This window comes from Pseudonaja textilis, chromosome 5 (genome assembly GCF_049901715.1).
Source record: "Pseudonaja textilis isolate UNSWEBS1 chromosome 5, rPseTex1.2, whole genome shotgun sequence".
NCBI lineage: Eukaryota > Metazoa > Chordata > Lepidosauria > Squamata > Elapidae > Pseudonaja > Pseudonaja textilis.
In genome coordinates, this window is record NC_141994.1 from 70,646,766 (window position 1) to 70,935,123 (window position 288,358).

General features: G+C 40.9%; 9 protein-coding genes and 2 long non-coding RNA genes across 16 annotated transcripts; 5 read left to right on the forward strand and 6 right to left on the reverse strand.

The window, feature by feature from the left end:
* Positions 1–22,282: 22,282 nt before the first annotated feature.
* Positions 22,283–28,321, forward strand: LOC113452017 (endonuclease domain-containing 1 protein-like). Its single transcript, XM_087935643.1, has 2 exons — positions 22,283–22,593; positions 26,267–28,321. Exons 1-2 carry the CDS (start codon positions 22,303–22,305, stop codon positions 26,897–26,899), a joined length of 924 nt encoding a protein of 307 aa, XP_087791769.1. The 5' UTR covers positions 22,283–22,302; the 3' UTR covers positions 26,900–28,321.
* Positions 28,322–29,279: 958 nt separating this feature from the next.
* LOC113450694 (TRPM8 channel-associated factor homolog) lies at positions 29,280–59,477 on the forward strand. Its single transcript, XM_087935498.1, has 11 exons — positions 29,280–29,298; positions 42,327–42,605; positions 43,980–44,268; positions 45,193–45,227; positions 49,005–49,617; positions 51,154–52,169; positions 52,299–52,393; positions 54,313–54,526; positions 56,705–56,944; positions 57,776–58,113; positions 58,699–59,477. Exons 1-11 carry the CDS (start codon positions 29,280–29,282, stop codon positions 58,948–58,950), a joined length of 3,390 nt encoding a protein of 1,129 aa, XP_087791624.1. The 3' UTR covers positions 58,951–59,477.
* A 2,302-nt stretch (positions 59,478–61,779) lies between these two features.
* On the reverse strand, positions 61,780–64,429 carry LOC148125687 (CUB and sushi domain-containing protein 1-like). The gene is made up of 4 exons (XM_087935499.1): positions 64,422–64,429; positions 64,067–64,245; positions 63,045–63,272; positions 61,780–61,858 (listed from the first exon to the last, which is right to left on the reverse strand). The coding sequence occupies exons 1-4, from the start codon at positions 64,427–64,429 to the stop codon at positions 61,812–61,814; spliced, it is 462 nt and encodes a 153-aa protein (XP_087791625.1). The 3' UTR covers positions 61,780–61,811.
* An 8,642-nt stretch (positions 64,430–73,071) lies between these two features.
* Positions 73,072–88,971, forward strand: LOC148125688 (uncharacterized). Of its 2 annotated transcripts, XM_087935645.1 has the most exons (6): positions 73,072–73,209; positions 78,486–78,674; positions 82,699–82,776; positions 83,391–83,618; positions 86,325–86,402; positions 88,160–88,971. In XM_087935645.1, exons 1-5 carry the CDS (start codon positions 73,134–73,136, stop codon positions 86,369–86,371), a joined length of 618 nt encoding a protein of 205 aa, XP_087791771.1. In that variant the 5' UTR covers positions 73,072–73,133; the 3' UTR covers positions 86,372–86,402; positions 88,160–88,971. The 2 variants fall into 2 exon arrangements, with proteins under 2 accessions (XP_087791771.1, XP_087791770.1); XM_087935644.1 differs by lacking the exon at positions 86,325–86,402 and having other exon boundaries at positions 88,160–88,394.
* A 3,098-nt stretch (positions 88,972–92,069) lies between these two features.
* Positions 92,070–96,898, reverse strand: LOC148125689 (TRPM8 channel-associated factor homolog). Its single transcript, XM_087935500.1, has 4 exons — positions 96,894–96,898; positions 94,022–95,037; positions 93,798–93,892; positions 92,070–92,147 (listed from the first exon to the last, which is right to left on the reverse strand). Exons 1-4 carry the CDS (start codon positions 96,896–96,898, stop codon positions 92,070–92,072), a joined length of 1,194 nt encoding a protein of 397 aa, XP_087791626.1.
* A 1,415-nt stretch (positions 96,899–98,313) lies between these two features.
* Positions 98,314–109,982, reverse strand: LOC148125690 (endonuclease domain-containing 1 protein-like). 2 transcript variants are annotated; one of them, XM_087935327.1, is made up of 3 exons: positions 109,467–109,982; positions 100,269–100,592; positions 98,314–99,399 (listed from the first exon to the last, which is right to left on the reverse strand). In XM_087935327.1, the coding sequence occupies exons 2-3, from the start codon at positions 100,545–100,547 to the stop codon at positions 98,884–98,886; spliced, it is 795 nt and encodes a 264-aa protein (XP_087791453.1). In that variant the 5' UTR covers positions 100,548–100,592; positions 109,467–109,982; the 3' UTR covers positions 98,314–98,883. The 2 variants fall into 2 exon arrangements, with proteins under 2 accessions (XP_087791453.1, XP_087791452.1); XM_087935326.1 differs by having other exon boundaries at positions 109,451–109,563.
* Positions 109,983–118,087: 8,105 nt separating this feature from the next.
* On the reverse strand, positions 118,088–130,299 carry LOC113450690 (TRPM8 channel-associated factor homolog). Its single transcript, XM_026721971.2, has 7 exons — positions 129,654–130,299; positions 127,270–128,285; positions 126,769–126,863; positions 121,456–121,669; positions 120,274–120,513; positions 119,459–119,796; positions 118,088–118,875 (listed from the first exon to the last, which is right to left on the reverse strand). Exons 1-7 carry the CDS (start codon positions 130,268–130,270, stop codon positions 118,624–118,626), a joined length of 2,772 nt encoding a protein of 923 aa, XP_026577756.2. The 5' UTR covers positions 130,271–130,299; the 3' UTR covers positions 118,088–118,623.
* A 14,638-nt stretch (positions 130,300–144,937) lies between these two features.
* LOC148125691 (uncharacterized) lies at positions 144,938–194,098 on the forward strand. The gene is made up of 3 exons (XR_015743945.1): positions 144,938–144,954; positions 182,780–183,029; positions 194,075–194,098. It is a non-coding gene; the product is annotated as an uncharacterized LOC148125691 (long non-coding RNA).
* Positions 153,960–162,708, reverse strand: LOC113450689 (endonuclease domain-containing 1 protein-like). Of its 3 annotated transcripts, none has more exons than XR_015743943.1 (3): positions 162,561–162,708; positions 155,903–156,226; positions 153,960–155,046 (listed from the first exon to the last, which is right to left on the reverse strand). XR_015743943.1 is itself a non-coding variant. In XM_026721969.2 (3 exons), exons 1-3 carry the CDS (start codon positions 162,545–162,547, stop codon positions 154,531–154,533), a joined length of 858 nt encoding a protein of 285 aa, XP_026577754.2. In that variant the 5' UTR covers positions 162,548–162,653; the 3' UTR covers positions 153,960–154,530. The 3 variants fall into 3 exon arrangements, 1 of the variants encoding a protein (XP_026577754.2); XR_015743944.1 differs by having other exon boundaries at positions 162,550–162,678; XM_026721969.2 differs by having other exon boundaries at positions 162,530–162,653.
* LOC113450693 (endonuclease domain-containing 1 protein-like) lies at positions 172,629–197,669 on the reverse strand. Of its 2 annotated transcripts, XM_087935325.1 has the most exons (4): positions 197,568–197,669; positions 178,928–180,271; positions 174,109–178,894; positions 172,629–173,313 (listed from the first exon to the last, which is right to left on the reverse strand). In XM_087935325.1, exons 3-4 carry the CDS (start codon positions 174,391–174,393, stop codon positions 172,792–172,794), a joined length of 807 nt encoding a protein of 268 aa, XP_087791451.1. In that variant the 5' UTR covers positions 174,394–178,894; positions 178,928–180,271; positions 197,568–197,669; the 3' UTR covers positions 172,629–172,791. The 2 variants fall into 2 exon arrangements, with proteins under 2 accessions (XP_087791451.1, XP_087791450.1); XM_087935324.1 differs by lacking the exon at positions 197,568–197,669 and having other exon boundaries at positions 178,928–182,883.
* A 4,826-nt stretch (positions 197,670–202,495) lies between these two features.
* LOC148125692 (uncharacterized) lies at positions 202,496–228,088 on the forward strand. Its single transcript, XR_015743946.1, has 3 exons — positions 202,496–202,512; positions 203,211–203,281; positions 228,075–228,088. It is a non-coding gene; the product is annotated as an uncharacterized LOC148125692 (long non-coding RNA).
* Positions 228,089–288,358: the final 60,270 nt, after the last annotated feature.

The following is a 288,358-nucleotide window of genomic DNA, read 5'->3' on the forward strand; positions in this document are numbered from 1 at the left end:
AGATCCCTTCCAACTCTCTGGTTCTGTTAAACTTTGGACTGGGAGGAGACAACTGTATCTGAATTTCCAGCACAATTCCTGACCACACCTTATATGATCCATTACTTTGATTTCTATTCCTCAATTGGAGATTGTCTTTGCTTGATGTTTGCTTTTTGCAAACTTGGTCTGATATCTACCACACTTTGTTGATTTTTACTAGTTCTGTCTCTGGACTTTAAAGGGAGAAGCCAAATGTAGATAATTGTCCTATTGTCCCCATTTATTTGTACCTATTTCCTGTATTCTTACTCATGCTTATACCTATACCTATTATCTTGTGAGCGATTGACAAATAAAATAAATAAAATGAAAATGAAAATAAACTGTGGGTTGGTTTACAACTTTGAATTGTCGGCTTCCAAAGCTTTAACACAATTTGCCGCCTCCTTCTTCTACTAACCCAGGCAGTTCCACAGTTACGTCAGCCTAGAGCAATGGTCTTTCAAGCTATGACATATGTTTATTGCTTCAGAAAGGTAACAGGAAATAGCCAGAAATTAAATCTTAGAGTACAAACCTTCTCTGTCCATATGGCTTCATGTCTGTCTACAAGCAAGAGACCAGTCAGGCCCAGCTGAATTTGTGAGCCTTCTTCTGGGTAAGCCAATGTGTGATATTTTGCTATTGCCTGTCACCACTGCAGCACCCATCTTTTACCTAATCTTTTACTATCTTTAATATCTCTTACCTAATATTCAACCTATGATCTTTCAGTCCTCAATATGGTCGCCTGTTGTTTGCATGGGTAACAAGTTTTGCTTACTACAGCTCAACCTTCTGAGGGAAGTGTGAGGATTAGAATACACAATTACAGAGTCGGAAGGGACCTTGGAGGCCTTCTAGTCCAACCCCTTCCCCAAGCAGGAGATCTTAGGAAGAGATTTTAAGAAGAGATTGGGCAGTCATCTGTCTGAAATGGTATAGGGTTTCCCTCCTGAGCAGGAAAGGTTGGACTAGAAGACCTCCAAGGTCCCATCTGGGCTTCCAGAAGACACACACCTGCCTTTGTCAGATGCAAGCTATGTTCCTGAAAGCCATGCAGTTTGGAGGAGCTGCAAGCTTTGCACTTCTGCGAAGCTGAGGGGGTTCTTCAAGGTGCACTTGGAACAGGACCAGGGAGTGAAGTCGGGGCTGGAGGCCCCACAGCAGGAGTGGGATTCTACCAATTCGTACCTATTCGCTAGAACCGGTTATTAACATTCCAAGCAGTTCAGAGAACTGGTTGTTAGAAGAAATTACTGGCCTAATCCTGTAAGGAAGGCAGGAAGGAAACATTCTGGTGTTGCTTACAGAAACTGCCTCTCCATTAACCCTTATTACATTCTTGGCAGGACTAGACTTCCTGTCTCAGGAACGTCTCTTGAGTTTTTTTCCCCCTCCATTGTTGGTACTTTGCTAGTGTGGAGTGACCAATGGCACTGAGAAAAGTGACTTATGACCATTTTTTGCACTTACGACTGTTGCAGCATCCCCACAGTCATGAGGGGCCAGTCGAGGAGATGCATGCCTCGATGTGAGTGATATTGAGTTGGCCACGCCCAGCCAATAACATGACCACCAAGCCACGTCCACTCAGTTACATGACCAAGCCATGCCCACCAACTAAGCCACGCCCACAGAACCGGTTGTTAAAAAGTTTGAATCCCACCCCTGTTACATAGCCCTGCTCAGCTCTGGACTTCTTCAATGGATCAAAAACTGGGGAGGAAAATTGATGATGATATAGATGATATTTACAAGGAGAAGAAACCAAAAACTGGTATTTACCATTTTTTGCACTTACGACTGTTGCAGTATCCCTACAGTCATGAGAGGCCAGGCGAGGAGATGCGTGCCTCGATGTGATATTGAGTTGGTCACACCCAGCCAATAACATGACCACCAAGCCATGCCCACCCAGTCACATGACCACCAAGCCATGCCCACCACCTAAGCCACGCCCACAGAACCAGTTGTTAAAAATTTGAATCCCACCCTTGGCCCCCAGGGTACAAAATGAACAGTGTCCCCCATCAGATTGATGATGTCACTGCCCTTCTGGCTACCGTAAGCCTCACCAGGCCTTACTCCCTGAGTTGTTAAGCAGGGAACAGGTGCTGCATTGCCAGGGTGGCACACGGACATCCATCTTTTCCTCCAGCATGCTCAGCCGCTTGGTCGCCATCATTTCCTGGAAGCGAATGGCCTTCTACACGGAGGTTGGCAGAGAAGCCAGTTGGGAAGCTTCCGCAGCCAGGGGCTGGAGTTGTGGGGGTACCTCTCGGTGGCTATGAGGATCAAGGTTGTTCTGGAGACCAGGGGAGAAAAGGCTGAAGGCTGGCATCTTCTGGCTCTCTTCCTCCATGAGGGCGGTGCCTTGATTGGCAGCTAATTGATTGGCGGTTAAAATTAATAGTGGTTAATGTGGGCAAACAGGTTTAAGCATCTGGTCCTCTTGGTACCAGGGTTTTCAAGACTTCTTCTTGAAGCATGGGCGGGAAATGGATCCCAATATCTGGGTTTCCTGCTTATGGATTTGTCAGGCACGGAGGTGAGAGAACTGCAGCAACAGAATTCACACAACCTTGTGTTGAATTTGTAGAAATGCAAACATCTGGAGCAATAGAAGCAACAGTCTTACCATTTTCTCCGTTGAGCGACTCACAATTTGGAGTTTAGAAATCAAATCCCAAGAACTTTCCATCCCTGGTTTAGAGGGCACAAAATAATATTCGTTGAAGAGGGGTTAAGAAATGGCTTCTTGGCCCATCTGCCACATGGAAGCCTTGAGTCTAGGGGCAACATGATATCACCAGCTCCTGAGAGGTGAGAATAATTTTATGGGTGTTTTATTTATTTGTTGATTAGATTGTTATCCCACGTTTATTACTACCAAATGGCAAACCTACCTAATACTCCTTCCTCCTCCTATTTTCCCTGGAACCAATAACCCTGTGAAATAGGCCTGAAATCAGCTGGGTGACTTGGCCTAAAGTGGGATTAGAATTTACCATCTCCTAGTTTCTATGCCAGCACTTTAATTACTACGCTACAAAGTAGCATCGAGCTTTGTTTGATCACCAAAATGATCCCGTCCAACTCTAGATAGGAGTAGAACAGACAGAGTAGGAATAATCCTGTAGTTGGCTTCCACATATGTCCCCTGAGGCTCCCTCTACTAACTCAGTAGCAAACAATGCTCCAATTGATCATGTCTGGATATTTGAAGCAGTAAATTGGAAGCTGTCAACTGCAATCAGAGAGCATCATCAATCTCTCTACCATCCCTGATCTTCCTCCTCTCACTTCTCCCTCTTCCTTCTTCTCCTTCTCTCCACTCTCGCTTCCTTTCTTCTGTTCTCTTCCTTTCCCTTTTCCTCTCTCTCTTCCCTCCCTTGTTTTTCCATTCTCTCTCTCACTTCCCTTTACCTATTCAACCCTTCCCTTCCACTCCCTTTTCTTTTCCCTTTCTTTCCTTTTTCCTCCCTCTCTTTCCTTTCTTCCTTTTCCTTTCTTTCCTCGCCCTTCCCTTCTTTGCCTGTTTACCAGTTCTCCATTCTCACATTACTGCTCTTCCATTCAGAAGTGTAAGCCATCCGGTTGGCCTCCACCTCACCAGGAGGGCCAACTGGACTTCAGGTGCTCCTGATCAAACCCAATTTCAAGGACTTCTTAAGCTAAATATGAGCCAGCAGTGTGCAGCGGCAGCGGAAAAAAGCCAATGCAATCCTAAGCTACATTAATAGAGGTATACAATCAAGATCAAGTGAAGTACTAATACCACTCTAATAGAGCCTTAGTAAGACCACACCTAGAGTACTGCATCCAGTTTTGGTCACCACACTATAAAAAAGAATGTTGAGACTCTAGAAAGAGTGCAGAGAAGAGCAACCAGGTTGATTAGGGGATTGGAGGCTAAAACTTACAATGAACGGTTGCAGGAACTGGGCTTGGCTAGTCTAGGGAAGAGAAGGACCAGGGGAGACATGATAGCAGTCTTTCAATATTTGAGGGGCTGCCACAGAGAGGAGGAAGGGATCAAGCTATTCTCCAGGGCACCTGGAGGCCAGACAAGGAACAATGGATGGAAATGGAACAAGGAGAGATTCAACCTGGAAATAAGGAAAACTTTTCTGACAGTGAGAACAATCAACCAATGGAACAGAAGTTGCCTTCGGAAGTGGTGGGAGCTTCATCACTGGAGGCTTTCAAGAAGAAATTGGACTGCCTTTTGTCAGAAATGTGTAGGGTCTCCTGCTTGGGCCGGGGGTTGGAGTAGATGACCTACAACCTGGAAATAAGGAAAACTTTTCTGACAGTGAGAACAATCAACCAATGGAACAGAAGTTGCCTTCGGAAGTGGTGGGAGCTTCATCACTGGAGGCTTTCAAGAAGAAATTGGACTGCCTTTTGTCAGAAATGTGTAGGGTCTCCTGCTTGGGCCGGGGGTTGGAGTAGATGACCTACAAGACCCCTTCCAACTCTGTTAATCTAATCTAATCAAAGTTCTTCATGGAAAGGGAAGCCTTGCCAAATCATAATCCTTTCTCTTTCTTTTTCAGGCAGAGAAGTTACAGTTGAAGGACCAAGTGATCGAGTGCGCGGCCATGTGGCAGCTATTGAGCTTCTCCCTGGCTGCCTCTTTTCTCCTGCCTGCAATGGGTGAAGTGGTGATGAACTTCAAAGCCTGCAGCCAGTTCTTCTTGGATGGAAAACCTCCCGCCCTGAAGCCGATGAATCCAGCCAGAATCTGCCAGTTCTACCGGGGCAAGTATCGGTTTGCCACAATGTACGACAGAAACGGGCACATCCCTCTATTCTCGGCATATAAATATCAGCCTGGTGGGATGGGAAGGAGAAAGGATTGGAAGATCGAACCGCAGGTAAAAGGTGTTCCTATTTGAAGCTAGACTTTCATTAAATGGAGGCCACCTTAAAGGAACAATCAGACATTAGGAAATAATGAAAGGAAGTCAAGTTAAGAATTATTTGTAATAATTAATCCCAGGGTTCACCAGGACACGGGCTGTAAGAATTCTGTTGACCTCACTTTGCACAATGGTATTGGATTCTTTCCAGAGGTGGTATTCAGCCGGTTCTGACCAGTTCTGGAGAACAGGTAGCAGAAATTTTGAGTAGTTTGGAGAACTGGCAAATACCACCTCTGACTGGCCGCGCCAACCCCATCTATGCCCACCCTCCCTTTGAGTCCCAGCTGATCAGCTGGATCTTCTTTGATTGCCCTGCACAGGAGAACGGAGCTGGAAAGCAGGTTAGTGGGGTGGGGAGGGAATGGGATTTTGCAGTAACCTTCCCCCAGGAGTAGGATGGGAATGTAGATTTTTGCAGTATCCTTCCCCTGCCATGCCCTTCCCCTGCCAAGCCACGCCCACAGAACCGGTAGTAAAAAAAATAGAATCCCACCACTGAGTCTTTCCCCATAGAATGAAGTTCAGAAATCACCCAGAACCAAACAGGTCAAGGTCAAACAATGTGTAATCTCTACTAGGAGAAAGCTTAAAGTAGGCTGCGGACCTGGGTCTATCTGGAGCCTCAATTTCCAGAACTCCCAGAAACTACGCTGTTGACTAAGAGATCTGTAAGATGCTATTCCAATCTATCTGAAGGCCACCAAAGAATCATAAGGATGGAAGGGACCTCAGAGATCTTCTAGTCCAACCCCCTGCTCAAGGCAGGAGCCTTACACCATCCCAGGCAAATGGTTGTCTAGCCTATCAAATGGTTATCTAGTCTACAGAAATCTATTGTTTAATGAAAAGAAGGACTAAGGGTGACATGATAGCAGTGTTCCGATATCTCAGGGGCTGCCCCAAAGAAGAGGGGGTCAAGCTAGTCTCCAAAGCACCTGAGGGCAGGACAAGAAGCAATGGGTGGAAAGTAATCAAGGAGAGAAGCAACCCAGAACTAAGGACAAATTTCCTGACAGTTAGAAAAATTAAAAATTCTCCAACACTGGAAGTTTTTAAGAAGAGATTGGACAACCATTTCCTGCCTGAGCAGGAGGTTGGATAGAAGACCTCCAAAGTCCCTTCCAACTCTTCTCTTCTCTTCTACCCTACCCTACCCTGCCCTGCCCTACCCTACCCTACCCTACCCTACCCTACCCTATCCTATCTTATCCTATTCTATTCTATTCTTCCTTCCTTGCTTGCTTCCCTATTCTATTCTATTCTATTCTATTCTATTCTATTCTATTCTATTCTATTCTATTCTATTCTATTCTATTCTATTCTTCCTTCCTTGCTGGCTTCCTTCTTTCTTCCTTCCTATTCTATTCTATTCTATTCTATTCTATTCTATTCTATTCTATTCTATTCTACTCTACTCTACTCTACTCTATTCTTCCTTCCTTGCGCTTCCTTCCTTCCTTCCTTCCTTCCTTCCTTCCTTCCTTCCTTCCTTCCTTCCTTCCTTCCTTCCTTCCTTCCTTCCTTCCTCTATTCTATTCTATTCTATTCTATTCTATTCTATTCTATTCTATTCTATTCTATTCTATTCTACTCTACTCTACTCTACTCTACTCTACTCTGCTCCCTATTGTGTTCTATTTCTATTATTTCTATTTCTATTCTTCAACCAAATAGGCAAAGTTCTATTATAGAGTATTGTATAACCCACTCCCTGGCTGATTCATGGTAGATCATTCCCCCAGATTCAGGGTATCCGATTCAGTGCTGTGTGAATACTAACCAAGCCCATTGCTTGTCCTTCCGTATTCCTAGCTTGCCCTGCCTAAGGAGCGTAGCCGAAAAAGCATGGAACTGGAAAAGACCTGTAAAATTGACCGAGAGCTCCTCAAAAACAGCCAGGCTGTTTCTGAGGATTACAAACAGGCTGTTCTATACGACCGAGGACATTTGTTACCTGTGCTCCATCAACCGGACTGGGATAGCAAAGCTGCGACCTTCACCTTAACCAACATCGTGCCCCAGTTTCGCAAGCTCAATCAAGGAAAATGGGCAGAATATGAAAGCAATATGAAGAAATACACGATAGGGTGCCGTGATACATATGTCCTCGTGGGCGTGGTGCTGGGGAGTCATTTTCTCACTAGTCACAGAGTGAACATACCCAGCCATATCTGGGCTGCCGCTTGTTGTGTGTCTCAAGACAATCGCAAAAGATCCTGGGCAGTCATTGCTAGAAATAATGAGAATCAGGTGTACCTGGGAACTTTGCTGGATCTGGAAAGAGTACTTGGTAAATGCTACGGGAAGAAGAACATCAATCTTTTTAACAGTGCTTGTTACTTAGGGGATACTCGGCCAAACAACTTCACAGAGGAAATACAACCAGGCTACAAACCTAGCACTTTACTTGTTCAGTGTGAGGCATGAACACAATGATAATCGTGCTTTGCTCTGTATTAATCAACCTTGGGAAAATCCAGGCTGTTTTTTTTTTTTTTTAGAATAGAATAGAACAGAACAGAACAGAACAGAACAGAACAGAACAGAATAGAACAGAATAGAATAGAATAGAATGAAAATTTAGAATACAATCGAATGGAATGGAACGGGATGGAATGGAACAGAACAGAATAGAATTCTTTATTGGCCAAGTGCGGTTGGACACATGAGGGATTTGTCTTGGTGCAAATGCTCTCAATGTGCATAAAAGAAAAGATATATTTGTCAAGAGTCAAGAAGGTACAACACTTAATGATAGTCATAGGGTACAATAAGCAATCAAATCATACTAGGAAACAGTCAATATAAATTGTAAGGATACAAGCGACTAAGTTACAGCCATACAGTCACAAGTGGGAGGGGTTGGATGATAGGAGTGATGAGAAGATTAACAGTAATAGTAGTGCAGACTTTGTAAATAGTTGGACAGTGTTGGGGGAATTATTTGTTCAGCAGAGGGATGGCATTCAGGAAAAAACTGTCCTTGTGTCTAGTTGTTCTGGTGTGCAGTGCCCTATAGTGTTGTTTTGAGGGTAGGAGTTGAAACAGTTTATGTTTGGGATGTGAGGAGTCTGTAGATACTTTCACAGCCTCATGCAGTATACAGGTCCTCGATTAAAAGGCAGATTGATAGCAATTGTTTTTTCTGCAGCCCTAATTTTCCACTGAAGTCTGGGTCTGTCTTATTGGATTGCAGAGCCAAACCAGACTGTTATAGAGATGCAGACGACAGACTCAATAATTCCTCTGTAGAACTTGTATCAGCAGCTCCTTCCGCACTTTGAGCTTTCTCAGTTGTTTGCTTAGTTTACGGTTCAGATTATGGAGCAAACCCAGAAAATAAATCAATCTAGGAATGAGGTGAAAAGTGCGATATGGACACACCTTAAACACTGTCTAGTTTACTGCTGGCTGTATGGGCTTTATTGCTTGGACCCACGTGCCACTTGTTAGAAAAGATAGTGCACTCAAATGGAATGAACCATGATTTTCTGTCCGTTACTGTATGTCAGAATTAAATCAAATTTAATTTCATACTAAATAGAGCTTACATTTGACACTAATAGTCCTCAAATTATGACAATTCATCTAAGGACTGTTTGATGTTATGATGATGCTTAAAGAAGTCACTTACAAGTAATCCTCGTGCATATGGATGTTTCAGTGTCCCATGTAACCAAAACGTGAGTGATTGGCAACTGGCATGTATTTGTGATGGTTGCGGTGGTCCAAGTTCATCCTTTGCAACCTTCCCAAGAGGCCTCTGATGAGGATAATCAAGCTTAATGTTTTGCTTAATGTCCAAACCAAAAAAGGTCATAAAATCAGGTGTGACTCGCTTAATGGTTATGTTGCTTAGCGACAGAGGTTCAAGTTCCAATTGTGGTTGTAAGTCAAGGATTATTATATTGACTCTTTCCTAGTATGATTTTATAGCTTATTGTTCCCTATGATTGTCATTAACTGTTGTACCTGATGATTCTTGACTCTTGACGAATGTCTCTTTTCTTTTATGTACACTGAGAGCATTTGCACCAAGACAAATTCCTTGTGTGTCCAATCACACTTGGCCAATAAAAGAATTCTATTCTATTCTATTCTACTCTACTCTACTCTACTCTACTCTACTCTACTCTACTCTACTCTACTCTACTCTACTCTACTCTACTCTACTCTACTCTACTCCATTCCACTCCACTCCACTCCATTCCATTCCATTCCATTCTATTCTATTCTATCTGGACATAGCTACTAGAATTCTTTCTGAAGAGATTTCCACTGCTCTCCTCTCCTTTGCCTTCTGTTCCTCCTCTTCCATGCATCAGGCACTGGGCCAAGGTGTTCCTCCTCTTCCTCATCAGCCACCTCCAGACCTGGGCGCTGTTGTCTCTCCATCTGTGGGCTGACTGACAGCCCAAGCTCCACCTCTGTCTCTCTCTGCCAGCTCCATTCTCCCTTCCCCCTCAGAGTTCTCAGGTTGCCCCGTTGCTGACCCTGATTCCCAAGCCTCCTTCTTCTCTGATTCTGCTATAGAACCGGTTGTTATAATTCTGCCCAATTCGGAGAACCGGCAAATCGTGCCACTGGCTGGCTCCTCCCCTCCCCTCCCCGCCCACTCACACCTTACCTGGTATGCGTGCCACCAAGCTTGCCTGCTAAGTTGCTATTTTTTCTCAATATTCCCCCAACCATCAGCTGTTCTGATGATTTAAATTAGCTAAACCTTCCTTAGGACTGAAGCTTCTATTTTTTTAGTGCAGACTCAGGTAGCCGATTGCAGAAAGGTAGATCTCTGAGTGAATCTGTGATTCTCTGAGCAACTCAATCTGCCTGCCTGCTTTGCCTGATTTTGGGTAAAAGTTGCTCTTTTTTAAATAAAAAAATTAAATATTTACATCAATATTTACAATATTGACATATAAGCCACGTCCAGCCAGTCATGTGATCACCAAGCCACGCCCAGTCAGCAAACCACACTCACCCAGTCACATGACCACCAAGCTACACCCACAAATTAGGCCACGCCCTCAGAACCAGTTGTAAAGAAAATTGAATCCAACCCCTGGATGGAAGGTTGGTGTGGACATCTTGGCCCAAAAGTCCTGAATTCCCGAATTCTTCACTCAGAAGCTTCTGGTTTAATTCTAAATAGGTGTGTGAATTAGGACCTCAATACAGTTTGCGTTCTAAGTTAAATTCCACCTTCTAAACCTGTCTCTAAAAGGCAGAAAATAAACCGGAGTGAAAAACAGATGTCACGCTTGATTGGCCTTGAGGAAGAAGCTACCAATTTATCTATATCATCAGCTGGAGTTCATCTTATAATAAATGAAATTAATTATCTCCTTTAAGAATTAGGGAGGTAACAATGGGCTAATCAAGGAACCATCAAATAAAAGACCAACCCCCAACAGCGCAGACAGGGCAAGAGAACGTATATCAACTACAAATTACACTCAGCCCTGCACTGATGGTATTACCTAGCTGGATAAAGAAATGACTGCAGGAAAACAGCCGAGCTCAGAGAGCAGCAAGGAATCCAAGAATGTTCCAGAATGTTTCCAGCAGGTGGCAGCCCTTGAATACACTTCTCTTTGGTCAGAAACCAAGCAGAGTCTGGGATAATAAGAGCATGGATGGGAGACCACCAGGAGATCCCAGGGCTATGTGAATCTATCCCAGGGGTCTTCAAACTTGACAGCTCTAGTACTTGTGGACTTCAACTCCCAGAATTCCTCCTCCAGTCATGCTAGCTCAGGAATTTTGAGAATTGAAGTCCACAAGTCTTGAACTTGTCAAGTTTGAAGACCCTTGATCTAGCCTATCAAATGGCCAATTCTGGAGCATCCTCTTACAATACCTAACTATCTTGCTTTCCCTGATCTATTTCACTTTCACATTTGAGCAATAACTATAATTATCATTTTTAGTACATTTATGCTGTACTGTCAGATGGATTAGAACCAAGATCTTTGGATAGTTTTATTGATTGAGACTTAATTAGAGACACATAAATACGAACCTTATCTGGAGTTGGGAGCTAAGAAGAGTTCTTGGTCCTACAAAATCCTTCAGTGAGAGACCTAGGGAAGAGCTGCCTGCTTTAGCCCAGCACCAAAGGGGAATTAGGAAGAAAGTTGCAATGAGAGCTAAGAGTCCACCAACAGATGGTTGGGTCCATCAAGTCACTAGCAGGGGGTTCAACTCAAGGAGTTCTTTCATTTTTTGAGTCAAACACACAACTAAATACACAAGATAGTCAGTGCCACTTGGTTTAGCTCAGTTAGACAGAAGAAATGACATCATCAGTTTCAACAGTTTTTAATTAAGTAGAGTAGAGTAGAGTAGAGTAGAGTAGAGTAGAGTAGAGTAGAGTAGAGTAGAGTGGAATGGCCATGGCATGGCATGGCATAGCATAGCATAGCATAGCATAGCATAGCATAGCATAGCATAGCATAGCATAGAATAGAATAGAATAGAATAATTGGAAGGGACCTTGGAGATCTTCTAGTCAAACCCACTGCTTAGGCGGGAAACCCCACACCACTTCAGACAAATGGTTATCCAACCTCTTCTTAAAATCTTCCAGTGTTGGAGCATTCACAACTTTTGGAGGCAAGTTGTTCCACTAAGTAGTTGTTCTCACTGTCAGGAAATTTCTCCTTGGTTCTAAGTTGCTTCTCTCCTTTATTAGTTTCCACCTGTTGCTTCTTGTCCTGCCCTCGGGTGCTTTGGAGAATAGCTTGTGGCAGCCCCTGAGATATTGGAAGACTGCTATATGTCACCTCCCCCACCAGTCCTCCTTTTCATTAGACTAGACATACCCAGTTCCTGCAACCATTCTTCATATATTTTAGCCTCCAGCCCCCTAATCATCTTCGTTGCTCTTCTCTGCACTCTTCCTAGAGTCTCAACATCTTTTTTTACATCGTGGCATCCAAAACTGGATGCAGGATTCCAAGTGTGGCCTTACCAAGGCATTTATAAAGTGATATTAACACTTCACATGGTCTTGATTCTATCCCTCTGTTTATGCAGAGATCAGGATATTCCAAGATCTTTGATCTGATAGGCTCACCTGTGTGGGGGTGTCAATGCCATGATAGCAAAGTGCACCAGTGATTCATACTACATATTGCATCGGGTTGTGATCCTCACAACATAAAAAAAAAGATGTTGTGACTCTGGAAAGAGTGCAGAGAAGAGCAACCAAGACAATTAAGGGACCGGAGGCGAAAACATGTGCAGAACGGTTACAGGAATTGGGTAAGTCTAGTCTGATGAAAAGAAGAGCTAGAGGTGACATGGTAGTGGCGATCCAGGATTTGAGGAGCTCCTAGAAAGATGAAGGGGTCAAACTATTTTCCAAATCATCAAAAGGCAAGACAAGAAGCAAGGGTTGGAAACCAGGTACAGAGAGAAAAAAAACTAGAACTAAGTAGAAATTTCCTAACAGTGAGAGCGATCAACCAGTGGGACTGTTTGCCTTCAGAAGTTGTGGGGGCTCCATCACTGGAGGCTTTAAAAAAGAGACTGGACAACCATTTGTCTGAAATGGTATAGGGATGCAGGAGATTGGACTAGAAGACCTCCAAGGTCCCTTCCAGATCAATTATTCTATGTTCCACAAATGGAGAAGAAGCCTTCAGATTAGCAATCTCCCAATCTCAAAGATGTTTGCAAGCAATTCTGATAATAGGTGGATCTGATTCCTTCCGTCAACACCACTAGCTCTGTGGAGAAGAGCATGTCAAAGCATCATGTAATATTCATTACAGCCAGGATTGTCTGCGATACATAAAGCATTTCATTCTCTCTTCAGAGGTACAAAGTAGAGATACCTGGTTCCTTGGAACAAAGGGGATTGAAAGCATACTTGTTTATTCTCAAATTTATTCCCCCCCCCCCGCCCCCCACCAAACATGAGGAGCATTAACCCATCAATGCAGTGAGTTTTCATTCTTGCTCCAGCTCCTGCCAATTTATTTATTATTTATTTGATTTATTTGATTTGTCAATCACTTACAAGATCATAGGGATAAGTATAAACATGAGTAAGAATACAGGAAATAGATACGAATAAATGGGGACAATAGGACAGGGATGGTAGGCACTATTGTGCATATGCACGCCCCTTACAGACCTCTTAGGAACGGGGTGAGGTCAACAGTGGATAGTTTGAGGTTAAAGAAGGGAGGTTTGAGGATGTAACAACAGAGTCAAGTAGTACATTCCAGGCATTGACCACTCTGTTGCTGAAGTCGTACTTTCTGCAATCGAGTTTGGAGTGGTTAACATTGAGTTTGTATCTGTTGTGTGCTCTTGTATTGTTGCGGTTGAAACTGAAGTAGTCATTGACTGGTAGGACATTATAGCAGATAATTTTGTGTACTATGCTTAAGTTTTAAATATTATGCAACCTAGCTGTTCTAATTACAAATATGAGTAAATAAATAGGTACCACTCAGTGGGAAGGTAACAATGCTCTGTGTGCCTTGGCATGTAGTCATGCTGGTCATATGAGCATGGAAGCACCTGCAAACTGTTGGAATTAAAATCCGGTCAGTGTTTCACTCCAAGCCAGGAGAAATGAATTGGAGGCAGACTGCAGTTAGCAAGGAGGTCTCCATTTGTTTAGGAATCAGAAACGAAGTGACAAAGCAATTAGTTCTGGGACAGCTGACAAAAGAGTCTGGTGAGGGGGTGGTGTCAACTGATAAAATATTTCTATGGTCTTTTTAGAGTTGCTAAGAGAAAGGGAGGGGGAGCAGTGGGCAGCTTGCATTCCATAAATGTTTTCAAAGATAGTTTCTAGGTGACTGAAGTTTCCTGCCATGCAAAATTCTAATTGGAGAGCATGATTGATGACTCTTGGCTATGGATGTGTCCCATTGGAGAATATGAATTATGATACACCCAGGGGGTGGTGGGAAAACCAGGGTCAAGGGTGACAATGAATGATGTGCCTCAGAGTCGGCTACACCCATACGGTGCCAGCATGTTTACTCCTAATAAATCTTTAAGTTTTAGAAGTTTGGCTAGAGACTCATGATTTAAATGGGGGTAATTGCCGGAACCCTGACAGTGGGTTCTTATGTGGGCTTCATGATTTAAGTTAATTGTACCTCTTTACATTTGTGAGTCTTCTGCCAATGAATGATGCTACATTGTCAGGACCGTTTTGTGCACATCTCTGAGCTGAGCTTTTCAAACCCTGGATATATTCAACCACTTATTCCACATGAGACAGCTTTTACGTCACTGTTTTCTTTTAAAGCAGTTAAAACTAATAGTGGTTAATGTGGGTAAAGAGATTGAGAACGAAAGCTTGCAGCTAGGGTTCTCAGTAGTTCTCAATAGCTCTCAATAGTCTCTTCCTTCAATGACAGGAAACTAGCCTCAGTGCCTGGGCTTCCTTTGTGGGGAATTGTCACTTCTGGAAAATAATTTGGGTAACTTTAGGATGCCGCAACGGAAATATGGTGTCCAGAATCTCTTTCTCACCCCGCCCCTTTTCTGGGCAGGTTCAATCAGATTTGATGTTCTGGGTAGCACATTAAAAAGGACATCAGCAGAGCATATCCAGAGAAGAACAATGTTTAGAGTCGTTTGAAAAGGAGGAACGCTTGAAAGAAGTAGGTAAATTAATATATTTGTCTTAATATATGAATGAATGAATGAATGAATGAATTCTTTTATTGGCCAAGTGTGGAATAATATTAGAACTAATAGATAAAAATTATAAGAACTTGAGGTTGAGTGTTATTTGGTAGCCGAAGAGATTCCACCAGTGAAAATATATGAAAATCATAGAAGCATAAAATATTGTAGGAAGGTGTTGAAAGGGGCAAATTAGTTTTAGTTAGTTTAACATAGAATATAGAATAACAGAGTTGGAAGGGACTTTGGAGATCATCTAGTCCACCCCTGCCCCCCCGCCCCGCTCAAGCAGGAGAATCTATACCATTTCAGACAAATGGCTGTCCAGACTCTTCTTTTTAAAAAAATACACTTTACTGATTTTACAATTAAAATAGACCAACAACATATATATATAAATGTAAGAGAGAAAAAGAAAATAAGAAAAAAAAAGAATAGAAAGAAAAAGATGGAAAGCAATTAAAAACATTTTCATCTTCAACTGTTTGTGACACCTGCTTTTTATCCTTATTTTATGCCATATACACAATTAATCCATATATATGTGTGTGTGTGTGTGTGTGTGTGTGTGTGTGTGTGTATCACTACTACGATTCTATCCTATCTTTTTATCTTTTAGTGTGAAATCTATCTTTGGTCTATCCATTTGTACCAGCAGTTCCAGCTGTTGTAATATACTGAAGTGTCTTTTAATGCCAAGGTTAATTTGTCCATTTCTGCACAACTTGAAATTTTTTGAATAATCATCTCCTCTGATGGAACATGAGGCTGTTTCCAACATTGTACAAAAGCCAATCTGGCTGCTGTCAAAATATGTATTATTATAAATTTCACTTTTTTTGGTAGTTGTTTATCAAAAATCCCTAATAGAAAAGACTCTGTTCTCTTGTCATTTCCTCCAGCCAATTTCTAATTTTCTGCCAATATTTTTGAGCTTCTGTACAAGACCACCACATCTGGAAGAAAATTCCCTCTTTTTTTTTTTTACATTTCCAGCAGTTCAGACTCATATTGGGGTGCATCTTTGCTAATCTTGAAGGAGGAAGGTGCCACCTGTAAAACATTTTATAGGCATTTTTTTTGTACGCTACCAATATTGTGATTTTATTATTTCTACCCCAGACCTTTTCCCATTCTGTTAAGGTGATACTACGCCCTATATTCCTACTCCAGACTATCATGTTCCCTTTAACAATTTCTTCCTCTAATTCTATCTCTAATAAATAATTATAAAATTTTGTTATATTTTTTTTGCCTGATCCTAATAAAATTTTATCTAATTGCTGGAGTTTATTATTAATTCCAAATTCTTTCTTGTCCTGTTTGTATCTACTTTGAATTTGAAGATATGCCCACCAATCAATTTTTAATCCCTGATCTTGAAGGTCTTGCCACGATTTCAGATTTCCTTGCGTATCCAATAGGTCCTTATATTTAATCATTTTAGTAACAGCCAGATTATTTGGGTGGATCATCACCTCCATTGTTGAGATCCAGATTGGTATCTGTAAGTAGTGTTTTTTCCGTATTTTCCTCCAATTAGTCAATAATGAATCTCTGGTTAGGTGTCTATGAAAGTATTTCTGGCTAGTTTTCCCAATGTCCCATAAAAAAGCATGCCACCCCCTTTGTAAGTCATGGCCTTCTAAGAGTAATATTCTCTTATTGGTTAAATTCACCCATTCCTTCAATCATACTAAAGAGGCCGCACTATAATACAACTCCCAATTTGGGAGTGCCAGCCCTCCCCTGCTCTTCATATCCTGCATTACCTTAAACTTATTCTAGGTTTTTTTCCCTTGCCAGATGAATTTTGCAGTTATTTTGTTAAGTTCTTCAAAAAACTTTTTGTGTACTTTAATTGGAATCATCTGAAATATATAGAGGAATTTTGGAAGAATATTCATTTTAATAGCAGCAATCCTGCCTAATAGTGAAAGTTGCAGTTTGCCCCATGTTTCTAAATCCTTCTTTACCTGTTGCATTAATTTGTCATAATTGTTTTCCTTTAGTGTCTTGCTGTCAAACATATTCCTAAATATTTAACTTTATCACTTGTAGTCTCATAACTTCTTCTAGTTCTAATTTCTGTTTTCCTGTTAAATTTTTAGTCATTAATTTCGTTTTCTTTTTTTTTTAAACAAATTTTATTAATTTTAACAAGAAACAAACAGGACAAAACATCATCAAACACTAAAAAAAAAAACCCGCTTTCCCATAGGTCTTTACAAAGCAGGTAACACATTATTTTATATCACATTTTTCTAATTTATCTCATTTCAATGTAAACATATAAATTTCAATTTTACAGATTTCACATTATTTCTCTTTACTCTTATTCAATAACATTACTTTTCTAGTTCATCTGCTATTCAATCATCACACTTCTATTTTCCTCTGACTTATTTTAGCTTTTTTTTTTTTTTTTTTTAAAGAACAAATTTTGTTGACTTTACAAAACATACAAACAATCAAGGCATATTAAAATAAAGAATCTTTCTGGAGGAACCAATAAAACATGCCAAATGTAATATGTGCATTTACATTATCTGTTCATCTTCATATCCTATCCCAATTTCTCCTTTTCATTCTGTTATCCAGATTATATTTCTTACTAATCAAATTTTTTTGCCTTTTTTAAAAAAAAACAATAGACAAAACATACATAACATAGAACATAAAAAACCTCATTTCTGAAAGCTGCTTGATCCCGGGTTAAAACTCTTCGCACAGACACAAATTCAAAAAGAATATTTACTTTATATGTCAATCCATATCTTATTACCATTTTCAATTTTCTGTATAACTTCTTCCCTCTTTTATCTTTCCTAATTATATTTTATTTATCTTATCTCAATACAATTCATAGTACTTAACATTTTTTGTCTGTTCTTTTACAGTTATCCATTCATCTTTTTTCTTTAAATATACTCTCCTGTAGACTAATTGGAGTAACACCTTTAACTCTTTTCCCTAACTTCACAATACTTAATATAACACTTAAATTATATTGAGATTCTGGTTAGTACATTCTAAAATTACACACACACACACACACAAACTTTATGAGAAAAGCAAATAGGCTACAATTACAAAATATAAGCCTATAACCCACCAGGAATACCATAAAAGAGCAAGTCATACATACTAATACACATTCTACTCTGAATACACATAGAAAATCACACTTTTATGTACCTTCCAGAATCCTTTTTTCATTTAAATTACCCATTGTCTCTAAATAGATTTTGTTTCTTAGAGTCTTGCTTCCCAGCATTAAGGTTTTTCATCCCCTCCTTTCTCATTTGTTTATTTTTCTCCTTGTCTTTTTTTCCCCCTTGTCTCTCCTCCCCCCTTTTCTTCTTCTGCTTACTCACTTTCTGTTGTTTTCTAACCTTATATCCAGCTTTCATCTCATTTTTCTCTTTTTGGATTGTTTTCTCTACCCTTAAAATCCCCTTTTTCTTTTCCTCTTCCTCCTCCTCCTCCCCAAAGTGAACCCATTGCTCATCCAAAATGGCTTCTTCTTCTTCTTTGTTCCAGTCATCCTGCTGTGTAGTCAATTTTTCATAGGTGCGTAACGCCATTTCTAAAAATTGAAAAAGAGTGCCCCAAGAATCTTTTCCATCTTGCTCTTCTTTCTTATATTTTTGGTATTGAGTTTTTAATTCATCCAAAAGCAATGCCATCCTGAAGAGAAAGATTTCTTCAAAAACAACCACCCAAATATTTTTAATCAAAAGTAATTCCAAAAGAATTCCAAAGTCACTAAAAAGTCCAAAAGACTGTTTCTTTCAATACTTTTTTTTTACCCTCTTCAACTTCTCTTTATGGGGTTACTGATTGATCAAAAGGTTCCCATTAAAATGTATCTTTCTTTAAAATTCTAGGTAGTCTCCTCCTTTTTCAAGCTCTGTTCCAAAAAGTTTTTTTCCTCTCCCCCCACTTACAACAACAATTTCCCTTTAAACGCTCAGAAATCCATACCTCCAATTCGGGCTTTCCAATTTCTAAGGATGTTAAGTCCAAAGTCCTTTCTCTGATAATTTTCAAGTTAAAATATCTTTGGTGCCCAATGCATTTTCCAGTTCTGCATTTAATGCTTCTGTGGGGTGGGAGAGTAAGTAGAAAAAAAAAGGTTTCCCTTAGCAGCTTCCTCCGCCGCTGTCTCTCTTCTTAGGGATACAATGTATCTTTCAGGCAATAAACAATTCCACTCCAGGGTTTTAGAAGCTGTTATTTTCCCGGTACAGCCAACACTTCCATGGTTTAAATCTTCCTTCTCCTCCTTCCTCCTGTGCAATCTTTTCTAGCTGCCAGTTTCTTGGTGGCGGCCATGACTGACTGCCGCTGCACCACCTTGAGAAAAGGAGGTTAAGCTGGGTGAGGAGGGGGTCTGCGACACTCCCAAACCCCTTCCCAGATCCTCCCTATCTTCGGCAGCCTCTACAGGGCAGCCTTATCCTCCAAATCCATCTGGATCGGAGGCACCAAGACGGTGAGCACAGCAGGGATCGCGAAGAAACGCAAATCCCTGCTGTCGCCGAAGCCTGGCAACCCCACCTCGTCATTAATTTCACTTTCAACCTATTAATTTTAAGTCCTGCTACTGCTCCAAATTGTTCTAATTCATTCATCAATTTTTGTCCTCTTTCTATTGGTTCTTCAGTGAAAAAAAATCATATCATCCACAAACGCTTACAACTTATATACTTTCTTAGCCTTTAATCCTTTTATGTCTGGGTTCTGTCTAATTTGCGTTAATAATGCTTCTAGTGATAATACGAAGAGCAGGGCTGAGAGTGGGCAGCCCTGTCTGACTCCTTTTTCTATTTTTATTGGGCGGGTATATTCCCTGTTTATTATAGTATTCTCCTGTTGTGTATCATAAATGGTTGTTATAATATTTTCAAATTTGGTGCCTAAATTCATATTATAATTTTTTTGGATTAAAAATTGCCCATTTAAGTTATCGAAGGCCTTCTCTGAGTCTAAAATCATAAGTACTATTTGTTTTTTGGGGTGGGCTTCATAAAATTCTGAAACATCTAATACTATTCTTAAATTATTCCTGATTTGTCTGGTCGGGAGAAATCCATTTCCAGACTCTTCTTGAAAGCCTCCAGTGATGGGGCACCCACAACTTCTGGTGGCAAGCTGTTCCAGGTGTGCTCATGGTCATGAAATCTCTCCTTAGTTCTAGGTTGCTTCTCTCCCTGGTTAGTTAGAATTTAATAGAGGTCTTCTTAACCTGGAATACTCTACCTGACTCTGTGGTTTCTTCCCCAAACCCCCAAAACTTTAACCTTAGACTGTCTACTATTGACCTCACCCCTTTCCTAAGAGGTCTGTAGGGGGCGTGCATAAGCGCACCAGTGTGCATCCCTGTCCTATTCATTATGTTTAAACTTATACCTATTATCTTGAAAGCAATTGACAAATCAAATAAATAAATAAAAATAAATAAATAACCACCTTGGGATTTCTGCATTTCTTCAGACCTTCACTTGGCTCTGCTTCTTGCTTCCTGTGCTTGTCCAAGAATACCAATCTTCACTTATAGTTGTGGGGTGGTGTTGGATGTTTTTGTGTGTTTCTGCAATTTTGCCTCTAGACCCTTCCTCTTCCAGGAAGTCTGGTATAGCACTGACTACGAAAGAAACTTGATTGTCACCCAAGAAAGACATCTGGTAAGAGAAGCCAACTTCTCTCCCTCTCTTTTTTTTAATGTACAACAGACAATTAAAGAAAAGCAAAACAAGAATACCTTCCCTATTAAGCTCTCTCTATCGGGCTTCCCTATAGGTCTCCTGAAGCTGTCTCTGCTAACTCAGTAGCAAACCATGATCTCATCAATCCCAGTTGGAAAGTTGAAGCAGCAACTTGGAAGCTGTCAACTGCAATCCAAAATTAGCTACAAATTCTTCACCATTTTCACCTGTTTTTCTTCCTCTCACTTCTCTCTTTTCCTTCTCCTCAGCTGATCCCCCTCCCATCAAACTCCTGTTTGTTCTTCATTAGAACCTCTTTGGGAAACTTTCCTCTTATTTTTCCTTTCCTTTCCTTTCCTTTCCTTTCCTTTCCCTTCGCTTCCCTTCTCTTCATTCCTTTTTCACTTTCTTTCTCTCCCTTCCTCCTTCCTTCTTCCTCTCTCCCTCTTTCCTTTCCTTCCCCTTCCCTTCCCTTATTTCCTTTCTTTTCTTTACTTTTTTTTTTGAACTACTACCATCTGGCAAGACCGAATAATAAAAACAAGAACAAATAGGCTGAAAAACAGCTTCTATCACAGGGCAGTAGCTCTTTTGAATCCTACTGTATAGTGCAGCATTGGTGAGGTGTCGGGGGTTTTCGGTTCAACTGTGGAGTGTGAAGGATGTGTGTTTGTGTTTATTTTCATGGTCATGATGTGCACTGAAGATGGTGTTTGATTTCGTTGTACGAGATTCAATGACAATAAAGTAAACTACATTTCTCTCCCTTCCTCCTTCCTCTCTCCCTTCCCCTTTCCTTTCCTTTCTCTTTCTTTCCCTGCCCTTCTCTTCTTTACCACTTTACAGCTACTGTTCACTCCTCTCCTCTCCTCCCTCTTTCCTTTCCTTTTTTTCTTTCCCTCTTCCTTTCCATTTCTTTCCACGTCCTCCTCTTACTTTACCCGTTTAACAATGCTCTTCTCTTCCTACATTCTGGCTTTCCCATCTAGACTGTAAGCAATCTGGTTTATTTTATTTATTTATTTGATTTGTCAATCGCTTACAAGGCATAAGTATAAACATGAGTAAGATTACAGGAAATAGGTACAAATAAATGGGGACAATAGGACAGGGGCTGTAGACACGCCCCTTACAGGAATGGGGTGAGGCCAATAGTGGTTAGTTTGAGGTTAAAGGAGTGGGGGTTTAGAGGATGTAACAACAGAGTCAGGCATTGACCACTCTGTTTCTGAAGTCGTACTTTCTGCAATCGAGTTTGAAGCGGTTTACATTGAGTTTGTATCTGTTGTGTGTTCTTGTATTGTTGTGGTTGAAGCTGAAGTAGTCATTGACTGGTAGGACATTGTAGCAGGTAATTTTGCGTGCTATGCTTAAGTCTAACCATAGGCAGCATAGTTCAAGGTTGTCCAAGCCCAAAATCTCAAGCCTGGTGGTGTAGGGTATTCTGTTGCAAGCAGAGGAGTGTAGTACTCTTCTCGTGAAATATTTCTGGACTTGCTCAATTGTATTAATGTCTGATATGCAGTGTGGATTCCAGACAGATGAGCTGTATTTGAGTATTGGTCTGACAAAAGTTTTGTAGTTAGCAATTCGATATTTCCAGAGGAGAAGCTTCATAAGATTAGATTTACAACTCTTAATGCCTTTTTGGCAATGCTGTTACAGTGAGCTCTGGCGTTTAGGTCATTTGATATGAGAACTCCAAGGTCCTTGACAGAGTGAGGATCATCAACCAGGTCATATCCACCTAGTTTGTCTTTGGTGTATTGATTTTTTTTTACCAATGTGTAGGACAGAGCATTTGTTGGTCGAGATGGTTGGCTTCCCTCTTACCAGGTTGCTGGATTTCATGTGCCCATGGCCAAAGCCAACCTCAAGGTAAGCCATTCTTACATTCTGCATGGAAAAGAAAGAACTGCTGAATCAGAGCTTTCTCTCTGTTTTTTGCTAGAAGGACCAACCCAACCAAGCAAACAGCCATGTTGCCTCTGTGGACCCTCTCCCTGGCTGCCTCTTTTCTCCTGCCTGCAACTGGGGAGGTGGTGGACAATTTCAAAACTTGCACTCAGTTTTTTTTAAACCGTAAACCCCCCAAACTGTCACTGATGCCAAAGGATCTGGCCACAATCTGCCAGTTCTACCGGGGCAAGTATCGGTTTGCCACACTGTACGACAAAGAACGGCGCATCCCTATATTCTCAGCGTATAAATATCAATCAGGTGGGAGAGGAAGAACAAACAACTGGAAGATCGAACCACAGGTAAAAAGAGTTCTTATTTGAAGTGAAACATTCATGCAGTGGAGGTCACCTTTAAGGACCCATCAGATGTTAGGAAATAAGGAAAGACATGAATTTAAGAATCATTTGTACATTATTTGTGACAGCATTCCCTCCGGTATTATGATAATAAAAATGGTTTTAGAATGTGCAGAAATGGATAGGCTTTCAATGGAAATGAAGGAGGGAGAAGAGACAGAGTACCATGAAATTTGGAATTTATGGTATAATTGGTTGCAAGGTTGACACAAACAGAGAAATGAAGGAAAGCAGAGGTGGGATTCTACCAGTTCGTACCTATTTGCTAGAACCGGTTGTTAACATTCTAAGCAGTTTGGAGAACCGGTTGTTAGAAGAAATTACTGGTCTAATTCTGTAAGGAGGGCAGGAAGGAAACATTCTGGTGTTGCTTACAGAGTCACATTGCACACAGAGTCCACCCAGTCACATGACCACCAAGCCATGACCACCAACTAAGCCACGCCCACAGAACCAGTTGTTAAAAGAATTGAATCCCACCCCTGAATGAAAGGTTATGGTGAGATGAAATAATATGGTATGAATAAGCATAACTATGTATAAATATGTAAATAATTATGTAAATACCGTATCACATAAATCAAACATAAATATGATATAAATATAATGTAAAATAATTGTAAAAATATTTAGCAATATTCTACATACTAAAGAATATATCAAAGTGAGTGAATGCTACTACAAATGCACTGCAATGAATTGAAATATGTTTTTAACTGTTTTTAATTGTAGAATTTGTTTAATAAGGGTTATTTTAATTAAAAAAAAATTATTTGTACATAATTAACCCCAGAGTTCACCAGGAGCTAGGTGGTAAGAATTCTGTTATTCACATTGGCCAGGCCATACTTCCATCTGATTCTTTTCGCCCAAAAAAACTAAACTCAGAGAGAACTTAGAACCCGCACATTCCAAACTCAAGCAATGTGTATTCTCTACTAGAGGATAGTTTAAAGTGGACTTTACCGGGGGCCTAAATTTCCAGAATTCACAGGGAAGCATGAAAAATGCTATTCCAGTGCTTAACAAATTATGTAGTTCTAATAACAATTCACAAATTTATATTAAATTATAATTTTCCACGGTTTATTCCCTTTTCTATTTTTAATGATGCCACTATTATATGTATTTTTTAAATCCCCTTTCTAATCACATCTTAATACAAGTAAAATAGTATTCCTCATATTTACCTTTGACAAGTTATGCAATTGTAATATTACAGTTATTTTTATTAAATTATAACCTTTGTTATCTTATACAATACTTCACAATATTATTTTTATATCAATCAAATTCCATATATCATTCTTTTTCTTACAATAGAATGTTAATATTCATATTTATTACATTTAGCGGTTATATATCTTAACTAATAGTACTTCCTGTTAAACACTGCTAATATGATTATTAATATATAATCTGTAGTAAAAGAAGTGATGTTAAGAATATAGAAACTGACACAAAAATAACATGCTGTAATATTGAAGAATTAAGGTCGATAATTTAACAAAATATAGGTATTATTATCAAATTTTAAAAGATTGTCAACTGTATTAAATATGAAGAATATTGTCATATTTGTACTAAAATGTGAGACACTCCGGAACCACACTGTTCATACAATGATGTTTGTTGTAATAAAAAATAAAAAAAATATTGTAAAAAGAAAAGAAGAAATATTCTATTCCAATCTATTTGAAGGCCATCTTAGAATCATAAAGTCAGGAGCCTGATCCCATCCCAGTCAAATGGTTGCCCAATCCATGCAAATATAGTAATAGCACTTAGACTTATATACCGCTTTATAGTGCTTTACAGCTCTCTCTAAGCAGTTTACAGTCAGCTATTGCCCCCAACAACCTGGGTCCTCATTTGACTGACCTTGGAAGGATAGAAGGTTGAGTCAAACTTGAGCTGGTCAGAATCGAACTGCTGGCAGTCAGCAGAATTAGCTTACAATGCTGCACCACCACGGTTCTTAGCTGCCCTGTTGGCTGGGATGCTTGGAAGATGCTATCAAAAAGAAAGGAGGGATAGAATCAGGATGATGTGGAGTGTTAGTACCGCTTATAATGCATTGGTAAGCACACATTTGGAAAGGAAGAAAGGAAAGGAAGGAAAGAATGGAAATGGAGGGAGAAGGGAGGAAGGAGGAAAGGAACAAGGAAAAAGAGGAAGAATAGGAAACAGAGACAGAAAGGAAAAGGGAAGGGAAGGGAATGGAAGGAAAGGAGAAGGGAAAGAGAAAGAGAAAGGGAAGGGAAGGAGGAAATGTTAGGGATACACCCTAGCAGAATCTGCACGGCAGTCAGGCAGGCAGGCAAAATATGTGAGATAAACGTTTTTGTAGCTTACACTCAGTAAAACAGATACACAGTGCTAGTTAAATAGTTTATTCCAGTAAGAGTTTTAGCATAGTCAAACAGTCCATATATCATTCACTAGTTCAGTCCATCCAGGGATTATTCAGTTGCAAAGTCCAGTGTCGAAAAAGAGGTCAGTAAACTTACAAATATCAGTCCAGTAATATATCTCCTCGCAGTAGAGATATGAAGAAGTCAAAACTCCTCTCTTCCTTCAGCAACTCAGCAGTAGGGAAAAACACGCAGTTAACAAACCATCAATCCATCAAACCAGTCAATCGTCAGGGAATCGTCAGGTTCTCTTGCTCCCTCTTATGGTGGTTCACAACCGCACCCAAAATTACATACTTTGCAGTTTAAAGTGACACACACTTAAACTTACAATCATAGTTTATATATATTATTTTACCCAAACTACGTTAGGTAACCTATGTTATTTCTAACAGGAAGGAAGGGAGGAAGGGAGGGAGAGCCTTGTAAACAATAGACAAAACAATCAAATGATCAAAATACATGAAGAATGGTTGCAGTAATTGGATATGTCTAGTCTAGTGAAAAGAAGGACTAGGGGTGACATGATGGCAGACTTCCAATATCTGAGGCACTGCCACAAAGAAGGTGGGGGGGGGGGGTCAATATATTCTCCAAAGCACCTGAAGGCAGGACAAGAAGCAATGGGTGAAAACTCATCAAGGAGAAAAGCAATCTAGAACTAAGGAGAAATTGCCTGACAGTTAGAACAATTAATCAATGGAACAATTTGCCTCCAGAAGTTGTAAAGGCTCCAACAGTGGAAGTTTTTAAGAAAGAGATTGGACAACCATTTGTCTGAAATGGTATAGGGTTTCCTGCCTGAGCAGAGGGGTAGGACTAGAAGACCTCCAAGATCCCTTCCAGTTATTCTATGCTATGCTATGTGATGCTATTCCTGTTCTGTTCTATTCTATTCTATTCTATTCTATTCTATTCTATTCTATTCTATTCTATTCTATTCTATTCTATTCTATTCTATTCTATTCTATTCCATTCCATATTCTATTCTATTCTATTCTATTCTATTCTATTCTATTCTATTCTATTCTATTCTATTCTATTCTATTCCATTCCATTCCATTCCCTATTCTATTCTATTCTATTATAGAGTATCGCATATCCCACACCCTGACAGATATATGGTAGATCATTCCTCCAGATTCAGGATATCCAATTCATTGCTGTGTGAATACTAACCAAACCCATTGCTTGTCCTTCCTTATTCCTAGCTTGCCCTGCCGAGGGAGCGTAGCCGGAAAAGCATGGAATTGGAAAAGACCTGTAAAATTGACCGCACGCTCCTCAAAAACAGCCAGGCTGTTTCCGAGGATTACAAACAGGCTTTATACGACCGAGGACACTTGCTACCTGTTCTCCATCAACCGGACCGGGAGAGCAAAGCTGCGACCTTCACCTTAACCAATATTGTGCCCCAGTTTCGCCGACTCAATCAAGGAAAATGGGCGGATTATGAAAGAAGTATGACAAAACTTACCAAAGGGTGCCTTGATACCTATGTCCTTGTGGGCGTAGTGCCTGGGAGTGAATTCATTGCTCATAGCAGAGTGAACATACCTAGTCATATCTGGGCTGCAGCTTGTTGTGTGGCTAAACAGAAAAAATCCTGGGGAGTCATTGCAGAAAATAATCAAGCTCAGATAGTCCAGCATAGCCTGAAGCAGCTGGAAATACAACTTGCTAAATGCTATGGGAAGAAGAATATTAACCTTTTCAATGGTGCTTGCTATGCAACAAAACAGCTTCATGTAACAAACACATCCAGGGTACAAACCAGGAGTTGGCTACCGGGGGCTCACAGGGGCTCAGGCGAGCCTCTAGCTAAGACTCTGAGGGGCTCGTAGAGCCCCCAGTAACCCCAGAAAGACAAGCAGCAAGGGAAAGCTCTTAATAGGCTTAATTGAACTTTTGGGCATTCAGCCAAGAGCATTTCACACCTTGTAAATGTGTTGCAAGCTAGATAAACAATCCGCTCAGCGCTTGAGAGGGAGAGTCATGGAGAAACTCAGATAACATAGCCACTAGCCTCCGAGGGATTAATTCCAAAATAATAAGAATCATGCAACTCACCAGAAACTCCACTAAGACTCCAAGATCCCTCTCACAGTCACTGCTATTAAGCTTGGTTTCACCCAGTCTTTTATTTAAGTATTAAATGCACAAAATAATAAACAACTTTTTGGTATATTATATATATACACATATATACATATATACATGACGATACGTCCCACCTACCAGACATCTGGAAGCTAGCCCTCACCAACAAACGAGTCCCAGCCACGAAAACCAACACCAGACCCAAAACAACATGGGACACCACCGCCAATTCCCCTCATCAGACCCAGGCCCAAGCCCATCCTATGAACGAAGGACAACCACCATCCAGAAAACAGACCATGGCTGCTTCGCCAGCTGTCGCACCCCCTGACCTCAAAACCAAACAAGCTGACACACGCCAAGAACACACACCCAGACCCCAAACTCGAAGCCAGACTAAAACCCAGAATGCTACATCACAGCCACCCACTCAGGATATCGCATCAGAAAACTCAGGAAATTACACCACAAGAACTCAAGAAGTTGCAACACAGCAAATGATCCAGGATATCACAGCACAAGACCAAGGATATCACAGCAATAAGTCTCACAAGGTCATCACACAAACCATTACCCAAGCCATTACTACACAGGAGGCTAATGGAAAAGAGATCAAAACACAAGTGACCCAGGAGATTACAATGCAGGACTCAGGATACCACAACAAAAGAACTCACAAGCCCATCACACAACCCTTTACCCAAGCCGTTAAAACACGAGAGGCTAATGGAAAAAAGATCACTACAAAACAAACGACCCAGGAGATTACAGCACAAGATCCAGGATATCTCCACAACAAAACTCACAAGGCCATCACACAGCCCATTATACCAACATCAACTCCATCAACCAATCAAGAGGCAGCAGCACAGCCAACCAGCCCAGCACACCAGTCCCCCCCACCAGTATTTATAGAGAGATGGCAGCTCCGATCACACACTGCTTGCACTGGCACGAAGCCGAAAGCACCAGCCTGAGGATGGCAAGTGGGACCTTGCTGAAACGTCACCAAGATACTCTTAATCTTACATGGAAAAAGACCCAAACGCACCTAGTCCCATAGAAGCGACATCGAGTTGGCCACACACACCCAGTCACATGTCCATCCAGCCATGACCACCCAGCCAGTCATTAGGACAGAGAGCCCCTTGCTAAAAAAAATTTGAAGTCCACCCCTGGTACAAACCCTGCAGCTTACCTGTATGACACCTTAAATGAATGCATTTAATTACAGTTAGTCCTCAGCTTACAACAGTTCATTTAGCAACTGAAGTTACAATCGCTCTGAAGAAAGGACTACCTGTGCAATAGCTCTTAGAATTCTTTCTCAATGGCTTTCTTAAGTCTTGCAATAGACTTGCTTGTCCAAGATCTCTGTCCTCTTGTGACTTTCAGTAAATCCATCTAAAAAAGTTTGACTGTTCCATTTTGCACAATTTTATCAATCAATCAGATATGCGGGTAAGGTGTGGTGGCAGGGAGAACACCCATTGCAAATACATTCCAGCTTGGGGTTTGGGGGTTATTTCAGTGGTGGGATTTAGCCAGTTTTAGTGAACTGGTAGCAATAATTTCCTTCTTTCAGTGGTCCATGAAAGTACACCCATAGTATGCAGATGCAGATAATAAAGTTGAAAAAAGGTGAACAACAATTTTACAGAACTATAGTTACATTGAGGCTGGGGGTGACAAGGAGTGGCTGGGTGGGGAGGGGCTGGGCAAAGTGCCCCTTGACATGAGTGGCATCAAGGTGGCCAAGCCCTCCCAATCACGTGACCACCAAGCCACGGCCAATCACATGACCACCTAGCCACACTCACAGAACCAGTGGTAAAAAAATAATAATGAATCCCACCACTGGATTATTTATTTATTTAGTGTCAACTCATAAAATATTTCTATGGGTCTTTTTAGAATTGCCAACAGAAAGGGAGCGGGGAGTAGTGGGCAGCTTGCATTCCATAAATGTTTTCAAAGATGGTTTCCAGGCGACTGAAGTTTCTGCCGTGCAAAATTCTAACTGGAGAGCATGATTGATGACTCTGGGCTATGGAGGTGTCCCATTGGAGAATATAAATTATGATACACCCAGGGGGTGGGGGAAAACCAGGATCAAGAGTGACAATGAAGGATGTGTCTCACAGTCGGCTACACCCAGGCAGTGCCGGACATGTTTAGTCCTAATAAATTTTCTTTAAGTTTTGGCATTTTGCCTAGAGACTCATGATTTAATTGGGGGTAACTGCCGGAGCCCTGACATTTAGCACATGGCATATCATACATGGATTAGCAATACATACTAACATTTCAGGATCTAATCTGGGTCGGTCATTGGTACCAGAGGTTTTGTCTTCCGAGCTTTTGGACTCGTGCTAGAACTCATCTTCAGGGAATTTCACTCTGTTCTGGGTGTGTTATTTATAGTGCCTATCGTATGTGGTTGTTTAGATGTTGACCAGGGTGTGTTGATGGCGGGTTTTTAAGTCTTTAGCTGTGTTTGCTTGGGGAATGGACCAGCATGCCACAACCAGCTCACCGCAGCCAACTCATCGCATGTTCTGCCCATACCCTTTTCCAACAAATCAAACACAATCCAAATAGAACAGAAACCTTGTAATGCTTTTGCAAAATGATTAGCTGTGATAAGCACAAGCCTTGCCAAACTGTGCGAGGCTTGCCAAAAGATAACAGACAAGAAATAATTTGCAATACAAGAATCTTCAAATATAAACTCAGGATACTGGAACGTCCACGAGGCTGAAGTTTCAAAACGTCTTTGCCTTCTGCGAAGTACGTTTGTTTCACAGCTTGCTTTTATCTTCTTGAAGGAGGGGCCATTACCTTGCAGCCTTGCTCCTGAGTCGCCTGTGCTGTTGCAGCTGCTCTTTCCTGCGAGCAATCCTGCGCGCACACGCATTTGGCACAGGCTCCTTGGGAACCTGTGTAATAACTAGCAGTCAGCACGGGTTTGTTAAAAACAGATTATGCCAAACCAATCTTATTTCATTCTTCAACACAGTGACTAAATTAGTAGACCAGCAAAATACTGTGGACATAATATATTTAGATTTCAGCAAGGCATTCGATAAAGTAGACCACAACCTACTTCTTAGTAAGCTAGAAAAAAGTGCAGTAGATAGCACCACCACTAGATGGACACGCAACTGGCTGGCAAACCGTACTCAACGAGTAGTCCTTAATGGGTCTAAGTCTACACGGAGGGAAGTAAGCAGCGGGGTGCCAGAAGGTTCCGTCTTAGGCCCAGTACTCTTCAATATCTTCATTAACGACTTAGATGAGGAAATAGAAGGGGAACTTACCAAATTTGCAGATGATACTAAGCTGGCAGGAATAGCTAACACCCAAGAAGATAGGCTCAAGATCCAGATGGATCTTGACAGACTAAGACACTGGGCCATATCTAATAAAATGAAATTCAATATAGAGAAAAGTAAAGTCCTACACTTAGGCAAGAAAAACCAAAAGGACACATATAGACTGGGTGAAACCAGGCTCAATAGCAGTAACTGTGAGAGGGATCTTGGAGTCTTAGTGGATAACCAGCTAAATATGAGCCAGCAGTGTGCAGCAGCAGCCAAGAAAGCTAATGCAATCCTAAATTGTATTAACACAGGGATACAATCAAGATCAAGGGAAGTACTAATACCACCCTATAAAGCCTTAGTAAGACCACACCTAGAGTACTGCATCCAGTTTTGGTCACCACATTATAAAAAAGATGTTAAGGCTCTAGAAAAAGTACAGAGAAGAGCAACCAGGATGATTAGGGGACTGGAGGCTAAAACATACAACGAACGGTTGCAGGAACTGGGCTTGGCTAGTCTAGTAAAGAGAAGGACTAGGGGAGATATGATAGTGGTCTTCCAATATTTGAGGGGCTGCCACAGGGAGGAGGAAGGGGTCAAGCTATTTTTGAAAGTGCCTGTAGGCCAGACAAGGAATAATGGATGGAAACTGAACAAGGAGAGATTTAACCTGGAAATAAGGAGAAACTTTCTGACAGTGAGAACAACCAATGGAACAGAAGTTGCCTTCGGAAGTTGTGAGAGCGCCATCACTTGAGACTTTCAAGAAGAGATTGGACTGCCATTTATCAGAAATGGTGTAGGGTCTCCCACTTGGGTGGGGGGTTGGACTAGATGACCTACAAGGTCCCTTCCAACTCTAATTATCTGTAAACCTCCTCATCGCTGCTGCCAGCCCCCACAACCTCTGAAGGCAGCAGTCCACTCCCTAATGGTCCTGGCCCCTCATCTGAGTCCTCGCTTTCCTCAGCCATCCGCACCTAACCACAACAGCGCAGCCAATTCACCGCTGGACAACTCACTGCAAGACAATTGAACAATTCTGTTTAATTATTTAAAAATAAATATATAAAAAAATGTCCCAAATGACAATTGCAGACAGAAGGTGGCAGCACCTCCCCAATCAATGAAACCCACCAGCCCATCTCAACAGTTTTCTGACAGAAGAGAGCAGCTGGTACAGGAAAATGTAAGAAAGAGATGGGTGAGCAGACATGATAGGAAAGTGGGGAGGGCAGGAGAGGAAGGAGGGGAGGAGAAGGGAGGAAGGAGGAAAGGAGGAAGGAAAGGAAACAGGAACAGAAAGGGAAGGGGAAAGGAAAAGGAAAAGAAAGGAAAGAATGGAGATGGAGGGAGGAACGAAGGAAGGAAGGAACAAGGCAAAAGATGAAGAATTGGAAACAGAAACGGAAAAGGGAAGGGTAGGGTAGGAAAGGAAAGAAGAAAGGGAGGGGAAGGGGAGGAGGGAGGGAGGGAGGGCCTTGTAAAGAATAGATAAAATAATCAAATGATCAAAATACACGAAGAATGTTTGCTGGAATTGGAAATGTCTAGTCTAGTGAAAAGAAGAATTAGGGTTAACGTGATAGCAGTCTTCCAATATCTCAGGGGCTGCCACAAAGAAGAGGGAGTCAAGTTATTCTCCAAACCCCATGAAGGCAGGACAAGAAGCAATGGATGGAAACTAATAAAGGAGAGAAGCAACTTAGAACTAAGGAGGAATTTCTTGACAGTGAGAACAACTACTTAGTGGAACAACTTGCCTCCAAAAGTTTTGACTGCTCCAACACTGGAAGATTTTAAGAAGAGGTTGGATAACCATTTGTCTGAAGTGGTGTAGCGTTTCCTGCCTAGGTAGGGGGTTGGACTAGAAGACCTCCAAGGTCCCTTCCAACTCTGTTATTCTGTTATCTTCCTGCTCCCAATTACCATTTGCAGGCTGTGGAGACTCCCCACAAAACGTAGAATTGACTAAGAGTGATTCTCATTTATCCTATATAGACTTGGTGAGTGTTTCACGAGAAGATGGTTGCCTGGTGAAATATGTCAAAGGTTCTGGTGTTTGACAACATCACAATGATTTTTATTATGATTTATTATGGTCAAGATTCATTTTTCTCACCACATGTATACATCCAAACTGGACTGTGTCCTTTCTCTGTGCCATATAATATATGTGGGTTCATGCATAACTTTGCATTTATATATTTACAGTATTTATTTTGTCGTGTTTATGTAGAGTCTATTGGAGTTGGAGACCCTTTGAGAGCTGCATGCAATGAAATTTCGTTTTAATGTATGCTGATTAGTGTACATTTAAAGTGACTGTTGGAAGAAAATATCCTTCTGGGTTCAGTTCCAAGCGGGGAAGAAAGACACTGGAAACATGGAAGCTGTTTGGAAAGATGGTTTAATGGTGGACAGCAGGACCACCTGGCTTGGAGCTCCAAAGTGAAAAGGATGATCACCTGATTCAGGATGTTGGGTGAAGGAAAAGAAGAAGGAGCAAGATGCTGAGAGACCCTTAGTTATATACCCTCTGTTGGGATTTGAATTTGAGCTTGTATTCTGGTTGGTCATCAGATTCCCATGGGGCCCTGCAGGGGCAACTCTGTAGGTAGTCCTGAGTCCCAGGCTTGGTTGAGCCTTGCTGGATGATGATGATGTAATGAAAGGGCTTTGGGCAATTCCTATTATGGCTCTACCTGGAGTAGATCTTTGTTATGTAGAATAGACTGCCCAAGGCCTTAATGGCCCATTGACAAAGATAGGAGGGCTGAGTTTCTGCCTCTCTGAATTTCTACTTCTCTTTTAGGGGAAATATTCTGCCTTTTTAGTATATCCTAAAATATTTCATTTTCCTAGGAGAGAGGTAGGCTTTAACTTCCAACATGACAATAAAGTTATTACTCTCTCTTCTATTCTTTTCACACTCGGGACCATTGCAGCATCCCCATGGTTACATGATCAAGATTCAGGCGCTTGGTGACTGATTCATATTTATGACGGTTGCTCTCTTCCAGGGTCATGTGATCTCCATTTGTAACTTTCCCAGACAAGCCAAGTCAAGCGGGGGGAGAGCCAGATTCACTTAATGCCCTCATGATTCACTTAACAATGGCTGTGATTTGCTTAACAATGGTGGCAAGAAAGGTCATAACACATGCCACAGCCCCACTTAACAACTGGATTGCTTCGCAGTGGAAATGTTGGGCTCCATTATGGTCGTAAGTTGAGGATTACCCATACTCAAAGCTCCCTTGGTGGACTTCTTAATGGATATTTTGTTTATTTTGCCATTAGCCATAACAGCACGGGCTCATGGCATTTATATCTGCACACTGCAGAATCAGATTGTGGGTGAAACACACTCCTTATCAAAACGACTGATCACCACCAAAAAACGAGAAGCAATTGTTCAGTTTGAAAACAACTTTCCCTTTTTGGGGAGGGGTGGAGGGAATGGGAAGAAACTTGAGATGGGAGAATAAAATTGAGGGGAAAATGGTTTCCCGGAGGCACGGATGACTGCGTGAGGTAAATTCCTCCTTGGCCATTTTTGGGGGATTTTAAAAATATTGCGACTATGTTTTTCTCAAGGGTCTCTTTTTACAGTAATTTCGGCTGAGAAGGATCAATTGGCTTCTTGGACGTCGAAATAAACCAGTGCTTGGGTTCAGTGAAACCAGACTCAATAGCAGTAACTGGGAGAGGGATCTTGGGTGTCTTAGTGGACAAGCAGCTAAATAGGAGCCAGCCGTGTGCAGCAGCAGCCAAAAAAGCCAGTGCAATCCTAAATTGCATTAAAAGAGGGATACAATTAAGATCAAGTGAGGTACTAATACCACCCTATAAAGCTTTAGTAAGACCATCACCAAACTATAAAAAAGAGGTTGAGGCTCTACAAAAAGTGTAGAGAAGAGCAACTAGAATGAACAGGGAACTGGAGGCTCAAACATACAACGTAGGGATGCAGGAACAGGGCCTGACTGGTCTAGTAAAGAGAAGGACCAGGGGAGACAGGATAGCAGACTTCCAATATCTCAGGAACTGCCACAGAGAGAAGGAAGGGGTCAAGCTATTTTGCAAAGCCCCCAAAGGCCAGACAAGGAATAATGGATGGAAACTGATCGAGGAGAGATTCAACCTGGAAATAAGGAGAAACTTTCTGACAGTGAGAACAATCAACCCATGGAACAGAAGTTGCCTTTGGAAGTTGTGGGAGCGCCATCACTTGAGGCTTTCAAGAAGAGATTGGACTGCCATTTGTCAGAAATGGTGTAGGGTCTCCTGCTTGGGTGGGGGGTTGGACTAGATGACCTACAAGGTCCCTTCCAACTCTGATTAGCTGTTAATATCTGTTCCCACTTGGACTAAACTATAACCAAGTTTGATGACTGAATTTATGAGGAGCCAAGCTCAAATCCCACTAAACGACATTGCTCACTCCGTTTTGTAAAACTGCCCATCTCCTTTTAAGTCCCACAATGCTCAAACTGAAGTAGATGCTTTAAAAGTGGTCCAGCTTGGGCTTTTATTTATTTATCTATCTATTTTTATTTTTATCCCGTCTTGTTATTTTTATAAATAAGGAGGCAAACATACTTCTTCCCTCCTTCCAGGGGTGGGCTTCAAAAATGTTGCCAGTGGGTTCTCTGCCTAGTTGCTGGGTGGGCGTGGCCATGGTGGGCGTGGCCTAGTTGGCCTCTTGCACCACGGGAGGGGTGGCGGTTCACCTCCCCTGGGCTCTGGAGGCTTTCCTTGAGCCTCTAGGAGGCCAAAAACAGCCTCCCCGGGCTCCGGAGGGTCTCCGGAGGCTGGAAACGGGCTTGTTTTCAAACTTCTAGAACTTCCGGGAGGCCGTTTTTCGCCCTCCCCAAGCCTCCTGCACTTACCTCTCATCCAAAATGGGCCGTGTGGAGACTCCTGGGAAGGGAGGGCCATTGTGGGAGGGGAAGGGTGGGCGGGGCCAGCCAGGGGTGGGATTTGGGGGTTCTTCGAACCGACCATAACATTAGCTACAGGTTCTCCTGAACCCGGGGAATCTGTAGCAGCCCACCCCTGCCTCCTTCTATGTTCCCCATAACAACCCTGTGGTGTAGATTAGGCTGATAGAGAGAGTGATTGGCCCCAAGTTACCCAGCTACCTGTCATTCTTAAGGCAGAACTAGAACTCACAATCTCCCCTGGTGATTAGCCCAAAGTCACCCAGCTGCCTGTCAATCTTTTTTTTTAAAACAAGCTTTATTGAATATACAATTAAAATAAATGAACAAACACATACACATAGAAAAATAGAGAGAAAAAAATGAATAAAAGGCAATTCCATTATTGACAGTTTGTGGTTCCTTATTTGTTATCATTATTGGTGTCATATTTACAATTAAATCTTAATGCGAGTATATAGTTGCTACCTCCTTTACGGTTTAATAATGTTTACTATTATATTATCTATCTTTGTTCATACCAACATCATACCAACATTCCCAACTCTTGTAATATTCTGATGATTCTTTATCCTTAAGTGCGAGGGTCAGTTTATCCATTTCTGCACAGCTTACTATTTTCCGAATGGTCATTTCCTCTGTTGGAATATCGGCTTGTTTCCAACATTGTGCAAAAGCTAATCTAGCTGCAGTAAGTATGTGTAATATTATATATTTGGCTTTTGGGGGGGAGCTGTCTCTTTTCCAAAATGAATCAAATTAAAATTGAGAAAGAAAACAAAGTTAGATCCTGATTATGTTGGTTTTAGAATGATGGACACCGGGTAATTTTCCCAAGCCCCACTTGCCAAGATGAGGTGGGTCAAAATATGCTTCATTATTTATAGTCTTAGAATGATTGGTGCTTCTCATTCAAGGCTTTCAATCTAATGCATTAAAAAGTAATCCTAATAATGTTTTCAGTATTGATTACATAGCAGGGGTGGGACTCTACCGGGGTGGGATTCTACCAGTTCGCACCTATTCGCTAGAACCGGTTATTAACATACTAAGCAATTCGGAGAACCGGTTGTTAGAAGAAATTACTGGCCTAATCCTGTAAGGAAGGCAGGAAGGAAGCATTCTGGTCTTGCTTACAGAAACTGCCTCTCCGTTAACCCTTTTTACATTCTTGGCAGGATTAGGCTTCCTGTCTCAGGAACCTCTCTGGAGTTTTTTTCCCCCTCCTTTGCTGGTACTTTGCTTTTGTGGAGTGACCATTCAAAGTTACAATGGCACTGAAAAAAGTGACTTATGACCATTTTTCACACTTACGTCTGTTGCAGCATCCCCACAGTCAGGAGGGGCCAGGTGAGGAGTTGCATGCCTCGATGTGAGTGATATTGAGTTGGCCACGCCCAGCCAATAACATGACCACCAAGCCACGTCCACTCAGTCACATGACCAAGCCATGCCCACCAACTAAGCCACGCCCACAGAACCCATTGTTAAAAAATTTGAATCCCACCCCTGTTACATAGCCCTACTCAGCTCTGGACTTCTTCAATGGATCAAAAACTGTGGAGGAAAATTGATGATGATATAGATGATATTTACAAGGAGAAGAAACCAAAAACTGGTATTTACCTAATACACTTTTCAGATTCTTAAGTTCTCAAACTTTGCTAAAATTCTAACATACCTGAATGAAAAATGTATTTTTCATTTTGCTCATCTTCTTGCGTGAATTTGAGCAGACTGATTTGTAAACTATAGTTTCTGGCTTAGTCTATTGCATGAATATAATCCTTAAGCTTGATTGAGTAAACTATAATATCACAAACTATAGCTTAGTGCATTGTGAAAACCAAGCAACTAAAATAGTAAACTATCAAAACTGGGTTTCATATAAGAGAATTATTCTATGTAGATGGAAAAGACATTCCAGATATCAAATAATTTTTAAAATGTTTTTATATTATAAAAATAAGAACATAAACAATATGTTTCTAGAAAGATTTAAAAGTGATAAGACACAATTAGATATGTGCTGCTCAGACAGTATATAGTTGATTGGGAATTGGGAGCTGTCCCCTTAAGGGAATGCCTCATGGGAAATGTAGTTAATGCCTCATGGGAAATGTAGTTCATGTCATGTGGTCAATCTATAATCCTGATTGGTCACTGAATTGACCCTTGGTTGGGTTGGGGGAGTTTCCTTTATTCTTGCTTGGACCCCAGCATTGTGCTGGTGTCTCGCCCTTTGCTCCATTGTTATGAGATGAAGATAACTATATTTCACTGTTCTGTCTTTAAATTGCTGGCTGAATATAAAGACAGTTTGATAATATGTTAATATTGCATTAATACTATAAAGAACTGTCCCTTTTTCCTTTTAGAAAAGGGCTTCCTTTATTTAATTATAATGTACATATATTTAAAGATATTATCATGGTTGTATCATCTGTACTTGATATTTTAATTAAATTTCACTGTAGTGTAAAAAATATATATGGGAGAAAACAAGTTACTAATAAGGAAAGAGGTGTCTTTAGTTGAACTTACCTTATTCATCTGCTGATTCTCAGTTTGGCTAAGCAGATACTACATATTTTCACAGTGATGTAACTCAAGAGAGGTGATAACAAACAAAGGAAAAATACAGCTCCGTAGTGGTGAGAATGAGCAAAGGAATTAAGGTACATACCACAGTCTGTAATGAATCATCGCTTTCATTTCCTTACAAATACACTCTCTTCTGAAAAAAAAATAGTAAAAATGGGGTGATGTTGGAATGTTTTACAGACTTAACAAACTTTCATTTAGTGGCCATTTGAAACTAATGTGTTTCCTGAAAATAAGACCCTGTTTTATATTTTTTCCACCAAAAAAAGGCACCAGGTCTTATTTTTGGGGGGGGGCAGGGTGTCATCCACTGACTAACCTCATTTGCATACGTCATCCCCCGGCCTCCTTTTCACTGTCAGGGGCCTTCAGTAACTTCTTCTATGACCGGTGAGGCTTTTCTGAAGGCCTCCGCAGCCGATAAGAGAGCTCTGGATTGATCCGGAGCTTTGTTCTCAGCTCCAGAGGCCTTCAGGAAAGCCTTGCCAGCCTTGCTGGCTGCAGAAGAAATGGGCCAGCAAGGCAGGTGTTGGAGTGTGCGAGGCCTGGCTACAACTGTCCAAAGGCAAGTAGTAGGGCAACTCCACCACCACTCCATCCCTACCCTAGTTTAATTTTTATCTGTGCACTCTGGAGTGGGTGGGATCTTAATTAGGGCTTATTGGGGGTAAGGCTTATATTGGGTGCACATGTAAAAACCAAGCTAGGACTTACTTTCAGGGTAGATTGTATTTTCAGAGAAACAAGGTACAACAGCACTGGAAAAAGCGACTTATGGCTATTTTTCACACTTACAACCATGGCAGTGTCCCCATGACCATGTGATTGAAATTTGGACACTTGGCATGTATTTATGATGGTCACAGTGCCCTGGGGTCATGTGATCTCCTTTTGTGACCATCTGATGAGCAAAATCAATGGGGAAGCCAGTAACAAATATATGACTAACTTAACAACTGCATTCTTAACACTAATTCTTAACTTAACAGCACATTCTTATACAATAAGACAAAAGTAATAATAAGAGGAAAGATTAGAAATGGAATGATGGTATCATTATGTATGTTTAAACAATATTCTGATTGGCATTGGAATAATGTATTGAAACATTGAATAATTAAATAATGAAAGTCTATAACTTAATACAGATATGTGTATTGACATTAGAACTACAGTATATAAGCCTGAGAAAGATAATAAATTTGATTAATATCACTATTTTTATTTGTACCAAAATGTATATGCAGATAGGGATAAAGATCCAAGAGAGGAATATGGGATGCAAGTTAAAAAATGAATAATTAAAGCTTTAAAGCGGACAAGAGATGACAGATAGAAAAGATTTGCTTTTGAATATAATGGTGGTATGATTAAAAGTTAGGATAGGAATAGAAATAAGAGAGACGGAGAATATTAGTATACACATTTTATACAATAAGACAAAGTAATAATGTAATAAATATGAATAGCACTATTTTTATTTGTACTAAAATAATGATACCGAGGTGCCACACTGTTCACACATTGATGTTGTGGCCCCAATTCCCAAGCCTATGCTGTCAGAGAAAGAGGACCTGGAAGATGAGGAGGAGGAACTGGGAATGCCTTCCTCCCCAGGACCTTCCTCTCTGGCAATGCCTTCCTTCCCAGGACCTTCCTCCCTGATAATGCCTCAGGTTACATCAGACTACTGAGAGGAATAGCCTGAGATTAATCAGGAGGAAGGCATATCAGAGCAGCCCCTGACAGGGAGTAAAGTGGAAGAGTGTTGGCTCGATCCTAAGCAGCGTCGTAGGGAGAAACGTGAGCAGCAACGTAGGAGGCATGGGAGGGTCAGAGAGTGAGCTGAGTCATTGAGCCACACCCCACAGGGGATAAAAGTGGGTGTGTTTTCTCCTGAAATTTTGTATGGGACAAAGTTTAACCTTACTTCAGATTTTCTTTGTGGACTGCCTTGTGATTTTCTGTGAGTAAAATTTTATTTACTTTATTTATTTATTTCAGACTTGGCAGGCAGGACATGTTGGAATGCCAAGAATATTATCAGTTATCAGAATTAACTCTGTGAAGGCCGAGCCAGCATGCCTGCCTGTGTTTTTGTGAGTTTGTACTCTTTCATCTTTTGGGAAAGAGGAAAGGTGAGACAGAACACATTGATATGGATATATTATAAAATAAAATAAAAAACTTGAAACTGAAAAAAAATCTTTCCATGAGTCACTTAATCAGTGGGTCACTTAAACAACTGTGATAAGAAAGGTCGTAAAATGGGGGAAAACTCACAGTCATTCTTAGCAATGGAATGTTGGGTTCAATTGTGGTCATAAGTACCAATAGTACTTGTTAGGAATAACATAGGTTACCTAACATAGTTTGGGTAAAATAATATATATAAACTATGATTGTAAGTTTAAGTGTGTGTCACTTTAAAACTGCAAAGCATGTAATTTTGGGTGCGGTGTGAAACCACCATAAGAGGGAGCAAGAGAACCTGACAATTACTGGATTGCATGGATTGATGGTTTGTTAACTGCGTGTTTCCCCTACTGCTGAGTTGCTGAAGGAAGAGAGGAGTTTTTGACTTCTTCATATCTCTACTGCAAGGATATTACTGGACTGATATTTGTAAGTTTACTGACCTCTCTTTTTCGACACTGGAATTTGCAACTGAATAATCCCTGGACGGACTGAATTAGTGAATGATATATGGACTGTTTTGACTATCCTATAACTCTTACTGGAATAAACTATTTAATTAGCACTGTGTATCTGTTTTACTGAGTGTAAGCTACAAAACGTTTATCTCACATATTTTGCCTGCCTGCCTGCCTGCTGTGCAGATTCTGCTAGGGTGTATCCCTAACAGTACTGATTGAGCAGATTTTGGATTTGAACTTTTCCATTGAACTTACCCTAATTTATCAGCTTGGTCAGGTTCTGTGATTCAGGCATTCATTTGATGTACCAAAGAATCACATGCTGAGAATTGACTCAAAGTCTGATTGTAAGGGGAACATCATCCAGTTAAGACAAAGGATCAAAAGCCACTGAAGCACTTTCAAAAGAGATTCCCAACATCTTCTCTTGCTGCCCACAATTTCCTCTACCAAACTGAAATATAACTTTACCTTTAGTCCTCTAATCAGACAGACAAAGAAACTGGGCCCTTCCTTGTTAACAAATTATTTCAGTGCATTTTGATAGCTGTACTTTCTAAATTTGCTTCTACGGACAAGGAAAGATACGGTATCTTTATTGCCACACAACCTTAGTAATAACAATTTGTTCAGACTTGGCTATTGTATCATAATAGTTTTCTGGAGTGCAGGTAGTCCTTGAGTTACGACAACATTTGAGCCCAAAATTTCTGTTGCTAAGTGAAAGCTTTGTTAAGTGAGTTTGCCCCAATTTACAACTTTTTTTTGCCAAAGTTGTTAAGTGAATCATTGTATTTATTCAGTTAATAAGATGGTTGTTAAGTAAATCTGGCTTCCCCATTGACTTTGCTTGTCACAAGATCACAAACAGGAGTCATATGATCCCACTGGACATTGAACTATCCTAAATATGGACCACTTGCCGAACATCTGAATTTTGATCATGGGACCATGGGGTGCTGCAACTGTCATCAAATGTGAAAAAATGGTCACAAGTCGCTTTTTTCAGTGCTGTTGTAATTTTGAATGGTTACTAAATGATGTTGTAAGTCAAAGGATTACCTATATATGAAAAATTAAATATGGAGATATTTCTCCCTCTCTCTCTCTTTCAGATCAACAAATAGCTCCATCAACATCCAACATGATTGGAATTCTGTCTCCATTCAAAATTCAGGAAAGAAATACTAAGACTCCTTAATTAGAGAAAAGATATCTTTTACTGAAAATGAAGTGGTAGCAACGGTAGAATTCTGAATCTGAGAAATTAGGCGCGCAGATCACATATACAAAGTGATGGAAATGTTCCCACCCCCAATAGTTCAAATGATTCTTCCAATTAAAAGTTGTGAATATGATCACGTGGACATCTTCAGGTGGTGGTGAGGCCTCTGTCCATTGACCTTGGCATATTTTGATAAAGATTTGCAGCTGCGCAGAGAAAAGAAAGCTAAGCGAGAAATAGAAACCTAAACAGGAATTTATACTCTCCCGCCTCCTCATTTACACAACACTAGAATGTAACACCTCCAGCTCTCTTCCCAGAGTTACCCCCTCCTCCCCCCGTTACTTATGGCAGCCAAAAGATGCAAAGCAATAGTAGAAGATCTTGAAGGCTGACAAATTCTCTATTGCTAGGCGTTCAGTCCATCGATGTCACAGGAGATTTTATTGCTTGTGAACTTTTGCACACAGGAGAAAAAGCCTTCCCAGTGCTTGTAGGTTCAAATGGGCAGGTTCTGATTGCTGCAGTGCAATGTGGGAAAGGCCGGATGATGGTCACTGCCCATGAATCCATGTTAATGCTTCCCCAGTTCTTGATGTTCATTAAAAATGCCCTGGACTGGCTCAGGCCTTCCACAACAGCACTTATAGGAGTCCACAGAAGCCTGGATGCCCTCTCCAACTTGCTCCTCAGTAAGGGTATTAAAGTTCAACCACATGCAACACTTGGGGGCTCCCTTGGAGTAGAGATGCCTACAACAGTGCACAGGCTGATGAGAGTAGAGAGGAGGGGGTCTACTCATTGGTGAGCAAGCCTGGCACTGGTCATATCAACATGGGAAGGAGGGAATCCTGGTTCAATTTCCTGGAAACCTGGTCACTGGTGTGGCTAGAGTGTATTTCACTGCCAAGGACGGAGAAAATGGGATCTTTTCTGTCCCTGAAAAAAATATGGAATGACCCCTAGCATCACCCAGTAAGTATAATTCTACCTCTTTAATTCTGGCTTTGATAATCCTATCTGCAAATAGTTTACATGATTGTTGTCCCAAGAGTGTCACATCTTTCAGCCAAGTTCCCAAAACAAAATAAAACCAAGGAAATGGCTGTGCATATAAACATTATTTTAGCCTAATCTGACTTTTTGGGATCCTCTGATTCAGATAGACATTTGCTGTGCCAAAGAATTTCACAACTGCGCTGGAATCAAAGTGTGATTGTAGTGGAACGGAAGTTTCAGTACAGATTCCCAACTTTTTTCTCTCTCATTTTCCTCCATTTCCTCTGCCAATTTCAAATGCAACTAACATTTTTGAACACTCTAATCAGATAGGCAGAGAAATCCAACCTTTTTTGGGTGAATAAACAATTTCAGAATAGTTGCAGTGCCAATAAAGGAGAATATTTGTAGCTTAGTCTTGAAATAAAGGGTCCTTCAGTTCTTACTGGATCAAGGTTGACTCAGCATTCCATCTTTCTGAGGGCCGTAAAATGAGGACCTACATTGTTGGGGGAAATATGCTGACTCTGTAAATAGCTTAGAGTGGGTTGTAAAGCACTGTGAAGTGGTATATAAGTCTAAGTGCTATTGTTATCCTCAGTGTTGGGTACAGTATCCTTGGATACTTGTTTTCTCTAAATATGCTTCAGTAGAAAAGGAAAGATAAGGCATTTTCAATGCCACATCTCCTCAGTAATAGAGTTTGTTCGAAGATGTGTACCACAAAAGATTTCTAAAGTGCAGAAAAAGTCAACATGGGAGAGGTATTTCACTCTCTTTCTCTCTATCAGACCAACAGATAGCCCGAGACATATCCAACATGATTACAATTTTCTGCTGCAAGGCATTCAGTCCATCCATGTCAAGGGAGATTTCAATCCTTGTGAACTTCTGCTCATAGGAGATCAAGCCTTCCTACTACTTGTGGGTTCAAATGGGCAGGTTCTGATTGCTGCAGCTCAATATGGGGAAAGCCGGGTGGTGGTCACTGCGCATGAAGCCATGGTACAACTTCAGCAGTTCTTGCCATTCCTTAAAAATGCCCTCTCCAAGTTCTCCTCACTCAGTAATGGTATTAAAAGTTCATCCAGGTGCAACACTTGGAATATTCTACAGAGATGCCTATGTTGATGTGCAGGCTGATGACCTTGTGCAGTTTGTGAAGAGAGGTGGAGGACTGCTCATTGGTGGCCAAGCTTGGAACTGGTCATCTCAACATGGGAAGGAGGCAGTCCTGGTTCGTTTTCCTGAAAACCTGGTGACCAGTGTGGCTGGAGTGTATTTCACTGGCAATGTGGGAGAAAATGGTGTTTTCTCTGTGTCTGAAAAAATTCCCAGGATTCCCCTCATCACTGGGTAAGTATTACTCGACTTTTTTCTATGGTTATTAATCCTACATATAATAATGGATTTTTGTCCCAATAATTTAAGGTTGTAACCTTCTCTCAGGAAGTCAACAGAAACCTCGGTCCTTTCTTCATAACCTGGGGTTGGCCCATTGAGGACAGTGTCTCTGAGAAGCTGGCCTTATCCTAAGCCCACCTGGGCTGACGATCCCATGATACAGTACCGGCACTCTTGAAGGCCCAGGAGCCAAGTTCATCCTCATCAGAGGACACTGGAATTGGGGAGATGTGTTACTCAAAACTGAGTCTGCTAAAATGAATGAACAGGGAGAAGTTTTCAGCGACAGCATAAAGCCTTCTTTAGCTGTTGCCTTTGGAGGATTTCAGCTCCACTATTTGGTTGCTACCTTTAAAAAAATTATCTTTCTTAGGGGAATCCTTATTCTTGCAGTCTACAGAACTGAAGATTTTAAGCCCACGTGGAAAACAAACACACACACACACACACACACACACACACACAAACAATCCAACCTTATTTTAATCACTGATCCAATATGGGGAAATGGGACCTGTAAACTATTTGTTAGCTGAAGAGGTTATTCTATTGAATATGGGCAGTGTCAGATTTAGGTGATCCCAAATTCTTAACAAATTTTCAGGACCACGAGATACAGTCAACAAACAAGAATTTTATTATACTTTTGCAAAAGCAGGCAATTCTGAATCCCTCTCTGGTGAGTTGGAGTCAGAAGAACAAGGCACTTCCTTTTTCAATACAATTTATGGTGAATGTCCTTTTGAACTTGCCGTTCAACTATTTTATGGAAACAGGAAACCTTACAGCAAGCAGCCAGGTAGGAAATATTTGTGGTGACATGTTTTTCAGCTTAACCAAGTCTTTAAACATAACTGTTATGAGCAAGCATTTTAGCGAAGAAGGAACTCTCCTGGTCATCCAACCCAACCCCACCCACCCCTTGTTAAAAACACAAGCAGAGAAGAGAAGTTTCAGTTTCAGTTTCACAGCAGCAACCAGCTTTAATACAGAAGCTACTTTAGTCCAGGAGCTACTGCTGAATAAGCACATCTTCTAGTGCTGGCCAGTGGATACTCTTTGGTTGATGGGACCAGCAGCATGTCCAGCCCGCTAGATCGAATTGGATGGGTAGAGACTCTCAGAAAGCGGCAGTCCCTCAAGAAACCTGTTCCCAAGTCACATAGGGTTGTAAAGGTGACAACAGCACCTTGCATTCCATCTGAAAACATGCCAGTAACCAATACAGCCCATGCAGGAGTGGTGTCATTATGTGTCTTGTATATTTGATGTTGTAAGGACGAGGCAGTCGAGTTGTTTGATTATGAACAACTGAATCATGATGATCTTTATTGGAGTATAGTCTTGCATTTATACACATTTTTAATTATCCTCCATCATTGGTTAACTTTGGTTACTGCTTAACTTTCATTACTGTTCAGCACAGTAATCCATACAATTAATTATCTCTAGTTAAAGTTTAATATATGTTTACTTCCTCTCTCTAATCCTCCTTTAGATTAGTGACTTTGTTTGCCTGAGTTGTATTTGCTTGGAAACATTCTTTATCTGAAGTTTGCCATCCAAGATTGGAACATTCCTGCAATTACAACTCTACATATCCTTGTTTTTTATTTTAAATGGAGGCTTCAAAGATTTATGAATGCATTGCAATTGTAGAGGGTTAAGAGAGGGGGAAGCAGGATGAAATAATGCGAATAAATTTGGAATACATTGAATAAAACAACAGATTGCAATTAGTAGAATAATAATAATTATATCATAAAAGAAAACCTGTCTGAGCCAAATCCAATCAGGGAGCCAATTGGTTAGCCACTCAAAAGGTGAGTAATGAGCATGGATATTATTTTAAATGTATGATTGTAAATTGGCAAGCTCATCCTCAATAGCTTTATTCAAAGAATGAAAATGCACAGCACATCCACAGCGTCCAACTAATGTACAGAACCCTCCCTGATAGGCTAATAGATAGTCTATGGCAAAATGCTGCTGTAAGACATCTTCATTTAAGTCTTCTATTTCATGCTGCAAATCATGAATAATAGCAGTGGTAGCATTGATGGATTTTTCAAGTCTGCAGGTGAGACCAAGAATAGATCATCTGTTTTCTTGAGCAATTATGCCAGGATAAGAGCCTAGAGTAAGGACTCCTGTAACGGCCCCTGCCAATGCACGGCCAAATGTAGAACCAGAAGACAATTGTGTGTCAATAATGACTTCATCATTACATGTAGGCCCCAGAGACGAACGCCGCTGTCGAGTTGATGGGAGCGTACCTATTTGAAAGTGTAGTGAGACAAATGGGGGATTTTCCACTTAAGAAATTCAATACTTGGATTCCAAATGCAAAACACAAGCAGAGAAGAGAAGTTTCAGTTTCACAGCAGCAACCAGCTTTAATACAGAGGCTACTTTAGTCCAGGAGCTACTGCTGAATAAGCACATCTTCTAGTGCTGGCCAGTGGATACTCTTTGGTTGATGGGACCAGCAGCATGTCCAGCCTGCTAGATCGAATTGGATGGGTAGAGACTCTCAGAAAGCGACAGTCCCTCAAGAAAACTGTTCCCAAGTCACATAGGGTTGTAAAGGTGACAACAGCACCTTGCATTCCATCTGAAAACATGCCAGTGACCAATACAGCCCATGCAGTAGTGGTGGCATTATGTGTCTTGTATATTTGGCACAATTTACCACTCGCACAACCACATTCTGCACCAGTTGAAGTTTCCGAATGCTCTTCAGGGGTAGCCCCATGTAGAGTGTGTTGCAGTAGAGGTCACAAGGGCATAAGTGACTGAGTAGAGGCTCGTGGTCCAGAAAGGGGCACAACAGACGCATAATATGAAGCTGTGCCAAGGCCTTTCTATATGGCTGCTATCTGCTCTTCAAGCAGGAGCCATGAATCTAAGACAGGTGTCGGCAACCCATGGCTCCTGAGCTACATGTGGCTCTTTAACCCCTCTCCTGCGGTTCCCTGTCAACCTGGTCACACAACCTGCTTTTCCACTCCGAGACACTGGCCCAACCCAGCCGTAGTCGACATCAACCTCATTAACACGGGTGGTGGGGGGGTGGGATCTGGGAGGAGGGTATGACCGAAAGGGGGACAGGTCCGCAGCTGAAGAGTGAGCAGGAGATGCAGTGGTGGCTTTGCTGAAGATGACCCTCCTCCTCCTCCTCCTTTTCACATGACCCCCTGGCCCACTGTTGCAGGGCCAGGAGGATGCACACAAACAAGGATACCCTCCTCAAGTGAGCGGCCAGGCTCAGCCAAAGTGCAGCAAAGGTGGGTGGAATGGGCGGGTAGACTGTCTGACAGGTGAGCGTCTTTGGCAAGGGCGGTCCAGCTTTCTCTGAGCTCAGGGCAGCCGGAAAAGGGGATGAGTGTGCAAGGTTCGGTGGAGTTAGTCCCCTTTTCCACTGCCCTGAGCTTCTTTACTCCTCCAGCTGAGAAGGGGATCTCACTCCCTCTGTCAACGCTAAGTGGACCTGACTGTGGAGAAAGGAAGAAAACCAACACAATAAAGTGTCGCTCATTCCTAGTCCCAGAAGCTGGCTCAGAAAAATACCAGGATCAATTAGAGTAAAATCAAAATAGCAATGGAAAATTTGATAAGGATCAAGCCTGTTTTTTCCCGTCTTTGGATTTCAAAACAGTTCTGTGGAAATCTGAACTGTGGCTCCTCCTTTGCACTTGAAAAAAATCTTCTGCATTTGCTCCAACTAATGAAATGAATATGTCATCCACCCACAATTTCCATTCCAACAATCTATAAATAATGTTCCCAGAAATGCTTAGCCTCACTTTAGAGGGAGGCACTTCAAGGAGGCCCACCTAAGTTTCAAGAGCTTCAGAAAAGGTAAGCTAAATCATTCATGTTTAAATCAAAATGCAGAGCATTGTATTTTTTTCTAACAAACTGCCTCATAATAATCTTTTTCCAGAATTTTTTTCTTGGTATTAATGACAGTCATACTATTTTGTCACAGAGGTGGTATTCAGCAGGTTCTGACCAGTTCTAGAGAACCGGTAGCAGAAATTTTGAGTAGTTCGGAGAACCGTTGGTGGAAATTTTAAGTAGTTCACAATATCTCCTCTTTCTGGTCCCGTCCCTATCTATTCTCTGCTTCCTGAGTCCCAGCTGATTGGTTGGGTCTTCTTTGGTTGCCCTGCACAGGAGAACGGAGCTGCAAAGCAGGTTAGTGGGGTGGGGAGGGAATGGGATTTTGCAGTAACCTCCTGGAATGGGGTGAGAGTGGAGATTTTACAGTATCCTTCCCCTGCCATTCCCACCAAGCCATGCCACAGAAACAGTACTAAATTTTTTTGAATCCCACTACTGTTTTGTAGTTATCTGGGTCTTTGCCCTTCTGTGTTTTTGAAGACAGAAACATTTGCCTTTTGCAATCATTGATCATCTCTGATTTTCCAAAAACTATTACAAGAGACTCTAAAGTAACATCAATCTGAATGAAAAAAAAGTGTGTTAGAAACTGAGCACAACTAGTAGTATAGAAATGATATAGCTGTACAATAATGTCCAGCAATACTCCAAGAAAAATCACAGCCCCCACTTGACACCTCATAGGTATCTGAATGGTTTTGTGAATGTTTGCATGTCCTGTAATATGCAACATAAAATTTAAGCTTTTTTTTTCCAGATCCAGCGGCACAACTTTCTAATGGATCCCCAAAATTCTTACCATTCTTTAGTAAGGGGCATTCTGTCCATCGATGTCACAGGAGGTTTCAATCCTTGTGAGCTTTTGCTCATAGGAGATCAAGCCTTCCCAGTGCTTGTAGATTCCAAGGGCCACGTTCTCATAGCTGCATCCCAATATGGGAAAGGCCGGATGGTGGTCACTGCCCATGAATCCATGTTAATGCTTCCCCAGTTCTTGACGTTCATTAAAAATGCTCTGACCTGGCTCAGGCCTTCCACAACAGCACTTATAGGAGTCCACAGAAGCCTAGGTGCCCTCTCTGAGTTGCTCCTCAGTAATGGCATTAAAGTTCAACCAGATGCAACACTTGAGGACTCCCTTGGAGTATTCTGCAGAAATGTCTATGAGGATAAGCAAGTTGATGACCTTGTGCAGTTTGTGAAGAGAGGCGGTGGACTGCTCATTGGTGGTCAAGCTTGGTACTGGTCATATCAACATGGGAAGGAGGCAGTCCTGGTTCGCTTTCCTGGAAACCTGATGACCAGTGTGGCTGGAGTGTATTTCACTGGCAATGTGGGAGAAAATGGTGTTTTCTCTGTGCCTGAAAAAATTCCTAGGATTCCCCTCATCACTGAGTAAGTATTAATCCATCTTTTTTCTGTGGTTATTAATCTTCTATATATATAAAAATGAAATACCACTCACGCATCATCACAAAATCTCCAGAACTGTAAACCCCAAAACTTGAAATTTGGCACTTATGTTCCTCTTAGCTACTAGGTGCTCACTAAGAAAGGGATTTTTCAAAATGACCATCAGAGTATTTAGAGTATTTCCTATATTATTATTAACATTCTCTGATGCTAAGGAGTTCTACTCCCTCTCCCCACCTGAAAAGAAATCTGTTCCAAATGCAAAACACAAGCAGAGGAGAGGAGTTTCAGTTTCAGAGCAGCAAGCAGCTTTAGTACAGAACAGATGAGCTAAGCCACTCCCAGGCTCCTTGCTGTCTCCTTGTTCACATAGCAAATACTATTCCAGTTTCCAAACAGCCCTCAACTTTCTCACACACTGACAGGACACTAGCCAAGTGAATACAAGTTTGCAAAATGGGCTACCCCAGATTAACCAATTGTCTCATTCCAAAAATTATTTTTGAGAATGTTGGATTGTATGCCATGGGCTTTTTAAATATGGTGTCCGCTAACTTGTATAGTAGTCTCCATGGAGGATGGGATTATTGTACTTCTAGATTGGGAAGGCAGGAACAAACTATCATGTATCTAATTTAATAATCATTAACAAGGGGATTGATAATTTGTTGACATTTTATTGTTGTATTTTCTATTTATGCTTTAGAAGCAAGGATATGGAACTTTACAATAAAGTCCAATGTCCCTCAAATTGAAAAGACTTTCAGTTTCATATATCATGACTGTATAAATTGATTTCATTCACCCAGCTTGAACTGAGTGGACTGGGGAAAATGCATCCAGCCTTATTGGTTTCCTCAATTATTTGACAAAAACACAAATGATGCATTTATTTTGGAATTATTTCTACAGATTCTTTAAATTTAACATATTCAGGGTTAAAAGAAAATTTATATTTCTTCCCTGTCAGAAATGACAAACACCCTCTTATAGATGAAATAGGACCAATAGAGCAACAGACAGCTTCTTAAGCAGGCAGATTATTTTGGTTTTATGGAAGATCTATGAGGCTTCCATCCAATTCTTCCAATAAAATTATACCAAAAAGCATTGCCTTCAATTTGGGGAAACGGAGGTTCTTATGCTTTTACCTTACAAAAATATTATAATAAGAAATTTGGGGAGGTTCAGCACAGGAATCTGAACAAGTGTCTATTCAGCTTTCAATGCTTTTCTTATCCAGTATCCATTTAGCAGCACACTAGCCTCCTCCTCCTCCTCCTTCTTCTCTTTTGCCTCCTCCTCCTTCTTCTCCTCTCCCCTTCCTTCTTCCCCTTCCCCTTCTGTTTCTCCTTATCCTCCTCCTTTTCTTCTCCTTCCTCTTCTCCTTCTCCACTTTGCAACGCTGATACTTGATATTACAGCTCATATTTACTCAAGCCACTCTTCCAATGTTAGGATTTTAGTCTGAAGACTATCGTACCCATGGAAAATATAATTTTACTGTTTTTTTTAAAGACATGGCTTAAATATTCAACAGGATTTACAAACTCTTCTGAAAGGAGTGGAGAGATTCAATGTAAAGGGCGATGACCTCCAGAATCAAATGGTTCCATCTCCCTTGCTTATCCATGGAGCCTTGGCATTTCCAGTTGGCATAAGTGATACCTACCACTCCTTCCTGGCAGCTGCATACTACGGTCGAGGACGCATTGTAGTTGCCTCTCATGAAGGTTTCCTCAAAATGCCATCAATGAAGACTTTCCTCCTCAATGCCATCAGTTGGCTTTCTGCTGGAAAGGAAAGAAAAGTGGGCATTGGAGACAGCTTACAGGAACTTTACTCCATGTTAAACCAAGCAGAGGTTCCCTGTCAGCTAACCAACTTTAAAGAAGGCCTAGGCATATACTGTTGTATGGCCTACGATGCCAAAGAGATGGAAAGCATCCACGAATTTGTTTCTGAAGGAGGAGGACTCCTAATTGGAGGTCAGTCTTGGTATTGGGCTTCTGTGAATCCTGACTCCAGTGCTATTGCAGAATATCCAGGAAATAAGATCCTGAATAAATTTGGAATTGGGATTATTCAAAGCTATTTTCACGTAGCTGAAAACAGCTGTCCTGCTGGAGAGCCCAGTGAAGTAGCTTCCACTTATCTTTTCCGAAAAGCATTCTTGAAGTTCAAAGAACATATTCAAAATGAGCAAATTCTACAACCACCATATTCTTTGTGGCTCCAAAAGTTGGTGCAAGACATTATGATATTCCTTGAAATCCCAGCTATGAACTCCCGTCCTTTCTCTTCAGTTCAGGAAGAAGCTCTAGGCTTGGTTCAAATTAAAGGGATTCCTGAGGTCAGTGTACATAATCCAATCCAATCCAATTCAGACCAAGCCATTTTACTTCGAATAGCTTCTGTGCTCTATAAAGTTCTACCAGAATTTCAAGGTTTAGTACCCAGCCTGATGCCAAATTATCCAAGCTCTTATCCTACGGCACCTCCTCAAAACATTCAAGTAAATGGAAGCAATACAGGTATGGAATGTTGTTTAATTTTGAATAAGAAGTGCTCCTTTCAAGATAATAACCTATGTGTGCAGGACATTATTTTTCATTTATGTGTATAAACATGACCCTCTGAAAGTTTTTATACTTTGTTTTTAGGAAATGAGGCTTGGAGAAGCACTGGCATGTACGCTCCTCCAGCAACAACGGTCACTTTATTATTCCCACCCTCCACTCTCAACGCAAAATTGCAGGTAATATTAACTCTAAATTACATATCATGATATATGGTTAAGATTCTGCAGATCCTTAACACACTAAGATAAGATACCCCCCTCCTCCCACACATTTTGCTGCCGCCTCCCCATCTTTGTCCATTTTAAGCTAGTTGAATGTTACTATTTTGCCCTGATGTTTTAATATTTCTTGTACATGATTGTAAGCCACTTAATGTCATGTCCAGGTGAAAGGGGTCTCATAGAAGTTCACTAAATAAATAAAGATAAAATAAAGATGAGATTATGGGAAATGAATGTTGAAATTTTGTTGCATCTCGTAGAAAAAAGGGCAAGTGCAGGAAAAGAAAAGGAGGACTATTTCTATTTTCCAAAAAAGAAAGTTTGCGAAAACAATTATAACGCTTTCAAGTAGAGCCGAAGTTAATCTCAATAACAAAAAGATTTTCTATTTTAAGTATTTTCTATAGGCTCTTTATCTACACTACATTCTTCAAAGTCCAATTTCAGTACATTTTCATATATTTATTTTCTTTACCTTCAAAATATTTAATAATGGCCAACTTCTCTATTTCTCGTCTTAATTTGTCACTCTCTGTAGAACTATACTTTTTCACCAGAATTTGATCTTTGATCATTTTTTTAGTTTCTACTTTCTATTTTTATTCACATTTTGGCTTTTTCCTCATCTTTTCTTGGTGGGACTTAAGAATTGTTTGCCTTTCGCCAGTCTTGGCTCTACCTGACGGAAATTTTTCCCCTCATCCTTGGTTTAGTCAGTGATGTCCTCATGAGGTCTGTGACAGAAGAGCTCCAGGCAGCCATCTTGTCTTCCCTCCTTTTAGCCTCATGCCCAGCACTTCTGTTTGATTGGCCACTGGCTCATATTTGGCTTCATCTTTTCTCCTTCTTTGGTCCTGGATGAGCTTCTTGATTCTTCTCTTCTTTTTATAAATCTTAGCCCTATCTGAGGGAAATGGCTTGAAAGATTTTCCTTCATGCTAGATCCTGAGGGAAGGAAAAAAACACACCCCTCTCTCACCAGTTTTTTTAGTTGCTGCTTCCTTCCTGGTTGCCTCTCCTCATCAGGGCAATCTCTTTTAATTTGCCTTTTTATTTAACTCCCAAGCTTTGGCTCTGTTCATTCGGCCTTGTCTTCATGAGTCCTTTGGCTGCAGAGGTCCCAGGCAGCCATCTTGTCTTCCCTCTGCCTCCTGCCCAATGATTCTGTTTGATTGGTCATTACTGTTTGATTGGCAGCTGGGTTGTCCTAACAACGAGGGAGGGCCCAAAAGGACACAGGTGCTTCTCACCTGCTCAGGTATGTTGTCCTTCCACAGTTCTTTAAAAAAAAAACTATGCCCTTCATCCTAAAAATATTTAAACTCTTTCCTAATGTTTTTCATTTCAAACATGTACCTGGAGGTGCTTGAATATTGAAATGAGCACAATGTACAAGAAAAAGGAGACTATTATTTATTAGAATAAATAATAATAATAAAGAGTAAATAGAATAAACTATACATATGATTAATATTTTATATTAAATATTTTAGTATGAATACAATATACAGTTGTATTAGTGTGTGTGGGCATCTATGTGTGTGTGTGTGTGTGTGTGTGTGTATAAAAGACATATTACTAATAGGATAGTATTTAGTATTAATATAGTGGCATTGATTTATAAATATTTTATTATTTATATCAGTATCAGATGGGCTTCAGCTCTCATAATTTCCCTGCCAACCAGCTGAGGAATTCTGGAAGTTGAAATCTACACCTTTTAATGTTGCCAAGATGGAGAAACATAAATTTTTAGCACTTCTAATCAAAGTCAGAGTTAGTCTTCCTTTTTTTTAGATGCTTGAAACACACACCACCTCAGCCATTTCTCTTCATTGTGACTTGTTTGTTTCAATCGATGTTGTTTTCCACAGGTGCAGATTGGGTGCCACACTGATAATTTAGTTAATCTCAAGGAATGGAAGCGTCCCCCAGTTGTAACAAGACGGTTTCGCGTGCAGAGGGAGAAAATGGAGATCTCCAGTTTGTGGGGAGGCCTCCTGTACATTATTGTACCAAAGAATTCTTCTTTAGGCTACTTCTCTGTCACCATCGAAGGGGCCACCCATGCTCCTTATTTCAAGCATGGTAAGACAACTCCTTCCTCAATTTATGAAGTTCAAAACTTTTCTGCTTTGTTTGTTGGCCCTGAACTGATCTTTCTTCAAAAGGTATTGGATGCAGCAAATTATCAGGAGTCCATCTCCATTTAGACACCCAGTAGGTGGCTTACAAACAATAAAAAGATGATTATAGAAATTATTAAAAATAACAACACTATATAAAAATAGAACCAAGGAGATGCATGGCACGGGGATGAGATCGTTGTCTTATCTCCTGAAACACATTTGATGGTGAGTGCTCCCTTTGGGGCCTTAAACCAATTAGCAAAACCAGATGTTCAAACTCTTCTGAAGGGACAGAAGCGTGAGAACATGTCTTACTTACTGTGATAGAATGTTGTAGAACGCTGTGGGCAAAACAGAAAAGGCTCTTATCCTTGACCCCACCAGCCAGAATTCCTTGGCCAATGGGTTAGACTGGACGCCGCATCTTCTGGAGCAAGTGGGACAGGCTAGTCTCGGGGGGGGGGGGAGGGCAAGATACATGCCATATAGGGCTGTAAATGTAATAACCACCACTTCGAATTGGAAATGGAATGACAAAACAATAGTATTCTATTTGTCACTCTAAGGGCCCCAGAAGCATGCACACTGCCACATTCTCCACCAGCTGAATGCTGTTGAAGAATAGAGTGTGTTGCAATAATCTATCTGAGAGAGATGACCAAAGTGAGAGTGACTGTGCGGTGTCCACAGAGTGTCATGATCCAGATAAGGGTGTAAATGGTACACAACACATAGCTGCACAAAGGCCATCATAGCTGCAACTGCCATATGCGCTTTGAGCAGGAGTTCGTGAGTCTAAGCAAAACACCGCTCGGGTTGCACGCTGATCTGTCTGGGGTAGTAATACCCTATCCAGAATTAAAGATAACAAACAGGAGGCACCTGGAACCTCCAGCCATTCTGTTTTACCAGGACTCAACCGGAGCCTATTGTCCTTCATCCAGACCTCTTCACAGCCTGCAGGTACTGCGAAAGGATAGCCAAAGCATCACTTTGTCAGTATCATCCTGAAATTACCGTATTTCCCCATGTATAAGCACCCCCTTTGTATAAGCCACCACCACCCCAATTTTTGGACTGTGAAGTTTTGAAAAAAATATTTTATTAGAGAAACAAGTTATGAAGAAAGAAAATTTACAAAGAAACAAAATTCGACATCTAGATCTACAACTTCGGTCATGACGCCGAAAGCGGTGCGGGCGATGCTAGCAATCTACGCATCGAAATGAGAGTAGGAACGAAGCATTCAGGCCGATGCCTAGCGTATGCATTTCTATTGCGTACTCGTAATCGTATCATCACTTATAATTTTTACAAAAAAGTATAGCATACTGCTGGAAAACCAGTTTATTCCTACTTTATTATTTTATGCATTTTTCACGTATAAAAAGTGTACCTGCTTTGTATATGCCACCCCCCTACTTTTTGGGCTTGAAAATTTTGGAAAAAAGGGGTGGCTTATACATGGGGAAATACAGTATGTTGAAGCCCAGAAAAGTTCATATTTAAACCAGGAGACTATAGTATATTCTATTCAAAGGCCTTGAATATAATTATGAATTCTTTATGCAGTCATTGCTCTGCAATGAAAAATTAGAAATATGAAATAAATTCACCTGGATATCTTGGAAAGTTCATTTTAAAAATGGGCGATTTCTCACAATTGCTCTTTCTATGGCAAAAAATGTTAGAGATTCTGTTTATATATAGCACCACAGAGCAAAGAGTACAATCACCATATGCTTTACTGCTCAACTGTTTTACACTGTAACAGAAAATGGGAAATTCTACTTTGAAAAAAAGAGCAGACCATATACCATAGATCCAAACCTGTAAACACTGCCATCTACTGGATGAATACTACTGCAATTGTTGCATAGAATACATCCCAACAATGAATTCCAACAAAAAAAAAATATCAATAACATTTCCCAGGACAATGGATGTAACAGAGATTTGGTAAAGAAAACTGGTGGAAAATAAAGGTGAAATTCCTGCACCTTTTTGCCTTTTCCTGGAATGTACTATTGCCACACCTTTCAAAATATTGTGATCAGGAAAGTGTTTTCTTTCTCCAACCTATGTTTGGTTGAAGAATATAATGTATCCAGATGTTTTGTTTTAAATGTTTCTTTAGGTGAAACCAGCATCCAGGACTGGCAAGATACTATCCGCCACTATCCCACTCCCTGGGCAGAACTTGAAACTGAAAATATCATCCTCACACTGCCATCAGATGCTGTACGTAGTCATGATGGGATCACTTTCCTACTCCAAACCTGGGATCAGATGATGAGGGCCATCGCCCACTTATCAGCCATCCCTCCTGTTTTTCCCAGACCAGAGAGGATTGTGGTAGATGTTCAAATATCAGCAGGCAAGTATAAACTAGTTCACATCACAGGTTGTACTGGTCTGCTTTCCTAATTTACAGGTCAAAATGTGTTATAATTATTGTACTAATGCTGCAATTCGCATCGTTCCCCAATGCACTGCAGCAAGCTAACAAGTGCACCATGGGATATTTTTCTACTTCATAAATGGACTTATAAAGATCATTTACTAAAATTTAGTAAAATATCACAGTTAGAGATCTGCATTGCCCTGGGTTTCTGCAGCAGAGTTTGTAAAATCACCAAGGACATCATGAAAAAACTACCGAGATATTAAGGGCACCCAGAACTGGGAAAATTTGCAAACTGTGGAGTAAAGTATATTTTTTGGATTCACACCTACATCCATGAGAGAATGGAAGCCCTGGGAGTATTTGATGAGATAAAGCAAGCCAAAAGTAGTACGATCACTTTTTCTTTCTTCCCCTCTTCTCTGTCTTTTTGAGATTGTTTTGAAGAGAAAAGAAACTGCAGGCAGAGATATCTGCAGAAACGGCACTCAAAAACTACACCGAACTGTTGCAGTGTATTTTGCTTCTTTGCCATATGTATCCAGACATTGCATGTTCCGAAAGATGGTTCAAGTCTTAATGGCGCAATCCTTATCATTTTGCTGAAAAATTCTGTTTATATGGAGACTGCAGGGAACAGATAGACAGCCATTTTCAGAAATTTGAAGGGATTTTTTTGCAGAGGATACTTGAAAATAGTAAAAGGCCAAATCAATTCTGGGCTAAAGTTTGCCCACCCAATCTTATTATTTTTCCCTTCTGCAATGTAGGATCTGTGTAACTGTATCCCAATTTTTTCCTTAGGTTGGATGCATGCTGGCTATCCAGTCATGAGTAATGTAAATGCCCTACCTGAGATCATAGATGTGCAAGCTTTCTATGCCAAAGGAACCTGGGCCCCAATCCACGAACTGGGTCATAACCAGCAGAAAAGTGGGTGGAATTTCCCACCCCACACCACAGAAGCCACCTGCAACCTCTGGTCTGTTTATGTCAATGAGACTGTGCTGAGCATCTCCCGAGAAATAGCCCATTCGGAGCTTCAACCGCATGCAAGAAAGGAGAGGATTGAGAACTACATTAGAAATGGAGCTAATCTGAGTGGCTTTAAAGGGTTCACTGCACTGGAACCCTATTTGCAGGTAAGAAAGCTGTTCGTGGAAGATCACTGGATAGTCCTCAACTTACAACAGTTCATTTAGTGACTGTTCAAAGTTACAATGGCATTGAGAAAAGTGGCATAACTGTTTTTCACACTTGCGACACTTGTACCATCCCCTCCATCTAAACTCAGACGCTTGGTAACTGATTCATATTTATGACAGTTGCAGTGTCCTGGGATCATGTGTTCTTCTTTTGTGACCTTCTGAGAAGCAAAGTCAATGGGGAAGCCAGATTCACTTAACAACCATGTTACTGACTTAACATCTGCAGTGATTTACTTAAGAACTGTGGCAGGCAAAGTCGTAAAATGAGGCAAAACTCATTTAACAATATTTCACTAAGCAACAGGAATCTGGGGCACAATTGTGTTCGTAAGTTGAGGACTACCTCAGTGTAGGATTGTAGGGGTGGGGGTGGGGGAAGTCTTTCTCAAAAAGATGTTGATGTTTATGTTTTTATACTGGTGGCCTTTGATCTAAACAATGTAAGGTCATATAATGTAAAATAATGTAATAGCTGAGGTACAGATCACAGATCTATACAATTGCCCTATTTTTCTTCAGCTGCAGGAAGCCTTTGGTTGGGACTCCTACATCCACATTTTAGCAAAGTACCAAACGATGAGCAACATCCCACATGACAACACAAAAAGGATGAACCTGTGGGCAGAAACCTTCTCTCAGGAAGTCAACAGAAACCTCGGTCCTTTCTTCATAACCTGGGGTTGGCCCATTGAGGACAGTGTCTCTGAGAATCTGGCCTTATCCTACCCCGCCTGGGCTGAGGATCCCATGATACAGTACCGGCACTCTTGAAGGCCCAGAAGCCAAGATCATCCTCATCAGAGGACACTGGAATTGGGGAGATGTGTTACTCAAAACTGAGTCTGATAATGTGAAAGATTTTTTCTATTTAGCTGTTGCACATAGAGGAATCCAGCTCCACTATTTGATTGCTACCTTAAAAAACAAATCTCTTTCTTGGGGGAATCCTTTTTCTTGCAATGTTTAAGAACTGAAGATTTTAAATTCATGTGAAACACACACTCACGCACACACACATACACATACACACACAACCTTATTTTAATCACTGATCCAATATGGGGAAATGGGACCTGTAAATTATTTGCTAGCAATATGAGGCTCAAAGTAAAGAGAACCTCATGTTTTCGTGATAATCTCTAATATTCTGTTAAAATCAGTTCCCAAATTGGCATTTCCTGTATTTTTCACAAAGAACTCTTTCTAATGATGCCACACATTTGAAATGATGATATTTAAGCTCTTTGCTGGTCTAAATAAAAATAGTGTATATTAAAAATATAACTGCTTGATCTTTCTCAGTGGGTTGTGCCCTCTGATTTTTCTTGATCTTTTCTGAATTGAGTGGATTCTGGATTCTATCATGTTATTTTATATCTCCTCCCTTCCCCCAGTTTCCATAGTTGCTCTATGACTGTGTAAAGAATAAAATTTTAAATGTTTTCTTCTTTCCGTGTGCTTTTAGAAAATTTGGAAACGCTATTTTATAAAATGTGCAATTGTTCTAGAATGCCTCAGTCCACTGAATTAATTTGTTTGAGATCAGAATCAAAGCAGGGCTGAGGTAACAAGAACATGGATAGGAGACCACCAGGAGATCCAAGGACTGTGTAAATCTAGCCTCTGGAGCTTCCTCTGTGGCACAGTGGTTAGAGTGCAGTACTGCACTCTAAAATGGGCCATTTTAAGCATGAAAACTTACTTTACGCCACACAAATCAGCTGAGCTGCAAACCAAGGAAATATAGGAGAGGAAGGGGCGAGGGTGGATGGGTGTGGCCGACTGCTGACCAGTGCTACCGGATCACTAGAACCGGTGTGAACTGGCAGCATATCACCACTGGCTCCTTCAGTAGCCACTAATAGTGGAAAAGTGGGAAAACAATATTCCTCTGGGACAATATAGAGCCTCCTGTCCCTCAGTCAATCATAAATATTCCCAACCCCCTGAGTCTATGTTAATTGAATACCGCAACCAATTTTGATCACCATGCTATAAAAAAGATGTTGAGACTTTGGAAAAAGTTCAGAGACGAGCAACTAAGATGATCAAAGGCCTGGAGAGGAAAACATAGGAAGAATGGCTGCAGGATTTGGGTCTGGCTTGGTGTGGCTTGGTGGCCGTGGCTTGGTGTGGCTTGGTGGCCGTGACTTGGTGAGCATGGCAAAGGAAGGTTAGTGTAAAATCTCCATTCTCTCCCCACTCCTGGGGGAAGATTATGCAAAATCCTATTCCCTCCACACTCCACTAACCGCTTTCCAGCTCCGTTCTCCTGTGCAGGGCAGCAAAAGAAGACACAGCTGATCAGCTGGGACTCAGGAGGCCGAGAATAGATGGGGGCAGGACCCGTCAGAGGTGGAGTTTGCCGGTTCTCTGAACTACTCAGAATTTCCACTACCAGTTCTCCAGAACCAGTCAGAACCTGCTGAATACCACCTCTGCATCCACCCATTTGTATATTATGATCTATCTTTCCATCAGTGTTTGCAAAGCAGTTAGTAAGGTATATTCAAAAACTGTACACATGATTATAATGCAGTAAAAATGGATTCTGTTTAGAAAAGTGGAGTTTGCACTTCAGAGGGATGCAGGAAATATAATCAATCACCCAAAATGATATATTTTGCAGACTATAGCATGCTGTGGTATCAAAGATATATTGCAAATTGTCTTTGCAGTGAAATGGCATTTTTGTAACCATATTGACAAATTTGGAAGCTTTTAGGATTCCAGAGTTGGGCTGGAAATATTTGAATGGCCAGTAGGTGGCAGTGAAGAAACAGGGAAAAATCAACGTCTTTGCTGCCATCAAATGATTGTCTCCAGTTTTGCAACTCTGGTTTGAATTAACCATAAGTCAAACGTGCCCTGGCAATTGTTTTTCCTCCTGTATCTTCTTCACAATATTATCTTTATTCCACCCACAGCTAATAAATACATGAAGTCCATGTGACAAGCTGGTGACAGTCAGAGATAAAGAGTCATATTTGGGGGTTAGTTAGCACATCTTCTGTTAAGAAGACTGTTTTAGAAAGCAGAGAAGATATGTTTGAGGCCTCAGACTCGGAATGAAGAATTTTCTACTATGTTTGACAGTTAGGAAAAGAAAAGATGACTCAGAACTGTAACTGTAGCTATGCCATTTTAATGTAAAGTTAATATTTGACCTGAAGAACCAGGCAAACACGTGGAATTATTTCAAAGTAGTTTCTTTCATTATTCCTCACCTACAGACAGCAATCCAAAGTAAAGCTAAACTAAACTAAACTACGCTGTTATCTTGCCACCAAAGGCGGTCTCTAGTATTCTACTTGCATATTTTACGTGCTTTCAAACTGCTAGGTCAGCAGAAGCTGGGACAAGGAACCAGAGCTCACTCCGTTATGCAGCGCTAGGGATTCGAACCACCAAACTGCCGACCTTTCGGATCGACAAGCTCAGAATCTTAGACACTGAGCCACCGCGTCCCATAAGCATTTCCATGAGTTCATGCCAAAGAAAAGTGAAGTCCCAGGGACCTTCCCCCTGTTAGGAGTGTTGAGGAAATTTGTGAAAAGATGTAGATTTTTTTTTTTACATCTCATATACCATTGAAAGTTACCTGGAGCCTCTCTTCTGGCAAGGAAGCCACTTTATAAAATGAAGACCAGAGTCCCTGCAGCCATAATGAATAAGGTAGCTAAGAAAGGAGGGGGAAAAAAGAAAGCCATACATTTTATGGTAACTAAACGAAACAGTCATATCCCATTTCCTTAATATCACTATATGGGGTAAACATGGTCTAATGATGAAGACACAAGGCTAGAAACCAGGAGATGTGAGTTCTAGTCTCACCTTAGTTACAAAAGCCATTGGGATAACTTTGGATCAATCACCAGGAGACTGTGAGTTCTAGTCCTACCTTCGGGATGAAAGCCATCTGGGTGGCTTTGAAGTAGCCGCTCTCTCTCAGGGGGCGCTCTAGGTAGGGGATGAAATTATGTCACCTCCGAAAAGGTGGCCTAGCCATTTTTTAGGGGGTCAAAAAAAAAATAAGGCCCGGCCTTATTTTGTGAGAAACACAGTAGATAGATGTCTTCGTTTCAATTTTGCTACCTCCTTTCATCAGTTTTCAACAGTTAGTTAAACAGACCTGCGGTCAAATAACGGATAATAGATATTCAGAGTTGGAAGGGACCTGGCAGGTCATCTAGTCCAACCCCCTCCTGCCCAAGAGGGAGACCCTACACCATTTCTGACAAATGGCAATCCAATCTCTTCTTGAAAGTCTCAAGTGATGAAGCTCCCACAACTTCTGAGGGCAACTTCTGTTCTCACTGTCAGAAAGTTTCTCCTTATTTCCAGGTCGAATCTCTCCTTGTTCAGTTTCCATCCATTATTCCTTGTCTGGCCTTCAGGTGCCTTGGAAAATAGCTTGACCCCTTCTTCCTCTCTGTGGCAGCCCCTCAAATATTGGAAGACTGCTATCCTGTCTCCCCTGGTCCTTCTCTTCACTATACTAGTTCCTGCAACCACTCTTCATATGTTTTAGTCTCCAGTCCCCTCATCATCCTGGTTGCTCTTCTCTGTAATTTTTCTAGAGTGTCAACATCTTTTTTATAATGTGGTGACCAAAACTGGATGCACTACTCTAGGTGTGGTCTTATGGTCTGGTGGTACAAGATTCCATGACAAGATACTTTATCAAGCAGAAGCCTTCATATGAAGCTGCAAATGAAGTTGATACCCAAAGTAATCAGTGCTACTGACTCAATGCCAACTGTGCCATAGATGTTGTTGCTTCCCAGCCCCACACTGCCTGCAAACTATCTTTTTCAAACTTCAGGACTAAAGGACACAGGAAATGTCTTGCATGGCCGTCTTACCTGGATAGAAATACTGCTTCCCCGAAATCAAGGGGATGTCATCGGTGCATTGTGGATTTAAGCTGGACCAAACCGCAATTCCACAAGAGTTCTCACAGGCAATAATACCAGTGATAGGAGCCCATGCTTGAGATTCATTCAAGTATTTAAATGTTAGGTTTTGTCCCACTTTATACTTTATCACCTTAGTAGTGGCGTGCTTCAACGGGACAGGAATTCCACAGAATCCTAGGGGAGGCAAAGAGAAAATGAGAAGACCTCCTCCTCAAACATGGACAACCCTAAATTCATCAGCCAGTGACTAAACCAGTGGTGGTATGCTACCAGTTCAGTCCAGTTCAGGTGAACTGGTAGTAAAAAATATTACCATTCGGTTGAACTGGTAGTAAAAAAACAGCTACCAGTTGAACCAGTATTTCTTTTTTTTCCTCCTGACGATCAGCTGTTCCGATGATCAGCTGTGCCAGGATCCCCCTTGCTGTTTTATTGCTTTGCCCAGGAGGCAAAAGGGGGCATGCGGGGGGGGGGGGAGAAGCCATGCCCACCCAGTCACATGGCCACGCCCACCTAGCCACTCCCATCTAGCCATGCCCACAGAACTGGTAATAAAAATATTTGCATCCCATCCCTGTATAAAAGCCACCCACTCTCAACTCCATTTTGTCAGCTGCCCAGAACCACAAACCCATGTGGTTCTGCTCCACCATTAAACCGTCTTTCCAATAAGCCTCCATGTTTCCAGTGTCCTTCTCCCAGCTTGGAACTGAACCGGATGGATATTTCTTCCCACAGTTGCACCATTCATTTAACGACTGCTGTTAATTCACTTAACTTGGGCAAGAAAGGTCGGGAAATGGGGCAAAACTCACGTAACAATTTCTTACGCGATTGCCATTGCTTAGCAACGGAAAATTGAAGTTCATTTGTGGCCATAGGTTGAGGACTAACTCGATTCCCCAGGCTCCCAAAAGGCTTCTCAGCAACCCCACCTCTTACCTATGCAACCCGGTTGGTCTTTGTACGTCCACTGAGTGACTCCAGAGACCGCCCGCATCTGATAATGTTGCTTTTTCCTGATTCTCTCATTAAGCCTTCATCACAATAATATCGAACCCAAGTACCCACAACATAGTGATCAGTGTAATACTCTCCAAATTTAGTTGTATCGGGTTCAGGGCATTCTTCTGTAAAGAAAGAGAAACTATAAACATGGCGCTGTTTGATCGTGTCGGCAGGGGTGGGCTTCCAAAATTTTAGCAAAGGAGGAGAGTTCCGGTTTGCAGGGCTTCGGCGGCAGGCAGGAATCCGCAATCATGCGCGGTTTCTGCCTGGGCTCGCTGCTGGATTGCCCCCAGCCAGCTGGCTTCAGGGCTAAGCCATCCCATAGAGATGGTGAAGACACGGGAGACCCAACAGGGTTTAAGGGGAGCTGCACCTCTCCTCCTCAGCTGGCTAAACTCCCTTTTCCAAAGGCGGTAAGAGCGGCAGTCAGAAATGGCCGCCTCAAAGAAGTGCTCAGCCAGAAAACAAAGTGCAGGAGGAAGTTAAGAAGTGAAAGTTTTGGCTGACTGGGATAAGAAGCAACAACTAAGGTATCCTGGAATTTAAATTTCAAAAAAGATACATTGCTCCCAAAGAAGATTCAGAAGCAGTGAATGAAAGTGAAAAGGGAAAGTTGTTCTTTTTCATTCTCCTTCCTTACGTTGACAGCAGATGAATGAGAAATTGGAAAAGCCCGCTTTGGCACCAGCAGGTAATTAAACTGGAAAATTAAATGCCAAGGGGTCAATAAAGATTTCTGAACACTTGAAAAACTTTTTTTTTTTTTTTTTGCTGTAAGTGGGAAGGGAGAGGAAAAGAATAAGACAAAAGATTTGGCTGCTTGGAATTTAAAAGAATCTAAAGTTAAACTGTAATAAGACTTCTAAAAGATACATTTTAATTGGAACTTTGCAACTAAATTGTAACCCCTGGAAGAGAAAGTGAAAAAAGAAGAAAGTGTTAAATGAAATAGCTTGTGTGTATTTGGATTGTTTGGTGACTTTGGGACTCTTGGAAATTATATTTGAATGATTAAAAACACTTGGGTGGTTGTTTAATTTTTTTTTTTACAATGGCATCACTTGTGGATGAACTGAAAATGGAATTTAAAAAAATATATAGAAGTGGAACAAGAGGGGAAGGGTTCTTTTGGCTCCGTTTTTCATATCTTAGAAATGGCGATCTGTATCTATGAGAAAATACAAGAAAAGACTGCGCAACAAGAAGATTTGGACAAAGAAGAAGCTATCTTTAATGAACAAGTAACTTTATCTGGGGAAGAAAGGGGAAAGGGGAGGGGAGAGAATGGAGAATTTAAGACCTAAAAAAACAATTTAGACTAAACAACATTCTTATCAAATGTCAAGGATGGGTCATCCTGCACCTGGAGGTGGTTGAACGAAGAAGTGGTTTCGGTTTCAACTATGTTTGATTGAGCCTTGTGATGAACTGATGGGTGCAGGGGGTGAAACTTTGAATTTCACTTGGGGAAGGGAAATACCCGAAGTTTCAGATTTGGATTTTCCCAGATGTGCCCACATGACTTCTTTAATAAATTGTTACTTGGGTGGACTTTGTCTCTTAGTGTTGAATGGATATGAGGAGTTTCTTTAGAATGCTGACATTTTACACTAGCGTTTTTGCATCTGGATTAAGATTAATGGGACTGCAGTGTTCCAATATTTGAGGGGCTGCCACAAAGAAGAGGGGGTCAGCCTATTCTCCAAATTCTCCATCTATTGCTTCTGGTCCACCTGAAGACAGGACAAGAAACAATAGACGGAAACTAATCAAGGAGAGAAGCAACCTAGAGCTAAAGAGAAATATCATGCTAGTAAGAACAATTAATCAATGGAACACCTTAAAAACGCTGGAAGTTTTTAAGAAGAGATTGGACAACCATTTGTCTGAAATGATATAAGATAGGGTTTCCTGCCTGGGCAAAGGGGTTGAACTAGAAGATCTCCAAGGTCCCTTCCAGCTCTGTTAGTCTGCTCATAGTATCTCGTAATATTCCACATGTCTAACACCCTAAAACTGGATTAACAAAAAGCAGTTGCTATGTTCACATAACTCATTATAACCATGCAAACCAGCAGAACATGACTTTAAAGAATGGTGCCTCACATCCTAACACATGTCATGAACCTGTTGGAATCTGACTCCAAGGGACAGGAGGAACAGCAGACAGGGAGTGGGAGTATGGCTCCAGAGGTTGTGGAAGAAACTGGGGAAGGGCACAGGCCGGATGGGCATTCAAAGGAAGACCCAGGCGCATCCCCTCTTCATCCTAGGGCATGCAGGGAAAAGCACTTAAAGGAGAAATGTGAATGGCATGGTCTATGGGGGAGAAAAGGGCCTTGATCCCCTTCATGGGCTGCAGCTGTGAGGACTGTTTAAAAGGACAAACTGTGCATGGGCCAGGGCTAGAAGCAAAGCATGAAAATATTTCTAGTCTGTCAGTTCTTATCTGAGTTCTGGCGTCCTTCCCAATGTGTATTTTGATATCTGTGGACGTCTTCAAGCCCTTGTCTCATCAATTCTTCAGTGTGGTTTATGTTGTTGTTTTTCTATTTATAATTTATATATATTTTGAGTTTGAACGGAAGTTCTTCCTTTTTGCAACTGTTTGTGGGGGAGTTTTTTCTTCATTTAATGATAATTGGACCTTTATTTTTATCCTGGCTTTTTTTCCTGTCTCAAACAAATTTACTTGTTATTCGATTTAATTCTCTAGAGAAGGTTTTATCCAATCTTTTTGGTACAGTTTGAAAAAGATATAGTATTTTTGGTAGAGTAGACATTTTAATTGCTGCAATTTTCCCCAGTAATGATAACTATAATTTCCCCCACATTTCCAATTCTTTTTTAATTTGTATTATTAATTTATCATAAATATTATTTTTGATTGAAGAGCATTTTGCTGTTAACCAAATGCCTAAATATTTTACCTTTTTCACACTTTACATTCCCAATTTTCCTTCTTTTTTTTGCTTATTTTTTACGTTTTTAGTCAATAATTTTGTTTTGTTTTTATTTATCTTAAGGCCTGCGACCTTGCCGAATTCCTCTATTTCCTTTATTTATTTTAATTGAGTGGTTTAGAAATAAAAATAAAATAAAATGGCAATTAGGAATAGAATGAGGGAATATGTAAATATGTAAATATACCATGGACAAGATTTATTTAGTTTATTTTATTTGGTTTGTCAATTGCTTTCAAGATAATAGATATAAGTAAAAACATAGTTATGAATACATGGATACATATAAGAAAAAGAAAAGAAAAAATAGGACAGGGATGGTAGGCACGTTGAGATTGATGTGTAAGGATAAAAGATATTGATTTATAGCAAGAGTAAGATGTAATGGTAAAGGAATAAGTAAATACATATACTGAAAAATGTAAGGAGATGCAAAAGATGTCTTGATGTCGATAACAATGTATAAAGTTTTATTTTATGTTTTTAAAATTTGAAAACTTAATAAAATTTATTTTTAAAAAAAAGATAATTGGACCTTTAAAGTCAAGTTGAAGGAACTGAAGGGACTTCACCTGTTTTTGTGACTTTGTTGCTTTGTATCCCACCCTGGGTCATTACAACACATTTGCTGGTTCTCCACAGATGGTGAACCACAAACTACCGTTCTTACTGCCTTGTTGTTGTATACTCTTTTGTAGTTGTTTGGTTTCTATGTCAACAGTGGACCTTGTTGCATGAAGTTGTATGGGGTGTGAATAAATGTTGGAGCACATGAAAACCACAAAACCTAGAGGTACAAGGAGTTGCTCGGGAAGATTTCTTTTCTTTTTTTTGATTTTTTTTTATTTTAAAAACAAACATAAACAAACAAAACATAAAACATAGAAACATAAAACATCTTTTTTGAAAGCGGCATGATCCCGGGTTACATCTCTTCGTACAGACACAAATTCAAGTTCATGCTCATTTTTATATTCCATTCCATATCTTATTACCATTCTACATTTTCTATATAGCTTCTCCCCTCTTTTAACTTTCTTAATTTTATTTTATTTGTTTCATCTCAATTCAAATCATTATACTTATATTCTTTGTCTGTCCTGTTTCAACTGTCTATTATCTTCCCTCATTAAATAAAATTTCTCCTGTAATCACTGATTAGGATATGACGCCTTTATATCTTTCCCCTAAAATTATAACACTTAATATAATACATAACTTCCATTCGGGTTCTGCTTGGTACATTCTAAAACTACGCACTGTATTTTAAAAAAAGAAAAAATTATAAAAAAAGAAAAAATTATAAATATATAATATAATTAAAAGAACAATCCATACCAATTCAATTCTATCATTAATATTAATATTCATTTAAATCTTAAACATTTTACACATTACTTTTCAAATAAGTATCATACTTCTATGGGAACACTTATAAACTTTCCATGGTTACTTCCCCCCCCCCACTTCACTTATGTTTTATTAAAACATTGAGTAGTTAAAATGTTCCCGTTCCTTCCTAATTAAAATTCTCTCATTTATTTCATTTCATTTATTTTGTTCACAAAAATTTCACTGAACTACACTGACTATTTTATCCCACTTTTTAATCATATATTGTTTCCAATTTTCTAATATTACTTCTATTACAAATATAACCATACAATCTTATGTACCTTTACAGAATCCCTTTTACAATTAAGTTTTCACCCATTATCTCTGAATAGGTCCTGTTTCTTTACATCTTGCTCCAAACCTTTATAACTTCTCTTCCCTTCCTTCTTCCCTTTCTTGTACTCTCTCCCCTTTTTAACCCCCTGTCTCTCCACCTCCATTTCCCTCTTCTGTATTCCCCTTTTCTGTTGCTTTCTGACTTTATAACTACTTTTCACATTGTTTTCCCCTTTTTTGGCTGTTTTTTTGAATTTTCCATTCTCTTTCCCTCCTTTCCCCTTTCTTCCCCAGATAAAGTTACTTGTTGATTAAAGATGGCTTCTTCTTTGTCCCAATCTTCTTGTTGTGTGGTCTTTTCTTGTTGTTTCTTGTAGACACAGATCGCCATTTCTAAAAATTGAAAAACAGAGCCAAAGTAGCCCTTCCCTTCTTGTGCCTCTTCTTTATATTTTTTAAATTCCATTTTCAGTTCATCCAGAGGTGATGCCATTGTAGAATTTTTTTTCAAACAACCACCCAATTGTTTTTAGTCATTCAGATATAATTTCCAGAAGTCCCAAAGTCACCAAGCAATCCAAATACACACAAGCTATTTCATTTAACACTTTCTTCTTTTTTCACTTTCTCTTCCTGGGGTTACTATTTAGTTGCAGAATTCCAGTTAAAATGTATCTTTTAGAAGTCTAATTACGGTTTAACTTTAGATTCTTTTAAATTCCAAGCAGCCTCCTCCAGCCAAATCTTTTGTCTTATTCTTTTCCTCTCCCTTCCCACTTATAGCAAAAAAAGATTTTCTAGTGTTCAGAAATCTTTATTGTCCCTTTGGCATTTTATTATATTTCTGGTTTAATTACCTGTTGATGCCAAAGCGGATTTTTCTGATTTCTTGTTCAACTCTTTTTGCTGTCAGCATGAGGAAGGAGAGTGAAGAAAAAAAACTTTCCCTTTTCACTTTCATTCACTGCTTCCGACTCTTCTTTGGGAGTGATGTTATCTTTTATAAAATTTAAATTCCAAGGTACCTTAATTGTTGCTTTTAGTCCCGGTCAGCCAAAACTTTCACTTCTTAACTTCCTCCTGCACTTTCTTTTCCGGCTGAGTGCTTCTTTGAGGCAGCCATTTCTGACCGCCACTCTTACTGCCTTCGGGAAAGGGAGTTTAGCCAGCTGAGGAGGAGAGATGCAGCTCCCCTCGACCCTGCTGGGTCTCCCCCATCTTCACCACCTCTACGGGGTGGCTTAGCCCCAAAGCCAGCTGGCTCAGGGTGCTCCAGCAGTGAGCCCCGGCAGAAACCGTGCACGATCGCGGATTCCTGCCTGCTGCCGAAGCCCTGCAAACCGGAAGTCCGGGAAGATTTCTTTATTAGATCTCATGTGGAGGAAGACCAGAATGAAAACTTCTATGAAGATTCCACAAGAGATTGTTGTTGTTCAGTCACTAAGTCTTAGCCAACACTTCGCAACTCCATGGACCATAATACACAAGGCTCCTCTGTCCTCCACCGTCTCCCAGAGTTGACCAAATTTATATTTATTGGGTTGATGACACTCTATAGCCATCTCATCCTCTGCTGTCCCCTTCTTCTTTTGGCCTTCCATCTTTCCCAGCATCAGGGGCTTTTCCAAGGAGTCCTCTCTTCTCATTTGGTGGCCAGAGTATTTGAGCTTCAGCTTCATTTCCTTTAGGACTCCAAGAGATTATACTTATACTAAGAGATGATTGGCTCAAGTGGGCCAATACAAGGAGATGGAATGAGAAGGCGATCAAGCGCTATGTGATGACCCAGGGTATGACACAGGGGCAACACAGTCAGCTGATAGTTCAAACCATCCTTTTATTGCTCCAAATTTCTCCCAAAGGTTTCTGGCAAGTCCCAATGCGAAGTGATTTCACAAACACACACACACACACACACACACACACACACACACACCCCTCCAGTTGCCTCTGGCTGCAAGTAGTCCAATACAATGCTGTGAGCACAACAGCTGCAGAGCAAGAAATCCAGCGGGGCAAGGAAATAAGTCAATGAGTCCGCAAAGCAAAGGAACAAGGCAATTAGTTCAGGAAGCCGGAAAGAAAGCAAGAAGTCCAGGAAACTTCAAACGTTGGCAATGGCACACAACCCTTCATGAATTCAGCGTTTGTTCCTGACCAATGCCCCTCCCCCACATTGTCTCCTTAAGTCTCAGTCCCCAGGGGTACCTTGTGAAAAGGGGCGGGGTGCTCTCCTCCCGAGTTGTCGGGTCAGCCTGCACTGTTCTTGCCTTCTCCCCACTCTCTGTGCTTGAGGATCAGGAGTGGGTGGTCCTTGCTCATCGCCTTAACGTGGTCTCTCAGGTTCACTGCTTAGCCTCTCCTGGTCATCCTGCCCTTGTTCCTCCCTGCCTACAAGCCGTCCTGATCCTGAAAGGCCCTGGCCTGACTCAGCCTGCTCCTGCATGCAGCCCTCCCAAGCTCCGTTTTTGGTGGCAGACGGTTGCAGGAGGCAGTCACAGCTGAAAAGAAAGCTCACGAAGGCCGCCGGCAGCTCCGTTTTTGCTGGCAGAGGGTTGTGGGAGGCCATTGCAGCTGAAAACAGAGTTCAGGAGCCCATTTTCTCTGACAGAGCGCTTGGGCCGCCACAGGCGTCCCCGACATGACTGACATTGAGCTGGCCACGCCCACCCGGGCCACACCCATCCTGGCCCTCTGAGGTCAAACACAACACTGACATGGCCCTCAATGAAATCGAGTTTGACAGCCCTGGTCTAGAGTATCCTGCCAATCCAGCACTACTACCTGTTGTAACGTGGATAGAGTTGCTACAGAATAACTCAGGGTTGAACTGTGGGGTCCTTGGTGCTCTCTGAGCTTGGCTGCTGGCTTGTAGATCAGTGGTAGGATTCAATTTTTTTTACTACTGGTTCTGTAGGCGTGGCTTGGTGGCCATGGCTTGGTGGGTGTGGCAGGGGAAGGATACTGTAAAATCCCCATTTCCAGCCCACTCCAGGCGAAGGATATATTACAAAATCCACATTCCCTCCTCACTCCTGGAGGAAAGTTACTGCAAAATCCCCATTCCCTCCTCACTCCTGGAGGAAAGTTACTGCAAAATCCCCATTCCCTCCTCACCCACTAACCTGCTTTCCAGTTCCATTCTCCTATGCAGGGCAACAAAAGAAGACCCAGCCAATCAATTGGGACTTGGGAGGTAGAGAATAAAGGGGGAGGGGCCAGTCAGAGGTGAGATTTGCTGGTTCTCCGAACTACTCAAAATTCCCGCTGCCAGTTCTCCAGAACTGGTCAGAACCTGCTGAATACCACCTCTGTTGCAGATGTTCCATTACCCAACTAGGTAACATCATGGAAGTTATAGACCAAGGTCTCATGGCCTGCAGCCTCACTCATTAGATGAAGTATAGTGCAGGTAGTCCTCGACTTACCACAGTTTGTTTAGTGACCACTCAAAGTTACAACAGCACTGAAAAAAAGTAACTTATGACCTGTTTTCCCACTTACGACCATTGCAGTCATCCCCAGGGTCACATGACCAAAACTCAGATACTTGTCATGGCAAACTGGCATAGATTTATGATGGTTACAGGGTCTCAGGGTCATATGATCCCCTTTTGTGACCTTCTGACAAGCATATTCAAAGCCAGATTCGCTTAACAGCCATGTTACTAACTTAAGAACGGCAAGGATTCACTTAACAAGAAAGGTCATAAAATGGGGAGAAGCTCACTTAACAACTGTCTCACAGGAAGAGGTTTTCCCATGTGGTTGAAAAACTTGATCAAGGGAGCGGACAGTTTTACCATCTGTTGTACCAGCTCCTTCAGCAACAGAAAATTTGGGCTCAGTTGTGGTCACAAGTCCGGGACTACTGTATCCTAAACTACAATAATCATTATGGCCTGAGTTGTCGGGATGAATTGAAAACGAAATGCAGAAGATAAAGGCAGGAATATCACTATTTGCATATTGTAGTCCTTGGGTGTGCCCGTTTTCCTTCTTTGTCATTGACCCAGCACGTCAATGAATTGACCAAAGGAAATTGATTTGCAACTTCAGCTTAAATGGCCCTTGGTTTTAGAAGGAGTTGGTACAAGAGGTGGTAAAAATTGTCCACTCCATTGGTCAGGTTTTTGAACTGCATGGGCAAACCACTTCCTTCAACCGTGGCTCGGATGAAACAACCTTGTTTGAAAATGCAACTTCTTAGATGAGTAGGAACTCATGCCTGTTTTCAATTTCAGCTCCTTGCAGGGTGGGTGGGAGGAGGAAAAACACGTAGAGTTGGCAAGATACCATCAAACTGCCTTCTGCTGTGGACTTCCAGAAGAGAGATCTACAGACTCTGAATTTGTTAGCTTTCAACTTGATCTGAAGTTCAACTCAAGAAGACATGTCTGGCTTATCTCTTGAGTTTGGGTTCCTTCTCTTATGCAGAATTTTCCAATATAGTGAAGGGGTTAAAAACGGTAAGTGAATTTGTCTTCCGTTGCAATTCTCATCTGGAAATATGTAAGGGAAAGCAAAATATTCTAGTAATTCCCATGGATGGATTTGTTTCTGAACATGCCCATGAATGGAATCAAAATTCTCAACCAAATAATTTAAGTTTTTTTTTTCTCTCCAGATGAGTTAGTCGTAGTTGGCAGTATGGGAGAATGGTTTTATGTCTCATGGGAAGGCAAATCAGGTGACAGCTTAATATTATCCATCTACAAATATTGCTTCTACAAAACAGTGATCCTGGAATCATATTATTATTATTATTATTATTATTATTATTATTATTATTATTATTATTAAATAATAATAATAATAATAATAATAATAATAATAATAATAATAACCTTTATTGTCCTTGTACACATATTCAGTGAAATTTTGTTATCTAATGTTTTGTTGTCTAATTGTCACTGAGGACGTTTTTAGCTGATAGAAAGATTATTCATAAGTTTGTCCCATACTTGGTAGAGAATCTACTGCTGAACTACCATTTCCAGCAGCATCAACCAGTTTGTCTCCTGGTGAGGGGTGCTGGGAATTGTAGTTCACAAATAACTGGTAGGTCAGATTTAACCCATTCCTGAAAATGAGAGAGAAAGAGAAAGAAATGTAAGGTAAAGTTAGCCTTAAGGTAAATTCAACTTTGGTGAGTGTACCCACGATGTAAAAAAGATGTTGAGACTCTAGAAAGAGTGCCGAGAAGAGCAATAAAGATGATTAGGGGACTGGAAGCTAAAACATATGAAGAATGGTTGCTGCATTATGTCTTGTTTAACGAAGAGAAGGACTAGGGGAGACATAATAGCAGTCTTCCAATATCTAAGGGGCTGCCACAAAGAAGAGGGGGTAGTCAACCTACATTTTCAAGGCCCCCGAAGGCAGGAGAAGAAGCAATGGATGGAAACTAACTAGGAGAGAAGCAACCTAGAACTAAGGAAAATTTTTCTGACAGTTAAGAACAATTAATTAGTGGAATGGCTTGCCTTCGGTAGTTGTGGGGGTTCCATCACTGAAGGTTTTAAAGAAACAAGTTGGACAACCATTTGTCTAAAATGCTATAGAGTCTCCTGACTGAGCAAGGGTTAGACTAGAAGACCTCAAAGGTCCCTTCCAACTCTGTTATTCTGTTCTGTTCTATCCAGGAACCTTTTCCCGTCAATATTAGGGAGTACATGCACTGCCATTTTCTGACTCCTAGATGCTTTTTCTTTTTTTTAAAAAAAAAACAGCAACAATCCTATCCTTTCCAACCAACAGCCTTGGGAGTTTCTGATGGATTTTCATCCACAACTGCATGTATTTTGGCAGAACAAGGAGAAATGGGGAACCAGAGCAGCCCTCTCAGTTGCAGAAGGAGGAAACCCACATCTGATTAATGGCAAGCCTCTAGCAGCCACCTCCAGACAAGAAAAGTAGATTTCCAGAGTTTTGTTAACCAAAAAAAACATTGCAAAGGAAAAGAGAATTACATTGCAAAAATGAAAGACAAGAACTTACCTAATTTTGTTTCTACCTGGAAATTTCTTCCAGGCCTTTTTTTTTTTAACCTTTCTTTTTCTCCGTACCTTTCTTCTTTCCTCTTTCACTTTTCTGATTTTCTTTTCTTCTCTCGTAACAAAACTTTAAGTAAAAAAATAAATAAATCACAAAGAGTTAAAAGGAAGGTGGATTCTTGACTTCATTAAGAAGTTCAGGAAATCTACAAGACTGGTGATAGGAGTCTCACAAGGCATGCTTTTTTTTTCATTTTTGTTCACAGTAATGACTTTGGGTGAAAGGGAAGGGGCTGAAAGTAAGACCCTGGCTGACATGACTGAAAGTTAAAATGTGGTTTGATCAAGCAGCTGCTTCAAAGAACTGTTTGAAATCTTGAGAGAAATGCGGCTGTCTTTGATGGAAAGTGAGAATTGGTTACGCACACGGCTGGGTTTCACTTGAAAATTTTTTTTTTCCCTTTATCATCTTTGACTATATATTTTTTCAGTAAGAGCCAGCCAGCAGAAATCATTTTATATATATATTATATATATTTTTCCCAAATATTTTTATTGTACTTTTCCTTTATTATACATCGCATATTAATAGTTGTTACTGAACATTTTTTTTGCTTATGTATAGGATTTCATTATTCATAGTAACAGTATACCATCTGGGTGCAATCTCTACATTCTTAAGTACATACTGATAATAAATCTTATATATACAATAGTTGTAGTCAATTAACTGCGCATAATCCTAATGTTTACTTATCTTAGTTATTCTCTATTCATTAGGCCAGGGGTGGGATTCAAATTTCTTAACCAGTTCTGTGGGCGTGGCCTAATTTGTGGGTGTGGCTTGGTGGTCATGTGAATGGGTGGTCATGGCTTGCTGACTGAGAATGGCTAGGTGGTCATGTGACTGATTGGGTGTGGCTAGGTAGTCATGTGACTGGCAAACCAAATATAAGTGGCCAGTTGCTTAGCAAGTATTCTAATTTACGACTGACCTCCCCAGAGCTATTTGACCTGTTTTTGGTGCTTTGACAGCCATACACACACACACACACACACACACAAACACACACACACACTTATGACCAATTACAATATCCCACACAGTCTTGTGACTGAGGTTTTCTATGTTTTTTGCCAGTTTCCAATAATTCCTTCTGGTTTCCGGTGAAAAATGCCCATTGGAGAAAATGGACTTGTTTAACAACCAGTGTTTGCTTAATGACTACAAGGTTCACTTAATGACCATAGTGTTTGCCTAACCCAGGGGTCTGCAACCTTAAACACTCAAAGAGTTTCTTTTAAACAGATATCTCTGTCTTTCTTTCTCCCTCTCTCTTTCTCATCTTTCTCTCATCTTTCTTCCTCATCTCTCTTTCTCTTTCCCCCTCTCTCTGTTTCTCATTTCACTTTCTCTCTCTCTCATCTATAACTGCTAAGATTGGAAGCTGTTTTTTATAATCCTGTTTTTTGCAGTTTTTTTCACACACATTTGTGTATATGTATCCAATACTCTCCACTATGTATTCAAAATGGGCAATGATTCTCTGTGTGTGTGTGTGTGTGTGTGTGTGTGTAGCATATGTCTATGTTTGTTATGTATGTGTATGGATATGGATATATATATCACTTTTAATGTGTGCCAGTGTACTTACAGTAAAAAAATGACAATAAAAGTTATCTTATCCCATCTTCCTTCTTTCCTTCCCAGCCCCATTCCTCAAGTTTCATGTCATGCAAGGCACCAAAAAATCATTCTTCCTATTTTGGTCAATTCCCATTTTGTCTTGATGAGAGAAAACTTGGCAATGGAGAAGAGAACCCTGGAGCAATTTTGGGAGAGAGAAAGGATGGGTGATGTCCTTGCCTTGCCTTGCTTTCATTTCATGTTGGTACTTTGGCTCTCAATTGCTTAGAAACTCAACACATTTTTGTTGGGAAGATTTTGTCCCAGTCCTGATAACTTGTTTGGTACTCAATGCACAAGGTAGAACTTCTTGGTGCTGGCTGCCTTGTGATTCACTACATCATGCCTTATGTGAAAAATTAGTGTGGTATTCATCGTTTTTAGTACTTATTGTTCCTCCTGGAACCAATTAAGGATGGGTACCGAGTGTGAATGACCATCTTTTACAGTTCGGGTAGACCTGGATGTACAATCATTTGTTAAGTGACTATTCAAAATCACAACGGCATTGAAAAAAGTGACTTATTACTGTCTTTTACACTTGTGACTGTTGCAGGATCCCCACGATCACAGGATCAAAATTTGGCAAAATGTGGCAACTGGCCTGTATTTATGACAGTTGCGGTGTCCTGGGGTCATGTGTTCCTCTTTTGTGATTTTTCTGTCAAGCAAAGTCAGTGGGGAACCTGGATTCAGTTCACAACTGTTACTGGCTTCATAACTTCATAGATTCACTTAACAACCGTGCAAGGGAGGTCGTAAAATGAGGCAAGACTAATTTAACATCTGTCTTGCTTAGCCATAGAAATTTTGGTCTCAGCGGTGGTTGTAAGTCGAGGATTATGTCTTGCTGTATTGATGTGCAACCTTCCTTCCTTCTGTAATGCCATTAAATCCTGAGAATAGAATAGAATAGAATAGAATAGAATAGAATAGAATAGAATAGAATAGAATAGAATAGAATTCTTTATTGGCCAAGTGTGATTGGACACAGAAGGAATTTGTCTTTGGTGCATAAGCTCTCAGTGTGCATAAAAGCTACAGATGATAAATCATGATCATCAACATCACAAATACATTCATCGTAAATCATAAGATACAACACTTAGTGCAAGTCATAGGGTACTAAATAAGCAATCAATGTAAAGCGTACCAGCAAACTAAATAAAAATATATAAATTGTAATGATACAAGCAACAAAGTTATAGTCGTAAGTAGAAATAGAGATAAGTAATAGGAAAGATGAGAAGAAGAATAAAATAATAAGGCAGAGGCCCCCAACATTTTTAACAACAGGGACCACTTTTGTAGAAGTCGTTTTTCCCGTGGACTCGGGTGTGGAAGGAGAAACATGCAACCTAAATCTTTCACATGCACCTGTCACTCACCTCCAGCTATTGGGCCCGATTCCTAACAAGGCCACCGCCCGGGACCAATCCACGGCCTGAGAGGTGGGGACCCCTGTCCTAAGGAATGATATGAAGGAGATTCTGCTTCCTTGGGTCTTTTCCATCCGGGAAGAAGGGTGGAAGAATGCAACTGATCCCATCCAACTGGGGCTTAAAGGCCAACATGCAGGGGGGGTGGGCTGCTGGGGTTTGCAGGGGTTCAGGAGAGCCCCTAACTAAGATTCTGCACAGTTTGGAGAACTACCAAATCCCACTCCTGGCTGGGCCTGTCCACCCCGCCCCTCCCAGGAGTCTCCACACAGCCCGTTTTGGATGCAGGTAAGTGGAGGGTGCTAATAGAGGCTCGAGTAGGGTGAAAAAAGGGTCTCCTGGAAGCTTGAGAAGGCCGGAAATGGGCCTGTTTCCAGCTTCCAGACACCCTCCGGAGCCTGAGGAGGCCATTTTCACCCTCCTGGAGCCTCGAGGGAAGCTTCCAGAGTCCGCGGAGAGCAAAAATGCCCCCCCTGCCATGGTGTATGAAGCCGATTAGGCCACGACCACCATGGCCACGCCCACCCAGCCACCGTGAGAGAACCCTTTGCTAAAATTTTGGAAGCCCACCCCTCCCGACACGATCAAACAGCGCCATGTTTATAGTTTCTCTTTCTTTACAGAAGAATGCCCCGAACCCGATACAACTAAATTTGGAGAGTATTACACCGATCACTATGTTGTGGGTACTTGGGTTCGATATTATTGTGATGAAGGCTTCGTGAGAGAATCAGGAAAAAGCAACATTATCAGATGCGGGGCGGTCTCTGGAGTCACTCAGTGGACGTACAAAGACCAACCGGGTTGCATAGGTAAGAGGTGGGGTTGCGGAGAAGACTTTTGGGAGCCTGGGGAATCGAGTTAGTCCTCAACCTATGGCCACAAATGAACTTCAATTTTCCGTTGCTAAGCAATGGCAATCACGTAAGAAATTGTTACGTGAGTTTTGCCCCGTTTTCCAACCTTTCTTGCCCAAGTTAAGTGAATTAACAGCAGTTGTTAAATGAATGGTGCAACTGTGGGAAGAAATATCCATCCGGTTCCGTTCCAAGCTGGGAGAAGGACACTGGATACAGGGAGGCTTATTGGAAAGACGGTTTAATGGTGAAGCAGAACCACGTGGGTTTGTGGTTCTGGGCAGCTGACAAAATGGAGTTGAGAGTGGGTGGCTTTTATACAGGGGTGGGATGCAAATATTTTTACTGACAGTTCTGTGGGCATGGCTAGATGGGAGTGGCTAGGTGGGCATGGCCATGTGACTGGGTGGACATGGCTTCTCCCCCCCCCCCATGCCCCCTTTTGCCTCCTGGGCAAAGCAATAAAACAGCAAGAGGGATCCTGGCACAGCTGATCATCGGAACAGCTGATCGTCAGGAGGAAAAAAAAGAAATATTGGTTCAACTGGTAGCTGTTTTTTTTACTACCAGTTCAGCCGAATGGTAACATTTTTTAATACCAGTTCACCCGAACTGGGCCGAACCAGTAGAATCCTACCACTGCTTTATACCGTCTCTTGGGCTTTGCAGTTGAGCTTCCTGTTCCTGTGCAAGAACATGCATTGGTTGTTGTCAGACTCCCATAGGGCCATGTAAAGGTTATATCAGGGTCATAGCTGGCTCTATAGGCAAAGTACAAATCCTAGGTGTTTGTCTGAGCTAAGCTTGGTTGAAGTTTCTGAAGGTGATGCAATGAAGGGGCTTGTGTCCTGAAATGGTATTAGGCAATTCCTATTGTGACTCAATGGTTTTTTCCTCTGTTGGATCTTGGGTGATGGCTGCTTCTAATCCTACCATTCTGACTTTCTTTCAAAATATCCTGTCTTGAATGCATTACCAAATCTGTAAAAACTGGCCTCAGTATCTGCTGAGGCTATTAAGAAAGACTTGGAGGCTGCTTTCTGTCTCCAAGAGCATGTTTTTTCCATTTCTCCTTAGGAAAATATGATAATCTGCCTTTTTTAAAAAAATATTCCTCAAAATATTTCATTCTTCTAGGAGGGTGGGTCTGACTTTCTACACAACATTAAACTAGTGGTGGGATTCAAATTTTTTTACTACTGGTTCTGTGGGCGTGGCTTGGTGAGCGTGGTGTGGCTTGGTGGGCGTGGCTTGGTGGGCGTGGCTTGGCTTGGTGGGCATGGCAGGGGAAGGATACTTCAAAATCCCCATTCCCTCCCCACCCACTAACCTGCTTTCCAGCTCTGTTCTCCTGGGCAGGGCCACCAAAGAACACCCAGCTGATCAACTGGGACTCAGTGGGAGGCAGAGAATAGATGGGGGCTGGGCCAGTCAGAGGTGGGATTTGCTGGTTCTCTGGACAACTCCAAATCTCCGCTATCAGTTCTCCAGAACTGGTCAGAACCTGGTGAGTACCATCACTGCATTCAACTCTAATTCATCAAGCAGCACCAATCTTGCATTATTTCTCAACTTGCATGCACCAAACAATGGTTCTGAAAAAGATCTAAGCAACAAAAAAAAAGTGGCTATTTTGATAAGAATATCTGCCAAACGGTAGCTTTTATCTGGCTCCCCTTCTCACGAATTCTCAAAAGTTTGGGGCAGTTTGGCAAAGGAGATGCAACACACCAACATGTGGGTAATGCTAACGGTAGACCAACGTGGGTTTTCGCACCAATTTCTGCCGGTCCCCAGACTTGTTTCAGTGAGACCTTTGTTGTTCTTTATCAAAAAATCGTGAAGCTGATATCATTGCTATAAGAAGAACTTTGTGGTTAACTTATACTGTATCCAGGAAGCATGTGTCTGCTTTTGCAGGGAGCTCTGGCTACTTCAACTGCACCGTTTCGGTTTAATATTTTTTAGTTTATTTGTGTATCGATACTGTAAGAGACAAAAATACAAAAGGAAATAGTAGGAAAGATAGGGGAGGGAAAAGAGAGTCCCAGCTGATCGGCTGGGTCTTCTTTGGTTGCCCTGCACAGGAGAACGGAGCTGGAAAGCAGGTTAGTGGGATGGGGGAAGGAATGGGGATTTTGCAGTATCCTCCCCTGCCACACCCACCAAGCCACACCACCAGGGGTGGTATTCAGTAGGTTCTGGCAAGTTCTGGAGATCCAGTAGTGGGAATTTTGAGTAGTTTGCAGAACTTGCAAATCCCACCTCTGACTGGAGATTTTGCAGTATCCTTCCCCTGCCACGCCCACCAAGCCACACCCACAGAACTGCCTGTCCCCTGTGCCTTTAATTATAGCCTGATGCTCAAAGAGATATTGTAGGAAAACCCAAACTTATTAAAGTCTTTAAAGACTTGGGACGTGCAATTTGATCTCCCCTCTCTATGGATAAAAGTGTTTGGCAAGAGCTTTCGTAAGACTAAGAAGATGGAACAAACAGGGGAGTGAAGATTCTGGCAGCCAGAAGGATGCCAGGCTCTGCTGTAGAAGCAAGGACACTTTCAAGGAGTCAAAAAAGTCAAGATGGCCACCCCACTCACGTGATCGGAGCCGCATTCATGTTTTGCAATGCATGTAGATAAGAGGGTGGGGCTTTGATCACGTAGTTGGGACGTGAGGAGCGCATGACATGGAATTTGAGGGGTCCTTGGTGCTCTCTGAGCTGGCTTGTTTCCTTGAAGAGGTTTCATTACGCTAACTAATAATCATCAGTGCTTCATTACCTAGTAATAGTTATGGTTGGCAAGATTAAGTAGAAATAAAATGCAAAAGATAAGGGCAGGGATTTCATCATTTGAAGGATCCTTGGTGCTTTCTGAGACTCATTGTTTTCTTGCAGAAGTTTCTTTGCCCAAACTGAGTAGCACTGATGATATTACCATGTTGGGTCATGAAACGTCTGCAAGAAAGCAAGCCAGCTCAAAGAGCACCAAGGACCTCTCATTTCAACCGTGAGCTACAAATATTCTCCTTTATTGGAACCATGTGGATTTTGTAATATTGCTAATTAACGTTACAGTTACTTAGTACTTTAATTTGGCTTATTTTTCCTCTTTTTTAAAAAATGGCGATAAGGGTTTATCAAACCATTACAGACTGGAATGTGGGAAGACTTTTTATCCTCTGGCTGTACAAATTGATTGATAGCTTGTCTAGATAATGCCTCCTGATAAGAGAGAGTTCGCTAGCCTAAATTGCATCTGGTTTGTCTTGTGACCTCCAGGCAACCTTTTTTTGCTTATTAACATCCTAAACTGTGCAGCCCCTTTCTGTCGTCAATTTAATGAACATGTGTGGTATTATGGGGTGCAAATACGTGACATGTTTGACTACAGGTAACAGATTGCCTATGCAAAGAGGAAGTTACTTTTGTTGTGTCCAGTCACCTTTTCTCTTTCATTTCCTTTGAAGTCTGAACTTTAAAAGGGAATGTGGGATGGGTCTTGAGGTTTTCCCTTTTCGTAAGGTGATCCTACTTTATCAGAGTACTCTAGTTAATTACTTTTAAATTTAACAGATTGACCGAGTTGGAAAGGACCTTGTAGGTCATCTAGTCCAACCCCATGCCCCAAGCAGGAGACCCTGCACCATTTCTGACAGGGGACAATCCAGCCTCTTCTTGAAAGCTTCCAGTGATGAGGCTCCCACAAATGAAGACACAAATGATCTTCCGTCTCAGTTGCTTCGTAGAAAAAGTAAACCAAGGAAGAATCTAGAGCCAGATTTTATTATCAGACGGCCATCTTGATTTATTTCTTTTTTCATCCTTCCTGCCTGCAGACCTCTCTCCCATCACCTTCCAACTTCATCCAAACTCAGAAACTACAATCTAGGGAATCTGGCTGTACCTCTCTAACATTTTTGTTTTTCTTACTAGAATTTCTGCAAAATTGACCCTAAGTTGGTTGAATTTCTTTCAGGACCGTCTCCTACCCAAAAATGGGAGAATAGTTCCACTGGGCCCCAAATCAGCAACAGTACCCCAGCAACCATAGAAGGTAACTCCTGAATCTCACTGTATGATCTCTGGCCTTAGAGCCGTGGTTCGATGAATTGTTGGAAACACAGGAATTATCAGAGCATGTTGCATGAATTAGACCATTGCACTGGGCTGTATTGTGATTGATGGATAGTGAATACAACAAGAATGTTTTGTTAAGTGGGAATGAGCGTGTTATGAGAAGCCACAACAATTTGGATGGACTCCGCCCAGTCCTACAAATTCAACCAGCATATGCTTCCCCTGCTATTGTCCCTATTGCAATGTTCCCTGCCTGTATATCAACCTGTTAATTATCCAGTAAGTAAATGAATTTATTCTGCTCTGACTGTCATGTTTAGTCCAGCAGTGGGATCCTACCTTTTCCACTATTGGTTTGGTGATCGTGTGCACGCACCATACTTGCACATGCAGCTTTCCCCACACCAGTTGAGGCCTGCAGCACCAATCGGCTGAGTGCAGAGGTGGGTGGGAGGCTTTTTGTTACTACCAGTTCAGCCAAACCGGTCCAAACTGGTAGCATACCACCACTGGTTTAGTCACTGGCTGATGAATTTAGGGTTGTCCATGTTTGAGGAGGTGGTCTTCTCATTTTCTCTTTGCCTCCCCTAGGATTCTGTGGAATTCCTGTCCCGTTGAAGCACGCCACTGCTAAGGTGATAAAGTACAAAGTGGGACAAAACCTAACATTTAAATACTTGAATGAATCTCAAGCATGGGCTCCTATCACTGGTATTATTACCTGTGAGAACTCTTGTGGAATTGCGGTTTGGTCCAGCTTAAATGCACAATGCACCGATGACATCCCCTTGATTTCGGGGAAGCAGTATTTCTATCCAGGTAAGACGGCCATGCAAGACATTTCCTGTGTCCTTTAGTCCTGAAGTTTGAAAAAGATAGTTTGCAGGCAGTGTGGGGCTGGGAAGCAACAACATCTATGGCACAGTTGGCATTGAGTCAGTAGCACTGATTACTTTGGGTATCAACTTCATTTACAGCTTCATATGAAGGCTTCTGCCTGATAAAGTATCTTGTCATGGAATCTTCTACCACCAGACCATAAGACCACACCTAGAGTAGTGCATCCAGTTTTGTTCACCACATTACAAAAAAGATGTTGAGATCCTAGAAAAAGTACAGAGAGGACCCTATTTAACAAAATGAAACTCAATGTAGAGAAAAGTAAAGTCCTACACTTAGGCAAGAAAAACCAAAAGTACACATATAGACTGGGTGAAACCAGGCTCAACAGCAGTAACTGGGAGAGGGATCTTGGAGTCTTAGTGGACAACCAGCTAAATAGGGGCCAACAGTATGTGGCGGCAGCCCAAAAAGCGAATGCAATCCTAAGTTGCATTAACAGAGAGATACAATCGAGAATCAAGGGAGGTACTAATACCACTCTGTAAAGCCTTAGTAAGATCACACCTAGAGTACTGCATCTAGTTTTGGTCACCACATTGTAAAAAGATGTTGAGACTGAAGAAAAAGTGCAGAGAAGGATGATGAGGGGACTGGAGACTAAAACATATGAAGAATGGTTGCAGGAACTGGGCCTGGCTAGTCTAGTGAACAGAAGAACCAGGGGAGACAGGATAGGAGTCTTCCAATATTTGAGGGGCTGCCCAGAGAGGAGAAAGGGGTCAAGTTATTTTCCAAAACACACAAAGGCCAGACAAGGAATAATGGATGGAAACTGATCAAGGAGAGATTCAACCTGAAAATAAGGAGAAAGTTTCTGACAGTGAGAACAATCAACCCATGGAACAGAAGTTGTCCTTGGAAGTTGTGGGAGCATCATCAGTTGAGACTTTCAAGAAGAGATTAGACTGCCATTTGTTAGAAATGGTGTAGGGTCTCCCACTTGGGTGGGGGGTTGGACTAAATGACCTGCAAGGTCCCTTCCAACTCTGATTATCTATTATCTATTATCCATTATTTGACCGCAGGTCTGTTTAACTAAATCATTAATACTGATGAAAGGTGGTAGCAAAATTGAAATGAAGACATCTATCTACCGTTTTTCTCACAAAATAAGGCCAGGCCTTATTTTTTTTTGACCCCCCCCCAAAATGGCTAGGTCATTTTGGGGGGGGGTGACTTAATTTCATCCCCTACCTAGAGCGCCCCATGTGCACGTACCTCTCCACAAGGTCATTTCTATCGGCCGATGAAAGCTCCCCAAAGGCAGAGTCACCAGCCGTTTCGGAGCGAGCCATGGCTGCCCACGTCCCCTCGCCATGAGGCAGTGTCTTTTGGGTGATGGAAGCTCCCCAAGGGCAGTCACTAGCCACTTCAATCGGCCAGTAGAAATGGCCTCAGGGTGAGCGCCCATGGACACTCCCCTCGCAACGAGGCTGCTTCTACCGGCCGATTGAAGTGGCTGGTGACTGCCCTTGGGGAAGCTCCAGCGCCCAAAAGACACTGCCTCATGGTGAGAGGAGCGTGCATGGGCGCTCCTGTTAGGAGTGCCCCACGGGCAGCCATGCCTCGCCCCAAAGCAGCTGGTGATTCTGCCTTCGGGCAGCTTTCATCGGCCGATAGAAACAGCCTCGTGGCGAGAGGAGTTTGCGTGGGTTCTCGCCCTGAGGCTGCTTCTACCAGCTGATTGAAGTGGCTGGTGACTGCCCTTGGGGAGCTTCCATCACCCGAAAGACACTGCCTCATGGCGAGGGGACATGGGCAGCCACCCCTCGCCCCGAAGTGGCTGGTGACTCTGCCTTCAGGGAGCTTCTATCGGCTGCTGTTCTATTGGTAGCAGATCGGGGTATTCTAGCCTAGGCTACCTGCAGGATGCTCCTAAGGGCAAGTTTTCTCCCCCCACTCACCCTTCCCCCCCATTTCTCTTCACCTCGTGTCGTTCTAACGAACGATGTGAGAAATGGCGGGGAAACAAATGCTTTAAATAGGCCTAAATTTGGGGGGTGGGGCTTAATTTCACCTCATGCCTAGAAATCATGCTGGGCCTTCCTTGGTGGAGGCCATAGTGTTGGAGAAACACGGTATCTTTCTGTCCGTCTATCATCTGTCATCTGTCTATCTATCTTCTATCTCTATCTCTCATTTTATATCTATCTATCCATCCATCCATCCATCCATCCATCCATCTATCTATCTATCTATCTATCTATCTATCTATCTATCTATCTATCTATCTATCTATCTATCTATCTCCTGCATTTATTATTGTTATAAATAACTCAAAGTTGGTGAAAATACTTAACATTCCTTTCATCTCTTATTTTCCCCAAAATAACCACGCTGTGGGTTGGGCTGAGAGAGAGCGGCTACTTCAAAGTCACCCAGATGGCTTTCATCCCTAAGGCAGGACTAGAACTCACAGTCTCCTGGTGATTGGTCCAAAGTTATCCCAATAGCTTTTGTAACTAAGGTGAGACTAGAACTCACATCTCCTGGTTTCTAGCCTTGTGTCTTCATCATTAGACCATGTTTACTCCATATAGTGATATTAAGGAAGTGAGATATGACTGTTTCGTTTAGTTACCATAAAATGTATGGCTTTCTTTTTTTCCCCTCCTTTCTTAGCTACCTTATTCATTATGGCTGCAGGGATTCTGGTCTTCATTTTATAAAGTGGCTTCCTTGCCAGAAGAGAGGCTCCAGGTAACTTTCAATGGTATATGAGAGGTAAAAAAAAAAATCTACATCTTTTCACAAATTTCCCCCAACAATCCTAACAGGGGGAAGGTCCCTGGGAGTTCACTTTTCTTTGGCATGAACTCATGGAAATGCTTATGGGACGCGGTGGCTCAGTGTCTAAGATTCTGAGCTTGTCGATCCGAAAGGTCGGCAGTTTGGTGGTTCGAATCCCTAGCGCTGCATAACGGAGTGAGCTCTGGTTCCTTGTCCCAGGTTCTGCTGACGTAGCAGTTCGAAAGCACGTAAAATATGCAAGTAGAAAACTAGAGACCACCTTAGGTGGCAAGATAACAGCGTTCTGTGCGCCTTCGGCGTTTAGTCATGCCGGCCACATGACCACGGAGACGTCTTTGGACAGCGCTGGCCCTTTGTAACACAGATGAGCACTGCCCCCTAGAGTCAGGAATGACCAGCACATATGTGCAAGGGGAACCCTTACCTTTTCCATGGAAATGCTTAGAAGCATTTTGGGTGATTAAAATTCCATTTGGTATAAGCGTACAAACTGAACTCAAAGATTAAGACAGTGCAGAGCTTCAGAATCCAGAAGGAGCACGTGGGATCCTAGTTTTATGCTTGGCAAGCCACCATGGTGATTCCCTTTCCAGCACGTGGGAGCCTCGTTGGCAGGTCGAAGCACGGCACAAACAGAAGCTAGAAGATATTGGACTAAAATCCACACACGGTTGGAAAAAAAATGACAAAAACACATCATTTTAAAACCAGAGATATTTTAATTGGGAATTTTACTGGAAATATACAGTAGGGAATTGAAATATTTGATTGTAAATGTATTAATAGTGGCTAGAATTGTATTTGCTAAAAATTGGAAAAATGAGAAAATACCAGCGCAGAAGGAAGTTATCAAGAAAATAATGGAATGTGCTGAAATGAGTAAATTGACATTTGAAATTAGAGAACAAGGAGATAAACAAATTTATAAGACATGGGATTTATTTTATCAATGGTTAGACAAAAATATATGGAAATGAAATATGTTAGAGAATTTTACAACAGAAGGATAATAGAATTATACAGAATATAATATAAAAATGTATCTTTTTTTAAAAAAAAAGTTAAATATAAAGATGTATTATTATTGGATGGATTTAGGATGATATAATGGATTGTCATAATATAAATTAATTTAAAATTTAGAATATCTCGTATGAAATGAGGGAATAATAGTTTAGTCAAATAAATGATTAATAATGATAATAATGTATACATATATATTAGATTGATAATATGAGAATTTATACAAAGTGAGGACTATGGAGAGGATGCACAAATCATTTGTAACCAACCGACACACTGTATGTATGTAACTGGAAGATGGTTTTATGTTTTATGCTTTGTTTGTATATGTTTGTCTAAAAATAAAAAAGAAAATCTTTAAAAAAATCGCAATCAATGATAGGTTAGAACGATTAATCTGTGGGACAACTTGCCTCCAGAAGTTGAGGGTGTTTTCTCCAACGGGTGTTTTTTTTTTCTTCCTTGTAACTAGAAATAGATCCTGGAAACTGTGATCATGCAATTACAAGGGGACAATCACTATAACTTCGAAAATGGGTCATAAGTAGCTTTGGGGAGGTCTGTTGTCACTTTGAACAGTCATTAAGAGACAGTTGTAAGTTGAGCACTACCTACTAGTACTTTAAAACTATCACCCTGAAGGCAGGCAATTTTAAATCCTGTATTTTTTTATGTTTCTGCAGGCACGAGGAAGCTCCCTGGGAAGATACTTATCCAGCATAATTCTGTAATTCAGTTCTATAGAAGGAGAACAGGAAGAGAAATGGAACAACCAGAGCACTGGTGTCATATGATCTGATACGATTGAGGTGACAACACATGCTTAAGTGATACTTGTTAACCCACTTTCTCAGTTTACGCAATCTATTAAGCCAGAAATGAATGAAACCGGCTGAATTTGTCTAACAAACCACAAAAAACCCTAACCAAGTTTAAAGCTAATTAGGCTTAGCTTGTTCTAAGAATGAAGCCACCTGAATTTTAACTGAGCTGGTTGAGTGTGCTATAGAAACCCTGCCAACGGGTCTCCAAATCTTTCCTGAAAACCACGTTTGCTATCCACCATTGGAAGTAAACCAGCTTTGCAGAACCTTTCCAGGAATGGCGCCCAACCATCTCACTTCCTATAGAGGACCTCTTGCTTGCTTTCCAGCTGGCTCTGGGACATCAGAAGGACTTTTCCATATGAGTTTCCAGTGCCTCAGGTTCTTCATCAACCTCTTTCGATATTTTCCTTCCTTTTTTTTAATTATGACTTTTTTAATTATGAAGAGAGTCAAGGCGGTACCTCCCTAGCAATTCTCAGCATATATCACTATTGATACAAATAGTTGTTTTAGTTTGGTAACTATAGTTTAGTTTAGTTTAGCTTTGCTTTGGATTGCTGACTGTAGGTGAGGAATAATGAAAGAAACTACTTTGAAATAATTCCACGTGTTTTCCTGGTTCTTCAGGTCAAATATTAACTTTACATTAAAATGGCATAGTTACAGTTACAGTTCTGAGTCATCTTTATAAACAAAAAGTTCTTTTTGACAAACATAGTAGAAAATTCTTCATTCTGAGTCTGAGGCCTCAAACATATCTTCTCCATTTTCTAAAACAGTCTTCTTAACAGAAGATGTGCTAACTAACCCCCAAATATGACTCTTTATCTCTGACTGTCACCAGCTTGTCACATGAACTTCATGTATTTATTAGCTGTGGGTGGAATAAAGATAATATTGTGAAGAAGATACAGGGGGAAAAACAATTGCCAGGGCACGTTTGACTTATGGTTAATTCAAACCAGAGTTGCAAAACTGGAGACAAGCATTTGATGGCAGCAAAGACATGGAATTTTCCCTGTTTCTTCACTGCCACCTACTGGCCACTCAAATATTTCCAGCCCAACTCTGGAATCCTAAAAGCTTCCAAATTTGTCAATATGGTTACAAAAATGCCACTTCACTGCAAAGACAATTTGCAATATATCTTTGATACCACAGCATGCTATAGTCTGCAAAATATATCATTTTGGGTGATTATATTTACTGCATCCGTATGAAGTGCAAACTCCACTTTTCTAAACAGAATCCATTTTTGCTGCGTTATAATCATGTGTACAGTTTTTGAATATACCTTACTAACTGCTTTGCAAACACTAATGGAAAGATAGATCATAATATACAAATGGGTGGATGCAGAGGTGGTATTCAGCAGGTTCTGACCGGTTCTGGAGAACTGGTAGCAGAAATTCTGAGTAGTTCAGAGAACCGGCAAACTCCACCTCTGACGGGTCCTGCCCCCATCTATTCTCTGCCTCCTGAGTCCCAGCTGATCAGCTGTGTCTTCTTTTGCTGCCCTGCACAGGAGAACGGAGCTGGAAAGCAGGTTAGTGGGGTGTGGAGGGAATAGGATTTTGCATAATCTTCCCCCAGGAGTGGGGAGAGAATGGAGATTTTACACTAACCTTCCTTTGCCATGCTCACCAAGTCATGGCCACCAAGCCACACCAAGCCACGCCCACAGAACTGGTAGTAAAAGAATTTGAAACCCACCACTGGATGGATGGATGAGTTTTGTAGACGTCAAGCATGGGAAATCAGGAAGTTCAGGCAGTTCAAATGAATATAAGAGTTTATGGCAAACTTAAACTCTCTACAAGAATCTGATCTCCTAACAGTTAAAGCAAATTGGCGGTTGATAAGAGACAAAGGAATTCAAGGTGGGCTGGGCTTAAATTGCTTATCGGTGTAAAGAGACTTGAGACTGATGATGCATTTGACCCCTCCTTCGGGCTGAGCTTAGTCATCTCCTACCTCTAACCATTAAAGAGAAATAATTAGTGAAATGTATTTACCGTCTCTGTATTCATTTAGAAAAATAGGATAGGATAGGATAGGATAGGATAGGATAGGATAGGATAACAGAATAACAGAGTTGTTATCTTGGAGGTATTCTACTCCAGCCCTTTGCTCAAGCAGGAAACCTTGTACCATTTCAGATAAATGGTTGTCCAATCTCTTCTTCAAAGCCTCCAACGATGGAGCGCCCATTATTTCTGAAGGCAAGCTGTTCAACTGCTTAGCTGTCCTCACTGTTAGCAAGTTTCTCCTTAATTACTTCTCTCTTTGATTAGTATCTCTTCGTTGCTTCTTGTCCTTCCCCCCAGGGCTTTGGAGAATAATTTGACACCGTCTTCTTTGTGGCAGCCCCTCAAATACTGGCATACTACCGTCATGTCACCCCCTAATTCTTCTTTTCTCTAGACTAGCCAGACCCAAATCCTGCAGCCATTCTTCCTATATTTTCCTCTCCAGGCCTTTGATCATCTTAGTTGCTTGTCTCTGAACTTTTTCCAAAGTCTCAACATCTTTTTTGTAGCATGGTGATCAAAATTGGTTGCGGTATTCAATTAACTCAGGGGCTCAGGGGGTTGGGAATATTTATGATTGACTGAGGGACAGGAGGCTCTATTTTGTCCCAGAGGAATATTGTTTTCCCACTCTTCCACTATTAGTGGCTACTGAAGGAGCCAGTGGTGATATGCTGCCGGTTCACACCGGTTCTAGCGATCCGGTAGCACTGGTCAGCAGTCGGCCACACCCATCCACCCTCGCCCCTTCCTCTCCTATATTGCCTTGGTTTGCAGCTCAGCTGATTTGCGTGGCGTAAAGTAAGTTTTCATGCTTAAAATGGCCCATTTTCGAGTGCAGTACTGCACTCTAACCACTGTGCCACAGAGGAAGCTCCAGAGGCTAGATTTACACAGTCCTTGGATCTCCTGGTGGTCTCCTATCCATGTTCTTGTTACCTCAGCCCTGCTTTGATTCTGATCTCAAACAAATTCATTCAATGGACTGAGGCATTCTAGAACAATTACACATTTTATAAAATAGTGTTTCCAAATTTTCTAAAAGCACACGGAAAGAAGAAAGCATTTAAAATGTTATTCTTTACACAGTCATAGAGCAACTATGGAAACTGGGGGAAGGGGAGAGATATAAAATAACATGATAGAATCCAGAATCCACTCAATTCAGAAAAGATCAAGAAAAATCAGAGGGCACAACCCGCTGAGAAAGATGAAGCAGTTATATTTTTAATATACACTATTTTTATTTAGACCAGCAAAGAGCTTAAATATCATCATTTCAAATGTGTGGCATCATTAGAAAGAGTTCTTTGTGAAAAATACAGGAAATGCCAATTTGGGAACTGAATTTAACAGAATATTAGAGGTTATCACGAAAACATGAGGTTCTCTTTACTTTGAGCCTCATATTGCTAGCAAATAATTTACAGGTCCCATTTCCCCATATTGGATCAGTGATTAAAATAAGGTTGTGTGTGTGTGTGTGTGTGTATGTGTGTGCGTGAGTGTGTGTTTCACATGAATTTAAAATCTTCAGTTCTTAAACATTGCAAGAAAAAGGATTCCCCTAAGAAAGAGATTTGTTTTTTAAGGTAGCAATCAAATAGTGGAGCTGGATTCCTCTATGTGCAACAGCTAAATAGAAAAAATCTTTCACATTATCAGACTCAGTTTTGAGTAACACATCTCCCCAATTCCAGTGTCCTCTGTTGAGGATGAACTTGGCTCCTGGGCCTTCAAGAGTGCCGGTACTGTATCATGGGATCCTCAGCCCAGGCGGGGTAGGATAAGGCCAGATTCTCAGAGACACTGTCCTCAATGGGCCAACCCCAGGTTATGAAGAAAGGACCGAGGAAAGGACCGAGGAAAGGACACATATAGATGCACACACACTAATACAACTGTATATTATATTCATACTAAAAACATATTTAATATAAAATATTAATCATATGTATAGTTTATTCTATTTACTCTTTATTATTACTTATTATTTATTCTAATAAATAATAGTCTCCTTTTTCTTGTACATTGTGCTCATTTCAATATTCAAGCACCTCCAGGTCCATGTTTGAAATGAAAAACATTAGGAAAGAATTTAAATATTTTTAGGATGAAGGGCATAGTTTTTTTTAAGACCTGTGGAAGGACAACATACCTGAGCAGGTGAGAAGCACCTGTAGTCCTTTTGGGCCCTCCCTCATTGTTAGGACAACCCAGCTGCCAATCAAACAGTAATGACCAATCAAACAGAATCATTGGGCAGGAGGCAGAGGGAAGACAAGATGGCTGCCTGGGACCTCTGCAGCCAAAGGACTCATGAAGACAAGGCCGAATGAACAGAGCCAAAGCTTGGGAGTCAAATAAAAAGGCAAATTAAAAGAGACTGCCCTGATGAGGAGAGGCAACCAGGAAGGAGGCAGCAACTAAAAAAACTGGTGAGAGAGAGGGGTGTGTTTTTTCCTTCCCTCAGGATCTGGCATGAAGGAAACATTTTTCAAGCCATTTCCCTCAGATAGGGCTAAGATTTATAAAAAGAAGAGAAGAATCAAGAAGCTCATCCAGGACCAAAGAAGGAGAAAAGATGAAGCCAAAGATGAGCCAGTGGCCATTCAAACAGAAGTGCTGGGCATGAGGCTAGAAGGAGGGAAGACAAGATGGCTGCCTGGAGCTCTTCTGTCACAGACCTCATGAGGACATCCCTGAATAAACCAAGGATGAGGGGAAAAATTTCCGTCAGGTAGAGCCAAGACTGGCGAAAGGCAAACAATTCTTAAGTCCCACCAAGAAAAGATGAGGAAAAAGCCAAAATGTGAATAAAAATAAAAAGTAGAAACTAAAAAAATGATCAAAGATCAAATTCTGGTGAAAAAGTATAGTTCTACAGAGAGTGACAAATTAAGAGGAGAAATAGAGAAGTTGGCCATTATTAAATATTTTGAAGGTAAAGAAAATAAATATATGAAAATGTACTGAAATTGGACTTTGAAGAATGTAGTGTAGATAAAGAGCCTATAGAAAATACTTAAAATAGAAAATCTTTTTGTTATTGAGATTAACTTCGGCTCTACTTGAAAGCGTTATAATTGTTTTTGCAAGCTTTCTTTTTTGGAAAATAGAAATATTCCTCCTTTTCTTTTCCTGCACTTGCCCTTTTTTCTACGAGATGCAACAAAATTTCAACATTCATTTGCCATAATCTCATCTTTATTTTATCTTTATTTATTTAGTCAACTTCTATGAGACCCCTTTCACCTGGACATGACATTAAGTGGCTTACAATCTTGTAAAAGAAATATTAAAACATCAGGGCAAAATAGTAACATTCAACTAGCTTAAAATGGACAAAGATGGGGAGGCGGCAGCAAAATGTGTGGGAGGAGGGGGGTATCTTATCTTAGTGTGTTAAGGATCTGCAGAATTTTAACCATATATCATGATATGTAATTTAGAACTAATATTACCTGCAATTTTGCGTTGAGAATGGAGGGTGGGAATAATAAAGTGACCATTGTTGCTGGAGGAGCGTACATGCAAGTGCTTCTCCAAGCCTCATTTCCTAAAAACAAAGTATAAAAACTTTCAGAGGGTCATGTTTATACACATAAATGAAAAATAATGTCCTGCACACATAGGTTATTATCTTGAAAGGAGCACTTCTTATTCAAAATTAAACAACATTCCATACCTGTATTGCTTCCATTTACTTGAATGTTTTGAGGAGGTGCCGTAGAATAAGAGCTTGGATAATTTGGCATCAGGCTGGGTACTAAGCCTTGAAACTCTGGTAGAACTTTATAGAGCACAGAAGCTATTCGAAGTAAAATGGCTTGGTCTGAATTAGCTTGGATTCGGTTATGTACACTGACTTCAGGAATCCCTTTAATTTGAACCAGCGCTAGAGCATCTTCATGAATTGAAGAGAAAGGACGGGCATGCGTAGCTGGGATCTCAAGGAATATGGTAAAGTCTTGAACCAACCTCTGGAGCCATAAGGAATATGGTGTTTGTAGAATCTGTTCATTTTGAATATGTTCCTTAAACTTCAATAATGCTTTTCGGAAAAGATAAGTGAAAGCTACTTCGCTGGGCTCTCCAGCAGGACAGCTGTTTTCAGGAATTTCAATAGATTTTCCAATAATCCCGATTCCAAATTTATTCAGGATCTTATTTCCTGGATATTCTGCAATAGCACTGGAGTCAGGATTCACAGAAGCCCAATACCAAGACTGACCCCCAATTAGGAGTCCTCCTCCTTCAGAGACAAATTCGTGAATGCTTTCCATCTCTTTGGCATCATAGGCCATACAACAGTATATGCCTAGGCCTTCTTTAAAGTTGGTTAGCTGACAGGGAACCTCTGCTTGGTTTAACATGGAGTAAAGTTCCTGTAAGCTGTCTCCAATGCCCACTTTTCTTTCCTTTCCAGCAGAAAGCCAACTGATGGCATTGAGGAGGAAAGTCTTCATTGATGATATGTTGAGGAAGCCTTCATGAGAGGCAACTACAATGCGTCCTCGACCGTAGTATGCAGCTGCCAGGAAGGAGTGGTAGGTATCACTTATGCCAACTGGAAATGCCAAGGCTCCATGGATAAGCAAGGGAGATGGAACCATTTGATTCTGGAGGTCATCGCCCTTTACATTGAATCTCTCCACTCCTTTCAGAAGAGTTTGTAAATCCCTTTGAATATTTAAGCCATGTCTTTAAAAGAAACAGTAAAATTATATTTTCCATGGGTACGATAGTCTTCAGACTAAAATCCTAACATTGGAAAGTGGCTTGAGTAAATATGAGCTGTGATATCAAGTATCAGCATTGCAAAATGGAGAAGGAGAAGGGGAAGGAGAAGAAACAGAAGAGGAAGAGGAAGGAGGAGGATAAGGAGAAACAGAAGGGGAAGGGGAAGAAGGAAGGGGGGGAGGAGGAGGAGAAGGAGGAGGAGGCAAAAGAGAAGAAGAAGAAGAAGAAGAAGAAGAAGAAGAAGAAGAAGAAGGAGGAGGAGGAGGAGGAGGAGGAGGAGGAGGAGGAGGAGGAGGAGGAGGAGGAGGAGGAGGAGGAGGAGGAGGAGGAGGAGGAGGAGGCTAGTTAAAAAACAAATATTTAGAAACAAACAACCTACTCTCTAATAAACAATTTGGTTTTAGGAAAAAGCTATCCTGCAATCTGCAACTCTTACATTGCAAAAACATATGGACTACACAACTCAATCAGGGCAAAGCAATAGATGCAATCTACATAGATTTCTGTAAAGCCTTTGATTCAGTGGTACATGACAAACTACTACTAAAACTAAAATCTTATGGTATCTCTGGACACCTGCATAACTGGATAGAAGCATTCCTGTCAAACAGACAACAAATGGTCAAAATTGGGAACGTCCTATCAAATTCTGTACCTGTCAACAGTGGTGTCCCCCAAGGCAGTGTTCTAGCACCAACTCTTTTCATACTCTACATAAATGACCTCTGTGATCATATTAAGAGCAACTGCATTCTCTTCGCTGATGATGTAACGCTATTCAACACCACAGAGAATACTGATACCCTTCAAAAAGACCTCGACTATGTATCAGAATGGTCAAACAAATGGCAACTTCAAATCTCAACAAATAAATGCTCTGTCCTACATATTGACAAAAAAAATCAGAAAATAAAATACAGGCTGAATAGTCAAGACCTTGTTGATGATCCAAACTCTGTCAAGGATCTTGGAGTACTCATCTCAAATGACCTAAGTGCTAGAGCCCACTGTAACTACATAGCCAAAAAGGCGTTAAGAGTTTTTAACCTAATCTTATGTAGCTTTTTCTCTGGTAATATTGCACTCAGGGGTGAGATTCTAGCAGTTCGCGCCTATTCACTAGAACCAGTTGTTAATGGTCTAAGCAGTTCGGAGAACTGGTTGTTATAAGAAATTACTGGCCTAATCCTGTAAAGAAGGCAGGAAGGAAACATTCTGGTGTTGCTTACAGAAACTGCCTCTCCGTTAACCCTTATTACATTCTTGGCAGGACTAGACTTCCTGTCTCAGGAATGTCTCTGGAGTTTTTTCCCCCTCCTTTGCTGGTACTTTGCTTGTGTGGAGTGACCATTCAAAGTCACAATGGCACTGATAAAAGTGACTTATGACCATTTTTCACACTTACGACTGTTGCAGTATCGCTACAGTCATGAGAGGCCAGGTGAGGAGATGTGTGCCTCGATGTGAGTGATATTGAGTTGGCCCCTCTCACCCGGTCACATGACCACCAAGCTACACATCACCTAAGCCACTCCCATAGAACTGGTTGTTAAAAATTTGAAACCCACCACTGGGGTTCAGTTATTTATTTATTTATTTAGAAAATTTATATTACTGCCTACTCACACAGGGCGACTCAAGGTGACTTAGAAGGTTAGAAAAACACAATATAAAAGAAATAAAAAAGAATTAAAAAATAATGAAGTAATAAGATAATAAGTATAATAACTGTGTTATGACTGAGGGGGGCACGGTGATTCAGTGGTTAAACATGCTGAGCTTGTAAAGCCAACAGCTTGGGTTCAAGACAAGAGTACCGCATGAAGAGTGAGCTCCTGTTCTTTGCCTCAGTTCCTGCCTAGCTAACACTTCAAAAGCATGCAAAGTAGAGTAGGTAAATAGGTACCACTTTGATGGGAATATAACTGTGTTCTGTGCATCTCGGTGTATAGTCACATGACTATAGAAATGTCTTTGAACAATGCTGGCTCCCTCAGCTAAGAAACAGATGAATGTTAGGAATATAAGTCACCTAACAGGTATTTGGGTTAGAAATATATAAACCAGGTTAAACATTTTAAACTGTATCTTTAAGAAAATGCAAAACTGTAAATAGGTGTGGTTTCTCAAACGGCCATAAGATGGAGCCAGAAGCCTGGTTTGTCTTAGTCTTAGTCTCAGAAGAGAGTGTGAGTCAGTCTCTGTTTCCTTCTGTTGGACAATATTGCCATTCCTCATAATTGACTGGTATTCATGGATTTGATGTAAGTCTGATACTGAACTGTTTTTGACACTGGACTTTGTTATTGAATTATCCCTGGATTGAAAACTGACTGATTTACCTGTGAATGATTTTGGACTGCTTATTTTGAACTTTGCTTTAAACCTTTGTGGAAGTAAAAGCCTACATTTACTGTACAGTGTATCTGTGTGCTGTGTGTGTATTATTCAAACACTACTCTCAAATACATCTCCCTTTATGCGCTCATTCTCCTAACGGGGAATTACCTCAACAATGAGCACTGTTGCCCCCTATAGGTGGACATGGCTGGACAGGGGAAGCCATCACCTTTATGTTATGATGAGGGATTCAGGCCAAAATGCTTTTCAGCCGACCTATCCAATCCAGGTTTAGGCAGTGGGTTTTTTTCTGCAACCAAAACAGATCATAGCAATTTAACAGCCTTTATTGCTAAATGTTTTCTGCAGCCAAAGTAAAGCAAATGGACCAATCTGGAGGTTCTTTTTGAACCACACCAACATGTCACCTGCTTTTATACAATGTCGATGCTGCCTTTTAGTAGCTGGCACGGAAAATGGAATTTAACTTAAAATGGAAAAGTTCTATGCATCCTTCCTTAGAATTAATCCACGTTGGAGCCAGAAGTTTCTATATGAAGAACTGGAGAATTCAGAATTATTGGACCTATTGGACCACACCATATACAACTCTTTGTTTGCTAAGATTTGGCTCCAGCTTAGTGGCGTTTAATCAATCAATCAATCCCTCAATCAATCAATGAAGAGAAATAGAGAAAAATATGAAACTATTAGTATTGCAGCAAATCCTGGTTCCAATTCAGGACACAAGACCACGAAGGGTTGGAGAAGACAGGTTTATTTGCGCAAAGGTTCAGAGCATTAACATGTCAAATTCTGAACCCTGGGCTATTCCCAAAATGGAATGGTCAAATTTCTAGATTGATATACTGAAAGTCACACACAAGGACACAGATCTTTGATAAGCAAGTTTATTGGATGAAGTAAGAAAGCTATTGAGGCAGAATTCTAGCAGTCATACATACAAGGATTGCGTGCAAGACACTTTTCTCAGCATTGACATAACATCATACAAACAAATTGTCATAACTTGAGGACTACTTGTAGCAAATATAAGCGTTATATAGCATAAAATCAAATTTGATTCCTACAGGGCCTCTTCACTCCCACACAGCCCATTGGATTGAAAATTGTTCCTTCCCGCTGCAGTTTCTTTTTTAACAAATTATGCATGGGTTGAAACCACACAAAGCCCATCCAACCTCTAAACTCAAATAAACAAGATCCTGTTTTAGCTGCGTCAGCACTTTGCCCTTCATCTGATTATTGGATTCATTTGTTTTCTGTTCTGTTGCTAAATAATCTGAAGCACAATCTAATCAAACAGCCTGGAATTTCACAACATTTAGCAGGAAAAAGAAAAAGCTACAGATCAAACCAGATTTAAAATTAACTGCATTCTTTCCATATGTAGAACAACTAAACTGCTCGGTTTGTACTTTGCTTTCATTTGTTCTGGGAGCTCAGTTAACAAGCATTATTGAAAAGATCAATTGTTCTCTTCCTGTAGTGTTCAGCAAGTTTTCCTTGCAGGTCGCTCAAGGTAAGATTGTCTACCTTATTCTGGTTATTTTCAGCAATGACTGCCCAGGATCTTTTGCCTTTTTGAAGCACACAACAACCTGCAGCCCAGATATGACTGGGAACATTCACTCTCTCATTGATTAATGTATTGCCAGGTACAGAACCCACAAGGATATATGTTTCACGGCACCCGTCTGTATTTATATGTTCTTCATATTCTCTCCATTGTCCCTGATTGAGGGCACAAAACTGGGGCACGATGTTGGTTAAGGTGAAGGTTGCATCTTTGCTATCCTGATCTGGTTGATGGGACGGTGGCACCAAGTGTCCCCTGTCCTGCCGAACAGCCGCTTGGTAATCCCGGTCAACAGCCTGGTTGCGTTCCAGGAGGGTTCGGTTAATCCCACAGGTCGATTCCAATTCCATGCTTTTTCGATTGTGATCCTGAGGCAGGGCAAGCTAGGAATAAGAAAAGACAAGCATTGTCTCTGATTGGCATTTCCACAACGCTGAGTCGAAGACCCTGAGTCTGGGGAAAGAACTGTCATAAGTCATATGGGGAATGGGGTGTGGGATACTCTGCCGAGACAGATTGGACAGCATCTGCCAGGCATCTCAGCTCACAGGGCAGTTTCTGGGAATTCTGCAAATTGAGACTCCAAATTGTTGTTCTTGAGAAGCCCAGCTTAAACTATCTTCCAATACGGAATACACTACAGTGGTGGTATTCAATTTTTGTTACTACTGGTTCTGTGGGCGTGGCTTGTGGACATGGTGTGTCTTGGTGGATGTGGTGTGGCTTGGTGGGTGTGGCTTGGTGGGCATGGCAGAATGATGTTACTACAAAATCTCCATTCCCTCCTCACCCCATTAACCTGCTTTCCAGTTCCGTTCTCCTGTGCAGGGCAACCAAAGAAGACCCAGCCAATCAGCTGGGACTCAGGAGGCAGAGAATAGAGGGGACGGGGCCAGTTAGAGGTGGGATTTGCCAGTTCTCCGAACTACTCAAGATTTCCGTTACCGGTTCTCCAGAACCCGTCAGAACTGGCTGAACACCACCTCTGAATTGCCATTGACCTTGAAATGTCAGGGTGATCTCTGAACTTGGTTCTTTGGGGAAAGAATCAGATGGAAGTAAGACCTTTGCCAATGTGGACAGTGAGGTGAACCGAATCCTTACAGTCTTTGCTCCTGGGGAACCCTGGGAATAATTATGTATAAATCACTCTGAAATCTACTGTCTTGCCTTAATTCCTAACCACTGACTGTTCCTTAAAAGTTGCCTCTATCTGATGAATGTTTAGCTTCAGGATAGGAGCTCCTCTTACCTGCGGTTCAATCATCCATTCATCTAATCGTTCACCTGCACCACGGTTATACTTATATGCCGAGTACATGGGGATGCGCCGAGTCTTGTCGTACATTGTGGCAAACCGATACTGGTTTCTATACCTCTGGCAGATTCTGGCTGGATTCAACGGGTGCAAATTGGGGGGTTTCCCACCCAAGAAGAACTGCTTGCAGGGTCTGAAATTTTTTACCACCTCCCCAGTTGCAGGCAGGAGAAAAGAGGGAGCCAGGGAGAGGAAGATCCACAGCGGCAACATGGCTGTGCGTTTGGTCAGTTGGCCCTTCAAGTGGAACTTTTCTGGCTGAAAAAGAAAAAGAACAATGACAAATCTCTGATTTAGCAATTCTTCCTTTTTCCATGAAGAACTGCAAAAGAAACGAGGCAGCCAGGGAGACGATATACAGAAGCAACATGGCCGTGTGCTTGGGTGATCCTCTACTCTAAGGGAATCTTTCTGCCAAAAAAAAAGTGAGAATAGAATAATGATAAATTGGACTTCCGGTGGCAAGGCAAGGATGGTCAGAGGGGCAGAAATCCGCTCGTGATTCTAGCCTCCCTTTTCTTGAGTTTGGTGCGATCTTTTGGGGTGCTCGAGTCTTGGAGAGACCCGTGCCGGTGTGGGGGAACCTCGGGCTGCAGTGTGGGGAAAGCAACCCCCCTGCAACGAAGAGGAAGCCCTCCAGAGCCCAACGATCAAGAACAGCCTCCTAACAATGGAGGCTCCGAAGTCCGGACTGCCACCGATGGGAAGAAAAAGTGAGTGAAAGTTTGCAAGCTCGGGGGAAAGAGAGTCGTGGCAGAGAAGATATTTGACTGACAATAGACTGATTTCAGGCTGTTAAATACTGTGTGAATGCCAGCTGTGAGCTCCAAGACAAGCGGCTACAAAAGAATTGGTTTAGTGAATGTGAAAGAGCTTGGCAGGCAGAAAGAGAGTTGGAAATAAAAAAGAAGTAAAGAGAATTTTGGAAATCTGAAGACCAGCACGGGGGATTAAAAGACTCTATTATCACTAACATTTGGATTGAAGCTATTAAATCGGATCCAGAAGCAGAACGAAGCCGATCGGGGGGAAAGACAGAGCAATGCCATAGGCAGTATCCAGAACGCTGAACGCTGAAGTGATTACAATAAAGTAACAGATTTAACTGTCTGAAGGGACATAATCTAATCTATAAACTCTGGGAAAATTGAGAACAGGTCCTAGCAGAGGAGACAGTTCCTTTTCTATTTGAAGGAGATCAGAACAATTGATTTAAAGAACATTAAAATATAAGTAAAAGAGGAAGTCTTTAAACGAGTGGGAACATTGCTTACTGGCAGCTGTTACTCAGCAAATCTTCATTTGCCATTTCCGGTGTGCTAGAAGTGGAAGCTTCCAAAGTGAAAAGCGGAAACAAAAACTCTTGTCTTTGGAATTTTCTTTTTTCTTTTCCTCAACCCTTTTCTGTGTGTACATACTTACTAAAATAGCCTCTCTTCTTTCTTACTTGTTGATGGTATGCTATGTTGAAATATGCTTGCTTTTTTTTCTTTTCTTTTTTTCCCCTCTGATTTCCTCTTGATAAATATGTACATTTAGTAATGAAATATTAGAGTGTTAAAATATTGGATTAATTTAGTTAAGTTATTATTAGTAGAGATTGTTATAATTTGAATGGGAATATAGGGGAGATAGTAAGAATATTAAGCATTAGTTACTTAACAAGCTTAGAGCTCTCTAGACCAATATTATATTTCTTTGTGTGGGTTTATCTGTGAATGTAATATATTTTGTAGTTAAGGTTACTTTATATTGAAGTTAAACTAGAGAAAAATATATACACTTTACTAATTAGTCAAGAATATAGCTACTTAATAGATTGATAGATCTTGGTCAATTTTAGTTACAGAACTAAGAATACTGAATGCCAATTTGGAATAATATATTTAGTATAGTACAACAACAAAAACAAATTTTAAAGGAAATGACTACTACAACTACCACTGCTTTGAAATCTGGTAGGAAGGTTAATCCCACAATAATGACTACTTTGACAACAACTTCACCCATGGCACAAAAAACAATAGAGGAAACACTACCAACAGAGAAGTCATCTAGCATCTCGAATGCGAATATCCAAGCAATGTTCCTAACTTTACAGGATTCATTGACAAGATTGCAAGAAACAATGATTAAAAACCACAGTGAAACAAGGGCAGATATCAATGAATTGAAGGAAGAAATGGGGAAACTAAAGACAGAAATGAAAGTGGACATTTCCAAAGTAGAGGATAAAGTGGGGGTGTTGCAGCAGGCCTTGGAGAAAAACGAAGTTATAATAAAAGAAGTAGAGAAAAGAACCGAACGAACAGAAAGGGAATTAGAAAGGGTGGATGAAGATCTCAAAAGCATGAGCAAAGAAATGGAGGACTCCCTTGTCCTCCTAGAAATGGACAAGGCAGAAACTTACCTAAGATTCCAAAATGTGACAGAATCAAAAGAAGAAGACCTGGAATACTTGATGGCAGAAATACTGGCCGGTTTATTGAAGATGGATAAAGATGAAATTCAAAAAGAGTTTGATGAAGTCTACCGGGTCAATACAAACTATGCAAGACGCCACAATTGTTCCAGGGAAGTACATATACGATTCACTAGAAGATGTGTTCGAGACATGATATATAGAACCTCAAGAGATAAAACTATAACCTACAAAGAGAAAGAAATTGTGATTCTTAAACAGATACCGAGGAGAATAAGGGAACAAAGGCGTGACTATAAATTCCTGGCAGCATATTTAAATAAAAAAAGAATCACATTTAAATGGCTTATTCCAGAAGGAATGTTAGTGTCGTGGAAAGAGAGGAAAATCAAAATAGATACTATGGAAAAAGCCCAGGATTTTTACGAACGGATGGTGGGCCCACAGGAGCAAAGTAGTAGGGAGAAATTGGACACAAAGTTTCAAGAAGAATACAGTGGACATAAAAATAGAACTGGAACGGTAGGAAACCAAGAAAATACCTATCCACAACAAAAGACAGAAGGAACTACATCAATACAAGCGCAAGAAGAGAGGAATTGTTACACACAAAGAGCAAAACAAAACTAAATAGATGGGAGAAGAAAAAAATTACTATCAATAAACATAAATGGTTTAAATTCAACAATTAAGAGAAAAAGGATATTATCTAAATTAATTAAACATAATGCAGATATAACGTGCCTGCAAGAAACCCATATAAAGAAGAAGGATGAAAAATATTTAGAATGCCCGAAATTAGGAAAATTATTTACCACACCAGCAGATGAGGAGAAAAAGAAGGGAATCGCAGTATATGTGAAAGAGGATTTGAAATCTGAGCTAATATGGTCGGACTTAGAAGGAAGGACTCTGGGTTTGCAGATCTGGATTAATGATATTCCAATTCTTTTAGTAGTAATATATGCCCCAAATGGAGACCAAAAAGAGTTTTTAAACACCTATATGGAAAATTGGTTGAATTGCAAAAAGAAATATTTGTATGGTAGGGGACTTCAACTCCATTGCTGATTTCCAAAAGGATCACAGTAATGCCGGGAAGAATAAAAAGGGGAAGAGAGAGTTCCCCAAGATTTGTAGGGAAATGATGAAAGAGCTAAATCTGACAGATATATGGAGAAGATTACATCCTGAAAAAAGACAATTTACATTTTATTCAAATCCCCACCAAACATGGACATGGATTGATATGGCATGGATGAGTGGAGAGATAGCAAATGAGACAAAAGAAGTGGAAATTTTGCCTAATGAATGGGCAGACCATAATCCAATACAGGTAATATGGAAGGGCAGGGCAAAACCAAAGAAAAGATGGACCTTAAACACTCAATTAATAAGAGAGAAAGAATACATTAATAAATTAAAGGAGGAATTGATTTTTTTTATTAAAGAAAATGATAATGGAGAAACCACGAAACAAAATGTCTGGGATACGATGAAGGTGGTTATAAGAGGCACAACAATCTCTTATAATGCTAAGAGAAACAAGGAAAAATATTCCCAACAAAACAAATTACAACAGAGAATTAAGGAGCTAGAAACCCTTCTACAAAATAACCCAAAAGAATCCAAACTGCAAAATCAGATAAGTATAGTCAAACACAAACTGAACTTAATTGATCAAGAAAAAATGACTATGAATTTGAACTTAACCAGACAAATCTATTTTGAACATGCCAACAAGCCAGGAAGGTGGCTATCTTATAAACTGAAAAAAAAGAAAGAGAAGAGATTGATATACCAGTTAATAGATAGCAAAGGAGATACATACCAGGAAATAGAACAGAAAAAAGAAATCATTCATAAATATTTTGAAGATTTATACAAAAGAGAGGATGTCAGTGAAGATAGAATAAGGAATTATCTAGATGAAGTAAAGGATAAGGCAATTGGGGAAGAAATGGCTGAACTATTAAATAAAGACATTACGGAATCGGAATTGAAATCAGCAATAGAGAGCCAGAAAAATAATAAAACCCCGGGCCCAGACGGGATCCCAGGGGAGCTGTACAAGGCAATAGTAGATCAAATCGGACCACTTATGGTGGAAGTTTTTAATGACGTTTTACTAGCAGCCAGGATGCCGGACTCATGGAGGGGGGCACTGATCTCGCTGATCCCGAAGGAGGATACAGATCCCAGATATATAAACAATTACAGGCCGATTTCACTCTTAAATACTGATTATAAAATATTCACTTCTATTATAGCAAACAGATTAAAAAGATTGCTAAACTTGTATATACATGAAGATCAAAATGGATTCCTTCCAACTAGGCAAATAAAGAATAATCTAAGAATAGTATTAGACGTACTAGAATTTTATGAAGCCCACCCAGAGAGACAAGTAGCACTCATGTTTCTAGATGCAGAAAAAGCTTTGATAATTTGAATTGGCAATTTTAATTCAAAAATTTATAATTTGAATCTGGGTACTAAATTTGAAAATATTATAACAACTATATATGATACACAACAAGCTAATATAATAGTGAATGGGGAATGCACCACCAATAAAGATAGAAAAAGGAGTGAGACAGGGTTGCCCACTCTCTCCCTGCTCTTCATATTAGCATTAGAGACATTATTAACACGAATTAGGCAGAATTCAGATATAAAGGGATTAACAGTTAAGAAAGAGGAATATAAATTGCAAGCGTTTGCGGACGACATGATTTTCTTCCTTGAAGAACCAAAAGACAGGGGACCAAAATTGATGAGTGAATTAGAGAAATTTGGAGCAGTAGCGGGACTTAAAATAAACCAAAAAAAAAACCAAATTAATGACCAAAAACCTAACAGAAAAACAGAAAATAGAACTAGAAGAAATAATGCAGATACAAGTGACAAAGAAAGTGAAATACCTAGGAATTTGGCTAACCCCACACTGTAAGACACTTAAAGAAAACAATTATGATAAACTGATACATCAGGTAAAGAAAGATTTAGAATTGTGGGGGAAACTTCAAATTTCACTACTAGGCCGAATTGCTACTATTAAAATGAACATTCTCCCTAAATTTTTGTATTTATTCCAAATGATCCCAATTAAATTACATAAAAAGTTTTTTGAAGAACTCAATAGAACAACCCTGAAATTTATTTGGCAAGGGAAAAAACCCAGAATAAATGTAAAAGCAATGCAGGATATGAAGAGCAGGGGAGGGTTAGCATTTCCAAACTGGGAGTTATATCATATGGCCACCTCATTAGTTTGGTTGAAGGATTGGGTGAATTTAACCAATAAAAGAATACTATTTCTAGAAGGCCATGATTTACAAAGGGGGTGGCACGCCTTTCTATGGGACGTAGGGAAAACCAGTCAAAAATATTTCCATAGACATTTAATTAGAGACGCACTATTAACAATTTGGAGGAAAATAAGGAAAAACATTATACAAAAGTACCAGTATGGATTTCAACAATGGAGGCAATGATTCACCCAAACAATTTGGAGCTTACTAAAATGATTAAATACAAAGACTTATTAGACCCACAAGGAAATTTGAAACCGAGGCTGGATCTTCAAGAGCAAGGACATAAAATTGATCACTGGGTTTATCTTCAGATTCAAAGCAGATATAAACAAGACAAAAAAGAATTCGGAATTAATAACAAACCGCAACAGTTAGATAAAATTTTATTAGGATCAAATAAAAAAAACATAACAAAATTTTATAACTACTTATTAGAAACAGAACTAGAAAAAGAAATCGTAAAAGGAAATATGATTGCTTGGAGTAAGAACGTAGGGCGCAGCATCACATTAGCGGAATGGGAGAAAGTTTGGGGCAGAAACAATAAGATTACCAAATCGGCAGCATACAAGGAAAATCTTTATAAAATGTTTTATAGATGGCATCTCCCCACTTCGAGGTTAGCGAAGAGGCACCCCAACTTGAGTCCGCATTGCTGGAAGTGTAGGAAAAAAGAAGGAACCTTTTTCCATATGTGGTGGTCTTGTGCAGAAACCCAAAAGTATTGGAAGAAAATCAAAACTTGGTTGGAAGAAATCACCAAAGAGCAGATTGAATACAAACCAGAGTCCTTCCTACTAGGGATTTTTGATAAGCAAATTTCCAAAAAAACCAAATACATATCAATACACATTTTAACAGCGGCCAGATTAGCCTTCGCTCAACATTGGAAACAACATCAAATTCCATCAGAAGAAATGATTATTGAAAAAATCTCAAAATGCGCAGAAATGGATAAATTGACTTTGGCGCTAAAAAATAAAGACACTTCACTATACTATGATAGCTGGAATTGTTGGTATAATTGGATTGACCAAAGATAAATAATATATTATAAGGCATAAAAGAAAAGTATCAATACATAATAACGAGGTAACGATATAAGTTAAAAACAGGTGTGGTTATATGACATAAGTTAAGGTGATGAAAACAAAAGAAGATCTTGCAAACTGTTAAAATAAGAATACTTTTAATCCTGTAACCTCTTTCTTTCTTTCTTTTCTTAAAATTCTTTCCCTCTCTTCCTCTTCTCTCTTCTTTCTTTTCTTTCTTTCTTTCTTTTGCTTATTTGTGTATGTATTGTGACTGGTTTTAATTGTAAAAATTAATAAACTATATTTAAAAAAAAAAAAAGAATAATGATAAATTTGATTCAGCAAAGTTCCATGATGAATGTGAGAATGGGTTTGAGGTTGGGTTTTGCTGGGGGCTCCTGAAGTCCAGCTGGTCCTCCTGGTCATATGGAGGCCAACCAGGTTGTTTTCACTTCTGGATGGAAGAGCGGGATGGTGGGAAGGAAAGAGAACTGATAAACAGTCAAAGATGGGAAGGGTGAGGAAGGAAAGGAAAAGGAAGAAAGAAAAGAGAGGGAGGAAGAAGGAAAGAAATTAAAAAGGAAAGGAAATTGATGAATTGGATGGGAGGAGAGAGGAAAGAAGGAAAGGAAAGGAAATGAGAAAGGAAAGGAGAAGAGAGGAGAGGAGAGGGAAGGGAAGGGAAGAAAAGGAAGAGAAAGGAAAGGAAATTGATTAATTGGATGGGAGGAGAGGAAAGAAGGAAAGGAAAGGAGAAAGGAAAGGAGATAGGAAAGAAGAAGAGAGAAGAGGAGAGGAGAAGAGGGGAGAGGAGAGGAAAGGGAAGGGAAGGGAAGGAAATTGATGAATTGGGTGGGAGGAGAGAGGAAAGAAGGAAACGAAGAAAGGAGAAAGGAAAGGAGAGGAGGGGCGGTGACAGAGGGCTGGGAAGGGAAGGGCAGGGAAGTGAAAAGTTTTCTCAAACAGACTCTTAGGAACAGACAAGAGTTTCACTGGAGTGGCCACAGATGAGGAGAAAGAAGCAACAGAAGGAAGACAAAAAAAAAAACAAAAAACCCAGGGCTGGTGTGGGAATGGAAGTGGTGAATAGATAAGGAAGAGGGAAGAGCAGAAGGAAATGAAAAAGAAAAAGACGGGGAAGAAAAAGGAAAGGAAAAGAAAGGAAAGATGTAGGCAGAGGAGGAAGAACAGGGAGGGTGGAGTGTAAACTTACTGCATCAAATGGGGAAGCCAACAGCTATCAGGGAAGGTTGGGGTTTGTGAAGAAGCACGGGGACTTAGGAGCAGAGCCAAAGGATGGGTATGTTCATTGGGGGAATGGGTGGGGTCTTTCAAAGGTATTCATTCCAATCTGGGGCCAAGCTACTTTCTAAAAAGAAGCTTTATGTTTTATGATTTATATTCCTTGCAGACAGCTGGTCATTTGCATCCTTTTAGAGGGTCATTGAGGACACAAATAAACACACAACTGGCCACAACGGCTCTCTAAAAGAATACAAATGACTAGCTATCTGCAAGGAGAATCAATCCCTCCATTCCCTATCATGCAGTCAGAGCTGAAGAAGCTTCTTGGATGAGAAGCAAAACATCTTCAGAAGAAAAAACAAGAAAGTCCAATTCCCCCCCTGAAAAAGCACCTGTGGGACAATCATGACCCAGATGACTGAGAATCTCTACAGACATTATCAGAAATTTGAATTCTGTAGTGTGGGTGACTTTGGCCCAGACTTTGCTTTCAGCCCCACCCATCCCACAGGGCTATTGTCGTGGGCAAAATAGGAGGGGGAATGGATATTATGTGTGTTTAACACCATCTTGAGTTTCTTATGGAGTAATAAAGGCAAGATAAAAAAATCTATGAAATAATAGCCCATAAATCTATTCCTACCTCTATGGAGGTGCTGTTATCATACTGCCCCTGGACTCACCTTTTCCAGGTGGCTGGTGGGCCAAGGATCATTTGTAAATTACATTTCAATGAATATTATTCTGTGCCCTCTAAACCAGGAATGTGCAATACTTTGGACTTGATTCCAAATTCTGAATGTGAGTCAATCAAGAGAGAAAACAATGGGAGCCTTGCTTCTAATGCACAGGATATTGCATTTCTACGAGTTCAGCCCAAGTCGGCATGAATTCTGTTGCAGCCATTCTGTCTTTGCCCATATTAAGAATAATTAATTTAAACAATCTTTGTCCTTCTGACAGAAGGTTGAGTTGTAAGAACCAAAAGCTGGCATCTCTACAAACAACAGGGCACTATATCCAGGATAGAAAGAGCACAGGTCAAGCATTGGCACAAGAAGGCTGCAGGCCATAAGCAAACATCCTACAGTGACTTACCCAGCAGAATACTCACAAGGGCAACAATCTCTTGCTTGTAGACCAGGAAGTCAGGTAGACAGGAAAGAATCACAGTGCAGATGGAGGCCCCTGCTCCAAGATTTATATTCTCCCTACTTCCTCTTCTCCTTTTGATACTTCACTTGCTGACCTTTTTGTGGAAGTGATCGTGTTGCAACAGAGTGTTAAAGCTGTGGAGGTCAAGAACCCCAAAGCTAATAAACAGTACACAGATTATCTATATTTGGCATTGTCCATTTAAATTGCCAAGAAGGGACTAGAAAAAAACTATCAGGCCATGCTGCAAAGACCAAACATCAAGGAAAATACAATTTCCAAGCGAGGAATAGGAATCCAAGTATGGCAAATATAATGAAAGGTGTACTCAGCTGTGAGGCCAGCAGAATTCTTATGGCCCATCTTCTAGTGAATCTTGAGAGCCATTCTGTACAAATCATTGTTCAATTCAACGTCCTGCCATATTTCTAGATTTCCTTTGCACTGGGTTGGTTGGACTTTTAACTGGAATCCCTGCGCCTGAAAAAGAGAAAGAAGAATGATAAAGTCTTCCTCCTGCATGAAGAAATCAAGAGGTCCTTGAAATTGGCTTTGGCCAAATGCATGCAAAGTCCAGCTGGTCCACCTAGTCACATGGAGGCCAACCAGATGGAGGCTCTTCCACTTCTAGATGGAAGAGCGGGAATGTGCAAAGGGAAGTGGTGAACAGGTAAAGAAGGGGAGAAGAAAGAAAGGAAAAGGGATAGGAAAGAGAGGGAAGAAAGAGAAAAGGTTTCCCAAAGAGACTCTTGGGAACAAACAAGAGTTTGACAGGAGGAGGCTCAGCTGAGAAGAAGGAAGAGGAAGAAGGGAAAGGAAGAAGAACAGAGAGACTGTTAATGCTTTCGGATTGCAGTTATCAGCTTCCAACTTACTGCTTCAAATATCCAGTTATGATCAATTGGAGGATTCCTGCTACTGAGTTAGCTGAGACAGCTTCAGGAGGCATGGAGGGAAGCCAACTACACATATACACACAAACCCACACTCAAGCATTCCTCCTCCTCCTCCTCCTCCTCCTCCTCCTCCTCCTCCTCCTCCTCCTCCTCCTCCTCCTCCTCCTCCTCCTCCTTCTTCTTCTTCTTCTTCTTCTTCTTCTTCTTCTTCTTCTTCAATTGTCAGTTGTACGTTAGTCAGATGGGAGAGAGCTTCCTATTATGTGAGGTTTTATCCTTAACAGATAATCAGAGTTGGAAGGGTGCTTATAGGTCATCTAGTCCAACCCCCTGACTCCAGCTTAGTGGCATTTAATCAATCAATCCATCAATCAATCAATGATGGCCAAAATAGAGAAAAAAACAGGAAACTATTAGTATTGCAGCAAATCCTGCTTCCAATTCAGGACACAAGACCACGAAGGGTTGGAGAACACAAGTTTATTTGTGCAAAGGTTGAGAGCATTAACATGTCAAATTCTGAAACCTGGCTATTCCCGAGGTGCATCCTAGGACACACAGGGAGGAACGGAGAAGGAAACCACTTGGCTTACGAGAAAGGAAGCGGCCATGATCCCCCTCATTGGTGGCAGCTGGGGAGACTAGTATATAAGAGAGACAGTTAAAACACAGCATTGCCAGAAGCAAAACATGTTTTATTTTGGGCTGAAGTTATCTTGGTTGGCATCTTTCCAACAGACTGTGCCTTGTTTTCTCCTTAAATTTGGTAATTACTTATCCTGGTCCGTTGTGGAAATTTCTTCATTGTAGTTTCTTTGGTTTTTTATTTCACCTCTATCTGCTCATTAAGTTCGGACTGATTAAGTTCAGAACCTGCTGAATACCACGTCTGCTACAAAATAATTCGATCTAGCAGGCTGGACATGCTGCTGGTCCCATCAACCAAAGAGTATCCACTGGCCAGCACTAGAAGATGTGCTTATTCAGCAGTAGCTCCTGGACTAAAGTAGCCTCTGTATTAAAGCTGGTTGCTGCTGTGAAACTAAAACTGAAACTTCTCTTCTCTGCTTGTGTTTTGCATTTGGAATCCAAGTATTGAATTTCTTTAAGTGGAAAATCCCCCATTTGTCTCACTACACTTTCATTATTTTATTTCTAGCTTCTCTTTCAAAGTTATCAAGAGATTTGAGAATTTTACTCATGGGTAAATCCCACTTTCAATTCTCTAGAATTTAATATATAGGCTGCCTGAAGGATGTGGATCAAAGAAATATTATTTTGAATTCTTTTAAATAATTTATATTATGTATAACAAGGGGGGTGGGGTTGGATTGGATGACCAGGAGAGTTCCTTCTTCGCTAAAATGCTTGCTCATAACAGTTATGTTTAAAGACTTGTTTAAGGTGAAGAACATGTAACCACAAATATTTCCTACCTGGATGCTTGCTGTAAGGTTTCCTGTTTCGATAAAATACTTCAACGGCAAGTTCAAAAGGACATTCACCATAAATTGTATTGAAAAAGGAAGTGCTTTGCTCTTCTGACTCCAACTCACCAGAGAGGGATTCAGAATTGCCTGCTTTTGCAAAAGTATAATAAAATTCTTGTATCTCATGACTGTATCTCGTGGTCCTGAAAATTTGTTAAGAATTTGGGATCACCTAAATCTGACACTGCCCATATTCAATAGAATAACCTCTTCTGCTTTACTTCCTCGTAACAGAAAATTGCATGTTTTGTCTCTTTCTTTTTCTCTTCCAGAAAACTCTGACTTAATTACTGAATAAGCCTCTCAAATGTCAACTGCCAATTTCAACCTTATAGCATCTTTTTTTCAGTGCTTTCCTCTCCATGTGTAGCCCATTGCTCTGATTTTCAGGGACAAGTTATGGTTTCCTTATTCACAGGGAGATGACCAACACACTCGGCCACCAGGACACTTAAATGACAATGGGCATCCCCCAAACATTATTAGGTTGTGCCCATATGGCATCTACCCTGGTCGTCATTTTCCTGTGAAAGAACATGACATTCTGCTCCCGTATTTAACTGAAAAAGGATTTGCCTTCCAGGCATGGCTAACTGAGGGATGCAAAGGTTTTCCAGAAGAGAGTTAAGACCTGCCAATTAGCATCGAGTTCTAAGAATCCGATTCAGCCCTGATGGCTTGAGGGCATTCCCTCTGCTGGTTATGACCCAGTTCGTGGACTGGGTCCCAGGTTCCTTTGGCATAGAAAGCTTGCACATGTATGATGGCAGGCCTGGCCCCCAAATTACTCATGATTGGATAGCCGGAGTGCATCCAACCTAAGGAAAGAGTTGGGAGAGATACGATTAGATGGAGGGTTTAGGACAGACCTGTCAAACTGGTAGCCCACAGGCCAGATGCATCACACACAGGCCACACCCACCCACGCCTGTAAAGTTTAAAAAAAATTGCGATATATCACAATACATCACATGACACGATCAAGTTTGAACCCTCTGGCATAGGAGAACTTGTTGCAGCCAACTCATGGTGGCCATCTCTCCACAGGCAACTCACCATGGCCAACTCACCAGGGGACAACGTGCCGTAGATAATTCCATGAGGGACAATTCAATGCAATAAATGTTATCTACCCCTGTTTCTTCAGCATTATTTTCCTTCTTGTCGATGGAAGTAATGTGAAAGAAACAGCGACAGATAACATTTAACGCATGGAGTTATGCAGCACGGAATTGTTCTGCAACGAGTTGTCCCATGGTGAGTTGGATGAGGCTAGATGGCCATGGTGGATTGACATGGCCAAATGGCTGCAGCAAGTTGGCTGTGTCAAGTTGTCCCATGGCAAGTGGGCCACGGAGAAATGGTCATGGTACGTTGGCCAGGAAGAGATGTCTGTGGTGAGTTGGCTGCAGCAAATTGTCTCATTCTGTTAGGTGGATAAGATTGGGTGGGCAAACTCTAGCCCCAGAGCTGATTGGTTTGGCCTTTGCCCCACTTTCAAATATCCTCAGCAAGAGATCACTTCAAAGTTCTAAAAATGTACTGTACAACAGTACAACTGTACGTGCCTAGGCCTTCTTTAAAGTTGGTTAGCTCACAGGGAATGTAAGCTGTCTCCAGTGACCACTTTTCTTTCCTTTCCAGCAGAAAGCCAACTGATGACATTGAGGAGGAAAGTCTTCATTGATGATATGTTGAGGAAGCCTTCATGAGAGGCAACTACAATGCGTCCTCGACCGTAGTATGCAGCTGCCAGGAAGGAGTGGTAGGTATCACTTATGCCAACTGGAAATGCCAAGGCTCCATGGATAAGCAAGGGAGATGGAACCATTTGATTCTGGAGGTCATCACCCTTTACACTGAATCTCTCCACTCCTTTCAGAAGAGTTTGTAAATCCCTTTGAATATCTAATCCATGTCTTTAAAAAAACAACAGTAGTTAATTGGTAATATTTTCCATGAGTAGAGGATATTCATATGAAGGAGTAGGATCCCATTATTGGACCTGTGGCTTCACTAAATTGGACCGTAATATCAATATCAGCACTTGGAGGGAGGAGGGAGAGGATGTTTTTGGTAAGTCATGAGCCTAAGAACCCTTTCTCCCCCAAATTAAAGGCAAGGTGTGCTGACAGAATTTCCTTGGAATAATTGGATGGATGACTTAGATCTTCCATAAAACCAGAATAATCTGTCCTCTTCATGAGCTTTGTTGTACTGCTAACACTGTCTCATTTGTAGAGTATGTTTGCCATTTCTGACAGGGAAAAAAAATGTACATTTTTAAAAAATGAATAAGTTTTATTCAAATAGAATTTAAAGAATCTATACAAATGATTCCAGAATAAATGCATCACATTGGTTTCTGTCAAATGATTAAGGAAAACAATAAGGCTGGATGTATTTTCCTCAGTCCACTCGGTTACACTGGGTGCATGAATCTCGTTTATACAATCCTCGTATGTGATACTGACCAAGTTTTTCCAATTTGAAGGATAAAGACCAATATCCTATTTTGTTATTAATATTAGAATTAGAAAATTCTTAGCAAAATTTCTATCTCTGACTTTACAGCTCCTTAAGTAGCATTCTAGGTTATCTAGCTTGTTTGTTTGTTTGCAGCATGATTCGCAAACTGCTCTTTGTCTTAAAGTCCTAATGTTCAGCCACCAGGCAAGAAACATTTAATTTCTCTTCTGAAATAGGATTTTTCCTCCTATAACCTATGTAGTCTCAGACTAACACATTCCTGGCTACCTGTTTATTTAAGCCTTTTTCTCCTTGTAATCACATCATACATGACTGCACCTCTACCCCCTTATCATTACTCTATTCAAAGGAGAAAATTCTTGTTGCCAGAACCATTGAAAACACAAACTGACTTCCGGTAACCTTGGCATAGCTGATCCTACAACTAATTCTACAACAAGCTTATCGATAGATGTCTATTACTAGTCAAAACAATTCATCATGATGTTGTCCTGATAAAGGAAGCCCCTCCCCTATACACGTGAGCCAGATTGATTACCAAACTCCTCATTTATGTGCAAATTGCTGAAAGTGTCCTTATAAGAATGCACATGTTGAGTAGAACAAATCTTGCACGTTACCAGATGGATGGCATAGGGAACAAAGCTGTTACAGAATCTGGTAGTCCTGCTAGAAACACTTTGAAACCTCCTCCCGGGGGAACCAACAGAAACAAACCATAAAGTCGGAGTGTGGGGGTCTCTATAGTTTTTTTTCAAGGACTGTGCATGCCAGTGAAACAGTACCATAGGGTTTTTAGCAACATATAGTAAGGAACACAAGTAGAAAGGAAGGAATGAACAGGAACAATTACTAAGCTACCTGCAGAAGAGAGAATTATTATATACACAGAAAGAAATGTATTAGCAGGTGCAGATTAAAATCAGGACTCCGGACAGCTCCCAGAAATACCAGCACTTACAGCTGAGTTTTAAAAAGCAAATATTTCCTGGAACATATCATGGCAGCACCGTGTTGTTTTCCTGGCAAGAGGTTGGAAATCATTTTTCACGGTTTGCTTTGTAGCTTTGTGGAAACCTTTGCAAGAAGCAATATTTGGGACTGTCACTAATTCAGGAAGGTGATTTCAAAAATGCTGGGTCAGGAAAAGGGAAGAGTTACGAATATTTTTCCTTTTTCTGCCCTCATTAGAGAAATGCTGTAAGGATTTGCTGAATTCACCTCACATCTTCACTTGAGTGTTTCTGCCAGTCTTTATCAGAAGAAACTTGTGAGGCAATGAGAGAATAATTTTGGCTATATTTGTGAGACTGAGAAAGATAATAATGGCTAAAAGAGAGGTGGCTTTAAAGAATTGAACATTTGCTGACACCGTAAATAGCTGTGCATGTCTCAAAATAGTTCAGTTCCTCTCATTTATTTCCTGAAAAGTTGTACACTCTTTTAGAAGTCGAAGCCCATCTATACAGCCTCTGAAGAGAAATAAGGCACTGTTTTGGCCGTGTCCACATAGCACACCAAGCTAGTGATTAAATTAACCCATTTTCTGTGTTTGTAACAATAGTTTGAAACAAGCGAATTCAGCAGTCTGCATTTTCACAGCCAAAAAGTTTGTATTAACGAAAATTAAACTAAGTTTTGCATGTTATGCAGAAAAAAATGCTAGATTTCTTGCAGACATCATTGTGTTTGTTTTGTGAATGCAACCTTGATCTGGGCAAGGAGGGAATTCTTAAGCATGTTAAGAAACAACAATGAAAAGACACAGGTCCCAAAGTCATTTTTCCAGCATTTTCTGAATGCGATCTATCTTATCCTGATCAATATTTGCAGTGGCTGCTCAGAAGTGCCTGTGTTTGCGATCACATAGCAACAGTCTGCAACCCAGAAATGACTGGGAATGTTGACTCTGCCGTCAGTGATGAAATCATCCCTGTGTATCTGTGTATTTCATATTCAGCCCATTTACACTGTCTAGGGTGACCAAATTGGGACCAATATCAATTAAAATCAAACATTTAAAGTTGCACAATAAAGTTGCATGTTAGTTTTATCCCTCAGGCTGTAAATAGGCAGTGAGGAAGAGGTTGATGACAGAATCCAAGATTCTGGGTACTTCAATCTTTGTGTTCTAAGGTTGGGTGTGCTGTGTGTGGGATGCTTCCATGCATACTGTCACTAGTTCTGGATCTATGGATACAGATAGTCTTCGACTTCTGACCACTTCTTCTTCTTCCTAGCGTATTCCTGCAGGTGTAGGGTCCACTTTTCAGACCATTGAATGCCACTTTTCATCGTCAGCTGAGTCTTCATGGTCACAGGTCCATGGCTTCCTCTCCATGCGTTGCTCATTGCTTTGAACAACTTATGGTTTCTTTATTCACAGGGAGATGACCAACACATTCAGCCACCAGAACACCTAAAATGACAGTGGGCAGCCCTCAAACCTTATTAGGTTGTGCCCATGTAGCATCTACCTTGGTTGTGCTGTCCCAGCCAGTCTATGGGAATTGGATAGTTACTTAGGAATTATGAGCTGTCCCCTTAAGGGAATGCATCATGGTAAATGTAGTTAAGAGGTATCCTGGGAAATGTAGTTCACGTCACGTGGCCACATCTGTAATCCTGATTGGTCACTAAATTGACCCTCGATAAGTTGGGGGAGTTTTCTTCACTTTTGTCACTACTACAAGATATGCAAAGGATTGGTCATTAAAGAAGAACTTCATCACAAATGAGAGTTATGAGGATACCTGATGAACCAATAAATGTACTTTGTTATGGACGTCTTGTTGAGTTATCTATCTGCATCTGCACAGCTTAAAAATCCACTACTGTGCAGAAGACAGAAAAGTAAAAGATGGTTGTCTCCTAACCCATCTCGTAGCGATAGAAAGCAACTGCCATGAGTTAGGGAGTTCAGGCAAAAGTGAGGAAAAATCCCCCAACCCATCAAGGGATAATTTAGTAACCAATCAGGATTACAGATGTGGCCACCTGACAAGAACTACATTTCTGAGGAGACCTTTTAACTACATTTACCATGATGCATTCCCTTAAGGGGACAGCTCATAATTCCTAAGTAACTATCCAATTCCCATAGACTGGCTGGGACAGACACTGGTCATAATTTTCCTGTGAAAGAACATGACACTCTGCTTCTGTATTTAACTGAAAAAGGGTTTGCCCTCCAGGCATGGCTAACTGAAGGATACAAAGATTTTCCAGAAGAGAGTTAAGATCTGCCAATTAGCACTGCACTGAAGTCTAAGAATGTGATTCACCCCTGGGGAGAGCTGGTGGCCTGAGGGTATTCTCTCTGCCTTCTTCACCTTTTAGCCGTTTGAATTTTTAAACTTTGTTTTAAGAGCATGCTCCCAAATTGTCATTTGATCGACTAGATTTGCACAACGCTGGGCTTTGCTGGTGGTCTCCCATCCATGTTGTCATTACCCTGCTTAGTTTCTGACCCTAGAGATGTTCATTCAAGGGCTGCCACCCATGGAGAAAGTTTGGAACGATTAACCCTTTTATAAAGTAGTGTTTCCAAGTTTTCTAAAAACACAAAGAAGAAAGCATTCAAAACTTTATTTCTTACATAGTCAAAATGGTAGCAGAAACTGCTGGAAAAGATGCAACTTAACATGATAGAATCCAGAATCCACTCAATTCAGAAAGGATCAAGTAAATCGTAGGCCACTGAGAAAGATCAAACAGTTATATTTTTAATATACGCTATTTTTATTTAGACCAGCAAAGAGCTTAAATATCATCATTTCAAATGTGTGGCATCATTAGAAAGAGTTCTTTGTGAAAAATACAGGAAATGCCAATTTGGGAACTAAATTTAACAGAATATTAGAGGTTATAATGAAAACATGAAGTTCTTTTTACTTTTAGCCTCATATTGCTAGCAAATAATTTACAGGTCCCATTTCCCCATATTGGATCAGTGATTAAAATAAGGTTGGACTCTCTCTCTCTCTCTCTCTCTCTGTGTGTGTGTGTGTGTATGTGAGATGTGGATTTAACATCTTCAGTTCTTAAACATTGCAAGAAAAAGGATTCCCCTAAGAAAGAGATTTGTTTTTTTAAGGTAGCAATCAAATAGTGGAGCTGGATTCCTCTATGTGCAACAGCTAAATAGAAAAAATCATTCACATTATCAGACTCGATTTTGAATAACACATCTCCCTAATTCCAGTGTTCTCTGATGAGGATGATCTTGGCTCCTGGGCCTTCAAGAGTGCTGGTACTGTATCATGGGATCCTCAGCCCAGGCGGGGTAGGATAAGGCCAGATTCTCGGAGACACTGTCCTCAATGGGCCAACCCCAGGTTATGAAGAAAGGACCGAGGTTTCTGTTGACTTCCTGAGAGAAGGTTTCTGCCCACAGGTTCATCTTGGATCGGTTGTCATCTGGGATATTACTCATCGTTTGGTATTTTGCAAAAATGTGGATGTAGGAGTCCCAACCAAATGCTTCCTGCAGCTAAAGAAAAATAAGGTAATTGTATAGATCTGTGATCTGTATCTCAGCTAATACTTTATTTTGTATTATATGATCAAAGGCCACCAGTATATAAAAACAGAAACATCAACATCTTTTTGAGAAAGATTCCCCACCCCCACCGCTACAATCCTACATTGAGGTAGTCCTCAACATACGACCACAATTGTACCCCGGATTCCTGTAGCAAAGCAAAATAATTGTTAAATGAGTTTTGCCTCATTTTACGACTTTGCCTGCCACAGTTCTTAAGTAAATCACTGCAGCTGTTAAGTCAGTAACATGGTTGTTAAGTGAATCTGGCTTCCCCATTGACTTTGCTTCTAAGAAGGTCACAAAAGAAGATCACATGAACCCAGGACACTGCAGCCATCAGAACTATGAATTAGTTGCCTAGGGTCCAAATTTTCATCAATGGGAACGCTACAACTATTGTGAGTATGGAAAACAGTTATATAAGTCACTTTTTTCAATGCCATTGTAACTTCAGTCGTTAAATGAACTGTTGTAAGTCAAGGACTATCTGTATTACACCAGTGACCCCCCCCATGAACAGCTTTCTTACCTGCAAATAGGGCTCAAGTGCGGTGAACACTTCAAAGTCATTCAGATTAGCTCCATTTCTAATGTAGTTCTCAATCCTCTCCTTTCTTGCATGCGGTTGAAGCTCCGAATGGGCTATTTCTCGGGAGATGCTCAGCACGGTCTCATTGACGTAAACAGACCAGAGGTTACAGGTGGCTTCTGTGGTGTGGGGTGGGAAATTCCAGCCCCTTTTCTGCTGGTTATGACCGAGTTCGTGGATTGGGCCCCAGGTTCCTTTGGCGTAGAAATCTTGCACATCTATGATGGAAGGCACAGCCCCCACATCACTCATGATTGGATAGCCAGCGTGCATCCAACCTAAGGAAAGTGTTGGGAGGGATACAATTAGATGAGAGGCTAGTGGGAAATCCTGGGTCTGTAGGTTAGTCCAAAAAGTTGAGTAAATATTTTTGGAAGGAAGCCCTAGCAAACCGCTTTGGTATTGTTATAAGAACACAACATAGATGTCCCCAGGGAGATAATCAGGAATTCACCTTAACTCAGAGGAAAACTTTCCTTGGGAGCTTAACTTAAAGAACACAAAGTGGACCGCACTCAGGAAGGAATTCAAGTATCAGTCCTACAACAGAAAAGTCCTCAAGTGACCTTACGTTTCCATAATTTTCTGCCCAGGATGGGCATCATTCTTGGGACAATGTCATTTGATGGAATCTAGGACCGACAATAACCTTAGTAAAAGCATTTGTCTTTTCAAATGATCCCCTTCTCCTGAGAGACCAAATATATTTTATGATTTTTCTCTACAAAATATGATGTGAACTAGATTATACTTGCCTGCTGATATTTGAACATCTGCCACAATCCTCTCTGGTCTGGGAAAAACAGGAGGGATGGCTGCTAAGTGGGAGATGGCCCTCATCATCTGATCCCAGGTTTGGAGTAGGAAAGTGATCCCATCATGACTACGTACAGCATCTGATGGCAGTGTGAGGATGATATTTTCAGTTTCAAGTTCTGCCCAGGGAGCGGGATAGTGGCGGATAGTATCTTGCCAATCCTGGATGCTGGTTTCACCTAAAGAAACATTTAAAACAAAACATCTGGGTACATTATATTCTTCAACCAAAAATAGATTGGAGAAAGAAAAATGCTTTCCTGATCACAATATTTTGAAAGGTGTGGCAATAGTACATTCCAGGAAATGGCAAAAAGGTGCAGGAATTTCACCTTTATTTTCCATTGGTTTTCTTTAGCAAATCTCTGCTGCATCCATTGTCCTGGAAAATGTTCTTGATTTTTTGTTGGAATTCATTGTTGGGATGTATTTCTATGGAACAACTGCAGTAGTATTCATCCAGTAGATGGCAGTATTTACAGGTTTGGATCTATAGTATATACTTTCTTCCCTTTTGTTCTAAGTAGAATTTCCCATTTTCTGTTACATTGTAAAACAGTTGAGCAGTAAAGCACATTGTGACTGTATTCTTTGCTCTGTGGTTCTACATATAAAAATAATTTCTAACATTTTTGCCATAGAAAGAGCAATTGTCTAGGATTTTGAGAAATCACCCAATTTTAAAATGAACTTTCCAAGATATCCAGATGTATTGATTTCATTATTCCTAATCTTTCATTGCAGTGCACTGAGATTTTTTAAAACACGGATTGCATAAAGAAATAACAATAACAACAATAATGATAACAATAACAATAATAATGTCTCTAAAGGCCTTGAATATTCTGTAGCCTCCTGAGCCTTTCTTGACTCCACTATCATTTCAGGACGATATTTAAACAGAAGGCACACAATCATCCAGCTTGTTTCTTGTAAATACTTGGTGTAAAATATTTCTCTGAAATACCAAAGGGTATCCATTTTTCTGCTGGGTTTCTAAATGGAGATGGACTCCTGACAGTTTGCTAGCTTCAATGCCTTTTGGAGCCAAATCAGTTCAGAACCAACCAACAAAGTAAAAAAGTTCTGAACTTCATAAATTGAAGAAGGAGTTGTCTTACCATGCTTGAAATAAGGAGCCTGGGTGGCCCCTTCGATGGTGACAGAGAAGTAGCCCAATGAAGAGTTCTCTGGTGCAATGATGTACAAGAGGCCTCCCCACAAACTGGAGATCTCCATTTTCTCCCTCTGCACTCGAAACCGCCTTGTTACAACTGGGGGACGCTTCCATTCCTGAAGATTAACTAAACTATCAGTGTGGCACCCAATCTGTACCTGTGGAAAACAACATCCATTGAAATGAACAAGTCACTCTAAAAAGAAATGGCTTCATACAGGTAGTCCTTGACTTACAACCATTAGTTTAGACCATTTGAAGTTAGTACAGCATTGAAAAAAATGGACTTATGACTCTTTTTCACATTTACAATTGTTGCAGCATCCTCGTGGTCACGTGATCAACATTTAGATGCTTGGCAGCTAAGCATGCGTTTATGATGGTTGCAGTGTCCCAGGGCCATATGATTAACAACAGCAGGGATTTACTTAACAACTCTGGCAAGAGAAGTTGTAAAATGGGGGAAACTCACTTATCAACTGTCTTGTTTAACAAAGGGGATTTTGGGCTCAATTGTGGTCATAAGTTGAGGACTCCTGTAGTAAAATTAAGGTTGACTCAGCCTTCCTTCCTTCTAATGTTGGTAAAATGAGGACCCAGATTCTTGGGGGCAATATGATGACTCTGTAAACCATTTGAGAAGGCTGTAAAACACTATGAACAGTATATAGCCTAAGTGTTATTGCTAGGATGGTGTGTGTGCTTTAAGCATCTATGACATTGAATCACAGAATACTACTATATTAATACCAAATACTATGCTGTTGCTATATTATATATACTATACCAATCCTAATAGTCGTGTGGTTTATTATACTAATACTGGCTGTATTTAATATAAAATATAAATTATATCTAAAATATAAATCTATATATACAAAATATAATTCTAATAAATAATAGTCTCCTTTTTCTTGAATTTCGTGCACACGTCAATATTTGAGCACCTCCAAGTATATTTCTGAAATGAAAAACATTGGGAAAGAGTTTAAGTACTTTTAGAATGGAGATTTTATTTATTTATTTATTTAAGGCCTGTGGAAGGACAACATACCTGAGCAGGTAAGAAGCACCTGTGCTCCTTCTCAGCCCTCCCCCATTGTCAGGACAACTCATCTGCCAATCAAACAGCAGTGACCAATCAAAGAATCATTTTGCAGAAGGAAGACAAGATGGCTGCCTGAGAGATCTCAGCCAAAGGACTCATGAAAAAGACGCTGAGTAGCATACAAAGAAAATTTGTATAAGATGTTTTACAGGTGGCACTTACCCCCAACGGGAATAGCAAGAATGTTCAAGAATAAATCAGAGAAGTGTTGGAAATGTCATCAGATACCGAGTTCATACTACCATATGTGGTGGACATGTGTAGGGGCTAAAAGATAGTGGACTAAAATCCACACATGGTTGGAAAAAATGGCAAAAAAAACCATATAGATTTTAAACCAGAGCTATTTTTATTGGGTATTTTACTCGAAATATATAGTAGAGATTTGAAACACTTGATTGTAAATGTATTAACAGTGGTTAGAATTGTATTTGTTAAAAATTGGAAAAATGAGAAAATACCAAAGCAGGAGAATAAGAGAATTACTAAGAGAATAATGGAATGTGCTGAAATGAGTAAATTGACATTTGAAATAAGAGAGCAAGAAGGCAAACAATATTATAAGATATGAGATTTATTTTACCAATGGTTAGAAAAAAAATATGGTAATGAAATATTTTAGAGGATTTTACAATAGGAGGATAATAGAACTATAGAAAACACAACATAAGGATATATTATTATTAGATGGATTTATGATGATATAATGAATGCTATAATATAAAGTAACTTAAAAAGTTGAACATCTCCCTTAAAATTATGGAAAAAATAGTAATAGTCAATGGAATGATTAACAATGATTGTGTGTGTGTGTGTGTGTGTGTGTGCTAGATGGATAACATGACAATTTTTACAAATTATAAGTGAGGACTATGGAGATGAAGCACAAATGACTTGTAACCAACCAACATGCTATACGTAACTGGAAGATGGTTTTATGTTTTGTTTGTGTATGTTTGTTTAAAAAAAAAACCTTTTTAAAAAAGATACTGAATAAACCACAGCTGAGGCGTCACATAAAGAGGCAAATTAAAAGATAGACTGCCCTGGTGAGGAGAGGCAACCAGAAAGGAGGCTGCAACTGAGGAATTTGAGGAGATTGAGGTGTTTTTTTCTCTCCTTCCCTCAGGATCTGGCATGTAGGGGAAACATTTCCAACCATTTCCCTCAGATAGAGCTAAGATTCATAAGAAGAAGAGAAGAATCAAGAAGCTCATCCAGGACCAAAGAAGGAGAAAATATGAAGCCAAAGATGAGCCAGTGGCCATTCAAACAGAAGTGCTGGGCATGAGGCTAGAAGGAGGGAAGACAAGATGGCTGCCTGGAGCTCTTCTGTCATAGGCCTTGTGAGGACATACATGACTGAATAAAGCAAACCCAAGCCAGGAATCAAATAAACAGGCAAATTAAGAGATAGGCAGCCTTGGTGAGAACTGGCAATGAAAGAGGAAGCAGCAATTGAGGAAACTGGGGAGAAAAATGCATTTTTCCTTCTCTCAGAGCTGCATGAAGGAAACATTTTTCAAGCCATTTCCCTCAGAAGGAGCCAAGATTTAGAAGAAGAAAAAATCAGGAAGGCAATCCAGAAGCAAATAAGGAGAAAAGATAAAGCCAAAGACAACCCAGGGGCCAATTAAATAGAAGCGCCAAGCAGGAGGTAAGAAGAAGGAAAGACAAAATGGCTGCCTGGAGTTTTGCCGCCACAGGCTCTGTGAGGACTGAATAAACCAAACCAAATTTCAGGAGTGAAATCGACAAGCAAATTAAGAGATAGGCGGCCCTGGTGAGAAGAGGCAATAGAAAAGGAGGCAACAGCTGAGGAAACTAGGGGAGAAATAAGTATTTTCTTTCTTTCAGAATTGCATTTTTCTTTCAGGTGGAACTAAAATTGGAAAGAAGCAACGAGTCTAGACGCCCTGGAAAAAAGAGGTGAAGGAGAAGTCCAAATGTGAACAAAATTTGAGGTGGAAAATAAAAAAAACATTATTAAAGACAGATCAAACAGTTGGCCTACAGAGAGTGACACCACAAGGATTAAGATGACAAAAATAGAAGTCAGCAATAAACAAATAGTTTGAAGACAAAGAGGATATACAAATACGTACTAAAACTGGACTTGAAAGAATGTAGACAAAGAGTCTATAGACTTTTTGGGGTAACTGAGATTAATTGCTGCTCTATTAGAAAGCATATTTATTTTGTTGTATAAGTAATTTATTTTATAATTACACACACACACCCCAAGTCACTGGAGTTACAAAAATATAATCAACTGATCAAGTTTCTGGTACTTTGTGTCTATTGAGTCTGGGTCAGTCTGGTTATTGATGGTTCAAAAAAGAACCTGCAACATGGCCACAATACTTCAAGACACTGGACAGGAACTATGTGAAATAAGTCACTGACAACCAGGAGGAGGTCAGTCTCTCTTGCCCCTAGTCATGGAGGCATTCAGACACCCAGAATACAGTTGGCTGTATTTAACTGAGCAGATGGGAGGAAAGGAATTTCTCAGAGGAAGATTTCTCAGAGGACAAAAAAGGCAGAAATTTAACAAATAAAAGTTGACTTGAAAAGGAAGGAGGTATTGGCCAGCAACTTAAGACGGATTTAGGCAATAACAAGTTTTCTTGTTGATATTGTAAAGATCAGTGCTGATAGATGAACCTGAGATGAACTGGGAAATGCTACATTGCTTAAGATTTGCTAATCTGAGTGCAGCCTGTAATGACCCATGGCATCACCAGAGAACAGCTGCAGGTTCAAGTGTGATCTGAGGAACACAAAGAGGACCTTTTCCATCCTTCACAGAAGGCCTCTGGGGAAAGCTGATGGACTCAAATGGGTTTCAGAAAGAGCTGGGGGTTGTTCCTTCTAGTCGGCTACAAAGTCCACCTGAAGCTTGGAATAGGGTGGTGATGGCCAAGGCTTTACATGCAGCCTGTCTCTTCTCTTGGATCCTGTTGATCCCATAATTCACAGAAGAATTGAAGGAGATGAAAAGAAAGAAGAGATATCTACGGTGTTGCTGGTAATCAAAAGAGGGTGAACTTGGTCAAACAAGGGTTAGAACCACTTGAACTTGTTGGGTATGAGGAAATGTACAACGTTCTCCGGACAGCTAGTTCAGCTACCTATTCTTTAGATTCATGCCCCTGTGTGCTTATTAAAGTAATTTAGGGGTGTAGTTGACAAGGTTCCAGTAGTGATGAACTCTTCCTTAAGTAAGGAGGAAGAGCTTACCTCTTCCTTTACCCCTTAAAGAGGCCTTGGTTCACTCCCTCACTGGCGTCCAATATACTGGGTAATTTTCATCTCGTATTTAACCTCCCCTTTCTGGGGAAGGTGCTTGAAAAGGTGGTGTGGGGACCTTGGCTGAAGCCAATTATCTGAATCTCTCTCAACCAGGTTTTAGGCCTGGGGATAGCAATAGCAATAGTACTTAGACTTTTATATTGTTTTATACTGCTTTACAGGCCTCTCTAAGAAGAGTACATAGTCAGCATATACTTCCACCAACAATCAGGGTCCTCATTTTACCCACCTTGGAAGGATGGAAGGCTGAGTCAACCTTGAGCCTGGTGGGATTTGAACTGCCAAATTGCAGGCAGCTGACAGTCAGCAGAGGTGGCCTGCAGTACAGGATTCTAAGCACCACGTCACTGAGTTTCTGTGCCACCAAGGAGATGGGACAAGGTAAAACCCAAATAAACTTCATGGCAACTAAGTCTAATTACTAGTGGCAGAAGCATATAATCTTTTCTCCTGCTACCATCTTTGTTTTGCCCTGTCTTGTTGATAGGTTGCAGATCTAAATTTGGAAAGTGAACTGTCTTAGTGTTGCAGGAATCTCAATGTATGATTATATTTATCTCTTGCAACCTGAAAGGCAAACTATCATCCTGAAATTGAAAGTTCCGCATCAACATTTCGATGGAGTAGAAATCGGAACACAATCTTTAAAAACTGATAAGAAACATTAAAACATCAAGGCAAAAATAGTAGCATTCAATTAACATAAATGGACAAAGATGGAGAGGAAGGGAGCAAAATGCATGGGGGGTAGGAGGCAGGGTGTTATCTTAGTATATATAGGATCTGCAGAATCTTAACCATATATCATGATGTGTAATTTAGAACTAATATTACCTGCAATTTTGCACTGAGGGTGAAGGATGGGAATAATAAAGTCACCGTCGATGCTGGGGGAGCATACATGCCAGTGCTTCTCCAAGCTTCATTTCCTAAACGCAAAGTATAATATCTGTCAGAGGGTCCTGTTCATACACATAAGATTACTAAAAAGTCTGTGTTCTTGAGATTTGATTCTAGTAGCTATGTCAAGGGTAGGCTAAACACTCTTTGTGTTATCAAAATGAAAGGATGTCCTCTCCGAAAACAACTCTAACTGCAAAATGGCATAACTAATTTGGACATTTGGATCTCATCGTAGATTTAGCTTATATTTTATCCTTCAATCAAACAGCTTTTCTCACTTAATTTGCATGCTTGTCTTCCTCATGAATAGTCTAGTGTTGGAATATTTGAAACAGTATCAAATATTGCTTGATAAAAAAGAATGTCCTGCACACATAGGTCATTATTCTGAAATAATATCCATTAAATTCAAAATTAAACAACATTCCGTACCTGTATTGCTTCCATTTATTTGAATGTTTTGAGGAGGCGCTATAGGATAAGAGTTTGGATCATTTGGCATCAAGCCAGGTACTAAGTCTTGAAACTCTGGTAGAACGTTATAGAGCACAGAAGCTATTTGAAGTAAGATGGCTTGGTCTGAATTGGCTTGGATTGGATTATGTACACTGACCTCAGGAATCCCTTTAATTTGAACCAAGCCTAGAGCTTCTTCCTGAACTGAAGAGAAAGGACGGGAGTTCATAGCTGGGATTTCAAGGAATATCGTAATGTCTTGCACCAACTTTTGGAGCCACAAAGAATATGGTGGTTGTAGAATTTGCTCATTTTGAATATGTTCTTTGAACTTCAAGAATGCTTTCCGGAAATGATAAGTGGAAGCTACTTCGCTGGGCTCTCCAGCAGGACAGCTGTTTTCAGGAATTTCAATAGATTTTCCAATAATCCCGATTCCAAATTTATTCAGGATCTTATTTCCTGGATATTCTGCAATAGCACTGGAGTTAGGATTTACAGAAGCCCAATACCAAGACTGACCCCCAATTAGGAGTCCTCCTCCTTCAGAGACAAATTCATGAATGCTTTCCATCTCTTTGGCATCATAGGCCATACAACAGTATATGCCTAGGTCTTTCTTAAAGTTGGTTAGCTCACAGGGAACCTCTGCTTGGTTTAACATGGAGTAAAGTTCCTGTAAGTTGTCTCCAATGCCCACTTTTCTTTCCTTTCCAGCAGAAAGCCAACTGATGGCATTGAGGAGGAAAGTTTTCATTGATGATATGTTGAGGAAGCCTTCATGAGAGGCAACTACAATGCGTCCTCGACCGTAGTATGCAGCTGCCAGGAAGGAGTGGTAGGTATCACTTATGCCAACTGGAAATGCCAAGGCTCCATGGATAAGCAAGGGAGATGGAACCATTTGATTCTGGAGGTCATCACCCTTTACATTGAATCTCTCCACTCCTTTCAGAAGAGTTTGTAAATCCCTTTGAATATTTAAGCCATGTCTTTAAAAAAAAAAAACAGTAGTTAATTGGTAATATTTTCCATGAGTAGGATAGTATTCATATGACGGATGAGGATCCCAATATTGGACCAGTGGCTTTACTAAATTTGGGGTGTAATATCGATATTAGCACTTGGAGGGAGAGGGGGGAAAGGAAGAGGTTGTTTTTGTAAGTCATAAGCCTAAGAACTCCCCCCCACCCAATTAAAGGGAAGATTTGCTGACAGAATTTCCTTTGAATAAGTAGATGGAAGACACATAGCTCTTCCATAAAACCAGAATAATCTGTCCTCTTAACAAGCTATTTGCTGTTGTATTGTTAACACTATCTCATTTGTAGAGTGTGTATGTTTGCTATTTCTGACAGAAATGTATATTTTGAATAGGTATTATTCAGGTACAATTTAAATAATCTATACAAATGATTCGCATAAATGCATCATTTAGGTTTCTGTCAAATGATTAGAGAAAACAATAAGGCTTAGATGTATTTTCCTCAGTCCATTCAGCTACACTGGGTGCATGAATCTAGTTTATACAGTTCTTGTATATGATGCTGACAAAGTCTTTCCAATTTGAAAGATAAAGACCAATATCTTATTTTGTTATTAATATAGTTTATAGATGACAGGCTAATAATTTTTAAGTACAATCAATAGTTTAAAATTTTAACATTCTTTTGTACTGTTTCTCAAGGGAAACCAACATTAAAGAACCTTTGTAATGTCTTTTGTTTGTTTTTTAATATGTTTTCTTTAAAAAAAACATTTTAGCATTTTGTATATTAACCCTCTTTGAGTAAATTAAAATTAAATAAAAATAAAAATAAAGACCAATATCCTTGCTTGAAAATCACAAATCAAAAATACAAGAATTAAAAATATTATCTTGCTAATAATTAAATTAAATTATATATGAGACAGCTTGTTCCTGCATTCTCAGGGTAGACTGGAGAAACATGGCCATTAATTACTACAGTTACATAATCTCTTCCATGGACTCAGTTACATTCTGCAAGCAGTCCCCAGACTAGCAGAGCCCTGATTTACCTGTACTGAAGGTCTTTTTTTTAATATTATTAAATTTATATATCACCTGCAGGAAAATTGCAGAAAAAAGTACAATGATAACCACTGCTCTGTATCCACAAAATAAGAGCTCTTGTATGTACAAATTAGCAACCATCATATTTGAAAAGCCCATGGCATACAATCTAAAATTCTCAAAAATAATTTTTGAAATGAGACAATTGTTTAATCTGAGGCAACCCATTAAGCATGATTTTAAATTACAAGCGTCACAAAAAATCCACTGTTAAGGTATATGTAGGATTAATAACCATAGAACAAAGAAGTGGAGTAATACTTACTCAGTGATGAGGGGAATCTTGGGAATTTTTTCAGGCACAGAGAAAACACCATTTTCTCCCACATTGCCAGTGAAATACACTCCAGCCACACTGGTCACCAGGTTTCCAGGAAAGCGAACCAGGACTGCCTCCTTCCCATGTTGAGATGACCAGTTCCAAGCTTGGCCACCAATGAGCAGTCCTCCACCTCTCTTCACAAACTGCACAAGGTCATCAGCCTGCACATCATCATAGGCATCTCTACAGAATACTCCAAGGGAGTCCCCAAGTGTTGCATCTGGTTGAACTTTAATGCCATTACTGAGGAGCAACTCAGAGAGGGCACCTAGGCTTCTGTGGACTCCTATAAGTGCTGTTGGAGAAGACTTGAGCCACTCCAGAGCATTTTTAACAAATGGCAAGAACTGCTGAAGCTGTACCATGGCTTCATGCGCAGTAACCACCATCCGGCCTTTCCCATATTGAGCTGCAGCAATCAGAACCTGCCCATTTGAACCCACAAGCAATGGGAAGGGTTGGTCTCCTGTGAGCAAAAGTTCACATGGATTGAAATCTCCCGTGACATCGATGGACTGAATGCCTTCCACTAACAAATCATAAGAACTTTGGGGATCCATTTGAAAGTTGTACTGTTGGAGCTGCAAAAGAAAGTATACATTTTTTTTCCAGTGTATTTTATGTTGGATATAATCCTACAATAGATAACAATATGTGTAAACTTTCACAAAACCTGTCAGGTGTCAGGTGATTGGGTTGTGTTTTGGTCTTAGAAAATTGCTGGATATTCTATCATAGAAAAGCACAAGAAAGCCTGTTCTTCCTGCGCCAACTCAGAAAGCTCACACTGCCCAAAAAGCTGCTGATCCAGTTCTACAAAGAATTATTGAGACTGTCATTTATATCTCTATAACTGTCTGGTTTGGCACTGCACAAGCCAGAAAGAGGGCTGTGAAAACACCTACAGACCCCTCACATTCTTGACATAAACTGTTTCGACTTCTTCCCTCAGGAAATGTTATAGGGCATTGCACGCCAAAACAACTAGACACAAGGACAGTTTTTTCCCCTCATGCTATCACTCTGCTAAACAACTAATTCCCAAATACTATTAAACCACCTAGAAGGGCTGCATTCAGTGGTAGGATTCAAATTTTTTTACTACTGGTTCTGGAGGCGTGACTTAATAGGTGTGGCAGGGGAAGGATATTGTAAAATCTCCAGTCAGAGGTAGTATTTGCCGGTTCTCCAAGCTACTCAAAATTTCCACTACCAGAACTGGTCAGAACCTGCTGAATACCACCTCTGGCTGTATTAATATTATTCTTCTCATCTTTTCTATTATCTATTCCTTATCTTCTTATGACCATAAGAAGTTGCTTGTATCTTATCATTTATATTGTTTAATTTAGTGTCCTGATTTATGGTGATTGCTTATTTAGTATCCTGTAACTATCAATGTGTTGTATTGTATGATTTATGATTAATGCATTTTATGATTATAATCATGATTTTTTGCTTGTATGTACACTGAGAGCTTATGCAATGGAGATAAATTCCTTGTGTGTCCAATCACACTTGGCCAATAAAGAATTCTGTCTATTTCTATTTAATGTACAGGTTTTTTTTTCATTTTCTAAAATATTGGCTGTGCTGAGTTTCCAACAGTGAATTTTGTTCAAATGGATGGAAGTTAATTTTAGAGCCCCTACAAAAAATGATTGAAACTAAAAACAAATCTGATCCAGGGTATGCCTGTCATTGGTTAATGTTAGGAATATAAGTCACCTAACAGGTATGTGGGTTAGAAATATATAAACCAGGATAAACATTTTAAAACTGTATCTTTAAGAAAATGCAAAACTGTAATTAGGTGTGGTTTCTCAAATGGCCATAAGATGGAGCCAGAAACCTGGTTTGTCTTAGCCTTAGTCTCAGAAGAGAGTGTAAGTCTCTGTTTCCTTCTGTTGGAAAGTATTGCCGTTTGTCCATTTCTTCTAATTGACTGATATTTCTAAATTTGATGTAAGTCTGATACTGAACTGGGTTTTTTTGACACTGGACTTTGTTATTGAATTATCCCCGGATTGAAAAAAACTGACTGATCTACCTGTGAATGATTTTGGATTGCTTGTTTGGACTTTGCTTAACGTTTCTGGAAGTAAAAACCTACATTTACTCTACAGTGTATCTGTGTGCTGTATGTGTATTATTCAAACACTACTCTCAAATACATCTCCCTGTATGTGCTCATTCTCCTAACGGGGAATTACCTCAACAAACAAATTTATTTTAGATAAGAAAAACTATGGTTTTGAAATTATTAAAAATAAATTTGAAATTGTACACATTCATATAATAAATATCTTATAAAAATATGTTGAAGTTGAATTTAGAAAGTGAATATGTTAAGTATTGTATGATTCAATGGGCAAGAAATTTTGACTATAACACTGCTGGAGCGGTGGACAAATACATGGACCAAAGGACTGAAAAAGTGAAACTTTCACTTCAATCATGGAGTCGAGGGTCTTTCTTTCCTAAGAACCAAGTTGGGACAAGCCTGACACATACAGATAGTCCTTGACTTAAAACAATTCATTTAGTGACCCAGGATAGTGCAACTGTCATAAACATGGGTCAGTTGCCAAGTGTCTGAATTTTTATCACATGACATGAGGATGGTATGGTGGCTCTAAGTGTAAAAAATGGTCATAAGTCACTTTTTCAGTGCCGTTATAACCTTTAACAACTACAGTGATTCACTTAACAAATGTTACAAGAAAAGTCATAATTTAAGACAAAACAAATTTTTCCCTTAGCAACCCAAATTATGGGCTCAATTGTGGTTGTAAGTCAAGGACTACCTGTAAACTGTGAATAAGAATGGTTGAAATTGATGGCAATATGGCTGTAAGAAAAGAGTGTTTTGCACAGGGGACAGTAAATCTTTTTTTCTTTTTGCCAGCTCTAAGTTGATTTGATGGCATTAACTCAGCTGTTGGGATAAACTTTGCAGATGACCAAAGGAAATGAATGCAGAATAGAACAGACATAACTCTTCCCAGGATGCAGACATTTAATGCTCAGCCTCCCCTACAATTGAAGGATTTGCACGTCTAAAATACTTGTGATTTCCATTTTCAGAAACGGGATTCCCCTTTTTTCCTGACTGCCACGCTGCCCTCTTTTTCTTTCAGAAAATATCCCTCCTGCCTCCATCCACTGTTTTTGCTTCCTGATCCCTTAAGTGTGCGGAAAATTGTTGCCTTTATCTTGGAATAAAGCTGAAGGGCATTCCAGTCTTCACTGAAAAGTGAGTCAGAAAAATCTTGTTTTACTTGACTCTTCCCTTCCCTCTAACAAACTGTGCATTAAAGTCAAGATGCAGATTAAAAGTGCATTAACAATGTCCAAATAAGATTACACAGAATACCACATTACTGTATTTGTAAGAACTTTCTGTTTTATGGCTGACTCTTCCCTTGCATAGTTTTTCCATTCTTGACCACTTGTAAAATCCAGAGATAATTGTATTATCTCTTGAGATTACTTCCTTGAAAGATTGGAATCTGGTGGTTTTCCAAATTATTTCTAACTAGCTCTCTGAGTTTGCATTTTTAAGAGATTTAAAGTACCTGCAGAATGTCTCCAAATCATGGAAATGGAATATTTGGGTCAGAGTTGTACAGTCCAGAGAAAACCCAAAACATTATTGAATCTTCAGTGTATTCAATGAAATAAAGGTAGTCCTCGACTTACAAGCACAATTGAGCCTAACATTTCTGTTGTTAAGCGAGTTTTGTCTCATTTTACAAGTGATAAATTGGTAACCCAGTTGTTCAGTAAAACTTGCTTCCCCACTGATTTTGCTTGTCAGAAGGTAGCAAAAAATGATCACATGACCTTGGTCACTAAATGAACTATTGTAAATCAAAGACTACTTATATATATATAAAGTAAAATCTTTGCAATTACCTGACCTACTAAAAATAAGGGTAGGGCTGAAGTAGATGTCAAAAAACGCAGACTATTTGTAGCTCAGGGTGGAAATGAGGGGGCCTTGATGCTGTCTGAGCTTGTTGTCTTGCAGACATTTCATTACCCTAACTAGGTAACATCATCAGTGTTACAGTAGCATTGATGAAGTCACAGAGTTAGGGTAATAAAATGTCTACAAGAAAACAAGCAAGCTCAGAGAGCACCAAAAATCCCTGAAGTAGATATCCCCATGCATTCAGTCCCAGATATTTCTAAATGATGCTTTGCAAACCCTCTGAAATTCTGGAAAGCTGTGCCCAGTTTCCATGAACAGTAAACTATTCACCTTTTCAATACCATTATCTTTTTTAATGTCAAAGATTTAATCTATCAGTTTTAAATCAGTAAATTTCCACTTAAACAGGAATGATTTGTCCTACCTTTTCAGTAGCTCTTGCCCCTTAGATATGAGTCTTCCAAGAGATTACTGGGAAAGTGAGGCTAAGCACTCCTGGGAATATCATTTATACACTGTTGGGATGGAAATTGTGGGCGGATGACATGTTGCTGCTTTTGTTAAATTGCACAAATCCATAGGAGCATTTCAAAGTGTAAAGGAGGAACCCAAAAATCAGATTTCCACAGACCAGTTTTGAAATTCTAAGACTTTGTCCTTAGCAAAATTTCCATTATTACTCCAACTTTATAGCTCCTTAAGTAACATTCTAGATTATCTAGCTTGTTTGCTCTCAGTGTGATCCACAAATTGCTCTTTATCTTAAAGTCCTAATGTTCTGCCACCAAGCAAGGAACAATTAATTTCTCTTGTGAAATGGGACTTTTTTCTCCTATAAGCAACTCAGCATTTTTATGCATTTAAAGGACATGTTCACAGCATTATCTAGAGCATCCACTTTTCTATCCAACCCTTTATATCTCCAGTTACCACTCACAATGTTGACAAGTCTTCTTTCTCTTGCTAGTATTCTTCATTCAGCGTTAAGTTCATCTCTCTTCAAGCCCACTCTTGTCACATATGTCCTGTTTGGAGAATCAGAAGGAACACTGTGTTTCCTTCTGGTTGTTATCAAAAGCAAGAAATGAAGGAAGGAATGGCCAAAGAAAACATAAAGAACAGAGAACTCATGCAGGATTTGGACGAACAGAGCTAGAAAAGCCTGTGTATTCTACCAAAAATATTCTCCACTAGTCCTACCTGGAAGATCAGAGCTGCCAATGACCAAATAACCACTAGATGGCACTAAGGATCCCTCCGCAGCATCCACTTTAAGAACCCCCTCATGTCTTGGGTTTACAAAGGCAGGAGCTGCCATCACTAAGAGGTGTGGATGTATATCGTCATGCTTTATGGTTATCACTTAGCAACAGCGATCCCAATTTGGGTGCTTGGCAATGGGCATGTATTTACAGATAACAGATAACAGATCATCAGAGTTGGAAGGGACCTTGTAGGTCATCTAGTCCAACCCCCCGCCCAAGCGGGAGACCCTACACCATTTCTGACAAATGGCAGTCCAGTCTCTTCTTGAAGGTCTCAAGTGACGCTCCCACAACTTCCGAGGGCAACTTCTGTTCCATGGGTTGATTGTTCTCACTGTCAGAAAGTTTCTCCTTATTTCCAGGTTGAATCTCTCCTTGATCAGTTTCCATCCATTCTTCCTTGTCTGGCCTTTGGGTGCTTTGGAAAATAGTTTGACCCCTTCCTCTCTGTGGCAGCCCCTCAAATATTGGAAGACTGCTATCATGTCTCCCCTGGTCCTTCTCTTCCCTAGACTAGCCATGCCCAGTTCCTGTAACTGTTCTTCATATGTTTTAGCCTCCAGTCCCCTAATCATCCAGGTTGCTCTTCTCTGCACTTTTTCTAGAGCCTCAACATATTTTTTATAGCGTGGTGACCAAAACTGGATGCAGTACTCTAGGTGTGGTCTTACTAAGTGTTTATAGAGTGGTATTAGTGCCTCACTTGATCTTGATTGTATCCCTCTGTTATTGCTTCAAGTGATGAAGCTCCCACAACTTCTGAAGTCAAAGTTGTTCCATTGGTTGATTGTTCTCACTGTCAGAAAGTTTCTCCTTATTTCCAGGTTGAATCTCTCCTTGTTCAGTTTCCATCCATTATTCCTTGTCTGGCCTTCGGGTGCTTTAGAAAATAGCTCGACTCTCTCCTCTCTATGGCAGCCCCTCAAATATTGGAAGATGCTATCATGTCTCCCCTGGTCCTTCTCTTCCCTAGACTAGACATGTCCAGTTCCTGTAACCATTCTTCATATGTTTTATTCTTCAGTCCCCTAATCTTCCTGGTTGCTCTTCTCTGCACTCTTTCTAGAGTCTCAATTTTTATTTTTTTTATAATGTCGTGACCCAAACTGGATGCAGTACTTTAGGTACTCTGTATGCAGTACTCTTTTTGTGAGAGTTGCAGTATCCTGAAGTCATGGAATCACCATTTGCAACCAAGCAAAGTTAACAGAGGACGCTGGATTTGCATAACCATCACTGAACAATTGCAGCAATTCACTTAACAACCATGGGGGGAAAAGGTCATACATTCATTGTGTCTGACTCTTGGCGATTCTCTGGGCCAGGACTCTCCATATCTTCTGATCTTTGAGTTGTTCTATGCTGTGGCTGGTGTCAGCTTTGATGGTGTCCAGCTATCATGTTCTTTGGCTACCTGGTTTCCTTTTATCACTAAATCTTCCCAACAAAATTGATTTCCTTAATGCAAGGGTGTCAAACTCAAGGCCCATGAGTCAGATTGACCCATGGGGTGCTTAAATCTGGCCTGCGGGGCTGGCCTGGAAATATCAAGGGTCTAGTCAATGGTGGCTCTGGCAGCTAAATGGGCCCGTGTCTTGTTTTAATCCTCCATGGCCTCCTGCAGCACTCTGCTGATTGAAACTGGGGCTGAAACAGGCTGAAAAACTGGCCAAAAATGGGCTGAAAACCTGGCCAAAAACAGCTGAAAAATGGGCCCAAAACAGACAAAAATGGCCCTCAAAATGGCCAAAAATGCCCCCCCAAATGCCAGTTGAAATGGGCTGAAAAACTGGCTGAAAATGGGCCCAAAACCAGGCCCAAACAGGCTGGAAAATGGGCTGGAAATGGCCAGAACTGGCCCCAAAACAGGCCACAAGGCCTGTTTTCAGCCATCAAAGTGCTGCAGGAGGCAACGGAGCGTGAAAATAAGGTGGAGGAGGGGCTATGCGCGGTCCCCCTGTGCCCTGTTTTGGTTGGCAGGGTGCTACAGAAGGCATCTGTCCCCCCACCCCAAGCCACCCCCACCCACCTCCCGCAGGCCTGCAGAGGAAAACTACAATGCTGATCCGGCCCTTGAAGAAAACCAATTTGACACCCCTGCTCAATTCATTCTCCTGCACGACATGGCCAAATTAAGTTCCTATGATCTTATCTAAACTTATGTAGTCTCAGATTAACACATTCCTGGCTACCTATTTATTTAGGCCTTTTTCTCCTTGTGATCACATCACATATGCTGCACCTCTACCCCCTTGTCATTACTCCATTCAGAGGAGAAAATTCTTGTTGCCAGAACCATTGAAAACACAAACTGACTTCCAGTAGCCTTGGCATAGCTGATCCTCCCAGTAATTCCACAAGAAGCTTATCGATAGATGTCTATTACTAGTCATAACAATTCGTCCTGATGTTGTTCTGATAAAGGTATTCCCCTCCCCTATATATGTGAGCAGGGTTGGCTACCAAACCCCTCATTTACGTGCAAATTGCTGAAAGTGTCCTTCTACAAGCTGACTTGACCCTCTGTGGCAACAAGGAAAATAATCAATCAGGAATCTGAGGCCCGGTAAATAAAAATATCTACATTTGCTGATCACATCTCAGCGATTATGTAAGAAGAAACAATGAGAAAGTCACCCAGGTGGCTTTATCAAAAACACTGCAACCATCATGTGGAAATATTGCAACATCATGCAAAAAACATGGCAGTATCATCCTGCAATTTGCTCCAGATTGGCCTGTCTTTTCTTTGTCTCCTGTCTTTAAAATAATTTTAAAAATTTAAATGTTTAAATTGTCTTGAAAATGTCCCTTCCAGCTCTATTCTGATTGATTGATTGATTGATTATAGCAGGCCAAAGATGTGTAAATTATGCTTCTGACTTTGTTCAGGAACAGTTACAAGGCTATCTACAGAAGAGAGAATTACTACATACACAGAAATGAATGTATTGGCAGGCGCAGATTAAAATCAGGACTCAGGACAGCTCCCAGAAATGCCAGCATTTACAATTTGAAAAACCAAATATTTCCTGGAACACATGGCAGCCCTGTGTTGTTTTTCTGGCAATAAGTTGAAAATCATTTTTCAATGTTTCCTCTGTGGCTCTGGGGAAACCTTTTCAAGAAGCAATATTTGGGACTGTCACTAATTCAGGAAGGTGATTTCAAAAATGCTGGGTCAGAAAAAGACTTACGTATATTTTTCCTTTTTCTGCCCTCATTAGAGAAATGCTGTAAGGATTTGCTGAATTCACCTCACATCTTCACTTGAATGTTTCTGCCAGTCTTTATCAGAAGAAACTTGTGAGGCAATGAGAGAATAATTTTGGCTATATTTGTGAGACTGAGAAAGATAATAATGGCTAAAAGAGAGGTGGCTTTTAAAGAATTGAACATTTGCTGACACAGTAAGTAGCTGCGCATGTCTCAAAATAGTTCAGTTCCTCTCATTTATTTCCTGAAAGGTTGTACACTCTTTTAGAGTGCAAAAGCCCATCTATATAACCTCTGAAGAGAAATAAGGCACTGTTTTGGCAGTATCCACATAGCACACCAAGCTAGTGATTGAATTAACCCATTTTCTGTGTTTGTAACAATAGTTTGAAACAAGTGAACTCATCAGTCTGCATTTTCATAGCCAAAAAGTTTGTATTAATGAAAACTAAGTTCAGCATGTTATGCAGAAAACAGATGCTAGATTTCTTGCTGACACCATTGTGTTTGTTTTGTGAATGCAACCTTGGTCTGGGCAGGGAGGGAATTCTTAAGCTTATTAAGAAGCAACAATGAAAAGACTAACTGCCACAGTTCCCAAAGTCATTTTTTCCAGCATTTTCTGAATAGGATCTATTTTATCCTGATCAATATTTGCATGGCTGCTCAGAAGTGTCTGTGTTTGCGATATTTGCGTCAGTGATGAAATCATCCCTTGCATCATATCCCCAATGACATTTGTGTCATAGCCCTTCCTAATTTTTCTTTTATACCTTTTCTTTCATAGTCTGCTCACTTTCTTTTTCTAGGGTGGCCAGACTGGGGCCATATCAATTAAAATCAAACATTTAAAGTTAGGTTGGGTGTGTTGTGTGAGACTGCTTCCATGCACACTTTCCCTAGTTCTGGATCTATGGACACAAAGAGTACAGACGGTCCTTGACTTACAACCTCAATTGAGGTTTCTGCTGCTAAGTGAGACATTTGTTAAGTGAGTTTTGCCTCATTTTATTGCCAAAGTTGTTAAGTGAATCACTGCAGTTGTTAAGTTAATAATACAATTGTAAAGTGTATCTGACTCCCCCGTTGACTTTGCTCGTCAGAAGGTTGCAAAACCTGATCACATGACCCCCCTGGGACACTGGAACTGTCTTTTTTTAATTATTATTAAAGTTTTATTTGGGTTTTCACACAACAATACAAATAAAACATCTTTTTTTTAAAAAATAGCATGGTCCTGGGTTACACTTCTTTATACAGACACAAACTCAATTTCATGCTCATTTTTATGTTCTATTCCATATCTTATTACTCTTTTGCATTTTCTATATAGTTTTTCCCCCTCTTTTAATTTTCTCAATTTTATTTTGATTATCTCATCTCAATTCAAATCATTATATTTATACCTTTGTCTGTCCTGTTTCAATTTCATATTATCTTTTCTCATTAAACAAATTTTCTCCTGTAATTACTAATTGGAGTATGACACCTTTATATCTTTTAATTTTATCCATTCAACTCTTGTTTAAACTTCAATATATACCTTAAGGATGTAACATTCAACATAATACATAATACATAACTTCCAGTTGAATTCTGCTTGGTACATTCTTATAATACGCACTATATTCTTTAAAAAAAAGGATTATAAATATACGTAATTAAAACCCTCATTCCATTCCAATTCAGTTCTATCATTAATATTCATTAAAATCTTAACATCTTTAACATTTCTTTTCAATTAAATATCATACTTTCTTGAAAACACATATAATCTCCATAATTAACTTTTCCCTGATTTCTCTTCACATATATTTTATAAATCATTAAATATTCATTTTATTACATTTATTTATTAACAAACATTCCACTAAATTACAATGACTATTTTATCAAACATTTTAATCATACATTGTTTCATATTTTCTGAAATTATTTCTATTTCTAATATAACAATACTATCTTATGTACCTTTGCAGAATCCCTTTTTCAATTTGATTCTCACCCATTATCTCTAAATAGGCCCTGTTTTTCTATATCTTGTTTCTGTCCTTTATAACTTCTTTTCCTTTCTTTCTTCCATCTCTTCTTCTCCCTCCCCTTTTTACCCCCTTGTGTCTCTATTTGTAATTCTCTCTTCTGCATTTTCCTCTTCTGTTGCTTTCTGATTTTATACATTTTTCAATCTATTCTTTTGTTGGGTTGTTTTTCCCAGTCTTAAACTTTCCATTTTCTTTCCCCACTTTCCTTTTTCCCCCCACCTAAAATTACTTGTTCATTAAAGATGGCTTCTTCTTTGTCCCAATCTTCTTGTTCTGTGGGCATTTCTTGTTGTTTCTCAAAGTTCCAAATCTTCATTTCTAAGAACTGAAATACGAAGCCAAAAGAACCTCTCCCTTCTTGTGCATCTTCTTTGTACTTTTTAAGTTCCATTTTCAGTCCTTCTAAGAGTGGAGCCATTTTAAGCACTTTTAAACAACCACCCAATTGATTTTAGTCATTCAAATGCAATAACCAAGAATCTAGAGATCACTAAGTAATCCAAATACTCCCGAGCTATTTCTTCTTATTTCTTTTTTCACTTTCTCTTCCTGGCGTTTTACTATTTTGTTGCCATGTTTCAGTTAAAATGTATCTTTTAGAAGTCTTGTTGAGCTTTTACTGTGAGTTCTTTTTAATTCCAGGCAGTCTCCTCCCTTCCAGATCCTGCCCTTTTATTCTTTTTCTCTCCTTTCCTGTTTTCAGAAGCTTTTAAGTATCCAGAAATCTTTATTATCTCTTTGACTTTTTATTTTCAGCATTAAATGCCTAGTAATGTCAAAGTGGATTTTTTTTCCAATTTCTTGCTTAAATCTCTTAGCTGTCAGTATAGGAAAAAGAAAAAACCAAATCCTTTCCCTTTTCTCTCTCCTTCACTGCTTAAAGATCTTCTTTGGGAACAGTATTATTATTTTTTTAAAGTTTAAATTCCAGGGTACCTTATTTGTTGCTTTTGCTGTTTGACCTGGTCAACCAAAACTTTCTCTTCTTATCTTTCTCCTGCACATTCTTTTCCGGTCGAGTTCTTCTTTGTGGTGGCCATTTCTGACCACTGCTACAACCACCTTCGGGAAAGGGAGTAATGGCCAGCTGAGGATGAGAGATGCAGCTCTCCTCAACCCTGCAGGAAGTCTCCCGCTTCTTCACCACCTCTACGGGGTGGCTTAGCCCCCAAACCAGCCGGCTCGGGGAGCTCCAGCGGGGAGCACGGATCAAAACCGCGCAGAGTCGCGGTTTCGGTCTGTTGCCGAAGAAGCTCAAACCGGAAGTTTACTGGAACTGTCTTAAATACAAGTCAGTTGCCAAGCATCTGAATTTTGATCCCATGACCACGGGACCATGCTGCAAAGGTCTTAAGTGTGAAAAATGGTCATAAGTCACTTTTTTTCAGTGCAGTTGTAACTTTGAATGGTCACTAAATGAACTGTTGTAAGTAGAGGACAACTTGTACTGTGACATCAAATGAAATCGTATCTTCATCTTCTTCTATTTTTAGGCCTTTGATTTTCTGCAGCTTGGAGTTGATAGTATATTCACTCCCCTCTGTGAAATGTCCAAGCTTTTTAGTAAGTGATTTACAGATCATGTATATTGGGAACCTTTAGCAACAATACAGTTGGATGAAGAACATCTATCTGTGGAGTTTCTCAGTCGTCCAAGTCATGATTGACATTTATATTTTAATAAACAACTACAGGATAATATAGGACAGCCTTTGTAGAAAGCCATTGTATTGAAATCAAAAGCTATAACTAGGCTGGTGCATCTGAAAGGGTCAACTAAGTCAGTGGCCGGAATCAAGAGCCACCTTACAATCCTGTTCTGATTGGAGAAGCTGGAAAGGAATGAGGCCAAGCCCCTCTTTTTTGCACCCAAAGAAAAGGCCACCTCTTGCTTGCAAGTGATTCCTGCCGAGGACCTGGGAGCCTTGTTCACTGCCTACTCCGCAGTGTAACAGGTGCAAGATTTGCAGCAGCTTTTTTTTTTTTATACAAAGGAGCTGTGGATCCATGTAATGTGGTCTACAATGGGCATCGTGCTACCTTCTGGGACTCCACACCACTCCACTCAGGCTCATTCAAGAAAACAGGATGAAAAGCCAACATGCTGCTGTTAGAAATAAGAAAATTCAAAAATAAAATGTAGGTGAAGAGAATAGTATATTATAGCATTAAGCAGATAGTTGCTCTATAGACCTTTGCTATCTTGATTTAATCCTGCTGTAACTATATACTGCTCAAAAAAATAAAGGGAACACAAAAATAAGACATCCTAGATCTGAATGAATGAAATATTCTTATTAAATACTTTGTACATTATATAGTTGAATGTGCTGACAACAAAATCACACAAAATTTATCAATGGAAATCAAATTTAGCAACCCATGGAGGTCTGGATTTGGAGTTACACTCAAAATTAAAGTGGAAAAAAATACTACAGGCTGATCCAACTTTGATGTAATGTCCTTAAAGCAAGTCAAAATGAGGCTCAGTAGTGTGTGTGGCTTCCACGTGCCTGTATGACCTCTCTACAACACCTGGGCATGCTCCTGATGAGGTGGGGGATGGTCTCCTGAGGGATCTCCTCCCACACCTGGACTAAAGCATACCTCCTGGACAGTCTGTGGTGCAATGTAGGGTTGGTGGATGGAGCGAGACATGATGTCCCAGATGTGCTCAATTGGATTCAGGTCTGGGGAACGGGCGGGCCAGTCCATAGCATCAATGCCTTCATCTTGCAGGAACTGCTGACACACTCCAGCCACATGAGGTCTAGCATTGTCTTGCATTAGGAGGAACCCAGAGCCAACCACACCAGCATATGGTCTCACAAGGGGTCTGAGGATCTCAACTCGGTACCTAATGGCAGTCAGGCTACCTCTGGCGAGCACATGGAGGGCTGTGCAGCCCCCTAAAGAAATGCCACCCCACACCATTACTGATCCACTGCCAAACTGGTCATGCTGAAGGATGTTGCAGGCAGCAGAACATTCTCCATGGCGTCTCTAGACCCTGTCACATCTGTCACATGTGCTCAGTGTGAACCTGCTTTCATCTGTGAAGAGCACAGGGTGCCAATGGCGAATGTGCCAATCTTGGTGTTCTCTGGCAAATGCCAAATGTCCTGCACAGTGTTGGGCTGTAAGCACAACCCCCACCTGTGGACGCTGGGCCCTCATATCACCCTCATGGAATCTATTTCTGACCGTTTGAGCAGCCACATGCACATTTGTGGCCTGCTGGAGGTCATTTAGCAGGGCTCTGGCAGTGGTCCTCCTGTCCTTCCTTGCACAAAGGTGTAGGTAGTAGTCCTGATGCTGGGTTATTGCCCTCTTATGGCCTCCTCCACGTCTCCTGATGTATTGGCCTGTCTCCTGGTAGCACCTCCATGCTCTGGACACAACGCTGACAGACACAGCAAACCTTCTTGCCACAGCTCACATTGATGTGCCATCCTGGATAAGCTGCACTACCTGAGCCATTTGTATGGGTTGTAGACTCTGTCTCATTCTACCACTAGAGTGACAGCACTGCCAGCATTCAAAAGTGACCAAACCATCAGCCAGAAAGCATAAGAATTGAGAAGTGCTCTGTGGTCACCACCTACAGAACCACTCCTTTACTGGGGATGTCTTGCTAACTGCCTCTGTTTTCCACCTGTTGTCTATTCCATTTGCACAACAGCATGTGAAATTGATTGTCAATCAGTGTTGCTACCTAAGTGGACAGTTTAATTTCACAGGTGTGTGATTGACTTGGAGTTACATTGTGTTGTTTACGTGTTCCCTTTATTTTTTTTGAGCAGTATATTTTCTAATGCATTTACATACATTGCCCTAACTTTATTTAATCAAATGAAGTTAGATTTTATTTTTCAAAGCATCTGCTTAAGTTTACCAGACTTTTACTTTGCATAGGTGAATATGTTAGAGATGCATATAATCATTATGTTCTAAGAAAAAGTGCTGAATGTAACCTTAATATGTAACAAGTGTGGTGTTAGGAATAGATATGTATTTGTTCTCAGACCGATAGAAAGAGGCCCTGCTGAAGGGACATTCCTTAATGCCAAGTCATTGGGAGGTGTTGAAGGAGATGATGTGGTCTCCATAAGGCATTTCAGATTATCTGGGTCAATGTAGGAGGGGCATGGGGGTGTCAGGGTAGAAAAATATAACATGTAATGTGTTGAAATCTTAAGGTGTGGTTCTTGGCTTAAACTTCATGTTGAGGTCAGCTGAGATCCTACCGCTCTTTGCAAATAGCTTAACAAATAAAATCTCTGTGTTTTCACTGATCCAAGTTTTTGTTATTTGGATTCATTTCCAACGCTGCCTGATCTTTTGTTTCCCAAAGTGACGCTGGATTTATGAAGAAAAATAAATGCATACAAGCATCTACGGGGTGCCAGGGGACTAAGCATCTCATTTCCTGAACAGGATCTCTCTCTTGCTTCCCCCGATCCTGGGACATCCAGAGGATTTCTCCCTAAGATTTTCTGATGGCCCAGATGCTTCACCAACCTCTCTTGTTATTTCCCCTTCCTCTTTTTCTGGGACTTTCTTCATCCTTTTTTAAAGGCAGGATTACACCATATTTGTTCATTCATATGATCAGCCAACATCATTGATAGATTGACTGGTTGTTTATAATCGGAATAGAGCTGGAGGGGACCTCAGAGATCTTCTAATCCAGCCTCCTGCTCAAGCAGGAGAGCCTATACCAGGGATGGCGAACCTTTTTGTTGTGGTGTGCTGAGAGTGCGTGTGTGTGCAATAGTGTGCATGTGTGAGTGCTGGCAACTACAATGCAATGCACCCTGCCCCCACTGCTCATGCGCGCGCAACACCCCTGCCCCACCCTCTTACCTGCACTGCACATGTGCTCTCCTCCCAGCTGATTTTCGGACCGTTTGAAGCCGCTTTCATGCTCCCGGAGGCTCGAGGGAAGCCTCTGCAGCCTTGGGAGGCCGAAAAATGGGCCTTCCAGAAATACCAGAAATGCATTTTCAGCCACCAGAGAGCTTCTGGAGCCTGGGGGATCCTGTTTTCACCCTCCTGGAGGCTCAAAGGAGGTCTCTGCAGCCTTTGGAGGCTGAAAAACGGGCCCATTTCATCACTTCCAGTATTTCCGGAAGGCCTGTTTTTCGGCCTCCCAAGGTTGCAAAGGCTTCCCTCCGGGAAGCCAAAAACTGCCTCAAATGGGCTGAAAGTCAGCTGGGAGGTGCACGCATGAGCAGACCATGTAAGTTTGGTGGGGCTTGTGTGCCCGCACAAATGGCTCACGTGCCATAGGTTTGCCATCACAGGCCTATACCATTTGAGACAAGTGGCTGTCTTCTTAAAAGCCTCCATTGATGAAGCACCCACAATTTCTGAATTCTTCTCACTGCTAAGAAGTTTATCCTTAATTCCAGGTTGCTTCTTTCCTTGATTAGTTTTCATCCACTGCTTCTTCTTCTGTCTTCAGGTGCTTTGGAAAATAAATTGACCTCCCCTCTTTTTTGTGGCAGCCCCTCAAATACTGGAAGACTGCTGTATTGTCCACCCTAACCCTTCTTTTCTCTAGACTAGGCCATACCCAAATCCTGCAATCGTTCTTCATATGTTTTGGAACAGTTGCAGGAACTGGGTAAGAGGCTAGTCTTCTGCTATTGGTGGCCATTGAACGGTTCCCTCTACTTCCTCATCAGCTAAATATTTTACCACGAAAGATGAGAAAATCTTTGAGAGATCCAGGCAGGATTTTTCCACCTGAGGCCCTTTTCCTACAACAGGTTGGTAAGGAAAGACAGGTGTCCCCTGACATCCATTTTATGATGACCCACAATTCTGCGATATGTTGGAATGTATTATTCCCACCAGGTCCTTTCATATATTTGCTCAGTAATTATTGTGTTATGCAACACACACAAACTCTATGGTGGATAAACTGCAGCCACACCATCAGTTCTGCCTGGGGTGGAGAAGGAGGGAATTCACAGTCTGCAAATGGAATTTGAGGAAGGAAGATCATCCCATCCATTCTTTTCAAAGGCGTCTCCTCCCTCTCATTCTCCCTCCCTGTTCTCTATTCTCTCTCTCTCTTACATTCTTTTGCTGCTGTTCCTCCTTCTTTTAGTAAACCTTTAAAGGATGCTCATGAATTTTATTAGATGGCACAGTGCTGCCACCTTCTGCCTTCAGTTTAACACCAACAGAGGTCCTGGAAACTGCCGAGTAGCTATTTTTATTCACACTGTACTGTATCTTCTAAGGTCAAACCAGGTTTGATACCTAGGCCTTTGGGGTGGGGGGGCCGTCAGCTCAGCCATGAAACATTTAAAAGGCTAAGAAAAGTCGCTAGTCTGGGAGAAGATAATAAGAGCAAAGATAGAAGACTTTTCTTGCCTTCTAGTGCTTTGGAAAATAAGATGACTCCCTCTTCTTTGTGGCAGCCCCTAAAATACTGGAATACTGCTATCATGCCACCCCTAATCCTTTTCTGTAGACTAGCCATATCCTACAACTATTCTTCATATGTTTTAGTCTCCAGGACTTTAATCTTCTTAGTTGCTCTTCTCTGCAACATCTTTTCTGTGGTGACCAAAACTGGATGCTGGATGTTAACCAAGGTGGCAGTTCTGATTTGATAGAATGGCTCTTTATAGTCCACTAGTTGTCCATCTTGCTTATTCTCCAAATCCTGCACTTGCACAGATCATTAGATTCAGCTCCTTATTTCACACACTGCCAAGCTGGTTTTCTTTTCATTCTAGCAGGGTGTTAGTTGAGGGCAATGTGGTGATGCTATGCAAAATGCACTTAGCACTTAGACTTATATACCGCTTCACAGTGCTTTACAGCCCTCTCTAAGCGGTTTACAGAATCAGCATATTCCCCCCACCCCACCCCACCCCAACAATCTGGATCCTCTGAGGGATGGAAGGCTGCATCAACCCTGAGCCGGTAAGGATCGGAGGAATCAAACTCTTAGTAGCAAGCATAGTTAGCCTGCAGTACTGCCTTTTGACCACTGTGCCACCACGGCCAAAGGAAACAACAAAAGGGAATCATGGATGCCAACTAAAAATGCCAAAATGCACAGGCTAAGAAGAGAGAATGGGAATAATAGATGGTTAAAGCTCTTTTGGTGGCCTTCGTTGCTCCAGCTTTCACGGATGGCTCTGAAAAAGAGAGGGAAAAATATCCCTTTCTGCCCTTATTGTTGTGCAGGTAATCCTCAACTTATGACCACAACTGAGCCCAACATTTCTGTTGCTAAGTGAGAACATTTGTTAAGTGGGTTTTGCCCCATTTTTATGACTTTTCTCAGTGAATCACTGAAGCTGTTCATAGCAATAGCACTTAGACTTATATACCGCTTTATAGTGCTTTGCAGCCCTCTCTAAGCGGTTTACAGACTCAGCCTATTGCCACTCAACAATCTGGGCCTCCATTTTACCCACCTCGGAAGGACGGAAGGCTGAGTCAACCTTCCATACCTGGACAAACCCCCTATAAAAGTATCTTGCTGCACCCCATTTCTTTGGTGTAAGGCCAACTGTTTGCTTCATCCTTCACAGCTGCCTGGATCTCATTTTTATTTATTCTTGCACAACCCTGGCTCAAGTTGGAAATCCAATTACTCTTCTGTGTTATGTGTTCGTTTCCTCAGAAAGACAACAGAAAATAGCCAAGATCTAAATGGACAGGGGCCAAATAGCCAAATAGCCAGTTCCACCCCAAGGAAAAGTGTTCCTGGCCAAAATGCCAAGACCCCAGAACAAAGGATTAAGAAAGCTGTATACATGTTCACTAAAGAAGAAGCCGGGACCAGGCAGGATAATAAGAAATATCATCTAATAAACATTTTAGTAATAATTCTACAATTTCTTCTATTGGTCTCATGCTTCTGACAGAAGGCCGAGTTGTAGTCACCAAAAGCTGCCATTTACGCAAACCACAGTGACTACATCCAGGACTGAAAGAACATATTTCGAACGTTTGCACTGTGAACCGCAGTGGTTGCAGTGAATTACAAAACATCATACATTGACACACTCAGCAGAAGACTCACAAATGCATCCAGGCCTGATTACCCTCTTGCTTGTAGCCCAGAATGAAGCCATGTAGACTGAGAAGAATCGCAGAGCAGATAAAAGACCCTTCTCCAAGATTTAATCTCTGACTATTTTCTGTTACATTTTGGAACAAATGAACATATAACTGTTCAGTTCACAACTGTTCTTGTGGTACTTGCACTAGACTGACATTTCTGTGAAACTGTCTCTGTTGGCACCACCATCTTAAAGCTATGGGAGCCAACAGTCCAAAGCGAAAAGACAACCCACAAATTGTCTAGATTTGGCTCCTGTCCATTAAATTCCAGAGATGGAGCTAATAGAAATCAGCAAGGTGTGGTAGATATCAGGCCAAGTAGCAGGACTAGAAATCAAAGTATGGAAAATATTAGATATCCTGTCTCATGCACAGAGGTGGATTTGTAGCTGTGCAGAGGCAGATAGATAATTCCATAAGACATCCATAACAAAGTACATTTTTTGGTACATCAGGTTTGATGTTGGAGGGAAGTGAATCTCGTACTTTAGGTCGTACAACGTCAGTTGCGTAACTGACGTGTAGAGTCTGTGGTTGAGATTCATCCTTGTGCCTCTCTGATTGTGGGAGACTGTTAGGCAACTGAGGTGGTTCCATCTGCTCATTTTGTAGTGAGTGCTGCTCATCCAAGTAGGCCTTGACCCGTGTATCTGGGCTCTCCCAACTCTTCAAGGTTGAATTGGAGGGAGGTGTTGTGGGCCATCTTCCGCCATGCTGCGGCACGTGCCGTCTTTGTTGCGGCATCTCTTTGCCGTTCGGCCAATTCAAATTTGGCCTGCGCTTTGGCCATTTCTGCCTGTTGTCTGGTCTGGCCTTTGGCCTGTTGAGCCGCTACTGCCGCCTTCTGCTGTGTTACCTCCTCTGTGGCATGTAGCTCTGAGTCTGCTACTGCAGCTTCTACTTCAGCTTCTACAGCCCGTTTGGCATAATTTGTTGCTTTGGAGGCCTTAGATGTGCCGCTATGATGGGAGGATGCTCTGGAAGGATGGTGAGAGCTGGCAGCAGAGAATTGGCATGAGACACTGGAACCTGCCTGCGATCTAGCCAATTTGGGATGGAGGGAGAAGGCTTTCTTAGAATGGTGGGAAGAAGCTGCTTGGGATTGAAGACCTATGTCAGATGTGGACTTCTCCCTCGCCCCTTGTTTCTTTTGAAGTGCATTGAAGATCGCGGTCTGGAGGGAGTTTCTGCCTTCCCGGATGCTGTCTTCGCATTCTTTGTTCACCTCCTCAAAGCAATGAGTGTGTTCCTGGAACTCTAGGTCTTCCAGGTTTGACTGTATGTATTTAAGCTTGTTTTCATTGTCTCTCCATCATGTGAGGTGCTCTTCTAACTCCTTCTGCATCAGGAAGAGGCTCTCGAGGGGCAACTTGCTTTTGGGGGTGTCACAGATCTTGACCATCTCTGTCCATGCGTGTGCATAACGGTGATATTGCCTTTCCCAATCCTCTCTGAAGCATTTCACTGTGGGTGAGGTAAGCTTCCTATGCTGTCTGAGGTCGTAGGCCTTCTGAGGTATCGCGGCTTCTCCAGAGGGTTGGACGTCTAAAGGCAGTTGTTGAGAACTAGGCTCCACATTTACAACCAGGGTGGGTGGAGGATTCGGGTCTTCTGGTATACCAGAGACGTCTGTCATGGCTGAGGAAGTTGCCATGCTTCAAATTGGCAAAAGATGAATTTGGAAAAATTTAGTGGTGTCTGTGCAATTCCTTTTTGTAATAGGGTATGCTGCAAGCAGGTAACAGAAGGTAGAATTGCTGCTGGATTTAATACTTGAGCGCATAGGTGGCACTGCAGAGTCTGGGTGATGCTAGCACAGCACATGGTATGGCTGCTTCTAGGGTGCATTGTGAGCTTGTGACAGAAGGGGGCACTAGAGGTTGCATCACGAAGTCTGAAGATTAGAGGGCTGAACGCAGAAATATGCGCAGCGTAGCCTGAAGACTTGAGAGCAGAAGGCAAAAATATGCCTGTAAGGGTCGCTTGCTTCACAAGGTAGCAGCAGAGGGTCTGAAAGACACTGTTGCTACACCCATGTTAGGTTGCAGTTACTCCTGGGACCTTTGAATTAAGTTGATTAAATGGTGCATGATGATTTCCCCCCAAAAGGGGGATTGATATTGGTCAAATTGAATAAATTGTCCACGATAGTTTCAAAGGGGATTATCAATGGAGAAACACTCTGGTCAACATTGGAGAAACTGTGTAAAAATAATCAAAGTCTGGGAAATTTCTCCTTGAGCCCCAGATATAGCTGTGGGCTGTGTTGCTTAGGTCTCACTTTTTTTGTGGAAGGAAAAAGAGGGGGGAGAATTTTCTGCCTACTCTTGAAAAGGAAAAAAATGGTAAGAATTATTTGACTTCACTGTAGATTTCTTCTTGACCACCATATGGGGCTGTAGGCTGCTTTACTTGGGCCTGGTAGGTTGCAGGTAAACTTGGAACATTTGAATTAAATTGATTAAATTGTTCACAATGGTTTCAAAAAAAGGGGGGTTATCAATGCAAACATGCATTGGAAACTCAGGGAGATTTTTCTTTGAGTACCAGATGTTGCTGTGGGCTGCTTTAAGATTCAGAAAATCTTACAGAGTCCTGTTAAAATTCCCTTTTGGTAATCCAGACAGATTCCTGAGCCTCTGTGGGTGGATGGAGAAAGACGGGGGGAATCCCTCCTAGCAGCCAAGAGGGTTTTTTGAAAGTTGAGCAGAGAAGAATGGGTGGGTTAGAAAGCTCTTTGTTTGTAGCATGTGGGGAACTCCAGCCCCTCCCACCATGAGGTATTTTAATGACTGACTTCCTGTGGAAGCTTTTGGTTGAAATGGCTAGCTAGATGCAGTCTTTGTCTCAGAAGGAAAAAAGGAAGAAAAAGATAGCAAATCGTCTTCGGTTGCTAAAAATTGTAGATTCAACTGTAGTAACTGGGGAGAAGCAGGGCAGATGGGTCAATCTGGCTCCTCCCTTTGTTTTACAAATTGAGTCTTCCCAGTTAGGAGTTGTAATTTGAGACAAAGCACTTCACTCGCTGAAGAGAAAAGGAGGGGGAATTTGCCCCTTCCTGGCTTGATGCGAAGACAAAGAAATCCTGCTTCAGTAACAAATTTGATAGCCTTTGAAAGCCGGAGCATAGGATATTTGGAAAGTCTTGTGCACAAAGGGGGAGGGGGGAATTCTTGCCCTTCCCTGTAATTCAAACTGAGGCACAGAACTTAGCATTGTACATTCACTCCTGGCTTCAATATTACGTTGCTTTATCACAAATCCAAAATTAACAAATTTATTCTGATGAATTAGGATACATCTTTTACTGTCCTGTCTCATGCACAGAGGTGGATTTGGGAAGTCATTCCACTGATTAATTGTTCTCACTGTCAGGAAATTCCTTCTTAGTTCTAGGTTGGATCTCTCTATAATGATCTTCCACCTGTTATTTCTTGCCTTGACCTCAAGTGCTTTGGAGAATAAGTTGACTCTCTCCTCTCTGTGACAGTCCCTCAAGAACCAGAAAATTGTTTCAGTAGTGGGATTCAAATAATTTAACAACTGGTTCTCTGCCCTAATGATTTCTTCCAACAACCAGTTCACCAAACTGCTCAGAAAGTTAACAATCAGTTTTCCTGAACTGGTGCAAACTGGCTGAATCCCACCACTGCTTTTCTTGTCAGAAGAACCCTGGGAATTCCTCCAACCATTCTTCACATGTCTTAGCCTCCAGACCCATTAGCATTCTTGTACCTCTTCTCAGAGCCCTCGGTGGTGTCAACCTCTGTTTTGTATCATGGGGTCCAGAACGGGACTCCGTATTCCAAGGGTGGTCTCACCAGTGCAGTATATAAAACAGTACTAGCACTTGTGGGTCAGTACAGCTTCCTATGAAGGTTTTGCTTCCTAATGTGCCATTCTAAACATCTCCACATATTAGCTAGGAAAACAAGCCAATGGGAGAGGCTGTAATCTGTACTAGATTATACTCAACTGAATTTGGGGTTAAGTTATTTATTTATTTAGAAAGTTTATATTGCTGCCTACTCACACAGGGAGACCCGAGGTGGCTTAGAAGGTTAGAAAAACACAATATAAAAGAAATAAAAAAGAATAAAAAGAAAAATAATAAGATAATAAGTATAATAATTGTGTTACGACTGAGGGGGGCACGGTGGTTCAGCGGTTAAAGATGCTGAGCTTGTAAAGCCGACAGCTTGCGTTCGAGATAAGAGTATTGCATGATGGGTGAGCTCCTGTTCTTTGCCTCAGTTCCTGCCCAGCTAACACTTCAAAAGCATGCAAAGTAGAGTAGGTAAATAGGTACCACTTTGATGGGAATATAACTGTGTTCTGTGCATCTCAGTGTATAGTCACATGATTACGGAAATGTCTTTGGACAATGCTGGCTCCCACAGCTAAGAAACAGAGATGAGCACTGCTTCCCCCTACAGATGGACATGGCTGGACAGGGGAAGCCATCACCTTTATGTTATGATGAGGGATTCAGGCCAAAATCCTTTTCAGCCAACCTATTCAATCCAGGTTTAGGCAGTGGGTTTTTTTCTGCAACCAAAACAGATCATAGCAATTTAACAGCCTTTATTGCTAAATGTTTCCTGCAGCCAGAGTGAAGCAAATGGACCAATCTGGAGGTTCTTTTTGAACCACACCAACATGTCACCTGCTTTTATACAATGTCGATGCTGCCTTTTAGAAGCTGGCATGGAAAATGGAATTTAACTTAAAATGGAAAATGTATTAAGGCCTCAGTTCTATGCACCCTTCTTTAGAATTAATTCACGTTGGAACCAGAAGTTTCTACACGAAGAACTGGAGAATTCAGAATTATTGTTTGCTAAGATTTGACTCTAGATTAATGGCATTTAATCAATCAATCCATCAATCAATCAATGCAGGCGAAAACAGTGAAAAAACATGAAATTATTAGCAATGAGCTGTCATGCCCATGGTAGAGTAGGACTCTGAGGGAGAGAAGGAACAGCTGACAGGGAGTGGAGGTGTGACTCCAGAGGTTGTGGAGGAGGCTGGGGAAGGGCAGAGGCTGGGTGGGCAGTCAGAGGAAGAACCAGGCCCATCACCTCTGCATCATAGGACACACAAGGAGGAACGGAGAAGGAAACAACTTGGCTTACGAGAGAGGAAGTGGCCATGATTCCCCTCATTGGTGGAAGCTGGGGAGACTACTATATAAGAGAGACGGTTAAAACACAGCGTTGCCAGAAGCAAAGTGTGTTTCATTTTGGGCTGAAGTTATCTTGGTTGGCATCCTTCCAACAGACTGTGCCTTGTTATCTCCTTAAATTTGATAATTACTTATCCTGGTCTGTTGTGGAAATTTCTTCATTGTAGTTTCTTTGGTTTTTTATTTCACCTCTATCTGCTCATTAAGTTCAGACTGTATTGCTTTCTTTTGAAGACTATTTTTGAGTAAGTTTTATCTCCAACTGAGAATTATTGAACAGTGGGACCAAGTTGGCGGCATTAAAGGACATTTATTTACATTTTGGATTTTGTTACGTTTGTGTTACACTCTGGGTCATCACATGAGCCTTTTTCCTGCACAACCCAATCATATAACATAGATAGATAGATAGATAGATAGATGATAGATTGATAATATTGTGCAAAATGGAATGGTCAAATTTCTAGATTGATATACTGAAAGTCACACACAAGGACACAGATCTTTGATAAGCAAGTTTATTGGATGAAGTAAGAAAGCTATTGAGACAGAATTCTAGCAGTCATACATACAAGGATTGCGTGCAAGACACTTTTTTCAGCATTGACATAACATCATACAAACAAATTGTCATAACTTGAGGACTACTTGTAGCAAATATAAGCGTTATATAGCATAAAATCAAATTTGATTCCTACAGGGCCTCTTCACTCCCACACAGCCCATTGGACTGAAAATTGTTCCTTCCCGCTGCAGGTTCTCTTTTAACAAATTATGCATGGGTTGAAACCACATAAAGCCCATCCAACCTCAAAACTCAAATAAACAAGATCCTGTTTTAGCTGCGTCAGCACTTTGCCCTTCATCTGATTATTGGATTCATTTATTTTCTGTTCTGTTGCTAAATAATCTGAAGCACAATCTAATCAAACAGCCTGGAATTTCACAACATTTAGCAGGAAAAAGAAAAAAGCTACAGATCAAACCAGAATTAAAATTAACTGCATTCTTTCCATATGTAAAACAACTAAGCTGCTCGGTTTGTACTTTGCTTTCATTTGCTCTGGGAGCTCAGTTAACAAGCATTATTGAAAAGATCAATTGTTTTCTTCCCGTAGTGTTTAGCAAGTTTTCCTTGCAGGTCGCTCAAGGTAAGATTGGCTACCTTATTCTGGTTATTTTCAGCAATGACTGCCCAGGATCTTTTGCCTTTTTGAAGCACACAACAACCTGCAGCCCAGATATGACTGGGAACATTCACTCTCTCATTGATTAATGTATTGCCAGGTACAGAACCCACAAGGATATATGTTTCACGGCACCCGTCTGTATTTATATGTTCTTCATATTCTCTCCATTTTCCCTGATTGAGGGCACGAAACTGGGGCACGATGTTGGTTAAGGTGAAGGTTGCAGCTTTGCTATCCTGATCTGGTTGATGGAACGATGGCGCCAAGTGTCCCCTGTCCTGCCGAACAGCCGCTTGGTAATCCCGGTCAACAGCCTGGCTGCTTTCCAGGAGGTTTCGCTTAATCCCACAGGTCGATTCCAAATCCATGCTTTTTCGATTGTGATCCTGAGGCAGGGCAAGCTAGGAATAAGAAAAGACAAGCAGTGTCTCTGATTGGCATTTCCACAACGCTGAGTCGAAGACCCTGAATCTGGGGAAAGAACTGTCATAAGTCATATGGGGAATGGGGTGTGGGATACTCCGCCAAGACAGATTGGACAGCATCTGCCAGGCATCCCAGCTCACAGGGCAGTTTCTGGGAATTCTGCAAATTGAAACTCCAAATTGTTGTTCTTGAGAAGCCCACCTTAAACTATCTTCCAATACGGAATACACTACGGTGGTGGTATTCAATTTTTGTTACTACTGGTTCTGTGGATGTGACATGGTGGGCGTGGCATGGCTTGTGGACGTGGTGTGGCTTGGTGGGCATGGCAGGGGAAGGTTACTACAAAATCTCCATTCCCTCCTCACCCCATTAACCTGCTTTCCAGTTCCGTTCTCCTGTGCAGGGCAACCAAAGAAGACCCAGGCAATCAGCTGGGACTCAGGAGGCAGAGAATAGAGGGGGGTGGGGCCAGTTAGAGGTGGGATTTGCCGGTTCTCTGAACTACTCAAAATTTCCACTACCGGTTCTCCAGAACCTGTCAGAACTGGCTGAACACCACCTCTGAATTCCCATTGACCTTGAAATGTCAGGGTGATCTCTGAACTTGGTTCTTTGGGGAAAGAATCAGATGGAAGTAAGACCTTTGCCAATGTGGACAGTGAGGTAAACCGAATTCTTACAGTCTTTGCTCCTGGGGAACCCTGGGAATAATTATGTATAAATCACTCTTAAATCTACTGTCTTGCCTTATTTCCTAACCACTGACTGTTCCTTAAAGGTCGCCTCTATCTGATGAATGTTTAGCTTCAGGATAGGAGCTCCTCTTACCTGCGGTTCAATCATCCATTCGTCTAATCGTTCACCTGCACCACGGTTATACTTATATGCCGAGTACATGGGGATGCGCCGAGTCTTGTCATACATTGTGGCAAACCGATACTGGTTTCTATACCTCTGGCAGATTCTGGCTGGATTTATCGGGCTCAAATTGGGGGGTTTCCCACCCAAGAAGAACTGATTGCAGGGTCTGAAACTTTGTACCACCTCCCCAGTTGCAGGCAGGAGAAAAGAGGGAGCCAGGGAGAGGAAGATCCACAGCAGCAACATGGCTGTGCGTGTGGTCAGTTGGCCCTTCAAGTGGAACTTTTCTGGCTGAAAAAGAAAAAGAACAATGACAAATCTCTGATTTAGCAATTCTTCCTTTTTCCGTGAAGAACCGCAGAAGAAAAGAGGCAGCCAGGGAGTGGATATACAGAAGCAACATGGCCCTGTGCTTGGGTGATCCTCTACTCTAAGGGAATCTTTCTGCCAAAAAAAAAGTGAGAATAGAATAATGATAAATTTGATTCTGCAAAGTTCCATGATGAATGTGAGAATGGATTTGAGGTTGGGTTTTGCCGGAGGTGCCTGAAGTCCAGCTGGTCCTCCTGGTCAGATGGAGGCCAACCAGATTTTTTTTCTTTTTTTAGATAGATAGATAGAATTCTTTTATTAGCCAAATGTGATTGGACACACAAGGAATTTGCCTTGGTGCAAATTCTCTCAGTGTACTTAAAAGAAAAGATACATTCGTCAAGAATCAAGAATCATAAGGCACAACACTTAATGCTAGTCATAGGGTACAATAAGCAATCAAGTCATACTCGGAAACAGTCAATATAAATCGTAAGGATACAAGCGACAAAGTTGCAGTCATACAGTCACAAGGGGGGGAGGGGTGATAAGGAGTAATGAGAAGATTAATAGTAATAGTAGTGCTGACTTAGTAAATAGTTTGACAGTATTGAGGGAATTATTTGTTTAGCAGAATGATGGCTTTTGGGGAAAAACTGTCCTTGTGCCTAGTTGTTCTGGTGTGCAGTGCTCTATAGCATCATTTTGGGGGAAGGAGTTGAAACAGCTTATGTCCAGGATGTGAGGGGCATGTAAATATTTTCACAGCCCTCTTTTTGAGTCGTGCAGATCCTCTATGGAAGGCAGGTCGGTAGCCATTGTTTTTTCTGCAATCCTAATTATCCTCTGAAGTCTGTGTCTGTCCTGTTGGGTTGCAGAACCAAACCAGACAGTTATAGAGGTGCAGTTGATAGACAGTTATAGTGGTGCAGATGATAGAATGTCTGGAATGATGGTATTGAATGCTGAACTGAAGTCTATAAAGAGGACCCTTGTGTAGGTATTTGGAGATTAAAGGTGTTGTAGGATGTAATTCAGAGCCATGTTAACAGCATCATCTGAAGATCTATTTGCTCGATATGTAAACTGCATGGGATCTAACAGTGGATCTATGATGGTTTTCAGGTGAGACACCACTAGCCTTTCAAAGGTTTTCATATCTACAGATGTTAGAGCAACTGGTCTGTAGTCATTTAGTTCCCTGATGGAGGGCTTCTTTGGCACTGGGATGATAGAAGAGCTTTTGAAGCAAGAAGGAATAGATGTGCCACATAGCACATCTCTAGTGATTTATTGAAGATTTGGGTGAAGATTTTCACTTCTAGATGGAAGAGCAGAATGATGGGAAGGCAAGAACTGATAAACAGGTGAAGATGGGAAGGGCGAGGGAGGAAAGGAAAAGGAAGAAAAGAGAGAGAAGAAGAAGGAAAGAAATTAAACAGGAAAGGGAATTGATTGATTGGAGAAGAGGGGAGGGGAAGAGAGGAGGGGAGAGGGAAAGGAGGGGAAGGGAAGGAAAGGAAAGGAAAGGAAAATGGAAAGGAAGTACAGGGCAGGGAAGGGAAGGGAAGTGGAAAGTTTTCCCCAACAGACTCTTAGGAACAGAGAAGAGTTTCACAGGAGTGGATGGGGAAAATGAAGAAGCAGAAGAAAGATGAAAAAGAACAGGGATGGGGAGGCAATGGAAGTGGTGAATAGATAAGGAAGAGCAGAAGGAAATGGAAGAGAAAAAGAAAGAGAGGGAGGAAAAAGGAAGGAAAGGGAAAGGAAAAAGGTAGGCAAGAGGGAGGGGAAGGGATGATTGGGCAAGGAAAAGGAGGGAGGGAAGGAAAAAGGAAAGGAAAGACAGAGGGAAAGGGTAAGGTTTTCCAAAGACGCTCTTATAAAAAGAGGAATCTAACAGATTAACAGAGTCGGAAGGAACCTAAAACCATTTCTGACAAATGGCAGTCCAATCTCCTCTTGAAAGCTTCAGGGGATGAAACTCCCTCAACTTCTGAAGGCATGGATTGGTTGTTCTCACTGTCAGAGAGTTTCTCCTTATTTCCAGGTTGAATATCTCCTTGTTCAGTTTCTATCCATTATTCTTTGTCTGGCCTTCAGGTGCCTTGGAACAGGGGTCGCCAACCTTTGGGACCTCAGAGACCACCAAACTCATAATTTTAAATCCCAGGGACCACCAACCGGTTCTGTGGGTGTGGCCTAATTTGTGGGTGTGGTTTGGTGGTCATGTGAATGGCTGGGCATGGCTTCTATGTAAATATTATAAATATATAAATATTGGTTTTTTTTATAAAAAAGAGCAACTTTTACCCCAAATCAGGCCAAGCAGGCAGGCAGATTGAATTGCTCACAGAATTCAGTGATCTATCTATCTGCCATCAGCTAGCTCAGTCATTCAAATTTGCTTGTTGTGAGTCTGCACTGAATAATAGAACCTTCAGTCCTAAGGGTGGTTCTTCCTGTCAGTGAGAACAATTAACCAGTGGAACTGCTTGCCTCCAGAAGCTGTGGATGCTCCAACACTGGGGGTTTTAAAGAAGAGATTGGACAACTATTTTGTCTGAAATGGTGTATGGTTTCCTGAGCAGTGTGATAGCAGGTTTCCTGAACAGGGGGTTGATGGATTTCAAAGACCAGTCATTGTGCAGGGTGCCAAGATGTCTGACTGCTTGGGCAGCATTTATTCTTTTCATATGATTTTTACAGGCAGACAAAAGCAACATAGATACAGCATCAGGATTGGTGAAAGCCCCCACCAATCCTTAAGAATAGTGATGATCTTAACAGGTGAAATCATTGCACAAATCCTGGACTTACCAGCCTGGGACAGGGAGTGAGATCATGCAAAGAGGCCCATGTGCATTAGGCACAGCAGTATGCTGCATGCGCCCTCTACAGGATCTCTACTACTACTACATCTCACTCTTTTTTGTTTTGTTATACAAGGCATAGTCATAAGAGGGGTTAGTAAGGGGATTATAATAATCAGTAGAAGAGCACACTTGCAGTTATTTATACAGGGCAAATACCTGACCCTAGGGCAATGTAGGAGAGGGTTTGGGGTGAAAAGCTGTGATACATATGTTACAAAGAGAAGGGAGACATTGAATAAAGCAGCACCCACTAATTAAAGCACAAATAATAACTACATAGCGTAGAATATTTCCCATTAAGCCTGTGGGCAACCAAGCTCAAAAGCTTTCCCACCAAGATCCTAAATTATCAATTTTCAAATCCGAGGCCAAATTGTGTAAAATATTAAGCTAGTGCTGGATGGTTCATGACACATCAAGCAAATTAAAACAACATAGATTTCGTGGTTTATTGTTTGAGATAGCTGAAGAAGTAGCATTAATTGTTTGTGCTAAATTACATGCAACAGAGTTAATGTTAAGGTGAGTGCGAGCAGCAATTGCTGGCACACCCTCTATAGACAAAGCTAGCACTACGTATTCTGCTTTATTAAGTAAGGTCGTTTCAGAGTCACAAGTACTATCTAGCGTGACCCCTCGTCGAGAAAGATTCGAAGGATAAAGTTGTTGTTTGGAAAGCAAAACAGGAATCAGCCGGCTGAGGCAGCATTGCGCATCATTAATATCAGCAGGAATATAATTAAAAGTTTCTTGACCATATGTAAAAAACCATCCTTGCGGTAGCCAAATATGGGCAAAGTTAAAGAAAGTCTCTTCCAAAGCTGTGCAGTTCAGAGTAGGTGAGCTAATGGGATAAAAGCGAGAGTTTTTACTAAATGATGTACAATTAATTATTTTTACACAGGTTATATTTACAGGGACTGATACCATTGAGGTGTTGCATCAGGGGGTGGATAATAAGCAGCAAACTCCCAACTAGATATAGACTTATAGTTAAAGTTCCCATGTAATAAAAATCCGCTTAAGCCAGTGAAGTTTTGAATTACTGCAGAAGGAGTGCAGACAGGGACTAAACATGTAGAAAGCAAATGTTCCGTATCATAGGTTTCAGATAAGCAAAATACATCATTCTGTGTGATGTTAGCCAAGTGCATCCGTAAGTTTTGCTTCATCCATTGCTCGAGTGAGTGTTTGGGTAGAATAACAGCCACTGTTGCCAAAGAACAGCTGTAAACAAGCATAAATAAATGAGCCCGGATTGGATACTGTGCCATCTGTAGAGTCACATTTCTGGAACCAGATCAGGGATCTGGTGTGGTGCTACAACATCCTTGGCTGGGTGGACACAACGAGCTGGAATCCACAAAGGTCCTGTAGGAGTAAGCACAGCAGCATAGCCCTGCCCCAAGTAGTTACATTTTGAATAGAAACATTCAATTGACTTAAGGTAAAGAGAAACATTCAATTGATTTAAGGTAAATAATAATGTTTTAATCTGTTTTAATCTGTTGTTGTACCCACAACAAATTAAGGGCCCTTTCCCTCCTTTTTAAAAATTTATTTGTGGAGGCAGTCTTTAAAGGACTGATGAGCATGTTCCATGATGGCTATATTCCAGGTTGTACAAAATTGCAAAAAAACCCGATGAAGAATAGGCTGGCCCGTTATCAGTTTTCAAAGACAAGGGCTTGTTGAAAAAAAAATCTGAAAACAAAGTAGCTAAAATATGAACAGCAGCATCAGCATCAGCATAACTATTGCCCACAGAAAGAGGCCCAGGAAGGGGGGAGTGACTACGAATGTCTTCAGTCTTATAGTAGCCATTGCAAAGTTAAAAATAAGGTCACGAGATTAGGGTCAATCCTGGCCATGATATAAGCACCTGGAAGATTAAAAGAATGAGAGTCAGAGATTAAATTGAAAGGACAACTATTTGTCTGAAATGGTATAGGGTGTCCTGAGCAGGGGGTTGATGGATTTCAAAGATCAGTCATTGTGCAGGATGTCTGACTCCTTGGGCAGCGTTTATTCTTTTCATATGATTTTTACAGGTAGACAAAAGCAACACAGATACAGCATCAGGATTGGTGAAAGCCTCCACCAATCCTTAAGAATAGTGATGATCTTAACAGGTAAGATCATTGCACAAGTCCTGGACTTACCAGCCTGGGACAGGGAGTGAGATCATGCAAAGAGGCCCATGTGCATTAGGCACAGCAGTATGCTGCATGCGCCCTCTACAGGATCTCTATTGCTACTACAGGGGGTTGGACTAGAAGACCTCCAAAATCTCTTCCAACTCTGTTATTATGTTCTGTTATTCTGACTCCTCATGGAACATCAGACAAGATTGGAGGAAATGGATCACACATCTTAAAATTCCCAACTTTGAGAAACGCTGCTTCACAACGCAACACTTACAGGCTGCAGCAATGAACTTTGGCAAAGTAACAAGGATAGAAGAAAACGAAAAGTTATAAAGTGGGGCAAAACTCACTTAACAAATTTCTCACTTAGCAACATAAATGTTGGGCTCAATTGTGGTCATAAGTCAAGGACTACCTGTATATAAACCTCCTATGGAAGACAGGCTTGTTTCAATTGTTCTTAACTATTGATCTTTAATAGAATAGAATTCTTTATTGGCCAAGTGTGATTGGACACACGAGGAATTTGTCTTCAGTGCGTAAGTTCTTAGTGTACATAAAAGCTATAAGTGATAACTTCTCATCATAGTCATCATAAATACATTCATCGTGAATCCTAAGATACAGCACTTAGTGATAGTTATAGGATACTAAATAAGCAATCAACATAAATCATACTAGGAAACTAAATAAAACAATATAAATTGTAGAGATACAAGCAAGAAAGTTATAGGCATCAGTAGACAAAAGAGATAGGTAATAGGAAGGATGGGAAGAAGAATAGTAATACAGTCTTAGTAGATAGTTTGACAGTGGTGTTCACTGTCCGTGCCTGTCCTGTTTCGTTGCTGTACCAAACCAGACAGTAATAGAAATACAAATGACAGATTCAATCATTCCTTTGCAAAACTATATCAGCAACCCCTGAACTTCCGGAATTGACTCAGGAAGAACATTCTTTCTTGTGAAAATAGAGTCAAAGGGGGGGGGGAAGAGTTTTTATTAGCAAACCACAAATCGAAGTCCACGCGTCTTAAGGAAGAACTGCTGTAAAGCATATGCTAAGCAAGGATACCTTCCTGCTCATTTTATTTTATTTTATTATTTTATTTATTTGTCAATTGTTTACGAGATAATAAGTAAAAGTGTATTTCCCTGGTATGCCAAGGAAGTTGGTAGCTGAGAAAGGAAAAAGCCCCCGAGGGAATGACTTCATTTAACCTGAACAAACAGGCTTACCTTGTCCTATCAAAACTTACAATGTATAATACTTTCATACCCTCTTATTACCGTATTCAGAAGTTCTTGCAAATTGAGGGCGCTGTCAACTCATAAAGCTTTCCTGGCTTGCTTTACAGGCGCTTCCTCAGCACACCTACTTTTATTGGATGACATTTGATACCCAGGACATGTTTCTGTGCTTACGCAACCAGCAATGTGGATTGCTTCACTCATTTCAAAGAAATCACAGCAAAGCAAGCAAACAGAAAACGAAAGTGTAGGGTTCCTTGTAGAAACACGCCCAGATGCAGGATCACTGGGGCACAGGGGGGGTGGGGGGGTGGGAATTCTTATCTATAGCCTATTCAGCATCTTTTAAAGCAGAGTTAAAAGGAAAAAGCTTGGCACAGCTAATATACAACAACAGGGATTTATTTCTCTTTCCACATTCTGCTCTCTTTCATTAGGGCTTTTCTACAGACAGCCGGTAATATCTCCAGGTCACATTTTGGTGAGATGTATAAATCACCCATGAAATAGGCTGTATTGCTATTATTTCTTTCTCATCTTCTCATTTCTAATCTTTTCTCATCTTTCCTACTATCTTCTCCTATCTTATGATGTATCATTTGTTGTTTGTATCTTATGATTAATGATTGTAGCTATGATTGATGATCTATGATCTATCACTTTGTGGTTACATGTACTCTGAGAACTTATGCACCAGAGACAAATTCCTTGTGTGTGCAATTGCACTTGGCCAATAAAAAATTCTATTCTATTCTGTTCTGTTCTGTTCTGTTCTGTTCTCTTCTATTATTCTACTCTCTATTCTAGTCTTGCCTTATTTCCTAACCACTGATTGTTCCTTTAATGTCGCCTCCATTTGATGAAGGTTTAGCTTGAGGATAGGAACTCCTCTTACCTGCAGTTCAATCATCCAGACTGTCAGTCATCGACCCAAACCAGACTCATATTTATACACTGAGAACATGGGGATGCGCCTACTCTTGTCATACTTTGTGGCAAAATGATATTTGTTATTATACTTCTGGCAGATTCTGGCCGGTTCCTCTGGCATCAAATTGGGGTTTATGTCCATTCAAGAAGTACCAGCTGCATTTACTGAAACTTGGCACCACCTCCCCAGTTGCAGGCAGGAGAAAAGGGGCAGCCAAGGAGAAGATCCATAGCAGCCACATAGTCATGTACTTGGTCACTCGGTCCTTCAAGTGGAACTTTTCTGCCAAGAAAAAAGTGAGAGAAGAATAATGATAAAACTTTGATTTGGCAAGAGTTTTTATTTATTTATTTATTTATTTTATTTGGTTTGTTAATTGCTTACAGGATAATAGGTATAAGTAAAAACATAGCTATGAATACATGGATACATATACGAAAAATAAAAGGAACAATAGGACAGGGACGGTAGGCACATTGGTGCACTTATGCACGCCCCCTACAGACCTCTTAGGAAAGGGGTGAGGTCAATAGTAGACAGTCTAAGATTAAACTTTTTGGGGTTTGGGGAAGAAACTACAGTCAGGTAGAATATTCCAGACATTGACCACTCTGTTGCTGAAGTCCTATTTCCTGCAATCAAGTTTGGTGCAGTTAACCTTGAGTTTGTATCGATTGTGCGCTCTTGTGTCATTATGGTTGAAGCTGAAGTATTCATTGACAGGTAGGACATTGCAATATATGATTTTATATACTATACTTAGATCAGACCGAAGACGGCGTAATTCAAGGTTTTCTAGGTCTAGCATTTCGAGTCGGGTGGCATAAGGTATTCTGGAACGAGTAGAGGAGTGGAGAACTTTTGTGAAATATTTCTGGACTTTCTCAACTGTGCTAATATCAGATACGTAATGTGGGTTCCAGACTGATGAGCTATATTCGAGTATTGGTCTAGCAAATGTTTTGTATGGTCTAGTTAGTAGTGTGATATTACCAGAGAAAAATCTACGTAGGATTAGGTTAACAACTCTTAATGCCTTTTTGGCTATGTAGTTACAGTGGGCTCTAGCACTTAGGTCATTAGAGATGAGTACTCCAAGATCCTTGACAGTTTGGATCATCAACAAGGTCTTGACTATTCAGCTTGCATTTTATTTTCTGATTTCTTTGCCAATATGTAAGACAGAGCATTTATTTGTTGAGATTTTAAGTTGCCATTTGCTTGACCATTCTGATACATAGTCAAGATCTTTTTGAAGGGTAGCAGTATTGTCTGTGGTGTTGAATAGCTTTACATCATCAGCGAAGAGGACGCAGTTGCTCTTAATATGATCACAGAGGTTATGTAGAGTATGAAAAGAGTTGGTCCTAGAACACTGCCTCGGGGGACACCACTCTTGACAGCTACAGAATTTGATAGGACGCTCCCAATTTTGACCATTTGTTGTCTGTTTGACAGGAATGCTTCTATCCAGTTATGCAGGTATCCAGAGATACCGTAAGATTTTAGTTTTAGGAGTAGTTTGTCGTGTTCCACTGAATCAAAGGCTTTACAGAAGTCTATGTAGATTGCGTCTATTGCCTTGCCCTGATCGAGTTGTGTAGACCATATGTTTTTGCAGTGTAAGAGTTGCAGGTTACAGGATAGTTTTTTTCTGAAACCAAATTGTTTATTAGAGAGTAGGTTGTTCACTGACATATTATCCAGTTGTTCTGATGCCCGCAAAGGGTCATATATAACACTTTTAATTTCCTTTTTAAAGGCTCTCACTTCAGATGCCTTTTTTTGAAAATTTTATTTGGGTTTTCACAAAAACAAAATACAAATAAGACATATTTTTTTGAAAATAGCATGGTCCCAGGTAATCACTTCTTCCTACAGACACAAAACTCAATTTCATGCTCATTTTTATATTCTATTCCATATCTTATTGCTGTTTTATATTTTCTACATAGTTTTTCCACTCTTTTAATTTTCTCAACTTTATTTTAATTATCTCATCTCAATTCAAATCATTATATTTATACTTTTGTCTGTCCTGTTTCAATTTCATATTATCTTTTCTCATTAAACAATTTTTTCCCTGTAGTTACCAATTGGAGTATGACACCTTTATATTTTTAATTTTATTCATTCAAACTCTTATTTAAGCTTCAATGTATAAAATTATAGCATTCAATATAATACATAACTTCCAATTGAATTCTGCTTGGTACATTCTTAAAATACACACTATATTCTTAAAATATATATATATATATATTTTATATGTTTGTTTTCTTAAGTTTTCATGCATACTTACATGTATGGTATTCAGCTTTGTTCGGGTATTTTCCCACGTCATTATAGTTGTGCTTTTAAAGTTGTAGCAATGTTTCAGCAGAATCTCATCTGCCATCATCAGGCTTCTGTGTTGTGTTCGTCTGTGAGTCAGACTTTTACAGTTGTTTCAGTTTTAAATTTGGGGCTAGTCTACTGCTTTGCCAGAATGGGTTTTTCTTCATCCTGATTGGTTGGGAGTCTTGGTCTGTGTTTATTGATCTTGGAGTTTGCTGTGTTCTGCTTGATTGGTGTTTCTAATATCTTCTGTATGTTTTGTGGCTTTTTTGTGTCTTGATTGGCTGGCAACATTGTGTTCCTATATTGGAGGCTTTTAGTGCAGCTTGGCTCCAAGTAAATGGACGGCTATCATTTGTTAGGAAGCTAGGTTTCATCTGGATGCCTGGTTGGGTTGTGTTTGAGCTGGAGGTATCAGGGGGGGTCTGTTTGTGCCCAGGTGTTTGCCTGGCTTGTGGTGAGGAGATTTTTTTGTTTGTCAGTGCAGGCTTCCACATAATTGAGACTCTGGTGGAATCATCTCTTCTATTCATGCTTTCAGGTCTATTTTCAATTTCTATGGCTTCTGTGATAATTCTGTGGCTGGGGTTTTCTATGGTGGCTAGGGTTTTGGTGCCATTGAAGTTGATGCTATGACCTGTGGCTTTCATGTGTTGGACTAGTGAGGAGGTGTGTTCCAGCTTTTATACTGCATTTTTGTGTTCATCCAGGTGGGTACTTATTATTATTATATATATATATAGATCTATAGATTCGGGTTTTCTCCCGCGTAAAATTGGAAGCATCTAGGCGACGTTTCGATGAAGTCTCCTAGATACTTCCAATTTTATGCAGGAGAAAACCTGAATAACCAAAGATCCACATACAAATACCCGCGAAAACCTCAAAAAACAAATATATATGTGTTTTATTTACATACATACATACATACATACATACATACATACATACATACATACACATATATATATATATAAAACACACATTCCATTCCAATTCAATTCTATCATTTTCATTAAAATCTTAACATCTTTAACATTTCTTTTCAATTAAATATCATACTTCCTTGGGAACATTTATAAACTTTCCATAGTTAATTCTTTTATTTCCATATTTCTCATGTATATTTTTATAAATCATTAATAATATTTAAAATGTTCCCATTTAATTCTCTCATTCACTTTAATTCATTTATTTATTAACAAACTTTCCACTACATTACAATAAATATTTTATCCATCATTTTAGTCATATTTTCTAAATTTATTTCTGTTTGTAATATAACAACGCTATCTTTTGTACCTTTGCAGAGTCCCTTTTACAATTAAATTTTCACCCATTATCTCTAAACAAATTTATGGTTACAATCCTTATATCTTTTCCCTGTTTCTCTATTTCTTGATTCTGTCTTTTGCAACTTTTTTTCCTTACCTTCTTCTCCCTCTTCTTCTCCCTCCCCTTTTTACCCCCTCGCCTCTTTACTTCTAACTCTCTCATCTGGAATCCCCTCTTCTGTTGCTTTCTAATATTATCTTTCAAATTGTTCTTCTTCTTTTTGGTCATTTTTTCTGGTCTTAAACCTTGCACTCTCTTTCCCCCCTTTCCTTTTTTCCCCCAACCTAAAATTATTTGATCATTAAATATGGCTTCTTCTTAGTCCCAATCTTCTTGTTCTGCAAACGTTTCTTGTTGTTTCTCATAGTTGCAGATCTCCATTTCTAAGAATTGAAATTCAAAGCCAAAAGAACCTCTCCCTTCTTGTGCATCTTCTTTCCATTTTTTTAGTTCCATTTTCAGTTCTAAGAGTGATAGACTCTTAGAAGACTTTTAAACAACCACCCAGTTAATTTTAGTCATCTAGATGCAAAAACCAAAAATCTCCAAATAGTCCAAATAATCCAAGGCTGTTTCTTCTTGCTTCTTTTTTCCACTTTCTCTTCCCTTCCTCTTCCTTCTCTTATTTTGTTGCCAAGTTTCAATTAAAATGTATCTTTGAGGAATCTTGTTAAAATTTCACTGTAGGTTCCTTTTAGTTACAGTTCCATTCCTTAATTCCAGGCAGTCTCCTCCATTTTTCCAGATCCTGCCCTTTTATTCTTTTTTTTGTTTTCTCCTTTCTTGCTTTTAAAAACTTTTAAATATCCAGAAATCTTTATTATCCCTTTGACTTTTATTTTCAGCTTAGATGCCTATTAATGTCAAAGTGGATTTTTTTTTTAATTTCATGCTTAAGTCTCTTGACTGTCAGTATAAGGAAGGGAAGAAAAAAAAACCTAATCCTTTCCCTTCTCTCTCTCCTTTGCAGCTTCAAAATCTTCTTTGGGAACAATGTTATTTAATTTAAATCCCAGGGTACCTTATGTTGTTGCTTTTTTGGTTTAACCCAGTCGACCAAAACTTTGTCTTCTTATCTTCCTCCTGCATGTTCTTTTCCGGTTCAGTTCTACTTTGAGGTGGCCATTTCTGACCACCGCTGCAACTGCCTTCAGGAAAGGGAGTAATGGCCAGCCGGGGAAGAGAGATGCGGCTCTCCTCGATCCTGCTGGCAGTCTCCCCCTTCTTCACCACCTCTATGAGGTGGCTTAGCCCCAAAACCAGCCGGCTTGGGGTGCTCTGGCGGCGAGCATAGATCGAAACAGCGCACAATCGTGGATTTTGGTCTGTCACCGAAGAGACTCAAACCGAAAGCCACCACTTCAGATGCCTTTAAAGCAGGGGTTCCCGATCAGGAGTGCGAGACGATATTCCAGGGGGTGCAAGAAAAGTCCAGGTAAATAATAGGCTATTGGCTATATGTTGGCATTTTTATTTATTATGCAATGGATTAACTTTGTTTTCATTTTAGAGTTAAGTATCGTTATTTAGTGGCCGTCACATACATAGCTGAAAAGATTCAATCCTACCATATATTTAATGTGTTCAGTAGTTCCTAAAGTCTAAATTTCAGGGGGTGCGAGGTTCAAGTGAAATTTCTTTAGGGGTGCGGGGCGAAAAAAAGGTTGGGAACCACTGCTTTAAAGGATCCCGCACATAGCTTATTACAGGCACCCTTTGATTTACTCCATTAGGTACCTCTCGAAGCGGAAATATTCCTGTTTCTTTTTCTTCCACTAAAGAATACTGCTTAAATGGAAAATCTCTAATATCTTTTTAACATTGCTCCAATTCTCTTTTCAGTGCCTTATACTTATTCCTACTTGAAGTAGGGGAATTTTTAAGACTTTGACTAGAATTTGGTAATGGGGAAGGAGGAGAAGGCATTGGTGGTGGTGCAGGAACAGTGTTTGGCTTATGAGGAGGGGGTAAATGCATGTCTTCCTCCTCTTCCTCATTCACCATAAAAATTTTTTTGCTTTATAAGACCTCTCTTCTCAGGGCCATTTATCTGGGTTCCAAATCAGAGCATAATCTATTGCATTTGCAAGTGACTTACACTCTTATCCTTTACAAATTCATACAAATTACTGCAGACAAAACCATCATTTGTTTCTAATCGGGGCCAACTTAAATTTCCATCCTCCCACCAAATGAAACAACACAAATTTACCAAATCTTCTCTATTTATACCCAATTTAGTAATTAATTTTCTATAGGATGGTTTTCCCCATCCTTCAAGCAATTGCCCTAGGGGACTTGAAGGATCAATTTTTAATTTTGGATTTTTCTTAATCTTCTTCGCACATTTCTTTTGGGACCCATGGGAATTGCCCATGGTTGGTTACCAGACTGGAGCAATCCTTACCAACTTGTTCCGGTGAGACCTTTGTATAAACACAGGTGACACCTGGCCAGAGCAAAGACACCCCCTACTGCCACTAAAGATCTGTCTCTGTCCTGGAGTCTTGAGCTCCCAGCAGCGCTGGCTTATTTTAAAGATCAAGATCTATAGAGACTTTTATTATAACACCTTTCGGACGTGGGTCTCCGGCCAATCCTTTTGCAAGGGTATGGAAACGCGGGTAACCATTCCTCTATCGGTTCGACCTTTACCACAGCCCAAGGACTGCTAGGGTCGACTCATCCATACACCTCTCACACAAGTCTCAGATTCTCACAGTCCTACCCAACCCCCCAAACTGCCTAGTGGGTGTGTCCTTACTTGACCAGAACTACTTTCCCCTAGGTCTGCACGCAGAGTTGCCCAGTGGTTTCTGGCAATCCAATAAACCTGGTCCCCTTCCTTCTCTTTCCGTTTTCAACCAACCTCTATTTTAAATACGGATCTGTGTCTCGTTCCACATTCCTCAACAGCTGACCCGACTGTGAACTGTTGAAGATCAACAGGGCATGCTGTCCTTAGACTCTGCCATCCAGGGAAGAGACCAGATGCCCGCATTCTCCACCAATTGTTGGAAATAAATCCAAATGACAAAACATTTGAATCGGTGAAAACACAGAGATTTTATTTGGATGCTTATATCAAAGCGAATGAAAGGAAAAACAAAAATGAACAAGCTGTTTGCAAAGAGTGGTTAGATATCAGCTTAACTTAACATGAAGTTTGAGCCAAGACCCACACCTTAAAATTCCAAACAGACTTTATACAGTTTCATCTCATCACACAAGTTCCTTTCTTCTTGAGACTCATTCCCTCCCAAGTTCAAGCTCATTGGATTTGCCCTCAGGTATTGCAGCTAATCCCAGGATGTCTCCAGAGAGAATTGTCTCCTTTCCAGGGGTGGGATTCAATATTTTTAACAACCGGTTCTGTGGGCGTGGCTCAGTTGGTGGGTGTGGCTTGGTGGTCATGTTATTGGTTGGGTGTGGCCAACTCAATATCATTCACATTGAGGCACGCATCTCCTCCTCTGGCCGTTCATGACTGTGGGGATGCTGCAATAGTCATAAGTGTGAAAAATGGTCGTAAGTCACTTTTTTCAGTGCCATTGTGACTTTGAATGGTCACTCCACACAAGCAAAGTACCAGCAAAGGAGGGGGGAAAAAAACTCCAGAGAAGTTCCTGAGACAGGAAGTCTAATCCTGCCAAGAACGTAATAAGGGTTAATGGAGAGGCAGTTTCTGTAAGCAACACCAGAATGTTTCCTTCCTGCCTTCCTTACAGGATTAGCCCAGTAATTTCTTCTAACAACCGGTTCTCCAAACTGCTTAGAATGTTAACAACCGGTTCTAGTGAATAGATGTGAACCTATAGAATCCCACACATGCTCCTTTTGTTATGTTCTCATCCGTACCACTCCGTACCTCTTCCTTTGGCTGCCCACGTGGCATTGTTAAGGAATGCAGCATCCCCTCATCAGGGCCCCTTTCTAAGCTCATCATGTACTACCACTTTTCCAAAGAGATATAACAACACCCTCCCCCCGAACATCATAATAATATAAAAGGCATATACATAAGATAAAAATATTAAAAGGCTTAGCAATGGAGCATGTCAAAAATATAAAAGCAAAGCATGTGTATATAGGGAAATATATTTCATTTTATAACAGATTAACAGAATTGGAAGGGACACCGAGGAGAAGGGGAGGGGAGGGGAGGGGAGGGGAGGAGAGGAGAGGAAAGGAGAGGAAAGGAAAGGAAAGGAAAGGAAAGAAGGAAAGGAAAGGAAAGGAAAGGAAAGGAAAGGAAAGGAAACTGGAGAGCAGAGGAGAGAAGAGGAAAGGAAAGGAAAGGAAGGAAAGGAAAGGAGAGGAGAGGAGAGGAAAGGAAAGGAAAGGAAAGGAAAGGAAAGGAAAGGAAAGGAAAGGAAAGGAAAGGAAAGGAAAGGAAAGGAAAATGGAGGAGGAGAGGAGAGAAGAGGAAAGGAAAGGAAAGGAAGGAAAGGAAAGGAGAGGAGAGGAGAGGAAAGGAAAGGAAAGAAGGAAAGGAAAGGAAAGGAAAGGAAAGGAAAGGAAAGGAAAGGAAAGGAAAGGAAAGGAAAGGAAAGGAAAGGAAAGGAAAGGAAAGGAAAGGAAAGGAAGTACAGGGCAGGGAAGGGAAGGGAAGTGGAAAGTTTTCCCCAACAGACTCTTAGGAACAGAGAAGAGTTTCACAGGAGTGGATGGGGAAAATGAAGAAGCAGAAGAAAGACGAAAAAGAACAGGGATGGGGAGGGAATGGAAGTGGTGAATAGATAAGGAAGAGCAGAAGGAAATGGAAGAGAAAAAGAGAGGGAGGAAAAAGGAAGGAAGGGGAAAGATAAAAGGTAGGCAAAAGGGAGGGGAAGGGATGATTGGGAAAGGAAAAGGAGGGAGGGAAGGAAAAAGGAAAGGAAAGACAGAGGGAAAGGATAAGGTTTTCCAAAGACGCTCTTATAAAAAGAGGAATCTAACAGATTAACAGAGTTGGAAGGAACCTAAAACCATTTCTGACAAATGGCAGTCCAATCTCCTCTTGAAAGCTTCAGGGGATGAAACTCCCTCAACTTCTGAATGGATGGATTGGTTGTTCTCACTGTCAGAAAATTCCTCCTTATTTCCAGGTTGAATCTCTCCTTGTTCCGTTTCCATCCATTATTCTTTGTCTGGCCTTCAGGTGTCTTGGAACAGGGGTCACCAACCTTTGGGACCTCAGGGACCACCAAACTCATAATTTTAAATCCCAGGGACCACCAACCAGTTCCGTGGCTGTGGCCTAATTTGTGGGTGTGGTTTGGTGGTCATGTGAATGGCTGGGCATGGCTTGTATGTAAATATTATAAATATATAAATATTGGTTTTTTTTATAAAAAAAGATAAACTTTTACCCAAAATCAGGCAAAGCAGGCAGGCAGATTGAGTTGCTCACAGAATCACAGATTCATTTAGAAATCTATCTATCTGCCATTGGCTAGCTCAGTCTGTCACATAAAATTTGCTAGCAAGCAAACTCACAAAATTAACTCAAAACACACCATGTATGTAAATATTGATTTTTTTATTTAAAAAAAGAGCAACTTTTACCCCAAATCAGACAAAGCAGGCAGGCAGATTGAGTTGCTCACAGAATCATTCAGTGATCTATCTATCTGCCATCGGCTAGCTCAGTCTCTCATGCACACCCATGATCCAATTGGGTATCTCTTAACAGGAGCTGTTGAACAGATCAATTTTCTCCCGCCCATAGAGTTCAGCAAGAATTTTCTGTAGTTTCTCCAAGCTCCATTCTTTTACTTCATTCTCACTGTTTTTTGCAATGGCTGCCCATGAAGCTCTCTTCGTCTTATCCTTCACACAGCACGCTGCGGACCAGATGTGGCTAGGTTTATTGAGCCGGTGCTCTGAGATATACTCCTTTCCTGGGACAACCCCTACAATGACATACATGTCAAGGCAGGCCTGAGCTTCCTTTCGGATGCGGTTCTCGTACTTTGCCCAGGCATCCTGGTTCTGTTTGCTGAACTGGGGCACGATGTTTGTCAAGGTGGAAGTGGCAGCTCGACTGTCTTCATCAGGCTGATGGCCCACTGGATTCAAGTGTCCCTTTTCAATACTTAAGGATTGGGTGTAATCTTCAAAAATGGCCTGGCTCTTTTTAATCATATCAGCAGGAATGTTGGCTTGACGCTCGTCCTCCATGCTCTTGCCTAAAGTGGGATCTACAAGCTGGAAAACACACGGAACAGAGTTAGTAGCTCAATGGAAAAATGCAACAGCAACCCAGGTTAGGGGGAGTCAACCAAGGAGAGCTTCGAAGGAAGAATCTGGACTATGATAGAATGTTAGGCACATAGAAATGATAGAAGTGAGGTGATGGAATCCAAAATCTCTTTCAATGCAAGGGCTCCAAATTAAAACCACCCAAATAAATGGCCTTTTAGTCTTCACTTTAACACTTCTGATAAAGGGAAGCACCCCAATATTCTTGGTTGGTGATATCAGCAATATGGGGGAGGGAGGGAGGAGGGAGGAAGAGGAAAAGGGAGAGGGAGGGAGGGAGTGGGAGAGAGAAAGGATAGAGGATAGATACAGCTAGATAGATGATTGATCTATGTCAGACTCTGCCTTCCTAGAACATAAGACCAAATTCTCTGCATACTGGTTGGGGAATCAATAAACAGAATATTGGTAGCTCAGGGTTGAAATGAGGGGTCCCTGATACTCTCTGAGCTTGGTAGTTTTCTTGCAGACGTTTCATCACCCAACTAGGCAACATCATCAGAGCAAAGAGGAGGTTACATAGTTTGGATAATGAAATGTCTGCAAGAAGACCACCAAGTTTAGAGAGCACCAAGGACCCCTCATGGCTGGGGAATTCTGGACATCTTCAGAATCCAAAAGTCCACATGGCTTAAAGCCGTGGAGATTGAGAAAGACAGAGCTAGATGGGTCAACAGCTACAAACAGCATGAAGCAGACCATCTCTAGACCCAGAGAGGTGAGGGGAAAACATGCCCTTACCTGAGGCTCAATCATCCAACCTCGATATCTGGGACCTTGTCCGGGCTTGCATTTGTAAGCGGAGTATATGGGGATGCGCTTCTCTCGGTCATACATAGTGGCAAAACGGTAGGCGTTTTTGTAAAACTGGCAAATCCTTGCAGGGTTGCCCGGCGTCAGAGCATCTCCGGGTGGTAACTTATCCAAAAAGAACTCAAGGCAATTCTTGAAGTCTTGCACCACTTCAGCTTTTGCAGCCAGGGGAAAGCAGGCCACCATCAAAAGCAGGGATGACAGCAACAACATGGCTTGTGAAGCTCTGGGCCTGGAAGGAAGGTGGCCGTCAAAATCCTCACCAGACACCTTTGCCCTCCTACCTGGGCAAAGCACTGATTAAAAGAGTTTATGGCTTTACACAATGAGGACCAAGAACCCGTTTCCTCCACCACTGCCAATAAGCGCCACTGCTTTCTTTTCTACCCTGTTGTGTGTTTCTTGATGTTCACATTCACACTTTTTTGGTTTGTGGGGAGAAGGAAAAATGCCCAATTTTTCTTTCCTTTTTAAAGTATTTTTTTTTAATTCATAAACATTTTGAATACAGTGTATTGTGAGGGCCTATCATTTACAGGAAAGCAAAGAAAGAACTAACAGGAATATTAACACATATACTAAAAACAATAATAATAACAATAGTGTAACAGAATAGTTTTAACTAGATTTCTCTTCGTACTAGCTCATTTGTAATTCTGTTGATTATATTCGTGTATTTGCAATTATAAACCCTCTTTATATTTAATTCATACATAGCAATAATCTTTCTTCATCTAATTTCTACCTCTTATCTCTAACCACTTGTAAAATCTATTCCATGTTAAGTAATATTCTGTGTCTTCCCATTTTTCTTTCCTGACAGAACAATTGATCAGTGGGACTGTTTGCCTTCAGAAGTTGTGGGTGCTCCTATCACTGGAGGATTTCAAGAAGTGATTGGACAATCATTTGTCTGAAATGCTATAGGGTCTCCTGTTGTGCAGGGGGTTGGACTAGAAGACCTCCAAGGTCCCTTCCAACTCAAGTTATTTTGTAATTTGACTTAACATGACAAGAGAAGAACAGACAGACATGAACTAAGTGTCTTCCAACTGTTATCTCACTCTGCATGCAATGAAATGATCTGCAACTTATGAAAGCTGATGCTTTTGAACGATTCTCTTAGTTGGAAAGGGGGCTGACAGATTCCTCTGGATTTGTTGTCCCTGCCGATTAACGTGGCCCTCCTCCTACAAAGTTATCAACCCCAGAACTCTGGGGCACTAAGAAGGAATCTCTGAACAGTATCACAACTTAGGGGAAAGATGGTATGTGGATGCAGGAAGGACGGTCAAGAACTCTTTTCTATGATCCGAGAGAGAAATAATGAAATGTCCAGGTTGCGATCCAGAAAACCATTGTCCTGCTTGCAGAAATAAGCTCTGACCATGAGCTGCACAATCAAGGAACGGTCCACGGATGAGGTTGTAGGTTCTCCACCTCCACCCAGAAAGGTGGTTGGCCCCCTTTGTTGGAGTCACTCATGAGAGGCTGGACAATACCCATTGGGGTGCTTTGATTGGGATCCCTGTCCTGACCAGAAAATTCAGTTCATTTGGGAACGGTTCAAAGTTACAGCACTGAGAAAAAGTGACTTATGTCCATTTTTCACACTTGCGACCTTTGCAGCATCCCCACGGTCACATGATCAAAATGCTTGGCAACTGACTCATATTTATGATGGTGGCAGGGTCCTTGGGTCGCATGATCCGCTTTTGTGAACCTTCTGACAAGCAAAGTCAATGAGGAAGCCTAGATTCACTTAACAACAGGGTTACTAACTTACCAAATGCAATGATTCACTTAGCAACTGTGGCAAGAAAAGTCTTGAAATGGGGCAAAACTCACTTAACAAACGTTTCACTTAGCAAGATAACTTTTGGGCTCAGTTGTGGTCGTAACTTGAGAACTACCTGGATAGGAAGCAGATCTTTACTGTAAAGCAGTAAACCCCAGTATTATCTTCCTTGAATATACAGAACAAAGCTGACACCAGCCAGGGCACAGAACAGCTCAAGGAAGTAGTGCAAGATTGGAAGAGGTAGAGAGAAGACTGGCCCAGAGAATCATCAAAGTCAGGCACAACTGACTGGATAACATCATCCTCCAATACACAGATTGCAGTGACCAATGATGCTAACTCCACGTAGGGGAAAAAAGAAGTCCTAATGGAAAGAGCATTTGACTGTGGGATCAGTGACCTGGGAAGTTCGAATTGTAACGTTCACCTGAAGTTGAGCCGTCATTCATTCTGAATGCCCTGAACTGAACCCCCAACTCACCCATCCTAGTTCTACAGCTTCTTCCCTTAAACATGCAAAACCACGCCAGTTAAATATCTATGGCTGCATTCGTACAACTTGCAAAGGTTGTTAGTTTTAGCCTTGGTTAGCTTTCTTGTGGCTTAATATGTTCAAAAGAGCTCAGACAGCTATTTGGTTTGTTTCTGATTCGGGGAATCCTGTGGGGAAAAAGCAAGCTACCAAGGGCCGTTATATAAACCCAGCCTTTGTTTGCACAGTACTGGAAAACAAGAGGTGCTTATTTGTAGAGATTATTTCTCTTAATTATTTTCTGAATTGCAATCTAGTTTGACCGGCAAGGAAACAATGAAGTGGGTCTATCATCAAGCCAGTTAGCACCAATTACCCAAAAGTATAAATATGGCCAAACGGTTCAGCCAAAGAATCCATCGGAGTTTGAATAGTTATTCAGAAGTACAGGATGGGCTATGATATACAGCAGCTATTCTGAACACAGTGAAAACACACTTTAAGGGTGCAAGACTCACCTTTGGCTGTGCAATCCTTGGAGCAGGAGGTGGTGATGGTGAGAACAGCGTGGACAAGTCTGAAGTTTGAGAAGGAAGTCCAGGCTGTGAAAAGTCCTTCCACAACTAGGATTTATAAAGGAACAGAAGACTGCCCCCAGCAACTTTGGAAAGGCATTAAATGCAAGGATGAGTCTTTAATCTAAATTCTAAAACATCAGTCCTGATAATTTTTTTTTTTTTAAAGAAATCCCTAGTTCACCTCAAGGTGTGCAATTCAAGCTGGAGGAACTTATGTACCAGAATCTCATCTGGATGCGCATATCAGAAAACCTGGGTGCGGCATTAAAGGGGAAGATAGCGCCAGCCTGATTGTAATGTGCTTTGTTTTCCATTGATTAGGAACCTGGAGGCAAGGGAAATTTTTATTAAGTTGCTGGGCTTCTTTAAAAAAAAAAACCTTGACACATCTGTTTATTTGTAATAAGAGTTTAAAAATTTAGATAGGGAAGAAAAAGGCTGTCTGCAAAAAGGATTGCAAAAGGCTCTACAATCTTGGTTTTTCCAATTCAGAATGCAAAATTCTGGGCTCACTTGTGGCGCTCACAAAAATGGTCAGGTTTTTTTTTAGAGCTTTCTCGCCTTTAACAATGGCAGCAGAATCCCAGGGGCCATTCGCACTTCAGGCCTGGAGTTAGCAGGCCACTCAAACTTTAAGCCAGAGTTGCAAAAGTTGCAAAATTGGTGGCTGAAGGAGACAGGTTCATGCATGCCACAGAACACCTGTCTTCCCCCTTCCTCCCCCCCTTGTTTTTGCAATTTTTGTAGTTGAGAAATATGAAGAGCAAAATTAGTGCTAAATTTTGGAGAAGTTTATGGCATCTATTATGCTTCTTAAATGCAAGAACTACAGTCCCCAAACTAGTCCTCCATGAGTGAAATATATGTGATTGTTGAATTTGATCTGGATTCACAAGAATATAGTTGAACTCATCAATATGCGCACAATTTTCCTTCCTCCAAATGGGAAGAATTTGAAATTAAGAGACACAATTGTGAGAAAAAGCAAAATCCAGAGATTCACCTGTTCCTCAGCTGAGCATGTTAACTAACCTTTTGCTCCTTGACTGCAGCCAGAAATATGAGCCAGAAATAATATCAATAGATTCATCACATACTCATTCAGTAAGGCCTTTTTTTTTAAAAAAAGTAGGACTATCCAAATACCAACCTATAACCTTAGATCTCAGAAGGCTTCATGGGATGGCAGCAGTATCCCACATTTTGCTGCTGCTGTTGTTGCCCCAAAACTTGTGAGACCATTATGTCTGGAGACACGGTAGGTATCTTGCTTGTGAGATCTCTCTCCAAGAATGTATTTATTGATTTATTAATCAAATTTATATTGCGGGCCATCTCTCCCAAAGAAGACTCTGACAGTGCACAATAAACAAATCTGCCAATGTAAAATCGATAAAAATAGAAAATATCTCAGTAATAATTAGCAAAACCACAGAACTTCTAACCCTGGGCAAAGGGAGGATAAAAATAGCTCCCTCAGCAAAGGGGTCACGGGGGGAGATCTTTGGTTCTGGGGTGCCCCAGGCCTGGTAGAAATTCCAGGTCTTGGGGGCCTTCTGAAAAATCCAAGGGAGGGCCAATTTAATTTCAGGAGGGGTAAATGCTCCACAAGGTAGGCATCATGGCAGAGAAGATACCTACCAGATGTAGACCACCACCCCCAACCGAAAGCACTCACAAGCATGCCTTCTCTGCCAGGTTGGAGGAAGTGGGCTCAGGCCACTGGAGAGAGGCAGCTGTTCTCATTCAGTCTTGGCAACTTTAGAACATCTGCTTTAATCCAGAAATGATGACTTCCACCCGCTAGGATCTTGGCCATTTATTCAGTTATGGATGAAAGCAGGTCACTAAAGAAGACGGTGGCTGAAGGCCATCAAAGCTGACACCCACTAGAACATAGATCGACTCAAAGAAGCAGTGCAAGATTGCAAGACGTGGAGACCTGGCCCAGAGAATCCGCCAAGAGTCGGACATGACTGAATAAGTAGCACTGTTATCGTCAAGATGTCATGGTTGATCTTACCATGTAGAGGACTCTCAGTTGCCAATCACTGTCGTAGGCGGAAGCTTTGGAAATCAGAAACCTATTTATTTTTCATATCCAGCCTTTGGTTGGGAGCTAAAGAAGCCTAACTTTCCCTCTTCCTCTTCATTTTCCCACATACTCCCTGTGAAATAGGATCGAGAGACACTCACTGAGCTAAAGTCAAGCTGGAGGTAGGCCTGACCGTTCCCTCCTCCACCACCCGGGCTCTTGACCGAAGGGGAGGAACTGGCCAAAGCCCATCAAAGGACTTCTGTGGATGAAGGGGCATCACAAACTGGGATTTCCTCATCTTTGCCATAATCCACCTCCTTTTTTCCAAAAGGGCATCATGAGAAGATGACACCTCTGATTTTACCCACAAAGATGTATTAAATAATTCCACAAGGGCTTTTTTCCCCCCTCGTTCTTCTTGTAAGAATTTAAGAGTTCATAAATGTGACTGAAAAGCAGGGAAACCAGAGGAAGTGACAACAGTTGTACCAGAAATAAATCTTGAATAGTCCTTTAGGAGTATTCTCCGCTGCTGACAACCCTATTTTCAGTAATTGCAATTTACATACTTTTAACCTTCTGCTGAAGAGTCCAGTCTGGCTCTTTAGAACGTAGCCTGTTCTGGCAATCCTACAAATAATCAAGATTTAATCTCTCCACATCCACTACAAAGGTTGATATATCCTCCAGGATGGCCATTTCAGGGAGATAAGGAGGATAAGAATGGAGTGAGACGGACAAATGCATTCACTTGGAATATCCCCAGGAGGCAGGCCATTGAATTCAAAGTGGGGGGAAATGTGACTAGAACATTTTGGCAAGACTCCCAAGTAATATTTTGATTTTCTTTGTGATATATTCCCTTAGCAGTGCGCTGAATTGAATCTGCTGGTTGTGCAGAAATGTTATAGCTTACATTACTTGCCCAATTGCTAAGATCGATTTAAAAATGTGTTCTTTAAATTCAAAGGATCCTAGAATGAGACTTAATCTCTTCATATTTGGTTATCCTTACTAGATAGCCAGCTTCTGCTTGAAGAAACCACCCTATATAGGAGCCACTGATTGACAGCTTTTCTTGACAGAAGTTCTGATGTCTGATTTGTATCCACATCCTTGACGTTTCCTCCTGTATCCTCATTCACTGTCTCTATATTCACCACTACAAGTCATCACTACAATGTACTTTTACTGCTATTTTGCTTGTACATTTCTTTGGCAGTGATTGATCCTTTTCTCTTCTTGTGCTATCATACATCCTAAACAGTCTCTATCTTCTTTATTTCTTTCCTCTCTTCACTATATTCTTTTCTTTCTTGTTTTCTGTATATTTTTGTGTTTTGCACTTTGCTCAGCTGAGATTCCTCTTAGCCGGACAATTTGAGGGTTGCAAAAGATTCAGGAGTAATCTCTGAACAAAGTGTGTGTGTGTGTGTGTGTGTAGATTGAGGCTTGAAGAAAATGGAATGGGTTGGAGCTGGTCTGGTCCAGGAGGAGGGATCAAGCAGCCAAGGAGCGCAACACATGTTGCTCCAAAAAAACTCCCTCCCCCCAAAAAGGTAACTTGAATTTCTTGGATTTTTCTCTGAAAACATTTCAAATGAGGAATACAAAGTTTGAAAGAATGGTGACTGAGGTGACTCCATCCATCCCACTGCCCCCCTTCCCAGATTTCCAGTGAAAACATCCGGGCACCCGCTAAAGCCATTTTCACGGATGACCCACCAACCCTTCCATGGCAGGCTACACAATATTAACTGCATTGTCTTGAAGCTTCTTGCGTTGAGCTTCTGAAGATGGCCCAAGATCTGATTTTGTGAGAGTAGGAAGAGGCTAAAACTTCCTTTAACACTCAGGCCTTTGTCTCTGACTTGGGCTGCTTGTCTTTTCCTTGAATACCCTGATGTGTTAAGTTTTGAATGGTGGATGTGATTTGTTGCTTTTATAGTTTCAAAACTTGCCCAGTTCTTAAAAGTCTCAAGAGAGCTGACTGCATTTGTGATTTGATCTGCTCTGCATCATCTTCCCTCTTATCTGCCTTCTTAATCAGATGCCACAGATTGGGTTCGCTTGGATAGTGCGTCTGCTTTTGGGTGTTACCGTCTTTTGTTCTTTTTATTATTGCATTGGTGTGTGTGTGTGTGTGTGTGTTACTTGTGAACTGCCCAGAGTTGCTGGGAATTGGGCCATGTACACATTTAATAATCAATCGAATTCCAGATGTCATAAACAAATATTCACCGTATTTGCCTCTCTGCAATAACAGTGTGCAATTCAAACTAAGGACACGCTGGAAACCGTTTGTGCCTCCAGCAAAATCACAAGGATGCTAACCTGTTGACACAGGCACAATGATGTAACTTCGCAATGCCCCTGTAACGTTTTTCAACTTAAGTGTGTATTATAGCAAACAAATATTTTAAAAGTGGAGTAACACTACAGGCTCTTGCCCTTAGAACTATCCAGAAATGCCCCATTCCTGCTCAGTTTTGTTGAATTACAATTAGAAAGCCAATTCCAGTTAAATTGGATTAAAATCAGTATGATGTTTAAAGGAACCTTTGCCCAGATGCAAAAATTTTCCCACTCTCAAATCATCCAGGTCATGGTTGTCATGAATTGAAGAAGCTTCTTGGACGAGAAGCAAAATGTTTTCAAAGAAAAAAGCAAGAAGAAGAAAGTCCAATTGCCTTTTGGAAAAAAAAAACCCACCTTGGCTGTAAGACGTGACCTAGTTTATACAGCACTCAGCCAATGTGATGGTTCAGTCATTGTGATTTGCAGGCCAGGATTTATGTACCAAGTTTAATTAATCTTAGATGATGATGATTATCTCTAGCTTAATATGTTGCGGGAACTGCCACTTTGTTCAATGTGCTATTTGGATTCAGAAAACGGGTCGGCTCAGTAGTGATAAATATATTGTGCGGAGTTACAAAGTAGGAGTTTTCACATATAAACCAGGAAAGTATGGTATTTTCAGCAAGCTGTGGTGTCACAAGCACACAACCAAGTCAATCTTAAAACAGGCAGAGTGTTCACAATCGCTCTCCTATAAACTCTGGCTCCCTCTTGTGCCTAGAGGCTGTAATTACTACCTAAAGTTTATATATTTATATATATGCAGGCAGGAAATAAGTCTTGGATATCGCATCCTATCTTCAAAGAAAAGCTCTGAATCCTGAATGCATCTGAAAGGATCAAGGGGCCCCAATCGAGAACCATCTTCCAATCCTGTTCTGGTTGGAGAGGCTGGAAGGCAATGAGGCCAACCCCGCCTTTTTTTGCACCCAAGGAAAAGGCCACCCCACTTTCCTGCCACACAATGATTCCTGTTGAGGACCTGCGGGAGCCTTGTTCACTGCCTACTCCGCAGTGTAACTGGACCAAGCCAGGATTTGCAGCAGCTTTTTCACAAGGGGGCTTCAGATCCATGTAACGTGGTCTAAGGTGGGCATCGTGCTACCTTCCCTCCCTCTCTCTGTCTCTTGTGTGTGTGTGTGTCTCTCTCTCTCTTTCCCCCCTTTCTCTGTCTCTCCCTCCCTCCCTTTTAGATACTTTGGGCCTGGACGATTGAGTCTGAAAAGCAACCAATTAGAAAAGGCTGGGTTGCCTCATTCCGCAATATGCTGCTGCTTGCTCCGTCTTCCGTCAACACCCTCAGCAGCCTTACCAATGTCCATAAAGTAATGACACCTAAGAGTGTGCAGCTGAACCTTTTCTGCTGCATGACTTCGGTAAGGGACACCTCAGTGAAGTGAGTAACGTAAATTGGCCCCTGCCTGTACCCGTGGCCAGTCACACACATTGCAGAGTGTGGTTCCTGTTTTGCTGAATGACACTTGCGTGAAAGCAGAGGAATTTAGCTGGAGATATTATTCCAGTGTGTCCTTTTCTTCCCTCCTCAGCAGCATCCAAGAAATCCATGAAACGATATAGGCTCTCCTGCCTGGCCAGGGGGTTGGACTAGAAGACCTCCAAGGTCCCTCCCAGCTCTGTTATTCTATTAAGTCATTGCTTTGGGCGATGGGACTTGTTCCTGACATGAGTCATGGCTTGTTTTCTCCCTGCGTGCTGCACACACTCAAGAGACAGACGATCTCCCACTGCTGCAAAGTGCAGCCTTCACTGTGACTGGTTTCACAGCCACATGACTGCTGTTCCTTGTGTCCCTTCGAAGAGGAGAACCACGAAGTTGCGACTTTTCTCTCGTAATCCCAAAGGCCGGCCGGTGGGAAGCATTTCAAGCTTTCACGTCAAGGTCTTGCCACCAACACCAGGTCTCCCGGGTCGACATTCCCCAATCACTATAACCGATTTCAAATGGTGCTAGAAAGAAGAATAGACTCCGAACACCAGAAGAAATCAGTTATCCTTTAAAGGGGTCACTGGAATCTGCGAGTCCATGAATTTGCAACGCGTGGCTACCGAGAACCTCTGAAGTCTTTTGGGTTAGAACCACCCTCACTTCCATATTTATAAACCCCAACTAAGAAATGGGATATGAATTATACCAACAGAACAAACCCTGCTCTCGTTCGGGATTTCAGCTGTTGGCATTATATACCGTTAGGCCTCGGGTTGCCATCTTTCTCCAATTTGGGGTCTTCCCAAAAGATACATGGGAATACAAATCCAACAAACCTCCAGCCAGCTGCACCAACACACCCTGGGGATTGGGGAAGAATCCTCTGGAACGTCAAGCCCTAAATATTTGACTTCAAATTTGTTTTAAATGGTGACAATGTGGCCCAGAAACCGTTCTGGGAAGAGAGGTTTTCTGCTGAGTCAGCTTATTAAGACCTTCTTGCAATCAGCTCTGACTCTCTCCTATTTGCGATCAATCTGTCGATGACATTCTCACAGTATGCGTAAACACACGAACTTCCAAGGCCTAGTATCTTCCTGACTTGCCTAAGAAGGCAGGTATATTTCTGTAAGGGGTTCATTTCAATTGTCCAACCTGGCTTAATAATTAAGTCAGTTTCGCTGCCGAGGCTGTACGGGAAGAGGCAATAAATCCAACGTAAATGAGCTGGTCGCGGAAGCTTTTATCGGAAGCCTATGGACTCCCAAGACCGGTCAACGTGCAGCCATTCTTCCCCCAAAAACACTGATTTCAAATGGTGCTAGACATTGTGTACTTAAATCTAAACCACCATATGAAACCAGATTCCTGAAGGAGCTCCAGGCAAGACTTCCTTGTAGCTGGACATGTCGAAGGCAGATACTCAGGCATGGGGGCTCTATTTCCTTTTCGTTTCGATGAAGCTGGGACGGCAAAGACTCCTGAAGAGAAAGCCTTTTTTTTCCCCCTCCCCGCGTCATCCTCTTGAAAAAGCCAAAATATAGTTCGGAGCTTGCTGTGGGAAATATTTAACCGCTCTCAGGATGAAGGAAGCTGAAAGAATAAAAACAAAGCTGAGTCCACGTGGAAGAAAAAGAAGTTGAACGCACCTCTTTTCCGTTCTCAAAACGTTATCTTAAGCCTATCTAAATTCACAAATGTGCCACAAGGGTCAAAGTAAAGGAGTCCCCGGGGATTTTACTCCGCTAGTCGTTGCTGACTACAAATAGTCCTCGATTTACAATAGTTTATTTAGCGACTGTTCGAAGTTGCAACGACCACTGAAAAAAGTAAGTGAGGACCGTTTTTTCACACAACTATTGCAGTATCTCCATGGCAACGTGATCAACATTCAGACACTTGGCAGCTGACTCATATTTATGACGGTTGCAGTGTTTCCTGGGATCATGTGATCCTCTTTTGTGACCTTCTGAGAAGCAAAGTTCAAGGGGGGAGCCAGATTCATTTAACAACTGTCTTACTAGCTTAACAACTGCAGTGATTCACTTAGCAACTGTGGCATGAAAGGATGTAAAATGGGGCAAAACTCACTTTAACCACTGTCTCACTTAGCAACAGAGATTTTGGGCTGAATTATGTTTGTAATCCGACAACTACCTCTACAGGGGGCAGTGCTCACCTCTGTTTCAAGGGCCAATGAGCCAGCACTGTCTGAAGACAATTTCAGTGGTCCTGTGGCCAAGCATGGCCTATAGGCCAAAGGTGCACAGAACGCTGTTGTCTTCCACCAAAGTGGTACCTATTTATCTACTTGCATTTGCATGCATTCGAACCGCTAGGTGGGCAGGCGTTGAGGCAAAGAACAGGAGCTCAACCCAGTCCAGGAGGCACCTTGGGGTTTGCTGATGCTTCTTTCTCTCAAGTTTCTCCTCCAGATGACCCTCCAAAAATGCAAATGAGGTCTTCTTCCCACTTGTAAACACAAGTTTCCTGCTCTTGTTGTAGAGGCCAACTGGCCCAGACTTGAAGATGAAGGTATTTCCCCAGCGAATGATAAACAGATCAACTTGAAACCAGAGCGTACGTTGAGAGGAGCCTCAAGGGCAAGTCCACACGACCCACTAGTATAAAAAAGGGTAAAGCTCTTTTGGGTGATGCTCAACTCCTGATGACTTCTCCACATGGCTCCCTTTGCAACAGCACGGAACTGGCGCCAACTCCCTCCAGGATGTAAGTCTGAGTTTTAGGGTCAGGGGATGTCATCAGTGGCTGAATAGTAATACGGAAGATTTTCTGCTCTGCATTCTGTAATCAAAAGGTTCATTCTTGACCAAGGCTAAAAGGCTTTAAGCTTTAAAGGATCTAAATGTGACATCCGTCTAATAATAGTGCAGGCTACAGCACTAGTTGTTATGTGAGGGAGGGGAGGATAAATCCTTTAGATGCTGCCTTTCCCTCCATCTCTTATCTTGAAATATTGTTTTCTTTTTCATTTCTTCTCTTGCCACCTGTAAAGAATATAAAAAAAAACATTCAGATTTTATTTCGCTGCTGAAAAAATTCTTTCTTCCCTAGGGAAGGATATTTCTTTGACTAAAAATTCTAAATTAGAAACCATTCCTAACAGCAGTTAATGGACATCAACAGCAAAGCAGTGGGACTCTGAGACCGTTCACAAAAGACACTGACTGGCGAATTCTTCAAGACATTTTTCTTACAGGAGGTAACATTTCCTTATGAAATGTTTAAAAAGATACCAAGATCACTCTTTTCCTTCCCCTTCTTCCTCCTGGTTGATACATAGAAAAATGTGGCTTTTAAATTAAATATAAAAATTAAAATTTTAATTAAAATTAACCCAAATTAAAAGAAAATATTTACAGACTTGCTCTGCTCCAACCTTCAACCATTACTGCCCGTTATACTCTGGTGTGGATCTTTCTCTACTCCACTGCATCTATTTAGGCATCGACTGCACCATACAAAGATGGAAGGAGCTGCAGGTTATTTAGTCCAACTCCAGAAATTCAAAGTCAGGGCATCTACGGTGCCTTTCTCACGTCTGCTTGAAAGCCTTTGAATGAAGAGAAAGAGAAATCCTTGTTCCCTTCCGGGATCCATCCATCTATCTTTCTGCCGCCTTTTAATTTAACTCATCCCGCTTTTTTTAAATTTATCTTTTATAACAAGCTCCTGAATCACAAGGCAGCATCACGTTTAACACCAAATCATGGCCCTCACCTCAGTTTCTCATCCTCTTGAGTTCTCAGAGTCCAATTTAAATGTTGTCCCAGCAGGGGGCAGCAGCTACCCAAATTTGACGGAGTCTCGGATGAGAAGAGAAGCAGGTTTTGGGGAAGGGTGGGGAGGGGGAGGAAGAGAGAGACCCCCCCCCCCAAGAAAGTCCAGTTGCCTTTTGAAGAAAAAAATACTGGATGATTGAGAATCTCCACAGACATTGTGAGGGGTGGGACCTGAATGGCGTCAGCCTGGGGAGAATCCCACCCAGACCTTCTAGTACTGTAGAGGAGACCGTCTCTAATCAAGTCGCTAGGAATCGAGCTTGCGGGTTCCTTCTTCAGTGACTCAGTTCACACAATAATTAATTATTCACTTGAAGATCTGGAGGGTGTGATATGGTGGCCTCCATATATAAATCTAGTGGACAGCCAGTTTGGTCCGGCGGTGAAGGCACCAAGCTAGAAACCAGGAGACGGTACCGTAGGCCATGAAAGCCAGGCGGGTGACTTTGCGCCAATCACCAGGAGACGGTGAGTTCTAGTTCTGCCTTATGCATGAAAGCTACCCAGGTGACTTTGGTCCAGTCCCTCTCTCTTAGCCCAACTCACCTCACAGGGTTGTTGTGGGGAAAACAGGAGGAAGAGGGTGTGTTAGATGTGTTTGCTGTCTTAAGTTATTATTTATTAATATTAGGGGGAAAATCCCATGTTCTGGAAAGCAAAACTCACCTCATCTTTGTAATCATCATCTTTTGGTTCAAGACATCCTCCTGAGAAGAGCTACACCTGAAATTAGAAAGCAACTTTGTTATTATTCAAAATATGCCAGGAAAAATCCCCTGCAATCATTACTTGCCATTCCCTACTTAGACCAAAGAAAATTTGGAGACCTTGAAAAAACAGAATTAAGCTTCCTCTCTCCCCAACAGTTTGTGCTGCTGTACCGCTGTCCATAAAGTTACCTGAAACAACATTCCTATTGAGCGCTAGAAGAAACTTCTAATGTTTTAACAATAGAAACCAATGACCCAGAGCAATGTTTTTCAACCTTGGCAACTTTAGGAGGTGTGGACTTCAACACCCAGAATTCCTCAGCCAGAAGTCCACAAATTCTGAAGAACGCCAAGGTTGGAAAACAATGACCCACAGAAGTAAGTGGGCACCATTGTGCCCTGTGCACATACTGAAGCAGAAGCCCAAAGTCAGGTTGAAATTGGAGAAGCTTCGATTTGGACAGCAGCACTAAGCAGCGGGTTGGCCTCTCCCTTCTCTAGAATTCGACTCATCAATGGTACAACGGAGATTGCAGAACGATTTTCTTGGTACAGGAATCCTGGCTCAGAGCTTGGGTTGCAACTGAACCACAAAACCCCTTCTGCAAAATCCAGTTTGCACAGTGGCTAGCATTCCCAGTAAATCTCGACCATGGTTGGGACAGCAACGGCTAAAATACATTGAAAAGTGGAACCCAGAGCCTTTTTCACAAAATGACTGAAGAATTTCTACCCTTCTCTCACGGGCCCTTAATTTATTCCTAAAGCAAACAAAACAACCCACTCTGAAACTGGGGTAGCCTGTTCATTTATCTCGGTTTGTTAATTTCCTGATTTGGGATCTGACAAGAATAATTATTTTGAATGATAAACGATAACGCAAGCAGCGGGGACGTTTGGCCTGGGTCCCCCCTCTCTCCGTTCCAGAAAACCATCTCAACTGGATTCTCTCACTGGCATCCTTCGAGTGGCAAAAGCCATGGCCTTCTCATTTTAAATAAAGTGCCTTTATTTTAAAAAAAAAACGTATGCAAAGAATGACCCTATATAGTCTGACACAGGGTTGGTCCAACTTTGGACACTTTAAGACTTGTGGACTTCAACTCCCAGAATCCCCCAGCCAGCATGAGGTCAAAGTGTCTTATTCATATGCTATGTATGGCTTTTATGACCAGGACAATCCTGCGAGAAAAGTGAACCTTGTGAAATGTTGACACTTTGGAAAGAGGGCAGAGAAGAGCAACAAGAATGATTAGGGGCTGGAGGATAAAATGTATGAGGAACGCTTGCAATAACTGGATATGGCCAGTCTAGAGAAAAGAAGGACCAGGGGAGACAGGATAGCAGTCTTCCAATATTTGAGGGCCTCCTACAAAGATGAGGGGGGTCAAACTATTCTCCAAAGCACCTGAAGGCCAGAGAAGGAACAATGGATGGAAACTGAACAAGGAGAGAACCTACCTAGAACTAAGGAGAAATCACCTAACAGTGAGAGCAATTAACTAAGGGAACAGCTTGCCTTCAGAAGTTGTGGGTACTCCATCAATGAAGGCTTTCAAGAAGAAACTGGACTGCCATTTGTCAGAAATGGTGTGTAGGCTCTCCTGCTTGTGCACGGGGTTGGACTAGAAGACCTCCATGGTCCCTTCCAACTCTATTATTCTATGTTCTAAATTGGGGTTACAGATAGAGGGAGGACACACAACCCCCCAGTTTTCCCACCGTTGAGCTATTTTAACTTCCACTCTAATCTGAAATAATCCCTGCACGTTGCCAACCCAAAACCACTGAGGTGGATTCAATGAATTCTCTGCCTGGCTCTTTAGTTTCCCCCACTCCAAATGTCCATCATGAAAAGGAAAGAGGAACTCATGACTGGCCGTTCACACCCAACAAGTTCTAGAGAAGTTGACTTTTTTGTAGTATTACCCTGTAAAAGAATTTATGAAACGCTTTGGAGTTTGAACAAAGGAACGACGGAAAGCAGGCCTTTGGCCTTTTTCTCAGAAAACAGCCCTGTACATACCGTACGAAGCTAGTAACTTCTGGAATGTGGTTGATTTCCGTCATCTCATTTAATGAATCAGACTCACGTTAGCTTTTTCCTTACCCTCCTCATATTTTTTGCAAGCCTTCTGGTGAACTGGCATAAAAGAGAAGAAGTGGGGAGGGAACGGAATTGTGGGGAAAACATTTCTGGGGTTCTTTTTAATGCATTTGTTTTGGGACTTTGGCAGAAAATTGCTGAAAGAAGAAACTACTCTGCTAGCAATGTCTAATTCAGACGTTTCAAGTAAGGGAGCAAACTCGAAGGAGCTTATTGGGAAACGCAAGAACTGTGCACGGACAGTTACCCATTCAAATCCAGAATCAATTCAGAAGGGAATCCAACCAAACAAATCAAAATCTACCCGTACAATCCTTGCCAGGAACCAAAAGAATATTTTAAGTATGTCCAATGGGATGTTTGAGGGTTTCTCCTTCCCTTAAACATCAAAGGATCATGCTCTAAATCAGTGGTCTCCAATCGGTGGGCCGGGGACCACTGTGGTGGTCCGTGAGAAAATTTTGGTGCTCCGCGGAGAAATGTCTCCCCAAAGCAATTAATGCAGGCTGCGCGGGAACACAAGGCTGCGCCACCCACATGGCCCGCCCATCTGCTGGTCCCACCCCTTCGGCTGAGCGCAAACCTTACATTGAGTAGACCCACACGAGCTGGAATTGGAAGGTAAGACCAACGGCGAGGAAGGGAAATCCTCCCCAGGGTGGCTTGCTGACATTGGTGGGAAAGTCAGTCCCATATTCCAAAGCTGCAGTAGTCACAGGACTGGCCCTTGGGTCATCCCGGAGCAGCTTCTCCACTCCATGGAAGGCCGGTGCACCCAGGTGGAGGAGTAGCTGCTCCGGGATGACCCAAGGGCCAGTCCTGTGATTACTGCAGCTCTGGAATACGGGACTGACTTTCCCACCAACGTCAGCAAGGTACCGTCAGTCAAAATTCATATTAGTGGTCTTAAAATTATGAGTTTGGTGGTCCCTGAGGTCCAAAAGGTTGGCAACCCCTGCTCTAACTAACAGTGTGTAAACTTATAGGTATTTCTATATTTCTCTGGCAAATTGTGGTATTTATTCACAGGTTCAAAGGACTTCTTGGTAATCTGGTACAAAGAGTTAATTACAAAAAGGGCCAAAGTCCTTGACACCTTTCCTCTTATATTATACAAGTCTGCATAAGATCCATAGGTTGCATTGTATGTAGAATGCAAGATGTGTACAACTATACATTTCCACCACTAACGACAATGCATGTTTATTATAAAACATTATAAAGAATGATATCCCAATGTGAATACATGCAGTCCGTCTAATAAAGGCTGCTGGTTAAATGTGTTATGTGGCAAGAGTTTCATAATTTAAGATTTAGCCTAGTTTTAGGATATGAAAATACTATGGAAAAGTCAATTCATTGTCCAAACAACTTCCCAGATTAGAGCTAGGATGAAACAAGAATACAATTTCAAGTGATCTCAATCCAGCTTTGCCCCAGCTACTGCCGTCTTCAGAAGACAATACTCAGAACACCTAAGTCCCTGGCAAAGCTGCTCAGGAGGATAGATATGCACCCACGATTAAATCCAAACAATTCTAGATGACTAAGTGTTTGGTCTCTCTATTTTACCATATTGTAACCATCTGTATTCCCCCCCCCCCGTAAAATACATTAAATTCTGGAATTCTCTCATGCTGAATGTGTTGTTTACTTATAATGTATCTTCCTTGTTCTCACCTTTTTAAAAACATACATCAGTGAAATCAAGGAAATTATTTGTAAGGATCTAACTCTGCATGGTAGAAAAGTAAGCAAATTATAGGGAGAAAATAAATATAGAGAAATTCTCACCTTTCCAAAAGGTATGTGTGGAAGTCATGTAAGACCCTATACATGGGGCATAATATATGCCATAATATATTATTAGCATCTCTCTGCTCTGGCCATTTAAGGGAAGGTGGAGTATATATACTATTCTACCATAATAGATATTTCAAACTGACAAAGGATAGGCAAATAGGGGTTTTTTTGGATGGCGGGGGGATTCAGAAAGTTTATAGATTTGCAGTTAAATTTTCCAGTCCCTTCTCAAAACAGAATGGGGTTTTTTTGGCTTTGTAGATAGTTCTTTAAGGCTGTTTAAACTGAGGAACGATACACCAAAGAAATAAACACAGATAATCAAATAGTGTTCATGAAAAATGAGCAGAGAAAGTTCGCGTGCATGCCTAGAGACGGAGAAATCTGGTGATTTTTCACACGAACCTATCTCATTTTTGCATTTTTGAATCAAAACTTTCTTCAACAGGTAGAGAATTTTGCAATGATGTTTGGGAATAATAATAATAATCATCATCATCATCATCATCCAAGAAAGAGTGGTACAAAAAAAATAGTCAGAAAAATTGTTTGCAAAAGAACGGGTGTACGTTAAAATATATAATATATATAATACTTTTTTTGTAACTCAGCATGTTGTACAAATGCAAACTGGTAGGATTATAGTTCAATGCACTGCGAGCACGAAGAACATGGTTTAATTTCAAAATCTAGCAGAGGACTAGTGTGTGTGAACCCAACCACAATGGTCCCGCAAGTCAACCAGATGCCTTGTAGCATCCATCACCAAGAATTGGAGCCCACTTCTCACCAACAGACCTACCAGCTTCCAATCCAACCAATGACACAATTTGGCAACGCGCGACGGAAAGGCCCATTAAAATCACCCAAATTCGCTGAAACCCCCACGAACAAAAGGGGTTCTCTTTCCCCATTTCTTCTGGCAAGAAAAGGCATTTCCTGGCACCCTGATCCGGGTCCAGCATTGCTCTTTGATGCAGAACTATAAGCCCACAGACCCTTTATAGATGTACAAAAAAAGAAACACCAAACCAACAACCCCCAAGGACAGCATTTCTGATCAATGGCTGCAAAGGACTTGACAGCAGAGGTTTTGGGACCCGTCATTATTTCTAAGAGCCGCATAATTAGCAGCCCCGGAGTTTTGAAAAGCTTGGAAGTCGTGCACCGCAATGTTCTTGAGAAAGAGAACATGGGCCAGCTTTTGCTAATTGGACTGATTGTCTAACCGGTGCCAACCGCATTCAGGGCAACAGGACCCAGCTGCTAGGCATGGCAACTCACACACCTCCCAGAGAGAGAGAGAGAGAGAGAGAGAGGCCAGCCTCCCCGGGGGCAAGTGTGTGGACTTTGGGTTTGGGCATGTGCAAACAGAAGCACAAAAAAGCCACGCACGGGGGTGGGGGGAAGAGAGGGGAAATCTGAGAAGGGCTGCTCTTTCTTAAAAACAAACGTTAAGCTTCTAGTCCTTAAGCTTAGAGGAAGGAAACCAGTTGTTCAGGAGAAGCAGCAGAGCGATAAATGAGCTGCCTTCTGCTTCGGCGCGTAATTAACAACAAAAGTTTTAAAGTGCTCGAAATAAAAATTCAACCTGTTGAAAAAGTAAAATCTTGTATATATTTTGAGACGGAGATGGTCTAACCATTCTCTAGGAAGAGCCAAATTTGAATTCACACAATAACCGTGTTGCTTGTATCTTTACAATTGATATTGTTTTATTTGTTTCCTAGTATGATTTGATTGCTTATTAGTAACCTATGACTACCACTAAGTGTTGTATCTTATGATTCTTGATGAATGTATTTTTTATGTACATTGAGAGCATTTGCACCAAAGACAAATTCCTTGTGTGTCTGATCACACTTGGCCAATAAAGAATTCTATTCTATTCTATTCTATTCTATTCTATTCTGTTCTGTTCTGTTCTGTTCTGTTCTGTTCTGTTCTATTCTATTCTATTCTATTCTATATACGACTTAAGCCTTACGCCGGTTAAGTAAATGTTGTGTTCACACAAGCCATCCTTCACACTATAAACCATTGGATGGCTAACATGAAGGTTCGATATAAAATAACATTGTACGGCAGTGGCTGGATTCTCACAAAATGCTAAAACATATAAAGTATCCAACATTTTAGCTTAGTCGAGTACGTAAATAAGAATCTAACCAGGGTTTCCCACCCTGCAAAAAAATAAAATAAAATAAAAAGGAATATGCCCTGAGTAAAGAAATACTTTAACACATCTTTGAGAGTTCTATATATTCCTTATGAAAACAGTGTTTAAATGCCTAAATGAAACTGAATTTACAGGAGATGTAAATGTGTAGGAGAATTATAGTTATTCAGTTTTGGTCGCCACGATGTAAAAAAGATGTTGAGACTCTAGAAAGAGTGCAGAGAAGAGCAACAAAGATGATTAGGGGACTGGAGGCTAAAACATAGTAGGAAAGGAACTGGATATGTCAGTCTAATGAAAAGAAGGACTAGGGGAGACATGAGAGCAGTGCTCCAATATCTCAGGGGCTGCCCCAAAGAAGATGGGGTGAAGCTATTCTCCAAAGCCCCTGAGGGCAGGATAAGAAGCCACGGGTGGAAACTAATCAAAGAGAGAAGCAACTCAGAACTAAGGAGAAATTCCCTGACAGTGAGAACAATTAATCAGAGGAACAACTTGCCTCCAGAAGTTGTGAATGCTCCAATACTAGAAGTTTTTAAAAAGATGTTGGATAACCATTTGTCTGAAGTGGTGTAGGGCTTCCTGCCTAAGGCAGGGGTTGGACTAGAAGACCTCCAAGGTCCCTTCCAACTATTCTATTCTATTCTATTCTATTCCTATTTCTATTTCTATTCTATGTAACTTTTCCTCCATTCCTCTCCTGAGAAACTTCTACTCATGAGAATCTAGCCAACACACTGGAGGAATCTCTCTTCTAAAACTCCCTTCGCTGTCGTGCTAAGTTTGTACCTGTAGAGAATCAGGCACGTACGTTTCTTCCCGCCTGTAAAGTAATCCTAGCCTAAGCCACATTTGGATACAATGCTTCACCTTAAACTGTGATTCGGCACTGCAGCAATTCTAAATGCCCCCCATGTGTTCCTCTCTTGTCCCCAGTGCAGCTTTGAAGATGACAAAGGCAGCTTTCACTTCCGCTTTTGGTAAGAATAGCAGAAAGAAAGAGCATATTATTAAAACGCTTTTAAAAAAAAAACCCAAAACCAGGAAGCAAGAAATACTCTGTGAAAAGAAGAACGAAGGGTCTTTTTGAAGCAAGGCAAAGCCTGTTTAGTCTGGACTTCTGTGTTCAACAGTGGACTTCTAAGAGTCCACCATCTTGAATGTGAGTCTTCTGGTTCTTGCGAACGTGGTTCATGCACAGAGTTACCCTGACTTATAGCGGCTGACAGAGAGACTCCTCAAGATTATTCTCATTCTTTTCCAATGGGCTTCACCAACACCGAAAGCTAAGCCAGTTTGTGGCTTTGAGGAATCGGAATAGTTACCGATTATTCACCCACCCGGTAGTAAAAACAGCAAATAGTTTTAAACAGGCCGAAAACTGTCAGGGCCTTTGATTGATTGCAGCTATTTCAGTTTGGCTAATATTTGTGTTCCTAAAATAACTTAATAATCTGGATTCGCACGATAAACTGAAACAAGCCACAGAGGTGGATCTCCATCAGTAGCTGGAGCATAAACTTAGATAATTCATCATATTAAAGTTTATCCTGAATGCCATATTGATAGTATGACTGCACTGTATCTATTTATGCCAGACTTTCTCAAGCTTTACAACTTTTAAGATGGGTGGACTTCAACACCCAGAATTCTGCAGCCAACTTAGTTGGGTGGGGAATTCTGGGAGTTGGAAGTTCACCCGTTTTAAGTTGCAGCACCTGAGAAAACACTGATCTATGTAATATCCTTCTTCGGAAAATAATACTTTTTAAAAAAATAATGCCCCGAATAGTAAAAATGTAATTTTAGGCCACATGAACCAGACGTAAGTTCTCAGAGTCAATGGTAGTGGTTTACAACCTGTGCACTCTCACCCTGGCTGAATGTATTGTGTGGGTGTGAATGCCACACTAGATTCAGAGAAACCACAACTCAGTCAGAGAAAGGCAATGAGATGGATGAAGAGAGAACTAAAGAAATCAGCTTGTTCGATCTTAAGACTGACAGGCCATAGGAAAGATCTAGCACTTGCAAGGAGGTTGTGCCAAACGTTGGCTTCACACCTGGTCCCTCTCCTTCCAGCAGGCCTCAATATGATGGATTTAAATTATTGGAAGGCACACTCCAATGGAATGTCAGGGAAAACTCGGTAATAATTCCATATGAGCAGTTGGCAAGGAAACCAATAAGTAAGTCGTAAGTCTTTTTTTTTTTTCAGTGCCACTGTAACTTGGAGCAGTTGCTAAATGAATGGTTGTAAGTCAAGGACTGCCTGTATTCCAGGTCTTCCAACTTGGCCAGTTTAAGACTTGGGGACTTCAACTCCCAGAATTCCTGAGCTAACATGACTGGAGGAGGAATTCTGGGAGTTGAAGTCCACAAGTCTTAAAGCTGTCGAAAGTGTGAAGGCCCCTGCTGTGTTCTATTTCATATGGAACCCAGAACATTCTGAAGGTTTGCCCAAGGACTCTGAAGACAAGGGAAGTGCTACTGATGAGTGTCCACAAATCTCCCAAGAGGCTTGCCAAAATTTGAGTAATAGTAGTTTTGCTCCCAATATTTCCGTCTGGAAGTATCTGGAAAGTTTTAAGACCTCAAAATTCTGGATGATTTCCCCACTCGAATTTTTAAAGATCGTCCAAGTATTGTCATGGTACCACCTAACCATTTCCAGGTTTATTCAAACGTTTATTTGTATATATTTCTGCGACTGGGGAAATTTTATGGAACTCAGATATCAATCTCTGCACAAAGAAGATTAGATAGCCTTATATCTACCCTAAAAATTGTTCTGCCTCGGACTCTGTTGATTGCGCTGAGGCTGTAATTCTGTCCAAAAGTCTTCCATCAAAGTCTCAGCGATGCAGAAGCTCCCATGACAAGCAATCTGGTTGCCCCAAGTCTTTTTTTAATGCAATTTTCCCACTGCAAAGGTTTAAGACTTGCTCACGAATAGCGTAATATTTGGCAATACCCAGAGCTCTGAGGAAAACACTGCTTAAAGGGGGATCTGGATCGATGCTTTCAGGAACCCCTTTTAAATCATGAAACCAGTAGCATGATTCTCTAGAACAGGGGCGCGTAGATCTGACCCGCGGGGCCACCCTGAAAACAGCAAAGGACCAGCCCGCGGTGCCTCTGCCAGGGAAAATGGACTCTGGGATGCGTTTTCACTGGCGGAGGGCTAGAAAACAAACTAAAAGCAAAACAAAACAAAAGGAAAAATGTTTCCTGTTTTGCATTTGAGCATCCCAGAAGGGACAGGAAAGGAGGAAAGGGAAAGAGGAAAGGGAAAGAAAAAGAAGGAAAGATGGAAAAAGAGGAAGGAAGGAAAGATAAGGAAAGAGGGGAAGGAAGAAGAAAGGAGAAAGGAGAGGGAAGAAAAAGAAGGAAGGAAGGAAGGAAGGAAGGAAGGAAGGAAGGAAGGAAGGAAGGAAGGAAGGAAGGAAGGAAGGAAGGAAGGAAGGGAGATAGGAGCATTAGGTTAACTTCAGTTCCTAGAGAAAAGATGCTCTATAACTCCAACCAACCAACCAACCAGAAAATCCTGCAAAAGTCAGACAGAATGTCACTGATTGAACAGATAATACAGTAGAATATTGATCTGACAGCCTTCACTTCCCACCTCTACAAAAATATTTCTACGTGTATATTTATTTTATACAAGACAGTCAACTAGTTTGTCAAGAAGAAAGATTTTAATCATACCCCTGTTAACTGTGCTGTTCTGCCTGCAGGATACTTCTTTCTGAATATCCTTTGTGGAATACGAATATATGTATGTATGTATGTATGTATGTATGTATGTATGTATGTATTTATGTGGATCTTTGGTTATTCGGGTCTTCCAATCTTATGCGGGAGAAAACCCGAATAACCAAAGATCCACATACAAATACCTCAGAAAACACACATATAAGAACCTCATTCAGCTTTGTTCGGTATTTGTTCGGGAATACCATACATTTAAGTACCCACGAAAACTTAAGACAACATGTGTGTGTGTGTGTGTGTGTGTGTGTGTATGTATGTATATATACACATACACATACACATACACACACACACACACACACACATATGAACACTATACAGAAGCCTGATGATGGCAGATGAGATTCTGCCGAAACGTTGCTACAACTTTAAAAGCACAACTATAATGACGTGGGAAAATACCCGAACAAAGCTGAATGCCATACATGTAAGTACCCACGAAAACTTGAGAATATATATATATATATATGGAAACCCCTGTTTCCATTAAGCATGTAAATGATGTTCGCTTTTCTACAACCACATTTCTACCTTGGTTTCCCTCAGTCAGTGCTGCTTGTGGGATACACAATTTAAAAGTCACAACAATCAGGCAAAATACTATGGTCAAAATGATGGAGGAAAATACAATTTCAATTTTGCTGAGAAAGCAGTGTATCTTCTAGACCAGGAGTGGACAACTATGGCAATTTTAAGATCTCTGGACTTCAATTCCCAGAATTCCTGAGCTGGCATTGGCAGGTTCAGGAATTCTGGGAGTTGAAGCTCCGAGGCTGTAAAATTGCCCTTGGCCTAGACAGCTATGGGGCACACCATTAAAACATGTGCCTGAGATATGGATGTATCACAGAAAAAAACCACAAATGGAAAGGATACTTCATATCTTTGCTTTTTACAGTATTTTAAAGCAAGCAATGTATTTATATCAGGCTAGAAAACATGAAATATGCAGGACATGCCAGAACACACTTGATTATTTTTTTCTGACTCAGAACAGCTTTCTTACACCTGCCTGGAAGAAGGAAAAAAAGGTTTACCTTGTGACACAACAATCCACTACAGGCATAAGAGTGTCCCCTTCTCTTGATGATCCTTCGGTTCCTTCATACTCCCTATTTTATTTTATATTCAATGGAAAAGCTACAGGGTATGCAGAGAGCCAGATTAAAAGCACAAAATTATTTCAAGCGTGCATACATGTAGCAGCTATTAGGATCCCTTTAGATTAGAAGAATGGGTTCACAATTGCTCTCCATCGCTAGGCATGCAATCCAAAATAAAAATGAGCTTTGTCCAAGGAGCTCATGAAAAACATTACATCCATGCCTGTACGCATGCAGGTAAATCACACGTTTGTTTATTGTATGGACACCCATCTTAAAGGTGGTATGCAGCAGGTTCTGGCCAGGTCTGGAGAACCAGTCGCGGAAATTTTGAGTAGTTCGGAGAACCGGCCAATCCCACCTCTGACTGGCCCCTCCAACCCCATCTCTTCTCTGCCTCCCATTGAGTCCCAGCTGATCGGCTGGGTCTCCTTTGGGTGCCCTGCCCAGGAGAACGGAGCTGGAAAGCAGGTTAGTGGGGTGGGGAGGGAATGGAGATTTTACAGTATCCTTCCCCTGCCACGCCTACCAAGCCACACCCACCAAGCCATGCCCACCAAGCCAAGCCCACAGAACCAGGAGTAAAAAAAATTGAATCCCACCACTGCTCTGGGCAATTCAGAACAACAAAGAGTAACTACAAAACCATAACCCATGAAAGCAAAAAGCAAAACTGAAACCTGGTGCCTCAATCATCCCTTAGGGAAGTCCTGCTATCAGCTCCAGATATTCCCATTCTATCCCACCACCTGGGGGAGAAATGAGGTCTTTATGGCTTTCCATACGGCTAAAAGGGTGGGGGCCTGGTAAGTCACTGGGCGGGTGGGGACACGCAGGTATTCCAAACATGGTGGTAGGGGAAGCCGTGGAAAAGGCCTATTTCTGAAATCCCACTTGATGGCAAGATTTCAGGGAAGGGATTTGCAGCGTGCTCAGCTGTCAGGCACTGGGAACCAGAACGCCACGCTTGAGCTGATCAAAAGTTACCTCTTTATTGCTATTTAGTGCCTATTTACAAGAATCTTGCCGGACTTTAAACTACATTCTCTCAGGAACAGCCAGATGAGGGGGATTCTAGGGGAGGTAAAGCCTGCATCACTTCTCACTGTGCAAGGACTCTAAGCTTGCCCCTCTCTTCACACCTCCCACCCTTCTAGCTGGAGATTCCACTCACTATCTGGTCGGATCTAGTACGGCAGGCACGTCTTTCAGGGAGTGGCGGCCCTGCAAATTTTGCCTTTCAAACCTGGCTCCCTAGCCCTGGGAAATAAAACATGGGAGGCATCACTTCCAAATGCTGGGGGGGGGGGTAGAGGGAGGGGCAAAGGCAAGACACGGAAGCCTTCTTAAATAGTTGGGACTAGCGGGCATAGGGGCCTGAGGGTAGAATCAGAAGCCCCCCCCCCAATTCTCATTCCAGTAAATGGGTTTTGGGGGACCAGAATCATCCACAATGGCACCCGTTGGATTAATAGGCAAACCTCCTTATGGCAGCCATTTTGTGAGAGATGCCGCAAAGCGCCTCTTTTTTCGAACGCGAGCCACAGGGCTTCCAAAAGTAGCTCAAAGACCACACGCCGCTCCCCCGGATATGCGGAAAGCCCGCAAAGAACACGCCACCGGTGTCCCTCTGATAGCTGAGACGTATTTAATAAGTCTAGCGTGATCCCCTCCCATTGCGCAACCCGTGGCATTTGCTCCCATTCCTTCCCTTTGAAACACCTGCCTCTACAGGTCGTATAAAGATTAGAAGGAACACAGAGTTCGCAAAGTTATTTCCTTTCCCTAATCTGCAGCAACCTTTTTGTATCTGGAATGAAGGGAGGGGCTGCATTTTCCCCCTCTTTACGTAAGAGTCAGAACACTGCATGTTTTAAAAGAAAAAGAAAAGCATTTCGCGATGCAGGATGCAGTGATGGCCCTTTGCTCACTTTCAAAAGGATACACTTACCAATAAACTTTCTGTCCTAGCTTAATAGAGCATCCTTTTGTAGAGTCAATATGACCAGGAAGTTAAAAAAGCACTTTGTGCTTCTAGAAACAACAGCTTAAGCCCTATTGGGAAACTAATATTAGATTAGATGCTGATCTAAACAAACAAAACGAATCTTACATAATCCAGTGACTGTCCAATGAAGTTCATTGTGATTTTCCCCCACCCACCTCCAAGGATCTCTGGCAGGACACATAATCTCAATGTTATTTCACCAATGCAACAATCCTGTTAAGTAGCTGCGGCTGAGAAAAAGTGACTTGCATAGGTTTTACCGACTACGTAGGAACAAATCACTGGCTCAGATACAAAAAAAAAAAAAAAAAAGCTATGCTATTTTTGTGCATCCAAGCCTTGAGACAAACGGGTCTACTTGTTTTTCAAGCCCAAAAGCACACGCTTTCTCGAAATCACAAATCGCCCCTCACCGAGTCTTTCACTCCAATACATAGTGTACATAACTTAATAACACAATCAAACAGCAGGAAGTTGTAGCAATAACGCTAAAACAATAGATCAATTGTAGACCGCTAGGGTCACAGCGGCAGGACTGTGACCTTGACGTTCCAAGTTAAGCAACAAACGACAACTAAGCATTAAGCACGCCTGGTGCTGGAAGTTCTCTCCCGTTCTAAAGAAAATCTTCACCTATTTAAACAGGTATTCAAACCTCGGTGTCCGTTTCCACATCAAAACTGAGAGTATGGTAGGAAAAAAAAAAAGGACACTGAATTCTCTAGGAGGAAATCGAAGGCGTTCCAATGAGAAATCACCAGGAACTTGGAAAATGGAAGAAACTATTTGCAGTACTGGTTGACGATATCCACCCAGATTACTCACTGACTGGCTACACAGATTCATTAAAGCCTATAGTTGTATTCACAAAGCACAATTCCTATCGCCTCAGAGTGTGATATACCACACATATGGTTACCCCAGATCACATTATTCTATTCTAGTTTGCTGTGGAAACCAGCCGTCAGTTCAGTGGAGTTTTACTTTCAAAATAAGTAGGAATATAGTTCCAGAGTTTAGTATTCAATGTAAGTTGTATTCTCCAAAAGGATCCCTCTTATTTATTTATCCAATTTTTACCCCGCCTTTACTACTTTATAAGGAAGTTAAGGTGGAGAACATACATAATACTCCTTTTTTTTCTTCTATTTTCCCCACAACAACAACCCTGTGAGGTGGTTGTGCCGTGAGAAAGGGATTGGCCCAAAGTCTCCCAGCTGGTTTTTCATGTCTAAGGCAGGACTAGAACTCACTGTCTCCTGGTGACTGGCCCAAAGTAACTTAACTGGCTTTCAGGCCTAGGGCAGAACTGGAACTCACCATCTCCTGGTGATTGGTAAAGCCACCCAGCCAGCTTTCACTCCTAAAACAGGATTAGAATTTGCCGTTTCCTGGTTTCTAAGCCAGCACATTGGCCACTACACCAAACTAGCACTCATAACTCTTATACTCTTAAATCGCTGCCACCCTTAGAGATTGATACCCAATGGCCTCTATTCTGGACACAGTCCCCAGAGTGAGTTCTAGGATTCCCAAGGAAGACAGGAAACAGGTGCAAAATAAAGAAAAATAAATGTGTTTTCTTCTCATCCTCACAGTCCTTTTGTCCTTTTGAACTTTTGTTCAACCTGGGCAATTTAGAATAGAAGCCACTGAAAAAGATATACAATCTCTGACTTTCTAAGAATGAAAAACCCAGCTGCAAAAAAGGGATAAACTCCATCGCTCAAATACTCCTACAATATTATTTAATGCCCAATAACAAACCATATGATTTATACAACTATTTTTTATTTGTTTTCCCTCTTGCAAGAAACTCTTGGCAATTCTCTCTTTTTTCCTCCCTCTCTTTATGGCTGTGCTTACGCAAGTTAGTTTAAAAACTCAGTGGCTCCATTTGTCCAACTTTCTAAACCTGGAGATCTTAATCCTTGTTAGTTTTTTAATCTACAGGTGAAACTCAAACAATTAGAATATCGTGCAAAAGTTCATTTATTTCAGTAATGCAACTTAAAAAGTGAAACTAATATATGAGATAAGACTCATTACATGCAAAGCAAGATAGTTCAAGCCATGATATGTCATAATTGAGATGATTATGGCTTACAGCTCATGAAAACCCCAAAACCACAATCTCAGAAAATTAGAGTATTACATGCAATCAATAAAACAAGGATTGTACATAGAACAATATCGGACTTCTGAAAAGTATAAGCATATGTACTCAGGACTTGGTTTGGGCCCCTTTTGCAGCAATGACTGCCTCAATGCGGCGTGGCATGGAAGCTATCAGCCTGTGGCACTGCTGAGGTGTTATGGAAGACCAGGATGCTTCAATAGCGGCCTTCAGCTCTTCTGCATTGTTTGATCTCATCTCTCTCATCTTTCTCTTGGCAATGCGCCATAGATTCTCTATAGGGTTCAGGTCATGCAAGTTTGCTGGCCAATCAAGCACAGTAATCCCACGGTCATTGAACCAGGTTTTGGTGCTTTTGGCAGTGTGGGCAGGTGCCAAGTCCTGCTGGAAAATGAAGTCAGCATCCCCATAAAGCTTGTCTGTGGAAGGAAGCATGAAGTGCTCCAAAATCTCCTGGTAGATGGCTGTGTTGACCCTGGACTTAATGAAGCACAGTGGACCAACACCAGCAGATGACATGGCTCCCCAAATCAACACAGACTCTGGAAACTTCACACTAGACTTCAAGCCTCTTGCAGTGTGTGCCTCTCCATTCTTCCCCCAGACTCTGGGTCCTTGGTTCCCAAATGAGATGCAAAAGTTGCTCTCATCTGAAAAGAGGACTTTGGACCACTGAGCAACAGACCAGTTCTGTTTTTCTTTAGCCCAGGTAAGACGCTTCTGACGTTGTTTGTTGTTCAGGAGCGGCTTAACAAGAGGAATACGACATTTGAAGCCCATGTCCAGGATCCATCTGTGTGTGGTGGCTCTTGATGCACTGACTCCAGCCTCAGTCCACTCCTTGTGAAAGTCCCCAACACTTTTGAATGGCCTTTTCCTGACAATCCTCTCCAGGCTGCGGTCATCCCTGCTGCTTGTGCACCTTTTTCTTCCACACTTTTCCTTCCACATAACTTTCTATTAATGTGCTTTGATACAGCACACTGGGAACATCCAACTTCTTTTGCAATTACCTTTTGAGGCTTTCCCTCCTTATGGAGGGTGTCAATGATGGTTTTCTGCACAACTGTCAGGTCAGCAGTCTTTCCATGATTGTGATTCCTACTTACCCAGACTGAGAGACCATTTAAAGGCTCAGAAACCCTTTGCAGGTGTTATGGCTTAATTAGCTGATTAGAGAGGGACACTTTGAGCCTAGAATATTGAACCTTTTCACAATATTCTAATTTTCTGAGATTGTGGATTTGGGGTTTTCATGAGCTGTAAGCCATAATCATCACAATTATGACACATCACGGCTTGAACTATCTTGCTTTGCATGTAACGAGTCTTATGTCATATATTAGGTTCACCTTTTAATTGGAATTACTGAAATAAATGAACTTTTGCACGATATTCTAATTTTTCAAGTTTCACCTGTATCTATTGTGGAAACCCAACTCTTTTAAGAATATTTTATAGGCCAGTAAATTGTCTCAATCCTATAAAGTGCTGTGTGAATATAATATATCTCTCTCCCTCAACCACACAACTTGTCACTTTATTTCCCAGACTCAATCAACTGTTATTTCTGCTTTGACACCAATAGCTTTTTTTTCTTGAGGAAAGATGTCCACGGCCCAATTGGACCCTGTAAACAATTTTTCAGCTAAACTACAGCTACATGCTAAGCTTTAGTCTTTTTTTTTTTTTAAAAAAAGGGGGAGGCAGTAATTAATTCTATCTTATGGGCTGAAATATTTTCACATTTCAATTGGTGATACTTTACCAGGAATAAATGCATCATGTCATCATGTCTCACTGCTGGATAGTTCCCTTGGGTTAGGATGTGTCTGAAACAAATGAGCATGGTGGATGAAAACTAATTTAAAATGAAGAATGAACAAAGGCATCCAAACAGATACCATGGAATTAAAAGGCGCCAGATTTAAGTGTAATTCTGGATGCCTCTTGGGGACAAACCAGCCGTTAGGTTTATTGTACAGGTAACAGCCACACCTAGTTCTTTTTTTTTTTTTAATGTAATACTCCTTTCAGGTTGTACTTTTCATGAGGAACACGGGTTACAGGGAGTGTAAGCTTAACCCTCCTCCCTCCTTCCACAGTCCCTTCCCTGTCCCTGCTGGAGGGAGGGAGGCCTGGTGGTTGCACCCAGGCAGCCCCCCCACAAAAATGGCTTCCAGTTCCTCCCAATTCTTCCCCCTGTATCACTTTGTGAGGGAACCAGGATGGTTGCTAATGAAGCTGGCCCATTTCTGAATTCATGTTCGCCAACTGTTCAACCAAGTGTCTGCTTCTCCTCTACTTGCCAACTTAATTAACCTCCCACTCACATAATCGCTTGCTCACGCACCCGAAACACACATACTTCCCTCTCCGCTTCTCTATTCAGTATTGTGTGCAGCTTAATTCTTCAACATTTCCAATTCAGTTCCTGGGTCTTGTAACCAGCTGCTCCTTAAAAAAAGAGGTCACTGCTTCTATCTTTCCTGCCCAAAAGCTCTGGAAGGCCTCGCATGGCTCCCTGATGGGTTTCGTGTGAGCTTCCATATGCCTTGCGTGGAACAACCAATTGCTACAAACAGGAGTTGATCAGTTGCATGCCTGGAAACACAGAATCGGAAAACAGCCTTTTTCTTTCACCTCTGTGTAACTATCTTTGAGTCCAGATGCAAATTTATATTGTGATTGGTTTAGGTTCAATTGCAGACTTTCTCCGTGGGGAGGTGTCTTTCAGAAGTAGATTCTACCAGAAAAATATGATAGAGACCGGTGGTTGCATTTTACATGTATTAGCTGCAGCTAGAATTGTACATGCTCAACAATGGAGGTGTGAGGAGATCCTGGCAGATGAGAAGGTAATTAAAAAAATATTAGAATGTACAGAAATGGACAGACTAATGCTTAGTATTAAGGACAAAGAAGAAACTAAATACTTTTTGACATGGGACTCATTTTATCGATGGCTAGACAATAAAAACAGAAGTTAGAAAGTAAGGGACATAAAAAGGATAAATGTTAAATTGAAAATTTGTTAAAATGGACAAACAAAATACGACCGTTACTAGAGTATTTATTGTGAGATATGTTATTGTAAACACCTTGATTATGATTGCCTAAAAATAATTGTACCCAAACAACACACGGTTTGATTGAAATGGATTTTTTATATATACTAATATAACAAATAAAACTTTTTTAAAAAGTGGATTGCTACTCCCAGAATTCCCCCTTCAACACAGCTGAGACTAAGAATTCTGGGAACTGAGGCCTACACACTGGGAGGGTAGTCTGGCCTCTTTTATTCTGTGAACTTTGTGCACCATATCATAATCCTCCTCTTTTAATAACCCCATAATCCCTCGTGGGGTGGAGTCTGGGCAACTAAATGGAGCTGAGTGTTTACTGGCTGGATGCCCTTCCTGTTGCTAATGCGGAGGTTTTTTGTTTTTTTCAGCAGATATAGTCTCATTGGACCCAGAGAGAGAAATATCTGCCTCTACCTAGGATTGAACTCACAGCCTCCTGATTGTGAGGCGAGCTCTGTGCACCTATGAGTACAAGTTAATTGCGGCTTATTCAACAAAGCATGATCGAACAAACCATTACTTACTGCAACATGTGAATCAGGTCACATGATACATCTAAATAATGTTGCACAGAGATTTTTATGCATAAATTAAATTCCCTTATATTACTCAATCAATGATCCATCATAATGAATGAATCATTTTTCCTTAGTATCACCTATTTTCCAAAATGCTAATGGATGTTTTCACCTAAGCATGCCTAACCTGAACAATGGAACTAATCAAATTTTCTGGGTTCATATTAGCCAATGAACTAACCAGACAGGCGGGATTCTCACAAATGGCTAATCCACAAAATAAAATAACCAAGTTTCCAAACTCAGCAAAGCGCTCATGTTGTAGAGATGGAACAGCAAGATCTGTAATCGATTTGGTTTATTGTACAAACCCAACTTCTCCTTCAAGCTTGATCTCAAATCTAATCTAATACCACTGCACAGCATTATCCAGGGCTGTTATAGAACGCTCACTCTGATCTGTAATATATTTGCTAACTCAGTTGGGAAAAATAAGTCCTGACAGATCTTCGGGAGCACAGGTACCCTTTAGGTGAAACCCAAAGATCTGGCAGACTGTTAGGAGCCCAGTTCATGCTGGCTGCGCTGTGTAGGCCACAGCATAAGAGCGTTTGGCCTGTAGCGGCTCAAGTACACTAACGCCTAAGATTGCTTCCTGCCATACTTTTCTTTAGCATCTATGATTAGGATCGCTTCCTATAGTTGGCTTCTTGCTCTTTTCAAGCAATTCTAGCACTCTCAAATTTTCCAGTATTGGACATGGGCATTGTTGTTTTGGCTAATCAATACGAGCATTCCAAAATTCGAACCGGTATACGAAAACCAAAACATTTCATGACCTTTCCTTTACCTTTTCATTTAGAGAACACATGGTCCTGTGAATTGTCCCAAAGGTGCTTTTTCAAAAGGCAACTAGACTTGGGTTTTTTTCCTTGAAAACATTTGAAATCAAAACATTTCACGTCTCCTCCAAGAAGCTTCTTCAGTTCAGAACTTAAGAAACTTCTTGGATGAGACACAAAATGTTTCCGAGGAAAAAAACAACAACCCAAGAAAGTCTAGTTGCAAAAGCACCTTTGGCACAACCATGACCTGGATGACTGAGAATCTCCATAGACGTTAGTCCTCTGAATTGTCACACTATAAATGTTGAAGCCTCATTCATACTACCTCCTTAACACTTCATTGTCCCCCATTGGGTTACCACATTAAATGAGACACAACCTTGGAGGCCAATGTGGCAGTGCATCTAATCTGCTGGGCTCAAAATATCAGCAGGGTATAAATGTCTAGAACATGAACAAAATGGAAAGACAAATCTTGCGTGCGTAATGCTTGGACAGAGGAAAGGAAAACCCCCAAAATGGAACATTTCCAGGAAGAGGAAGCCAAGCACACTGCATTGAATCTTCTCTTGCTAATAGTCTGGGTGAAATAATGAAGTTTAAAAGGAAGGCTAATCTCATCAGGCCTTCCTATGTTCCTGCATATTTTTACTGATGCTCCTATTCATCCTTCCTACATCCAGACATCAAAAGGGTTGTTTCCTCCACCTATCAATAAATATCTTGGCAAGGCACATGCCTGCAGTTTGGCCTTAAGTAGGAAATGCCACCACTGACAATTTATCTTTCAGCCTCCTGCCTCTACTTCTCTAATATACCACTTTCCGGGCCTTGTTACTGATTAATTAAATACCTTTATGGAATATCAGAAACGATGGAATCAAAGTTGGATGACTGCCTCTATCTTAGCTGATCTCCAATTTGTTCTGAGCAACAACAGATGACTGTCTACACCAGAGTCTCTCAAACTTGGCATCTTTAGGATGGGTGGACTTCAACGCTCAGAATTCCGCAGCCAGCATCGATGTAAAGCAGGTGTTCTAATGATGTTACCTGATTTAGGTAATGAAATGTTTGCAAGGAAACAACCAAGCTCAGAGAGCGCCAAGGGCTCTGCGATGGGTAACTATATCAATTCAATAAATAAATATATAGATGCTTTGCAAGTCGGCATTCTCCTCCTCCTCCTCTACTTCCTCTTCCTCTTCTTCTTCCTTATCTATCGTTGGACGTTGGCAATCCTATTTTTATCAACAGCCGCACATGCTGCTGAGTTTTGTCCAAACCAGTCTGTTAGATTTTGAAGCCATGATATTTTTCTTCTGCCTGGATCTCGTTTGCCTTCAGTCCTTCCCTGGAGGATTAAGTGAAGTATGCTGTATTTTTCCAGGTGTCGCATCACATGCTTTGCATGTGCAGCAGAACAAATGATGGTGGAGAATCCAAGACCCATGACAACAGGCCAAGGAATTTTACACTTCCTAAAGGTATCAGTGCTGATAGAACCTTCTCCTTTGCCAAATAAGAAGCCTCAAAAGAAATTGGGCAAGGGTAAAATGCACTTCAATGGCAAGAATGCAGATGTTACACACATAAACCAGATGCGCTTGCCTGTACTGGAATGCACACACATATACATATCCGCCCCCACGTATTGTTTTGGTGAATTCACAAAAACCAAACATACCTTCCCTCCAATCTAATGCATTCTTCTCTCGCATGGTATTTTGGCAACAAGATTTATCATGTTCTCTAGCAGAAGCTTGTGATGGCATGTTTACAGAAAGAAAGAGGGCTGGTAGTAGCTTTGGTTATGAATACTTTTTTATTGCCCCATATTGCTCAATCAACAGCAATTCCCCAGCACTTGGTTGACTTTTTCCCCTATTCCACCTGAAGAAGTGAGCATAAGGCCTGAGTTCATCCAAATCTATTTTCCAAAGCCCTTGTTGATATCAGCACCTTGGACAAAGTTTTTTTGTGATTTCTTGCAGCTCCCCTAATTGTGTATTTCAGGTTGATAGACTAGAGAGAGGTGCACGGTAATCCTTACTTAGCAGTCTGGGGAAAGTTCTGTAAAAACATTAATATGCTAATAATAATTGGAGAAAAATCTAAGTTCTATCACTTCTACATCAGCATCATCTGGGAAAACGCTAAGGGGTACAATCCTTTAAAAAGCCTGATGAAGGTCCAGTTACGTCGAGATGAAGACTTAAACAGTGGGGAAGATGGAACATTGGGGTTGAACTCAAACAGAACACATTTTATGCTTGTCCTCTGTTATTTAATCATACACATCCTTCCTCCCTGCTGGTTGTGGCACTCTCGGACTTAAGAAAATCCAGGTAGGCTACGGAGACATAATGCATGGCTGGTTGAGGAATTCTGAGAGCTGGAGCCCATAAGTCTTAAAGTTGTCAAAGTTGGACACTCCTAATGAAATGGCTCACAAGCTGATAAGAACTCAGGAATCTGTTTTGTAAACAGTTACCTGCAATTCCCCTGTTATCAGTGAAAATAATTGCTTCCTTGTCGTTAAAAGTAAACTAAGAACATCTCTGTTAAGGTACTGGCGGGATAAGCTAGTAGGTTTGAAAAGGGAAGAGTTCAACTGCTGAAATTCTTGTCACTCTGTCCCCCATTCTCTTAGTTTCTTTCTCAAGAGACTAAGAATTGAGCTTGGAGAAAGAATTGGTTTTAGGCAGAGGCCAATGGCATGTCTATCTCTAGAGACAGTTGCAATGAGGGTCAATGGCTTCAAAAAGGACAGGCGCAACCAGACCAAAGCCGTACCTTCTTTTGAAATGTGTCGCATGCACCGTGCACATGTCAAAAGAGGCGGGGCTTCACTCACCCAGTCACACCAGCCATTTTGAACTAGACACTCCTGAATGTCTTATGCTTAAGTTTTTATGCCACAGATCAAAAATGACAAACATGAAATGTCAGGAGGCAAACTTCATCTTCATATTCTTGCACCTCATTATCCGACACAAACACCTACTGTAAGTTGAAATTTTTGTGATAACAACGCATGCTTTGCCACTTGCTTCCAGCCCCCAACTTCTATGAGCTCAACGACCTGATAACCTGATAAGACACAGCTTTCATACTGAATAGCACAGATCTCAAAGGGCTACCGTCTGAGTTTGCCTGGAATTTGGGAAAAACTACATTACTGACCTAAGATTGTCAGAATCATTATCGTAGTACAACCTGTTAGAAGAACCACAGTGGCACCGTGGTTAGAATGCAGTATTGCAGGCTAACTCTGTTCATACGGTCAGGGAGTTCGATTCCTTTGATCCTGACGGGCTCAAGGCTGACTCAGTAAAATGAGGACCCAGATTGTTGGGGGGTTGCGGGGTAATATGCTGACTCTGTAAACCACATAGGAAAGGCTGTAAAGCACTATGAAGCAGTGTATAAGTCTAAGTGCTATGCGATTACTACAGCTGGTGCAGAATGAAGCATTGTGCACAATTCTGGGGGGGCCCTAGGATGAGACATATAAACCCCACTCTTGCATGAACTGCATTGGTTACCAGTTTGCTTCCTGGTCCAATTCAAGGGGTTGGTTGGTTATTTATTCAATTCAACTCAATTCAATTCTTATAGCAGTCCAACTCAACCAAGTGACTCTAAGCCAGGGGCCTCAAACACAATTTACCTGGGGGACGCTGGAGGCAGAGTCTGGGTGAGGCTGGGCCGCATAATATTATACTTTATATTATACTTTATATTTATATTATACACTAATATTATACTTTCATATCACGGTGGGGGCCACAGGATATCGTCCTGCGGGCCGCCATTGGCCCGCGGGCCGCGAGAATGAGACCTCTGCTCTAAGCAGCTTACGAAAGACTTGTTACCTTAAAAGCCCTATGTGACATAGGTCCAGGGTATCTGAGGAGACTAATGGAACTGACCAACCCCACTTGCTCTGGCGGAAAAGCCTGCCCGTCCCCCATTTGCTTAGGAATCCCAAGAGGCAGATTCAAGGAGAAGAACCTTTTCCATTGTGGCCCCCAGCTGGAGGTGAAAACTATTCCCATCATTTTGGCCTTCCCGGAAGAATATCAAAATTTGGTTTTGCTGAGAGGATTGCTCACTACTGGAGGTGGTTCGTGGGGTAAGAAATTCTCATACCCATGTCCGTCTCATTGGTTCTATTTTTTTTATTTGCATAGTTTTTTACATTTTTTTATTTTCACGGTTTGTAAGCCTCCCAGAGTCGCCTTATCAGGGAGTTGGGCGGCACGTAAATTAAATAAATAATAAATCAACAAACCTCTTCCCAATCTGATATTCTTCTAGATAAGCTCTTTGCAGCTGCTGCCTGGGACTTATAGAATTTGTATCCAAAACAGGCGGGAAATAGTATTTTATTTTATCATATATTTTATTTTATTATAGCAGCTGTATTGGTTTCTTCTTTTAAAAAGGCTACGCTAAAGCTCAAGATTCATACATGCTAACTCATTTTCCTGACTGACATCAACCAACCCAAGGGACAAGGCCACTAGGGTTTGTAAAAGACCAAGAAAAAAGTTTTTAAAAAATCTCTTTGTGATTAATTTTAATCAAATTTTGCATATTTTGCATACACATGTAAAGTTTTATTGGTTTTTTTTTTTAATAACTAGGGTTTTTCAATGGTTTAATGTATGGAAAAAATCCAGCTTTTGGAATTCATGATGGGAATGGGGTGACAAAGCTCATGATTCAATGTATGAACCCAGAAATTACATTACGTCAATGTTTCTCTAATGTTGAGTCTATTGCAAGAACCCAGACCACACCTGACTTAAGAGGGATGAGATCAGATTCATATCTGTTCTTTGGTGGGAACGCATTGACAGAAAACAATATTTCCCCTTTAATGAGATTTTGTGTGCCAAATCCAGCAAATCCAGAACGATCATGGTTAGCTCTCATTTGCTGAGAAGAATTAATACTATAAAGCCGCTGCAGTAAATCAATCCCCAGTGCTGTTTCTCCCCCGCCATGCAGGTGGATGGGTAGCAATTAGCTGCAGATAGAGTTGCCTTTTTTCTTTGATGTGGTCCAACTTTGGCTTTTCTCAACAACCCACTGGTCTCAGCTGGGAGAAATCTGATGCCAGATTATTTGTTGTTTGCAAAAATCTGACAGTTACAAATCACAAAGCTGTAAAACTGGAGCACTCCCTCTGTTCCCTAAGATAAGAGCAAACCGCATTTCTCTTGGAATTGACGAAGCAGCTGGACTGGAAGATTTAAGGGGAAAACAAAAAGTCCCAGGTAAAAACAGATCCTGTTTCTCCATCCTCACTTTTTCCTTTGATGGATTCGAGCAACGTATATATATCTCCACCCTCCCCCCCTTTTTCATTTGGAGTGTACCCACCCCCACAAGCACCGCCATAAAGTGACTCTATATTCTCCCATGTCTTTCGAAAACTAAAACGTGGCAGGTACGTTTGAGGACTTTATGTAGTTTATTGGTAAGTTTTGTTGATAAAATATCTCCCAGTTAATCTTATGAATGGCTTATTTCGTCTAGTATTAATGCTATAAAGACTCTACCAGTCTTCTACAGGTAGTTCTCGACTTATAACCATTTGTTTAGTGACAATTTAATGGCATCGAAAAGAAGTGATTTATGACCATTTTTTCACACTTACAACCATTGCTGCATCCCCATGGTCACGTGATCAAAATTTGGATCCGTGGCAACTGGCTCCTATTTATGAAGGTTGCAGTGTCTTGGGATCATGTGATCCCCTTTTGAGATCTTCTACAAGCCAATGGGGAAGGCAGATTCACTTAACAACCATGTTATACTTAACAGCCGCAGGGATTCACTTAACAACTACAGCAACAATGTTCGTAAAATGGGGCAAAATTCACTTAACTGTCTTGTTTAGCAACAGAAATGTGGGGCTCAATTTGGGTCCTAAGTCGAGGACTACCTGTACAGGAAACATCCTCGGGCTAATGCCTCTGTGACTGCTTATTGTAAACTTCAGGCAATCAAAAAGTCATCCAAAGCTCAGCGGGGCAAGCAGCTACTTTGTATGAAATGGTCCCGGGTTCAATTCGAGACAGAACTGACAGGCTTCACTACCTGAACTGCATGCTTGTCAAAGTCTATGGAAATTCTCCGTCATCCAGGTCACAGTGGTCCCAGAGGTGCTTTTCCATTAGGCAACAGGTCTTTCTTGAAATGTTTCCTTGAAAACGTTTCGCTTCTCATCTGAGAAACTTCTCCAGTTCTGATAAGAGTTTTTTTAAAGGTGGTAAGTTCTGAAGAAGTTTCTCAGAAAAAAACAAGGAAGTCCTGTTGCGTTTTGGAAAAGCACCTTTGGGGCAGGTGTGTGTAGAAAGTTAGCACCCACCCCTCTCCTAGAAGAATGAAATATTTCAGGAAATTTTTTTTTTAAAAAAAAAGGCAGAATGTCATATTTTCCCTAAAAGAGAAATAGAAATGTTAAGGGAGACAGAAACTCGGGGCTCCAGCTCCCTCCCTTCAGCAGATACTTTGGTGCACTTTAAGAAAGACTTGGGCCAGCCCGTCTACAAGACGAAAGACCTCCAGCTCCAGGGTGATGGGATTAAGACTTGACTCCTCAGGACATAATAGGATTAGCCTTCTTTGCCACATACGGAGAGCGCTCATACTGGAATCTTGAGGAAGTCTGCTTAAAATTAAACCCTGGTAAGTTCCATAGAAAAGATTGCATTCCTCTAGAGAGTGATCTGGGAATAAGTCTTAATGAGCTCAATGGGCTATTTCTGAATAAACATGTCTGTAATTGGACTCATCTCCTTAATAAGCCAGCTTCAAATTGCAGTGAGAGAGAGAGGAATTTGACAACTTAAAAAAAAAAAACAGCGGCAAAAATAGCTAGCTGTGTGTGATATTTATCATCAGACATGGTTACACTCTTCTGGAAGCAGCCATTATCCCGGGATGTGGGAGGATGAAAAGGAAAGCTGGGTGTGGTTTTCGCTTTGGATTTCAGGACAAGTGGAACTGCAAAGAATGATTTCCAAATCTATTTGGAATTTCCTAAGCCACTCGATTTTGCTGCTGAAGTTAGCTTCAAATTGATATAGGTCGTCCTCAACTTGCAACCATTCGTTCAGTGGCCATTCAAAGTTACAACGGCACTGAAAAAAGTAACCCCACCGATTTTCACACATACAACCATTGGAGAATCCCTGTGGTCACATGACCAAAATTCAGACATATGCCAAACTGGCATGTATTTCGGACAGCTGTACTATCCCGGGGTCAAGTGATCACCATTGGTTACCTTCCCAGCCAATTTCCAACAAGCAAAGCCAATAAGGGGGTGTGTGGATTCACTTAACGACCATGTGATTCACTTAACAACTGCGATGATTTGCTTAACAATCGTGGCAAAAAGGAATAAAACCAACCCAACAATGTGAAACAGTAGCATAGCATAGATGTAAAAAATCATATTACTGAGATTCATAATAATCCAAAAGATTCACACACATTGGCTGCATTCACATAATATACATAACCCAATTCCAAAATGAAACCATGTTCTTAATTTATGTAGTGTATCTAACCACAAACTAAATGGGATGTTCGCACAAACAAGCTAAAAAACAACAACTCCTACCTCTAACCATAGTTAAAATTAATAAAGCTCAGCATCTTGTGTGAATATGATCTTCCACTTGACTTGATTAAACACATCGCATAACTGTAACCTCTTTCTTCTTACTTTTGAAAGAGGAGTGGAATGGTTCAAATGGTCTTTTCACTGTATTGAGATTTCTTTTTTGTTCACTGTCCAGAGTTCCTTCTGGTATATGGGCAGCCAAGTAAGTTTGCTTAATAAATAAAAATAATACTAGCAGGCTTAGCAAACTACAGACACACAAATGCAACAACGTGCCTTGCTCATTGAACAATGTACAATGTGCTCTACATATGGACCCCATTTCATTGTAATTTAGAAGTAGAAATGTCCAATCAAAACAGTACTCAGGAGCACCAAAATTTCCAAAGATATCCCCTGGGAATCTGGTAGACATTCCAGCTCTACTTGATTTTATAATTTGGAGATTCTGTTTTAATGATTCCTTGACTAAAAGTAAATAGGAAACTTTCTAGTAAAAACCAAAGCATTTCCTTCCAGATTGATCTTTATTCATATGTACAAGCATTCCACACCTGGGTAGTCACTTCTGGAACAAGTTGGGAGGCTGCAGACCCCAGTTTTGTTTGGAATCATGCCCAAGTCCTCACAACAACAACAATACACACACAAAATAGAGGGAGATATAAGAAACATCTAGGTTGTGTGTCTGGGGTGAGTCCATGTATAAGTATGAAATGATAGGGAGTAACTTCACCAGTTTGTCTTCTAGTAAAAGGGTGTTTTCTGATAAGAGTCATGTTCCCATTGAATCATTTTGTATTAGTATCCCCCCCCCCCCCCAATATATGCCAGGGGTATTCTCATCTCTCTTTGATCAAATATCCCTGATTGCATACAATTAACTGTCAGAATGCCAGCTATCATACACAATCCATGACTAAACTTCACTGCAAACCAGCTAACCATCTGTCTTCTTCCAAATGAATCACCTGTGAATTCTCAAATTCCCCCCACCCCAAAAATTCTTAAGATTGCCAAATATTTAATGTCAATCGAAATGCCAATTGAAATATTTGGCCACTTATTCCCACAAATATTTGACTGGGTAAGGTAGGCCACTGCCAAAGACTCTTCTGGGATCACAAAACTGCGACGGGAGGATTTTGGCAAAGAATTTTGGTCCATTTCTTTTCTGAAGCAATTAGAGAGGCTAGGCAACACATCTTAAAATGTCCACCATCACATGGAACAATAAGTAAATTACAGAGAGTGGGGCAGGTCTCAAGCAAGATTGTTTTCTGTGATACAAGCTGATGCAGGCCAGAAGGTACGATACAAACCACAAGCAAATTAAAATGCCTTACAAGAATTCAGATAATTCATGTGGACAACGCACAGAGTCCCTCTCCAAGGAGACAGGCAGTTAAGAAATATGAAATCCAAATAAATAATTTGGCTTTGTCTCTTTCTCCCTGGAAATTCTGAGAATGAAACTATAATATCAATTATCACAAAGTAAATAAGTGTGTTGTTCTTCAAATGCAAACCTTATCTTTGCCCTGAACTCGCCAGCTGGTCTTCAACTAGTCACCATCTCTTAGCATCACGCCCCTAGTCCATATGCGGTACAGGAATGAAGATACAGACGGGGTTATGATGGCAGTAATAATCTATGAGGACTGTACGTTGCCCAGAGTTGTCTTTCGTGAATTAGACAGTTATACTATTTTTATTTACAAAGGACAGTAAACATTCACAATCGTATCGCACTATAATGGTTCCAAGAGATATACAAGAAACAATTTCCTATTCTAGATGGAATGAAAAAAGGCACAATCAGCCTAAAGGCAAATCATGGGATAAGGTGAATTAAGAATGATTTAAGGGGTTTCTGAACTAGTGCTTATTTTTCCCCAACCTGGGCTTGGAGTATCCGTCCTCCAACTTGGCTAAGGAGGAGGAATGGTCAATTGGGCAGTGATCTTACACACCCTCAGTTCTTTAGGTCTAAAATGGGATTAGTAATAAAATGGCCTAGATAAGCGAAACATGTTAAAAACATAATACAATAAGGCAGTGGTTCTCAACCTTTTCTTCACCAGGGATCCCCTTTAAATACCTTTTGTGGCCCACGGTCCCTGGCTACGGACCACCAAGACTTAACTCAAGCATTAAACCATAACGTTTCTTCAAGCCTCTGCGGACCCCCTCTGACAACATCCCACCCCCCCACCGGTCCATAGCCCCAAGATTGAGAACCACTATAAATAAAGGGTTAAAGGAAGAGCGCGTTTAACTTACCACTGGGACCAAACTACCGAAATCTCATATAGTCCTCAACAAGGTAGTGGCTAAAATCATCCCAAGCATCCTAATCCATGTGCAGTCAGGAACGCTGCAGCTTTCTTTCATCTGCTACTGGAAGACTCTTGAATCAGCTGCAGGCAAATGAAAGGAAGGGAAGGGAAAAAAACACGCCAATGAAGCGTCCATTTCCAATTCATTCTGCTCTCTGAGTCGAGGTGTCAGCAATTTACCCAAAGCAATTCTCCCAATTTTTTTAATTTATTTATTTTTGGGGGGTCTTATCTTCCTCTTCCACCTCCTTCCTAGTGATAGCAGTTCAGCAGATGTCGTGAAAAGACCAACAAGCTCTTGAGAACTAGGCATTTGCTTTTGATGCCAGACCCGGATCGGTACAAAAAGGTTAGAAAAGAGGCATTTCATTTCATTTTTTAAGTGAAAATATTTCTTGCTATGCTCTCCTTTTCCAAGCACAGGTACTCCATCTTTCTCCCCAGAAGCAGAGTGGGAAAGAAAAATATATAATAAATCCAGCATGAACTGTTTGTACTGTACAAATTGCAGAACTTAGCACATACTCCTGGCTGTAACATAATGAGGCTGTGCTTAAACTGTGTCCCTATCCTTTCTTGCCAATCTGTGATGCAAGAAGTTGCCTTGAATCCAGTTTCATAACAGGTTCTCAATTCCACACCTACTCACACAGGAAAACCCTTTCTGTTCCCAGTCAATCCAAGAACCGTATTCCCTTGAACGATTAGTACAATAATCCTTGCCTCTTGTGGACCAATATATATATATGCCTGCATCTGTACATTTTAATAATGTAATAATTTGACTCGAAGTTGTAGAGACTGGATCCTTTTGAATTAAATGGAAGCAACAAAGAAGTCTCACAAGAGGAACAGATGCTAGAGAAATCTCTCTCCTGTTAGAGAGAGAGAAAGAACCTGAAAACTTACAGAATGTAAAATAAAACTATATAAACTCGCAAGCAGAATCATTCTTATTTTCTTAAAACTACCTATTTACTCCCAAATGAATGTGGATGAGGGAACTTGTATCTAACCGATCTGGAAGGCAGTAGATTCCAAAAGTCTAAATATCGTGAATTTCCATTCAGATTTCTTTCATTTGCCAGGTGCTCTAAATTCTGGATTTATTTATTTTTTTCCTTTCATACACTATAATTCCCAATGAAGAGTTAGAATACTAAGGCTGAGGGAAAATGATGGATCCAAAAGCAAGCTTCAGTGTTAGGGCCATATCTCCCAGAGGCAACGTGGCCCATGGTGGACTTCAGAAAAGCAAGGTGTGAAAAGTGCAGAAAAGAGCATTGAAGATGATTAGGGGACTGGAGGTTAAAACATATGAATAAAGGTTGTAGGAATTGGGTATGTCTACTGTATAGTCTAATGGAAAGAAGGACTAGGTATGATATGATGGTAGCGTTCCAATATCTCAGAGGCTGCCATAAAGAAGGGGTGGGGTCAACCTATTCTCCAAAGAACCTGAAGTTAGAACAAAAAGCAATGGATGGAAACTAATTAGGGAGACAACCAACCTAGAAATAAGGAAAAATTTCCCGACAATGTAAACAATTAATCAGTTGAGTGACTTGCCTCCAGAAGTTGTTGGTGCTCTAACACTGGAGGTTTTTAAGAAGAGATTGGATAACTATTTACTGAAATGGCACAGGGTTTCCTACCTGAGCAAGGGGTTGGACTAGAAGACCTCCAAGGTCCCTTCTAACTCTGTTATTCAGCAATGAGATAGATGTCACCATCCTGAGACTCACTGCCTGATCAAGACCAAGGCAAGTTACTCATGTACAACATCAAGTGGATCAAATAATGGAAAACCAGAAACCTGCTTTCGGTCATTCAGCGGAGACTAGACAGGCAGCAAGTGCATGTAGCCACATACGTATTCCAACCAGCAAAAAACATAAATAAATCTCTTGTCTCCAATCATTTTAACTAGAGACAACACGGATAAAATCTGAGACATAGTGAAGGTAAAAGCGTGTTCTGCCAATGGACTGCAGCCCCAGTCCTTTGCATCAATAGGCAAACATAAATTTAGAAACACGTTATCTACTGGTAGTAAAGGAGAAAAAAAATAGCAAAGCATACAATCGATCAGCCACCTGGTTCAAAACACTCACATACAGCAATGGTTCCAGGTTTCAGTCTTGGTCTTCTTGAGCAAATCCATTGATTCTGCCAGCCAACATGGCAACATGACCCAACAATGGGGAACGAGCACAGGAATGTTTTATCTTGTTATCCATTTCTTTGTGCCTCCAAGGAGCTTATGTAGTCCATCTGCACGCTGAGATATTCTATCCTAGAGTAGTCCTGACTTCCAAAGTTGATTGAGAGAGAGAGAAGGAAGACAGACAGAGAAAGACAGAGAGAGAGACAGAGAGAGGAGAGAGGAGAGGAGGAGGGAGATGAAAGAAGGCAGGGAAAGGATTCAAAAGGTCACAGAAAGAAGAGGGCAAGAGAAATAAGGTGTGACTTACAGCACTTTCATTTTTTTTCTTTTTGGAAAGTTTCATTCTTAGGTGACTAAAAAAAAAAATCTAAAAAACTTGCCTGCCAAATGAGACCGGTTTCCTGTACTATTCATAGCAAGCAAGACACTCAACTCTCTGAGTCCTGAAATCGTTCACCAAGAACAGAGGGAAATGTCAATTCCCAGCAAGAGACCTCGCCTCCTATTAGCATACAAAAGTGGCCACGTGCCCCTCTGGTCGCCAAAAGCACATCCCCTGACTCATCCCAGCCATAAGGAGAATTGCCGAGAACAATTTCCTCTCTGCCCCAAACCCTACTGTGCACGGTAAATGGGACAGACTGGAGGTATCCTGCTCGCTTTGATGGTAATTCCAACCCAAGCTCAACTTTGCTCAGCACTGCAAGGAGGTGGCCAAAACTGAGCTTTGAGTCATCCCTCAATTATACACCGAAGGAAATTAGTCAGCAGCACACAGCACATGTTTTGCAATGAGTAGCTGTTCAGGCTCTCATGCAATGTTGCTTCTGACAAATGCAAGATCCTGGCACTGCCCGAAGCCCAGGAAAATTCCATAGACCAAAAAAAAAAAAAAAAGAGAAAGAAAAAAGAAATGAAAGAAAGCGGGGGAAGCAAAGACGAAAAGAGGAAAAAAAAAAAGTGGCTGATTTGTAAAAGTATCGTGCCCAGAAACCATGTTCAATTCAATCTCATTCTACAGCCTGTGTATTTGTTTAATGATTCAATTTATATAGCTGCCCATCTCTCCTATGTGATTCTGGGTAGCTCACGACAATTAAAAACAACGGAAAGAATAAAAAAAAAATATAAATAAAAGCCGCAAAAGCAAAAATTCCTACGAAAAACCCGGAAAACATAATAATCACAGCAGGTAAGTATGATCAATACACCCAGTTCACAGTGGCCTGACTTGAAACGCTACGCAGGATTATGGTGGAGAACGGAAAGACAAGAATATTCTCTCTTATATGCACACACACAAAAAAAGGGAAACAAGACCCTTTCTTGTGTGTGCTGAGAAAAATAATTGGAGAGTACAATCAGCTACTGATGGCACCGTGGTAAAATTAGCTCCTTTCAGGGTTTGTTAAGATACAGAATGAAAGTTCTTTAGCTTTTCTTGAACCATCACACTCTCCTTGGTTTATAAAAAAAACATCAACTGGATAACGGAAGAAACAGCAACTGCGGTTACAGACTGAAGATAAGGGCATGCTCCTTCGGAAATGAAGCTAATTCTCCTTAGATTGCTTCAAAAAGGATAAAAATCACCTGAAAACTTTGGTTGGAGAATGCAAACAAGTTCTAATATGAGTACGGGATTCCAGGGGAGATATACATCCATGAAAAGTTGACTCTAAAGTTTCCTCTTGTGCAAATAAGGAGTGGCAGGTTGAATATCATTAATGTATCTATAAGCTCACCCATTTCAGCTGATTCTGGACTTAACCCATTTTCCTAGGTGACAGCACAAAAATATAGAAAACTCTTTACTGCCATCTAATGATTGGCTGTTTACAATCCAGATGTAGTAGCCCTAAACATAGTGAGTGCGTGCAATTTCACTGTTTATAATTCATGGAGGATGAGTTTACTATAAGCATTACATGAGAGAGAGAGAGAGAAGTTGTAGCTGCGTTACCAGAATTGCACCAGAGACACCACCTTATTCAACCAGGGAGCTCAATGGATGACTGTGGCCCAGCCCCTCTCTCTTACGCCCCTCTTAGCCCCCCTCTCTCTCTCTTCTTCACAAGACGGCTGCTATGGCAATGAAATGATGGGAAATTAATTCCATGTAAGGTATCTTACATCACCAAAGGAAAACAAGACATAAATCTGAAAGCAAGCAATAAATAAATTGGTTATGCCACCCTGCACTTTCTGTGTTTTGTTAAAGTCAACAAAAGTAATCAAGAATGGGAGAAACTGAAATAGTGAAATAATTGGCATTAAAGATTAAAGATTCTTGTAGCCTCTATGTGAGAGATAACCGATTCAACACAGAGCCGTTATCAAACAATACTACTAGTGAACACCTTGTATCTCAATTTCTATAAGGAAGTTCCTGAAAGCCTTAGCCACAATTTGCTCATCTTTAACTGAGCCAAACATTCAGAATAGTTCGAAACCCAGCCGTGGGTGAGCATGTGTGCATCCCCTCTTGCGCAACCTGCGCCCGTGTGCTCACACTTGCACGCTACTTGCACAGAACCTTCCCCTCTCCCCCCTCCACCCGCCGGTCCACAAAGTCGGAAAAGTTGGGGAACTCCGACATAACAGACTAAACCAAATCAGTGAAAGGCCCTAGAAGCTGAATTCATAGATTACTCAAAGCTCAGTTCAACCTTGATTTTGCAAGCAAAGGTTCTGGCATCTATCCATCCATCATTATCCCGGCCCTCCAAAACCATTTAAAGCAGCTCCTTTTAATGAACAACAACAAAGAGGAAAACAAGGAAATTGTTACAGGCATTTCACCATCCAGCCTGGCCCAACTAAATGCAGAATTTAAACCATGGCTGTAAGTTCTGCACCAGCCCGCAAACAAACTGTGGTAGCAGGAACCAAATAGAAAATCTCAGAAACCCGTGTTTCTCATTTCATATTCGATTGACTTTCCTTGACACATTGCAGGGGGGGTGGGGGGGGGAGAGAAGAAACCCATACCTAAGCAATGCTTCAAAAGCTCACTTTGGAAAACTGCCAAATACTGGGAAGGGAATGCCTAAAGCAGGAAAAGTCCGATCAGTTTGTAGGTCTCAAAGCATTAGGTATCACTACCCATCTCTTTTTTTTAAAAAAAAAAATTCAATCCTCTAAACATAGATGAAAATTAGATGAGATTATTGTACTTGACTCAGAAGGGAGGGAGAGCAAAAAATAAATAAAATCCAACAACCACCAAAAAAGGGCTGCCGATCTCCAGCCCATAACCCATAAAACTGGGATGTACAAAGGGATCCAACATTCATACTGTATCTGTATTAGTCAGCTGAGGTCTATGCCAACCTCACTGACTAAGAGCACGGGTAGCATTACAAATAGCTGTTTCACTCACACCTGCTGAAAAGATAAATCCTCATTTTGCCTAACTGGCACTGAACTAATAGAAGAGGATGTTAATGTTATGGATGAGAAAGCAGAGGGGTTTTTTCAGCATTACAAATTTTTTTTAGAACACTACAAATGCTGTTTTCCGGGATTCCCCCTTAAGCATGTTAAAGGAGAAACATTCCTTCTTCATTTTTCAAGCAGCAGTATGTCTAGCACACACAGAAAATGTTCTTCCCCCCTGAGCTGAACAGATACTATTCTAAGAGTTCTATGGAGATTCTCAGTCATCCAAGTCATGGTTGTCCCAAGGGCGCTTTTTCAAAAGGCAACTGGACTTTCTTTGTTTGTTTTTTTCTTGAAGACCTTTTGCTTCTTATCTGAGAAGCTTCTTCAGTTCTTCAGCACAGATAAATCTCCAATGACCTCAAGGAGTCTCAGAGAGAGCGCTAATGACCAGATGACTGCAAGGAAAAAGATCCTTTCGTTCTCCACCATTCTGAAGAAACTGAAGCAATTTTTGGACGAGAAGCGGAACGTCTTCAAGGAAAAACAAAGCAAGTCCAGTTGCCTTTTGAAAAAGCACCTTTGGGACTGTACAGCCAACATATCTGAAATCTGGGCAGTATTGCATGGGATGCTGGGCCACAAAATAACATTTTTTATAAAGTGGTATGTTGTGCAAAGTTAGCCTGCAGTTAATGGTCTAATGTAAACCTGGTCTTCAAACTTGGCAAGTTTAAGACTTGTGGACTTCAACTCCCAGAATACCTGAGCTGACATAACTGGAGGACGAATTCTGGGAGTTGAAGTCCTCAAGTCTTAAAGCTGTCAAGTTTGAAGACTCCTGATCTAATGTTTTGTTCAAGCCCAGGAAACTGGATTCTTTGATTAAATCATGGTTTAGCTAACAGAAGGTAAATTTTCTTGCAAACACAGCATTGTCCTAAACTATTGTTTAGTTAGCTATGGCTTGGTGAATATTTAACAACTATCAAGTTTCACATATGACACTAAGCGAAAAGCAAAGCACATCATGGCTTAGCATGCGACATGAAACAGGTGTTAAAATAGTTTATGGGAAGAGGAAATTGTTATAAAAAGGCACATATTTTCATAAAATGATTTTTTAAAATTTTATTTCATGGACAATGGGGATAAAGTAGTAATAAAATAAGATATCCTTTACTGTCATTTTTCTATATACACAAAGGCACACATTAAAATGAAATTCCAATCTCCGTTCTCAAATGAAAAAAATTCCACCCACCGAACCGTGTCACCATCCCAAGGATAACAATAATAATACAATAATAGCTCCAGCATCCGAAAGTGCCATGTTATATATGTGCATTGTGAATACATTGCAGAAAAAAAGAGTCTTGAGATAGCAAATAATAACGTATCTGAATGATCCCTCACAAAATCAGTTTGGCTTTGAGAGGTCCTTGGTGCTCTCTGAATTTGATTGTTTTCTTGCAGACATTTCATTACCCAAACTAAGTAACATCACCAGTGTCAGAGTTTGGACTAGCACTGATGAAGTTGCCTGTTTTGGGGAATTCAACATCTGCAAGAAAACCACAAAGCTCAGAGAGCTCCATGGACCCCTCATTCCAATCCTGAGCTACAAATATTCTCCTTTATTAGTACAATAGTCTGTCAATGTGGGCTTAAAATTGAGGAGAAAGGGGCACAAGAAATTTATGGCTTGCATTCTCACCAAAGATCAATGCAGAATTTATGTTCCTGGTCCTATTTTACTCCTACAACAATTTTTCAGGTTGATTAAGCTAAGACACAGAAAATGAGTCCACAAAAGCAATCCATCATTGCTAGCTCAATTCACCCTAATCCAGAGTTTCTTAGAACTCTGGGAGCTGAGGTCCACACATTTGAGGTCCGTCCAGGTTTGGAAATTCTGCTTTGACTATACACAGGGGCATCCTGAATCCACCCACACTTTTAACTATTCTCTCAAATACTCAGATTGTATTTAAACAACTTCAGGGAGGTCACAGGTTCCACAACTCCTGCTCTAATGAATTACCTCATATTGGCTCCATTTTACTAGCTTTTCTAAGGTATTCCCCCCCCCAAACCCCGCCAATATCTCTGAGATACAATAAGCCACCTTTTCCCTTGGCACTCAAAAGACAATCTGATGAGACGCAGGATAAAATGGAAATAGCAAATATAATAACAGGATGGCTTCAAAAATGTAACTGCTTATCTTGGAACAAGGGATTCTTTATTTCTACTACTGTGGGGCCCAATTTCTTTGAAGTTTGATCGCTGGGACTTAGGAGAAACTGAGACTCATTTAGATGATTCATTCCAAAATGATGTTTTATTGTGAGGCCCCTTCTTGGACAGTTTGCTTCTGCAGCTTGGCCTCCTCCCTGAAAGACCACGGAGGACTCAGTGCATTGTGGTTGGAGAGTGAGAAGATGTAGAGAAAAAAAACCCACCTACATTCTCCATGAAAATCTTACCAGAAATAAATTCTAGGTGGAAAAGATCTCAATCCGGAATCACTCTCCATCACAGCGATCCAAATTCAGCTAAACGAAGAGTCATATTAATGAAGTTTCCCATTTTTTTTTCCCTGCACCAGGAAGATTTCTTACTTTCTGCTTCCCTTAAGCTTCTTCATACAGTCAGCTGAGATAGATCCCAAGCAGTTGATGCATTTAAGAGGCTGCTTTCAAGATGAAGAAACAAATACACCAAGGGCAAAGGTTTGTCATGTTTTCTATGGCATATTGCAGAGCATTCCCTACATACCTATAATCTTCGATTCAGAGGGCTTCGCATTTCGTTCAGACAGGTGCTTAGTGGAACTTTCCCCAAAACGGGCAAAACAGATTTCGTTTTGATTTCAGCAGCAAGAATCACAGTCATTATAACAGGGAAAAAAGAGATTTAGGACAGTTTCTCCACCTGATCTGCTCTATATAAACCCTCCCCTTGGCACAAGGCTTGCCTCTGGAGAGCACCCAGATCAAGGAAAGCTGTTCTATGATCTGATATATTCCCCGCTTTCTCCCCATAAAACCTTCCAAACTTAGCCTCAAAAGGGGACAGATTTACCTCTTGCGTACAAGGAGGCTAGCTGAATACACGACACATGGGTTTTGGCAGATGGCTCCTTGTTTGATCAGAGACACGCATTCTTGGATAGATGGACAAGGAGACTGAACTGTACGAAGCTGGCACTAGAAATAGTACTAATTTAAACCGGTATGGCCCCCAACTCTCTCAATGGCTTTGTAAATCTGGGCATTGTATGCAAAACCAACAGGCAAGTAGCAATTCTAATAGGCAGTCTGCCTGGCACCCTCTCACTGAATTCCTACTAGCCATGAGGGAAATCTTTAGTCTCTGCAATGACTTCCTAGTAGCTTATTAGGAAGGCCAGATTTCCTTGCTAGGAAGTCAACATCTTGATAGCATCTATTAGTGAATGGTATTTTGCCTTCCCCTCTTGTTATGGTCCCAGGTAACACAGCAAAAGAACTAGAAATTCTTAATTTCCCTTCTCTACTCTAAGGTATTAGGAAATTTAAGAGGTGACTGGGCAGGGCCGCTTGGTAAATACAGCTGGACCAACTGACTGATAAGGAAAATTGCTCGAGGAGAGTTTGCTGAAGCTATCCTGAGAACTATTAGTAGTCCCACATTTATGGATGGCTGAAATAATTTTCTCATCCAGAAATAAATATCATTTATTTGTCCCATAATATTTATATGGCCACCTATCTCATGAGAAAGTGACTCTTTTTACTTCCCTGTGTTATTATCTTGGTTTGATAGGTTTTGAATAGGAGAAATATGTTCCTTTATTTATTTAGTATCCCGCCTTTATTATTTTTATTGTTTTAATATTTTGTAGACAAAAATGTGGATTGAACAATAGTGGGATGGAGATGGACATGCCTGCAACTTATTAACCAAACAAAAACCTTCTCAAGTACGCGTCATGATCGAGCACAAATTTTACCCTGATTTGTTCAGGTTCTGCAGAGACGTCTTCATATGCGGCATCACCCCTCAGACATACACAGATATACATAAAATCTCCAATCTGTCTGCTTCTTTTATTTACTGTTTTTATACTGCAATGTTTCACAAGATAGTGCTGTGTTGCTTGTTTCTGGCTTAGCATCTTACATGAATCCATCCTGTTTAATTACTATAACATTCAATTTGCTGCACAAATAAAGCCAGAAAAGTTATTAAATAGCCAACTTAAATTTGACTTTTGCAAATTCAGCCGAATGTCTGCATGTTGCTTCTTCACCATCTTTTATCCTCTGAGGACTGTAAGATAGGTAGGACAAGAAGCAATGGGTGGGAATTAATCAAGGACAGAAGCAACTTAGAACTAAGGAGAAATTTCCTCACAGTGAGAAGAATGAATCAGTGGAACAACTTGCCTCCAGAAGGTGCGAATGCTCCAACGCTGGAAATTTTTAAGAAGAGATTGGATAATCATTTGTCTGAAATGGTAAAGGGTTTCCTGCCTAAACAAGGGGTTGGACTAGAAGATCTCCAAGGTCCCTTCCAATGCTGTTATTCTATTCTATTCTATTCTATTCTATTCTATTCTATTCTATTCTATTCTATTCTAATTTCATTTCTATTTCTATTCTACGATACAGTAGATTACGCTTTTCTTTAATCCTGTAACAAATATCAGTTTATGATAGGTTAGAGTTAGACTGAGATATCATGATTAGCTAAGACCTGGGGATTTAAACCCAGATCACTCATATTTAATATTCTAGCTATCCCATCTCAACTGACTTAGTGGAAGAACTTGGGCTCATGCAATCCCTAATTTCTAAGAGATTTGAAGACCCATCTTCTCTTTCCTGCCTGCACTTGCAGGGACTTTCCTCTGTGGCACTGCTAAATTTCCCATGAAGCTAGCATGTTCAAAAGCAACAGGCCAAGCACCCACCTTGGTTTAGAGGACACCGAGATGACTGTAGGCTATGTACAGTATACGGAAGATACAACAGCAAAGAAAAGGATACAGGAATTGCTACACAGCCTTTCATGGTTGCTCATAGCAACAGATAGAAGCTTCCCTGTTTTTTTCATGATGTGCCAGAACAGATGCATGTACAGCAGGCCAAGTTGCAGAGAGCAAAAATATGGGGCACCATCAATCATGAACAAGAAATGGAAGACGGATAATGTGTTTATTGCTGAAGTGCTGCCCTGAAGGATAGGGACTTTTGCATTCCTCAATAAGTGCCTAGGAGTGAGAGGGAAAGGAGAAACGCTTAATGCTGTTTATTTAACGTTTCTCCTCTGCTTAATGCAGATGCTCTAAACGGGAAACAAAGCATGGAGCCTGGGTACGATCCAACTTCCTCAATTTTTGTTGTTGTTATTCAGTCGCTAATTCGTGTCCAATTCTTTGCGACCCCGTGGATCACAGCACGCCAGGCCCAGTCGTCCTCCACTGTCTCCCAGAGTTTGCCCAAAGTCATGTTCGTTATGTTGATGACACTATCTAACTGGGTGTTTTCCAAGGAGTCCTCTCTTCTCATTTGGTGGCCAAAGCATTTTGAGCTTCAGCTTCAGGATCTGTCCTTCCAAAAGATGGCCAGGGTTGGTTTCACTGATTGACCAATTTGGATGGACTCGCAGGCCAAGGGACTTTCAAGAGCGTTCTCCAGCACAATTCAAATTTTATGACTTTTTTCAACTACATTGCAATTTTACAATCCTAAATTTTATTACACTGGTTTCTGATTCTGAAACAATATTATAGCCACAAGAATTATGTCAGGATGAGAACAGACTATGGTGCTTTAGTGGGGTGGCAGATTTCCATCAGAATAAGCCCCCACCTCAAATCAACAGACAAATTTGTGTTTCTGAACAGTCTAGACCCATGATGGTGAACCTGTGGCACACGTGCCACAGGTGGCACACAGAGCCATTTTTACCGGCATGTGAGCTGCAGGCAAACTTACCTCATTGCGCATGCGCGCGCCTCACATCTGATTTTCGGACAGTTTGAGGCCTTTTTCGACTTCCCAAAGGCTTAAGGAAGCCTTCTGCATACTTTGCAGGCCGAAAACTAGCCCCATTTCATCACTTCCTGTTTTTCTGAAAATACCAGAAGTGACGAAACGGGGCTAGTTTTCGGCCTGCAAAGCCTGCAGAAGTCTGCAGAAGCCTTCTCCTCCATGCTGCATCGAGAGCCCAGGATGGGTTGACTCCTTGCTATGATGTCATTTAGCTGAGTCTGTACTAAGGTATAAAAGCCAACCCCCAGAAGAGACTCCAGCTTTTGACTCAGCTCCTTTCAGTCAGTAGCTGTGTCCCTGAAAGCTTCTGTTAGACAACACTCACCAGCTATCTTCAGTGCCGTTTTTCCTCATTTCAAGCAGCCCCCAGGATCTGGGCAGCTGCTCTTCCAGGACAGCAGGACTCTCTCTCTCTCTCTCCTGCAAGGTTGGGAGCAGCATTGCCAGAGCGCTGTTCAGGCAAGTTGGGCAGCGTCTGTAGACCTCCCCAACACCTGCGGTTTGAGCGGTCGTAAAAAGCGATCAGCAAACGGATAACAGCTTCAACCAGCTGAGGTTCTGTAGACAGCACTCACCAGCGATCTTCAGTACCTTTTTTCCTCGCTTCAGCAGCTCCTAGGATCTGTGCAGCTGCTCTTCCAGGAGAGCAGGGCTCACTCTCTCCTGCAGCGTTGGGAGCAGGGTTGCCAGAGTGCTGTTCAGGCAAGTTGGGTAGAGTCTGTAGACCTCCCCCACGCCTGCGGTTTGAGCGGTCGTAAAAAGCGATTGGCAAACCGATACCAGCGTCAGCCAGCTGATCGTGTGGCCAGTGGCTGCCCTTTCCTTTGTGAACCATCCTGGATCTAAAATTTCTCAACCAATTTGTAAAATACAGGCAATTTAAAATGCAGACTCTGCATTCTATTTTAGAGAGCGTTCGGGAGGGCGATCTCCTCTCTTCCACTGATCTCATGGAAGCTTACCTCCACATCCCCATTTGGCCTCATCATCACCAGTTTTTCCATTTCTGTTATCAGAATACCCATTACCAGTATTGAGCACTTCCCTTCGGCCTCTCATTGGTTTCAAGGGTCTTCACGAAGGTTCTGGAAGCATTGATGGCATCTCTGCTTTCTCTTCCAGTGAGTATCCAATGCTACTTGGACAACATTTTGATTCTGTCCTCCTTCATCCATGCAGCCCATCGGGATCTGCAAATTACCCTGTCATATTGCCAGAGCCATGGATTTTTCCACTCCTGTCCACTCTAATGGTTCCTGCTTCCCTACCAATGAGCAGGAACCAGCCACTCATCCATCAAGATCCTGCTCCCGCCACAAATCTGGAGATCTCTCATTTGGTGGTGTTCCCCGTTAATCTGGAAGGGACACCTTTTCAGGGTCCCAGACAGGCTAGTGATAACCACCGATGCCAGCCTCCTGGGTTGGGGTTCCCATATGCAGGGCCAGATAGCTCAGGACCTTGGTCCTGGTCAGAGCAGGCCCTTCCCATAAATTGGCTAGAGCTCAGAGCCATTTTTCTAGCTCTCAAGCATTTCAGGCACTCATGACCGGCTCTCATGTTCTAATCCTTATGGACAACATGGCCACCATGGCTCATGTCAACCGGCAGGGGGAGATGAGGTCCAGAGCCCTCATGGGAGAGGCTCTACAGTTGGGGTTATGGGCAGAGCAGATCCCAGCCCATCTAATCTCCCTTCATTAGGGGATTCTGCTCCAACCGGAGCCCCAGTGGCTCAAGCTGACCATGTATCACTTGAGCGGCAGCGGCTAGAGGTGGCTGATCTTCCTGAAAGGGTCATCATCACTATCCTGGCATCTCGCAAACCTCCCACAAGGCGCATCTATAATGCCACCTGGAAGGCCCTTCCCGATGGTGCCTTAGGGAGAGTCTCTCTCTCTCCCGCTTTAGCCCAGTTGGCAGAGGTTCTTAGATTCCTTCAGCATGATCTGGAGAAAGGTTTGGCCCCCAACACCTTACGCAGGCAGGTTGAGGCCCTCTCCTCAGTTCTTTCATGGGGTTCGCTTCCTTCCTTATCCCATCACCCTTCAGTCAGGAGGTTTTTGAAAGGGGCTTCCAACCTGCACCCTCCAGTGGTTCAAAGGTATCCTTCCTGGGATCTTCATGTAGTCCTTTATGCCCTTACAAAGCCCCCTTTTGAACCCCTTGTCTCTCCATTTCCTGACTCTGAAGGTAGTGTTCCCCGTTTCCATCACTTCAGCCAGGCAGGTATCCGAGCTCGCTGCTCTTTCCATCAGACAGGACCTTTGTTCCTTTCACGATGATAGGGTTGTCCTAGTCTGGACCCCTCATTTATTCCAAGGGTTAATACTTGGTTTCACAGGTCCCAGGACATTATGTTGCCTGGCTTCTGCCCCCTCCCGCACCATGACTTAGAACAGCAGTGGCACTCGCTAGACGTAGGTAGGGCTCTTAGAATATACATTAAGCGCACTTCCTCCTTCAGGAAGTCTGAAGCCATTTTGTTTTCCTTTCCCTTCTCACTTGGGGCACAAGGCTTCTCCTACTATTAGCAGGTGGGTCAGATCTTGCATTGAGCAGGCCTACAAAGCTGCGGCCCTTCCGGTTCCTCAAGGTCTGACGGCGCACTCTACCAGAAACGCGGCCACTTCAGCTGCCTGGGCAACCCAAGCACCCTTGGAGGAGATCTGTCGTGCGGCCATGTGGACATCTCCGTCTCCTTTCATCAGATACTACCGTCTGGATGTCTTTGCCTCGGCAACTGCAGCCTTGGGCAGACAGGTGCTTCAACGAGTGGTTCAACAGTCGGTGTGATGAGCCGGACGAGGACCCACCCGTGGACATACAAGCTTTGGTATGTCCCATCCTGGGCTCTCAATGCAGCATGGAGGAGAATGGGCATTGGTAGAAGTTAGCCTGAATGCCCTTTCTATCTATGCTGTGAGAGAGCCCAGCCCCTCCCTTGATTCGTCCGGAGAAGGTAAGACATATTCCTGTATTCGTTTCTGAGACACCTTTCAGTCTGTCAAGTATCTTCGCCAAAGCTGGGGTCTCTTCCGGGGGCTGGCTTTTATATGTTAGTACAAACTCAGCTAAATGACATCATAGGAAGGAGTCAACCCATCCTGGGCTCTCTTGCAGCATAGACAGAAAGGGCGTTCAGGCTAACTTCTATCAACGCCCATTCTTCAAGTCTTTGGGAGGCCGAAAAAGGCCTCAAAACTGGGCAAAAATCAGCTGTGAGGCGCAGTGCAGGTAAGGGAGCATGAGGGGGCGCACTGCTTCTGGGTGCTGGCATGTGAGTGCGAGCATGCAAACGCGCACACAATTTTTGGCACAGGAGCCCAAAAAGTTAAGCCACCACTGGTCTAGACCAGACGTGTCAAACTTGCAGCCAATGGGCTTGATGCGTTACGTGCTGGCCCCATCCCCTCCCAGTTTAGTGAAGGGGAAAAGTCCCGATATATCACGTGATTACACCGTGACAATGTGAGTTTGACACCCCTGGTCTAGACAGTGCACTTATATTTACATTAAATCACACTATATTAATTTTATTTATGCAAAATAAATAAAACTGCATTATTTTCCCTTGTAAGGCTGTGATAAGTCAGTTGCTCAGTGTCCTAGCTGATTGGATTGAGTCTGTCAAAGCTGATTAGCTTAGCTCCGCCCACTGAGGGTGGCAACTCCCAGCTTTCGACTCAGTCCTCAGCCAGGATCGACGCAATCAATTGCCTCTCCTCCTTTGCTTTGCAAAAGCACCTTCAACTCTCTATAGAGAAAAAAAGAAAGAAAAAAACTTTAAAAATCGTGGCTCCGACTCTCAGCTATTTGGCAGAGCTGTGATACAGCTGGTTGCTGCTCCGGCAGTCTGGAGCAGCCAGCAAAGGCCGCAGGGCTGTTTTGGGGCCTCCGCAGGTGAAGAGGTGGTGGCGTGGCAGGTGGCATTTTGAATCAGCGGGTGGCATCAGCCCACATTTCTGAAGACCGCAGGGCCATTTTTCGGGCCTCTGCAGTGAAGCAAACTAATGGAGGAGAGAAGCAACCTAGAACTAATGAGAAATTTCCTGATAGTGAGAACAATTAATCAGTGGAATGATTTGCCTCCTGAAGTTGTGGGTGCTCCATCACAGAAGGTTTTTAAGAAGGGAATGGACAACCATTTGTCTGATGGTTTCTTACTTGACCAGGAGGTTGGACTAGAAGACCGCCAAGGTCCCTTCTGACTCTGCGATTCTGATTCTGCAGGAGATGTTTATCTGGTTGCTGGAAAGAGCATTCTAGATGTCTAATATAAACTTTAGGATCTTGATCTATCTCTACTTCCATAGCTTCTTCATTTTTTCAAAGCCATTAATCACAGTCTTGGTGCTAAGAATTTGACAAGGAGATTAAAGAAATTGACTTGTGGAGTCAACAAATGCAATAAGACAAGGTAGAAAGCATGTTTCCCAGGATTGATACTAAGCCTAACAAAAACATTAAGAGATATACACATTCTTTACATGCAGAGACCAAGATCATGCATTATTCATCATGTACCGAGTAAATCGCAATTCTCTAAATTTATGTCATATGCCAAGTCATAACCACAGAAACCACAGAAACCACATTTAATTGATCTGTGAACCCAGAAAAAGAAGGTATGTAATAAATTTATCCTCTTGGAATACAACGGAAAAAAAATATTAACAATTTTCACTCATTCTTGCCTTTCATTGCCGCTCTTAAATTGAAATGGACCATCTTTTAATATATTGCTCTACTGCAGAGGTCTCCGTACTTGGCAACTTTAAGACTTGTGGAGTTTAACTCCCAGAATTCCTCAGCTAACATGACTGGAGGAGGAATTCTGGGAGTTGAAGTCCACAAGTCTTAAAGCTGTCAAGTTTGAAGACCCTTGCTCTACTGCCACTTTCCTGTGTATAAAGAAGCAACGTTAAGAAAAAACAGCTAGCAGATTGACAAACTCTACCAAAACTGTTCAATCAGAATCTATCACTGTAAGCCTAGTCTGATGAAATCATTCACCCAAACTACTTTTCAAAAGGGATGGGGGAGAGAGAAATGATCAAAATATTGTTTCACTGACAGTAATTCTGGCTTCTTTTCATATCATATAATTTTTTTTAACCTTCTGTACTGTATTCAGAGTGAGATAGTAGATATAGAAATCAAATAATAATTGAGTAAATAGACACTTGCAGCTGTCAGACCAAAAGGAAGAAAAAGGGGGGGACCTTATATCTTTGAGGATAAAAATCCTAGTTTCTGGGTGTCTTTTCAGACTCCCAAGCCAAGGACCTGAGACATTCAGAGATTAACATAAAAATGAAAAGCAAATATGATTTTAGCCTTTACTGGAGTCTTACAAACATGTACAAGTAAGTCTCATTCTTGTATTCTCTTTGTAAAGTTGTAATAGCACATGGATTGGCTTGATTAAGTTGACCAAAAAGTTAAGGGGAAGGGGGAGGGAGAGAAATGGAAAAGAGAGTGAAATAGATAGACAGAACAAGAGAGTTGGAAGGGATCAGGGGTGGGATTCTACCAGTTTGCACCTATTCGCTAGAACCGGTTGTTAACATTCTAAGTAGTTCAGAGAACCGTTGTTAGAAGAAATTACTGGCCTAATCCTGTAGGGAAGGCAGGAAGGAAACATTCTGGTGTTGCTTACAGAAACTGCCTCTCCGTTAACCCTTATTACATTCTTGGCAGGACTAGACTTCCTGTCTCAGGAACTTCTCTGGAGTTTTTCTTTCCTCCTTTGCTGGTACTTTGCTTGTGTGGACTGACCATTCAAAGTTACAATGACACTGAAAAAAGTGACTTATGACCATTTTTCACACTCACGACTGTTGCAGCATCCCCACAGTCATGAGAGGCCAGGCGAGGAGATGTGTGCCTCAATGTGAGTGATGTTGAGTTGGCCACGCCCAGCCAGTCACATGACCAAGCCATGCCCACCAACTAAGCCACACCCACAGAACCGGTTGTTAAAAAAATTGAATTCCACCCCTTCAAGGGATACTAGAGGTCTTCTAGTCCAACTTCTGTTCTATCAGGAGACTCTATAGTTCTCAATCAGGAGACTCATGAATGAGCAGGGGGGTTGGACTAGAAGACCTCCAATGTCCCTTCCAACTCTGTTATTCTGTTCTATCTCTCCCTTTCTCTCTGTTTCCCACTTCTCCCTTTTCTCTCCCCCCCTTCCCTCTCTTTCTCTTTCCCCTTCCCATTTCGAGAACAATTTGAGCTCATCAATGTAAAATATATTAAGTACTTTTTTTTCAAAAAAGTGTCTTCCACTCGCCCAGTATCACCTGGTCCAATCCAAATTGCTGCTCAGAAGATGAGACTTGTGTACTGAAAGCATATTCCTGTATGCAGATGGTACTCTGTTGTTGGCTGGAACCCAAATGGTTTCCAGGGAATATTACACAAACTGTAAGATGCAAATTAATGTATTGAAGATCAAATTGATATATCAAAGCAAAAAGACCAAGGCAGTTATGTCTGACAGGAAAAAGAAAGAACGGCAAGTTAAACGCAAATGTTGGGAGAGCTTGAGCAAGCAGACAAATATATGCATCCTGGTAGCATAAGGTGTTGTTGTTTTTTTAAAAATCAGGGCAACTTGGTCTAACCAATTATGGGACGGAGCATAATGCTCCGCTTCCAGCCCCAATCCAGGAGCCTTCACAGGCAGTCGCTTTCACAACGAACTATTTTTGTGTTGAATTTAGGTTTTACCAACAAAGAAATAAAGGGAGACTAGTATAGATCTACATAAATTCAACACAAAAATCCTGGTAAATGTGTGTATTGACTTAGATAAATTTTAACATATGCAAATGTTGGTGGAAAGATAGCGCATAGGGTTTTTTTGAGAGGGATGAAATTTTTTTGAAAGAATCCAAAATGACAACATATAAGATTATGTTCCTAGCTACTCTGTTGTATGGAAGTGAGTTGGGTGAAAATGGGATGCCCCAAAACTGTGTGTGTGGTAAAACAAGATACGACTGGGCCAAGAATGAATGAACACTAACCAAATTACTATGGGGTGATTAAAAAAAGTGAATGACCAGTAAAAATACCTAGGAATGGTTTGGTCATACAAAGAGAATGTATGAAGACTGAATCACAAAACAAATACAGTATATGATGGGAGAGTGAATGGGTCAAGGAAAAGTGGGGAGAGGAGAAGATGAGTAATGAAAGACTTAAAAATTGCCAGCCCTCCCAGGTAGACCACCCATGAATCATAACCAGATGAGCTAATGCTACTTTATCCAAAGGCTACATTAACAGAATCTGGCAAGAATTTGGGAGGTGTCCTTTCTGATCTCTGCCCATTATATAGCTGTGGGCTACGGCTTCTCTTATCTGACTGTTCCCTAAGGCAGCACCCTCCTCTTCCTCCCTCCCCCACCCCTGGCCACCATCTCCCAAAGCTGGAATGGGACAACTCACCAGGGGCCAACTTATCCGCGGGACAATTCAACAAATACAGAAGTTAAATTCGACGGAACCATGGCCAATAATAATAAAATTAAGAAAGCCAATCCAGAAATACAAGAGTTATAACATTTTTGTGTTAAATTTATGTTTTACCAACAAAGAAATAAAGGAGACTAGTATAGATCTATTTCGAAGTATTTAGCTCTCATCAGTTAGCCAGACCCTTCTGGGTTCAGGTTCGAATCCCAATAGTGTACGGCTAGCTGATGAGAGCTAAATAGCTTGAAATAGATCTATGCTAGTCTCCTTTATTTCTTTGTCAGTAAAACATAAATTTAACACAAAAATGGTTTGTCACGAAAACAACTGCCTGCGAAGGCCTCTGGATTGGGGCTGAAAGACGAAAACAGAAGCAGTACACTCCATCCCATAATTCGGTAGACCGGGTTGCCCTGATAGACCAGTCCAACATAAACATGGTCCTACAAGTAACAAAATAAAACAATACAGCATTGAGTTGTCCCATAGCAAGTTGGCCACGGAGAGCTGGCCACAGCGAGTTGTGCTAGCTAGACCCTCCCAAGGCAATGAACGAAGCAGTGGATGGATATGGTTGAAATAAGGTGGATTTGCCAGGAGAGAGAAATAGGGTTATGGAATTTAGTGGTTTTAGATATATTGTGGATTTGTTTACGTCATGATTAAATTTGGTTTCCTATTTCTTCCTTCTTTTCTGCACTGGGCATGATTTCCCTTACTCCAAAAGGGAATCGTGTGTTAGGCCTATATCGGTAAGTATATATACATGCAAAAGGAAACCAGGCCACCAAACAACAACGATGGCTGGACACCATCAAGGCTGACACCAGCCAGAACATAGAAAAACTCAAAAGAAGCAGTGCAAGATCAGAAGATGTGGAGAGACCTGGCCCACAGAACTGCCAAGAGTTTGACACAACTGAATGGATAACGTCATCATCATCATGCATATGTGAATCCAATCACTGTGGCTTCTTAAATTTGTTATTTTTCTCCTAGCTATAATGCGTAGGACACGATGAAGAGATTGCTATTTAAAAAAAAAAATCAGGAGTATTCTGATTGCTCAAAATCATGTGATTTTCTTCCCTTTCCCTCCCACCTAGTTTTTAGAGTATGTCGTAGAACAAAAACTATTTATCATTAGGGGAAATGACTTAGGGATGTTTCATTATGAATCATTGAGTGTGTTCCTGCTTTTTGTGGGGAGGTGGGATGGGGAATCCAAGGAAATAAGTCATGGACAAATCAGGCAGGTTCTGCAAAAGGCAAAACCTTCTGTTGTGTTGGGAAGGACTGAATATTTCAGATTAAAGTTGTACAAGGACCCTGAATTCCACCTCCTCCTGCCCCTGCCCCCACCTCCATGATTAAGTCTGATAGAAAATGAGGGGCTGCTACAGGGAGGAGGGGGTCAAGTTATTTTCCAAGGCACCCAAAGACCAGACAAGGAACAAAGATGGAAACTGATCAAGGAGAGATTCAACCTGGAAATAAGGAGGTGTTTTCTGACAGTGAGAACAGTCAACCAACGGAACAGAAGTTGCCTTCAGGCGTTGTGGGAGCTTCATCACTGGAAGCTTTCAAGAAGAGACTGGACTGCCATCTGTCAAAAATGATGTAGGGTCTGCTTGGGCAGGGGGTTGGATTAGATGACCTACAAGGTCCCTTCCAACTGTGTTAATCTGTATGTGTACAAAATCTGCAAAGTAAAATAGCACCTGTATGTTTGCTTTCTTACAACACACTTGTAAATCTCATAGAGGCTTACATGCTGTCATGGTTTCTCATACAATGAAACTTAATTCCAGCTCAGAAATGGTCAGCCACTAAATAAACACATGTATTTATATATCCATGTAAACAAATGAAAAAGCAGGGGTACACTAGTAATTATCTTCCAGGCATTTTCCATACCCGTTCCTGTGATTTATCAAGTTGTGCTTTAAATAAAGTTATACAATATTTCAGGATAAAGCCAGAAAATTACTAGGTTAAGTGGGTATATAATAGTCTAGCAGTAAACATCAGCTTTATAGGCATCTCCGCAATGGTATACTTACATCAACACCATTTGCTCCAACTAGCAAAAGAACTCAGCCCTATTATTTTACACTCATTTTTGTCTCTCAAGCTGCAAATACCAGATGGCTACGCACTGGGTTCACATATTTCACAAAGCAAAAAATGTAAAATTTTATAGATTAAACATGTTGTTGGAACCCAGCTGCTATATTGGTTATAAACCATGATTTATTTATTTATACAGTCGCCCAGCTCACATGAAAAGTGACTCATGACTGTTTATGGCCTAGAATGATGATGTACAGCTCTAACTGGCTTATCAGGAAATGATGGTTAACAAAACTAAGCCTTACAATAATAATAAAGATATAAGTAGGTATGCCTTATAATAAGATTACCACCCCCTTTTTAAACTGAGATAGGTGACTGGATTACAGGCATAGTGGCTCTATTCCGATAGATTTTGGTTCATTGTAATCTTCTTACTGTAGGACTTTTGTGTGTGCGTGTGAATATTTTGTGCAAACCAAGTCCATTTAGTTGGTTTACAGCTCAGTATTTCATACATACCCTGAAAATGGGTAATCACATTTCCTCTCCAAATAAAATGTTAAGGCATAAACTTTGAATCAGCTGATCTCAACAGCCAATAAACATTCCCTTAGTCTGAAAAATGTGTTGACCATAAAAAACATGCTTTTCAATGGGAACAAATGTTTCTATTTCATTATGCTGAATATTACCTTGGATTTCTCAACCTTGGCTTAATTTTGAAAATGCACCTGTTTTAGTTCTTTTGATTCCACTGTCAGAGTCACAAGCAAAGGTTCTACAAGTTCTACCTCTGTATCCAAGTATGAGATAATTACTTTCCTTAACTAATTTTCCTTGCTATACTGGTTTGCTATGGTCAGTACCATTTCTTTGATTATCCCACCACAGTTGCATTTTGTTTGATATATTTGAACCATATGCTTCAGATTAAAAAGAAAGGAACAGATTAAAATACAATTAACTGGGCATACCTGGGGGAGAATATGAACACTTGAAAAAATTGTTTCCCTTTTATAATTGTTTACTAATGTTTTCTTTTTTTAAGCGAATCGTTAACATAAAAGTGGAAAAGATAAAAAGAAACCTCAAGAATATAGTTGCCATATGCTAATCAAAACTGACTCTCATGGAAACGTTCATATTATATTACAAAAGCTACAGTTAAAACAACATGGGAAGTTAAAGATAAACCCTTTACATACTATACATTCCAAATGTTTAAATAACCTTCCAACAGAGTATCTGTGATAAATGCTTGTTGAGGTATAAAAAGAGAAGCAAGTTTTGTGAACATCTTGAAACAATGTGGTAATTGCCAAAATTCAGCATGGATTTATCATTAACAGGTCATGCCACACTAACTTTGTCTTATTTTAACTGGGCATTACTGAAACCTTGGTTAAAGAAAGGGGGATACCCTGACTGAGATAGGATCACCTGGGTCTTGCATCAGTTTTGTTCCACTGAAGGCCAAGTGTGAGCTCTGTGTGTATTTGTGAAAAAAGGGCAAGTTACATCACCTGTCCTATCCTGTGACCTGCCCTTTTTTTGATAAAGTTAATGTAAGTGACGTAGGGCCCACCCTAGGGATGGGGCATAGCCCTTTGACAAGGGTTGGGGTGCCATAAAGCTTGAATAAGTAAACTACGCTGCTGACTGATTTCAATTGCCTCCTCTGGGGATAGGATCTGAAGTGGCCTGGGATTTCATGACCACCATAACCATACACACATACAACACACCTGAACACACTTGTAAATGATATAAGCTTCCTAACAGACAGGAAGTAGCAGGTGAAGCTAGGCAGAATCACATCTGACACCTGTATAATTAACACACACACCCCAAGGCTGTGTGCTTTCTCCACTTTTCTTCTACCTATATACCAATGACTGCATCTCAAACGATTCATCTGTTAAAATACTGAAGTTGCAGGTGATACAACAGTGATTGGTCTCATTCAAGATAATGACAGATCTGCATGCAGACAGGAGGTTGTACAACTTGCCTTGTGGTGTAACTGGAACTATCTGGAACTGAACACACTCAAAACCGTAGAAATGGTGGTACACTGTAGAAGAAACACTCCCATACTACCACCTTTTACAATACAGCACAGTATCAACAGTAGAGACCTTCAAATTTCTAGGTTCCATCATATCACAACACATAAAATGGACACCTAACATTAAAAATGTCATCAAAAGAGCATAACAAAGAATGTTCTTCCTGCGCCAACTCAGAAAGCTCAAACTGCCCAAGAAACTGCTGATACAGTTCTACAGAGGAATTATTGAGTCGATCATCTGCACCCCTATAACTGTCTGGTTTGGCTCTACAACCCCACAAGACAGACACAGACTTCAGAGGATAATTAGGACTGCAGAAAAAACAATTATTACCAACCTGCCTTCCATGGAGGACCGGTATGCTGCACGAGTCAAAAAGAATGCTATTAAAATATTTACAGACCTCTCACATCCCATACACTGTTTCAACTCCTCCCCTCAAAACGACGCTATAGAGCACTGCACACCAGAACAACTAGACACAAGGACAGTTTTTTCCCCAAATACCAAATCACTCTGCTAAACAAATAATTCCCTCAATACTGTCCACTATTTACAAAGTCTGCACTACTATTACTGCTAATCTTCTCATCAGTCCTTATCACCCATCCCCTCCCACTTGTGACTGCATGACTGTAATTTTGTCGCTTGTATCCTTACTATTTATATTGTCTCCTGGTATGATTTGATTGCTTATTGTACCCTATAACTATCATTAAGTGTTGTATTCTTGACAAATGTACCTTTTCTTGTATGTACATTGAGAGCATTTGCACCAAGACAAATTCCTTGTGAGTCCAATCACACTTGGTCAATAAAGAATTCTATAAACTACCAACATGTCATTGTTGCATGGCCTTCCCATTCGGCTCTGGAAAGGGTCATGCTAACCTCCAAAAGACGAGGTCTGCAACTTGTGATGGTGTCTCATGTTTTGTTCAGCACCTTCTGATTTGAAACTTCTGTGTGTGTGTGTGTGTTTTCTGGGTGGGTCTGTTTGCGTGTGAGATTCTCTGGAGATATATAGCAGCTCAGTAAGATCACAGGTTCACCTCCAGGGTAAACCAAACCAGAAACACAACTAGATAAGCTAATTCTACTTTATTGTTAAGGCTACATTATCTTGCAAGTCGGAAAGCACAAACTTCCCAACATCACTTTGAATTGACTTCCCTTTGAACTGTCTTGATAAATTAGGGCAGATCTTTTCTAAGTGTTTTTTCTCTAACTGTTAAGCCTTGGGGCTCCCCCTTCTTTTGTCTAATTGTTTCCTAGGCGGCATCCCTTTCCTTAGTCCCCCAAGGTCATCAAAACATTCCATCACACAATGTGACTCCATAAAATTCCAAAATAATCTTAATTTTTTTTCCCTCTTTTTAACGAAGTTATTCTTGGCTTGATCATATTCTAAAAGATGATGTAGGGCATAATCTCCATAGTCGTATGTTTAAAGAAGGGTTTTCCAATCTGGGCAACTTTAAGACATGTGGACTAACTCCCAGAATTCACCAGCTACTCACCCTTGCAATGTTCCCTGAAAATCCTACACTCTTATGCAGAATAAAAACAAAAAGGAATTAAGTGTGTAGTTTGCTCTAACTCATGAGGCTGAAGAAAATGCTGGTTCATGAATTATCGCTTCTCCTGACATTCAAACAAAGTAGTTGAGCAAGGCCACAAAGTTGGCTTATTCTTCACCCTTGCAGACAGGGAAAACTTGTATCAAAAACAAATTAATTCATCCGCATTTTTGTTGTGCCATTTCAGCTAAAGATTTTACATGCAAGTCCCAACAGCACTCCCAAACTGTTAGGAAGGACAATCGCCCACAATTTTTCTGGTCCATTTGTATTTTAGGCATCCTCTTGTTTAAATTGGAATTATATCAGGCACTTTATTACAAATAATCATACTCAACAGAACTGAAGACTAAAAGCCAACAGTCCTCTTCACATATATAATAAATCACGAGTAATGTTAATGTGGAATTTGTGTACAGTAGCCTAGTTGTGCAGCTAAGTTCTGCTGCCAGTGAGGCTCTGTTTTTCTTTACATTGGCTGGGAAATTCTTGAGTGTTCCAATTCACATATTGGCAAACACCTTGTGGAAGGCTAAGACAGATTATTCTAAGAACAAGGGCAACTTGTAGACTCAGATCCAAACTCAGATTTGGCCATGGAATTTCAATGGGTGACTTCAGGCCACTCAATCTTTCTCAGTTCAACCCATCCCACAGGTCTATTGTGGGAAGAACTGAAAAGAGATGAGCTCCATTCCATGTGAGCTGCAGGGAGTTCCCAGAGGAAAGGTGAAATATTGTATTAAATTAACAAAATTATCAGTGGTCCATTACTACATAGGAGCCTGTTTTCTGTACTCCAAATTATTGATAGCTATTGCCAGAACAGAGGCCTTGCTTTGTATCACAGAATAAACCACAGTTATGCATAACGACTTCAAGAGATTGACTTAAATGCACATATCTTTTCTCACTATTTTACAAACATCAGACCCAACCTCATATCATCTCTTTGCCAATTGCTACTGCCTTAAGTAAATACTTAAAATTGTGCAGTATCGGGCAAAATGGAACTGTTGGGTCTAGACATCAGAGGGTCTGTCAACGGAGTTCACAAGGTCATTATCAACCAGGCAAAAGGTCGTATCAGTGTGTGCTGCAACTTTTTTGAAATATTTTCATCACAGATTTGCAAACAGTCCTGATCATGCTAAAAAAATTTCCAAAAAAAAGTAATTCCATTTGAATGTGTTTGGGAACTTTAATTGTCCCTCAACAGCCTGTTTATGTGCTTTTGTTTTATATGTGAGGTTTTTTTAAACTGAATTATTTTATCTTGTTGCTGCCCATCCAGATGCTTGAGGCAGGTTCTGAAACTCTGGAAATAAGTGGATCATTCTACAGCAAATTGTTCCCATCTCTAATATGAAAAATCAGATTCTAATACAATATTGCCAAAGATGCCCATGGATATATTAGGTATCTATTAATTTATTTAAAGCTATATCCGGACTGTCATTTGCCAAGATCTTTTTCAAAAATCAGTAAGTTGCAGCACTGGGCAGACCTTGGCTGACCTTGGAAAAATTTCAACAGATTTGGACTTGATTAGCAGGAAACCATCAAGAAAAAATATATTGTACATCTAGGTAAAACCCGGATACTGCCGTAACACTGCCAGAGAACAACTTCCCAGGCTCATGTAATCTCTAGGAATCAACGTTGCCATTACCTTTTTAATTCCTTTGGTTAAAAAAAAAACTTGAATGAGTTTATGTTATAGTTGTTAATGTCTTCCCAATGCAAGGAAATAATTTTTCCCCAACCTTGTTAAATCTGTAAGGTTTGCTTATATTTCTTATCTTTTTGCTGCTTTCTCTTTAAAAAAAAAAAAAATCCTTTCATCAGAGCATTGCTCGCCTTTCCCAAGCCAAACAGGAACACTCTGACCTTATTTACCTGCTCTGAGAATGATTGTTCTGGGCTACCTCACCCCCTTGCATGTAGAAAAATGTGCGTTTGTTTTCCTGCTACAAGCTCTGCTCCAGTATGCCAAGACCTACCTACAGCTATGTGCTTTGGTCCGCTTCTGGAATTGTATAATAAGGGTGCACCCTCATGCCAGCAGAAGCTTTTCCCTGCCCCACTGACTACAATAAAGGGTTATATCAAAATAACACCATGTCACAAATCAAGCTGACGCACTGATGAGAGTCTTACATTCCCTGGCTAAATGATATGTACACTCGATTCCTGCTAAAACAGAGGGCCAGAAATTGGAATATTGCCTGTGTTTTTATTCCCCTGCAGTTGGGCGGAGTCAATGGCAAATGTTTAACTACCATAAACCTTGGCCATTACCTATGACTTTAGTTTAAGTGACCAGATTTGATAACACATCGGTTTCAGCAATGTGACAACCTGTCATTATATAGGTGTTTAGACACCATAAACATCGAATGTTCTTCTCTTTACTAGCCCAAACCTGCCACATTTCGGTTTCAGTAGCTTTAATCTGGGCTGCCAGCAAGGCAAAGCAGACAATTATAATCCTAATCATGTTCTTTTTCTACTGATCTTCCAGTTTATGCATGCAGGGGTTTTAAAACCACAGATCTGGAGAAATTCACTGGCATACATGAAATGCCAACCAGCTCAGGGATAAAGGAAATATTACATAGAAAACAGCAACATCAGATGGCATACCTCACCTCAAGAGGATAGAGCAGATGCATAGAATCCTAGAGTTTGAAGTCTTGGCAACTTTTAAAGACTTCCTGCTGGCTCTTCTATTATCCTCGGGAATTAGGGAGAATAAATCCATACCCTCTCTTCCTTTTGATATCCCTTCGCCTACTGGCAAAGTGCTATCACTTCTCCTCTTAAACCTCTCTTCTTTATACTAAACATATCGACTGTAGTTCCTTTAAGCACACATCATAGGATTCCAATAATAGTACTTGTGGGAAAGGAATTGGAACAGCAGTTATTTGCAAAATCAATGATGGAAAGTACAGTAATAGTTTGTCTTTATTCTTTACCTCTCCAGACTCCACCTTCAGTATCCTACCTAGTTCTGGAGACTATACTCTAAAGTAGTTTAGAGAAAGTGGAACAAAGGAGGAAGTAAAAACGAAGCGCTGTAAAAAGAAAGTACTGGATATATTTATTCTTGAGAAGCGAAGGAAGACAATTACTTTCTTACACTGTGCAGCTTGAGAAAGATTGCTCTGTAATCTTTCTGACTGAAAGACAGGCAGTCCTCGACTTGCAACAATTCATTGAAGGATCGTTCAAAGTTAGAACAGCACGGAAAAAAGTGACTTACGGCCGATTTTCACACTTACAACTGTTGCAGCATCTTCATGGTCCCATGATTAAAATTCGGACACTCGGCATGTATTTATGAGAGTTACACTGTCTTGGGGCCATGTGATCACTGTAACTTTCCCAGCTGGTTTCTGACAAGCAAAATCCATGGGGGAAGCTGGATTCATTTAATGACTATGTGATTCACTTAACAACTGTGGCAAAAAGGTCATAACGTGGGGCAACCCTCACTTAACAACTGCTTTTCTTAAGGATGGAAATTTGGGGCTTAATTGTGGTCATAAGTAGAAGTCTCCAGAAGTTGTGGGTTCTCCGACACTGGAGGTTGTTTTTTAGAAGAGATTGGGCAACCATTTGTCTGAAATGGTAGAAGGCTTGAGCTGGGGGTTGGACTAGAAGACCTCCAAAGTTCCTCTCAGTTCTGTTATTCTATTATTCGGACTCCCTCTAATGTGTTGTGTGAATGTATCTTATATGACCTGATTGCTGCCCAGATCCTTTTCAAAAGCTCAATCCTCAACAATCCACTTAGGCAGGTTGGAATGAACAGGCGGAAGCTAAGGGAAGCCTGACAAAGGTAACTGAATACATTTATGTGAGATGAAAACAAATTTTTCGGAGGGCACTCACAGCAACCACTTTCCACCAGCTGCACTTCCCAAATATATTTCTAATACTTTCTCCTCAAGCAATATCCTAGCAAGACATACTAATCTCCCTATGCTCTCACCATAAAGGAGACAACACATCAACCGTGTTTTCTTCCAAAAGCAGGATCTTGCCAGATTTAATCTAACTAATGATATGCTACAAATCAATTTAAGCACATTTTAATTGCATGATTATGTAATAATGCATAATGGGTTTCAAGTTCAGAAAGTTTTATATCAGTACGGTTCCCACACACCGTAACATTCAACAAAGAAAACTACAGAAGAAGGCAAAGCTAAAGTAGACAACGGGATGATCTCTATTTATTTAGGATTATAATTTGAGGAATCCTTAACTATTAGCCATGCCGGCTAAGGCGAGTGCCACACTTCTAGGACATCAAATTGCCTATTCTTGTCCTGCAACCTCCATACATCTGAATTCCAAGAATTACTTTCTGGCAAAGAAAGGTTATTATATAGGTTATGTGCTACTTACTTCAAAGGCACCGAACCAAAGCACAAAAAGGCCTGTGTGAAAATAAAATCTACCAACCTTGCCCTGGGAACTATCTTTACTCTCTCTAATTGTAAAGGAGAAGTTGGCTCAGAGTTACAACTTACTGTATAATCACAAAACTAAAGGAAAAGGGGAAGAGAAAACAAAAAAAAAGAGTCAAAATCATTAAAGGGGGGAGAAAGATAATCGTAAATACATCGTCCTCTGGACCAGGTTTTACTTTATTTTTAGAGCTGAAATAAAGTATATGCAGGAATGCAAATGGCATTTCCCCTGATAAGATTCTAAAACAGGACTGGGGGGAGCAGAAGAAAAGGCAAATATACCATGCAATTGTATTTAATTCTTTTTTTAAAAAAAAACAAACGATAAATAGGTTTCTAGGTTTAAACACCACAAGTGCAGAAGGGCAATTTTAAATTCTGGGTTAATGCTCTCATGTACCCTCTCTCCCCAGTTTATCAGCTCATGTGCATGATTTCACTTACCTGTGAAGTAATCGGTGAGGTCAGGCCCACCGATTCTCATTGGACCCCCTCCTACCCCACCTGGCTGAAGGTGCTTCCCTAACCTTGAAAGTTCTCCCCTGCAGCTCCTGGAGATGTTAAGAAAAGCCAAAGAAAAATACATCATCCGCATGATAGGGCAAGTCCCGGGGCGGCTGCCACACCCCACTCGAGATTTAATTTGCATACTCGGATTTAGAAGTAAAAGCAAAGTTCAGGTCATAATCAAAGTGTGAGGAGACCTGAAACCTCCCTCGTAGCCTTGATTAAACTTGGCGCTCTTGCCATATCGTACAGAGGACGGGGAAAGAAGAAAGAAATATTTCTGAAATGGGGTGGGTGGGTGAGAAACCAGTAATTACAGGAATTTAAACCCCCCTCCAACCTTTTTGTGCATTATTATTCATGCCTGCTTGATACAATCTGAATGACAAGAGAACTTCAGAGAGGCTTCTGAGGTTTTCAGCAGAAACTATAGCCATCGTTTACATAAGTTAAAAAAAAAAAAAACTGTATCAGGACAGGAACTTCCCAGAAGGAGGAGAAGAAGGGGAGGGGAACAGGAAATTAAAGACAAAAACATAATTTGACATCTGCTCATTTTTGGTCCAGCAAGGAAAGAGTAGAAGGAGTCTGGCTTTGCAGATTGTGATATGTCCCTGAAAAATGGAAGATCAATTCCAGAAAGAAGCAGAGCTTGAAAAAATATTGGAACACATCTCAGAATAGCTTCTCAGATTAATTTTTACATCCAGCGCCCTGCCCTCCCTTCTGTAGTTTCTGCACAGTATTTAAAGGAACTGCATCAACAATCAGTAAGATAAGATCATCAGAGTTGGAAGGGACTTTGTAGGTCATCTAGTCCAACCCCCCGCCCAAGCGGGAGACCCTACACCATTTCTGACAAATGGCAGTCCAATTTCTTCTTGAAAGTCTCAACTGATGGCGCTCCCACAACTTCCAAGGGCAACTTCTGTTCCACTGGTTGATTGTTCTCACTGTCAGAAAGTTTCTTCTTATTTCCAGGTTGAATCTCTCCTTATTCTGTTTCCATCCATTATTCCTTGTCTGGCCTACAGGTGCTTTGGAAAATAGTTTGACCCCTTCCTCTCTGTGGCAGCCCCTCAAATATTGGAAGACTGCTATCATGTCTCCCCTGGTCCTTCTCTTCATCAGACTAGCCAGGCCCAGTTCCTGCAACCGTTCATTGTATGTTTTAGCCTCCAGTCCGCTAATCCTCCTGGTTGCTCTTCTCTGTACTTTTTCTAGAGTCTCAACATCTTTTTTATAATGTGGTGACCAAAACTGGATGCAGTACTCTAGGTGTGGTCTTACTAAGGCTTTATAGAGTGGGTATTAGTACTTCCCTTGATCTTGACTGTATCCCTCTGTTAATACAACTTAGGATTGCATTAGCTTTTTTGGCTGCTGCTGCACACTGCTGGCTCCTATTTAGCTGGTTGTTCACTAAGACTCCAAGATCCCTCTCACAGTTACTGCTATTGAGCCTGGTTTCATCCAGTCTATATGTGCACTTTTGGTTTTTCTTGCCTAAGTGTAGGACTTTACTTTTCTCTATATTGAATTTCATTTTATTAGATATGGCCCAGTGTTTTAGTCTGTCAAGATCCATCTGGATCTTGAGCCTATCTTCTTGGGTGTTAGCTATTCCTGCCAGCTTAATATCATCTGCAAATTTGGTAAGTTCCCCTTCTATTCCCTCATCTAAGTCGTTAATGAAGATATTGAAGAGTCCTGGGCCTAAGACGGAACCTTCTGGCACCCCACTGCTTACTTCCCTCCGTGTAGACTTAGACCCATTAAGGACTACTCGTTGGGTACGGTTTGCCAGCCAGTTGTGAATCCATCGTGGTGGTGCTATCTATTCCACTTTTTTCTAGATTACTAAAAAGTAGGTTGTGGTCTACTTTATCAAATGCCTTGCTGAAATCTAAATATATTATGTCCACAGTATTTTGCTGGTCTACTAATTTAGTCACTGTGTTGAAGAATGAAATAAGATTGGCTTGGCATGATCTGTTTTTAACAAACCCATGCTGACTGCTAGTTATTACTTTACTTGTTTCTAGATGTTGGCAGATCTGTTTTTTTATTATCTTTTCCAGTATCTTCCCAGGTATTGATGTTAGGTTGACTGGTCCATAGTTTCCTGGGTTTGTTTTTTTCCCTTTTTTGAAGATGGGAACCACATCAGGTCTTTTCCAATCCTCTGGTAGTTCCCTGGTGCTCCAGGATTTTTGAAAGATATGGTCCAGTGGTTCTGAGATAACCTCTGCCAGCTCCTTTAAAACTCTGGGATGTAATCCATCAGGCCCCGGTGATTTGTTTTCATCAAGATCAGACAGGTGTTCTCTTACTATTTTTTTTTGCTTATTTTAACTTTTATTTCTGGTCTGTCTTTTATAGTTATGTTTTTGGTGGGTTGAGCTATAGTTCCTTTTTGCGTGAAGACAGAGGCAAAGAATGAGTTAAGCAGTTCTGCTTTCTCTTTGTTGCCTGTTACTTCCTTGCCATCTTCTCTCTTTAGTGGACCGACTGTTTCCTTGGTTTTTTTATGAGACACTCCAAAAAGGTTGAAACCTTAAAAAACACTCTAAAGCAAGATGTGTGTACTTGCTCTTAGTATTGCAAGTTACAGGATTCAATTAACCATATAGTCCTGTTTTCTTCCATTCTTTATTCTCATTCAGAACAATTATAATTTCCATAAACAGGGTAATATGAGGGGTCCTTGATGCTCTCTGAGATTGGTGTCTTTTCTTGCAGACGTTTCCATTACCCAAGCTTGTTACCTAATTTAGGAAATGAAATGTCTGCAAGAAAACCAGCAAGATCAGAGAGCACCAAGGACCCCTCATTTCAACCCTGAGCTAACAAATACTCTCTTTTCTTCGTTAACAGGATAATATTCCCTGTGCTGAACTGTTCCAGCCTGAACAATGCTGTAACAATGCTGTGTGAATAAAGAAAATAGTATGTGAAAAGATGTTGAATTTGGGAAGATCAGCATTTAAAGCAGGGGTGTCCTACCTTAACAACTTCGAGACCCGTAGACTTCAACTCCCTGAATTGAGAATTGAAATCCGCAAGTCTTAAAATTTGAGGATTCAGCTTCTAACGTGTTTTTAAGGAAATTCTAATGGTGAACATAATTGGATCACCCCCTTCCCACCTCACTAATTCTGGTTTGAGCAGTTTATGGCCATGTAACCAAAGATCAAATAGGTGCTGAAGTCACTGCATATTCTTCTCCCTTTGACCCCATTTCTCCAGCCTTCCTCTGGCTTGTTCATTATATCTATTTCTAGACCACAAGTTCCTTTTGGCAGCAAACCATTTCCTCTTTCTTTGCAAAATGTTACACACTATATCATCCTGCTTGACTTTCATAAAATCCTTCACCCTATCGTTGCTTTTCTGCCTCTTTCACAAAGACTGCTTGGAATATGGGAGAACTTCACACTGGGGGGAGGAGTGGAAAATTTCACTTGCTTCGGAAAAAAACGGAAGGTAAGAGGTATACAGGGGTCTCATGTTTCCAAAATGCCGCCTCTCATGCTCTCAGTCTTACGGACGCCTTTTTTCACCTAGCCAACAAGAAGGGTCTGAAGGGACACTGTGGCCACCATGTCTAGAGATTCTCAGTCGTCCAGGTCATGGTTGTCCCAAAGGTGCTTTTTCAAAAGGCAACTGGATGTTCTTTGATTTTCCTTGAAGTCATTTCGCTTCTCTTCCAAGAAGTTTCTTCAGTTCAGTTTTCAAGGCAAGAATCAAGAAAGGCCTGTTGCTTTTGGGAAAAGCACCCCTGAGATGGCCATGACCTGGAGGATTGAGAAATTCCACAGACAAGATATTGAGGCTCTAGAAAAGAATGCAGAGAACAGCAACGAGGATGATTAGGGGGCTGGAGGCTAAAAGTTATGAAGAACAGTTGCACAAGTTGAGTATGTTTACTTTACTAACAAGAAGGACTGGGGTGGCATGATAGCAATCTTGCAATATTTGAGGGGCTGCCATAATGAAGGGGGAGTGAAGCTATTCTCCAAAGCACCTGAAGATAGAACAGGAAGCAATGGATAGAAGCTAACCGAGTAGAGAATCAAGCTAGAATTAAGGAGTAACTTCTTAACAGTGAGAACAATTAACCGGTGGAACAGCTTGCCTCCAGAAGTTCTGGAACAGAAGAAAGTCCTTGGATGACAAAGAAAAACAAAGGATCCATTTGCCTTTTTAAAAAGCACCTTTGGAATTGTGACCACTACTTCCCAGCAATGCTAACATGGACTTTCTAAAAAAAGTGCTATTTTCTTAAGATTTAATCACTTGGGTGAGAGGGATAGTGGCCAAAAGGCAGGCCAACACTTCCTCCAGAGATAGTTGGCCTCTTCACTCTGGGCCTGGACTTCCTTTTTCAAAACACATTCGATCTGAGATGATAACAAAAAGTTAAGTAGAATTTGTCTTATTTAGTACCCAGAGCAAGTTGCCCCAGGCGAGTTGGCCGTGGTGAGTTGGCTGTGATGAGTTAGCCATGGTGAATTGTCATGTTACTGGTAAAAGCAACTGAGAAAATGATGCTGCCAATTAAATCTATTTAGAAGTCTTCCACTACCCAGTCTCTGTGATCTTGACTCTTTTAGGTCAAACTAATTCTAAAATGTGAAATGTGTGTGTGTGAGTAACAAAAAACTAGAGGATAGGTGTGTGTGTGTGTGTGTGTGTGTGTGTACCTCCAAAAGCTAAACTAATCTTTATCTTTTTTTTACATAATTTTTATTGAAGACTTTTTAACAAAATAAAAATACAAATGCTACAAAAGAAACAAAGAAAATAAAAATAGAAAGTAAAAAAGTAATTAGAAAGGGGAAGGAAGGAAGGAAGGAAAGAAGGAAGGAAGGAAGGAAGGAAGGAAGGAAGGAAGGAAGGAACTTCTAGTCTTTTTCACAGCTATAAATGCTTTTATAGTTCTCTAAGGTTACATCATAATTTTCTTTTTCCATAAGCTGCACTTTCTAATCAGCAAACCCAAAAATCACAAAATTCATTTCTTTTTCAGCAAAAAAAGGCAATGAGGGATTTCCAGTCACTAGCAAATGTAATATCTTTATTATCAAAGGTAACATATCATGTGCAAATATCTCTCCCCATTGCTTGAATCATGTGAGACTGAAATCCCCATGAGAGATACTGTGGGTGTTTTAGGCCAAAATCTCATGAAATGCAACACTTTTTTTGTGAAATGTCCTTACTTAGGCAGAAATGTCACAAGATTGAGGCCTGATTAGATTTTCCCACTAAATTTAAATGAAATGTGAATTAAATTTAATTTTTAATTTATTGGGGGGGTGGGTTGTCTAATACCGGGATCCCCAACCCCTGAGGTCACATCCCACTACCGATCCACAAAATCAGAAAGGTTGGGGAACTCTGGTCTAACAGGTCAATGACCTTGCAAATGCACTGATGCTCCAGAAGACATCATACAAAATAAAATGATATAGAAGGGAACCAATTGTCTAGCATGCTACTAACCAAGCACTGTAAAACAGGAAGCAATCAAGGAAATGAGTAACATATGCCTTGTGTTTTAATTATCATCCCACTGGTTGTCTATAGGAACAGCCATTGCTTCCATTAAAGTGTTTTTTTTTTAAAGTGAGATATAGTTCTTCCAAATAACCAGATCACCTGTGTTTCCTCTGCTGCAATTATTCAAGGATGTTCAAATCCCATTTCTTAGTTATATGTTGCATAAGATATCTATTTATTTCAAATAAATATCCTGTCTATTAGAATGAACGGCTATTTTGCTCTCACAATAATAGAGGAGGAATTTAGCCATGCTTATTTGAGCCAATGGAAAACTCTGAATTATTTTATACGACACAGGTTATTTCCTTGACTATGTCCCCTTCTGTGGAAACATTAGGCAATGCATTTTTATTATTCCAAAAACACTTCATTTACAGGCCAGGTTCACACCACATGCTTAATTTTAAAGGCAGGTTTATAAAATATAAGTACAAGTTCAGATAACCAGCGATGCTAAAATAAATAAATCATTTATAGTAAACATGATCACCTTATAGTTAACATGATAGACTAGGTTACACAATGTCCTAAGCTGTTTCTCACATCATAGATAACTAAAAATTAGTCAACCCTGTTTGAATTTAGTTTAATGCATTGTGCAAGTCTTAGAATTGGCAACTGTTAGGTTGAACAATATAGCTCAAGTTTTCTATTAGGGCTATTTTGTGGAAGTCCTCTGATCACACACATTGCCTTCCTGAAAAGACACAAACCTGTAAAAATGCATTTTGCACCAGATTTCAGGTGTTTAGAGGCAGCCCCGGGTAGAGTGCACCACAATAGTCCAATTACCTATGGGCATGAGTGACCATTAGTAAGGCCTCTTGATCCGAGCACAACTGGCACACAATAAAAAGTTGTGCAAAGCCCCCCCCACCCCCCATTCAGTATTAGTCATGTACACTTGTCCCAATACAAAGGTAAAAAGCCACATGAAAAGATCTTTTTCTTTACTTGCCTTGGGATAGGAATAATGTATCAAACAAGATGGCAAAAGGAAAAATTAAACCCATAAAAAATAAAATGCTGCCCGTTTGCTAAACTCCCCTATGGTCACAAGCCACGGTCATCCCCATCTTCAAAAAGGGAGACCCCAGCCTAGTTGAAAATTACTGACCAATCTCTTTATGCTGCGTCACCTGTAAAGTCATGGAATCAATTATTAACCAATCCATCATCCTCCACTTAGAAACAAACAACCTACTCTCTAATAAACAATTTGGTTTCAGGAAAAAACTATCAGGTAATCTGCAACTCTTACACTGCAAAAACATATGGACTAACAACTTGATCAGGGCAGAGCAATAGACGCAATCTACATAGAGCCTTTGATTCAGTGGTACACGGCAAACTACTCCTAAAACTAAAATCTTACGGTATCTCTGGATACCTGCATAACTGGATAGAAGCATTCCTGTTAAACAGACAATAAATGGTCAAAATTGGGAGCGTCGTATCAAATTCTGTACCTGTCAACAGTGGTGTCCCCCAAGGCAGTATTCTAGGACCAACTCTTTTCATACTCTACATAACCTCTGTGATCATATTAAGAGCAACTGTGTTCTCTTCGCTGACGATGTAAAGCTGTTCAATACCACAGACAATACTGCTACCCTTCAAAAAGACCTTGACTATGTATCAGAATGGTCAAACAAATGGCAACTTCAAATCTCAACAAATAAATGCTCTGTCCTACATATTGGCAAAAAAACAAACAAACAGAAAATAAAATACAGGCTGAATAGTCAAGACCTTGTTGATGATCCAAACTCTGTCAAGGATCTTGGAGTACTCATCTCAAATGATCTAAGTGCTAGAGCCCACTGTAACTACATAGCCAAAAAGGCATTAAGAGTTGTTAACCTAATCCTACGTAGCTTTTTCTCTGGTAATATTACACTACTAACTAGAGCATACAAAACATTTGCTAGACCAATACTCGAGTACAGCTCATCAGTCTGGAACCCACATTACGTATCTGATATTAACACGGTTGAAAAAGTCCAGAAATATTTCACAAGAACAGTTCTCCACTCCTCTACTTGTTGCAGAATACCTTATGCCACCAGACTCAAAATTCTAGACCTAGAAGACCTTGAATTATGCTGCCTTCGGTCCGATCTAAGTATACTATATAAAATCATACATTGCAATGACTTACCTGTCAATGAATACTTCAGCTTCAACCATAACAACACAAGAGCGCACAATAGATACAAACTCAAGGTTAATCGCACCAAACTTGATTGCAGGAAATACGACTTCAGCAACAAGAGTGGTCAATGTCTGGAATACTCTACCTGACTCTGTGGTTTCTTCCCCAAACCCAAAAACTTTAACCTTAGACTGTCTACTATTGACCTCACCCCTTTAATAAGAGGTCTGTAGGAGGCATGCATGAGCGCACCAATGTGCCTACCCGCCCCTGTCCTATTGTTTCTTTTATTTTTTATTTTTCTTATATGTATTCATATATTCATAACTATGTTTTTACTTATACCTATTATCTTGTAAGCAATTGACAAAAATAAATAAGTAAATAATAAAAAGGCAACTGCTTTCCATGCCTCCACAACACTGAGAAGGATGAAAGCGTGTTTGAAGAGACCTACCATGCTTGCACATCATTAAACAGGTTCGCTTTAGAAAAATTATTTGGCTTATAAATGGAATGAAATGTGAAGGATAGAACGTACAGACTACGCTCAACTCTAGCTAAGAGAACTCATATTTTTTAAATAATTGGTGACCGTGCTTTGTCCGATTAGAACACTAAATACTTAACATTCATTTGATCCACTGCACAAGCAAACTGCAGCAGAAATTAGACCTACAAAAATATAAAAAAGCACTCCTCTTGATAGTTTGAAATCTTGACTCTTGCCTACACAGTAGACCATCCTGAATTCTTTTTAAGGGTAATTTGAGGATTATAGGGATGAAATACTAATACATGGCTTTAAGGCACCACCGAGCACAGGCAAATTCCCTACTCTTCTCTCCTTGGGGGCCCTGTTTTGCATTTCAAGTTGTGTTCTCACCTTTTTTGGTACTATTTTGGTTGGCCCATTTACATACATCTCTGCCCCATTCCTGTAACAGCTCTGGCACCGAGCAAGGCGAAACAACTTGTTCAACAAGGATCCCAGTAAAAGGTGCCATTTTAAGTTTCGGTTTCAAAACGAATACTGCATCCACCAGTCCTCCTACAGTTTTTCCCATCCTCGCCAATCGGCTACAAGGGACCTAGCAGAGATAAAATTTACATGAAGTTTCCTGAATCATTGTTTGTAATACAAAGTCTTCAACTTTTACAACACAAGAAGGGCTCAGAAACACCAAACTGCCTCCATTGCAATCCCAAAGTTCATCACTGATGGTGATGAAAGTGAAAGTGACATGTGTTGCATGGGCTCAGAAAATTTGACTATCAAAAAAGAGAAAACACCTAGAGACTTGAGGCGTTAAGTGGGAAAGCCCCAGATTCATACTATTTGAGTATTGTTTTTTTCTCAGAGTTCCTAGTTTTCTTCCTACCTGATCTCTCTAAATGAGGTGAAGGTCAAAATTCCCTCCAGTCAAGCTCAATGCCTCAAAACAGTTACCGGTACACTTTGCCATTCCAAAACCACTCATTTGTGTATGGAAATACAGAAATTTAGAAGTGGACTGCCTTATCCCGAGCTACTTTAACTTCCCTGTTTCATCTACAAATCCAGGGGTTTGAGCTGCATACACCTTCAAATCCCAAGTCTCACCCTGCTTGTCACTTGTTCCAATATCAGCTAAAGTCAGCTGGGTGCTACCATCTGCTGTGACCAGGAATAATTCTGCACATCTCTCCCACTTAACATTTCTTCAAAGCTAACGATCAAAATTGTTCTACAAAGAGACAGACATCTGTCCGGCCTATTTATATTTTCACTGTCCTTTTTTATTTTATTTTATTTTTCATCTTTTGAAGTGCAGAAACCAGAACTGTACATAATATTTCATGTACATATACATTACAGTCCACGTATACCAGGCAATTTATTTTTGGCTTTGTAGCCCTGGCAGTTTACTTTCAAGCCCTTTTTAAATATCTCTTAGTATATGAAGTTTTCTTTAGTTACATAATTGCAAGCTGAGCTGACCTCCTCCAGAAAACTATCTGCCACAACTACAACCATTTTTCCCTGGATGATAAATAGTTTCTGGTCTATATTAGCAGTTCAAACAGTAAATGCAACAGATACAGGTAGGCTTCACTTAACAACCACCTAAAGTTATAACAGAGCCCAATAAAGGTACTTACGATCCAGATTTGAAGTTCTGACAGCCATACATACATACATACATACACACACACACACACACACACACCCTGTCAAATGATTGCATTTTGGGTGCTCAGAACTGGCCCACATTTACAGCCGTTTACAGTATCCAGTGGTCACATGATCAAGATTTACAATTGTTTTGGGAGTTAATTGGCATCTAGTTCAGTTTCCAGCAAACAACATCCATTGTGAACAATGAATTCACTTAATGACCGTGGCATTAATTTTATGACTGGTACGCTTGCTCAATGACCACCCCAAAAATGTCAAAATCATAGTCACATGACCTGCTGCTTAATGACCAGCATGACTTACAACCCTAATTCTGGGCTCAATTACAAACATAAGTCAAGATCTACCTGTATTCTATTGAATATGTCGTGAGATGCAAGTCAGTTTGGTTTCACTCCTACAGCCCCCCCATATTGTATGCGGCAAGATACTTTATTTCTGGTAAAAAGTAAGGTATGCCCCATGAATCAGAAGGATGGTACGTCTAGGCTAGAAAGCACCAATTCCTTTGCAAAAGCAGTTTTGGCAAGTAAATCGGCATAAAATGGAAGATCAAAAAAATAATGGAGATGTACTTTATCTAAGATGAGCAGAGTGGTTCCCGTTTAGAAACTGGTCTAACTGCAATGATTTGTGCACTCTAGCTAGAATTCTCTTGACTGAACCCAGTAATTTTATCCCCAGAAACATGCTAAAGGAGGTACACACATTAAATCAGGATTATATAATTTGCATACAACATGAACATGACAATGTTAATATTTTTAGCACAGACTACAAATATACTTGGAAAACAATGCAATTAATGAAACAATCTAAAAGAGATTTTTTTTTCCATAACTGGATCTCCTCCAATCTCCCTGTCCAAAGAAAAATCATAATGCTGGTAAGTAGTCCTTGTAAAAATAAGTGTACATTTTTTGTTTCTTTAGAATCCTAAAACAAAATGAAATAGGGTGTGTGTGTATGAATGTGTATAATATGTATAAAGTTATTTACCTTAAAACCAGCGCAGTCAAACGAAGAGTTCTGAATCAAATAGGGAATCATCTGCCACTTGAGTATCTAGCAACCGCAATGACTGAAGATATTTCACACAAGCTCAGCCTGTGTGAATTGTGACTCATCATCCATTGTCCACAATTCCCAAACTGTGTGCAAAGCATGATACTGAGATACACACGGGTTAACTGATGAAAGTGAGGCAGTGAGATCATTTTAGATTTTAGACTTTGGTAATTCAAGGTCTGATTTCTTTCTAAGGAACTAAAATAATCATCCATAGTTGAACCAACCATAGTTGTGATCTATATGTCCTGTTTGAGAGTTAAGGGCTACAAATATTACCCTTAGAACTTTCGAATTATAAGCTTTCACCAAAATGAACAAACCCTTCTGTAACTTCAACTTAGAAGGTCTGAGAAGTCAAGAGAAGGCAGAAATGAAACCCTTTCCTGCCTTCTTATGACTTCTGTTTGCACGTTGATTGCAGAGCCGCTCAGATACCATCATTCACTGTTTAGTTGTATGGATGGAGTCCATAGTGACTGTGAACGTCCTCAATTAAACACAAGGATGACAATGGGGAATGCAGATAGCAACGGCAGTAGCAATAACACTGAGACTTGTATAGCATCCCATAGTGCTCTACAGCACTCTCTGGGCAGCTTACAGGATCAGCATCTTGTCCCCAACAATCTGGATCCTCGTTTTACTAACTTTGGAAGGTTTGGTGGCTGAATCAACCTTGAGGTCCATCAGGATTGAACTCCAGTCTGGGGGCAGGTGAAGATGGAGATATTGAAGAAAATAAGAGGCCAAGGAGGGGGGAATGGTGAATAGTCTTGCAGCATGAATCATTCCACAACTGGAACAATGATAAAGGACTTCATTTAAAAGGTTTCAAGATTTCCCATCCAGTCATGACTGACTCAATGGGATGGTGCTCACCTCCAATTCTCAGCCTAGGAAGCCTGCATTGCCAGATAAATGCTTCTGTCCTCACATGCCCGCCATGAAAGTATGGAAGGCAGTAAACTTTCCCACCAAAGTGCTATCTATTTGCATTGGCATGCTTTTGAACTACTAGGTTGGCAGGAGCTAAGGTGAGAACGGGAGCTCACCCTATGGCGTGGCACTCAGCTCTCAAGCCCAGGCTATCCAGCTATCCAGCTGACACTCACCAACTTAAACTGCATGAGCCACGGTGGCACAGTGGTTAGAATGCAGTACTGCAGGCTACTTCTGTTGACTGCCGTCTGCCTGAAATTTGGCAGTTCAAATCTCACCAGACCCAAGGTTGACTCAGCCTTCTACCCTTCCGAGGTGGGTAAAATGAGAACCCAGATTGTTGGGGGTAATAAGCTGACTCTGTAAACTGCTTAGAGAGGGCTGTAAAGCACTGTATTGCTAAAGCACACTATTGCTACTGCTATCATGCAACATGTGAAAAGGCGCTGCCGAAGACATGTTATTTCCAAGTCATGGATGGACCCTGCATTTTTCAGATTCATTCAAACCTCTCCGGAAAGTGGAGAGGCGGCAAGTGTGGACAAGGATGCAGCCAAGGAGTTCCTGGAAACTCTCAAGGAGATCGAGGAAGGCTGTTATTTACCCAACACAAATATTCAATGTGGATGGAACATAGTTTTATTGGAAGGAAATGCCAGGCAGAACCTACATCATCAAGGAAATGAAAAGGATACCAGGCTGCAAAGAAGAGGCTAACTGTGCTGCTAGGTGTCAATGCTTCTGGCGACCTGAATCTAAAACAGAACTTCATATTGTGTGGAAAGCTAACGAGAAAGCTTGGGTTACCCTTCTCATCTTTGAAGACTGGTTCTTCTCCTCCATGCTGCATCGAGAGCCCAGGATGGGTTGACTCCTTGCTATGATGTCATTTAGCTGAGTCTGTACTAAGATATAAAAGCCAGCCCTCGGGAGAGACCCCAACTTTTGACTCAGCTCCTTTCAGTCAGTAGCTGTGTCTCTGAAAGCATTCTGATAGATAGCAATCACCAGCGATCTTCAGTATCTTTTTTCCTCGCTTCAGGAAGCTCCCAGGGATCAGGACAGCTGCTCTTCCAGGAGAGCAGGGCTCTCTCTCCTGCAACGTTGGGAGCAGGATTGCCAGGGTGCTGTTCAGGCAAGTTGGGCAGCGTCTGTAGACTTCCCCCCCACCCTGGCTGCGGTTTGAGCGGTTGTAAAAAGCAATCAGCAAACCGATAACAGCCAGCTTGATCGTGCAGCCAGAGGCTGCCCTTTCCTTTGCTGACTTCACTCAGGGCTCTTTATAGCCTAAGGAGAAATTCTTCCATCTCGGAGCCTGTTTCCCATAGTCAGTGGCCATCTTGGATTGAAGCCTTCCACCACAAGGTGAGCGGCCATTTTGTAAGCGCCAATTTATACCCTAATTGGCTTAATACAAAAAATTTCCAAACAGTTTCTTTCCATCACAAGAGCCTTTTTTTTTACAAATGGAGCAAGATAAGGCTCAGGCAGAGCTTTCCACCCCCCAGTGGAGCAGCCTCTTAAGCCCAATAAGAGAAAAAGACGTAGGCAACGCACCCAATCAGTCCAGAGGGAAGTGGCTGCTAAAATCAGAGCTAAGGCTCTAGCCCCTAAGAAGGCAACTCAGGCTGAGTTGAGGGCAGAAAAGTGTAGACATGCAGCCCTAGAGAGGCAGTTCAACAGAACTATTCAACAGAAGGGAGTGCAACTACAGCATGTTTCAGGTGATACCCGTGGGCCCCAGCCAAGCCCTCCCAGTGGAGGAGAAGTTATCTATGAGCCTTTCCATCCTCCATCCTGGTCTCCTGAGGCCTTTGTAGTACAATATGATCCTCGGGATCTAAGCAGATCTGGGCCTTATTTCCAACAGGCTTCTGGGCCCTCCTCTCCCTCCCTCCAGGCCTCAAACTTCTTCTCAATCTAGGCCTGAAGCCACCTTCAGTCCCTCAGCAACGGGCCTTTGGCCTTCTGCCCCTACCTTTGAGCATAGACCAGGAGATATCCAAGATGTTGTCTCTTTGGCCATTAGGCAGGCATTGGCTGAAGGCTTCAAGCAAATCCTTCGACCTCCGGAAAGGGTTCAGGCCCTTCTCCCTTCTCAATCTATAAGTTCTTTGCCTCATCACCCTGACTTACACAGGCCCCAGGACCTCAGGGTCCATTCTCCTCTGCCAGAATGGGAGGAGGTTGATGAGGAGGGAAGGGCTTCACCATCTGAACACAGTTACCCCTCTCGTTCAGAGCGTGAAAAGGGTGAGACTTTTGACCAAAAGAGCATTCTTGCCCAGAACAGACATCCTCTGCATTGGTCTTCAATCCTTCTCTCTTCAGGCCATTGCTCAGCAAGGCCTTGGTCACTGCCAAGCTGTCACCAGGAAATCCCTCTAGCCAGGGAGACTTGCTCTTCTCCAAGCCTGTAGAGCATGCAGAGGTTTTGCCTTCTCCCACTTTGTTCCTGGACGTGGTCAAGGAACAGTGCGCTTCCCCTTTGGCAGGTCCTTGCCCATCTTCTCTGGATAAGCGTTTCTACAACGTCAGCGCAGCACTGGACAATGCCCTGGCAGTGCCTTCTGTTGACATTCCAGTTCTGGCCTCATTCTCATCTTCTGGCACTCCCATGGAGCCAGAAGATATCCGGAAACCGGATGATAAACGTTCAGAACAGGCACTCCATCGCAATCACCAGGCCGCTGCATGGGCTGTTCGGGCTTCAACAGCAGCATCCTTTTTTTCACGAGGACATCCATACAGCGGCTGCGCCAACTCCAGAATAGATTGCCTGCTTCTGACCTTTGGTCTCACCAAGACCTTAACAGGATTATCGCAGCGGCGGCATTCACTGCAGATGCCACTCTCAATTCCGCCAAAATTTGCATCCAAGGCTATGGCATCTACAGTAGCAGCAAGATGACTGTTATGGCTCTGAAATTGGCAGGTGGAGTCACTCCGAAAATGGAAGCTGGCTTCAGTTCCATTCGCAGGCGATAAGCTTTTTGGCGATGCTCTGGGACCTTATCTCATCGAAACCAGAGATAAACGTAAAATTCTCTCTTCCTCTGGAAGAAAGCCGATTTTCGCCCAGCTCCTTATCGCCCCGCTGCCTTTCGAGCGGAGACCTCATCTCGCTTCCCCCGCTCTCAGAGGCCGTACTCCCAACGCCAAGACCAACAGGTGGAAGCATCTTGCAGGCAACAACCTTCTACTGGTAAACGGCCCTTTCGACGGGGAGGGGGTTGTTACTTCCATCGCTCGAACTAATCCCTCGTTCTCCCCACCCATCGGAGGTCACCTAGCCTTCTTTGCCTCCAAATGGGAGGAGTCAATGACGGACACCTGGGTGCTCAGCACTATTAGGTCAGGGTTACAATTGGACTTCCTAACGCCACCCCCAGCAAAATTTTTGATCTGCCCTCATGACTCAGGCCATTCAACTCCTTCTTGAAATCCGAGCTATTCAAACCTGTTCCCCCCTCTCAATGGGGACGTAGGCTTTACTCTCGCATTTTCATCGTTCCCAAAGCCTCGGGCGGGAGAGGGGGGAGCCATCCTTGATCTAAAATTTCTCAACCAATTTGTAAAATACAGGCAATTTAAAATGCAGACTCTGCATTCTATTTTAAGAGAGCATTTGGGAGGGCGATCTCTTTTCTTTCATTGATCTCATGGAGGCTCTCCTCCACATCCCCATTTGGCTTCATCATGGCCAGTTTTCTCCATTTCTGTTATCAGAATACCCATTACCAGTATCGAGCACTTCCCTTCGGCTTCTCATTGGTTTCAAGAGTCTTCACGAAGGTTCTGGAAGCATTGATGGCATCTCTGAGTTCTGTTCCAGTGAGACTGCAGTGCTACTTGGACAACATTTTGATTCTGTCCTCCTTCATCCATGCAGCCCATCGGGATCTGCAAATTACCCTGTCATATCTCCAGAGCCATGGATTTTTCCACTCCTGTCCACTCTAATGGTTCCTGCTTCCCTACCAATGAGCAGGAACCAGCCACTCATCCATCAAGGTCCCGCTCCCGCCACAAATCAGGAGATCTCTTAATTGGTGGTGTTCCCTGTTAATCTGGAAGGGACACCTTTTCAGGGTCCCAGACAAGCTAGTGATAACCACCGATGCCAGCTTCCTGGGTTGGGTTCCCATATGCAGGGCCAGGTAGCTCAGGACCTTGGTCCAGGTCAGAGCAGGCCCTTCCCATAAATTGGCTAGAGCTCAGAGCCATTTTTCTAGCTCTCAAGCATTTCAGGCACTCAGTGGCCAGCTCTCGTGTTCTAGTCCTTCAGACAACATGGCCGCAATGGCTCATGTCAACCGGCAAGGCGGGGACAAGGTCCAGAGCCCTCTTGGGAGAGGCTCTACAGTTGGGGTCATGGGCACAGAAACACCTGCTGTCGATCTCAGTGGACCACATCTCCGGGGTCGACAACTCCCAGGCCAACTGGCTCAGCAGGAGCCTAGTCGACCAGGCAGAATGGAACCAATAACAATGAGTGCTGAGGTACCACTGTAATGGTCGTCCACCTTACCAGGATGATTTCCTTCCAGAAGTGTGTGTATCTGTGTGACCACCTCTACTTTACAGCTGAAGGAAAACTCATAGTTGGCAAAGCACTCAGTTTAGCCTCACAACATACTTGTAAGCTAAGTCAGTGTTGGCTGCCTCCTTCTCTGAAATATATTTTTGTGCTTTAGGTTTTTAGGGAAAAGTGGTATGGAGGGGCCTCAACCCCATTTCCTGTCTCCATTTGGGTTAGTCAGTGGTCTGGTATGAGTACTATCTTCTTGACAGCCATTAATTCTCAATTACAGGAATCTATTATATGAAAGTGGGAAAGTATTTCTATGACCAAATGATATCCCGTACAATGTTCCTCTCAATTAGCGAAGGAGATTACTTGTAATCTATTCTCATGGAAAAGAAAATATCAGCAACACTTTCATCATAAAGAAAAATTTAATCCATATCATAATCACAATAGAAACTGGCTCTCAAATGTCTGATTTTGATTAAATTTAAGTTAATTGGGAACTAATTCCCCTATGATCCCTAAAATGAAAAATCTATTATATCTGAATATCAAGAAAATATAAATTAAACTAATATGTATCCATACATGCAAGTGTAAAGGTTTTGTAGATGCAACATACAGCTTATATTCTGTTTCAGTAGAGAAACCATTGAAACCTGACATAGATGGTCTCCTGAAATACGAAATGGGATACAAACATTCGTTGACCTCGGTCATTTGCACTTCAGTATTCAAATGGCCTCTTAGAGATACAATGCTTTCTTGGAAAATATCCAGGATATATTTAAGTATCTTTTTAAGATGCAAGAATTGATCGATTCTTTTCAGGATAAAAGAACTGAAGAAATTTCAATTAAGTTGCAGCCTTTTGGATGCTGTTTAACATTTCAACACCAACACTGAATCTGCTCAGGCAGAGTTGCGGAGGAGGAAAAAAGCAAAGAAAGATAATGAATTTCTGCACAAACTGCCACCAAAGCACACAAGAGAGGTCTTCCTGGTAATGCCATAGTTCCTGATTAATGACAAATAAAATAGCTGAAAACAAGATGAATACTGCAATTCTATCAAGGACTCCGTTGCCTTGGAAACTGTTTCTCTGCAAGTCAAGCAACTGCTAAATTATCTGTGTGCTTCCATATCTGTGTATTTCAGAAATAAGAATGCTTTCCATCACACATTTTTTATTGAACATAGACAAAGAACTGAGCATCCATATTAGCCTCCTGACTCAGAACTAGTGTTGCATAATACCTTAAAAGATCAAACTAGCTTTCCCCCCAAAAGCTGGGAATTTGAGTAGCAGCTTTTAAGCAGCCAAGGCAGAAAAGATGGCTTGGATTATAACTAGGATCACAGGGTTCAAATCCCAATTTAACAGTGAAAGTGACAAAATGTCCTCATCTCGCAAAGCAGCCTATTTCAGAGAGTTATTATGAGGAAGAAAATTTGGCTGACTGTTAATTTTTCCAACGATAGGCTTGAACCAAAAGCATATACATAAATAGCATGGATTTCCCATTTACAGTGCTACCTCCATACTCAACTGCTTTGAAACACACCGAATTTGGTACTCAACGCATTTTGACACGAACATGTTGCCCCAGTACTCGTAGTTTGTTTGGTACTCAATTCACAAGATAGAACTTGTAGGTATCGGCTGCCTTGTGACTAATTACACTATTTCTTATGGGGAAAAATTGTTTGGTACTTATAGTTTTTGGTATTCATCGCATCTCCCGGAACCAATTAATGATGAGTAGCGAGATACCACTGTATTTGTGACTCTGGGTAGTATACAATAGAAACAAACAACAAACCAGAAAAAAAAACTATGCAAAGTTTTAAAAAAAGAACAAGCCAATATAAAGAAATTACAGCTATTTGTTTAATGATCATTTGAAGTTACAACAGTACTGAAAAAGTGACCATTTTTCACACTTACAACCACTACAGCAGTCACACAATCACATGATCAAAATTCAGATGCCTGGAAACTGGTTTGTATTTATGTTTGCATTATCCCAGGATCATGTGATTACCTTTTGTGATTTTCTGACAGGCAAAGTCAGTGGGAAAGCCAGATTCATTTAGCAACCATGTTACTAACAACTGCAGTGGTTCCTTTAACAACCATGGCAAGAAAGGTAGTATAACGTGGTAAAACTCACTTAACAACTGCCTCACTTAGCAATAAAAATTTAGAGCTTAATCGTGGTCATAAGAGAGGGGTCCTTCATTTCAACCCTGAGCTACGACTATTCTCCTTTATTGGTGGTTGTAAATTGAGATCTACCTGTATAATATTTAAAATAGTAACCAAAGAATATAATTAGACAATCAAAAGTGGGACTCCCCTCAAATGCTTAGGGGAAAAAGCCGGATTTTGGCAGATTTTCTAAAGGCAAGCAGGGATGGCACCTGACCTGTATCGGGGGAGGCAGGGATCATTCCACACCACAAGCCTGCCAGGTGCCATAAGATGTCAATGTCTGAATGAGGGGCCTGCAGCAGTCCCTCTATGGCAGCATTTGGCACAGGCAGATGTGCTTGGGAGAAAGCAGTTCTTTTCATGATACCTATTCTGTTTTGCAAGGTGAATTAAAATATCAAGGATAAAATGTTTTGTGTTCTTATTGTAGTGATAAAGCAACAACAGATCTTAGCCAGCGCAATGGAACAATCTGTTTCTTCCACGCGCACTGGGCAAGTACAAACACAGCACAGAATTTAATGTTCTTTCTTCATTCACCAGCAACCATCTGGAGAGGAGTCTGGGAAGCTAACCACTGCCCTGCCAGCTCTCTTTGCAGGCTAGGACAGCCAAATTTCCACTCTGCTGAAATAGCTGCAGAGATCCGATCATCTCCTGTATTTCCCAAGTTTAAAAAGAACGCTGCCCTCAGGTAGCTGGATTGCCCCAGACTAGGTGACTGCAAAAGGAATATGAAACTAGGGAACCTCTTTCGGTGGGCCAATCTGTTCACTTTTATGTTATGCACTGGGAGGGAGCTTGGTTGCAAATAGGGAGGGGATGCTTCTTTGGCTAATATGAAATATCAAGGAGGGGAAGGGGAAGGGAGGGAAGAGAAAGGAGAGAGGAGGAGGAGAGTCAGTGTCACCTGGGGCACTGCAACTATCCTAAATATATGCCAATAGCCAAACATCTTAATTTTGATCATGTGACCATGGGGATGGCTGCAACAGCCATAAGTGTGGAAAAACGGTCACTTTTTCCAATGCCATCGTAACTTTGAACAGTAATTAAATGAATGTTTGTAAATCAAGGACTACCAGTAGTTACAAACTCTCTTGGAGTGCCCATGTATATTAAAGACTTGGAATCTCAAAGACGTCGATTACGTTGCTAAGTGAGCCCTCCCAAAGAGGGCATCCCAATGTGTGAAATATTGCAGCCAAAAATGCCTCCTCCCTCATCAGTATCAGCAGATGTGAGGAGATAAGAGAAAACCTTTGACAAGAACACAGTTTTAGCAAACTCATTTGATTAAAGGTCATCCTTTGTTATGTAAAGGTATGAACAAAGGAATGCATCAGAGATACAGTAATTGTCCTTCCTAGCATGCAACTTATGACTAGACCACCGTTCTTAAATCACCCTATGTAAGTTATCTTCAGAACATAAACGTTCTTTACAGAACAATTGTAATAATCATTTTATCTAAAGAAACACGGATCAAGTTCACCCCATACTCTTCAAATGGTCTGACCTTATTTAAAGCTGATTTTAGCTGAAGTACTAAGCCCAATTCTGGGTGCATGCCTTCAAAATTATTCAGAAAAAACTGAAACAGGTTCAAAGAAAGCCAAGGTTGATCAAGGGATTAGAAACTGCCTTATGAATAAAGACTGCAGGAAATAGATTATTTAGCCCTGAAAATAAAAGACTGAGGAACAGATATAATAGCAACTCAATTACCGGACAAGTTGTTACACAGGTCAGTTCTGTTCTGTATAGCTCACAAAGTGCAAGACACAAAATAATGGATTCAAATTACAGAAAAGGTGAGATTCTGTTTGAACTATTTGGCTCTGTAATAAGTGGTTGTTTATGGTTTGCCACCCAAAAGTTAAGAATAGGACCTCACTGCCTAGAGCCCCTCTCTGAGGGAGGGGGGAGAGGGAGAGGGAGAGGGAGAGGGAGAGGGAGAGGGAGAGAGAGAGAGAGAGAGAGAGAGAGAGAGAACGAACTGTGACCTTCATCTTGTATGGATTAAAAACTCTCCATAACTGCTTCTGCCTGTATGGAGCTATATGCAGAAGGAGGGAATAACTTCCACCAAAAGCAGCAAAATAGACTTTGCTTTAAATAAAGGACTTTCAGATCAAAAATTCTTAATGGTAAAAGCCTCTTTGACCATGCACAGAAAAACTGTTACAAAGAAAAGAAACTGCAGTGCTGAATTATTATTTCTCTCTCTCTCTCTTAAATAAATGCCTTTTGCAGGGGGAAAAAAACCCTATGTGATTTTTTTCCCCTTCAGCTTTTATATCTTTCTGTTTTGACAGTGGGTCAGAAAGAATGAAATTTTGGCTGGTCTTTTTACTATGTACAGTAGGAGAAAACAGATCCTGTAACTTTTAGATGTGGTTGGGAGAACATGGAAATAACCAACACAATGAAATAATGGAGTTTATACCTTATTATTGTACAATCACAAGATGTACTTTCTCATGTTCCGCAACGCAATTTCAAAGCCACCACATTGCTTTTCTTATTTAAAAATGTTGGCATACACAACTAAATGTTCTACCCTGTTATCTCTTAAGTAACCAAGGCCACCAGTGGGAGCTTTATTTGCGCTCTTGATCTGGAGGCCAGACATCTTACCAAGAGCAGAACAAAAACAAATATGAATAAATTTGAAAAAAACATCCGAACAATTAAACATGCAGGTGAAAACTAGCTCTTGTTTTCATACTACATTCCAAAAAGATGCAGGATTTGTTTGCTTGTTTCTTTTCAAGAAATAATGGCAACTCAATTTCTCTGCCACAAATTAACTGGTGCCTGATTAGCAGAATAGCTTCATGCTGAATGCAGAAACATCCATTAGGTTTAACAAAAAAAATTAATGCAAAGATATGCTGTGCCACATGAAATCTTTCCTGACTCAATTTATCTTACACACTAGTAGATTAGTTTCAGCATGATGCTAAGTTTGATTAGAGTTATGACAGTGAACCTGCCATAAAACATAACCACTGAGCTATTAATCTCAAAAATAGTTGCATTCTATGTCATTAACTGGTGCTAACTGATATCTGCGTGAACCCATTTCCTGCATAAATCAAGAGAACGTTACTTAGAAAATGTTTTTTTAATGGGAACAGAAAATGCAGTCCTTAGATGGGGTCAAGAACACATTTGATACTGATCAGAAAAAGCAAAACAGGCAATGTCCCTTTGTGCAAAGTATCTTACTTTGTTTCTTATGCCAAGTGATTTCACAACAGGAGGACCAGGAAAGATTCTTGTATCTGAAAAGACACTAAGATGAGTAAGTGCATGAAAGCAAATGTTAAAATCTCCTCGTCTATTTGTGTTTCCTGGCACACAAAGCCTCTCCCTTCCACATTTAAAAAGTATGACTAGCTTTACCTAGGGCAGAAAAGTAATTCTCATAAATGAAGAGTAGCTACTGAGAATGTAGGGTCAAGATTTTTCAGCTCTACTAATAATGTTATCCAGGTGCCTGGCTGACAAAGTATGAAGAGATGGGCTTGGTTTAATATTTGGATAGGTCACCAGGAAATACCAGGGCTGTACGGTACTGAAGCCTTGAAAGTTTTTTTTTTTTAAAAAAACTTTTAAAGAAAGGAATGGCTAACCACTTCCATATTGCTGCTTTTGTGGTTTCCAGAAGTAAAAACTAATTTAAGGGAATGTTGACTACTGTTACCAATAAAGACTGTGACTAAGTAAACCACTAACTCTGATATTCACAGCTGGCTATTCTATACGCTAGATCGACTTGGGCAGAATCTTTGAGTAAGGTGCAATTCTTGATCATATATAAAGCCACGTTACTCCAGTCCCTTCCTCTGCTGGATATAGAAATGGTAAACTACCGGTACTGTTAAATCAAGGGGAAGTAGGAGGGCACCTGGACGGAAATGTGTGGAACAAGACTGGACAACTGTGAGATTTACTGAACAGCCTCAGATTCTTCTGACCTAGGCTTCCCCAACAGCATGAAGGCGACTCCTTGTCCTGATAAACCCTTTCATTTAATTTACAGTGAATTCCTCTCCAGCAAAGTCCCGGCCAACAGTCTTTCAAGATAGTTCACGTTACAGAGCTTTATCAGGCTTGGAGAGCCAGGCCGATATCTTTCAGACGCCACACTGTAGCAAGTATGCAGGAACAGATCTTCACCCAAATGAACTAATTGTCTCCTGCAAAACCCTACTCTCCCCCTTCGCTCCTCTTTTATTCCCTATGGAAGGGGCCATTCACCGTCCACCTGTGGCTTTACTCCCAAGTCGACCCTTGTTCCTTAGCTGTTCCCTTTGTCTGACAACTCTGCGCATGCGCACACAGAGAACAGGCTCCAGCTGTTCCTTGGCCTCACTGATGTCCGACTCTGAAGGCAGCTGATAACCGTTAGATGGCCCTGGCCCCATCTCTGCCTCCGATGCAGAGGCCTCGTCAGAGCCTTCCCCAGACTCCAGGTTGGCCCATGATCCTCCCCAATCTCCTCACTGTCCGAATCTGCTGCCAGCTCCACTGGGCGCTGGTGGGCTACAACAGGTAGCATGGAGAGCTCTTGCCTATAAAGTCGCCAAACATCAGACACGAATGAAAGATTAAACAGCCACAACAAATCCGTGCATGTAATGTATTACTTGGATAATCGAAATTCTTCCTGACTGGTGGGCCACAACACAGATCAATTTCACTTGGCTGTATGAAAAGACTTAGTTCAAGTTAACTCAGATCAGAGGCTGCATGGCAGGATGACACGTAGCACAGAAATATGGATAGAAAAAAGTTTGTATGAGCTGCAACTTGGAAAAGAAAACACAGCAATGGTTTCTATCTGATCTGTTTGTGCTTTCTTTTTCATATTGGGAAATGATCAGTTTTAAAGAGAATTCTGAGTCATGTTCATTGACTGTCCTCAATAATTATTTTTACACCACCCTCAAACAAAATCCTAGTCAAAACAAGTACATGTTCTTTTAATCAAAAGAAAAAGAAAATCCATTACCGAGAGCAACTGAAGCATTCTTTTTTTTTATGTGAAATATAAATCATTGTTTCCTTTCTTCTCGGAATATACTATGACACAGCAGGAACATTTTCCAAAACAATCCATTATTATTCTAATATCTTGCCAAGGCAGTCTTAGAGCCAGAAAAGAAAGATGAAAAAAATAAATAAAAATAACAAGAGCACAAGGCATTATGAAGTGCAGGTAGAAAGCAAAAAAAAAAAAAAAGAGGTGGAGAATGAGACCTATTTATTGATCCACTGGGATTCTGTTTTCAGTACCCTGAAGAAAATGCAACAGTTATAAAACTCACAAGTGGTGGCTATTAAGTGGAAGCTGAATAGAATGTAACTTTAGTCAGATATACAGAGTACCTAATATAGCTGTGGAATTTGCTATCACAAAGATGTCACTACCTAGCCACCAATTTGGACAGCAACACCCTTGTGGGAGATGTCAGGATTCCGGCAGTTACTCCAATTAAATCATGAGCCTCGAGCCACACTCCCAAAACTAAAGAGGATTTATTTGAAGTCAATCTTCTACTGCTGGCACTAACCTGGGCGTAGCCAACTCTAAGATACATAATTCACTGTCACCCTTGATCCTGCTTTTCCCCCCACCCCTCTGGGTGTATCATCCAATGAAAAACATCCATAGCCAAGAGTCATCAATCATGCTCTCCAATTAGATTTTTTCACAGCAGAAGCTTCAGCCATCTAATCAGCCTTTGAAGAAAACATGAATGGAATGTATTTTCGATTCCACACTGCTGCCTGCTCTTTGAAACTCCCCTCCTCTGTTGTCAACTATAAAACGTGTATACAAAATGTTTTATGAGTTGATATTAGATACTACTATTATTGATTTATTACAGGTAGTCCACGGTTAGCAACCCACAACTGTGACCAGCAACTTGGTCATTAAGTGAAGAGGTCACTAAGTTTGGATTGTGAACGAACTGCTAGGCTAAGCCAGCTCGCAGTCACAAAGGGAAACTGCCACTGTGCTTAAAATCTTATTTCAGCTTTTCTTTGTTTTATGGATCTATGAATGTCATAGATGCAAGGACCAGTCATACTTTTTTCATCACGCTGAACAGTCACTAAAAGAGGCAGTTGCTAAATGAAGACGGCTTGTAGATAGATGGTTATTGTTTTTAATATGCAACACATACCAATCCTTCAGTTGGAAGGGACCATTGAGATCATAAAGTCCAGGCTCTATTCAAATGAAAGCATCTCTTAACACAGGGCTGTCAAACTTGCAGTTCATGGGCCAGATGCGGCATGTGCTAGCCACGCCCACGCCCAGTTTAGTAAAGGGGGGGGGGAGTCACAATATTTCACGTGACAATGATGTGACATGTGAGCTTGACACCCCTGTCTTAACAGATGGCTATTCAGCCTCTGTTTGAAGATTCCAGCAGAGGAGAGACTAACATCCAATCAAAATCGGCTTTTCTGTAATTTTCTGCGCCATTATGGCAAGCCTTGGTACAAAAAAAGAAGTGAACTTTGCTCATTTACATATTCAGAGACAAAGGAAACTGGATTTTAGGAGGAAAAGTTGTTAACGCAGTTGGGATGTTACCTCCTGGAATCATAGATTCTCAGAGTCAGAAAGGGTCCTTGAAACTATGGAATCCAAACTCCTGCTCACCATAGGCATCTCTGACACATTCCTGCCCAGAAGTTTCTGGAACACATTGAATGAAATGGAGACCCAGTTCTCTGAGTCTTTCGTTCTACTGCCAAACTGCTCTTGAATGTGATGAACCCTTTTCTAATAATGTACAGGTAGTCCTTGACTTACAACAATTCATTTAGTGACCATTCAAAGATACAAGGGCAATGAAAAAAGTGACTTATCGTTTTTCACAGTTATGACCTTTGCCGCATCCCCATGAGATCATGCAACCAAATTTAAGATGCTTGTCAACTGGTTCATACTTAAGACCATTGCCACGTCCCAAGGTCATGTGATCCCCTTTTGCGACCTTCCAACAAACAAAGTCAAGGGGGAAGCCAGATTCACTTTAACAACCAGGTTACTAACTTATCAACTGCAGTGATTCACTTAACAACTGTGGCAATAAAGGTCGTAAAATTGAGCAAAACTCACTTAACATATGTCTCAAAACAACAGAAATTTTGGGCTCAATTGTGGTAATAAGTCGAAGACTACGGGAGTTGAGGATCATGAAAATCATGTTCTTCTACCGATTTCAATGTGAGTTTCCATAGACATACACTTGGCTACTGTATGAGAGAGACTATATCCACACAGCCTCATACATCAATGCCATAGTTGGCTGACCACATTATCTCAACCTGAATTATGGTCCAGGTTACGGGACAGCCTAATGTCTTATCAGGACTTGCTGTGGTTAGATTTTCTTAATGTCGTCCAACATGTCATACAAACCAAGACAGGAAGAACCAATTCCTGTGTAGTCTCAAGATATAAAGCCACATCTCCAAAACAGGACCATTCCTTTATCTTTGTTGGGTTTACCCTCAGTTAATCTCTTAAGGCTGAGCAAAACTGATTAGTATTTTGCTAGGAGACCACCAGGAAATCCCAAGGTTATATGCCAAATTTGGAAGACAACCCAAAAGGCAGCCCAGTGGCATTTTATTATACATAATATATATTATAATACCTGTATATATTATACTTATATGTTATAATACCTGTATACTGCATAAGCCAGAAAGAGGACTGGGAAAGTATCTACAGACCTCTCACATCCTGGACATAAATTGCTTCAATTTCTTCCCTTAAGACAACGCTACAAGGCATTGCACACCAAAACTAGACACAAGGGTAGTTTTTTTCCCCCATGCCATCACTCTCCTAAACAACTAATTCCCACAACACTGTCAAACTATTTGTACTGCTATTATTCTTTTCATCTTTCCTATCTCCTTATCTTCTTATGACTTCAACTTTGTTGCTTGTAGCTTACGATTTACATTGTTTTATTCAGTATCCTAGTATGATTTATTTTGATTGCTTATTTAGTATCCTATGACTATCACTGAGTGTTGTATCATATGGTTTATGATATTTTATGATTATAATCATGATTTATCACTTGTTGCTTGTATGTACACTGAGAGTTTATGCACTGGAGATAAATTCCTTGTGTGTTCAATCACACTTGGCCAATAAAGAATTCTATTCTATTCTATTCTATTCTATTCTATTCTATTCTATTCTATTCTATTCTATTCTATTCTATTCTATTCCAATTCCAATTCCAATTCCAATTCCAATTCCATTGGCATGTCTATAAATTTACCAGAAATGAAGCTTGACTCAAAAACTAACATTCTGGGAGATTTAGACATCTCAATGCTTTGATTTCAAATCCAAGGGAGCACATAACAAGTCACACCTAGCTATAGTTTGCTAGTTTGTAAGGTAGATATTTCACTTATAAATAATGCTAAGCCATGCTTAATACATGGTCGAAGAATGCTAGACTAGGATCAGTCACTGATCCAGCCCAGTAGTTTTTTTTGTTCCAACAATACCCTCCTATACAGATAGTCCTTGACTTATGATTGTTACTGAATCTGGTAATTATGGTTGTAAGTCATGATGTGGTCGTAAAGCACATTTTACTTTTTTTGGCAGCAATTAAGTGAATGGTATGGTCATTTAATGAACCCATTGTTCACCATGAATGATTTTTGCTGGAAACCAAAGTAAATGGAGGTTTTCAGCAAAAATGTCATAATCACATGACTACAAGACACTGGAAATGGCTGTAAATGCAGGCCAATTTGGATTTAATTTCATTATGAAGATTTCCCAAAAACTGAAACTTGTTCACAGATATGAGAGTTGACCAGAAATAAAAGTCAGTGAGGAAGCCCACAGGAACAGATCTCTGAACAAGCTGAGGCTGAGTTGAAGACTGGGGAACATTACCAGGCAGGCGTATCCTCAGAATTCAACTCAGTCTGAAGAGCACATGACATAAGACTACCCACTCTGGATTCCCCCATCAACTCAGTGGAGAATCAGAGGTCACGGTTACAAGATGTCCCACTTAACAACCTCTAAGTGATTTACTTAACACAATCACAGTCCAAACTGACGTTGAAGTCAGTGCAGTCATTTGCAAAAATATGACATTTCAACTTAATGACTGTGTCATTTAGTGATGGAGTTACCGGTCCCAATTGTGTTTGGTAAGTGAGGACTACGTGTATAGGGGGAAATGATATTAGTAGATAATTGCCTGGGGAAGGGGACATTTATGTTGTGACCGATGACTGAATGAATACTATCCATATAGCATTATTTTTATCAGTTATGCAGCTTGGTGCCTTCCAAAAGTGGAATGGAAAACCTAGCCAACATGCAGAAATTGAGTCAGTGCTAACTAGCTGCTGGCTTTGCAGTTTCTGGCAGAAAAACCTCTTTCTCATCACCCACTAACATTTTTTAAAATGGTGAACCCAAGGACCTCACCAGGAGTCTTTGACAGAAAGGCTGCTCTTTCCCCCTCTGCTGGGTCACAACAGCAATTCAACAGGTTAAGTCTTAGCCAGCAGTTTAAAGTTATACATCCAGAAAATACCTGCATTTTCCCAGCTACTCTGAGAACTACAACCCCTTTAGTCCAACTAGAGCTCTTTTTGAGGAAGAGGGTGGGAGAAACTGGCAAAGTTCCAGATGTTGTTGAGATTCAATATCCTTCATCCTTGACCAGAGCTGAGGGTACTCTGGAACTGTAGCCCAGCTACATCTGGAGGGTTGACATGTCTCAATCCTGCCCTATTCAACAGGCCACCCTAGCTCTCAGTTTGACTACCACAGAAGAAAAGAGCGAGCGAGGCAGCTGCAATGACATGTTTCCTTTTCCAGAAGGCTGGCCCTGCTTCTGTTTAAGAGGGAAAGTACACAGAACTATATCTTAAACATCCTCTTGTGTCAAGATGGTTTACTCATGCATACGGTATTGATTTCTTGTAAGTTGAAACGAGCACGCAGAACACTTTCAACAAGTCGCCAAGAGGCTGAATCATTAAACCAGCCGAATGATTTAACAGCTCCCTTCCTCCCAAGGATATGTTTCCCCTACCCACCCACTCACTTGCTGCTAGGAGAAACCAAAGAGCATAAATTATATATGTGACACATTGCAACACATATTTTCTTCCTTCTTAAAGGGGCCCAGCATTGATTTTTTTAATCAAAAGATCTCATTTTATCTAAGTCAGAAACTTGCTTATAAGTAATTTAGCAACTAATCACTTACAGTTAAACTGGAAGTGCCAATTAAAGGGCAGAGTGGATGTGAGCTCTTACGATAGTATGGCATTTTTTTTAATTCCGTCTCTCTTTTTTACAGCTTTTCACCATGTGCCAGAAACTCAGCTCAAACTAACATCAGTTGAAGTGTAGTGTGGTGCAGAAAAAGGACAATTAATTGCACAAACGTATTTGCATTGCGCCTTCTATAAATGGGTCTGGCCTGCCTGCACATCAGTATAATTATTGTTTTTATTGTTACATTGAGGTATCAGCCAAGTTTCCACACAAGAGAAATAAATCAGTGCTTCCATAAAATATACCTCTTAAAAAGCTCTCCCTTCCCCCAAATAAAACACCGCATTTAAAAAATCCATAGAAAGCAGCCAAACGGTGAAAAAACTAAATGGTTTTTCACCAGTCCATAGAAGATAAGTAAAGATGTTTCTTGGACAATTTCCCTGGCAAGACATTCTATAAATGTAGATTTACATTTGCATGTTCTGCATAATTTATTCTGTTTCCAGTGCTTATATTTTCACATTATTTTGTTCTTGCAATGAGGAATTAGATTAAAAAATGGTGCTGCATTAAGTGAAATGGATCCAAGCACAACGTAATTCTTACTCAAAACTAAGAACCACTGAATTCCATGAACCAATTCTCAAATAACAGTGGGACCTTTCTCTGGATGGAACACAATGGATATAGAGGGGCTTAGAAACAAGAGTCATAAAGTCATAGTACGGTATTTATTTTCTTTTCATAATCTATTCTACTTTTTAAATTTGATTAATTTTCCCTCTCACAAGTGACATGCAATAATGAACAGAACTTAGTTTGCCAGATTAAAACAAGCAAGCAAGAGTAGCAGAACAAAAATAATGAAAGCACCAATATACAAGAGGGGTAATTATACTCTCATAACAATCCTCAAAGAACAAAGTCAAAGTAATCTACCAACCAGGCTCTCTTTTCAAACAAAATATCTTAAGCTGCCACTTAAAACACAATACAGAAGATGCCTGATGCCTAAACATATAGCCATAATAATCAACTTTAATTAGTCAGAAGAGGGACAGATTCTTGAATAACGAAGATAACAATGGTTTGAAGTTAAAAGAGATAGCTAATCTTTTAACTTCAAACAATTGCTAACTTTGTCTTTAGGTTCAATATTTATCTCCATATATGGAGAGCAGCAGGTGAGGCAAAACTCACATAAATCTTAAGTCAAGCCTATCTCTAGTCCAGCATGGCTTGTATTAAATTTTTACAAAGATATTCCAAGCAAATACAGCCACAAGAACATCTTTCATCGGACCTTTGAAATTCAGGGCATGCAGGAATTCATGTCTCTGAAGCAAATAACATCCAGGTAAGAGCAAGTAAGAGTTTCTTGTCCTTCAACAGGCAACAAGGAAAGATAAGGTACAAAAATCACCAGTACGTAGTATTTTTTTAGGTTTTGGTTTTTGCTATATAGGTAGTCCTCGACTTATGGCCACAATGGAGCCCAAACTTTCTATTTGCTAAGCGAGACAATTGTTAAGTGAATCATGCCCCATTTTACGATGTTTCTTGCCATAGTTGTTAAGTGAATCACTGCAGTTGTTCAGGCTGTAACATGGATATTAAGTGAATCTGGCTTCCCCAATGACTTTCTTTGTCAGGCTGTAAAAGGTGATCACATGAACCTGGGACACTGCAACCATCATAAATATAAATTGCCAAGCATAAGGAATTCTGATCACATATCCATGGGGATGCCGCAATGGTGAGAAGTGTGAAAAGGGTTGTAAGGCCTTTTTTCAGTGCTATTGTAACTCTGAACAGTCACCAAACAAAGTGTTGTAAGTCGAGGACTACCTGCACTACAGTATAAACCCAGCTCGGCTTTTTTCCTATGGGTTTCTAAGATTCTCTGAAAATATTTAGGAGCAACAGTGAAGGTGTTAAGAGAGAAGATGGATGCAAACAGCAGCAAACTTTGCACTGCCGCACTAACAATTCACTTAGATATTGCAATCACATAGCCATATCATTATTTTTCAAACAAATCTCCCCTCCCCTCCCCAATCGAGGCTGAATCCTAACAAGATTATACACAAATCTTGGCAGCAAACCTTCCTTATATAAAAAGAGCACAGATGGCAATTCCCAAAATACCAAATTTGATCTGAATCTTACATAAAATGCTGACACCCTCTGGTGTTTGACTTGACAGGAGAAAAATTCCAGCTATTTAGCCTTGAACACAAAGCAATGGTACTAAACCAAGAAAAAGCATCTTATGCAGCTTCTGCTGTTATTCTAGTTTTTATAAAATCAGTATTGGCAACGGGGTTTGACCCCGGCACAATTCCCGTCAACCCTTATTATTAGCAGCTTTCTCTCTTGACTCCTACAAATATTGTGTAATAATAGCAACAACTGTTTTGGTAGAATTCACTGCTGGCAGACCTAAGTAGCTGAGAGGAAAATACACACATTTGTCTTCATTTTAGAGTTCTGACTTTGACAGAAGAGGTTGAAAAAGAATGCAGTTTGCTTGTCTTTGTCCTCAAGAGAAGGAAAGCATTCGGAAAAAGATAGCAATGGCCCTTCAGCCTTTCCATAAGGCAAAAATACAGTGGTAGCTTGGTACTCAATTGCTTTGAAACTCATTGAATCTGGTACTTAAGGCATTCTGACATGAATATTTCAACCCGGTATTCATCATGTTTGGTACTCAATGCACAAGCTAGAACATGTCAATGTCAGCTGCCTTATCGCTATGTTATTCCTTATGGGAAAAATTTGTTTGGTACCTATCATTTTTGGTACTCAGCACGCCTCCAGGACCAATCAATGATGAGTACTAAGGTACCACTGTACATCTCTATTCAAAATGAACTGATTATCAAGGCCTTCCCCCAAATACGCTGAGTCTGCAACTTCAGAATTCCCAGGTTACATGATGAATTCTGTTAGACATGCTAACTGGGGGTGCTAAGCAGAACAGGGCCAATATATCTAGAAGCATCACACTGAGGGAAGTTGTGGTAGAAGGCAACAAATCAAGCAGAAAAGCCCAAGCAATCTAAGTGTTAACAATCCCACTGTGTTGAGAAACCTTACAAATTTAATAAATAATTCCAGCAGCATATCATTTAGACAACAAATTCAAAATAATGAACTGTTCTTCTTAAATACTTCTTTTCTTGTACGCTATTCTTTTACTTTTTACTGTATTTCCAAACAATTTTTCTTCCTAGCTTGCAATTCTAATATTTTAAAGACTTACTGTGAGTTTGTTTACAAGATGACCAAAACTGGCAGCTATCTTCCGAGTTAAAAGTTCTGCTTCTTCATACTCCAAATGGCGACATCTCTCCTTCAAACTACAAACAGGATACTTATTCCACCAGACTGCCATATCTTGTTTTATATAAAGGCAACAACACAGCTGGATGCATCAACTCCAGGGTAAGCTGTATTACACAGTGACATGCACTTCTGAACCATAACAATGCCTTTTTAAGTCTTAGAACCCATCCATTCAGTTTAGAAAAGATTGAGAAAAAATAAATAACTGATGAGCTGACTGAAAAGATTTAGTACATAAATAATATATGCGACCATTTGCAGAAAGGAAACAGTAGACCCAAGTTGTAGCCAAATGTTTTAGCATGGTCTTCTGAATTGCAAAAGTGACAGAATTCTAGAATGAATGTCCTACTGATGGCACTGTTATGGGAGAAAATCAACAAGCCAGGTTAAAGAAATGCCCAGTTGGAATAGTTTTAAATTATAGGTCATTTTTGCCTCAGGATTGCACACCAATGAAGTTTGGGGAGGAATTAAGGTGATTTAGGAGGTATTCTTGTTTCTGCAGGATCACTCAGTTTGGATGATTTCACTGAGATTCCGGTAAACTTTTCAGCCAATGATCAACCAATCCCAAAGTTTTAAAGGGAGTTTTAAGTGCCAAAAATGAATATGTTTTTGACTGGAAGCAAAACAAATGTGAAGAACAACGAAGTAATTCTGTACAATGTGTTGCCTTCTATAACAGCCTTCTGTCTTTTGAAAATGATTTTGTAGGTAGTTGCCTAAGAAACCACAATGTAGCTATTTCCTGGGCAAAATCTTTTTCCTCAGTATGAGTCGACAATGCTTTGTTCAGGATGACACCATGAGTTGGAAGGAGAAAAAAAATGAGTTGATCCATTCTTGAAGCTGAAAAGGAGAGAAATGCAATTAAATACAAAGGGAGGGGAAAACATCCCACAGTTACACAAAGATAAAACATGATATCATCTCGGGTTTGAAGATCTTTTTACAGCCTTCTTTGAAAAATAATTTTCACTGATTAATGGAAGGTATTTTTCAAATGCTACAATGACAATAGCAGATTTTAAAGTCTAAGATACAGAACTGTCGGAAGACAAAGATTTGATGAAGCATTGCAGCCCAAAGCTGCCAATTGTAGAGCAACAGAAAAAGGCCATTCCATTATATTCCATTCTTTTATTATCTCTCTTCAAACCTTTAAATAGTTCCATTATATGCTGCATATACTGCACAATGGCTGGGTTTACATACTGCGCTGTCACAATCTGACTCAGCATCTCATGTGAACTTAGTCATTGTGATTCAATGGGTCTCAATACACCAACTCAGTGCAATACAGTTCTAGAAAAACAAAGTTTATAACATAGCATGTTGAAGGAACAACCAAATTAGGTTTAATCAAGAAACTTAATTACGGAAGTTTGAATGAGCTAGAAATGTCACTTGCAGGAAACTAGGCCTTTAAAACTCCTGGTTAGCAGAATACAATCTATCCCTGTGACTCTTAATTGCAGTGGCACAGAAATTTAAAATATTTTAATGTTGCATATTAATAAATGAACCCAAACCTGGATAAACGAGGTAGGTTGAGATAAGAACTGGAGACTCACCTTGTAGAAACCTTGCCAAGAGATTTTTATGGAAAGGTTTTCAAATGGATCAGACATGCTGCCCAATGGTAGGACGTACAGGCCATAAGGTACAGATAGTCCTCGATTTACAACCACAACTCAGCCCAAAATTTCTGTTGCTAAGCAAAACATTTGTTAAGTGAATTTTGCCCCATTTTATGACCTTTCTTGACACAGCTGTTAAGCTAATCACTGTTAAGTTAGTAAGATGGTTATTAAATGAATCTGGCTTCCCCATTAGCGTTGCTTGTAAGGTCGCAAAAGGTGTTCACATGACCCTGGGACACTATAACCATCGTAAATATGAGTCAGTTGCCAAGCATCTGAACTTTGATCACATCACATGGAGATGCTGTTACAGTTGTTAAGTGTGAATAACGGACGTAAGTCACTTTGAACAGTCATTAGAGGAACTGTTTTAAGTCAAAGAATACCTGCATTACACAAGAACAAAAACCCGCAATAAGTAGTCAAATCATTCATGATGTGCTTGGGGCAAATTCAGTAGGAAAAAAACCCACACTAATGCAGCCATTGGTGAAAACAGAGTCCACACTGCATGAAGATACATCAGATAGGTCCCACGACCACTGGTCCCGCTCACCCACACCCGCCCTATCCTGTCCTATATTACTGTGTTTTTCAGCTGAGCTGATTTGCGCAGCACAGTGGATTTCCGCGCCTCAGCTGTTTTATTTACCGGGGCTGCTGTAGAAGGTAAGCTGTAGAGCTTGAAATTAGTGTATTTTGCACACTGCGCACGGGCGCGAAACACACTCTCATAGAACCAGTAGTAAAAATATCTGAAACCCATCACTGGGGCCAGGTCCTTCAAAATCCCAGGAGTCCAAATCTACACCCCAACAATTAATGCAACAGAGCTTGAAATAAAGGGTTTCAATGCCAGCATTGACAAAACTCTGAAGCAAGTGCCTAAAAAAAGACATTATTTAAATACTGGGTGATTGTAATGCAAAGATTGGCAAGCAAACAGAAGCAGGCATCAATGGCAGCTTTGGACAAACAGAAGGAAGTAATTGTTCGGTTCGATTTTGCCGTGAAAACCAAATTTGAATCATGAATTCCCAGTTCAAACAGGAATCACTTATATATTTGACGTCACAGAATAAACTGCACTGTAATCAGATTGACTACATCCTAAGCAGCCACTGATGGTCCTGTCCTAGCTGTCAAGACATATCCAGGCGCTGACTGCAGTTCAGATTACGAATTGTTGGTAAGATCAAATTATACAGCATCAAAAAAGACTATACCACCAAAATCCCTACCACATTTGCAATTGAGATGAAAAATGAGTTTGAACTGCTGGACACTGCTGGGAAGATGCCCAACGTAATGTGGCAACAAGTTCAATCAACTATAGTTAAAACAACAGTTGAACACATACAAGAAGCCCAAGAAAAAAATGTAAGTGGCTCCCAGATGAAACTAATCAGAATAGTTGAACAAAGAAAAGCAGCAGACAAATGGGAAGAAGAAAAGGAGACTGAATGCAGATTGAAGAGAACAGTAAGGAAAAACAAATGAAGTTTACTAGGACTACCGTAGCAAGCAGCTAGAAAAATGAAGGGCCACATCAGGGATCCATTTGTACAAGTCAAAAGGATCCAAACACCATTTCCTGCTCATAAAAGCATCATCGCAAACAAGCAAGGGAAAGAATTGTCTTATCAACAAAGTGTCACGGACAGATGGAGAGAATATAGAGAAGAGTTGTATGCCAGCGATAAAGAGGCCCAACCTCCTCAGAATGATGAGGAAAGGGAATCAGAAATAGAAGCAGCCATCCTTCAGGAAGTTGTGAGGATACTGAGGCAACTGACAAAACAAGGGCCAAAATGTTGATACCATCCTCACAGAACTGTCTAGGCCAGCACCACTACAACCATCACAGCCCTGTGCTAGAAAATTTGGGAAATGAATATATGGTTGTAGGTTTGGAAATGAATAAGGTTCATTTTATTGCTAAAAAGAGTGACTCCAAGGATTGTTCCAATTACCACAAATTTGCCCTTATTTCTCATCCTAAGCAAGATTCTCCTTAAGATCATCCGGCACCAGCCATCAAAAGGGAAGTACCAGATGATCAAGCTGGCTTCAGAAGGGGTCATGGCATATGCTGGAAAATCTCAAGAATATATAAAAAAAATCTACATCTGCTTTATTGACTACAAGAAAGTGTTCCATTGCGTTGATAATGACAAGTTGTGGAAAGCTCTAGAAGCCTGGGATGCCAACACATCTGGTCAACATGATGCAGTCATGCTGTCGCAAATCAGGAAGCCACTGTGCAAACACCCTATGGAAACACTGATTGGTTCACGCTAGAGAAATGAGTCTGGCAAGGTTGCACACTTTCACTTTTCTGATTCAATATATATACCAAATGATCATAAGGAAGTTGGAAGTTGAAGAATTAAAATTTGAAGCAAAGATTGAAGGAAGAACATCAACAGTCCTTAATATGTTGATGGCACAACTTTTCTCTCAGAAACCTCTGATCAAAAGGATGAAAGAAGAAAATAAGAAATGTGGCCTGTTCCTGAACGGTCAAAAGAGACCAAGCTCATGACCACTGAAAAAAAACAGAAATATTTGAAATAACAATTGACAGTGAAGACATCAAATGTGTGCAAGAATTTCTCAGGATTGCAGATTGATTGAAGCAGCAAATGGAGTCCAGAAATAAAGTGTCGAATCAAACTGGGTCATACAGCAATGATAAACATGAATAGAATATGGAAAACCAAGGACATCAGCTTGGCAACTAAATGCAGATTAGTCCACTTTATCAGGTTTCCCATAGTTACCTATGGTTGTGAAAGTTGGACCATGAAAAAACTAGGGGGGTGGGGAATCAAATCACTTAAGTTGTGGTGTTGAAGGCTCTTGCACATTCCCTAGGTAGTAAAAGGTGATAAACCAGCCAGTACTGGAGCATATAAAAATAGACATATTGCTGAAAGGAAAAATTTAAAAATTCCATCTTGCTTATTCTAGCCATGTCATGAGAACAAACTCATTGGAAAAGCAGTTATGCTTGGCTATGCTCAGAGTGATGACTAGTAAAAAACATGGTGCCTAGACACCATCAAAACCAACACCAGCCACAGTATAAAACAACTGAAAGGAAGATAAAATCGGAAAAAGTGGAGTTGGTCCACAGAATCGCCAAGACACAACTGAATGGATAGCATCATTATTAATAACTGAAGAAAAGAAGATCATTTCTGGGGACTTAAAAAATAGATGATGGACGGTTCCTTTAAGGATAGAGACTTGTTTATACAACCTGCCATAAAAAGGCACTTCACCTCTGAAAATGGCAAATCACAGGCTATTAATCTGAGTTGCAAATATCCAAATAATCACTAGGTGGCAACAGTGATAGAGAAAAATATAATTGTCATGCTAGGTAAGGAGTTCTTAAGCTATTTATGCTATGGACCTGTTCAGAGAATTGTGAAATCTAAGGAACCCGTGTTTAATAAGGAATACATTTAAATGCATAAATAAAACGCATGTGGATTATCTTACAAAGTACATCAGTCATCAAAATACTAAAATATATCACATGTAACAGTAAAAATATATATCTATTATTCCATTAAATTAATAGCAATACCTTATTTTAGGGTATAATAATTTTAGACTTAGAGATTTATCGAAAGGCATAAATAACTGTGCTGCCTATATACATTATTGAATGAAAAGCCACATTTCCATCAAAGGTTAATGAAAAGGAAGTTGTCATTTTTTTAACTACTCAACCTCACAGAAATATAGGTTAAGAACCCCCGATCCAGGTGATCATCTGGATTAATGAAGCCCAGATATGATACTGTATCCCTAATGAATTGAATTCTTTATTGTCTTTGTACACAGTATACGTACAACAAAATTCACATAGTGTATTAGAACATCACGTCTAAAGATGGATTGAACCAGTTCACACGGAAGCAGGCTATCATTTTAAGTAGTTATATTATAAACATTTACTAGACCATATTTCCTAAGGACTATATCATCACAACAAAGTTTATGCTGTTTTCACAAGCGCAGCAAACTGCACCTTTCTCCAGTGTCTATGAAGTAGGCTTAAAATTGAGAATGGATGGAAGGAGGCAGAAGGGACAATGAAACTGCACTACAGTATGGTCTCTGCATCCATCTAGCGATAGGTATTTAACACTGCAGCCTTGTTGTATTTAATGGTATTTAAATTACCTTCTAAACCTTTAATGGTATTTAAATTACCTTCTAAACCTTTTCAACCTTTTTACCCCAGATGACTTCTTGAAATAATTTTCTGCTCTTACACCTATATCTATAACTTATAACACATTACTATGATCAGTAAAATGTACATATAATAATCCGATAATAATTGTCAATGTTCTTTTGAAAAGAGAGTACTTTTTCTGTGGATGTTTATTTTTGTCATCTTAGCCAATCCTTTTTGTTTGGTTCCCAGTCGCTCAGAGAGAATATTAATTATCTCAGTTCAAAGGTAATGTTTATTTTTTTTGCAATTACAACCTCTCGCAGGGCCCTCGAGTCCAGCAAAAATCCAGTTGAGAAAGGTTGCTCTAATCTAACAAACCCATCATTTTTCAAATGTACTTTACTTTACTAATCAACTGTTTTTCTATGTGATCCTTATGCAAACAATCTGATGTGCTCGAGACAACAACACACTGATCACTCTAATTTAGGAGCTGCTTCCTAATTTACCCAAGAAGTGTTCTTGCATTCCACTTAGGTGCAAAACGATGGGAAGCAGCTCAGAAAATCTCACCCATCAGACCACCTAAGAAACTTGGATCTCAAATATAATAAGACACCACTCCTCAGTGTATGTTTGCTAATGGTGTTCTTCACGTCCTGTCTGGAAGGAAGCTGACATTTCAACAGTTGGTAACATCTGCTTGACATTTTCTTTCCTCGCAGGATCATCCTGACTAGGATCATCCTGACTAGCCTCCGCCCAACAACATTGTTGAGAACAAGAAGTAGAAGTCAAAAAGCATACCGAAAGTAGGTAAGTGGCAAACCGATTTTGAACTGCTGCCAGAGACTGGCACGAATTTACGTGGAACTGAGCTGGAAAAGGGACTTTCCATTATCAACCAAGGCTTGGTATCAGTCTTTATGTCAATGTACAGTAAAGCTCAACGCAAAAGTGAATTTTCACTGCAACCACGTAGCAGGATCTAGAAGACTTAGCCAAGAGCAAAAAAATAAAAAACTAAGCAGGACTGCACTTGGGGTTAGTGCCTGTCAGCTTTTCAAGATACGCCAGAGAGGAAACCAAAACCATAAATACCAACGTTGGTTTTTACAGTAACAAAATTTTGCAAGTCTGAAAGTTCTTCCTCTCCTCTCCAATGGGCCTTTACTTTCTAGAGACTTGGGGCGAGCCCCTTCTGAGGCAATTTGTCCACTCTCATCCCTCCTTTGGACCCCTGATTTCTCTTATCAGGCCATTTTCTAGGCTGCGGCTCTTCCTCCTGCCTCCCAAGCCAATTACAGTACAGTACACGAATGGAAGAGCAAAAGGAAAACCCAGAGTTGCAGGCTACACAAGGAGCATGGACAAATACTGTATTCCAGAAGAGAGCACCCAACAGCAACTCACTGCCATCACCAAGGTAGCTACTGTATCTTAAAAAAACCTTCCTTTTTACATCCCTGCAGTCACCGTTCGGGATAGAGTCAAGGCGAACTGGATGGAGTGAACAAACTGATTAGAGAAAAGACAATACCTATTATTTATTGGTAGATGCAAACCTCTGGTGGACTTTTTGTGTAAAACTGAAAAAAATGAGATGGTGATTTATGGTTTTGGCAATTAGAAAGGATAGATGATAAAAAGAAGAGAGTCATGATGCAAGTTTAGAGAGAAAGGTTAAAATATAGCTGTACTTATAACTACCATAGAGAATATCGGAGAATATCAGAGGCTATTTCTTTATACTCTTATATCTTTCCCTGTTTTTTTATTGCACTTCTAGTTTTTTTAGTTATTTCTTTCTTTCTTGTTTTCTATTTTTATTTAGTTCATATTAATTCTTATTATTGCTTTTAAAACTTTCAATTAAAAATTATATTTAAAAAGTCAAATAGCAACTGCAACAAGGTGTACATTAATGGATTACTTAAAAGAGAAAGCTGTCATACCTTCCAAAAATTAAGGAAGGCTAAGGAAGTAAGAATGAGCTTCCTACACAAGAAAATTCTAGAGCTTAGAAATACCTAACAATCAAGCTATTTAATGACCTCAATGAGGGATCTTAGAAATTCTTGGACTATAAAAGATGAAAAAACAGGAGTTGATTCAAGATACAGTGATAGATTGTCACAGAAATACTAAGGAAAATAGGCAGAAGAGCACTGTTAATACATGTCTTTCTGCCTTACCCTCTTTTCAATAATATATATAACTTCAGGCAACTCACTAGTTGCAAAGTCTGGATTTGCATAATGCACCCGTTCTAGACTTGATTTAACCATGGTTCATTGAATAAGGTACAATTGGCCACCTATGTGTGATACACTGGATCATAATTGAATATCTGGATCTACATCACACACATAGACAAAACATAGCAAACCTCAGGTTGGCTCTCAAGGAACAATTTTAACATCACTGTTGATCCTAGTGTTGTTTATTGGATCTCTTTTAGGTCAAACATCCTAAGAGAGAAACCAATAGTTGATGCTTACAACAATGGAACCTTAGACCTTCAACCAAACCTAGTATGTTATAGCCTTCATTTGTTTTAACATTGCTCTAATATTTAATGCGCTGACTCAGAGTTGACTCGACATTCCAAAGCAGTCACATGAATCGGAGTATTCCACTTATAAATCCAAGATTTATGGAGTGTGACAACCATAACTGGAGAGGAAAGAATGTTGGAAAGACAGGAGAGGGCACAGTAGCCATATTTTGAATGTAGAACTTAAAAACAGCTGTTTCAGATAGAAAATCAACAGTGACTTCTATTGCAGAAAGGCCGTCTATCCAAGTGAAGGAATCTTAAACAAAACAAAGAGAGAATAAATGCTATTATATAAGGGTAAAGAATGAACTTTCCCCTGAAAGCTTCAGAGATCTTTGTTCATATTTAAAGATGCAAGGGGCAATAACCAAGAACAGCTTCAGAACCCCTTGTCTGGATACTCTCTTTGGAACCCTTTACTGCCAGAAATAAATGCTGTATTGCCATGAAGCAATGCTGTTTTACTCCCTATCTGGCCCTTAGCGGTTTCAATTCTGAAGTACCTATTATGTTTTTGAATATGAGTAAAACAGAACAGAATCAAATACTTTATTTGGACAAGTGTGATTAGACACACAAGAAATTTGTCTCTGGTGCAGAAGTTCTCCATGTACATACAAGGCCACAGAATAATGATAATCATCATCATTATCATGATACCAACAAGAGGGAGTAGTAAAGATAGTAAGGATAACACTGCAGCCATACTACATGGATAAATATGCATAGACAGCAATGTGAAAATTAGGTGCTCAGTAGATTGATGGGAAAAAACTGTCTCTGTGTCTTCAATGCCCTATAATGCCATCCCAAGGGGATGAAATGAAACAGTTTATATCCAGGATGTGAGGGATCTGCAGATATCTTCCCAGCCTTCCTTCTGACCCACAG

Excerpts from the sequence above, each read along its gene's own strand:
- LOC148125690 (XM_087935327.1), bottom strand. The coding sequence starts at position 100,547 with ATGTTGCCGCTGTGGATCTTCCTCTCCCTGGCTCCCTCTTTTCTCCTG. Across the intron at positions 99,400-100,268 it reads AATGGATGATTGAACCGCAG|CTTGCCCTGCCTCAGGATCA; the intron begins GTAAGAGGAGCT and ends TCTTATTCCTAG.
- LOC113452017 (XM_087935643.1), top strand. The coding sequence starts at position 22,303 with ATGTTGCCTCTGTGGACCCTCTCCCTGGCTGCCTCTTTTCTCCTGCCT. Across the intron at positions 22,594-26,266 it reads TCGAACCACAGGTAAAAAGA|CTTGCCCTGCCGAGGGAGCG; the intron begins GTTCTTATTTGA and ends CCTTATTCCTAG.
- LOC113450693 (XM_087935325.1), bottom strand. The coding sequence starts at position 174,393 with ATGTTGTTGCTGTCATCCCTGCTTTTGATGGTGGCCTGCTTTCCCCTG. Across the intron at positions 173,314-174,108 it reads GTTGGATGATTGAGCCTCAG|CTTGTAGATCCCACTTTAGG; the intron begins GTAAGGGCATGT and ends TGTGTTTTCCAG.
- LOC148125689 (XM_087935500.1), bottom strand. Across the intron at positions 93,893-94,021 it reads AGTAAATGGAAGCAATACAG|GAAATGAGGCTTGGAGAAGC; the intron begins GTATGGAATGTT and ends CTTTGTTTTTAG. Across the intron at positions 92,148-93,797 it reads TTCTCAACGCAAAATTGCAG|GACAGTGTCTCTGAGAATCT; the intron begins GTAATATTAGTT and ends TGGCCCATTGAG.
- LOC113450690 (XM_026721971.2), bottom strand. The coding sequence starts at position 130,270 with ATGGATCCCCAAAGTTCTTATGATTTGTTAGTGGAAGGCATTCAGTCC. Across the intron at positions 128,286-129,653 it reads AAGATTCCCCTCATCACTGA|ACATGGCTTAAATATTCAAA; the intron begins GTAAGTATTACT and ends TTTTTTTTAAAG. Across the intron at positions 119,797-120,273 it reads AGATGTTCAAATATCAGCAG|GTTGGATGCACGCTGGCTAT; the intron begins GCAAGTATAATC and ends CACTTTCCTTAG.
- LOC148125688 (XM_087935644.1), top strand. The coding sequence starts at position 73,134 with ATGTCTGGCTTATCTCTTGAGTTTGGGTTCCTTCTCTTATGCAGAATT. Across the intron at positions 78,675-82,698 it reads AGACCAACCGGGTTGCATAG|GACCGTCTCCTACCCAAAAA; the intron begins GTAAGAGGTGGG and ends AATTTCTTTCAG. Across the intron at positions 82,777-83,390 it reads TACCCCAGCAACCATAGAAG|GATTCTGTGGAATTCCTGTC; the intron begins GTAACTCCTGAA and ends TGCCTCCCCTAG.
- LOC148125687 (XM_087935499.1), bottom strand. Across the intron at positions 63,273-64,066 it reads TCTGGAGTCACTCAGTGGAC|GATTCTGTGGAATTCCTGTC; the intron begins GTACAAAGACCA and ends TGCCTCCCCTAG. Across the intron at positions 61,859-63,044 it reads GAAGCAGTATTTCTATCCAG|CTACCTTATTCATTATGGCT; the intron begins GTAAGACGGCCA and ends CTCCTTTCTTAG.
- LOC113450689 (XM_026721969.2), bottom strand. Across the intron at positions 155,047-155,902 it reads AATGGATGATTGAACCGCAG|CTTGCCCTGCCTCAGGATCA; the intron begins GTAAGAGGAGCT and ends TCTTATTCCTAG.
- LOC113450694 (XM_087935498.1), top strand. Across the intron at positions 49,618-51,153 it reads AGGATTCCCCTCATCACTGA|ACATGGCTTAAATATTCAAC; the intron begins GTAAGTATTAAT and ends TTTTTTTTAAAG. Across the intron at positions 56,945-57,775 it reads AGATGTTCAAATATCAGCAG|GTTGGATGCATGCTGGCTAT; the intron begins GCAAGTATAAAC and ends TTTTTTCCTTAG.